The sequence below is a fragment of the Parambassis ranga genome, chromosome 24 (genome assembly GCF_900634625.1).
Source record: "Parambassis ranga chromosome 24, fParRan2.1, whole genome shotgun sequence".
NCBI lineage: Eukaryota > Metazoa > Chordata > Actinopteri > Ambassidae > Parambassis > Parambassis ranga.
Window position 1 is genome coordinate 7622786 of NC_041043.1, and position 252896 is coordinate 7875681.

Genomic DNA, 252896 nt, shown 5'->3' on the forward strand with positions numbered 1-252896 from the left:
TTAGTCTACCTAACTTCGATATTTTTACTCGGTTCCCCCCACTACCAACAATTAACATATCAATCATGCTATATCAAACATTTATTATTAGCTAAAGATGACAAGGCTAACCATGTAGCTTATTTCTTTAAGCTAACGTCAGTCAATTTCTTCATTACCATAAACTAGCTTATTTAGCATAGCTTTAAGCTAACACTAATTCAACAATTTATCATATAAACGTACTATTTCAGACGTTAAACATAATTATTTAAAGATATTTTAAATTAGCTTGTTATGTTTTGCTCATTAGCATTACTTTAATGTAAGACGTTATCATTATTGAAGGGGTCTTTATTTACACATATTGTAACATCCTGTTGTTTTTCTAAACTAATTCAGAATCAATTTACAGCTTGTTATTACTCATGGTTACTGTTTTATACGTGTTTCCAGACTCCTGTGCCGCATTTTATGTACTATCCAGAGCAACTAAAGTTATTCTGTATAAACGGTGAGAACAGGTGTTCCTTCTGTTTATCGCGGGTGTTTGCTTGGACGGTGGACGCGCCTGGAGCTTGTCCCTGCGCTGGTGCACAGGTGCTCCATATCCAGAGCGCTCTCCGCCCTCTCCGCCGCCACAAACTGCGCTCATTCGCTCTCTCCAACAGCCCGGATGTAGCGCACAGGACCGCACAGTCCTCCACTTACCGATAATAACATGGCGCTGGCAGACACATAACGTTGCCCACTACAGTAATAATATCCACAATAACAGACCAAAATAAGCGACGGGACATGTGAGCTCCTCGACCCCCAGGAAAAGCAGGTAGGTGCGGAGCTTTTTATTCGAAGGACGCGCTTTGACGGTGCGGTTTGGCTACAAATGTGGCCGCTGCTGCTGCTGCTGCTGCTGCTGCTTCTTCTTCTTGCAGGGGGGGCAAAAAACGCCGCTGTGGAAAGGCAAAATGCTCATCTAAGGGTTCCGTTTGTGTTTCTATCGCTTTGTCCAAAGGGTGTAAATGCCTCACGCTGAAACAGCAGTGTCATTCAGGGCAGGTTCACGTCGCTGCTTACGATGCATCCGTGCAGAAATAAATCTGTCATTTTGTAGTGCATGTGTTGTCATGGCTGTCAGGCTCTCCGAGCGTCGACCGCTGTCCTTGGTACCGGGTGGGCATCACACCTATGCGTATTGCAGACAGATACAAAAGGCCTGTGTTTGTGTGCTTGCTTTATATTCTCTCATTGTTGCTAAAGCGAGCAGGAACTGCTCAGTGACTGGAGGTCGAAAGGAAAAAGAAAATCACTGTAATGATCCACAGCCTTACAGGGGCTCACAGTGTGTGTGTGTGTATACACAATGCTCAGTGCTGACTTTATAGGCTCAATGCACACGCTTCCTTGTTGATTGTAGCACTAACAGTATAGTGACTTTACTGTGACACTGCAGGACATTTATTTGCACATGTTTGCAGCCAGTCAGAGTGGAGTGGAGTGAGCTCAGGCTAATGTAGGCCAGGTAGGGGCAGGAACAGATGGCTTGTTTTCAAGTTCAGTGTGGCTTTCGGATTAGAATGTGTAGACGAAAATTAAAAGTGGTGGCTCGGCCCTCTGAGCTGGGGTTCCCCCTCCTAAGCTCATAATCGCCCTAACAGAAACACTCTATTAATAGGGGTAATAATAACATGTTGTACAATAGCTCTAATGCTGTCAGGAGGCCTGTATGCTGTCCTAGAACATGGGACAGTTACCTTCATGACTATGGGAGATACAGTCGTACACGGGATGGCCACCAGGTAAAGAACAATCTAGTGTTACACTTGGACTGAAGCAGTTAGTCAATATATGGATTATGTGATCACCAGGATATTAATCTGCCACCATTTTGATAATCATTTTGAGTCATTTAAGCCAAATGTTTGATTTTTTTTGGGTTGGACATTTGAGGACACATACTTTCATTTATTTTATTGACAAACAATAGATCATAGGATAAATAATCACATCAGGGATTTTTTTTCAACATTTGGTGTTTATTTTTCCACTAAATTTAAGGAAATTATGAGGGTAGCAGATTAGTTTGTACACTGCACATTAAAGGATATTTAAAGTCAAGCCTGGCAGCATGCAGTTGCATTACATCCATGCCTTTATAGATGTATTGCCTTAACATAAAGTCTGTATTCAAGGCATATAAATTCTGAACTGTTATGGGTGCTAACCTAACCACTATATCACTGCTCTGTTTGTTAATTGTTTTACATTGATTACTGCAATAGTCCTGTGATAATAATTACAATTTACACAAAGGATGAAATTTATGCAACAAGTTGCCAAAACATTCTTTTATTAGACCAGCTCCTAAAACGTAAGGAGCATCTGGATAGCAGCTGTATTGTAATAACCCCATTTTTACAAATGTGTCTCCACAGTTAGCTTAGATAGCTCTGATGATGTTACTACATCTTCAAACGTGACAAAACACATTTAATAGTCATGCGCGCTTTGTGATTACACTAATCTTCATGTGTAAAATTGTCTAGATCACACATCAGGGTGAGATTAAGGTTGCTTCTTGTATGTCCTTTGGAAAAACGGTGGGGTGTGCTATTTTAAAATCAGAAGACACTTAGAAGCTGAGTCAATGTGTTGGTCTGTATACGCTTGCTTGCACACACCCTGGTTATCCACTCTGCAATGTATTCAGTGGCAGCATTGAGCACAACAGCTTTACATAATGATCAAAGCTTGAGGGATGCCAGAGCATGGCTTTAGCCTGCAGTAATAATAATAATAACCTTTGAAGTTATCACAATCCCACAACCTCATTCCCCTCATATTCTGCTCCTCTGTTTTGTTTCTCGTTCTCACTCTCTCTGTCTCTCTCTCTCTCTCTATCACAATCACACATACACATACAGTGGCACGGACCCACTTGAAGGCCCTCTTCTGTTTAATGTTTCTGGATACGGGGTGAGCACTTAAAAGAGGATAGCGATAATGAACACATGACTAACTATTTTAGTCCCTATGGCTCTGCACTAGACTGCTCTTGCTGTCTATGAGGAGGCAGGCTTCAATGCCTGCACAAATTCACAATTATGTAACAGTCCAAGGGAGTCGTACATTGAATAATGTAGCCAGAAGAAGACAATCTAGTGCTCCTTTACTGTGCAGACTAAAGTACAGCCTCTATATTTGTGCTGTTTTCTCAACCTTCAAACCTGCCCTTGTGTACCAGTGGCCCAGCATCTCTGTGTTTCTCTCTCTCTGTGGTTAAATAGTGTTTGAAATGCAAAGGGTGGGAATGTGTTATCTGTAATTGAAGAGTCTGATTCAGCCCTCTTATTTGTATGGGGGGGGGGGCTCTTGAAACACTCATTGGCCATTTTAACAGAGTGTCTGGCAGGCTCATGCTGGTCGATTTTGCTAATCAAGACGCAGAGTCCGGAAGCATGCAAACAAGGTTTGGAAGGAGAGGAGGGATGAGAAGAGAAAAGTGGAGGAGGATGAAGGTGGACTGGATGAGACAAAATTAAAACAGTTGTGGGAAGAGGACAGACAAGAGCAAATGGGAAGTGGACTTTAGGTAAGGGGACACAAAGATGGAGATAAGCTGCAGCCAAGCAGTTAGTGGTGGTGCGTAGGGAAGATTGAAGCAAGGCGTCTGGACCTGTAGAGTCTTCTTGAAGATGTTTCGCTGCTCATCCAAGCAGCTTCATCAGTTCTAACTGTTTGGTGGGGAAACATGGTTTAGTGGTGGTGCAACAGGAAGCGGGGATGAAAGGCAAACACAGATGGGTAAGGTATTAGTAAATGGGTTTGAATTGGGGGAATAAGAGGATCAGTAGGCCAGAACCCTGCAGAAAGAGGAGTACCTGTCTATGTTTCTGTGTTTGGGGGGGTGGTCTTGCTTTCTATCAGCCTGTCACTTCTGTTCATTTCAGCAGCAACTGAGCAGTCAGTCTGAATGCCAAACTCATCTTTATATGTCAGCACTTTTGTCCCAGGTTATTACATTTTGCTGTTTTTGTCTCGGGATTAAGGAAAAAAAGCTTCCCTTGTGTTTTCTGCATGACTTGATTTGTCAGTAACAAAATGAGTGTGTATGTGTATGAGGGGAGAGGAGAGATAAACAGATTCAACTGAGAGAGATCTACAAAGAACGTGTGCATAGATTAGGTACAATTTTCTGGCTTATAAGTGAAGGAGTCATTCCACTCTGCCACACATGTCACAGTTGATATGCAAAAACTGATTGCATGGAGGCTTCACATGTAAATGTATCATTAGGCAGTGTCATGTCTCTGTCCTTTCTCTACAGAAAACAAACACAACAGTTAACCCTGATACTCCTTCACTAGAAGGAACACAGTTCACCATAACCTACATCTTCCACACTTTGCTTAGTCTAACTGGGGTGTGTCCACGCTCAATGAGGCTGTTCTACTTCTTTCCCGTCTCTTGTCCAAAGCTGGAAGGCCTGACTGGCACTGAGCTGGAAGTGTGTGTGTATGTGTGTGCTAAAGCATCAGAGGGCACTGATGAGGAGGCCTACTGAAGCCTGAATACCCAGTGATGCCCTAAGGCTGCTATATGCTGCATCTGCCTGCCCAACACAGTACTGACCCTTACAGCTCTGTCACCCAGCCTCCAGGCTGTGGGAGTTACACTATTTCTGTGGAAGTGTGCGTGTGTGTGGAGATTGTATATGTTTGTGAATTGTTAACATGCTTTTGCTTCTCTGCATGTTGGCAAAAGGGTGGCTGATTCTGCATGTTTCTACTAGATGTGGAATAGAGGTCTATATCTGTCGCACACTTGTGTTTACAATACAAGTATTGTCTGCTGTAGTAACCAGTTGAAGCCTAATTCCAGTTTAATCGCTATTAAAGCGATACCTGTTTGGAAAAGACAGGCTTGGAAAGCCAACTGCTCTGTCTGCACCCATCCCCCAAAGTGCATATTGGGAAATCCCTTTTTTTAACTGTGTATTTTAACTGTTAAAACTAGCTGACAGCATGCAGTTTTCCTGTCGGCCTGTCATTGATGGATGGACATATCTTAGCCGACAGTAGCTAACAGGTTAGCTAACTAACATGCTACAGCACCGGCATCATGATTGAAGGACGTTATTAAAAAACACAGTGTGCAGCGAGACACCTTCAGTCTTCATCCACATCCAACTCTCAGTCCAGCATTAGGTTCATGTTGGGTTACGTTCAGCTGTCTGTCCAGTTTTTTGACATGGCCCAAAAACTTGAGCAAATTCGAATTAATCAATAAAATCGATTTATCGCCCATCCCTAATTATCATTATTCATTTTTTAAAATGTGGTCAATAACCATGTTGTGTTTTGTATGTTTAATTTGTGCAGAAATAAGAAGTTCTGATGTATACAGGGGCTTGTGTGTAGCTGCACTGGGACTCCCTGTGACTTCCTGAAATCCTGTTATTATCATGAGGTTGCCAGGCAACCAGAGTCAGAGTGGTATTGATCTTCTGATCTAACTCTGAGCAACAAAGTGAATAAATACATTTCCTAGGATGTGAAAACTCTTCCTTTAAGGACTTTGTGACAGAAATTACCAGAAATCTAATTATTCTGAAATCAGGTTTTAAGATCAAACATAGGGGGCAAAAAAACCTTACCTTGTTATGTCCCTAATGTGGAACCTGATTTTGACTTGATGTACTTTTCCTGTTTATCTTTGATGTGTAATCCTTCCAAAGACCTTGTTTTTACTGCATTTTTTTACTAGTCCTGTTAAAAGCAAAAGTTGTAAAGAAAACACAACTCATAACCTGAAGCAGCAACAGCAGCAGTTGGTCTTATCCACAGCTAAACGCTGTTGGCAGTCTTTTGCACGCTTTATGAGATCTCTCTCTCTATAATTACTTGCTTCTTTTGTTACTCCTGGCAGTCTCTTCTACCTATCTTGAATACTGCAGTGTTGCAGATGTGCCCTAGAATTGTACAAAGCTTGTCAAAATCTTATTTGAAGTGTAAAAAAGGCATTTTGTTCATTTTATGTTCAGCTGCAGCATACTGACAGTGACTTTGCAACTGTTTCTGAGGTTGCAACATGTAATGTATTTGCTTAGTTATTGTTCTTCTGGGTATTTTATGATGTTTCAGCGTGTTTGATGTATTTACACATTGCACTTGTAAATGGACAAGGCTCACACTGGGTAAATTACTCTGTAAAGCTCATAAACATTTCAGCATTTTTGTAACACCGGGTCCCAGTTCAGAATTGCAACAATAAATTATTCCTCATTTGTTTAAACTCTCCTCTGGGTACAGATCTAAAGAGCTTGGGTGTATTGAGGAGACATGACAACCGTGCAGAAGTGAAGAATTTAACTTTGAACTGCTAGCGCAACATCTGATTTCATCCTACTCAGTGATCACAGAGGAAGTAGGATGGGGAGAAACTGAGTATCCTGAAGGGATCCTTGGAGTCGCTCAATACTCTCCCTCATATTGCCAGTCAGTATAGCTTTCATAACAGTTGTCAGCAAGCTCTGGCTGTTTTGTTCTGTGATTTGAGATCAGTCAGGTGGAATTTCATCAAAGCAGACCTGAATAAGGACATTCATTATGGCTCAGCTTGATTCATTACCAACGCCCAGCTCCCACACCCCCATGGGGAGACTTCAAAGGGAACTGAGAGGTTGGAGATGCATGCACTGAGGCTTACATCATAGCATCCTCTTCACATCCACACTGTATCCACCATCTGGGAGGTAATCAAGAGACAACATGTAACAGTGGCTCTATCAGACCATTGTAAAATGTAATGTAAAAATACATACTACACAGTGGTTGTGCTTCTTGTGCTAAGCCTTGATTGGGCATTTGCTGTGAAAGAAGGATTTCGGACTGGGTCAAAAGGACTAAAGCCTGCAAATGTTGAGGTCAGATTTAAATAAACATCACACCACAGTCAGTCAAAGCTGTCGCTAAGATTGAACAGTGGCATATCATTGTTCTCCCATTGAACAGTAAGTGTTTAGAATACCATTTGTCCTGACCAAATAAGTGAAATCCATTCAATCAGCATTGCAGAAGACAAATAGCATCCTGTTGCTAAGCTAATTATACAGAATAGATTACTTTTGGATTGGATGTGGTCAGTTGACAGTGATTTATATGAGGAAAGGGAATCTATTCTGTCCTAACATTTGGCTTGTGGGTCTATAAAAATTGACCTATTCAGTTCTTAGAGTCAATTTTACGATCATGATTCCCACCGTGCTCCCTGTTGCAGCTTGTCGGGATAACTTTGATCATACAGCATTAATACTATCCTCTGCTCTATCTCACTGCTCTTTTGAGTATGAAAAAGGATGTGTCTCACCTCTTGTCAGTCAAAAAGCAGCAATCTAAGCCTAAATTTAGCCCCACCATCACATAGATTAGCGTCTGGGATGTGATGTCCTAACATGGCCTCCAGCAAAGAACCTAACACAAAAGCATCAAAATATTCCCTCATTAGACTCTTGTGCCATCTTTATGTGTCTGTGAGTTGCATTTAGTGATATACTGCATGACACAAGAGCATGTACTGTATGCATACATGGCTGAATATAAATACACTCAAATGAATAGTTGCACACACACACGTTACACTTAAAGGCTAATGACTTAGTGTAAGACAGAGCACACAGATGCACTAGCTGAATAGATTAAAGCATTCGTCCAATGACACAGCTGTGCTCGCTTTGATGCCTGGGCATGAAACTGCAGGAAATTATAACAAAAGAGGGATGCAGAGACTTAGCTGATATACAAAAAAGAGAGAGAGATCCACTCTGACGTGTACGGCATGCTAATTCTGTGTCACTTCTCAGAGAGCAGCTGCAGGTTTGTGTTGTGTGCAAATTAGATTGATGGATATACTTCTCTGTAGCACCATATGTGATCTTGAACTGTTGGCATGCACTTACTGACCCACTATTCTCCGTTACCCACCATCATATTTGCCATTCATTTCAAGGCAACACATGATTAAGAAATAGAAAGCAGCAGGCTTTTGGTCTGACTCTTTAATTTGTTGCTGAGTTAAATGTAGCTGTTAGTTCAAGAAGAACAATATGGTGCACTATAATATAAATAGGCTTGTTAGCTGTATGTACTCCATAGGGGTTTGTTGTGTGCCTGCTTGCCAGGCTTTGAAAGAGCCTTGCATGGTTCTGGCTGTAGAGCATTCACAACCCTGCCAGTATAGTGTAGGTCTAATTAAGCCAGGCAAGAGCTTCTTTTAAAATCCTGGTGTGTTTAAAAAGACAACTCCCCAAGTAAGTCGTGAGATGCAGGACAAGGAGGAGGAGTGGGAGGAGGAAGCTGCATACTGCTAAAATATAAATGCATTGCACATCTTTGTTTAACTTGCAACATAACAAACAAAATGGTGGACACCTTCAAAAGTTTGAGGCCAGATTTCTAATTGCACTCACATAGTGATACTATTATCTTCCTTAAATGAATCATTCTGTGCACACTGCACCTGCAGAAATACTGGTCAGTTGCACAAACTCTTTTACCTAAAAAGCCAAAAGCAGAAACTAGGTCCTTCACTTCTTAGAGCTCTATAAGCAGCTGTCTCATCTCTTTTGTACTTCTTTAGGAAAAAGGCAGTTCTCCTGATTGTGCTGTTATGCAGCATGCTATGATGCATTATGAATTATTTGGCTTTGTTTTTACCCTGACGTTCTATTATCCTTCAAGCTAAGCCTCTTCATTTCCTCTGCCTTGGACGGCTGTGCCACTGTGCATTTCCCTCCTTGTAATTTATCCATCTGCAGAAATGGATCATGCACATGTGTGTGTGTGTGTACTGAGTAATAGGAAACGTTGTGTTTAAGGGTGATGATTACCCTGGCCCTTGTGGTTTACAAGCTGACAAGGTAATGATGGCAGCTACTTTTCAGCTATCTCCAGTCAATCTTCCTGGAGTGAGTTCGTGTTTGCCTTTGTGTGTGTGTTGTGTGCTGTGCTGAGTAGGAAATGGATCTAAAAGCTTCGGGGGTATTGCTTCACATCTTCATGATATTGTTTCTGAATGACAATGAATCACAGGATCCTTTTTAGTGGTTGTTCTGCAGCTCTGAGTCTCTTCATTTCCAAGCTGTCATTTTGCTGACTGAACTGACAAAATTGTCTTGCTGATTTTTCTGGCTTTAGCTTGTTAATTATACAATATTTGGCCTTGAATTGGTTAAAAGCACTCTCTGGCTGCATTTTTAATGTCTCTTGGGACACACATCGACTTAACCTACAACTCCATCAGCTGTTGTGGTTGTTAATGATGTCTTTTTTGGTCTTAGAAGTTTGTTTTTGTTCATGTTTACACAAAACTGTCCTTTCTGGTGATCAAGATTTCTCAATCTTGTTTCTTTAAATTTGGTCATAATGTTCATATGCACTACACATTGGTGGTCAAAGATCAAGGCTGACCTTGCAACATAAAGGAAATTAGCACGTTTTCGCACTTTGTTGTGTGTTCACAAAGGTTGATTCGATTTGTTGGCCAAAGGTCATCATGACCCAGTAAAGTATATTTTGTAAGTAACTTGAATGTCCACAAGATCAAAGGTCACTGTGACATAAACATGTTCTACATAAACAACCTGTGCTACAAATAAATGTGAACATAAGAAAATTACAACTTAACTTGCTAATGAAAGGAATGCCGTTAGTTTTAGTTCTTACTAGAACTAGAAAGCTTAGTAAGTGGTATCACCTTGTAATGACTTCATTTAGACTAAAAAATAGCTCTTTTTTACAGCCATATAATGTCTGCTGCTGTTACTCGTCATCAGTATACAGCTGATAGATTTATAGCCTTTACACTGAACTGTTATAAATGATTATTTGTGATCTACGAAAATGAAGAAAGTCAGAAATAATAGACTCCAAAGCAGAACAAATTATTCCAATAGCACTTAAGCTGCTTTTATTGTAGAAGAGAGAGTATGTATGGTGTCTAAGTTTAAGAACACACCCAGTGCCATTTGAATTGCAACTCTGATTCCAACGGTCTGTGACTGTGTTATCTGCTTCTTCTTCCTGGATGATGATAAAAGCAAGGGCATTTGGAGAAGAGACATCCAAAGCATGTTTCTTTTACTCTTCATTACAATTAAGAGACTTTTAATGCAATCACAAACACATTTTTAGTTAGCTTCTCATGTCATATCATGCTTTGACCCATATTCTTATAGTATAAAGAATGTCTTTTGCACATTCTTTTGTGACCCATAAAATTTGCCTCTGTACCCTTTAGGTGTGTCCTAACCCTCCATTTGGAAACCACTGTCACAGACACTTACTGGAATCTGCTCAGATTACTGCTGGAGGGTACTACTGTGAGAAATCAGTGGCTATATGGGGTGTGCATATCTGTGGCTTTTCCATGGATCTAAGGCCTTACAACAAACACGCACACACACACACATATCGACACAGATCGGTCCTAATCCTGGTACGTTATCAGTAAGCATCAGTGTGTGAAGTCATGTGGACTGGTATGAGTCTGTGGCTGAGCCTCAAATGCTGTGCAACTGAGATCCGCTGATGAGAGCATCTCCACTGGATGGATGTCATCCTTTCACACCCCAGCCCACCACTGCCTAGCAGCCCACATTAGCTCAGAAGCTTGTTTAGTAGAGAGAGGAAACGGGATATATTTAGCCTTACATGTGATCAAGGGATTCTGTGGTCAGGCCAGTCCAAAAGTCAGATGTAGTCACCATTGTCAACTTTTTTCATCTCTGCTACTATATTGCAAAGGTGTTATTTCCTTAAGCAGAAATTCTCAAATGGCCAACATTGTTTCTGTTCTGTCTCTCTCTCTCTCTCTCTCTCTCTCTCTCTGCCTTACCAAAGGGTAAGAGGTTAAGTGTGTGGGAATAGCTAGGAAGAGAGTTAAGGCTTATTTATGGCTCTGTGTTGATATTTGTTTGCTTAGCTGTCTGTCTACACTAAATTTCAGTTTTTATATTGTCTATGTAGCTTTATGTAACTCAATGCTCTGTCAAACTAGCACAAGTGCATGGAATTGACTACACAAAAGTGAAAATGCATTAACAGAATATTCCAGAGACAGGGCAAAGCCGCTGAAATGAAAGGGAATTTCAAAGACAAAAGTAAAGTGAACATCAGCATTACCTTTCTCAGATGAAAGGAGACCGTGGAGTGATGCAGATGTGACCTACTCAGTGTGGCTGAATCGGCTGCTTGTTTTTGGACTGGTTTGTTTGTTAGCTGCCACTTATATTGATCAGCTACTGTATAGTGTTTTTGGATCAGTGCCTAGATCATTATGCTGACACATGTAATTATTGAGCATTGTTTCTCACAGTATGTGCACAGTGTCAGTCTTTATACTCTTCAGTGTCATGTCTTATAGGTTTTACAACATGTTCTCCAGATTTATATAATGCCAGGCAATGCCAGTAGAACACATTGTTTTAACATGAAACCTGTGAACATTCTCTTTCCGTCCATGGATGGCTTTGTTTCTGACACAGTTCCAGGAGCTAGTTTCCTCTGTTGTGATGTCCAGTGAGATGTAGGTCAACGTTTTAGGGTGCTGAGTAATGTTCCATTCCCTACAACAGCTGCTGTACCATACAGTGTGTGAGAGAATAACCTGTCTATCTTAACCTTCAGTCATATCATCCTAAATGTTAAGAGAAGATGCTCACACTTAAAAAAAAAGAAGAAATTTACAGTAACACTCTGTTTAGTTCTGTTCTGTTCTGACTTCCCCAAACACATTGCTTATTAGCAGCCTCTGAAATTATGCTGTTGTGTGATTTTATAGTAGCTTCCTGAAAAGATTGCATTTTGCTCTGCCTTTCTTGCTGTCACCTCCTGACACACAGAATGTGCTTGAGAGAAACCACATAGTTCAGTGAAAGAATTGGCAGTTTTCTATATTTCACTGTGCTCTCAGTAGGATAGAAGTGACCCCCTCTTTTCAATCCTGGTAGAATGGTGGTGATGTAGGTCAACAGGTAGACACTTTCATTTACCATCTGCAGCTAAAGACAAGTCGGGTGGAAGAGAAAGTAGTGGGATGTGAGTATTGTGCGGAGTGAATGGATTGTAGAGCGGGAGGAGAGAGGAAATGACGGCAAACGATTGGTTGACAGGCTGTAGTGGTGACCTTATCAATGTTTTATAAGTATCATCCCTCTGTTTGTAGGTTAGACTTATCTTTCCCCTCCCATGTGTGGGCTAATGGTGTAGATGTGAGTCATACTAGGCTGTGCTGTAGAGATAACTCCCTGTATTGTGAGCATTCGTGTATGTGTTGTTTTTTCCAGTCCAGTTAACCTGCAGTACCATGTGCATTACTTTTCATTTAGAGAATGCAAAAACACTGAACAGCAATCTTCTAAATTGTTACACTTCTGTTTACTTATGATCTTGTTTTAAGTGCATGCGTGGTCACATGACCTCTTGCTCTTTGAAATGAGGTCACACTTGTGCCTCTCTGATGCCTGTGTGTGGCTCTTGAGGATAAATAGTCATACTAGACCAGTAGTGTAAACTAGATAGTCCTCTGCTGTTATGGTGAAAATTCTAGGCTGCATCATCTGTCAAAGCTGACATTTTTCTTGATGTCCTTGGCTGAAATGTGAGGGACTGATATGCTGTCAGAGCCATGTTATCCAGATCATAAACACCAGGCATTGCATGACCCTTGATATAGCTATTTCAAATGCATACACACATGCACCCTGTGCTGCATCCTCACATGTGTAGCAAAGATGTCCGATGGCTTAGCACAACAGCAAGCCTATAAACCTCACTTCACACAGTGAAGTGATGCATACTCACCTGCAGGGAGAGCAATACCATGCCTGATGAGTTTAGAGTTTTTATTTATTTGGCCTTTAAAAATCCAAAGCTGAGCTGGATTTTCAAAGATAGTCGATTTATTATATTCCAAACCATCCATGGGCATGAGCGTCTTGTAAAATTACACATAGAAATGTCTGTGTCCTCTGCAGCCCTATCAAGACAAAAGGAGTCAAATAAGATTCCCCAGGCACTTTTTCTTTGAGGTTTATCTTGCAGACAGAGGTGGGAGGAGACACAGGTGTAGCCCTATGCCAAATTTCTCTTGAGCTGCTTAAGTTATCTCATACGGCCTGCCTTGGGTTCCCCCAGAAAAAAGCTAGAAGACATTGTTAGGCAGTGGGACATCTGAATACTCTTTGTTGCCGGTCACTGTGCCATGACTTTAGATGCATATTCAACAATGGTTGGATAAATAAAAGAAAATCCCCAAAATCTAAATGTCAACCTAGATACTGAAATGTGTATTTGGTTGTTCCACATGTGAACTTTGACTAACCATCTTACTACCCATGCTAATTTATAGGCCAGGGATTCTTTTAAGCCAGCTAAAAATTTAAGCTGTTCATCCAATAAAGGCCTGTTCATAATAACAAGTGATGTGTGTAGAATTTCCTCGCTGTCTCTGGATGCCTTTGAAAACGAGTACATGGTAATGGACAGATCTGTGGATTGAGTTATCTGAGATAGCTTTGTATTTACACCATTTTAAACTTAATAACAAATATAACCTCTGTGTTGCTTGTTGAGGTAGCTCCTGTAGTAGTTACTTTCTGCCTGAGACAGCTATAGCTTTAGCAGATGGCATTCTATATAGGCATTAAATGCAATAAATATTTAAGATCCTGTCAGTGTGTTTTACCTTTATGAAACGTCAACATGAAACATTAAAAAAGCAGTTTCAAAAGGCTTTTTAGACCTTTTTTACTACAGCTGAGAAAATGTGCTAGTGACATTTGTAATTTCTGACAGAATCACCTGCTGGCTAGAAATAAGAAGCCTACATTTTTCTGTCTTTGTTTGAAATCTAGCACTGCTTGTGTGCATACTTGTAGAAGACTGTTCTGTTAAGATGGAAAGGTCTTTATGTTCAATTTCTATGTATTCAAGACACTGTGTTATACTGTAACACACACCCACATTTTTTTTCCAGTGTTTTTTTTTTTTTTATTGGAACACATTTATACACATCCCACACATAAACATTGCTAGTGTAGCTTTGTCCAGTCAAATGTATGCAGGCAGTGCAGAGGCTGCCTTCACAAGTTCCTTAACCTACATCTTTTACATCTCCACTTTTACCATTTTCCCATAACACCAGGAGGGTTGACTTCTTGCAGGGCTTTCAATAATAAACGATTAAGTTGAGGGTTTAACGTGCTTGTGTAGATAATGGGGTGGAAAGAAGGAGGCTTTCAAAGAACAGAGTGCTTTTAACCCAGAAACCCACCAGCAGGAAGTACATGGTTTATAATGGTCGGGGAGCTGTGGGCTTCTTTCCAAGTCGCATCTGTTACAGATGATAATCAATGCTAGTGTACACAAATCCTTTATTGTAATTACACACACTCCTTCCAGTTAACATATCAGCATCAGATTATTACGAAACAACATTATAAAGTGATAATTGATTATCATTTTGAATCATCTAAATCAATCAATGAGTAATCATTTATATATTGATCAAAGCACACACAAAAAAATTAGGGTTTCAAATGATTCACCAGGTGTAAGTGCTCACACTCTTCATATCTTGCTCTTGCAGATGCTCTTTGATTCGTGTGTCTCATTTATCCTGACTGTTGAGCTCAGGAGTACAGTTAGCTGCAGTTCATATAGTAGCTCCAAAGACCTTTTGAATACTTGATAGGAATGTGCACTGGAGCAAATACAAATGTGGAGTGGTGCATACTTTTGCACAGTGAATAAATACACAGGGTAGTGTAACACAGTGTCAACTTTAATTGAAAAGGGCAATTTTTCATTTTTTTTTTTCACGTCATAACGTTATCCATCCACTGCAGCTGTGGCTTCTATTGGGCATCAATAACTCCCCTTCACTCAGATCCACACAGACACTGCCATACATGCAAACACACATATCCAGATGCTAACAACGAACAAACAGTCACAGAGTGCCCTGCAGGCTTGCCAGTCATTCTCTTCATGTCTGACTGCAACTCATCGAAACAGCAAGTCCATGAAAAGACTGCTTTTTAAAGAAAAAGAGACATGTGTCTCTTCAGCCTAGATGTGGATGCTGTCTGCATACAGATGTTGGCCCTGGGGCCGTGAAACTAATACCATATGGCATAGCCTTCTTTTCACGTGCTTGATAGTGTTGATTTCAAGGCTGAAAAATAGTTATTCCTTGTTGTTCAGATAAGAAGCAGTGCTTTGTCTAGTCTTGCTTGTTTGGCTAAGGTCTTCAGTATTGTTCTTTTTTTGTTCATTGTGAGGCTTCTTGTATTGTTGTGTTATTATTCCACATCTTAAACCTTGCAAATTCTTTCTGAATGAATGAAGTGGATCTCTGCATTTTTCCGTCCTGGTTCGACCAAGGAGGTGGGATGCAGGGAAACAATGCTTCACTGAAGAAGTGAAAGACTTCATCTTTCAGTAATACATTCATGTAGCTGTCATGATGTGTTGGGGTTAAGTGTGTAAATATGCTAAAGTTTTAAGCAGTGAAACAATGTCCAGACCAAAGATTTTATTTTAGCCACAAAGCTAAAATAAAATCTGTCCTCTATACCAGGTGTTTTGTAGGTGTCAGCCTTTGCTGGTCAATAGTCTTTACATTGTAATGTCATAACATCAAAATCATAATAGAAAAGTAAAGACTGACCTTGTCCTGTCCACAGTTTTACAGACTGTTTATACAGTGGTGGTGATAGTAGACCCATTATGGATAACATATCTCCTCCATAGCCCTCCTTGTTAAAGTTGTTCAGACAAGAATGTTGGCTTTTCTTCATCTTAACATATAAGAATTTACAATAATTGTATGAGTTTTAAACTTAGATCCCACCATCTTTATGTTAATGTTTTAAAGCCAGGCTGCACATACACATGGCTACACATGTGCTCACACTCTTTCTTAGAAAGTGACACACTCTTTTGTCCTCAGGACTGTAAAGATCTCATTTAGATAGCTCTCCTGATCTCTCAGTACCTTCCAGTCACCCTTCCCTGCTATAGTCATCCATTATGTTACCACATGAGGAGATAACAACTTTAGCTGATCGTTCCCCTCGATGGTGAAAGATCAGTGGGATGCTTGAAGAGTGTCTAAACTGATTTCTCCCTTCTGCAAAATTTCCATTGTTTTGATGATTGTGATGGTGCTTAGCGTCACACTACCAAAATAATAACAGCCTGTATTATATATTATGCACTAAAATACTTTATAAGAATGATCATTTATCTTACTGATAAGCATTCATCATTTGACAGTTATGATGTAGCCACCCAGTGGTCTTGTGGAGGGTGCTGTTACATTGATGTTTTTAAAGCATGGGGTACTGCTAACTTTGCATAGTCAAATCATCCCCAAATGGCTTATTTCTAGTGGTCTCTTTCTCTATTTAGTCCACAGCTCCCACCTCCAGAGTGCTTGTACTCCTCTGCATGTGCGTGCTTGTGGTTGGCAGAGAATTAGAGAGCGCGAGACCCTCAAAGGTGGCGTATCCAGTAATACTTGTGAAGGGGTGTGTCTGTATTTAAAGCATCAAACATTTATACGCAGGGTTCTGACTATTCATTACTTTACAGAAGTTTTGGATTTTGTCGTTGAAATCTTTTTTATTACACACCCTGTATAAAAAGTTTTGGTCTGCTTATCGTAAGTGGTCTTTTTTATCTTAAAACCATTGCACAAAATACCAACAAAGGTGTAGCAGGTGCTATTTCTCATGCACCCTCTACTCACAGACTCTCCCTCCGTCTTCCTCTAAGGACAAATACTGTACAATGAGATCCTGACAGGCTCACAGAGAGAGTGTGTGTTTGCCCTCAGCACAGGGCCTGTCTGAGGCTGCCACCGCTGAATGTCCCCTTAGCATCGGCAAGCAGCCAGACTCTGTCACAGGCACTGACTGGACCAGCTGTTTCTTTCTCTTTCTTCCATCTTATCTCCTCAGTCACACTATCTGTCTTCCTCTCTGTGACTGGCCTTGTAAAAGAGGCAGTGATGTGGCGTCTGGTAGTGTCTGGCTCTTGACACCAGCGTTGATATCTACACATGTTGGTGTACAGTTTTATGTGTGTGTGTTCAGGTGTTGAACAGGGCGACGAGGACATAAATACCATTCTGTGGATTGTGGGAACAAAAGCACAGTCTGTTTTTGTAGTTTTGTTGACAGTCACGTAAGCAGGAGGAGGACAGTAAAGGTCAGAGGGTGCACCGTTTGGGACAGAGTCGGTCAAACCCAGTTAGACAAACAACAAAAGTCAAATGGGATGGATCCAGGCTTAAGCTGTCTGGCCGTGCCTCAGCTTGGGCTGCTGGCGTAGGCACTTTTTGTGTCCTGTGCATCTCACATTGGGAGTTATCAGAGCATGCAGACAGTGTAGCAGTAGTAGTAGTAGCAGCAGCAGCAGTTCGAAGGAAACTGCAGAGGGTCCTGGATATGACCCTGATTTGTCAATTTGATGACTTTCCTGAAGTGTCACGCCTCCAGGGAATCATTGGCTTACCATTGGAGCACTGTTTCATGTTTTGTTGAAAGAAAATTGATGTTTAATGGATTTATCTGGAGTGAAAAGGCAACATCTGAGGATTCTCTAATTGTCTGGGACAGTGTCACCATGGCTTATCCAGAGAATTTTGAATGGTTGAAACAAACTATCAATTTGATTCCAGGTAAGAGAGGAAGATGAGATATGTTTATCATCAGAGTGAAGATTTTACACGCTTGAGCTTCCTGATCGTCTAAAATCCTCAATTTTAGGGATGTTACAGTACAAACTTCTCAGCATGATAAAAAGGTTCTTCATCAGCTTAAGTTGTTTACTGCTCCATCTACGGGGAATAGAAGGTGAAATGCATGTCTGTGTAAACAATTTTTTAGCCAATTAAATCCTCTGAAGGAACAGAGAGAACTAGTGAATGCAAATGTGAGAGAACTGAGGAGAGCAGACAAAGGAGGCAAGGACTGACACGGGTAAGGAAGACACTACTGATGAGGACGCAGAGGCTCACTTTGTGAAGAGTCTGTCACTCAAATCATGTAAAGCTGCACCGAGAGGAGGATAATACATTGAACACAAATGGCTCGTCAGGCTTTGCTCTAACACACTTTTACCTTTTAATGAAATTAGGAATTCCTCCTCTTCCCTGTAGCAACAAATGAAGGAGGGAGAACGGTGCCGCTCCTTCGACTTGTTTATCAGAAGGAATTTGTGTTCTTTTTATGTTGGAGTTTAAATTATGTATGAAATGTATTTGCATATTTGTGCATGAGCAAATGCTAATTTCAATACAGAATTATGCTTCTAAATTACAAACAAAATGAATGTGGAGAACACATGAATTCGCCATGCTTCTGCAGAATGTTAGCATGCATTTAGGCACCAAAAATAGACACTGTGTATATATTCAAGACACAGTCAACACAAACACCAATGCACACACATGTGCAGGGCGGTTTGTGTCTGTTAAGGTGTTGTTGTACAGAAAGGGAAATGCCTGTGGAGACTCAGATGGTGACAGATGGTTTAGAGACAAATCAGCCTGGGAGTCAGGATCTCTGCCCTGGGACCAGTAGCCCCTTTAAGTATGTTTGTGTCAGTGTGTTGGTAATCATAGTGTGTCTATGTGCCGTGTGTTTTATGAACCCATTTGTGTATATTTCTAAGTTAATTTCCAATATGATCAAGTGTTTGCGTATTGATAGTCTATGCGTGGCTAACCATCTCTCTCTCTTTGTGTGTGCAGAGCGTTATGTAATGCTTCTTGTAAATCCACACTGAATACGACAACATCATCAGAATAGATTGCCTTCACTTGGTACATATTCGTGTGATACAGCAGTATTCAATTTTATTTTTAATTCTAACGTCAGAGCCATTTAAAGCTGGGTTTTATAACTGAACACATACAGTATAACACTAACACATATATACAGTCTAATTTGGAAACACCCCCAAAACCTTGGTGATGTGCATTTTCCTGCAGCTCCACAGCCTTAATCTCTTTTTTATGTAGTCTATGCCTTTAGTTATGATTTTCTTGCCATATAAGAGCTGTGTTGTGTACTGCTGATGTGAACCACTCTACATGAGTCAGGATGGTTTTAATGTTTAGGAAATATGATGTGTTTCTCACAGAGTTTACTGAGCTTTTGTAGTTTGGGCAAACCATTCTGTTCTGTGCAGTGAAAAGGCACTTATCTGATACAGGCACACAGTCACAGCTCATAGGTCTTACACATCTATAGTAAAATGATGGACCTCTGCCAGTATAGGTGCAGTTTCTCATTAGTGGCAGTGCTGCTTCATGGTCGAATAACCTTGCAGGCATTAGTCTGAAACTTCTGAAGTGCTTTACTACCTGCCCTGAAATTACAGCTCAAGAGGTGCTTATAAGGCAGCCAGGAGATGTTACTCTGTCCACTGATTCCCCGATGCCTCTACACTTAAAATACCATACACTACATTCTAATATTGTGAGAAAGCAACTGCTAAAAGCTCTGCATGAGTAAGTTTGGACTTAAGCATAAACATGTGTCTCTGTTAGCTGGTATTTATTCAGCAGTGTGTAATTGTGCATATGTTGTTGTGTCCCATCATAGTTGAGCTTGGCCTAGACAACTTAAGCCCCAACAACCTTTAATAATCTCCTTCTCAAGAAATACCATCTAGGTCAGGGGTGTCGGTCTTCACTGTTGCTGTATATAGAACACAGGTGCAAGTGGGTTAAATGTTTAGTCAGTCGTGTGTAAAAGCTCAATTATTCATGAAAATTATTGAATTACATGAAGATCAAAACTGTTCCTCAATTTTACAGAGAGAAAGAGAGAGAGAGAGAGAGAGAGAGACATTTGTCTATGTAAGGTTGTATTTTAATTTTGCTGTTGTATTTCTGGTTTGGTACATGCACATACCATTTTTAAACCTACCTGGTTATCTTTTCCGCTTCCCCTCATACCTCTCATTTGGATGTGGCATTACAGGATGTGTTTTTGTTTTTGTTTGTCTATTGCTCTAAGGTAACAAGGGCTTCAAATAAGAGCTTGTGTCAGCTGATGATTCAGTGCAAGACTGCCATCAAGCCCTGTTTAGTCACTGTGTGTTATCCTGTGCAGACTGCAGAAGGCAACTTTGTAGAAGACTCTTTCCATCCCAGGAGCCTTTTTCAGCTTCATCCTTGACAGTGTCTTATTTGAGTATATGTATTGATTGTCATTTCTATTTAGCATAATGTCAGCATCTCATATTGAAGAAGACACTTTGTGTACATGCTCTAAAAATAGTAACAAGGTCAGAAACCTTGGGTTGATTTCTGAAGTGGACATCAGCCAAAAGTGAATGTGGGTTGCTGACATGTCTGAATTACATAAGAGATTTGTAGCTAAGCATAGAAATAAAAGATGGAGAGTAATCTAAATATATTTTCAGGACTACAATGTAATATACTGCCATGGAGGCTTTTGTTGAAGGCATACTTTACACTTTGTTTTTGAGCTATACAGTTAGCCAGAATATTTTGCCAACTTGAATTCTGACCACATCATCATCAGTATAAAAACAATTCAATACATTTTTGAAGCACGAATTCAGTGTAGAAGGCAGAGTTGTGTAAACATGCCCGTGGGACGAGGTTTCTATCTATGACTTTACACCTTTTTGATCCAGTATTGATTTTTGTTAAGGCTACCGTGTGCTGCATAATAATCTGTTGTGCGGTGGTTTTGCTTTGCTGTATGCATGCAAAAGCCTAAAACCTCAACCCTTCTTCTTCTTATGGCTCTTAATTTCTTTTTCTTGTTTCTTTTTAGATCCCTCCATAGCCTATCTGTGGTCTCCTTCTGCTCTCATGTTTTACCCTCCCATCAATCTATCTCTCCATCTTTCCTGTTTGAGGTCACTAATTTGGCCTGTCTGGCTCTTCTGCTGGGCAGCAAAGGAAAGGATTCAGAGAGATTTCTGAGATTACATTTTTGCCTTGTTTGTTTAAAGTTACATTTAGGAACAGCTTCTTCTTTTTTTTTTGGCCCTTGCATCCTGTAAGGATACAAAACAGTCATGTACATAACTAAAATCTGTTTAACATACTGTTATGCAGATTGTTCAAAAACTGTTTCTAAATCTTTCATAAACAATCACACATCAAAGAAACTTTGCTTTGATGGCCTCTAAAGCAATACTTCATATTTTTGGGGACCTTTAGGCAAAGTTTAAGGAACATATCACATAATGTAATGTAATACAGACTTTAAACTATAACCCACCTGTCAATACATGTTGATTTGATGCTGGTGTGATCCTACTACTTCAGTGGCGCTAGCAAAAATGCTGTCTGGCTGTGAAAACATAGGCTACAGAGCAAGGTTGTTTACTTAGTGTCTATTCTGGCACTCTGGCAGCCTTCCAGTTAGCAAACCAATCATTCCTCACTTGTTTGGAGGCAGGTCAGGGTGGTGGATCTGACTTTCATCCAGGATGCTGGGGTTGGAGTCCTGTACAAGAACACTGATATTCTCTTTTTAGTCACAATTGTGTTTTTCTAAATTTGTTTGTTGTTCGTTTTCTGTTGCTTCTTGGTTACATTTAAGCAACAAAAATACTGTGAAATGTCAGTCAGCCAAGATCATTTTTCTTGGTTTTCCTTGTAACAGATGTACTGTGTAATTTTTACAGTGAAATCGTAAAAGGGCTCTGGTGATCCCCTCCTGTGTGGTCAAGTGTTGGTTGTTTGTTTATTTTACAGTGCATGTATGAGGGGTAAGGACTGACACAACAAACTGGGGAGAAAAAAAGAAAAGTGGGGGTGGCTGATGTTTTTCTCAGAGGACAATGCCTTCTAGAGAGAAATTGCACAATAGCGTCCATTCACAGCCACACCAACAGCATTATGACATTTTGATCCTGTGACTGGACATTATGCATACACCCAAACTACCAGTAGCACAATAGGTTTACCAAACAGCTTCTAAAAGTACAGACAGAAGCTCCATGCATGACATGCCTGCCACTATAGCTGCATACAAAAATCACACTATACAGTGTATCCTTACATGCCTTCATTTTCCTCCCTTTTCTATTTGCCTCAGTAAATAGGCTGTTTTACCCGATGTTTGTGTTACATAAACAGTGGACATATTTGTAGCATCTTAAGACATATTTTGTCTTTGTTTGTATCCTGCAGAATTATAAGACTACAGAGCAACAGAGTGCATAATAGTCCAGGGATACTGGATTCTGTCACGTGTAGCAAAAGTGTTTACTATGTGCTAATCTTTTAATTTGTAGCAAAACCTACTATAGCATATAACAGAATTGTTGATGTGATGTTATCTTGAATAAATCTTACATGGGTCAGTCATACAGAATCATTGCAAGTTCAGCATTAAACTTCAGTCCTAGTTGCTAAGAGTACACAGCTTTATTCTGCTAAATTGAATGTCAAGATCACAGGGGATTATTTTCTGCAGTGATGCTTTTTCGTGTCTGTATTCAAATCAGCCCTCACCAGAATGTTAATCTGTAGCTTTCTCCTTTGGATTCCCAGGTTTGCCAGGGTTTTCCAGCATGTTTGGGAAGAAGAAGAAACGGCTGGAGATCTCAGCTCCATCTAACTTTGAGCACCGGGTCCACACAGGCTTCGACCCACGGGAGCAGAAGTTCACCGGGCTGCCACAGCAATGGCAGAGCCTCCTGGCAGACACTGCCAACCGTCCCAAACCCATGGTGGACCCCTCCTACATTACACCTATCCAGCTGGCACCAATGAAGGTAGAGTGTAAATGGACAGAGAGCATCTGGCCTGAGCACTGTGGACAAATCATTATCATTTCCAATCTGTTGCTCACCTCATTTTTTTTTGCATCTTCCTCTTGCGTATTATCCTTGTGGTCCTTGTCCGCTATCAAACCTGCTCTCTCTTTGCCAGTTTCTGTACAGTTCTTTATTTGTTATCACCAACATCTTGTATCCATATCCTTTTAATTTTCTGTCTCTGGATTCTCACTCTCTGTAGGTGTCTGTCACTTCAGTGTTGTTGTCTCTCACTCTACTTCCCTCTCCACCTGCTATACTTTTTCCACTTCAGATTGGATAATGCTTCATACCATCTGGTCATCTTGCATTATTCAAATGACAGAAATGATTTTGTTTGCTTTTTTTATTATTTTATTATTATTTATTTTATTTTTTTATCTTTTGATCTGCGGCCCAGTTTGCAGCAATTGCATTTGTTTAGCAAACTTTACTTTAGAAACCAAGTTCTCAGATGCTTCTAGTACAAATAAAACAGATTGATTCAATCACCCTTAATGAGCTGATTCAATGCAATTAAATGGCCAATATCAGTTTTTATTAGTGCCATTATTAAATGATAAAAACAGCGACAATGAAACCAAGTTCAGTAAGCTACTTGTCTATTGTGCACATGCTGCTCCTTTTATAGCTAAGGAGCAATGATGATGATTATGAGCCTACTGGTAGATAGGAGGATGACACCTACTTACCCTGTAAATGGCAGTGATAATAATAAGCAGTCATATATTGTGTTGATAGCATTTAAAGCAGGTGCAGAAAAGGCAAAAAAACATATAAATTAAAACTATATCTGAGCAGCTGAGATAAAATCAGAGGTCAATGAATATCACTTATATAATATGATATTTTTGCCTAACGGCTCCAGTGTCTGCTGCATCATGTGACAAATGTGTGCTGACTTCCTGGTTCTAAACTGTTTAATGTAAATCACTTTACAGCCGTTTGTATTATTATGAATTTTACATTACATTACATCATGTCTCATTTATCAGAAATCATACTGAAAAGTGTTTCTTTTTCATCTGGCTGTGTGAATTCTTCTCTAACCTCCCTTGTGATTGTGATTGTGTTTCTCCTCTTCTCTCTGAGTGTCTCCTCTGATGTGTTGTTGTTCATTGGTTCTTATCACATTGACACATTGAACCTAAAAGGGTTGTCTCCGATTACATTCACTGAAACAACTGAACAACTGATTAAGTCCTCGGTAATGTTTTTCTGCACTCCTTTCCTTGGATTGTCGCAGAACATACAATTGTTTTTTGCACAGTATATTTAGGACATTCTCCTGCACACTGTAGGATGTATTGGGTCTAATAGGCACCATTTATTCTCTTTCAATGTATTGTCAATGGTCCCATTGTATTGCCTGTGTGATCCAAACTCTCAGGGCCAGCTTCTTTTGTGTGATGCAGTATAGTACCTGCTCACACCTCTTGAGTTGACCTGCGAAATTTGTTAAGAATATTCAACAATGAAATGTCTTGATTGCATTTGAATTCTAAATCTACAAAAGTGCGACATGTATTAGTCCTTAAGGAGCAACTATCAGGTCCTGCTGACAGAAAAAAATCCAACAAATCTATAACAGAGAACAGCAATATGCCACAGGAGATATCTCTGAAGAGGGGGAAACAAGAAAATAATTCTCTTGCTCTCTTCACAGATATCTCCCAAGAAAGTCCGGTCATCCGAAACGGCGTTGCCCAAAGTATGGCTTCCTCTTCCCTTCTATTTTTTTCAACCCCATGCCCTCCCCCCTCCCCTTTTTCTTTTGATGATCGCTCTCACGCGGTCACAAATCCACTATTTTGTTTCCACATCTCTCCTCCGCTGCCTGCTGCCATGCATTCAGGTGGAGGTGGTGTGTCAGCAGGAACAGTGAGAGACACTGAAAATGACTCCACATATGACATAACTACATTGTTCTGCCAAGTCTTTTCTTAGACCTCATCTTTTCTTTTTTGTTTCATTCGCATGCACCTTCCTACAAAAAAAAAAAAAAATAACTGCAGTGGCATGTTCCCCCTGTTTCTCCCCTTGCTATGGAGCGCCATTAATAATAATGATGAGATGATGATAATCATAATGATGATGGTGATGATGATGGGTGCTGAGATGTGAAGTGCATGTTGCCATGACAGCTGATTCTGCTCTGCTGGAGGCTACCACTCTGTAGAAATGAGGTCACAAAGGGTTTGCATGAACCCTTCCCCTCCAAGTCTTGATCTGACCCAAACTAGCTTCTCCTCTCCTCTCCTCTCCTCTCCTCTCCTCTCCTCTCCTCTCCTCTCCTCTCCTCTCCTCTCCTCTCCTCTCCTCTCCTCTCCTCTCCTCCCTTGTGGTTCTTTCGTTAATTAACAGTCTTAAACAGGACATGTCCAAATCTGCCACATATTTTTTTTGCTCAGTATTGAGGAGTTGGATGTTAAAATATTACTGTTATACTTATCTATTGAGCTATTTCCTGATTCTTGGTCAATAGTTGTAACTGACTCCTGTTAAAGTTAAGAGAATAAAATCAATAACAATGCATGCAACAGATTACTTAAAGGTTTAGGATGCGGGTGGGAAATAAAAAGCCCATCTGAATCTGTTTCGAGTCTTTCAGGCATACAACAAAGCTGGGAGACCAGTAGTTAGAAGTTACTCAAGAGTCCGGGTAACTTCACTTCCTTATCAAATTCAAAGGGTTTTGCATTGCTCTCACTTGCAGATTGCATGCGGAGAGTGCTTTTTTTTTTTTACATTTGGTGACATCAGTAATATAACATAGGCCTTACATTCTATCAAAACCTGCAGAATAATGTCTCGCTCTCTCTCTTCACTAAAAAATGCGTAGTTCATATTACCACTTATGTAGAAGTTATTGCATGTTACTCCTGTGGAGACTACTGAAAACAACTCTTCTCTGTAATGTAAATTATAAATTAACAAGTATTCCATGGTTAGTTTACGATCACTTTACAGTGTCCTGTGAAGGGATGGAAACTCAGTGTGTGTTTGTGTGTGATCCTGACTCCCAAGGTGGGCTGGGTTATTTATAGTGTCTCACCCATGGCCTGATATTCTCCTCCCCTGGTTGCCCTGACACTTGATTGACATAAGGCTTCCTCTGCTTGGCAGACTCCCCCAGCTCTGTCTACTTAGTGTGTATGTGCAAGTGTGTGTTTGTGCATGCACCAGGTGGGCATAGATGAAGCGGTCTCCTGTTTGGCACAGCTCCAGTGCTGTCTCCACACAGGACAGAGGGACATTAAAAGGTCAACATAGTGCTTGTGTGTGTTAGCCTGTGTTTGTATACATGTTTTTGTATGAGACCGTGTGCGTGTTAAGCAGTGTGAGGGGTTGGCGCAGCGATCTTGCTGAAATAACTATTACCTCTGCCCTCTGGTTTGTACGCTCATCGTTTATTCACAAGGCTTGTAGCCTTGTTGTCAGACTGCTCATCTCAGCTGAGCATTAGTATTGCTTAAAGCATTGGCTCTCATCACTATTCTCCCCCTTCTCCACCCTTCCCCCCCTCGTAGCAACAGCTCTCAGCACACATGCTAATCCAGAAGCATAGACTAACACCAAGCCCTAACAGCATTTCTGTGTTTTATAAATTTTGCTTTTTAAGCTTCTTCAGTCTGAGAATTTGAAGTGTGGTGGTGCATAAGTAAGAGCAGTATAATTATGTTGCTTTTTTTTGTGTTGATGTTGACATACATGGTTCTAGTTTATGCTTGGGTGGATGTGTGTGGGATTACATGTGCGTTAATGGTTAATGTGTTGCATTCATTAGCACCAGCAGGGGCAGTGTTGTGGCTGTTATTAATGTCAGGCTCATATTGCACCTTGACTTTGACACTCTCAAATTGCAGTCTCTCCTTTGCAGCTAAGGGGTTAATTTACGATGATGTGGTGTGCATGTTAGTGTGGCTATATGAGTGCACATGCCTGTTAATGCTATCTCCTTGTTCCTGTTTGCTCATGTTTCCTTAGCTATGGGCCAATATTAGATGTCTTGGTTCTTGTAAATGAGAAACAGGATGACTTGTGTAGGAAAGGAGACATGTGTAAGCAAGACTCACCGGTAGTTTTATTTGAACTGTTTTTCCTGCCTCAGCTGGACAGTTGAGCTATGTTATTTTATAGGAGACCACCTGGTTACTTTGCTGGAGGGAGCTTATTATTCCAGAGAACATGAGTTGTGTTGTGTGCAGTGTGTTAAGCTACAGAGTGTGAGTACTTTGTTTTCATCACCACGGTTATCAGCACATAGGCCAGTGAGCCAGAAAAAAAGAAGAAAAATAACTTTTTAAAATCATGATGTCAGTAAACGTCCCCTCCTTAATTACACAGCAGGAGAGAGATTTTAATATTTCATACACATATTATATTATTTCAGCTTCAACCATGTAAGTTACAGTATGTCACTCTCACTCTCAGGCCATGTGGGTGTGGAATCCTTGTAGCATGTTAATGGCTTTGGTTGATCTACAGGTTTTCCATGATGAATCAGGCAATCTGGCATGTGTTAAATCAGGGACCCTCGTTGCTCTGACCTTCAGCTCATTGAGAGTATTTAGTATAGCATTTCTTCAGCACAGACTAGTCAACGTGATAAAATGATGACCAAACAAACTATTGAATATTTGATCATTTGCTGACAACATTCAATTACACATTAAAACATTTAATTGTTGTAATAGATAGCCACAGTTCATATTGACCTTTAGGACAGACACCCAGCATTAAAGGTAGGGTAGGAGATTTCATTCTGATGCACTTTTTGTTAAATCAGTGTAACTTCTCTTTACAATCCGATAGCAACCGATTTGTTCGGCATTTTCACTTTAAAACGAAGAATATTAATCATCTGAGGAAGCTATAAAACGCTAAAAACATCAGCCAATCCTACAAGGCGCACCTGCACGTAGAGTTGGCCGGTTGGCTGCTCTCTTCCTGCTCTGCACGCACCAGAGAGTTACGTGCATGGTGGCCGAAGTCACAGAATGGTTGGGAGGCGTGGCTTCGGGGTAAGCTCTGAGAGAAAGGGGCGTGTGTTTACTTTTGAAATCTGGCTGACTCTCACTGAGTTTTCAAAATATCCTACCCTACCTTTAAGGTCCATTATTGGCATGTATAATGAAATGAGAATATAAAGAAAAATAAAGAATTAGGAGTGTCCTATATTATTTAGACTTTTTAAAATCATTTATGAGTATTATAGCCAGCCCGGTGCATCTTGTTATCAAGTTATTCTCCCCCTTCCCAACTTTCCCAACAAAACTCTAAATGCAAACATTTGGTGCAGTTGTACTACAGAGAAGCACACCTCCACATTTGCATTTATCAAACTGATAAAGACCAATCCAAAAGGATTATATGCGTCACAAAAAGGCTATTTTCTGTATTAAAGTTTGAGGTGTGACGATGTAGTTGGAGTTCTGATGTGCCTTTCTCCCTCCAGCCTGTTTTGTCTCCTTTTATTCTTTCTTGCATTTTCCCAAAGTGACTGCTGGCACTCCCCACTGTAACTTCTTGCATTTCAGCTGTGGGTTACATGTACTGTAGGTAGTGTAGGTGGAGAGAATTCTGCTGATATTTTTGGTAGCTGAACATCTTGCTGCTGTCAAACCCATTATAGCTGCACTGAAAATATCTCAGCCTTACATTAATTTGAAGCAGTGGAAAATATGCTACAAGATGCACCAAGAATTGTTAAATTAATTAGATGCAAATGGTTTTGGTTCACTTTGTTCTGTCACTTCAATGATACTGGATTTTGACAAAGGACATCAGTCAGAAATTAGGGCGTGACAGTATGTCTAAAGTCAAGACAATGGATTGACTGCAGTCCACATCATGTGACAATGGGCTTGACTTGCAGGGCGATATCTGTCTGTAAATGTCAGTAGGTCAGTGATAGCAAACCACAGCTGCCCACCTTCCCCCCGCCAGCTTATTAGAAGAGGAAACTCGATCATTAAGTCCCTCAAAGGTTGGGTGCAGAGCCAGACTCACAGGCAATCCATGCGGTCGCAGCCTGGCAGAGCGACTTTATGGCAGGGGGTGGGGGGAGAGGAGCGGCCAATTTGGTGGCCGCACTGGACAGGAGGACTGAGTGTTTGAGGGAACCAGGGAAACTGAGGCAAGGAGCAGCAGGAGCGATGAAGACTGAAGAGCTGCTGGTGTTTAAACCCCAGGCACAGACGATTCATAAGCAGTTACAGGTGGGGTGTTCAACTCTTTCTGCCTCTGATGAGCCAAGATTGCATGCTGGTATGCTGGCTATGCATCTGTCTGTGCAACAGGTCTCAGTGCTCACTGCCAGCAGTTGCAGGCATATAGTGAAAACATAATAGACTGAACAGTAAAAATGTAACTGCTCTGATCAGCATTTTGTTTGTCCTGAACCTGGAAAAATCACAAGTTTAAAGGGTCACATACATGACCTTTGAACCTTTGTCTATTTATGTTGCGTTTTTAACACTTAACTCTGACATTCTGTGAGTTATAGCTGCACACAGCGCAGGATGTTTTCTCATGTTTCTTGAGGGAGGGCAGACTTGTGCTCAGCACTGCATGACAGTTATTTTTGTAGCTTTGCTGTGTTTGCTGGATGTGTCGTTTATAGAAATAGAGCTTAGCGACTCAGTGTTTATGATTTAACAGGGTCACCTAGTCCTTGGTTTAGAGGTAGGAATGCAAACCTTTATTGAACAGGGAAGCAAACTGTTATTGTAACATGTAATTCAAAGGGCCGTTTTTTTACAGTGTGTTTTAATATTAGTGGGAGAGTGTCAATAAGAATGAAATAAAGTCCATGCAAGTGCTTAAACATGCAGCCAGTCCAGAACTTGCTAAGATCTGGAAAAACCTGTGGCTGTCATTCAAGTTCTGAATAGACACAAAGTTGTACATTGTGATCAATATGCATATAATCTGAAGTTTAGTTTGATTTCTGTACACATTACATTCCATGATACATTGATCCAGAGTTTAATTGGTCAAAGCAGAAATAGACTTGAAGTAAAATAACTCCTGATTGAAGTGTGTCTGCGCAAGCATGCACCCTCGTTCAGATAGAGAGAGCATCTGTCTTTCTTGGCACTGAGCTGAAGTGGATGGCATTGATTTAGACCTCTCCCATTCCTTCCTCCACTCTGCTCCTCCTCCTCCTTTGCTTTCTCACTTTGTCTTCTCGCACGGCTGCCATTCACAGTCACACTCTGCAAATCACCTCTCACAGAGGCTTCAGAGCCACAGTCGGCAGGGGAATTTTGGCTTTCAGCAACATGTGCTGTACTGTGCCAGGGCAGCTCAAAATGTCCTGGCTAACAACCATCCTTCAGTGTCTGAATGTGGTTTTTTTTTGGAAGGACATTTAGGCTGTGAATTTTAAACAGGGAAGGATTGTTTTACCAAAAAAAAAGAATTTGAGATGACTAGGGTCTCATACTGTAAAAGTTTGTGGTGGATTTAAAGTTCCTCCCAATTTTCCTGATGAGAAACTGAACTGGACTTTTTTTTGATACACGTAACATTATTTACAGTGCTTCTCAGTATTCCAATTTGCACTTTGTGTGAAGTATGGCTGGAACTGTAGTAACCTCGTGTGGCCAGATGGCAAACTACAACTGTCAGTTTAATTCCTATGCTTTTTATTCCACTGTAGATTATTGAGAGACAATCATTTTTTGATCCATCTATCAGCATTAAATTGTAGATCTGGCTTAGTGAGAGAATCTCTTTTTAATATTTCCTCTTATTTTAGTTTAATTTGAGATAGATTGCTCCTGCTTTTTTTCACCATTACTTTTTCTTTGAAGATCAATTTGTAAATGCTGAAAGTTAGTCCCCATATACTAGTTTTGCATGTACATAGAGTACGATAGAAGGCTGTACTGAGCTGAATCCTAATGGCATTATGTCATGCTCACTGCTTATAATGTGCCCTGGCTAGCATGCTAATCAGCATAACATACAGCGAATAAGTACACTGTGCAATAGGAAACTCACACAGATATGTCAATTGCTGTTAATAACCTTGATGATGTCTAATTGTTTATGTTATATCTGGCAGGAAAGCACGCATGTGTGTTTCAGGGGTAAAAGTGACAGGAGTGCAATAGAAATGACTAATGAGACGAAAGGGGAGTTGAAAATGTGCGTTGATGAGGGCGGATGTGGGGGCAATGTGTTGCAGAGGCCTATAACTGGCTGACAGGGCTCGGATTAATGAGTGCTGGTGTGTAATTAATCTATAGCGGGCAGCTGTCTGTTTATCTGTCTCTCAGTTGACAGGAAGATAACTGCAGGACATCAAATTGATCTCCTCCTCCTCCTCTTCCTCCTCTTCTTTCCCTTTGCCTGCTTTCCTCTGTTTTAAATCGGAAAGTTTCTCAGACAGTGACTTATTTGGAAACTCTTAAAAATAGGTCACATAAATGGACACACGGGTAAAAGGCAGCCTATTAATTCCACTTGTTATTACAATTATTATATTTTCTAGACATTTCTGCCAGCTAAATCAGTCTGCATCTGCCTGTGCTTAGAGGAAAGGATGAAAAGAAGGGTGTCCAGGCTTTGCTGCACTAATATGCTTAAGGTCAGGGGGATTTGGGCTGGCTGTATGTTTGTATTTCATTATGCCTCCACCACTAATCCATTTTACTGGACTACTCCTGATTCCATGTGTTGGACCCTGTGTGGCTCAGAGATCCTGGAGCTTGTAGAAGAGGCTCTGCCCAGCTGAGGTCGAAGGTGACTGGGTCACACTGGTCTAAGCTGCTGCCTGGGGAGTGTGGGGGTTGTAGGCATAATGTCACACCCCTAGTCACTAGGTTCTGTAAGGGGTTGCCCAGTTGGCCTTGAGCAGTACAATACACAGAAACATTCAGAAATGACTTTTTTCTTCCATGGTATGGTCTGTTTGGGTTAAACAGCAGTTATATCCCATATCTAAATGGTTTTTCTGAGGTAATTTGGTGGTGGTGGCTCACAGGAAAACAACAACACAGGTCAAATTTATTTGCCCATTTTAAAAGAAACATGTTTACGAAACCATGTGTGGTCATGTAATAAAATAATATTTCACATTGTTTTGTGCCTGCTGTTGTGGGATATATCACCATGTTAGCCAAGAAAAGGAGAGAACACCTTTTTTTTTCGTTTGGTAGAATGCAAACCCAGTTGTTTTTATGTGTGTTCCAAAAAAAATGTAACATTCAAACCTAAAATTCTATATATATTTAGGTCTTCTCTCAGTTTTAACATTTAGCATGTGATTGTTGTTCCATTCTTAGCACAGATAGCATGGTCTCTTTAGTCTCTTTTTACTAGTTATATACACAAGTGTAGAGTCATATGAATACACATGCTGCATAACAGTACTCCTCAAAATCAAAAGCATTATGTTTCAATTAAAAATTACTCAATGCAAAAAGCATTAAGTAATTCTGATTCTGATTTCCCTTATTTTTTATACAAATATGCCCAAACATTTGTTGTGAGATATCAAAATCAACTTTAGCAATTGTTTTTTTTTGTTCAGTCAGCTTTGGTTATTGTATAATGGTATCCAATTATTTAATGAAACCCTCAGCCTCTCCTCAGCAGGATTAAATGATGGTTATTAGCTACTGTAACTAACAGGCAGCTGGATGGCCTGAGGAAACAGGTCAGCTCATAGCCTATTAATCAAAAACGCTTAATCGAAACGCTCCGAAATACATGGCTGGAATAATCCTGTTCATGTTTGTTCAGACCTTGTCTGTAGTTGAGCTAATGACACGTCAAGAGCTCAGTGAAACTACTCTGTGAAATGTTCCACTTAAGGTGGGTCAACCTGTCAGTCTATGTACCGATCTGAGGTCATATCAGGCTGAGTTTTGTAGTCAGGATTAGTTAGCTAATTAATAACTGAGATAAAAGATGTGTGATTAATATGACTCTTATTAACTGAAGCCTCAGTGCACTTTGTCCCTTTATCAGTGATATTAACATGCACATCATTTTTATTCATGACTGTAGTTCACAACTAATGTTCAGAATCAGAACAGCAGAGGGCAGCAGAGGACAGAGAAAGTGAGGCACTTCCTCCCTCCAGTATAACACCTCTGCTGTCCCTGCTGTTGAGCATACAACTTCTCTTTTAGTTAAAGCAGTTTCACAAAAAGAAATCAAAACTGCACAACTATCTAAATTTAAAGTCCGTTTTTTTGTGTTTATTTTGTGCTAACTGATTTGCTTACTTCCAGGAAATTTAAAGGTAATTTCAGGGAGTTTATATGGACATGGAAAAATAGTGTGTGGTTGATTAAACTCTTTGAAGTCCCTAAGAAATTACTGTAGTAAGTGGATAATTAAATTTGTGTTGTGGTGTTTTTGTTGCTGATATTTTCTTTTTAAATTTCATGCTGAAAACTTTGATAATAATCATTGAGCATTACATTATTGTGCAGTGGACAGATACAGCATTTATTTGCTGGTTTTACCTTTGCCACCCAGCAGAGGGAGCTACAGGCTCTCCTCATCTCTGCACTCACTGTACTTGAGCTGAGTAAGGTTATCTATTTAAATCCATGTTACGTTTACTGCATTGTTCTTTCTCACAGGAACCCTGGCTTTGCATCATTGCATTTACATAACAGAAGGCCCTACTACATGAGGGGTTATTTTTTCATCACTGTAAATGATGGATGCTTGATTTTATACAAACAATCTCACTCTCTTCTTTACGCTGAGGTAGTTGATCATTCATTAATCAGTGCTGTAGGTCGTTTGGTCCTTCTCGAGACACTCAAAGGAGAGTCGTGAGTAGTCTCTTTATCTGCTGTCTCGAGGGCTCTGATATTATCTTTCTCAGACAGCACTGAATAAGCTTCTGTTCACAAATTGGTCACTGATGCAGGGATACTGCACTTTAGAAGCAACGGCGGCAGCAGCAGCAGTAGTAGAAGTGTGTGCTGTCTGTGTGTGTGTGTGTGTGTGAGTGCGTAAATACCCACGCATGCTTGTTCTCTGCAGAGTCGTGACAGAGATTTCACAGAGTAGAGATGCTGCCTGGGATTTAACACAAAGACTGGGAGAAAAAGGAGATTGTTGGGATGGTTCTGTAGTACTTGCCTTTGTGTATATATGAGCAAAGATTTGTTGTGCTGTTTTGTTTTAGCATTACAGAGACAGGAGTGGTTGCGCTGAAAAGCAGTGTGTGGGGGTGTGATGAGTTTGATGATGGTGATAAGAAAAAAGTACACAAATTTCGTTCTGGTGGTTGCAAGTCTAAAATTGTGGCATGAGATAGATGAGCTCTCCGTGACCTCACCAATAGCTTTCCTGCATAACCACATTGAAGCTGGTAACCATTTGCATGTAACTTTAAAACTTGAATGTAGTTTAAAAAGGTGAGTTGTGTGTAAATAAGCATCCCTCATTTGTTATAAATGAATCAACAATGCATTCAAACCACAATCAATCTGGTTGTGCAGCAGTTTTAGAAACAAATTCACACATATCAGCAGTGCAGAGGCACCAGGCTGCTCCTCCTCCTCCTCTAGTGGCCCCTCAGTTGTCCCAGGACCCTGCTGGACCAGTGAAGCGCAGCCTCCAAACCAGGGTTCTAGCTAGGAGTCACAGGAAGGGCAAGCTCATTAATTATCTCTCCCTTTCTTCCTCCCTCCATCCTCCCATCACACCCTCCCTTCATTACCAGCAAGGTTAATCCCCCCTTATCTCCCAATGAGCCTCATTTTTCATGGCTCCCTTTTTACGACACTCCCTCCCTTCCTCCCTCCCTCCCTCAGCCTTTCTCCATCCATTCCTTTCTGTCATTCTTCTTCTTCTGCACAGCTGCTTCTCACTTTCTTCCTCTGCTTCTCTCTTTAAGTTTCCAACTATTTTGCGTTTGGACACTCCTCCCACACACACACATATCTTCTGCTTCTTATTCTGACCCTGCTCTACTGTATCATTTTTATTCACTCTCATAATCCTTTTCTTTCCTCTTCTTTCCTCCCCTGTCCTCGCTTTTCCTCTCCTCTCTCCTGTGCTTACCTTGAACAGGCCATGGTGAGTTGAGAGAGTAGATCTATTACAGCTTATCACTAAAGGACAGGCCAACGCTGCACGCTGGTGAAATATGGCTGCTGTCACAGCCGCCGCTGAACACGACCCGTGCACAAGGCTCACAGAGCTGTAAGGACAGTGAAAAGAGGGGAGAGGAGAAAGGGAGAGGGGGGCATAGAAGGCAGTATCAGCCCCTTAATTCAAATTAATGGGGAGATTTCCAGGCTAGATGCCGACCGTTTGACAGTGATTTGGCACACAATTAACCTTGTCTCCCTCTCCCCTCTTGCTCCCTCGTCACCTCCTCAGCTTCATCCTCTGCCTTGCTTTCATCCGCTGTACCTGTCACGCTCCCCGACACAGTCTTATTGATTATAAATCAAATGGAGATGATGATATTTTATGAGATAACTGACTCCCCGCTGCTGCATGCCAATTGTATTAGTTTTGAATCAGCAATATCCATGAAGCACGGCATGATGTGACTGAACACCATTTACCAATTCCTAGAGGAAGCTAGAGAATAATTACAAAAAATTTGTTTTATTATTTGTTTTTAATAGATTTTGAAGTAAATGCCACTTTATTTATCATTCTTGTAATTTTTTTTCTATGTGAACCCAAGCATGCTCTATGTATTGTAACATCTGTCCACCGCAAGACAGCTTTCTATTCACCGACCTGTTTAAAAGACCATCCGCCACACAGCCTCAGACTTTGAGCGAGATTTTACTCACTGCTTTTATAGGCCTGTTCACCTTGGGTTCCAGTTCATGGCACCAAACTGCCTATAGCTTTTAAGAGGAGAGAGAGGAGGTGTATCTTGTAACAAAACAAAGGGACAAAGAAACAACTCCACTCAGTTCTTGTAGAAGTGAGAACGCCAGTAGTGCTAGTAACAATATCAACATGCACACTGTACTGTAATTTGCTGTTATTTTAGTAATTACAAGAAAAGGCTGCAATATATCATATTTTCATTAAATGATGGTCAAACATAATTTGTGATTATTGCAGTATTAGTCAAAATTCATCATTAATTGTTTGTCTGTTTCTATTGTATGACTGTCTCTGCCTCTCTTTTAACCCCCTTTGACACGGCTTATAAACCAGGAAAGGAAAAAAGCTCTCAAGTTCAAGATCATTTCACTTCAGCTGGGGTGTCTGCTAACAACACAAAATGCTCCCCCACTGCCAAAGACACCTTTTTCAGCTGATGATGAATTGCCCCTTCTCACATCAGTCATCTCCTCTGACATGATTTTGCTCAGCGCTTGTAACGTCATGCTGTAGCTTGCTAGTGAGGCATAAGGTATTGTGTTGTCTATTTTTTTAGTGTTAAGATGCATGCCACACTGCTTGCAGGAACAAATTGAGAATGTGAAGAAATGTCATAGGAGGCACATTATCATATGTGCTATTTTAATTTTGAAGAGAGTGCTTTATCATCATCAATACTGGTGTTTTATCGCACCCATTATTAATCAAATATTGCATGTTGTAGTCACTTTGAGCTAGAGTCTCATTATGGATGTGAGAGGAAGTGAGGGCAGTGACACTACGCTGCTAGTAGAAAGTGTAGATATATATTCCTGTGCCAGCACAATGTTACTGAGGGTAGATGATTATCACAGGTTTTCTGAGACTCTGCCTCAGCACATGTGACATGGACAAACCACAGTAGAGACAAGTATGACAGCTATTTGACAGACAGCAAGGCGTGAGCGCTGTCAAGAGATCTAAGAACTTGCTGATGAGACACTTGTTAAGATTAGAGTTCAGCAAACACTTACACAGGTGGAAATGACAAACAGTTACACATGGTTATGAGCAAAAACAAAAAAACAGATTAAAATTTAACATTAGACGTATACTCTGAAGTGTGACAATTGTAATCAATTTAAAGTAGACTTATACAAATCTATTTGGTAATGATGTATAGGCAAAGAGCAAGTTATAAACAAGTAAGGATGCAGACAGCGAAGACGTGAGAGTTTGACAGGATGGATTTGATGCATACAGTACAAGCTGCAATTCAGGGAAAACACCACTGAACATTGTCAGATGTAGATTTGTTTGATCATCACAAAGAGCTCTCAAATAGATTATGTAAGGGTTTGAAATTCAAATAATCCCAGCAGCTCAGCCTCCTCTCAGCACTCAGCAGTCACGCAACAGGTTTCCATTGTTCTAATGCGGCATCAGTAGATAAAAATTGAGTGTCTGGTTTTTGCCATCGCTCACATGATTTGAAGGTGCTGAGCCTTACAGTCCACATTACACAAACAGCATACAGATTTGTAGCGCTGCTGCTGCTGCTGCTGTAGCACCACTTCCACATGACTCACGACACATGTAAAGGGCTTAACACAAGGTAGGAGGGGATAAGCAGCACCCCTGATGTTTAAGCTGCCTTGGCTTTGAAGCAGATGTGAGGCTGTGTGTTTATTCTATGCCTTCCTCACTGCCTCTTGCTTGTCTATGTGTAAGCGCCTCGTGAACGCTAAACCGAACTTCACGACTATTAATGTATCCCGATCAGCCTACTGAAAATAAGGCTAATCTGCTGTGAGGGAAATGGGGCAGGAATTATCTGGTTCCACCCTCTACTGGTTCCCTTTTAGCATCTGGGGTATCCCTTTCATTTGTATTCATGCATATTTTTTAGCCACATCCTACATCTTACAACTAGTGGTTGTGTAAAAGCGATGCCTGCTGTTTTTTTTTTTTTTTTTTCCTGATGACAAACAGCCGGCGTTCATGAATTGCAAGTGATGATTAATTTCATACTTGTTACAAAAGCCCTGATACACATGAATTGAAATTCCTGACAATGTTTATAGTTAATTGAAGATGATTAAACAGGAATTTCAATTCATCTCATTCAGTTTTCAGCACAGGAATGATTTCACTGAAATTGAATGTACTGCAACTCAAAGTATTGGGGCTATCTATCTCCATCAAAGTCTCAGGCAACCAACCCACATGTATGTTAAGTGTAAATGTCTTTGTTCTTTTTATAGACCATTGTTCGAGGGAACCGGCCACCTAAAGATGCTTCCATTAACGGCCTGCTGGAGGAGTTCGACAACATTTCAGTAACACGTTCCAACTCCCTGCGTAAGGAAAGTCCACCAGGCCCCCACCAGGCTGGAAGCAGCTCCAAACCCTCAGTCAGTGGACACCCCAATGCTCCAGAGGAGAATGGATTTAACCACTACTACTCCCGCTACTCATGTGACCTGGACACTTCCAGCAGGGACTTTTCTCTGGATCCTGGCAAGCCTAGCTTCTCCATAGATGGGGACTGGGCAGTTGGAAGGCACTATAGATTCACCAAACAGAATGGCCACTCACACCCCATACGCAGCCCTTTTTACCCGGATGCCATGCCTCAAAAATCAGACTATGGCAAGCTTCCCCCGGACTACCACACTTACCTGGAGAGCAAAGGGCGCTCGGTTGATGAGGTGGCATCCACAGTAGGGAGTGGAGTGGGCTCCAGTGGCTACTACCGAGCATCAGTGGGTGGTTCATCCAGCCAGGACTACCGCGATACTTCGGTCGGCACACCATCTCGTGCTTCATTACACAGCGAGCAGATCAACTATCCAGACAGTGAGTGGAGTTATGGTGGTCTGCGAGATGAATACGAAAAACGACCTAAGAGTTCCTATGTGACCCAAACCAGCCCCACGCCAGCTATCAGGCAGCGATCTCGGTCAGGCTCTGGGCTACAGGAGCCAAACATCCCCTATGCTGCCAGCGGTGCTTTCAAAAACCCTCCGCAGGCCCATCCATACAGCTCCTACACCTACCCTCGCCTCTCGGAGAGTCTTGCTAACTCCCAGACCTTATCCAAGGTAACTAAAATATTTCTAATATTTCTTTGGAATTATTCGAATAATAATAATTTCTATTTCTGTGTAATATTGACAGATACATTGACTATATTTACTTTAAACTGCATATTTTATAACCAATTAAATTACAGAGGCTGTCCCTGAAACATGTTTCAACACAGCCTTCTGCACGCCCCTGACAAGCCTGTAGAAACATTTCAGAGAAAATTACACAGGTGTTTCCTCAGATTTAGTCTCACCTCTCATCCACCTGTAAATATTCATTCCCTTTCCTTTTCCTCTCTTTATTCTGTCACCATCTGTTTCTAGTTTTTTTTCTGGCCTTCCTGCCAGATAGATGGTGTCAGCTGTTAATCTACTCTTCCCCGAAGGAGGCAGGCGCTGCCACATACAGAATTAGCCCTCTGCTGTGGCCACTGTCTCTGCACACAGATCGATTGATGCTCACACTGACCATTGACTAGAAAGGTCTGAATTATAAAAAGAGACACAGGAAAAAAGGTAAAGAGAGGCAGAAAAGAGGTAATTAAATGAAGAAGTGACAGGTGCTGACATCGCAGGAAGAAAGTAGAAGAAAACGAAAATGTGTTTCAGATACAATCAAAATAAACAAGGAAAAAAACAGTAATGGAAGTTGGATATGTGGTGCTCTTCAGATTTGGTCAGCTCAATTGTTGTCACGCCAAGGAAGTAACCTTAATCTAAAAGACAACATTAAGGTCTGGCTGGACTGTGTTATTTTATATATACATAGGTGTGTACAATCCGCAAAGAAGAGGTTTGATATACATTTAAATGACCCTTAAAAACCACACACAGTATTCTGTGCGCAGGAATAAAAAACTAGCACTAGACGTATTAAATGTCATTATCCATTCAGCATTTCTCTGCATCCTTTATCTAGCAAGGTAACTTTAGCAAGTGCTGCAGTCTTTTTGCTTATAACAGATTGGCTTTAAAAATCAATTACCACACTTAATACCCTAACTAAAGATGACAGTAAAAAAACAAAAGTAAGTAGATGTAAAGTTACAAATTAAATTGCCACGCAAAATGACTGAATAGCTTTTACCTTCCCATTTGTATATGGAACAGCTGCACTGTACTGGTGTCTGCAGAGTGATGGTGTAGCTTGTGTTGTGCTTCAGTGGAGCAGCGGGAAAGACACCGGAGATTCCTCCACACAGAAGCTCCACTGACAAAGTGCACGCAACCTGTCCATGCATTAGTCCCAGTCTAGTGTAACCATATATTCCTACTATAAAGTGTTTTAATAAATCAGTCTTATTATTATGCTGCCTTTGCAATAGTACAAGTTAATGGGAATTGTAGCAGGGGAGGGCAAAAGATGATGGTACTCAGTGCAGCAGCAGGGGCAGGTCATTCTATGAGGTGTTCACATCAGGCCTTAATATAACTCTCCACCATCATTCCTCCACACACAGTAAGTCCAGAAGCTAAGGGGAAACTTGGTTTGCTGATGTAGATCCCAGGGTGCCTTGATGAAAAACCATTTAACCTGCATGCCTCAGTAAATAGCTGCTATAGGGAAAAAAAACAGCCACAGAGAGTGCAAGAGTAGCAGGAAATCAAAGTGATGCAGGAGAAGGTCATTTTTCTTTCATGTTGTTTATTACTGGCACTTCCTCAGTTATGCTTGAAGAGCCACATTTGATTTTATAAAAATGTACAGTATGTGTAGGGAATGTAAAGAGTCTGGTCTAATAGTATTTGATGATAAAAGCTGAAAAAACTATTATCTAACTATACCTGGCAGCTAAACAATCACTATTCTTCTTGGCTCGTGGACCTTGTAACAAACCCACCCCTCTCTCCCTCCTCACTTATTCTCTGCCTTTTCTTCTCTTTCCCTCATTCAGCCCACTCACACCACTGAAGTAAATCCTTTTTTCCCTGCTGTTGTTGGGAGCCGGTGGGGATGTAACAGTAGACAGCACTGAGACTTGGCCACACGCAGTCAGATACACACACACACACATAAGTACCCCCCTCTCATTCTTTGTGTGTGCCTGTGTGTTTTGTGGCAAATGTGAGCTCAGTACTGCAGCTCTCAGTGACAAATTGATGTTGCGGCACTTTCCCTTTCTGCAGCCTTAGCATAAAACTGGCCGAACGATGTTCCACCACGGAATTCAATTTCACAGTTGAGTTAGGTTGTTGATTACCCTGCCAAACTCAGATTAATGCGCGTTTAACCAACATGGATCAGGAGACCCCTGGCTGACAGCCAGCTAGCGGCGCTGGCCAACGATAGAGGGGCACGAGTCTGGGGCTCCCAGCACCCCCACACGCACCTGCCTGAGAGTGATTGATTAAAAGAGTTCACACCATGTAATTATACACCATCCCAACACATCAAGGCTCCTCCTCCTGCCCTGTCTGTGCATGTGTGTGTGTGTGTTGCTGTAGATGTAAAGAGAAAAAGCTATAGAATGAAACAAATAAAAAGGGAGGAGGAAGTAAAGGAGTCTGTTCTATTATTCTCTCTGTCTCTTGAGAATTCATGAAAATAAATTATGATGGTTGAAGATCATTTTTTGGGAGGTGTGGCAATGGTCATTTCGTCTCTGCAGGGTGACAGCAGCCTCATCTTTTGATGCTTGTTAAATTAAAACAGAACAATACTTTTTGGCCCTGAGCCCTTTCATTGTGCTTTACAGAAACATGTTACGTTGCTTTTGACATGCTATGCATTATAGCACACATTAGACATGCTAATGAAGAATGAATACCCTCACATTTAATTAATTAGATGTGGCTATTTTGATAGAGTAGCTAGTAGTAGTATGTTGCTGACTAACTGAGTAGTGGAACTCCTCCACCGTTGTTATTTGTGCTTTGAGATTCCCCTCAGAATTAGTGTGTGTCTGTGTGTGTGTGTGCCAGACCTATTATGAGTCATACAATTTAAGCTGAGTCATACATCTGAGTTCTCAATAGGTCCCTCTACTTGTTGGTTACACTAGTATTATTGTTTCCCAGATCTGAATGCTTCCTTGGTTCCTTATTGATTAATGGAGTAGCTGAGGAGCACTGTAGGGTAGTAACGATAAAGAATGGTCCCTGTCCTGTGGACTATATGTTCTCCATTATGTCTGTCTAAAGCTTATGTACTGTATCTGCAAACATACCAAAAATATGAGCTGGTATTACACTGTTGAGTGTATGGGTGGCAATGCACGTACACTTTGGCAGTCAAAACACTCTCTATTTGTTTTTTATTTGACAAAACTAGTGTGAAACAGAGTAACCTGCATAACACGTATAGGTCAGCCAATCAGAATGTTGATCACAATGTGTAGAAATTAAGGTTTATTAGCAAATATGAATTATGAATTAGAGTGTTGTGTTAGAGTAGAATGAACTCTTCATATTTACATATGGATCAGGTCTTATTCTGCTTTTTTTACTGCAGCCTTTTCACATTCAAGCTTTATTGTAGCTTCTCCTGCATGCTTGAAAATGTGTGATGGAATCAGCTGGCATATGTGATAACAACTGGGGAAAAATATGAAATAGCATATTATGTCAAATTATAACATTTCCTGTTTTTTTATCTGTCTCCTCCAGGGTGACTATCCATCACATGATGACAGTCAGCAGGTCACAGGTGGTGACACCTACCCCCGAGGGCCTCTTAAGCTACCTCAGAGCCACAGCAAGCCGCCTGGCTACCCCCCAGTGCACCTGCCGTATCCTCCTATCTTTCACCATTACAAACCCTCACCCTACCATCATCCCCCATCACAGCCCAGCCCGCCATACACCCCGCAGGTATAGTATAGCCACTTTTCTTCACATATAAAATAAAAGAAAGAAACATACATAACCGCTTTTTTTTATTTTTCTCTGTCACTTTCTATCCTATGGGTGTTTTTCATCTAGGGGGCGTACTCACAGCCTTCCTCACCCTACATCCCTCCGGGGGCTTATCCACCTCCTTCTTGGGGCTCAAGCTCTGACACTCAACCCTCGAGAGTTTCCCACGAGCAGTTCCGAGCTGCTCTTCAGCTGGTGGTCAACCCAGGTGAGAAATGTGGAATTTAAGCAAAAACAAATTCCCTTTTCCCTGTATTTGTCTCCAGTTAAGAATTGTGTTTGCCAACAGGCGACCCTCGGGAATACCTGGACAGCTTTATAAAGATTGGCGAGGGCTCCACGGGGATCGTGTGCATTGCTAGTGAGAAACACAGTGGCAAGCAGGTGGCAGTAAAGAAGATGGATCTGAGAAAACAGCAGAGGAGAGAGCTGCTCTTTAATGAGGTTTGTAAGACTGACAAAGAAGGCATGTTGTAACTGGTGTACCTGGTTCATACAGTCATCCAGGTTTGTTTTTAATGCACGATTTTCTAATGTTATTTGTGGTGGATGTAAATCAAGAGCGTGATGGCCACAGAATTAACATTTGTCACAGATTGTTGAGAGCTTACAGAAGCAGCACTGGAGATGTAATAGATTTAAATAGCATCATTAAATGTGGCATTTATGCTAAGGGATAAAAATAAATCTCAGTTGCTTGTTAAATAATGAAAACTTATTTACATGAGTTCAGTTGGCCAATTTCCCTGACATACATTATAGTGGCAATTACACCACTGACACAATTTTGCATCTGTAATTGCATTTATTTACTAAATTTAAGAAGTGTTTACACACAGAACCATACACAAGGAATTTATTCATGGCTGTTTATATCCACACAGTGTGTGGTTTTTTTAAAAAAAAAAGATCACTTTTTGTCATTTGGACTGAAGGAATCCTATTTGCAAATTGCTTGTGTAGCACAAAAATGTGTGTGTGTGTGTGTGTGTGTGTGTGTGTGTGAATTCATGCATGTATGTAATCATGTGTGTACAGTGAACACAGATGTGGAGCAGTGGGTGTTCAGCTGAGAACTAATTTGGCTCATGTAATCCTATTAATTCCTGAATGTAATCCTTTTATGGCTAAGCCTCCAGAACATGTAAACATTAGACAAAGAAAAGTTATATTAATTTAAAAAAAATGCATGTATGGATATAATACATTCTCGAAATAACAGCTGATTTACTTCCAACATATTTCATATACCTTTATAAACACTGTACTGAATTTTGCAGTTGATAAGAATAATGTTTCATCTCAGTCACTATGCACCCACTACAATTCTCCTGGAATCATGCTCTTTGGCGCCACCTATATATAAAGGTGGTAATTCCAGGCATGTCTTTGATGTTCCTTTCTCAGGATACAACCAATGTGTCAAGTCGTTTTTCCCGTCGTAGTCTTACATGCCGCTCTGATCACAACAACAGCAAGCCTATCTAACTCATTTTTTTTGCATGTTTTAGGTGGTGATTATGAGGGACTACCATCATGAGAATGTCGTGGACATGTACAACAGTTACCTGGTGGGAGATGAGCTGTGGGTCGTCATGGAGTTCCTTGAGGGCGGGGCACTTACTGACATCGTGACTCACACCAGGTGACTAACAACAGACAGTCTTGATTGAATACAGTAATACCTCATATGAAGGCGGGGGTATAGGTCTGTGTCTGTGTGTCAGTTGTGTGACTGCTGAGACAGACTGAGAGAGCAGCAGCCATATGGGAGAGGGTTTAAGTCCTTCATTTTTGCTTGGACTGTTTGAAGGACATATGATGTAAGAGGGCTAACATGAAATGGATTCAACTAGCAAGCAAAGCTGTGTTAAAATTCATGTGGATATTTCATTCACTCTTTACACAAGAATCATAACAAAAGGGGAATGATTTCACAAGACAGCCAGGCTGTAATCCAGCGTTTGCTTTGATTGTTTTAGGATTATTGTTCTCCAACTTTTTCAAATTGTTTCTTTGTTGTTAAGTCGTGTTTCTAAGCTGCCGCCTCATTGTGTTAAGCTTACTTTGCGCTTGGTGTTTAATTACAGTCATTAGCTTGGAGTGTCAGCATTAGCGCTGTGCGGTGTCGGATGCTAATAACATGCTTTGGTGAGGCTGAGCACCGCTGCTGCCGTGAAGTATTTTGAACAGTCTCCCACACAGATGTTGCCTGTTTGTGTGCACGCGCGTGAGAGAGAAAGTTTTAGTATGCATGAATGCTTTCAGAAGTACTAATGGAAATCTCAGTAAAGGATATCAAGTTGTCTCTCTTTATTATAATCTCTCACATCCTGTCACTCTGCATGTTTGTTGAATTTTAAGTGGAGCAACATGTCAGTACTCAATTCAAGAAAACAGCATATTGACTGTTTTTAGATTATTTAGTAACCAAACTAACCATTTGATGTAATAAGAAGGTAGTCAATGTTACACAGTGGTGTATTTTCTTGGTAAATTTCAGCCATATTTGTCCAGGTAGAAGCGTCGTGCTATTTCTGTTAAGCCTTTTGTTGTTAAAATAACGGCTGCCTGCCACATGTTGTGCAAGCCTCATCAGCTTGGTGGGCTGTCAGCAGTAGCACACGCACAGACATACACACATATACAATCCTAACACACACACAAGAAAGTCAGAATGGGCGTCTCCTGAACTATTTCAGTCACGTTCAAATTTTAATTATCCTGAAAAAGTTGGTTAATGAGGTTGTAACAAACAGGCCGTTTGTTACTTGAAGTATAAACACAAGCACTTTCACTGTAGCACTTTAACCTGCATTTTAACACTTTGATAGCACACAGCACTTTAAACAAACATTTAATTGTACAGACAAAATAATTGCACACAGTTGGTTTTAGAGGTCTTAATTGTCTTTTTCCTGTTTTTAGGGCCAGTGGCACTAGCACTTTGATTGATGGCTGCTTGGCCCTGGAGAAGAAATATATATTAGTCTCTAGATTTATAATGTGCAATATAAGGTGCAATATTGAAGTTTAGCTTTGTTTAGTGTTGATGTGTGTGTTATTAAAGTGTGTATATGTATATATTGGGTTTTACTTGGTTTGTGGTTGTGGTTTGGTTTATGGAGGTTTTAGAATACCTTGTCCTTGTGTCCAGGTCCGTCAGCTAAAAGAGTCCCCATTAAAACGACGGCCCTTTAGAAGGTTCCGGGATGGACCAAGGCAGGGGAATGTGTGGGGGAGCCAACTTAGGTGTTTAATTGGGTTTGGTTGGTTTGGTTTTACTTGGTTTATGGAGGATTCGCATTATTATTTTTGATACATCCATATTGAGTTTTAGTAGTTTTACCCAGTTAGTGACATACTATAAAAGAAACCTTTCCCCATCACCTGTGGTTCTGCTCTACCTCCATTTGCACTTTGCACTTTTTGCACGTGCACTTGGTAAATATGAACTATTGAATTTAAATGAAATGAAAAAACTGAGGCCACGGCAATCCCTGCCTCTGTCATTTTACATCCTCATCTCACTTACTCCAACAGCTACACGGCCTACCTACGTCTCAGAGCTGCACTTCACAGGGATTTTACCCAATGCAGCTAAAGCATGTGTTTATGAATGTGCTTGTGTGTGTGTGTGTAGGTGCCTATGTGTAATTCTCCTCCCCTTGACAACCTTTACAGGCTCATTAAAATTGTTTTTCACTTTGTGAAACAATTTTCTATTTCAGTGATCATGTTTTCTGTTCAGCTGTGTGCATTTGTGTGTGTATGTGTGTGTGTTGAGGTTGTGAGGTAAGGGGAGGTGGTAAAGAGGTAAATTATTTTTGCATACACGTCCCCATCCCCTTCACTTCAAGTTAGCCAGTTGTTTTTTTCCATTAGTGGAAAGCTCATTTATCTCTTGTGATTGTAAAAGCATACATGTGTGACAGAGAAATCTGCTGCAATCTGTAGTGTGTAATGTGTGGCTGATGTGTGTGTGTGTGGCTTAGAGGTTGTTTCTCACAATGCAAGTGAGGAAGTAAAGCTTTAACAATGGGATCTTTTAGAGTGTGTGATAAGAGGAAGAGAGGTGTATGTGAGCTTTGGGTAAGTTGAAGAAGCATGCATTACATATTCTGTATGCATGCTGTCTTAGTCTAAAATGAGCCTGCTTATATTTCTATCTATGTACTGTAAGTGATGGGAGATGAGAATACACACGCACACACAAACATAGCATAGCAAGGCCAGCTGGGTCTAGCTGTTAATGTTCAGTGGAGCCGTGAGTTTCAGTGTGAGCTCAGTCAGACGCACTGCATCGCCCTGTCTCTCCATATGGGACCCTCCTGCCTGCACTGCTCATCACAGCTACAGCCGCTGCAGGCTACAGGAGGATTCTTCATACTGGATTTCTACTCCATGTCCGCTGTGTAGGGCTAATCTTTTTAGAGGACTCATCAGTGCCAGAGTAATCTCTACCACCCCCAAAAATGATGTTATTAGTTAAAATCTTAATATATAATCTCTTTGTGGACTGGCTGTGTGGTATATTTTGGTGTTTCTGTAGAAATTTGTGTGTGCTCCTGTTCTATCTTGTCCTTTTCCCACACTACACCACACCACACAGACCATAAAGGTTTATTACACATATTGATGTGGTCATTACAGAATGAACGAGGAGCAGATTGCTACAGTGTGTCTGTCGGTGCTGAGGGCTCTGTCCTATCTGCACACACAAGGGGTCATCCACCGTGACATCAAGAGCGACTCCATTCTCCTGACCAGTGATGGCAGGGTAAGTGCACCTGATGACTGTGTGTAGACTAAATGCTGCTACCCATGTTCCTGTCACTGCTAATTTTAACACACACATACACTGAACCTTCTTCAGGAGAGTGCCAATCCTGCCTCTTGTCAACAGCAAGTGCCAGAAACTCATCATCATCAATTACCATTCGTGCCCCAGTAATTAAATCCTGCCTAATGCCTCTTAACGAGTTGATAAGACATGATTAATTGAATCATTATTAACAGCTAATACAGCAGATTAGTGTAAATGCTCCTCATCACAAGAGGTCAGTGCACTTCTGAACTGATATGTTCTCTGATGTACTACATAGTAGAGTGAGACCTGGTTTGTGCTTATGTGTGTATTTTCAGATCAAGCTATCAGACTTCGGTTTTTGTGCCCAAGTCTCCAAAGAGGTGCCTAAGAGGAAGTCCCTCGTGGGCACGCCCTATTGGATGGCACCAGAGGTCATCTCAAGACTACCTTATGGCACTGAGGTAAGGATGACACACACACGAGTTGCATGCCAAATGCTTTACGTTGCTGACTGTTTTTGTTTGTATCCAGGTGGACATCTGGTCTTTAGGCATTATGGTGATTGAGATGGTGGATGGGGAACCTCCTTACTTCAATGAACCCCCCCTGCAGGCCATGAGGAGGATACGAGACAACCTGCCCCCACGGCTAAAAGAGTCCCACAAGGTGAGAGTGAAAACAAAAAACAAAAACCACTGATAATTAGAAAAGTTTGATGTTTCACATGCAGGTTTTTGATCATTATGAGTACACTGTTTAGTCACACAGTGCACTGAATGTTGCCATACTTGTCAGTAATAGCATGCTTATGCAATCACAAGACTATTTGAAAGCACAATTTCACAGATAGCACTGGTATTCTTCTCTTAGATATCTATAGCAAAGCCAGATGTGAAAAATGTGAGATATTTGTGCTCTGTTGAGCCTTTAATATGAAAAAATGATATTTAAAAAAATTACATCTAAACAATCAATCAAATCGAGTAGCTTTACTTAAGCACTTAGATGTACCGTGACCTGTTTTACTGACAGATTTCACGTACTTCTTCCTGTCCTGTAGGTGTCTTCTGTGCTGCGCTCCTTCCTGGACCTGATGCTAGTTAGGGAGCCTTCTCAGAGAGCCACGGCACAGGAACTCCTCCAGCACCCCTTCCTCAAGATGTCAGGACCTCCTTCCTGCATTGTCCCCCTCATGAGACATTACCGCCATCGCTGACCTACTGTCCCAAACCCTCCCCTGTTTTTTTTACACTAAAGACACACACATACTGTACACACACTGTCAGGGTGGCTCTGCCCCCACCCAGCCAAAACACTCCACCGCTTGGTGGCATGCCACTAACACTCACACCTGTAACCGTGAAGTAGATTAGCTAGAGGAATATCTAAGAAATACATTTAAAAAAACACCTGATGGAGAAAAGAAGATAAAACATTGTCTACTATTTTCAAACCATATACCTGTGTAGAGGAGTGCATCACGCCGGAGGATGTCCAGTAGAGACATGTGGGCTGGGGCTGCACTGCTGCAGCCTTTTTTCTTCCTTCCTGGACTGTGACTCTTCATGTTCTCTTGTAGTAGCCATGTAGAGCTTTAAAAGGGGTGTTTGCGAATGGCTAAAGAGGCGGAGGGACACAGGTGACCAGCATCACCTGCTGCTACAGACCAGAGCAGCAGAGGGCAGAACAATCAGCGTGTGAAGAGAAGAGATGACTCTGAAAATGACTGTCGTGTGGTCGTCAGCCATATAAAAGGACAGGCTGCTGCTCAGCTGGTCAAAACAGAGACAAGATCTCCTGCATCGCTCTTCTTCACACACTAACAGTCAAAATGTATTTTAGAGAAACTTGTAAGTTTTCCTGTACAGTTTTGATAATTTGCAGTATTTTATTGTGTCGTAACCATTGTGATATGAGCAGTATTAAATAGAGTTTCTGCAGAGATCTTTCCTACTGTTTATAATCCAGTTTTTGCTTAAAGATATAAGAGATATCCCAAATAAACCCACCTAAACCTAACTGTTACTAAAAAAAAATACTAAATATATTTATTATCTTACATTTGTAGACAGAACTTCCATTAAATGTTGGGAAAAAAGGGTAATGTCAGAATTTTGTATGATGTTTTAAAGTATTTATTTATTTATTGGAATTGAAGGTATATATATTTTTTGGTAGTGTGGCCTTTTTGTTTTTTTGTTTATTTTTTTTGTTCGTTTTAATTTACTTTTGAGAGCGCATTGGCAGATATCAGTTGATTATCATCTAAGCAATACCCCAAACTTATCTATGAAGCTCCTGTATTTATGATACTGTAATAACACCATGCATTTAAATGTAGCACAGATTTAGTGGACGAAAGAAAAAAGATTCAAGGCAGAGCTCTTTTTTTTATATTAGCGGTCTCACTGTGTTTCTCAAAATGCTAAGAGGTGCCCATCCAAGACGTCTCCCAACCATCCAGAGTTTAGGATGCTGATAAAAGGTCTGACTTTCTACTCACATCCTCACTGTCATCATCTCACTTCTTATCCCGCCTCAGTCAGACACACACTCGCTATCACTGGAACTGTGCTGCCATTCTCATCTCTAGTTGGACTAGGAGAACAGTGTAATCCTCCTCCCCACATCGTTTTTACCCATCATTCACTGTGATATGTAAATATGTGTGTGTGTGAGAGAGAGAGAGAGTGTGTGTGTGTGTGTCTATCTCTGTACAGCATCTGAAAGTGTGTGTGTGTGTGTGTGTGTCTAATCCTTGACAAAGTGTCAAGGTTTGAATGAGTAACACGTATCTGTGGTGTTGGCTTGTACAGTGATATTGCATGTTTGTTATCAGTGAAGCTGGTTTCAATTAAAAAAAACACCCATAAAAACATTGAGATGTGTTGCATGGATTTTTCCTTCATCACCTTCTACAGTCTTCTTCTTTCTCTGTGTTTCATATCAAGCAGATTATTTTTTTTAAACCTGTCAGATTTTTTTCAGGGAGTCATCAGCAGTTTGTTTTGTTGTTGTTTGGGTCTTCATATTCTCTAAATCCAGCAGCTCTCATTGCCAACAGCTTCACCCCAACTTCACCTCCGAACAGAGCAGCACAAAGACACACCCGTGGATTGGTGTTACCGTAGTATATTAGGTTATTTCTCTTTCTTCCCTCTGAGCCATTTCCCTCCAAAACACTATAATAGAATATTGATTTAACTTGGACAGAGAATGGAGCTTCTCTCCCAGAGAAAAATGCCTCTGCTAACGGTCAAGTAAATAAACGCTCAAGTACTGGGGGGCCAGTGGGACTGCAGAGCATCAGTGAGGATAAAACTCATCCCTGTGTGGAGTCAGTGTTGGAACTATACATTACTGTAAAGGTAATAGCACACAATCACACACACAAAGTCAACATTTTGTAATTGCAAATTTGTACAAAATATATTTGTGCAATTATTTCTGAAAATTTTAAAGATATCTCACACATTGCGATGACGGGGACTGTTTTTTTTTATTAAAGTAAATAAATAATTTTAATTAAAATAAATGAAGAGGTTTAATATGTCTTCCTTAATTTATGCACATTTCTTTTACGCATTATTTACAATGAAAAAAAAACAACTAAATAAATTAAATAGAATTTAATTATATATAAAATACAGAAGTGTGCTGTAATGTTTATCTGGCGGTGCAGGCCGGGAGGGAAATGGAACAAACCCTTTGTTAAGGACATTTAACACACGTGTTGTCTTTTGTTGGGATGACCGGTCTGCCAAAAACTGGACACTGAACTTTAGTTTAAACACGTAACGTCAAAAAAGTGAGTAAAATGGCGACCTTTTTGTGTAGATTTGAACGGTGAAAGGACTTGTTGCTGGAATGCTGGAAGATTTACCCGGAACATTTCACTGAATTGATTTCGTGCACAACGACAGGAAACGACACAAACTACAGCAGCACCACTGGACACCGGGATATGTAAGTTTTTCCACACACACACACACACACACACACACACCTGTCAGCGGCGTATTTGTTTGCTGTTTAGGTGAAGCTAATTTGTTAGCATAAGCAGCTAGTTGGCCTCCTTTTTGCTGCGTGAAACGCGCACACACTGCTTTGTGTTAAGTGATGTGTTGTTAAAGCTCATGTGAACTTTTAACCGTGTCAACATGTCTGTGTTAAGACGCTGCTTTGTTGTTTTTGGTTTCAGGTTGTTAGCTGTAGTGGCTAATCGCTCATAAGTTTTAACAGGAATTTTAACAGTGCTTGGTGGCTTTTCTGCAACGTAGCAGCGTTTTTGTTGAAGTCTCCTTCCTCCTGACGATGTTGCATCGCTAACTTTAAAGCTTTATGGTGTCTGCAGGAGTCCCTGCATGTTGTAGGGGTAGCTGGGGTTGTGTTTAGTGTATGCCAGAACGTCATCATGTAGCCAAACAAGCTATCATTTTACAGAATTACCCTTTAAAGAAAGACCTATATTGAAACTGGATTATACTTTGGCCTAGAGGTTAGACAAGTGGGCTCCAGACTGGTTCAAGTCCCCCCATAGGAATCTCTGCAGTGCCTTTCTCCTTCAGCATCCATGGCTGAACCTGTGTAATATAATATAATTAAACGCAGCTCATTACCAAATGTTCAATAATAATAACAGAATATCAGAAAAAGAGAACTGCGTCTCACGCTGTGAGTCGACCTTTTCACCATGAAGTTGGAATGAATGAAAAACTGGATTGTGAGGCTGTGACTTCGATGAGTTGGAACTGCAGATGGTGTATGACAGCTGTGCTGCTGAAACAAATAGGTGTAGAAGACATAAATGTTCTATTTATTTTCAATTAGACTTGTTCATATTGTGTTTCCTTTTGAAGGCGTCAGAGTCCGGGACCAAAATCAATACTTCATCCTAGCAGCGTCTCCTCTGACAGGTGTATCAGTCACTCTGTGTGATTCATCACTGCGTGATCTTTCCAGTATAAAGAAGAATCAAGGATGTGCACTGTAGTAATGTAACAAAAAAATCATTAGACAAGGGTGTAAAGATGATTCCAGCAGTTTATTTTAAACAGAAGAGAAGAATACTGCACAAGATTGCATTAGCAGAGGTTTATGCATAGACTTTGATTCTGAAAATATTTCACACATGTATTTTTCTTTAATAACCTCTCTGCATTTAAACATTTTGACTTATTCTTCACTTTTTGACACAGATATTTCCTTCTTTTTGATATGTTCATACTTCTTTGTGCAGAAAAGATTTGTTGAAGTCAAAGCAAAAAACACTGCAACTCTGAATGCCACTGCACACTACAAGACTGTCCACTGTCAACACTATGGTTGCATTCAAAGCATACAAATGAGGAAGGATTGAACTAAAAGGTCAGCAAATACAGAACCAACAGAGGATATTGAAATTATTTACTTTTGCAGCAACTTCAGAGACGGACAAAGAGAGGACAAAATGGCAGCAGAAGCTCAGGGACTCCGATTTTTTTGTGTTAAAGACAAATTGGATAAAATGACGTGATGAACCATGTTCCATTGAAATTATGGAAAGCAAAAGAGGTAAACTAGAACTTTAAAGTTCTGGTGAACCATCAATCTGAACAGAAATCAATTCTTTTCATCAAAAGCATATATATATTTTTTTTATTTTCAATATATTTATAAGCTCTTTAATGCAGACTAATTATGGCATTAAGATTCATTTCAGCAGCCATCCATTATAGTCCCCAAGCTGTCCCATTAATTTGTAGCTGTTCCAAAGTTCCAAGAGGGCAGTACAGTACAAGCTACACACATCTGCCAGTCAGGGATTCAGTCCAGTGCAGGGTACAGTCCGCTGTGGTGTTACAGGCCTGGAACATTAAGGAGACAAGTCTTTGATCAGGTTAGCTTTGGAGAGAGCTGAGGAAGCCAGGGCCACTGTGCTGCTGCCGCTTCTGTCTACATGTTCTTGTACATGGAGCGGTCTCTGGGGAGTTGAGGTTGATTCGCTGTCAGCTTGAGGTGGAAGTGGTAGACAGTGAGCGTGATGACGATTATTAGGGCCAAAATGAGGCCCAGAACAAGGGGGAGGGTCTCCTCCAGGCGCTCCCGCTGGTCCGTGATGCACTTGTAAGCTGTAAAAATTGGAATAGTAAACTAGTCAGGCATGAAAAGTGACTAATCAAGTCCTTATGTAGACTTAATTCACCATCGTTGTGTGATATAAGTATTACTCGATAATTTGCCATTTTTTTCCCTTAATAAGATGTGCCCCCACCATTTTTTTTTTAATTTCCTAAAACCTTTTGTCTGAGATTTTTGATGCCAAAAAGAGTCACACAGGAAACATTTAACATGAACTCTTCTCAGAAATAGTAAATAATCCAGATAATCCAATTCTAATTTTTCCTGTATATTAAATAGGTATCTCATTTTTTTTAATTTATTGAGTACAGATTCATTATGTTAGTGTTATTATCCTATGTTTTTGTAACGGTTAATTGCATTTAACATAAAAAATATCAGATTTATTCTCTGAGATATTCATCTTTACTTGGATTTATGCATGTTGCTGTGTTAATCACTTTAGGTTGTCTGCTGGAGTTATGTGGAGGGCACTCGTTATTATTAATTTATTTTTAATGTGTGGTCTTTTTGTCTTGTTTTGTCAATCAGTGTATTTTCCGATGTTAGACATGATGGGAAGGAGGTCAACTAAACCACACATGGCTGTACTGTGTGTGTGTAGAGTTGAAGGTGTTTCTCCCCATGGACCACAGTAATACACACTGAGGAAGGTGGTGAAGCATAGCACAGCCTAGTTTACTGCAGCTCAGGGCATATGATTCTTCCAAGGTGATTGGATGGCCAGGTACACTGAGTGTGTCTATAAAAGCTGCATTAAGGGTGAGGATATGACTGCACTCATAAAGTCCTAATGACCCACCACCCCCTTTCACCCTCATTCCCTTTCCATGTCTCATCTGTCTCCACCCCCTCTTTATCTCTGGCTTCCCTTTCTGCAGCTGTATGCACTCCTCATCCTGCAGCAGTACCCCCCCCCCCCCCCCCCCCCTCCATGTGCGTGAGTCAGAGGGATTCACACTGTGACACCCTCACCCCCAGGAATTCTCATTATCATCACCGTCATCATCTGTTTGGGGAGTCCTTCGTGGCAGTGCTGAAAAGATGTATTCTGCTGTTCTTACGTTCACTGAACATGAAGTCAGAGGCAATGTCGAAGGGCTGGATCTGGATGTCATACATGGAGACAGTGATGCCCTTCTGGTGGTCACTTGAGATGAGGGTGAGGGTCTGCTGTGCTGTGCACACAAAGGAACGCCCGGCAGGGGTCACCAGGGCTGACAGGCGGTGGGTGCTGGCTGTGTGCTTTCCGGCTAGGAAGAGAAGGCGATATGATACAACTGCTGTAGTATGTGGCTGCTTCTGTGTGTGTGTCTGTTTGGTTTAATGTGGAAAAAGAGGAAATATGTGATTTTTTTTTAAAGGTATTCTTTGGATAATGCAGTGAGAGATTAAAAAAATGTAAAAAATGATAGGTAAACTTTTATTAATGAAAGGATTCTGTTGCAAATTTATTGGGAGATGTCAGATCTGACCTCATGTTCTTAATAACGCTGAAAAGCACAGAACAAAAATCTCAAATATGTAATAATTTGATAAAAACAGAATGGGCTGCGTGGGCGACACTGCAACAGCAAATCTGTCTATAAATCAAGCCTGTAATTCCAGCTGAATGCTAATATGAGATGAACGAGGCCAAGTTGCGATCAGTGCAGGCGGGATGGAAATGTGCTGAGTAGCTGATTCTCGGCGGGACACTCACGGTTGTATGCGTTGATGAAATGCGATGTCTCCGAGGTGTCGTAAACGAACTGGACCTTACTAATCTTCCATACCTCGATGCCCTTCTCACGGAACTCCTGCAACACACACACAAAAGCGTTAAACCGGACTTCTCTGCTTCACAGAAGGACGTATTGGCCTGCAGTCGGCAAACCCGACTTCCTAACAGGGAGTCTTTGGAACAATAAAAAAATTTTAATAATATTTTAACCAGTTGGTTGTTCAGAAGAACATTTAATTTATTCATAGATTTTGAATTAGAACGAGCTGGAAACATGAATATATCTTAAACGCAACACTTTTCTGATGTTTTTGGACGAAAAAAGGTGATTCCCAGAAGATAAGATTTATATTATGTTGTAATATAATGATGCGTTATAAACCACCTTTGAAAAGTAGATGCGTATGGTGTAGGCGTTGTTCTTCCAGGAGATGTGGATCTCTGACTCCGTGCTCCCACATTTGCCCTGGATTTCTGCACCACGGGGCAGAGTGAAGGAAGCCTGCTCAGTAATCAGCTGCAAAAAGCAAAAGACAAGCATGTTAAACAGACACGCAAATTGTAAGAGACCGCAGTTTTTACGCGCCTACGTACAATGTTACCAAATCTATGAAACCATTGTGTCATAGCGAAATATTCAAATCCACATCACGTCTTATAGATGATAAGAAACAAAGACGTGTTAATTCGGAAAGACTAGTTTGATAAAGAGCATGTCTGGGTTATGGAACGTCAGCACTTTACGCACCACCGCGTAACATAACTGCGGATTTTAAATAAAGTGTAAACAGATTCACAGTAGGCGTTACTTCTTAATAAATGCGAAAATATTCAAATTAAAAAACGATTTTATATCTGAAACAACCTGTTTTTATCGCTTAGGTCTGTTTTACGCACAGCGTTTCGGTCCAATGCTCAGTTTTACGCAGCGTTGATATTTTTTTAAAAAGCCATTTATTAGAATGCACAGGGGGAATCCTTACGTCTATCCCGTTGAGGGCGAGCACGTCATATGGCACGAGAAATTTCACGGCGAACTCCACCATCAGGCATGTTGTGCCGTTCTCTCGGACCGCGAAGATGGCTTTGTCTGGGTTGTTGGAGAGACCGGACAGGTTCTCCCCTTCCTGTTCCGCCAGAACCACGGACAGCGCCAGCACACCTGATAGCACATAACAGTAAGGGTTAGGAATAGAAAAGTCCAAGGTAAGGCGCCGAGGAGCGGACTCAGCCACCGCCATAATCTGCAGAATCAGCAGAAGCAGACACTTAAAGGACTGATGAAAGTTTAGAGGAGAGCCTCTGGTATCTTTAAATAACTGGCATATCACCTCGGGTTCCTCGTGGCAAAGTCAAAATCAGGTTAAAACATTGGAGACGGAAATCTGCAGCGTCAGGGGAGCGACAGCACGCCGCTCACCGCTGCCTGCAGTCCAGACCCCGCCAGAAAGGGATCAGCTGCAACTCTGACTGAACTTTTTCATTCTGAGGAGGGAAAATCATTGCTGCAATATGCCGAGGCACGGACACCTAGGGGCGCACACACACTGTGCCTAAACACACTGCTGCACGCGCGTGCACGCGCACACTCGTACATACCCTGCAGTGAGGAGTCACGACAGCTGTACACACACACACACACACACACACGCACACACACACACACACACACACGCTTACCAAACACAGTGAACAGCAGAAGTCTGGCGCTCTCCGTGGTGCTGAAACTGAGCCGTCCCATTCTTATCAGCTTTCCTCGGTGCTGGGGAAAAAAGCAGCTAACTGACTGGGCAGCCTGTGCTGAACCCACGGAAAGAAACGAGAGAAAGGAAAGGTAGGGAGGCAGGCGGAGAGAGAGAAAGGAGAGAGAGAGAGGAAGAGAGAGAGAGAGAGAGGGGAGGGTTGCCTCTATTAGCCCCTAAGAAGTCACGCTCGGCTCATCGTGATAGCAGCAAAAAATGTCTCCAGGTTGGACGTGAGTTCCGGTTTGCAGCCGAAGCAGCCGGTACCAAGGAGTTCTGGTTGTCCACACCGACCTCCCCCTTCAAGGTTGACAGGTTTTACCCCAGTGACAGCTGCAATACCGAGCTCCTTAGGCACCTCATTAACGGAACGATGAATGCTCCTTGTTGTGAGGGAAACGCCAGGTGACTGAATGTATTTCCTGTCAGGGAGGACTCGTCGTGCAGTAGCCTCAGTTATTCCCGCAATGCTGTAGTCTCCATCTCTGTGGTAGCAGCTGCAGGTTGGGCTGAAATGATGTATGTCTGGAGGGAGATGCCGAAAACTCCTCCCTCCCTCCCCCATTCTCAAACTCAGTTTGTGCGAGAATGCAGCTGTGTGTGCGAGAGAGAGAGATCTGCCAAAAACACGAACATTTACATAGTGATCTATAATGCTCCTGAAATGTTTCCAATAGGGTTAGACTGTGTTTTTTAATAAAGCAGCCAATGTGATCATTCCTACTCAGAAACATAGAAGTTACGATATAACGCCGAATTGAAAATGTATTAGAAATGCTGTTGTCTTTGCTTTTCTGTCCCTCACACATTCATCAAACACAGCATAATATTTATTTCAGATTTTATTCATAGTTTGGAGCCATTTGAGGACCACTTAACAGAAATCTATACCTCTATGTTCTAGATACATGTGACTTATTTCATAAGTAACCGCTATAAATAATAGCAAATAATTCTTTACACGTCACCTCTCCACCTTCGATGACCACTCCCCCCACCGCAAAAGCAGTGAACACACCAACGACAACAAGAAGTTCCACAATGCGCAGTGCTGACTGCCGCGCACAGTTTATCCAAAGTGATTCTTACACTGATTGTTGTCAGTAGACACGGTTTAGATGCTCTGGTCAGTCGCGCACAGAATATTTGAGTTACAGATTGAGGAAGATCACAAGAAACAAACCGGAGATCGTTTTGAATGGAATAAATATGACGTCAGGTCTTTTTTTAGTGTAAAGATAAAACCCATTTTACGCACGGCCCACTGTAGCCTTTAAGAGTTTGGATTTCTAAAGTGAAAGTCAAACTCGCACTTTACGGAGCTGATGCTGTCGATGCTGGGTTTACTGTCCACCTGGGGGTGTCTCACACCCTGGGGGAAAGTTTGTGATCGCGGAATGCGCTCCGAAACAAACACTGGATTCTGGTCCTGCTCTTTCACGTCTTTTTTGAACTCTGGCGAAGTGAATCGGCGTAAAAGTTTGTTGCTCAACACTGAGAAGGTCGTGGCCGCGGAGGTTGCTGCTGGCGCGGTAAGCTGCAGAGGTTCAGCTTTGCCGGGAGGCACTTCGAGCTTCCGCACGGTTCTGGATTTACGCAAAGGCACTCGAGTGCGCTCCGGTGGTGCGGGGCTGAGCACACTGGTTGGCAGGCTGCATCTCTTCTTATAGTAGCTGTCGCGAAACTTGTGCTCATTCAAGTCTAATATTCTTGATTTTTCTGTTCCCAACTTGCTTTCACTCTTCTTGTTAATAGTTGGTGTCAGTAAGATGCTCAGGGCGGAGGACGCGCAGGGTTTGCGTGCAGTTCTGCTTGGCTGTGGTGAGAAGAAAATAGATTTGCGCATTTCACATTTCTGTGTAAGAGGTGGGAGGTGATCGTCAGAGGGGACCAGTTTTTCCCCGGTGTTTGGATGCTTAAAATTTGGAGCCAGGTAGTAAGTCTGCGGAGGGGATAGAGGGGAGAAGACCAGATCCCGTGAAGACGAGGAGGAGCCGTCATTCTCCCGTTCAAACTCCTCTATAGAGTCCATCGATGGCAACCGACTCTGCTTTATCCGAGGCCTTGGTTGCCAGGTACAGTTTTGAACCACTGGGCAGTGTGCATGGTTACACGTTTGGAGGACCTCGAGTTTGTTAACTAAATGTCCAACCTTCTTCTCAAGTTCACTTTCTAAACTGGATGACGGCTGCGCATTTCCCGCAGCGTGTTCGTCTTCCGCCCTCAGGGATTCGCGGCCCTTCCTGGAATGATTAGTGAGCGCAAAGATGCAGTCAGCGTGGCCGAGAAACTTTGCCACTTCAATCGCTGAGTTTCCAACTTTATTCTGCCTGTCTATTTGCAGACCCAGCCTCTTGAAAGCTCTCGCCAAAAACTCGACAACGGGGGAGTGACCTGCCGCTGCAGCGTACATCAGAGCACTATTTCCCCACAAGTCCACGATCTCTGGGTCTGCGTTATTTCTCACAAGGATCTTCACAACGTCCAAGTAGCCTTTCTCACAGGCGTAACTGAGCGCGGTGCGCCCGTTTCCGTCTTGACAGTTCACACTGGCCCCTCTCTGCAGCAGGAGTTCTGCAAACTTACACCGAGTGTGGCCATCAGGTAGCAGAATAGAGGAGATGAGGGGCGTTTGAGCGCCCTCTGTTTTGGAGTCCACGATTTCCCCATCCAGCGCGTCCAGAACGAACCTTGCCAGGTGGACTTTGTCCTTTGACATCGCCTCCAAGAGGATCCTGGTGCCTGTTGGCCCTGTAGACTTTCCTGGAGCTTTAAGCATTGTTTCTGAAGTGAGTCAGCAATTTATCCAAGAAATCTCATCTCCTTGTTGGAGCAGGTCTAGTTCCCTGAAACAAGTGCTGCCTAACAAACCCACCATCCTTGTTATATAGTGAAAGGGAAGCAGCGGAGTTGCTGGGCAACACAAACATAATTACTGCGCTTTGTTCATCTTTCTAATGGAAATAAGCTACTTTGCTTATAATGACAATAAAAGGGCTTCAGCACTGAAGCCGCCTGTGGTCAGGAGAGGGTCCGGCATATAAATTCATCCTGCACTTGTTGGATGTGATGAGACAGCAGCAGTCATTATTTAGAAAAAAACGTGTGTGGGCGGTGTGTTCAGTTCCCCTTGTTGATAATAAATCTGTTCTGTATAGCCCCACTCAGAATACATTGATCAAACCTCAGAAGGTATGATGTAAGGGAGGACCAGTCTCTAATGCTTATACCAGATTATTAAGAGACATAATTGGTGCTACCTAGTCAACCTCCTGGCTGACATTTCACCCTCCCATCAAATAAAGCACTAGTTTGAAGCTAAAACATCGCTTTTGTCAGCTGAAAATTATATTAATTCCCCAAATGTAACTACAACACAAGACTGTAGTGACAAATAATGACCATTGAGCACAGGAGCCATGTGACTGTCCCATTTTACACCTGGATTTATTGATACACATACTATAAAACAGTATTAAAGGAGCTGGATAACAACAGTATTTTCATTGCTATAAGTTCCAACAGTACAATATAAATACAAAAACACGCACAGAATGTCTGTCTGACAAGCTACAATTCAAATAGAAAACAAAGAGGAGATACAGTAGAAACTGAGGAAATGAAATCAGTGGTTGCTCTGCAAAAATAATCTGCTTTTTGGACAAACTCGAGAGCCAAAGGTTACATTTAATCACACAACAAAAACATTCAACTAGTGCAAAAAAGCCTCTAACATAATCTTAAACTACACATTATCTAATATATATATAATATATATATTCATTTATTTATATATACCTTCATATAAATAACCCCTTAATTTGGCATTTTATCATTCATAAAATAATTTAAACGTCCTAACAGACACTGAGTGGCACATTTGAAAGCAATGGAAAAAAATTTAAAAGCACTTTTACTCATTTATCTCTGCACTAGATATGTGGTGAGAGCTTTATATTGTGTTGTGTGGTGCAGTGAGGGCAGACTGGGAAAACAGGAAAAAAAAAAATCAATGAACAATGAAAACCCAGTGATTGATAAATGTCTTTCCCCAATGTCCAACAGACCTTTTCTATCCCAAAGCCCTTAAATGACAGAACATAACTGGTCAGAGAGGAAACTACGTACATTCCAGTATATACAAGATCATCCCATCTACCCTTTTACATGTATTACAGCAGAATAAAACAAAGAAAAATAAATTGGTAAAAAGGCCAAAGTACTGTCAGTGTTTTATCCCTGTGTATTTTCGTTGTTTTAGGGCTTTTTTGTCATTTCTGGTCAGATATTATATCATAATATGTTACGTTACCCTTACTACATACATTAGAGAATGTATCAAGGTAGCATTGAACTCCAACATGATAACTGTCGAGAAGAGATGGGTTTGACTTTTGTCAGTGAAAGATGGCAAAGATCAATTCAAAGAATGCAGTCCAGCATGTATGAATTAACCGTGTTGGCAGTAGTTCTCACAAGAACTCAGCCTACCAACTTTAGTAGATAAACATTCAGCAAATTTTCAGTTTGATGCTGCAATAAAATTAATTTCATTACAAGAAACTATAGCCTTAATTGGAATCTTTAAAGGGAATTATGTTTGCTTGTCTCTTTCTTTGCATAGTATATGTGATTTTGAGCCCCAAATGGGAGAATAGAGATAGAGGCCTTCCTGGAGATTCAGCATAAGCAGTTAAGAATAAGTAATAGGTGCAAAAGGAGCACTGTCTCCTGGTTATTTCCTTGTATTTAAACAAAATTTGGCTGCCCATAATAATCAAAGCAAACATCTAATATCATGATCCCTTTTATAGTGTTCTGACCCAATGTGATGTCAAGCCTTTTTAAAGTTGACTGTTGAACAACAGGGGAAAAAAAAACATTTTTGTGAAGTTAAAAAACGTACATTGTAGGATTAGGTGACATGGAGAGGGTCTGCCACTCTTTCATACAGTGATTTTATTTTTTTAAATACATTCTTACTGAAAAACAGAAAACCTACAGTAGTGCACCGCTACATTTTCCACATATTTTTTGGCCTATCACATACAAAGTGCTCAGGACAGGACTGGTGTGTAGCGTACAGTGTAATTCACAAAATTACTCATTTGTGCTGACATGACATTAAATCTTACACATACTCTTCTCCCCTCCCCTCGGTTAAGTGGTACCGATTTTTTTTTCTTCTTTAAAAAAGGAACGGACTTCTGCTTTATCTGATCTGTGATGAACGCCTTTTTGTGTATGTGTGCGCGTGTGTGCATGCTTTTACCCACCAATAGCTGCAGCTTTTGTTTTCCATACACTAGAGAACACTGAAGGTGACTGGACTGTTTACATGTACGTACAGTGGAGGAGGGGATGCATCGGACTGCGTTTCTTCTTCTTAGAGGTAACATTTCCTGTCTCTATGAGTGGTTAAGCCCCCTGTCAAACAGTGATAAGCACCAATGGCTTAGTGAAATAAAGAAAGTGGGTGGGGTAAAGATGCAGAGAACATGAGGCTTGGCTGAAGAAAAGAGGTGGGGAGGGCTACTGTGTAGTTGTGAGTGAACGTTCTTCAGGCGGATGATGATGATGATGATGAGGTGGGGTTTAGGTCTCTGGATCATAGCGGGCTTTCTGTGGTGGAGTGTTGCTGCACCTGCGTGTGTGCATGTATGTGTAAATGTATGCATCTGCGTCTCCGTCTCAGTCGCTCACACCACTGTTGCAGGTCTGCGGTCCATCTCCTCCTCCAGCTTCACCATCTGCTGCATGTCCTTGGCCTTTAAGGAGATTAAAAAAAAAATATCAGACAGACTCCCAGACATGAAAACTCAAAACCTTCGACCAAATGTTTACAATTTTATACAGAGGATCTGTTGTTCTTTTGGGATTTTGCCTGTAATTTGAAATTACTGCTGGAGTTCTGATTCAGAGAAAATGTAGTAAGGAATATGCAATGAAATTCTGGATGGAAAATAACTTAACTGAATGAGAAGTAGACAATATATTTCTACCAAAATTAGAAAGATGCCTTATGAGACAGTTGTTGGGGCTTAATTTCATCTTTTTTTTTTAAACGATATATTCCCCCCCTCCTTTATTATGTCTATATATTATGAGTACACGTTTCGTTTAACAGGAATTGACATATGACTTAACCCTCATGCATTGTTCGCAAACACTACCCTAATGTGTTGTTCGGGGACAAAAACGTCCCCTAACTTTAACGGTTTTAAAAATATATTAGATAAATATTTTTTTGAAATTTTTTTGCATAGACCTTTTAATTAACTTCAGTTCTAATCAACAGTAGTGAAAAAATCATTTTCCCCCAGGATTTTAACCCTTTAATCACCAATTTTATGAGGGGTGGTGCTGAAAATTGAAAAAAAAAAAACACAAAATGGCTCATTTTTAATAGAAAAGGTGAATGTGGACTGGATTCTTTTGAACCTTTATTACAGTCTTGGTCATGTCAAACATCAGTAAAAAAATTGACTTGATTGCATTATTAGTTTTTGCACAGCACTGGATTTTCTTTTTTTCTCCCTAATGTGTTGTTCGGGGACAAAAACGTCCCCTAACTTTAACGGTTTTAAAAATATATTAGATAAATATTTTTTTGAATTTTTTTTGCATAGACCTTTTAATTAACTTGAGTTCTAATCAACAGTAGTGAAAAAATCATTTTCCCCCAGGATTTTAACCCTTTAATCACCAATTTTATAAGGGGTGGTGCTGAAAATTGAAAAAAAAACACACAAAATGGCTCATTTTTAATAGAAAAGGTGAATGTGGACTGGATTCTTTTGAACCTTTATTACAGTCTTGGTCATGTCAAACATCAGTAAAAAAATTGACTTTATTGCATTATTAGTTTTTGCACAGCACTGGATTTTCTTTTTTTCTCCCATTTTGTCCCATAGACTTACATTATAAACACACTTTTTTTGACTGCACAGCCATGGCACTAAATAATCATGCATTCTTGATTGTTGGTGGTTTACCCTGTTGGTAGGAGGTAAAATTTGTGATTTTTACAGTTAACAACTTAATTACCATATTAACCCTTTACCTGCAGGCCTGTGCTCATGTAGTGTAGTTTCTGGCTTGTATATGGAGTTATAGGGAGTATTTTAGCACATAATTGTGTGTCTACACACTGTGTGTGTATGTTAGAGAGGAAGAGAGCCATTTGCACACTGATCTTGTTGTCTGTGAGTACACACAACCACAGAGTCTTCATAGTAAACAAAAACAAAGAAAGTGTTGCTATGCACGTGTGGCCCTTTGATGTCTACAGGTGCAGACTAAACAAAACAAAAAGGCAAGTGGTCTTACATGTGACCTTGTGGTCATTTGATGGTGAGAAGAGCAGAAAGCAACATGAAGAGAGGATTCACTTGTGCACAATCTCTGGAAATGACTGTGCAGCCTGGCTCTATGAAGGGCCAGGCTGTGAAGCTGTGAAGGCTGCACAAGTAGATCCGTCACTTGTTCACAAGCGAATCCTTCATTCGTTCACAAGTGAATCCTTCACTCATGCACAGGTGAATCCTCTCTTCATGCTGCTTGCTGCTCTTGTCACCATTAAATGACCAGGAGGATGCATGCAAGTCCACTAGTGTTTTTGTTTTGTTTAGTCTGAACCTCTCAGCATCAAAGGGCCCGGCACTTACTTTTAGGGCTGCAACAAATTTACTTTACTTTACTTTACTAAACTACTTTTAATACTAATTTTAGTAGGGGACTAAACTGTAGATTAGATTTGGTTAGTCAATGATTATTTATTATGTTATCAAGTTATCTATCTATGGTGTCTATTTAGTAACATGCACATGTACGTATGGTCGTGTGGAGCGCAACACACCATGGAAAAGGGGCACTTAGACCTCACTTAGACTAATTCAGTGATCTCAACTGAGACACTAACCTAAAAGTAAAGTCACTCTACTGGAGGACGTGTTTTCCGAAAGCTAAAAAAAAAACAAAAAACAGCTATTTTACCCATCCACAACTTCAGACGCCAGAACTCCTGGATGTTTTCATTTTACATGCTTATGCATTGCCGTTGTACGTCTGAATTAGGTACACTTCACTTACTTAGTAACTTTATTTTCCTGACTTTCCTTCCCTGACAGTGTGCAAATGGCTCTCTTCCTCTCTAACATACACACACAGTGTGTAGACACACAATTATGTGCTAAAATACTCCCTATAACTCCATATACTTAAGCCAGAAACTACAGTACATGAGCACAGGCCTGCAGGTAAAGGGTTAATATGGTAATTAAGTTGTTAACTGTAAAAATCACAAATGTTACCTCCTACCAACAGGGTAAACCACCAACAATCAAGAATGCATGATTATTTAGTGCCATGGCTGTGCAGTCAAAAAAAGTGTGTTTATAATGTAAGTCTATGGGACAAAATGGGAGAAAAAAAGAAAATCCAGTGCTGTGCAAAAACTAATAATGCAATAAAGTCAATTTTTTTACTGATGTTTGACATGACCAAGACTATAATAAAGGTTAAAAAGAATCCAGTCCACATTCACCTTTTCTATTAAAAATGAGCCATTTTGTGTGTTTTTTTTTCAATTTTCAGCAACACCCCTTATAAAATTGGTGATTAAAGGGTTAAAATCCTGGGGGAAAATGATTTTTTCACTACTGTTGATTAGAACTGAAGTTAATTAAAAGGTCTATGCAAAAAAATTTCAAAAAAATATTTATCTAATATATTTTTAAAACCGTTAAAGTTAGGGGACGTTTTTGTCCCCGAACAACACATTAGGGGGTAAAATTTGCCCACAGTGTACCGTTGACCTATGAAAAATTTTAAAATCATATTAACAAAATTTATGTAAAATTAAGCTTATTGAGGAAAAATGATTCAATTTGTCCACATATTGACAAAGTTATGGCCAAAATAAACAGAAAAATTTCTCTCAGAGGACAAAAATGTCCCGAACAACGCATGAGGGTTAATCATCTAAACAAGAATACAATAGAAGTAGTAATAGTTGGAAAAAGCTCTTCTAGGCTGATGCAAACAAATCTTAGCATGAAAGCAAGTCTAAGGAAATATATTAGTGATTGTGTACTTATATTAGATTCTTTAGAAAGTTGTATTATAAATCACACATTTAGTGTGATTGAAGGTTGCCACAAAATAACTACAGTGGAAGACTGTCACATTCTATGAAAGCAAAGGATTATGAGCTGGAGTGAAAACACAGCAGGGCAGCTTGTGAGCTGCCTGTTTTTGCTTAGTAATAGCTGGTGAGTCATGTTGATAAATGACTCAAGCTGCTAGTTGGCACTCTTGACACCCTGAGAGCTGCAGACTGATAATGTGGGAGTAGGATTTCACTACACAGAGGAAAAGAAAGAATCACTTTCTTTTTATGTTAAGTCATCTCAAAGTCTGGCCTGTCATGTATAGTTTCCCTTCTCTACTCAGCGGTGAGTTGTTTTTAGCAGCCATTTACACACAGACAAATCCAAGTGTTGAGAAAATGAGTGACATGAGGTAGAAGTGTGAAGTAGAACTGAGAGGTAGGAAAAAGGCAATGTACATGGAGGGAAACATGACCACTGACAGGAAGGTGGTGTCAAAGACAGTGTGGAGGGAGATGGAGATGCCTACCTTGAACCTGTTTGTTTGCATGGTGTGATTTCAAAAGCTGTGCCGGAAAAAGCAAATCATATTAAAAACTAAAGAAATGTACATACATGTAAGACATGTACAGGTAATGTGACAAATGGCAAAATAAAATGCATGAATGGGAACACGAGACCTTCACAGTGGAACATTTGGTGCTATTGTACTAGTAGTATATCATCCAGAGATCTGCCTTCACACTTACAAAGCCAGCAGAGCAGGGAGTTTCCATAAAGTGAGAGAAGTTCTGGTTTTAGCAAGTGGGTCTCATAAATGTCATAGTTTAACATTACAGTTGTTTAGGTGCGTAACACTTTATGGTGCAGAAGTGTGCAGATGGGCCATGTCTCTTCATGTTTCTTCTGAAGTATGTTTTCCATTAACTGCTGTAAGTGGTTGTACCTGCTCATTGAACTTCTCCAGTTTCTCCAACTGTTCTCTCTGGTTTTTCTCCAGCTGCTCCATTTCCTTCTGATGCTTCATAGCCAGCTGCAGACACACCAAAGTAACGATGTAAATAAATAGTAACAATATATAATGTACCCTAAAAAAGATCTCTTACATCAGGGGTTCAGGGTTAACTTCGTGTAGTCAGCCTCACCCTACCCTGCAGGTACTAAAACCTACCCTCTTTCTCTCATCCAGGAACTTCTTGGTGTTGCTGCTGTTTAACTCTCTCACTCTCCTTAAGAATGACACAGAACAACATACAGTAACTATTAAATATTTAACAGCCAATTCAACTACTGACAGATGACCTTATACTGAACATGTGGCCCACCTCTCTCGCTCTGCCTTGTTCTTGATGGTCTTGTCCTGGCTGATGGCTTTACTGTTTTCCATGGACGTCTTTGCCTGATTGGCACGCATGTCTTTGCTCTGCCTACATTGGAGAACAATCACACGTAGGAAACAAGCATTTCATGCATTGATATGACCAAAGCTCAGTTTTTGGTAGAGACATTTCAAGTGTTCCTGCCCCTCCATGCCTGGTTATTTATAGTCATGTGTGGCTGTGTGCTGTCTCACCTTTCATGAATGAGTTTGAGCTGCATGGTCTGCTGCTCCTGGACAGTGGCCAGGAGCTTCTTTAGGTGTTCACACTGCTGTGTGACATGGCTGTCCTTCATCTCCTGCTCCTCGTTGCTGTGACTACTGATCAGTTCTGACCACTCTTTAGTGTGCTGCGCTGTGATGTCCTTTACCTGAACACAAACACACACACCATTTGCACACACTTGGGTCACCTGTCATCCCCACGACTAAAACTTTTGATGTTGATGTCTGTGTTACCTTGGCTTTATGATCTGCACCTAGTGTTTGGATCTTGTCTTCTGTTTCCTTCTTTAGCTCTTGGCAGCTGTTTTCACTGAAAAGGCATAGAAGTGACAATCAACACCATTTTATTTGAGGTCTGTTGTTTGAGGTTTGTGTTTTAACTTTAAATAGTGTCATCAGAAAATTCCTAACATTGCAGCTATTTTGTGCAGTGCAGTCTCCACTTACCCTCGTTTCTTGATGGCTTTCTCTAGAAGTTTCTCCAGAGTTGTCTTCTCCTTTTCATGCAGAGACACCATTTTGTCCACCTGGGTGCAGTGGGTTTTCTGCATTGTATTTTGATCCTGTGGGGAGAAAGAAAAGAAGTATGTATACTTTGCAAATACAGCGTCAACCCTGCATCAACTCTAAAACCCAATTTGGAGCGGCAACAAATGTTGCTGTAATTTGAATAACATTCATATGTTTCTGTTGTCTACACTGAGTAATGAGCCAGCATGCATCTTTATTCAATCCACAGATGGGTCTTGACGGTACATGTGTAACACAATAGGACTGTAGTAATTAATTAGCCACTATGAATGAGCCAGCACCCACCACAGTCTCTATGTTAAGCTCTGGTTTAAAATGAAAGGGAACTTTAGCAAGTCTAATTTCTTATGAAACATGAATTTATCTGTGTGTTTGCAGTGAGCAGATTGTGAGTTTGTGTGTGTGTATGTGCAGCAGGCGTATGTAATAACGAAGCAGTGGTCAGTGGAAGATGAAAGGTGGACTCGCCTCCCCTTGCTCTGTTTCTGTCTCAGAGCATCAATGACTGTCAACAATAAGCAGCACCCTCTTTCCATTACCAACAGGCAGGCCTGCAAACACAAACACCCACCTTTGTGTGTTTCTTCTTTAAAGTGTTGAGCTCCTTCTGTTGCTTTTTAATCAGTTTAAGGTAGGTCTGCAGAAGAAGAGGTGCATAATGGGTTATCTTGTGTAGGCCATAGTGATGATGACTATTGGTCCAAAGTAGGGCTGAACGATTTTAAAAATAAATTGAATTGCGATTTTTCTGGCAAATATTGCGATTTCGATTTCATCCATGATTTTTTTCAAATCAAGTTTTAGTGCACATGAGCATTTGCAAAGATCACAGAAACTTAGATCATACCTAGGGGTGGGCGATATGGCATTAATTTTATATCACAATTCTTTAATGATAAAATCACGATCACGTTTTTATCACGATTGTTTTCACATTGACACTAATTAACATGTTTCTGTGTAAACGACTTCAGGTAGCCTACTCACTTCTCAAAAACTATCAGTAGATCTAAAAGTAAACTCTGATAACGTGCACTCAGTATTTTATTTCATTTTATTTATTTCAAATAGGTTAAAAAGAAGACTAATGTAATTCTGTAAGTATAAGTATTATTCAACAGTCATTTAAACAGACTGAAGTGTGCCTCCTAAGGTTAAACAATAAATACAGTATTGAGACTTAAGTAACTACTAAAGTTCAATGTGATTTAGAACAAATGATCAAACTTTAATGGGAATCATATCTAAGGAAAAACGGAGCTGCTGCTGTCACCTCTGTCCACCGTTTACTAGAGTCCTCATATGGAGCCTCTTCATCAAATGCCTGCGTTATTGTTGTGGCCCCCCCACTGTGCACCTCTGCTGCCGGCAAAAACGGTACCGAACATAAAGGTGGAGTTTGTTTTCTTTTCGTTTTCAGCCGTAGCATTTGACAAAACAAAACCTGATTCAGTTAGGAGCAGTGCAAAAAACCATGGCTTTGACAATCTTAAAATCGCGTTGTCTGAGATCAAAATTTTCGGTCTAAAACGATAGATCGTTCAGCCCTAGTCCAAAGGTACAGCATGGCTAAACCTGATTCTGATAACAGCCATGATCCCTTTAGGGCCAATAGTTAAAAAGTTTCAAGTCAGGAGATACGACAAACCTTCATTTGTTTTAAGTCATCAATGCTGACATTAGGCACAAGTGCATTATCTGAAACAGCAGAGGAAAAACAAATGTTATTTCTGTGCTCACATATTCATGCAGTGTGCACATGTGTGATACATGTATGTTTCCCGGTCACTATATTACCCTTCTTGGCTTCGGCCGTGTTATTTTGGGCAGCATTGGAGGTCTGGGCCATGTCTGAGCTGGCTTGTGGTGTCACACTGGCCTTCACTGTGTCTCCTTTTCCCTTTCCCTTCTTGTCGTTTTTTGAGCTTCCGCTGGGAACGTCTGCTATGTCGTTCTACAACAGAGAAAGGAAATAACTTGAATATTTTGTAAATATAATCACAATAAAACTTCACAATCAATCAGATAAAATGCACCTAACCAGTATAGATTAATAGCATTTCTGTTAACTCAAACTGAAGGTTACCGTGTCGATCCCCAGTGCTTTCATCTGGTCAGCTCTCTTCTCTGCTATAGTCAAAAACTTCTTTGGGTCTGATAGAGCGTCCACAAAAGCTGAAACACAGATTCAGGAGTACATAACCAAAACTAAATGTGTTATTCAGTATTACTGTTTACCAGTTTGTCTCTTTGTCTACACTCTTTTAGTTCGTAGCACTTAGAACTGTGTCTCGAAGGGTGGTAATTCTGGCAAAATATCTTGCAGAAGCAGGCTAATGGTTACAGTAATGGTTCCTTAGCACAAGCCCCCTGGCTTTATTTAATGACAACTCCAATTGTCCTGCTCATTTGTATGCTTGTGCCTGTTTTGAACTGTCTAGGACTGCAGATTCACTGCCATCATCATTTGTGCCAAGCCATTATTGTGAATATTAAAACCAAGCCACTCAAGGCAGAAGATAAGTGAGCAAGAGTGAAGTGCTTAGGTTTTCTTATTTTTCTCTCCTTTCCCTACTTTATTATCAGCTATGAATAATCAGAAAGCAGTAAAGTGTGTCAGAATCAACAAACTTGTTGTTCAATATCTACACATTAACATCAAGCAGTGTATTTATAATAGTTTCTGTTCCTCTCACCTCCGAAACCATCGGGCACATAGGTCTTGAGGATGATTTGGCAGAAGATGGTGGGCAGTGACAGAGGCTTGTTGCCTTCATTCCTCAGAGAGATATGACGGTATCCAGCCTGCAGGCCGTCCAGAGGCAGGATGCGCTGCCCAATCAGCTTGTTGTTGTCGTCGTAGACGGCGATGCGCAGCACTGCAAGATCCGGTAAGATCACCTACAAGGGAGAAATGGAGGGCCAAAAGTGGGAGGAAGGGAGAAGAAACCAAAATTTATTAGAACAAAAACACTGGTGGGAGGGACAAGAGGCAAAGGGGTGTGGGCACCAAAAGACAGTAGAAGAAAGTCACAGAAGTTAGTCCTCTGTGCTGTGGAACTGTAGGAAGTCTTTTCAAATCATTCCAGTATGAACTATTTCGCAGCCAATGCAGTAAAATCGGCTAAAGTAGAAACAGCGTCATTAAAAGGGAAGGTCAAGGATGAAACTGCAGGGGACACTATCAGGGGACAGTCACAGTGTAATACAGGGAAAAAAGGCATGATAGCAGAGCAACACACAGCATATCTGACTACTGACAAGGCCATCTCCACAGTACGCATCCAGGGAGTGGAGTATATCTGTATGTATGTGTGCGTGTGTATGTGTGTGTAACTTGTCTGTAGATGAGCGTATGTGTGCGCTAGGGAGTGAAGACACAGGAGTCTTAACTGGCCTTGTGTGCAGAGATAAGTGAACAGAGAGAGGAGGATGATTAATACAAAGACGAAGGGGAAGGTAAGAGATAAGGCTGGAGAATACTCACTGGAGATGAATGGCTAGAAACACTGCTCCAGTGTATGCAATCACAGCCAAGCTGTTGTGGTGTGTGCGTGCATGTGTGCACGCTGCTGATGTGCATTGTTGGCTTAGAGTCATCTTGACAGTGCTGTGCATGTATGCAAAGACTGTGGCAGTATTTAAGGGCATTTGTGTAGATGTTAGCGTCTTGCCATCAGCTCTGCTTATGATGCCCCTCTTAGATAGCACAGTGTAAGGAGTGTGTGTGAGGAGAGCAGCACTGCGGCAGCCTGTGATTGATGGTGTGTGTTAGGAAGCTGGAGTCACAGTCATGGCTGAGAGACTTCTTATTCTGCTGAGAGCAGCACAATTACACACACATTTCTCTCTCTCTCTCTCTCTCTCTCTCTCTGGTTCCATATCTCTCATCTCTTTCTTTCTCATTTCCTAGATCTAATTTCTTCTTCTTTGTTTAGTTCCTTTTCTCTTTTCCTTATTGCTCCTGTGTGCCAAAACACTGTTCTTATATATGTTTTTTTCTCATTTTTTTTTTGATCTCCTTGATTCTTTTCCTACCTGTGCCTTAGGGGACATTAGTAATTTGTGTTACTTTCTTCCAACCCAAATTACCTGGTTCCTTTTTTTTTTACATATTAAAGCAGGCATCAAAATGCAAACTGACTGTGTATATGCATCTTTCTTGTTGACTCACTGTATCCAAGGTTCCTACCACCACTTCTTTCTCCACTTTACCTTTCTGAAAACGAAGGGCTCCTCATTGTAAGCCGGGTTTAGTCCATTGTTCATCACCATGCGCGTACGGAACTCTTTCCGGATGGTGTCTGTCGGCAGCCCGTACATGTCCACCTCAACATATGTCCCGATCTTCTTGTCAGATAGAAATTGTCCTGAGAACACCTAAAATGAGAAGAGTATTATCAATACTTGTTTGTAGTAACTTGTAGTTAAAGAGGTCTGGGTTTCATTTGTCAAATAACTAATCTTGGCATTAACCGATTCACTCAAAATCAAATATTCGTATTTTTCCATGACCTACATCCAGTTTTATTCGAGTTGCAGAGTTTTGGAAATATCAGCCATTTCTCACATGAGTTATTGAAAAAAAGACAGATCTTGTTGTAATTTCCTGTAGGAACTAAATACAACTATATCACTGCAGTAATAAAGTTGTATTCAAAAGTTTAGTGTAGTGTTTGATGACCCTACCTGAACACTGCAGGTTGCAGCAATGACGCCATCCACCGGTGTCTCTGAGAAAGGGTCGAACATCCTGTCTGACCGCCGCATGAAGTCAGGCTTTAGCAGGTACCTGACATGCACACACGAAAAATATGTATATATAAACATAAGAACTGATGCAAGTAGAAATCTCTTCGATTCTTATGCTATTGTTTACATTCATCAAGAGTAAGGCAATAGAGCCTTGGCTGTGTGTGTGTGATAACCAGGGGCCTATGAGAGTAATATTAGTTATGATGGTTGTCTGTGAAAGCCCTGATCTTTCCACATATGAGATTACTAGCATTAGCACTTAAATCTCTGCCCTCAGGGAGAGTATTAAAACCGAGGGATGGACACAGTGATGAAAAGAGGAAGAGATGGATGACTGCAGACACAAAAGAAGAGGAGCTTCCTCCTCCAAAGCACCCATTGGCTCTTGGGGCAGATAGTAGCTACAGTCGCTTCTGGCAACCACTAATGAGATGTGACAAGCTATAATTGATTAGCTTCAGAGAGGTGGTGGAGAAGCGAAGGAGGTGTGGGGATAGCTGAAAATAAGCTAAAGACAGGAGGGAGGAGCTGTTCTCACCCACAGGAGCCGTTGTACTCAAACTTTCCCTGGTTTAGCTGCATGGCGAGATCTGAGGACAGCAAGAGAAATAATGAATGGTGCACAGATACCAGGTTTCACTGTTAAAATCACATCATCGTCTTGATCAAAACTTTGTGGATTTCTTTCTGGTCTGAAAGACCGATTGAGTGAGGAGTTTTAAAATTCCCCTGACATCGCTCCTCAGACCAGTTTTCCCACAAAAGCTCCACCTCTCATGTGAACCCCCTCTCCCCGCCTCAAGCCTTGCACATGTCCTACTCTAAGCAGGCCATATGGTGCAACCCCTCTTGCCTCTGGACATGGGGCAGCAGCTGTTTTACAACAGGCTTCAATCACTGTAGAGGCGTGTGTGGTAGTGACTGAAAATGAAGGTAAGTGTGTATATATGCACAGTCTGCTTTAAACAGAGACAAGTGTAGTTGCTCGTATTTCACATCCAGTGTAAACTAGGATGTTTGCTGCTAGTTGCACGTGCAGTAAGATGGTAACAGCATGATGTGTGAGTAGGTCAGAGGTTCTTTCTTAGATCACAGTGCTTGTAGTGAGATATGCATGTGTGTTGATAATATGTGTAGGTTGTATGTGGAGTGACTGTCAGAGGTCAAAAGTCCCATGTTGCATTTTGTGGTACCTGGGGTCTGGAAGTTGAGCGAGACCATCTGGCAGCCTGCGTTCCAGAAGATCTGAGGCATGTAATTACTGGAGTCCACCCGACCCCCTTTGGGGTAGATACGGCTCATCTGACGCTTGTTGTAGCTGCAGTGACGCTCAGGAAAATTTGAAAAAAATAAATAAAAGGGAGAGCATGTGTGTTCCAGCATGTGTGCGTATGCAATTGAGTACTTGTGTGTATCAAACAGACTGAAAAACTATTTTTAGTGTGAACAGCTTGGGTCAAGCAATCCCATTGGGGGGAGAGAGAGAGAGAGAGAGAGAGGCAATGTGAAAGCAGACTAGGCTCCAGAGGCCGCTAGTTCTTTTCCGACAGCAAAGTGGAAACAAATATGGGTGAAAAGCATAAGCAATGACCCTCCATTCAGCCCTCATTTAGGTGACCTCAATCTATCGAGGACCCAAATGTAAGAATGTGCTCTGGGAAGATGAGTAGAATTCATTGGGATCATTATGACAAAAATGGACAAGGTATTGCTCTAATATAAGGGGCTCCCCTTATATTACAGCAATACCTTGTCCATTTTCTTTCAAGTTCGGAGGTTGAAGGAAATGATCTCATTAAAGAAGGTCTTGCAATTCAACACTTTGAGTTAATAACTCTGGATTTTCTGTCTGCAGGGGCTTCACAGCCATACAGAGATCATGCTGAACTGAACTCATCCAAGACCAACTCTATTCACTTCATTCGACACATCAGACTGCAGCTTACTTGAGATGAAGAAGGCAGAAGTAAAAATAATAATAAAAATCTTCTAAATCAAGTCAGCCTGCTGTTTTTAACATGATAATAACACAAAACTGTAATTCATATCATGTTTTTTTGTGGAGTCATTTTTATAGGAATTTAAATTTTCAAATGCATCGAGTGATTAACAACAGCCCAAAGGATACTTGACAAACTCAATGGCATTAGTCTTCAGGTAACCCAGGCCAACTGACTCGTTAAACGATGACATGTTGTGGTGGATATTCCTTTCTGAAATACAGGATGGATAGAAATGGTAAACATTGCATTTAATTGTCTAACTGTGACAATGTTTTTGGAGAGGTAAAGCTCACCCTCTGCCACATCAAAACCCTGGAACTTGACAGGCTGCGCATAGTTGACCATGGCTGAGAGATATGGGTGGATGTTAGTGGTGGCGCCCACGTAGGTATATTGTGCTATCAAAGCCTCTTCAGAGTCTTCTGCTACATCTCCGCCCTGCATGGGAAAGATAGAGAAATGTCTCGCAACCAGTAGAAAATGGCTGCATCAGCCCAGCTTTGACATTTGGCTTAATCTGGGTAGTGACAGGGTGGACAGGGCTGTACTTGCCTTCTTGTTGTTGTCTTGGTCAGATGCTTCTGAGATATCAGTGGCATCTGTTGCTTCAGTGGCTTCAGAAATCTCTGTCACTTCATCATCAGGTACCTAAAACAGGGACAGAAAGAAGGTCATGGACCAGACTTAATTGGTTGAATACAGTGTTGTTTAGTTAGCCGATTGATCACCTTCTTGATACTGTTGGTGTGCTCTTCCTCCTTCTTTGAGCTGATGGTATTACTCTGGGAAACACTGTTGGCGTCTTTCTCACTGGGTGCTTCTGACAGACTGGGAGCCTCTGAATTTAAATCCTTATCCTCTGCCTCTTTTTCTCCTACACACAAAGTAATTTTTCCATCATGTGTTTGTGTTAATTATTCCTTTAAACTCAACATAGTCTGATCATAAGTCTCCGATCTTCTATGTAGTACAATACACACTGTAAACACATATAGGGTGTTTAGTAGCTGACCATTCTCTGTGTCATCTTCGTTCTCCTCTCCCATGATGATAGCTGGGGTGTTGATCTCTCCCGCTTCCATGTGTTTCTTAAAGGCCTCGAGCTGTTCTGTGTTTAGTCCACAAAAATACAGGTCAATGGATTCTACTTATAAAACCACATATAAAGCAGCATTAATGGCACAACTGTGTACATACTCTGTTCAACTTCAGGTTTCAAGCGTTTGTTTTTGATGAGGATTTTCCGTTTCAGTTCGTTTGGAGAAGGTAAGGAGCGCCCAGATTCAATCTGAAAAGTTAACATTTCAATATGTATGAGAATCATTCATTTCAATCAAACTCTGAGAGGCACTGTGCAACAAAGAGAGGGGATTCACCGGGAAGTTCTCCAGGGGCAGTTTGAGGAGAAAGTCTCCGAAGATGTCCTCACAGTACTTGGCCATCTTGTACTGCTGTGGTTTACTGGTAACATACATGTAGAGTTATTTCTGAGTAAAAATGCTGCAAATAATCACAATTTGCACTTATATACTGACTGCACATGTACCTGCAATGGTTTTCAAAGGACAGAATAACAGGGTACTCCGATGTGACGAATGCTGTGTCCTTGATGGCTTGGATAACATCCTGTGGAAACAGTAAGAAAGAAAAACAGGGTGAAAGAGGAAACATATAAAGCATGAGGAAAAAAAACTACTAAAAACAGCAAAGGGGAGGCATGATGGGTGCAATAACATATCCTCAGCACAAGGGGGCAGGCCTATACAATGAAATAACATCAGGACAGGCAGAACGGGTTGAAGTGGACAGAGCAGCGTGTTCTGTGCTGCGTGCTGCGTGTTCACCTTGAACAGGATGTCTGTGCACATGGCCTTGCCGTGTGTAATGATGGGTTCCTGGTCCTCTCCTTTCCCATCCCAGCAGTCCAGCTCCACGCATCTACATGCAACAACAAACGTCCTCTCATCATGTAATGTACATCATAATTGAGGTTCACTTTAGACCAGCAGTATATGTGTGTGAACCCTTCTCCCATGTGCACCATAATCTGACACACATACCTGCATCCAGACAGCAGGACCTGACGGTACATCTCCACTGAGGACTTTCCTCCAAACTGTCGACCTGTCAGGTAAGTGTTGTGGGAAGAGCTGATGAAATAGTGAGCAAGTGGCTGGTCCATTTCCTGGTACAGCTCCAATCGGTCCAGAAACACCGGAGCATTTTCATCTGACATAAGGTATCTGCAGAAACCATCACTGGACATATGACCTGCAAAACACAGCATGCCCATATTGTAGTTTGATTTGTTGCAGCTACAAGGTTAGACAGGTAGATGGCAGCAGATCCTAAAATATCTCTCGTTTGTCTCCCTGTTCCTTACCTTTCTTCTTTAGTTCATCATCTCTTTCATATTTTTCGATGATCTGCATGGCCCTCTTGTTTTCGTAGAATGGAAACAGAATTTCATTCAACCTAGGGTCACGCTGGTTCTGAGGAGCAACACACCAACACACAGTCATCCACACATGCATTGTATACAGCTTTTTCCAAGCACAAACCAGATCTAGGAGAAACACACAGAACTGGGGCTAACTAACTGGTCACACTTCAGTAATTTGTAAAGCCTCACGGTGTATATAAAATAAATTTTAACATATTTTCTATATATAAATCACAAATATGATAGAGGCAGAAGTAAATAACTGCAAAAAATGTCATTTCAGTCACTGGGCTATATCAGTAAAGTCATAATTATGGTGGCCTACAGAGAGCATTTAGGCCTTGACAATGTGTACAAAACTAAATTTCATTTCAAGTTCACAAAAAGATGTGAGCCACACTAACAGGTGCAGTGCTTAAAAGCCAGGAAGTCAAATGTGTTGGTGGGTTTAAAGGCAGCTCTACAAAAACAAACAAACACAAAAAACATCATTATCCATCAGCCAGGAGGGGATTAATCTGATTGGCGGGTCCGGGGCATGAAGCAGCACATGTGACCGCACAGCAGTGGGACCAAGCAGGTATTCAGCCACATAGAGGAGTACGGCCACAAAAAGCTGACACACAGCAGGAAACGAGATGGACCAAGCAGGAAGCAACAGGCTGGGAACCTCTACCCTCATGTTGCCATGGCAACACCATTCAGACACAGAGAGGCAAGACCGCAACAGGGAGAATATAAGGGAATGGGATGCGGGTTGGGCATGCAGAACAGGGAGGAGGGGAGGTTGAAGTTGCCCTTGCAGCCTGACTGAAAGTTAAATATTCTGTCTGTCTCATTAATGGAGTTTTAATGAGAATCACGCAATCACGCAAGCATGGCTGTCTGGCTGCAGGGCAACTTTTTAACACCAAGCAAGACGGGAGGAGGTAAGGCTGGGTAGTTGCAGAGAGGGTCACGCGCAAGCCAAAAACACAGAGAAGTTAATGAATGATAAAGAGCTTACTTCATTCAGAAAGCTGACTAACTGGTCTACAGTTAAATAATCAGTTTTGTTCCCATTGCTGCAAAGGAATTAATTGGAAAAAACAAAATGTTATGTTCTTAAAATGAGCACTCTCACATCATAAGCAGTCTTACACTTTTAGTCATACCATGTTAATCAGTCGTTTTTTTAATGTTTTCATTAGGTAAAACATAATTAATGTTGAACTGTGGAAGCAGGTTAGACTGTCCAGACATAGTTAGTGCAGCAGGCGCAGAAATATTTGTCCTGATTATTTCCAACAAGATGCAGCAGCTCACACTTTGGGGAATAATGTAACATTTTTCTGTTTAGGAAGGCAACACAGGTACAATACAATGCAAGGGGCTAGTGTTTTATGTTCTGTTACTATTTTAAAAAATAGCAAATATCATTACAGAAGTGAGTGCAGGTAAGTCTTAACAAAAAAGGAAACTCACATTTTCTTGAAGAGCTCCTCGATGTCCGTGCGAGGACAGATCTTCTGTGTGAGTGCGTAGAACATGTCAAAGGTGAAATCTGCTGGTTCAATCTCATCGTTCTGTGAGGGACAAAATAAAGAGACTATAGTTTTCTTTTAAAGTAACAGACGGTACCAATACATGTGACTGTCAGTGCTGTCTGACCTTTCCACTAGGAAGGCCCAGATCCTTGAGGGCCTGAAAGATGCCCTTCTCTGTCTTCCCTGATGCAAATGTCCGTGTTATGCTAAAGAAGAAAAGAAAGATGGAGGGTGAGGTGTGAGGAACAGGAGTCAGTCAGGAAGCAAAGGGCTCATCCCATGAACGTACCCTCTCACAGGAATCTTCCCATTCACATTGGTCAGGAAACACATTCTCATCCAACTAAGGAAATAAAAGAGATAAGTGATGAGGTCAAGTGATAAAACAATTCTAAACTGTTCAAAGTTCTACCCAAATAACATACACTACACAGAATATATACACTCACTGTTTCTTGAGGCATGTCATTGGACAGACATTGTTGGCCTTAAAGTTGTGAATCACTGACCTCAAACCCTCGATCCACTTCTGCAAACAAACACATACCAAGTATTCAGAACACAAACACTCTGAGCAACATACACAACGGCCAGTTTAAAGTTTCAAGTGAGTGTCTTTGGGGAAATAAACACAAGCAAATAAGTTGCCTCTTAATTCACACACACACACACACAAACACACACATGAAACACACAACACAGTGAAAACAGTGAAGGCTACAAGCAGCAACAATGAATGAAAAGCTAGAGAAAGCCTTGTATGATGCCTTCTGCATCAACATTACAAACACATTTCATCTGTGCTCCAAACTTGTTCCTCTTTGTGTTTTTTGTCTCCTCCACTCTCACAGCAAATGATTACTGACATCATTACAAAGACATTAAACAAGATAACGGATGCAGCAGGGGTAGTCTGTTTGGGCATGTGGTCTCTGATGTAAATAACGCTGTCATCTCCTGAGGTCTGCTACTTAGGGCCACCTGCATGCTGGGAGGTGCTGATGGCGTATTTGTGTGTGTGTGTGTGAGAGAGAGAGAGAGGGGACAGAAATAGCAGGAATTAATGTTTTTAAACTGAGAGGAGACTGTGTACCTAAAACCGTATGTGTGTTTTAGGCATCAGGCTTCTGCATGAATATCACTGGCAGCCCTGTGGCACAGAGCTCTCTGGAGCACAAACAGTATTTATAACACCCATCACCACAAAAACACCTTCTCATGAGAAATGAATATTACAAACAATGCGGGGCCAAATGACAGACCTATGCTGGCACAAAACATCCATCTTTAGTCTGTTTTAAAATAGATTCTCTGTCTAAATTGATATTTTTAAAATAAAGCCCAACCAATATTGGAATTCTGGAATTCTTCTCCTTGTATAAATGTATATATTCTTGTGAGTTGTTTTATATTGCATTAAATGTGGGTGCCATAGCTTTCCATACTAAACAGAGGAGGGTTGACCTTAACAGCGGTCTTTTTCATGTCTCCAACTGGGATGCTGCCTAGAATCTTACACAGCCATCTAAACTTTCAACACATTGCCAGAGCATGACGCTGGCGTTATGCTATATTTCCTTACTGTCTATCAAATAGAGAAGCTAACAACAAAATCAGGGAGGAAAGAAAGAACAAAGACTATCTGACATCATATTGGTTTTGGTGAAAACAACATTTCACCTTTGCAGAATAATCTGCACCGACTTTGATTTCTGGCACAATTTAGCCTTCTACAGAAAAACAAACAGAAAACAACAGCAAAAGCCAAAGAGTGGAGGAGGGACACAGGATGATAGAAATGAGGTGAGACAGACAAAATGAGTCATTCCAAATGTGTCCATTTATCAGAATGAATCAAGGTCTTGTGTAGGAGCGGGCATTTAAACCATTCCTGGCAAATTTTCTTAATTAAATATGTGTGCTGCAGTGTTCTTTTGCCCTTACTATATATTGTTGAAATGTTAAATTGAATTATGGTGCTCTCCAGCCAGAAGCTATGCAGAGTTTAGCCCAGTTTATGCTTAGAACACATACTGTTTTGTGAACATCACAGGCATCAGTCCAACCTTCACTACTGTTAACGTCTTTCCCTTTGAATAGTGCATAGAATGAAAACTACATGTTTACATGTTGTGTTGTAAGACTGTGCGTTTACCCTGGCTGTGTCTGGGTTCTCTGCCACCATGAACATGAAGTTGAGGTTAACCAGGTCTGTGCCACTGCAGATGCAGATGACGCATCCGTCCAGATCGGACTCTGTCTTTCCAATGGCCTCAAATGACGACAAGATCTTAGGGTCCTATGGGAAAAAAATGGTTAAAGACAGGTTCAGAGGAACAAACTCATTGTTGAATAGAAGGCCAGGAAGAAGAGTATTCTAATAACATTGCACTTTATAAGGCATTTCCAAGCTATCTCCTGTTCAGTGAACATCCATGAAAACACTTCTATCAGAAACCCAGCAGCCGTCCTTCCACTCACCTTTCCAATCAGATTTCTGTCTGCCACCCTTGTCGCCATGGAAAGCAGTAATATATACTTGTTATATGATTGATTTAACAGCAACAGGCAAGAGGCAATGCTGCTTTAGAATCCCAGCCAGCAATCACCAGCCCCATTCATCTTTACTCACTCATTGGATTATTTACAACAGCTCTCAGTGCTTGTGTAATCACGTTAGTCTCTGAAGTGAACCCCTGCAAACAGCTGTCTGCTTCTTACAAAGCAGCATACAGAATTATCAGCAAACAAGAGGAGCTGCTATCAGGCTACGGAATTGGTGTATGTACGTGCCCTGACACATGCACATGTCAAAGGTACATACACAAACTGGGGATGTTGATGTATGCAGTACTGAAGATCATCTCCTTTCAGGCATCTTTTTGTGTGTGAAGGGTTTGCTTCCTAATTAAACACCAGCATCCACACATTCCCATTACAACTTTCATAATTCATGGATTCAGTATGAAGCCAAATACTAGAATATGATGCATCACTGACAGTGCCAAACTTCATTTATCAATATTGAATACAGAGAAAAACTATACAGCTCTGTGTATCTGGCACCACATTAGATAAATAGACGACAGTGTTAGCAGTCTTGGCTAATTCAGGATCAGTTTTCCATTACAGGATAAATGAAAAATCGTTCTGACAGAGACAGATCGTCTTATACCTGTGAGCTTTTGATCCTGCAGCATGAAATACTTTAACCCAGTGCTTTTCTGACAGCCCATCAACACCATGCCGAAAGCACATTTTCTCAATATTCCTCTCTGGGTCAGAAGCACAAGCCATGCCTGCAACCTGAAGCTAAACCCAGCCAGGGTTGTATAAATATTGATGAGTTTGAATTTGTGTTTATGTTCTGCTCGCACCCCTCCTGAACGTGGAATCTGAGAGAGAGGCTCAACTGTGAGAACTCAGCTGGGAGTCCCAGACAAGTCATTACATCGACAGAATACACCATCCTAGCCTTTGCTAATTCAAACATGAATAACATGCCTGATGTGTCTCCCGTTAGGAGCGTCACTGTGGAAGCAGATGAGTAAACACTGGGCTGAGAGGGCTGAGAGGGCTGAGAGCGCGATTTTTATGAAAGCACAAATGAGGACATCCTCGGGTCTCACCTTTGGGACGCCACCAACACGGATACTGTTGATGAGGGAACACTCAAGAACCTGGCCTTCCTGCAGCAGACATAAACAGAAGGGAGAGGGAAGATTACAAGTGAAGGGGGAGAGACACAGAAACCAAGACTGATGATGGGACACAGTGATCATCATCTGATAATCAGCCCAGCAACACAACTCCCTCTCACCGTCTCATTATTAACATGTGTAGGTTGTCATGACCCAGATATGAGTAATATCATCCTCATGATCAAGTGTTCAATATCTTATATTTTCACTTTGTACAGCAGCTGCTGGCTCAACTTCTAAGTTATATCTCAATACAGACTGCATCATACAGGAAAAGAAAAAACATCACAGAAAGTTACTCCAGTGAGAAGCTGAGAAGGGATGTGGGAAAGGTAATTCACAGAAGCTTTTCTCTCTACAAACTGGTGTTGGACTACAGCGACTGAAATCCAATATAACCCAAGAAAGAAAAACATTTCAGTTTCAAAATGACATCAGTTGGTAGTAACAGAAGAACTCATCTGAAATGTGCTGTTGGCATTATATTCACTCAATACTAGATATGTTGCTAGAAACAGAAGCTGTTTTCACTTTCAACATTTAATGTGTTTTCTATTTTACCATTTTTAAAAATGTATAAAAAATATAGTGAGTAAAGTATAGTTTTATAAAGCACCTATCACAGACAGAAATCACAAAGTGCTTCATAGTCATAAGCCATAGTATCAATCATGATTGATTGATTGATTGATAAGCCATAGTAAATAAATTGGAAGAAAAAAAAAAGAAGCATGAGAAAACCATGATTAATAAACATCACATCAGGCTAACTGAAAGCCTGTCTGCATAAAAATGTTTTAAGCTGAGAAATTGGATAGAAAGTGGTAAGGAATTCCACAAAAATTCTCTCAGTGAAATGTGTCTGGAGTCCCACCCATCACAGTCAGTTCAGCTCAGTACAAACCATACTGTACCATGATATCATAACCAATTATGTAAAATTATTGTTTGCTCCTTGTCTTGTTTAAAAACCAAATCATGTAGTACTCTTTTGAGTTTGTCCATGAAGAGCTCTACAAGTTGAAAACAAGATTTGGTTTTAAAGGTAGGGTAGGAGATTTCATTCTGATGCACTTTTTGTTAAATTAGTGAAACTTCTCTTCACAATCCGATAGCAACCAATTAGTTCGCCAGTTTCGCATTAAAACGAAGAATATTAGTCATCTGTGGAAGCTATAAAAAGCTAAAAACATCAATCCTCCGGGTGGACCCTGCACAGAGTATTGGCTGGTTGTCACTCTCTTCCTGCTCTGCGTGCACCAGAGAGGTACTTGCATGATGGCCGAAGTCACAGACCGCAGCTGGTCTTCAGGTAATACTGAAGACCATGTGATTGGGAGGCGTGGCTTCGGGGTGAGCTCTGAGTGAAAGGGGCGTGTGTTTACTTTCGAAATCTAGCTGACTCTCACTGAGTTTTCAAAATCTCCTACCCTACCTTTAAAGGCTTTTAATGATTTGAACATTGTTCCATTCTTTTAGGAACTGGACATGAATAACATGCCAGTGTTACAGACTGAAGAGTGTGACGCTGTATGAGGAAAGCCTTCCTGTCCTGACTACTGACTAAGAGCACGACAAAAGGTGGAACTGTACCTTTCCCTCGCTCTTCCAGGTGATGAAAAAGCCGTACTCATCCACCCTCATCTGGCAGTTGGGCTCAAACATGTACGGGTCCTGCAGAGACAAAAGAACATTTTCAGAAACAGGAGGCTTTGTCACGGCATTAAACAATCAACACACAGGGATTACACAATCACACAACCAGGCGTAGTGTAGCTCCAATTAACCTGCCTGCCTACAGACACACACACACACACAAGGTATGTGCAAACAGATTTAGTCCACACACACACAATGCGTGCAGAGAAGGTGAAACCTATTGCTAAGGCAAACACACAGTGAGACAAATGTGACCGCCATTAAGTGTTAAACACAAACATCATCTTGCTGGAACACAGGACACACACATGTGTCTATGCTGCCACTGCACACACACGGCATTACTCTTCATACATTAACTGGTGTGTTCACTTCTTACCCAAACATTTTTCTCTGGATTCATCTGTGACTGTGAAGCTGTGACTGTGCTGACTGTAATAACTGTATGTGTTTTTATATACTTGATTTAAATCACATCTCAGAAGTAAGGTAAAACAGAAAAGAAGAGGGCTGCTGAGTCACTCTAATTCTAATATTAGCAATTGGGAACTATTACACACTCACAAACAGAACACACAGTTGCAAACACTACCACACTGGCTTCTCATTAAGGCTCTATCCTAATTCCTGATATGTAAAACCACCATTAAAGCCCAGAGAATAATCCTGTTTTTTTCTATTTAGGAAACAGTGAGACTGCTGTAAGTGCAGTTAAAAGCTCGACTCTCTTTCATCTGAATTAGGATTGACAGAGGCTTTAGCATTATGCTCTATGAAGGTCTGTAACAACATACAGCAGGCTACAGTTACACTATCAGACAGCTCGCTATTGTAAAGCTGATAGCAAAGAGACAATTAGCTGAGGATCCAAATGTCTCTGTATCCATTACAGCAAAACATTTTTACATCCTCTTTTTTTCTATTTCACCACAAAGACAGGAACAAAAATGCAAGTACACACACACACACACACACAGGTAATTGTTTTCAACCCAGATCCTATTTTTGCTCTGAGGGTTGCTGCTGTGCTTGTGCTTTTTTTTTTTTTTAAATAAATGATTTACTAAAAGTTAATGACGATAAAAAGACAGTAGGCAGCACAAGCTTTTCACTGTCTCACAATTCTGCCTAGTGATTCTCTACCATCATCAGCTGTCAATAACAGGCTGCTTAGTCCCCATGGAAACCAAACATCGACTAAATCCCAAGTGATTTCCAATCAGTGTGATAATGAATTGAACGCACACAGAGGAAGAAGCTGGACTCTGGGCATTATAAATTACACAGGATCTCCACAACGTTTGGCATCCATATCTTGTCAAGAAGCGGAAATGTTCATTGTGCTATAAAGGTAAATATTAATAGAAAATGATACAACCTTGTTATATTATCTGTTTAAAAGGGTCAGTTATTACTACACGGTGCATTGAGGAATAATAGCTCTTGTAATCTATGTAGGTACAAATACACACCACACATGCGCATTACCTGCCTGCACCATCTGTCACTCAGTGGGGTTTCAGTCAGTGGAGAATGTTTTGTGGAAAAAAAAATCCATGCTGTTTAGCATATTTGCCTGTGCCTGCTGCCGAGCATGTTTGTGTCATTTCAATCAACAGCAATGTGCCCTGCAGCCTTTGTGTTTGCCAGGAAAAGGAGCTCACACAGACATGCACACACACAATTTGTAAAATGGAGACATACTATGACAAGCAACATGAGTGACAGATTGATGTTTAACAACCAAAACAACAAGCAACAATCTCCAGATTAAAGAATGTTGTTTATTCATTGATGATAAAAAAATACTGTGGTAACAGGATAGTGGATTGTCCCAAATGACATCCTTAATTGGAACCCTCTGGGTGACTGACAAGAGGTTGACCTTATTACCATTCAGGCCAGTTGTAACCTTGTCCTGCCTGAGCTTGGCTCAAATTCACAGCAGCAACACACTGAGGACTTCCTTCTGAAGCGTGCTGGCCCACTTTCGTTGCTTACTTTGACATGGCAGTGGATGTGATGATGCCTTTCTGTACGCTCTTTCAAGTTTGCCTCCCTGCCTGCCTGAGAGTGGTCCTCCTCCCTTCACTGATGCCCACATAACTGGAGAGGACTGAGGGGATTTCCTGATGTGTGCAGGGCTCTGTGTGTGTGTGACACACTTTGGTGTCGCTCATGAAATGTCCTAGCTAAGTGTCCTGATTAAGTGTTTCAGAGGAAATGTGGGCAAAAAGAGAGGACGATATGTACGGGGTCATTAACATAGAGGTACATAATACATCACAAGATAGATGTAGCATTAAATATTTTTATATTGTTTTTTAATTGCTTTCATTATTATTTTTTTGTCTTCTAATACACATCTCAACTTTGTGACAATGTCATGCTACAACAGCAGTGGAACTGTATCCAATAGTCACATGAATAATCTATCCAGTGTGCTGGTTAAGGCTCTTTGTGGATGTGTAGCAGACAAGTGGCCGCCATGCTGAAGCTTCTAATTAGTCTGATCTATGTGGTCTGCCTAAAGCAAGAACATTGATGCATCAGGTTATAAAGGAGACGCCTCCACTCCCTCTGTGTACATGTGTGCTCGTAGTAGCCATGTTGTGAGGACATAAATCTGTTTACACAGTTGCACCAGGGGAAGACCCACCTCACTCCAGGGCACAAAAATCAAATCCTCATAACAAAAACTCATTACATTTTTAGAAAAAGGGCTTGGTGCTCTGAAGAGATGGAAACATGACTGCACGTTTGTGTGTGTGTGTGCACAGCTAATGACTGAGCCAGGGACAGACATTAAGGTGAAGGATGATAATAGGGCACAGCCAATAATCCATAGCAGAATCAGCAGGGTTACTGACAAACAGATAGCATGTAACACAGGACAAGCCTCCATCTCCTTATCAAGGATATTAAACTCAAGAAGCTGATACGTACCTCATCAAACCTGTCAAAGGAGGCCCCTTCCTGCATGAACTCGGGCACATGCTTCTGCCAGTTGAACTCGTAGGACTTTGTCATGGCTGCTCACAAACCTGAGAGGCAAACAAGGAGAAAATTTGTAAAACATTCATAACAACCAGGTTAGGAAAGCTACTGTACAAAGCCCTCTGGGATCTTGTCCAAAAATATCTTTGCCTTAGGAGAGGAATGGTTACATCGGGTAAAACTATATGATAGGAAGGATTTGGGGTTATTATTACGGATTCAAGACATAATTTATATCTGCACTCATGCCAAGGAGAGTTTGAGAAAATACAGGCTTAGATTACCAAGAAAAAATAATGGGACATTCCTAAACAAGACATAAATCAGTCACTACTGAAGTGAAGAGGTTAAAGAAAAGATACCAGGATTGCCTACTAGAAGCCTACAGTAACTGTGGCAGCCTGCACTGGAGGTGTTATATGAACAGGGTAAGTAGTGAAACACAAGTAGACAGGGCCTGCTGAGAGAATGTGGGTGCACCACATCATCATAGGATAACCCCTGGGTGGCACCGAACAACACATGCTGAGCATATCTGACAGTTAAAAAGTATCTGAGGGTGGAATTTTCCATTAAGTCTACTTTTATCTTGCACTTGGCCTAAAACCGTCTGGATGTTCACTGTACTCCTCACACACACACACCCAAAAGTCAGGCTTGATTCATGTGACACACCTGCACGTGTATCATCACGTAGGATATCAAGATATCAAGCTCAGGGAGAGGGAGGGGGTCCTGACAGGATACTGTCATATTGTTGATGACACCACCCAAATATAGGCTCTCATTACGTCAGCCAGAAATGTGTCAGGCAAAACTGAGAGCGCACTTGAGAACGTGACACACTATGTATAGTCTGAGAGCTCAGCTGGTTATTCAGTCATTATGGGAATACTTTGAGGTGTGATTTTGATTAGCAGGCTTTCAGCATACAGGACTTCAGAACACAGACTGTAACCATACAGAACAGAACAAAATAAAGAATTTAATGTCTTTATCAGTGTAACAGTTAACCTGCAGGAGAGCGTGTATGTCTCTGTGTTTCTAAGCACTGTGCAGACAGCACAGAGACCAAAGTCCTACATTGCATGCAGAAACCACCCATTTTCCTCCCGGGGATAAACGAAGGGAAACTGGATGTTGATGGGTTGAAATGACAAGGAAGGAAACAGAGGAGGGGCGATAGAGAAAGAAACAGGGACAAACAGAGAGAGATATGAAGGCACACGGAAAATACAAGGGAGAGGCAGAAAAAAAAAACATGTGAGGTAGGCAGAGGTGAGAGACAGAGAGATGAGAGTGACATGAGAGGCACAGAGATAAAACAGAACAGTGGTAGGCAGGGAGAGATGGAGGAGTGAAACAGCTGTGTGTGACAGAAGCTGGTCTGAGAGGCAGAGACAACAGTGTGGAGAGTACAGCGGGGGGATGTCTGCTTTTGATGTGAGGAACACAGATCAGAGACAACATCAACAAAGGTTACAGAAAACTACTGGCTAGGTGGGCTGCAGTCCAACTCTGACATGTCGAATACAGTCAAAGATGAATAAAGGCTGTCATTACAAAAGCCCACAGACACTACACAGCAGCTAATAAAAGCTGATCTTACCCCTACGTGTGGATTTTGAACACTTTGTGCTTTAAATCACACTGCTACAGGAGAAGTAGCATACAGGCCAGGTCAATACATTCATTGATGAAAAAAAGGGGGGCCAACCTAAATCAAACACAGCCCTTCACCATCTATGGTGTCTAACAGGGGAGCGTGTATCACAGGCGCGCAACCACATCACAGGAATGAGAATACAGATGAACAATTTTAGAGGAAATAGAGAGCTGGGCTCGGTGCCAACAACAAAATCCACAGAGTGTAAACACATTGCACCCCGTCTGTATTATTTAACACTAAACCTAAGAAAAGTTAAGATTTAAAACAATTTAGACGGCACAACCGACATCTCAGATTGGATTAATTGGGTTTTGCTGTCTTGTCTCTAATTTTAGTCTAGATCTTGCCACACTCAAAAGTATGCATTAGATAACATTTCCCTCAGTAGGATGATGTCTGTCCAATAGCGGCGCAGCAACAGAGGTTGTGTAAGGCCACGCCGAGCGTGCACATCGGGTCTCTGAGCTCCTGGACGAGTGAGTGTGCACGTGAGGAGCCGAGGGAAGCTAAAGGAAGTCAGCGAGGTCCGAGCCCCCTGTCCAACCCCTGACGATGAGATAATTACGATAGATACGAGCCCCGTGAGGAACGCTGTTCCCAGCCTCCTCATCTAAAATGGCAGCTAGGGTAACACCCAGCGGTCCCACACCTCATAAACTAAAATTAGGCTACAGCTACATCAGTCAGCCAGCGGTGGAAGGGTTGACTGGGGACACGCTCAAATGGACACAAGTGAACAACAGAGAGAGAGTGAGAGAGAGAGGCACATGTGACGTGGCTGCCAAGGTCACATTTATTATGTAATCCACAAAAGGTATTAACAAAGGACTACAACATTAAACAACAGCAGGCCTTTATAATATAGAGCATATCATCACTTAAGTGTTTCAAAATGTACAGCGTTAATGGCAGATAAAAGGTATTTAAAGTATTTACATTCCAGTTAAACTGGATTTTTATTCTGGTTTGAGTTAGGGCAAAAGATAAATGATGTGTCTGTTGGCAGGAACGTTGCAGGTGTTCACGGTTTCACCATGTACAGCTTGCACTCGTCTGGGATGTAGGCTGAGATGTGGGCTATTTATGCTTAACTTCTGTACATATAAGAACTGCCAGGTCAACAGATATCTCTTCCTTCTCTGCACTGTATTTTTGGTGCTGTGCAGCAGGTGTGTCATAAATCTCCTGGGCCTCTACTAAGTGCAATGATGATACTGAAATCAATGTATTCATCAAACTGTGCATATAAATTATAGTGTCATTCTTTACAAATGCTTTGCATTTGGGTGGTATTGCCATTTATAGACTTCTGCAGACTATAGTCAGCATATAAATCAAAGTTTTAACTTATAAACCCCACTTCTCATGAGAGTGTGGCGTTAATGAGAAAGTGAAATCAGAATCAGAATCAGAATTAGAAATACTTATACTATAATCCCAGGGGGGGCTTAAAGGTATCCTTTCCCATTTTGCTCTCATATTTAACATGTATTTCAGGAAATGAAGAGTATCTGAAGATTAGATGAAAGTAAATGGCTTTAAAGGTCCTGAGTTCCACACCGTTTCCTGCGACTCTGGCTCATTAGACCTCTTTTCAAGCTGAACGTAGGTGGACTTCTGCTATTTAAAAGGCGACCAGCATCCCACCATATATTCCATTAAGTGGTATGTATAGATAATCACTTCTCAAGTATGTGGCTAACTAGAGTCAATAAAAAAAGCTGTGTGATGTCAAGGTAAACTCCTGCCACGTGTTTTAGAAGGAACACATGAAGCTGATGTAATGTTTCTTTGTTTCCACACCCACCGTTTAGAGGATCTGATGATGCATACCTATGTTGTTTGTTTAATATTTATGATTTATCTACAGCAATGTCACAGAGAGAACAAACAACAGAGACACGCCATGGCAAAGTTCACAACATAATGCTATTTATGAAATCTGACTGAACGGATTAATTAAGGGCTCAAACACAACAACTGTTAATGTTGGAAAAAGAAAGCTGTATTTTCACAGTGAGATTAAGAACTGCTCATCACGGAAACACACAGATGCAGTGACATGTGTGTACTGCCTGATTACACTATTTCCCCTAGCATCAGTTTCTAGGAACTTAGGAGTGTCAGGAGAATTAAGTTTGTTTAAACACCAGCTAAGCTCTGTGTACATACTCAGCCTGTGCGTGCACACACACACGCACAGTGTAATGTAGAAGATTTGTCCATTTCTGCTGCTATTCTTTCACCAGCACATTTCAGCTGGTGTTTGGCTAATGCATGATATTATCATATTGTCCTTATTTCCCGCCCACTCCCCAGGCACATTTCTGTTTCACTGTGACATCCTGGTCTTGACCTAAACACTACTTCGTGACAAAATGTCCTGTTCTTGTATCTATTTGCCAAAGATATTTACTTTGCCTTGCAGCTATGAAACTGTAAAAGTGGAGGCATGAAAGCACTTCTGTCTCTGGCTCCATTTGGGATCCGGTTCCTGATTAGCAGTGTTAATCTCATACACAAACCAAGACACTGTACCCATTTATTTATTAATTTCTCATTATATTAGTGTATGCAATTTCCCCATTGTGGGACTAATAAAGGTTTCTTAATCTTAATCTTATTATTTCAATAATAAAATAAATATATATAGCTTCCAATCTTTCTTGGACCTCTCTTGTATGACAAGGAAAGAATACATGCAACATCTGTACCTTGTCTGTCATGGTAGTCTATCTATTTTGCTTGAAAAGAAACTTTTTTGCATAACTACAGCTAAGTTGTCTCTAATTATATGCAAATGATAAAGTTTACCTGAGAACATCATGTGATCAGACAACACCAGCTGCAATGTCAGTGCATTTTCAGCCCACCCCTCCTTTGAACCGTGGTGCTATCATGTCCACAGACATCCAGGCAGACAAATAAGACACATGATAAAAGTGGCCTTTATGGTACTTACATTTGGTGTCTGGGACCATAGCAGAAGACACACATACACAAATACAGGCAGGCTCAAGGTGAAAACAATACCAGCCGTGCTGTCGCACCTGGTAATGGAATTCAGTACGGGATTTGTTTCGATATGAATTCAATAACATGCAACTATAACTGCAACCAAGGCCCATAAGGCGTCACTCTAATCTTTCTACATAGGAAATACAAAGAGACCGCATCAGCATATGAGTCTTGTTTGTGCTTTTGTTTGTGCAGAACAGCAGAGAGGCAAATTGATCCTAAAGCATCATGCTTTATGTATGTATGTCTGAAGGCTACCTAGACTGCTGCTTCTTCAACAATGCCATTAATCTTCCTTTCTCACTGCCCTTGAGGCCGTTATGAACCTCACAGTTAACACACACACACATCTACCACCTCACCTACACTGACTCCACAAAAACAAATCTCCTGCCAGTCAGTAACAATACTCTTCACGCTCTTTAAGGGCAAAGAGGAAAACCTTCATTTGTTTAAAAGCACTGACTTTACAATCCAAAAAGCAATCCATCTGATCTGAGACAAATCAGGCATGCAACAACAACTTATATTTTTAGCATTGGTCATTTCATGGTCATTTTACCCTGATATGACACTAATGATATACCTCAGATCACGTACAGTGAATTAATTGTTAGTCCTGTCAGTCAACACAAACATGATGTTTACACTGGCAACAGAAGAACGAGCTCTAATTACAAGACTTCCACATTATATCCATCCAGAATAATATAATGGTTTAATGGAAGGCACAGAGGCAGCGAGCCACTGATTGGTGCCAGATATAACACCTTGCATTTCACTTAACAGCATGAAACTGTCACCCTTTAGCTCACCTCAACAAATTAAAAGCTTTGTCTGCTACATTCAAACACAAATCTTATTATTAGATCTAAAAAAGTGCCAACATATCATACTGGTAGTGCTTAGAGAGGGACAGTAAGGGAAGCTAACTCCTGTAGACACAAATTATAGTGCTGTATACACATGTATAATGTGGTAAGGTGCTACTGGGGACAAAATAAAACAACCAACCAGAGTACGTAGAAGAAGAGACACATGTGAATCATATTCTCAACAACAGGCTGATGCTCTGAAAACCTTCATGAAGCAGGCATCATCCTAGCGCTTGGATTGTTTAACTGTACTTTTAACTACATTTAATTATCTTTGATCATTTAGAATCCTTCGCCGTAGTTTGGTGCACACATCAGTCACACGGACGTCATACCATATAATAATATCATAAAAATTAACTGTGTTTTTATATCACCTGTGCTCATTGAGCAAACTACATATGGCAGTGAAATCAATGTTAATATTGCTTTTGTTTTTAAATATCATTTAAGCAACTTAACACAAGGGTGGTGTAGAAGGGGTCACTGTTCACTGAGTAAACATGTACTCAGCAAGGATGAGTGCATGTTTACCTGTTGGGCACGTCTTTACGCCCAGCTGCACCTCTCTTCAGCATGCTACCTTGCCCTCAAAACTGGAATTCTTTTTAATTGTGTCAACTGATCAACATTTTGGTTTTACTCTGTTCACTGAGAGTGTCAACTGAGGCTTCTGTGGCCCCTCCACCAGTATGTGACAGTCTATGTTGCTAACAGTGTCTAACAGCAAGAATATACTCTTCAGAAGACAGATAGACAGATAAAACTCTTTCATGTGGACTCTTCCACTAAAACATGAGTGAATTGCCCATTTTGAATTAGCCTTGAATGACTCTTTTTTACAATAAGGTCTGCCACCTACATGAAATGTTTGTTATTGTCTCCTGACTCATCAGAAACACAAGCACCCTGCGTGTTGCCTTCAATAAAACAACAAGAGAGGCCCACACAAAACAACTGCTCCTGTCACACTCAATTGTGTCGGTGTGTGTGTATACTGTGGTAAGACAGTTACACTGCAGGTAAGACATGTTTAGTGTGGACAGGACTAAAATATGGATAAAGTGATCTGACTGCTGTCCATGCTGGTTATTGTTGAACCTGATTTTAAGAAAAACTTACATTTATTCTTGATATACACTTTATTTCCTTTCTCAGGGGAACAGAAGAGAGGTTCTACTGAGGATTAATGCTTGGTTAGATAGATACTTTTCTTGGGATTTATGTACAAACATCTGTAATGACCATTAGTTTCTCTGGGACTGTAACGAAGGAAGTATTATGCTGTGGAAGGGAAGAATGTCTTTTTCCAAGCCAAATGACCCTCTTCTACCCTCTTCCTTGCCTTTTATAGTCGAGGATCACCCTGCACACTCACGCTCCTCGGCCCCGGGTTACATAATTAACTTGAGTCTGCGATGGAAACTGGATCTCTTTCAGCCACACACACACACACACACACACTGAATACAGCAACTGACTGTGGTTTGACAGAACATATGCGCACACACGCATAACTTTATGCACGTATATACACAATATTCTACTTCCAGCCTGTATTGGCTGAGCTTCCTCAGTTAGCCGACTCTGCTCAGCAGATGAAGATAAAAATTGGTTCAGAAAATACACACTCATACTGGGACACACACATTCACATACTCAAAGAGTTCTATATATAGTCATCCACATCCATCCTTTGCCAAACTGAGTTACACAAAGAATTTAACACATGCCCTAATGGACAGAGCTTTCACCTAATAAATACTACCCTGAAGCCTATGCCAAACTGTGGATATGAGTGTCTTTGTGTGTGGGAGACGAGCAGAGTCTGTTGACCCGAGGGCTGGTGATTACTCAGACAGAGGAAACACAGAGGCAGTAAGGAGGGAGGAACAAAGGGAAGGAGGTGAGCGAGGGGTAAGGGCTGTCCCGAGTTATCACGCATCTTAATCAGAAGTATTTAAAGTGCTGTGTATTTGACTGTGTGTCTTTTTAAAGAAGGCACTTAGTCAGGGAGTTCCCTGCATGTAATGAGGTAGAGGGACCAGCCTGATGTATTACTACACTTAATCTGACCCAAGATACTATACTACAGTCAACAGTAGATGAGTACTGTCGACGTTTGCAAGTGTAACAGCAAGTCTGACAAGGATGAAGTGAACGGCATGAGACACATTACAAGAAATTAGAAGCAATACTGAACAAAAGAGGCAGAAAAGAAACAATCAGCTTCCTAGAAAAGACCTTTACATGACTCCAGCATTCCATATTTCACTTTAAAGAAAGTTTTGTCTTGAAATACAATCTAAAAAGATGACTAGAAATCTTCAAACTCTGCTCAGTGATGAATATGTGTGACTTAATCCACCAAATGAAATATGGAAAATACTATTTCTCACAAGTTGATGATGAGAAGATCCGTGTCTGGTTGATAATAGACTGGAATAAGAGCGGTAAGGCATCATGCAGAAAAACAGAAAGAATTATTATGACATGTCAGAAGGATGACTACTCTTTTGGTCTATCTTTCATTTATCATGAGCTGGAAGCATTAGGTTCAGATATGGTTCTATTGACACTGACGGGACCTTATTTGATGCCAACCTAACACTAGGCACTACTTGAGATGATAAGAAAACATATTATAATGGAAGAGATAGAATCAGAATCTAACTTGAGGCGTAGTCTAATCTTGGCATACATAGACTGATGTTTCACTTGGAGGTGATGAGGGTAGGTGCAGGGCAACCTGTGGAAGCCGGTTAAATTAGGAATGGCAGTTAGGTAACTGGCCTTTGAGGAGGGATGCCTGCAGAGTGAACATACCAAATTATTCCAAAATGACTATGTTACATCACATTCAGTCCTGTACTGCACTGTTGTGCGTGTGTGTGTGATGGTCTCATTTAGAACAGATTAGGAGGTCGAAGGTTTGGCTTGCCCTGTTGCACATGGGCTGAAGAGGGCTCCTCTAGGCCAGGTTTCCCCAAATATGGTCAGAAATTACAAAGGATACACATCGCAATCTAATCTTGTTGACTTGAGAGATGTGTTCAAGAAGCCTTTCAATTTTTATTTGAAAAAGATTCAACTACACATATCCTCAAACCACCTGTACATCAACCTAAAAATCACCTTAAAAAAGGAAATTAATGGATACTTAAGAAATTAACGTTTTGCCCAAGATGCACCCCTCCACCACTCATTACTGTGGTTCATCTTGTGTAATAAATAGAAGCGTGAGGGTGTGAGACGGGGGGGAACTGGACAGGAGGGAGCTCAAAAATATGGGACTTCTCCCATTGCCCAAATAAGTACCTATTAAAAGAGAATTTGTGCCCTGCTGAGCTGCCGATAAGGAAGCCAGGAGAAAGGAGCTGTGGAAATAGAACATGTCCATATAGAGAGGGAAGCTGTGTAGAGAGGGAGCAGAAAGGGGCAGGGGTTAAATGCTTCCACAGAATGTGTGCTTTCTACTGGTATAAACCCAGTGAAAAGAGTCCCAGAGTCCCCGCCGACTGACAGCCCGAGGGCCCACTGTGAGCCTGATTGAACATCGGCAGCTGAACTATTGCTAAAGACAAATACTGTTCCATATTCAAGTGCCACATTTACCGATGTTTGCAAACAGTCATGACAAGCGACTGGAGGCTTTATGACTTCAGTCAGCATTAGTCTTTCCCTGGCAGTGACAGTGAGTGACAGAGAAAAAAAGAAAGACAAGAGACAGAAAGAGGAAAACCTGTCTTGACAAACAAACACCCCACAGATGTTGCTCCTCTCTGACACCAGCGGTCTCCATAGCAACCCTGCTGGCCAGTAATAGCCTCTAGCTCTCCTGGCTGCAGTGGCGTCATGCAGACGCAAACACACAAATAGACACATTTCAGCCTCTGAATGGGATCCCAGTGTGTATTTATAGAGGCACAGGGACTCACTAGCCCACCCTGCCCTACCACCACCCCCTCAAGCATTACCAGAGAACACATTTCTCTAAACAGAATCCATCTACCCCAATCATTACAAGCCCTGGCCACAACACACACACCCATAAAAACAGAACCACCAAATCTCTCAAATCTAGTAAACAAGCCCTGTAATTGCTGATAACAGATTGCTGTCAATGATACATTAAAACCTGGCTTGTGCTAATGCTACGTACGTGCAAAACGGACTGACCTAATATTGAGACATGCACTTGTTTTAATATTTATCTACATTTTATTGACGACTTTAACTATATAGAAGGCTGTGCTTGTACTGAATTACAACAGTAGTCATGAGGCTACTGTTACTACCGTGTTTCATAATTTGATCAGTCATCAATAAAATATATCAAAATCAATTCAGATTATTTGAATAGTGATGTGAAAGTGATGATTCATTAGCTCTATTAGACAAACAGATTACCAAACATCAAGACCACGCATCTGTCCAAAACAGAAAAAAAATGACTAATCCTATAAACCACTAATCATCATCATCACGCTTGTGCAAACTGTATGCCTGTCATGCTGCCATGTTCTGACTTTACACAATGCTTTTCCATACATTAACATGAAATGATGCTCCATTAATTTAAAGAGGTGATGGGAAATGGTAGTTTGTGCCACGCAGTGAGCGGACGATTACATAAAGGACTGAAAGCCTCTGTACTGTATATGTGGGAGGTGCATCTGTATGTACTTACCGAGTGACAGTCAGAGGGACAGAAAAGTGAGGGGAGGGGAAATGCTGGAAGATAGGACTGGACCACTCTGCAACGAGATAAAGCAGAGGACATTTGGTTAGTGAATCCATTTGTGACTTGGCCTCATCTTGTAATTGTACACCTCTTACAATATTACATTTGCTTGTGATGCCTACAGGAAAAAACAATGACACAAACAGAATGCACATAAGCACATCCAAAACATACACTGGGGTGAAATCACTACTCCCTCCTCATCCTATTTGGCTAGTGCTGCATTTTAATCATTCCTCTGGCTTCTGCTAAATAAACTTTTAATAGGAAGCTGCTTCCCTTAAGAAAGGCTGCTTTCGTCACAGAGACATGGTGGAAATGAGCTGGCAAATTAAACAAACTGCACCACCCCCACATCTGCCAGTGGCAGGTATGTCAGTGAGAAGACACTCTGCTAAAAGCTCAGGAACGCAGATTACAGAATGGGTCAAAGGGGCAGACGGGGAGACTTTAAAGGAGTGAAACAGGAACAAAGCTGTATAGATAAAAGGTGGATAATCCTCCTCTTGGCAAGGCATCTTATACTCTTATGTCAGCGCCAGAGACAAGTTCCTCAACATTTCCTGTACTTGTGCGACTGTGACTGTCTGCTTGTGACTCTCCTCACCTCATCATTACAGCTTCATCTTGCTTTGCCCAGAGCAGGACAGGAACAGAGCAGTAATGGTTTCTTTATACAATCACTTCCCAAGATAAACTTTGCCAAAAAAGTGTAGACAGAGCATGAGAGATTTCAACAACTAAGTGAGGAAAACGTTGCAGATCTGAAGATTTTATTTACATCTGGGATTATTGCTGATTATATGATGAAATTTTTGAAAGCCCATGGGTTTCCTCTTGGCTCAGAATGGGTGTTTGGGGGCGGATGTGCATGACAGTATTAGTCTTATTGGTCTGTAGGAGTCTGTGAAAGCTTATTTTGAATAAAACTGCAAATTGTGATTGAGCAAATCCATTAAAAAGCAGTTGAAAATATTATTACAATAGCGAATATCTTATCATATCAATAGCGCAGGTGATTTTCTGTAGACTGTGACAAATATTTTTCATGTTTCATATATTGTAAAGCACAATATATTAACTTTTCTGTCACATACAATGACAGCCATCATCAAAAGCCAAGTGCATCCCTTTTACTCTAAAAAGATCTGTCACTCATTTCTATTGTCAGGTCATTTACACAAAACTCTCTGCCTATTACTTCCTTTGGCCATTTCCTGAATAATGTGTCTCTCCCAGGAGAGGAGCCATCATTAGGTATTCAGTTTCAAAGCAGTCTATTCACAAACCTCTTATAAAGCCCATGCAAGTCAACAAAATGGCTCTCTTGTTTTGGATTCAATTTGACAGATGCAGACTTTTGCATGCAACAAAGATATTTAATCCCAAAATAAGACCAGATTTTAGAAGGTAATGTATCGTCCCTTCTGTCTCTCCCTGTCTCTCTCTGCTCTTGATATGGGTCTTTCCCACAGTGGCAGCTCATTTAGATCAAATATTCTACATGTCAAGTGGCCTCACTGGACAAGAGCTGTTCACAGGCCTCTCCAGTCAAGGGAGAGGATCAGATACACTCTGCACCAAAAAAGGGAAGCAAAGTCACATAAAGAGAGACCAACATTTATGTCCTGCAGGGCATTTTGGTATGAACACAGCAGGAAGATGTATAAAGAACGGTAGTTTAACAACACTACAGGCCAGCATCCATAACCTGCAACCACCACACTAAGGCTGTATGACAAAGAGATGGAAATTAAAGCAGCAATTTTCAAACTGGGTTAGTTATGGTGGTGCTGAGGATATATCCAGATGAGCTATGTTACACAATTTCAACTCAGTTTATTAACTTTAAAAGAGTTTTAGTCAATCTCAGGGCAAAAATGTTGAGGATCTAAACAGTGCTACCATGGACATGCCAGCAAGGACCACAGCCAGGTTAGTCCAGTGACGAAAGCCCTATAACAAACAAAAGATGTACTTTGCTACCGAAAAGCATTTGACCCTCAGTCTATTTTCTGTGTGTGTGTGTATTTTTAGAAGGTGCTATTCAGGGTAACATCCAGCAGTGCTGTAATAATTCCTTTGATTAGGGCAACAGGTAAGAGGCTGGTAATCTCACCCCTGCCTGCCACAGGATTTAAATGGTGTAAACAGTGGTAGCTCCACCATCATCACTCAACAAATGACAGCTCCACAGGAGGAAACACACAGGGGTGCTGATTAAAAGGACAGCACTGTTAACAGAGCCAGCTCCACACACTCCCACAGGTATCACAAGATAGAGGGATATGGCAGGGGAAATGACATTATCGATGTTGCCTGAAATAACCTAATCTCACTATAATAGACATGTGAACACAAACATCTACACACATATAAAAAGAACAGTGGTTATGTGGTAATGTCTCATGTATTAGACATAAAGATGCATTGTGCTATACTACAATAAAATTGCATGTTACATAAAACCACAAGGTGACATCTACCAACATGTCTCTCATAAGCAGATTTAAAAGTGAAGAGAATGCGGTCCAGGTGATAACAGCATATGTCCCCGCCTCAGGAAACCAACCCAACCCAAAAACCTGACACACAGCTCTCTGTGGGAGTCACTGTTGGTTGCCTTTGCTGCCATGAGCAGCACCTGTCAGGGCATTGAGAAGATTCTGTCCCATTATGCTAGCTATGTTCCTATTCAACTTTGTTCTTTTGGGAGTCCCTGAAACTGGACATGATCATTAACTCTGTGACTGGAGGAGAACTCTAAGAAAAACACTCCCCCTGTCTCTAATGCGGCTGTGTCCTACAGCCTGAGAAGGCTGAATAAAGTGGGGTTACCAGATACAGCTACTGTTCTGATCATTGTAATAGATGCTATACACATTTAATAAACATGAGAATCAATCCCCTGCTCTGAAATAAGCCTGATGACTAAGTAGAACAATAAACTTTTATATACCTACAGCAAAGATTCCTCTAATATTTGTTGAATGTTATTATAGACAAGTGGAAGACAACTGACAGCCACTTGACCTCAAGCAATCCTAACATATATCAAAGAGTGCAGTGAACTTAAATAAATCCACAAACCAAAAGACCGGCACTAAAATGAATGGAATGAATACCCACTCCTCTTTACTGTCTCCTCAGTGGAACGTGCGTGAAATTGAAATAGGGGGTAAAGACAAAAGGAGTTGAGTCCTGAGAGAGGTAGAGAACAATAGAGGGAAGAAGGGAAGGCAGGCAGGCAGACAAAGACAGAGATACACAGGCACCAAAACATTTCACATACACTTTGACTTTTCAATTTTATCTCTTCTGTGTGATGCCGTCAGGAGCTAGCTCCCCGAGGGCCAGAGAGAGAGAGAGAGAGGCAGCCAGAGAGAGCAAAATCCAGGCAGTGAGAAAAGGTGAGAGCGAGAATTTTTCTTCTTAGTGAGTCATAGAGACAACACAGAAGCACATCACTCCTTCAGCCTTGGAGAATGATGGACTGTCTCTAACAAGGACAAAATTATGTCTAGGTCACTCTACACATCACACACACACACTGGGAGAGCACTTATCCCCTTTTACCATTGTACTGGATAATTAGTGGATTATATTAGCAGGGACCATTGACAGGAAGCCATTCAACCTCAGTTAATACTAATAGCTATCATATAGCATAATTTGTGCTGGAATACTGTAGAAATGAAGGCACTGCATGAAGCTGCAAACTTGCAGCAGATCAGTGTTGCTCCAGCTCATTTCAGAGCTGTAATCTGTGACATTCATCTATCTGTAAGTAACACCACTTTGGCAATTGGCAAACGTAAGTCTATGTTACATAAATATTTCATTATGATTACACTCAAACATGACATGATCATTGTAGATGGAGAAATAATTCACGCACGATAGCCTCCGGTAGGTGAGAGTGAGCCTGGCACTGCTGGAGAACATTTGTCTCACAGGCGGATGTTGGTTTGTGTCTCATGTAATTCACATTTGCTGATGACTTAAAGTTGTATGCACTCAAATAGTGGTATATACTCAAAGTCTATCACATATCCTGCTAATGGTGCACAGAAACCAAAGGCTAAAGCTAAAGTGCAATTCATTCCTCTGACACTTCTTTTCCATTAAACCAGTAGCTACAATTGTAGTATTACAGTATAGTTATAAAACATGTTGAACACTGTCTGGGGGGGGGGGTATGTTTTTGTAAAAGGACAAACCTAACATGCAACAAGAACAAGCAGCCCTTCCCACATAATAAATGTTCCTTATATTTGTTTTAAGTGTTAGTGTTTCAGTCTGCTTTTAAAGTGCTCAAATACACACAAGGCATTTAGACAAAGCTATGTATGTATGTATGTAATCTACCACGACTGCGGCCACATCAGTTTAGAGCTGTATTAAGTTACTACTAAAGCCAATCAAGATTAATGCTGCGGGCATAAATTCATTTCCCAGAGACTGTGACCATCGAAAAGACATCCACAAAACCAGAGACACAAGAAAACAAGAAGGAGCAGTCAGAGTGCTGTCTGCATCTGCTCCTCCTCACCCCAGGTAACCCGCCGATTCAGAAAAACTCTTGCAGCATGGAATCAATTATTTTTGTCTGCTTGCTAGTAAAAATAAAATGCACCACTTGTTCTGGTGTGGTGTGTTTGAATAAAGCAGTCTCTTGTGGAACATTTGCTTCAGTTTTAAAACTTAAATTTCTGGTATTACAGTAAACTCCAGTAGAGCTGAGGTGGGCGAAAGCAAGAAGCTCAAGGTCTGTGATGGCATCCACCTGTCACAGAGGTCTGACACTTACTACTACTACTACTTGTAACACATACAATTATGTTAACGACAAGACTTATCATAACCAGTGACAAGTGACTTTAAATTCACTTGATTGAGTTCATTAAGTAAAATTATCTATTGAGACAAAAACTACATTGGCTTGTATCAACCAAGCAGCAACCCCCGGGTTTAGACTTGAAACCCATGCAGAAGTGGACTGGCTCCAGAAGCGAGTAATGACTCCCATGTTAAAATGGCCAACTTCACTGCAGAAATAAACATGTTTACAGCCTGGTACAAAAAAACATTCTGGTCTCATATGATAAGTCCCTTTCTAGTGTCAACTGTACGGGGGGTGAATTTTTTCACAACTCACTCGTTTTAATTACATTCAAACTTAAAATTACGCATAATTACGGGCGTTATCGCTTTGAGTGACAGGCGGTTGCCGTATCAGAACGCGAGTTTCCTGCATCCACGATCGCCCACCCCCCTAAACTCCGCTCGTGCTCCCCCTTTTTTGTCCATATTTGGACAGACTCTGAAGCCACCATGTTGGTGGTGGTCGGAGCATCCCTGAGCCTCCCACCGAGCCTCAAAGCGGCTTTTCAGAAACAAACGGGTGGCGTCACGGAAGCTTTGTCCATCGTTTTTACTGTCAATAGTCAACCCAGGAGGTTGTGAGAAAATTGACATTATTCCAACTTGAAAGTCACACCAAAAAAAGCTACCAGTGTACACAAAAATATTCTTCATTCAAATGACTGCATACCCACTTAACTGATAATTAATGTCTGCATCTACAGTGGGTGCATAAACAAAATGAGAGAGTCTATTTTACCTGAACCATAAATAATGAACTAAACTTGTCTCTTATTGACACACAAAAACATTTGTATTTGGTGTGTCCCCAGTTGTGGCTACAACTTTGCTATTCATGTGAATCCTAATGGGATATCTAAAGACACATACTTTAGATGAATCTAATTTCCTATTTTCTTTGTCATGTGGTATAATAGTGTCACTTTGGTAAAAAAATGTCTCCTAGCTTTTGCCAAACAAAGATTTACAACACTCCTCTTATGATGTGCTTAATTTCTGACACTTTTCTAAACTTTACATTGCTTCCCCCGTTTGTTATGATAGCCATCAAACGGATTTATGTGCTCAGCCCACATGGTTTGTTTAAATGACATGCGAGAAGTGCCTAATGAAAAATGGAAGGGCCTCTTTGAGGAATATCTGGCCGTGGTTTTAAAGTCCATGTGAGAGAGCCATTTGTTTACACTTAGCCTGAGAATTTTGTTTGTTTCCTTGGCCACACATTTTTTAAAATAACTCGCAATCTCCAAAAAAATGCAATTTGTGCAAATCCTAAAACAAAAACCTAGTTCATGGTGCATAGAGCCAGTTATTCTTGTAGCCATTAGATTAAAAAAAGCAAAGTATGTCATGCTTTGTGGTCAAAAACTTAGCTGAGCAGCATAGGTGAGCTGAATCGGCTCAGCTGACATAATTGCATGGACTTGTTATCTTGTACAGTGGTTGGGTGATGAAGATGCTCTTATGGCACATTGTGTGCGTGCACACACACACGTGCGATCCTCCTTTTCTTTCTAGACAGACAAGAGCAGTGCTGAAGAAAGTGGAAGAAGCAACATTCCTACTGTTTATCTAGTCATCTGATCTGGCCAGCGAGTCATGTGTTAGAGCCGTGTTAGCAGCTCAGCGGGATGCTTTAGGCTAACACTAGCCTAATGTATTGTGCTATGTTTTCAGCATTTAGGCTTCACAGTGCAGTCTCTTTATGTGAGTGAGCACCCCCCCACTCACAAAGTTACATATGCTTCAGTTTGTTTTTTTAAACTTGCTTCAGACTGCATGCATTAGAAAAGTCTTAATTTCTTTCCTGTTTATCTCTTTCTCTTACATATAAACACACAACCCTCTTTTCAAAATACACACAAATCAATCAATCTCTTAATTTCCCACATCAAATATTGGCCGTGGAATGAGCATGACAATTTTGCTGACTTCAATGATCCTCATCAGTGTGTTGTAAAGCTGTATTCCCTCTACTATTGGCTTGCCTGGGTAATAATAGCTCTCTGGGAGAGAAAGGTACAAAATCAAGTTTTGCATTCTGGAGCGAAGGTCGACAGTTTAATTGGAAGTGCAAATTGCGTTCACATGTATCCCCACAGTGGATCGAGCCATGGGTAAAGTGAATGTGCACACTGCCAAGCGTGCGTGCATTTAATAAAAGAGAGGGGCGGGATGGTTCCGATGTATTTTTAGAGCCACGTGTGTGTAGCCAAGCTACAATCATCATCACTGAAGTGTTGTTTTTACTCCGCAAAGCCTCTTTCACAAACTCTGATACTCCTGCTGTCTGCTACTGAATCAGCGAATGCTGCCAATTTTTCGTAAAGAAAGAGTAAATATTGACTTGATGACTGCGCGCCCATCTGTTGGTGTGAGAGTTAGCGTCTCCTTCTTTTTCTGTCCGATTTTTTTTCACTCGCACACTCTCTCCTTCTCCTCCTCCTCCTCCTCATGGCTGTTTCTCTCTACTGCTGGCTCAGAGTCTGCAGAGAATACCCCGTCATTATAATAACCCTCCAGCCACACTTACCCTTGTAGTGAAGACACACTCTCTCATCACTGATCTCTCCTTCCTTTAAGCCTCAGAGCAGTGGTCCCCACGTAACATACAACATCTGGACCAGTAAGAGTTCGTTTTGATCAGCTACCTTGTATTTGAAGCTGTGGTGGGGCTGATGCTGAGGTTTGCCGAGCCTTTTAGCAGAGTCCCAGGCCAGGAAAATTGAGCATCCGTGACCATAAAGTGTTTTATGTGGTGTAATAAAATGCTGCCAGTGAAAGTGTACAGCCTGAATGACCTCTTTAGTTTTTTTCTGATCACTGAACACAAGTTTAAAAAAAAAAACAAAAAAACAGTCCGATTACTCTGCCAAGAATAAAATTAAAGTTTCCTTCTATATATTTAAAAAAGTAAATTAAATTTAGTTTAAACTAAACGTTTTTACATAACTCACAGATATATCCCCTTTACAAAGGTGCACTCCTTCTGTCTGGGCCAAGCCTAAGTGTGTACCACATCCATATTTTCAATAAATGTCAAAGCCTGAAAGGGTAAAACAATGTTTCAGGGAGCTGGAACCATGCAAATATTTGCAATGGGAATTTAGGTTTGTTGACTCCGCTGCTGTTCCTGCTGACAACACCCCTGCTGCTGATTCTAATAGCACTTACGTTTTATGGTTTTTTGAGTAACAAGCTTAACAATATTTTAAGATGTGTTGATCGAGAAGTTTTACGGTAGAAAAATTATTTTCCTTCTCTTTCGTTATTACTATCTAAGGCTCATCTTTCAAGACTAACCTATAAACTATAGTTTTTTCTTTCAATACCTCCATACCAACAGCATCTAAGTAATCTTTGTCTCATTAATCACTTTCCATGATAGAAATATAATTTAGGGATAATGAAAATGTCTCTCATCTGTAAAAGTAACGCCTAAAGCACATCGAAAATTAATCAGGCACAGCCAACAGACAGCCTTCATGCTATACACATTACATTATTCATGCAGATTGCATGATTAATACAGAACATATTATAGAAAGCAATCACATCTCAGCTCCATTATAGCGTTGAGCTCTGCACGAGGGAGCATCTTGCGGTAGCAGCAACCATGCAACCTACTTATCAATGACTGATATCTGGCAGCAGATCAGCGAACACTAGCATCACTCTTGTATGAAGGATGCAATGAAAAATTAGTCCTGTTGCTTTCATCATTCAGCACAAATTCAATAAAATGTCCAGCGGCTTCAAGCACTTAGTGCAACAAGTCTGCAGTGTAAAAAAGCAGCTCAATTCAAGTCAAAGAATGATCCCAGGTAGATATCTAGGCGCTGGGAAATCCTTATCAGTCCTCATGTTCTTGTTTGCCGGCTCCCTTTTTGTATTTTTCTACATGCAGAAAACCATTAGATGAAACACTCAGACAGATTACATAACATACCAGGTAGGCCTGCAGGCAGGAAGCAGCTATATGCTTCACTTATATTATGCATACATTTTAGTTAACTGATTTATTGGAGGCTAGGTCGGTACTTAATATGCAATTATAAAACAGATGCTTTGGAAAGAAGAAGCTAATATTTTAAAAAAGCAGTTTGTATATTACTAAATTCCCGGATGATGGCCTTTCCAACAATTGCCACCAGATGGTTAGGCAGATCTTTACCCAAAATAACACTGGAAAATAAATTATGTTTTGCTAAAGAGAGCGGACAATCCCAAAACTTACCAGTTCAGCATCAATAATGTTCAGCAGGAGAAGCTCATGTCTCGGCCTGCAGAGACAAAAAAGGACATACGGTAAGAAGAAGGGGTAAGAAGAGAATTTCATAAATCACAAAGGCCTGAATCTGGACTTATTTGGTTGAGGTCTAAAACCCTGCTATACACTATGAAGGGCCGGAGCCGAGACAGAACCACACAGAGAGATGAATACATCCCACTGCTTCCTTTGCCAAGGAAAACATAAAGCGCAGACATGTCGAGAGCCGCGGCTCACTGTATTCTCAACATACTTCCACAACACTTGCTCTGTCAGCTGGTGTGCCAGGCTGCTTGTCTGTTGGCCTATCAATCCATCTGCCAGTTGGAGCTTCCACATTCACAGATCTCTTTACAAGGTGTTGATCCTTGAGGACAACTGACAACTCACTACACGGAATAAAAACCGGAGTCCGACTACAATGAACAGGAAAATATAAACTACAAGACACATGTGAGGCAACATGCCAGTCTTCTGAATGAAATACAAAAACAAGTAACAATGTGCAGTAAACTGGCATGGAATGGATTCCAATTCAAGTCTCACAAGAATAGAGCGGCAACATTTGGGCAAATCAATATTGTGTTGGCAAGAACACAACAGAGAGAAAAAGAGATCTTTTTGACTTCATTGCGATTTGGACTGAGCCCTGCAAGCGTAGAAATACAAACAAAAGGACAACACTGAGTAATACGACACATTTCAGAGTCTAATCACACTATCTATGGCTGCGACAGAGTCACCTCTGCGAAGCTGGAAAATGGAAAAGCAGCAACATTTGTGTGCCTGGAGCCTGAGGGGGTGTCATACTTTTCTCCAGTCTAGTCATCCAACAGTTGAAATGTAGTTTTCTTGTTGACCTCTCTGTGACTCAAAACAAAGATTCTGTACCTTAAATGTATGACAGCAAATTAATATCTTATTCCTCAAAAGTTACAGCCGACCCATGCTACAATTTCTGGCAGAAAAAAAATCAGATATCAACACTTCTAGCTCGCTAACAAGCAAAGACATGTTTTAAACTTTAGGCACGGTGTTGCTAGTTAGTATGTTATGAAGGCAGTGAAATCATAGGCTCATTTGTGATGCATTCTCTGATTTATATGCAGCATGTTCTACTATATGTGATACCAGCATATAAATTAGCACAAATTATCATCTTCCTCTGCATTGAGTTTTCTTATTGGCATATATTGTTTTTAGATCAGTAAATCTAAAAATAATTGATAAAGTATTTGCAAAAATAATCACTATCTTGCAGCCATCCTATTACCAAAGCATTCAACCAGGCAGCACTGTAATGTGCAGCAGCACCTCCTAAGAACTACTGAATTTTCACCAAAACGCCCTGACCACAGTGAGTATTCGTAACACTTACAGTGTCATCGGGTCCAAAAAAAGAAAATAATATAACACCTGCACACCCTCACTTAACCTGTAAGCTTCTTAGTCCACCTCTACTCATCAAAATGCTTCACAGTCTGGGTTTAAGCCACAGGTGAGAGATTGTTATTGCATGAGAGACAGGGCAGTGTTTGCCTACGTAATCAGCCCTGAAACATTTAGGCGGCAGTGTCAATAATCCAGAGGAGAATTAGTTTTTCTCTTTTTCTAATGGTGGCGATATTTAACAGGTGACAGAGGAACGGTTTAACAAGAAGGCACGAGTGCAATTGTAAGACACCTATACTGCAGTTTACAAGATGGAAACAGGCTCCCTCTGCAAATACAGCTCATCGCTTATAATGTATAGGCAACAGGACAGGCTGATGAGAACAGGTGGAAGAGCGGATGTTTGCAAAAAAGCACCATCTACTCCCATTCATCAATTAATTTTAGGGGCTGCCAAGGCGGCAAGAAGATGAAAAAACACACATTACAGGCTATTTGCACAGCAAATAGACCTACAGTGTTATTTCTGAGCAAACACCACCCTGCCTGCTGGGTGTCTGTGTGTTAAAGAACCGGTTTGGAAAACAGAAAATTGCTTTCTATACTTAAAATGTCTCTTCTTTTCCTGACAAGGAGTCAAGGTGATATTAAATTTACTGTTGATGCAGATGCACTTACAACAAAAAATACATTAAATAAACAAGATCCTTGTAAGAAACTAGTTGCTCGGACACCAAATCAATGACACCTTGCATGCATGGCAGCTGCAGCTCCCAGCTCCAACACAGCTACCCGACTAGCAGCAGCAGCACAAGCTGCAGCAGCAGCTCTACAGATTAAATTAACATTATACATGAAAAAAATCTAAAAGGTCATTAGGCTGCAAATACTGTAAGGCAGTAAACCAGACCGTCTGTGTAAATAGAAGCGATAAAAAGCCCCAGTCTGTCGGTTAGTCAGTTGACTTTTATGGCCACTGTGCAGTGTGCACAGCGCTGCTTGTCATCGGCCGGCTGGCTTCTGCTCTGTCCCGCTACAGCAGCTAGCTCCCCTGGCTAACCCTCCCAGCCGTTGGAAACATCGATAACATCTGCAATTTAAGCAAGTTTCCACGCCGCAGCGGCTCCCGCTGCGTCGTATCGTATTTACCTGGAAAGTGAAGCCACGGCTGCCAAACACAAAGCCAAAGTAAAACTGATATCCAGTTGCTGAAGGTCTTATCTAAAATAACACACACACAAATGCGCCTGGCTAGCTAGCTAGCAAATGCTACTGTCTCCAGCTGTGTGTGTGTGTGACAGAGAGGCAGAGTGAGGATGTCTGAACGATGCGAACAGGATTTGTGAGTGAAAGCTGGCGTGATGGAGTTTAAATGAAGAGCCCAGCATCCGCTTATCTGACACATACAAGCCTAACCCGCCTATCCGACACACTGACAGAATATTAGAGGCGCTGAACAGAAAGCTTTTGTTTGTTTCTTACGTGGTTTCGTTGATGGATGGAGCTGGGGACGGGGGTTTTTAATCCGACGGCGGAAAAGAGACGATGCTTTGCAGAGCCCGGGTCGGGATTTTCTCTGTGTCTTCCAGCTGCTGCTGCCGCTGCTGCTGCTCTATCCCGTCTCCCTGCTGCCGGAGCGTCCCGGTGCTCTTGTACCACTCGCCCTCCAGTGGAGAATGAACGGCCCTGATGCGCTTTGATTAGGAACCCCCTCCACAGACAGGCAGCGCGCTCCTCTCTCCTCCCTCCTCTCTCCTCCACCACCACCACCACCACCTCGGTCAACGTGCCTGCGCGTGAGCGGTTGTTGTGTATCCGTGTGCAACGGAGCTTTTTGCGTGTGTATGCGTGCGTGTCCGTGTGCGCAAATGAGTGAATGAGTGTGCCTTGGGTTGACAGAGTGAGTCATCCAGCAGAACCAGATCCAGCTCCTCCCCCCTTTTTCTAACAGCTGACTACTGTAGCCGCCATGCGTTGTTAAAGACAAACAGTTCCTCCCCCCTCCTCCCTTTGTAAAGTCAGTAATGCTGCTCTGCTGATCTGTGACTGAAGAATAATGGCACTGTGTATGTATATGCTTTATCATCAGCATGCATTTTATATCGTCAATGCCAATATTTTGCATAAAAAATTAATTATATATTTCACATTACATGAATTTATAACCTGAATCACAGCATGTGGAGGACTATAGAAACCTCATGCAGCCATTTTTATATAAACACCTGATCCAGGGCTGAGATACGAAAGCCCATGTGACAGAGCTCTTAAGTCAGTCCCCACAGACCTCCATGTTATTTGACCAATAGAACTAAACATGCTTACAGCCTGTCACAAAAACTGTTTTTTACTAATAAAATAATAATAATAATTAATGGTATGTCCACTTTAAGTGGAAGTTTCCTGCTTCCATAACTGCCCTTCTGCCTCAGGGGCCACGTGTGCTCCAACTCTTTCCCTGTATTTGGAATAACTGTGAGTTTAGGTGGATCGTGATGCTGCCAACATGGTGCTAGTCAAAAACTCCCACAGAAACCCATGAGTGACAGCTCAGATGCTGTGTCCATAGTGTTATACAGTCTACACAGAGTAAACTTTGTGGCCTAAAGTAGAAGTATACAGCGTTGTAAGTGATTAAGCAATACGATTCCGCAGTCCCTGTGAACTCACTTCATTCTCATGGCTGTCCTCACCAGGACAAAGAGGCAACAGTAGGAGAGGGTGATTCTTCTAATGACATGATGAAGATGAATTATGAACAGAGCCAGTTACTGTCAACACAGAGTCATGTGTCTGCCATGCTCACAACAATCTCCAAATGATCAAGGTGTCAGCACACTGGGTTCCAAAACTCATTGAGCCTGACCAGAAGTGGATTCAGTAGATACATGTTAAGGTACAATTTGACATCTCTACAACCATTTGTGGCCATGGAGGAGACTTACATTTCCCAACAGACACAAAATAATAATGAAAACAACAAAAGGTCAGTGAGGTCTTCACGGGGTGAAGGTCTGCCCTTTTCTTCACACCAAAGTGAGAGCTACAATAAGTCTGTAAGGTTTTGTAAAATTGACTCTTTCTGCTAAGGCCACTAACTTATCAATCCCACCACTAACAAATCAAATAACACTCCCAGTGGGAGAGTAAACACAATAGTCATTGGGTAGCTGCAGTGAAATACATCCTTTTCTCCAGGAAATGGTCAACCATTATCATTTAAAAGCCATTTTCTGCATTTCCTTCAAAGTCTTAACGACAACGAATGGTGGATGCAGAACAGACTGAGACATCATGACTCTTTGTCACTGTGAAGCTACAAAAAAACATCGCAATGGAACTCCCATGCACTGTAGGATTAGGTGGGAAATATGTGAAACTGAATAGTGGTCCAGTGTTTCTGAGCTGGTGGCACTACATGCTCTAAAAAGTGTGATGATGGAAGACTGGTGAGGAAAACCCTGCAAAGCAAGGTCATTGTGTCTTTCCTCGCTCCCTCTAAGGGCACATTTTTAGGTTTTAGGACATGGTCTTGATGATCTAACATGGTCAGGGATAATATTAGAAGTACAATCTGAATTTGATCCAACCTAGATTAAGGTTAGGTTTAGTGTTAACATTATATTAGGTTCAGGATTAAGGTTGGATTAGGAGGCAAAGTAGGATTAGATTTGGGGGGCAAGGACTGAGAGTAGACAGTGAATATCCTTTCAAAAAGTGCAAAACCCACTCACTCAAGTGTGTGTGAGTGCCTCTGTGTAAGTGTGTGTGTGCTCAGCTTACCTTCCGAGCAGCGTCCTGTGGTCCTCTCCTCCTAGTGTGCCTCATTAAAGTCCAGTTACAGGACTCCTCCTACTCCTCATCAACACAGATGGACAGACGCAAGGCAATAATATTCCTGGGAGTTTGGAGGGGCGTCTCTGTTTATATAACCCAGAGAATCTTATTAAAAAGCTGCTCTTCTTCCGTCCTGAACTCGGGGTTAATTAGCTCACTTCCTAGTTGCTGGCATGCTCGGAGGCCTCTGAATGGTCACAGTGGTTGTTATGGGCGACTAGGCTTGTCTTATCTTCTGTTGCCTGATGGGATTCTGCTGAGGAGCTAAGACTGAGAAGGACACAGTGTTTATGTAGTCTGGAAAATACACACACACACACCAGCAGTACACACATATGTTATACAGACAGCTAGAATTCACCCACCCGCACACGGACACAAGCGATGAGGCCAGACATACACACTGAGAGACTCCAGGCACATGCCACCAACGCTCACACAAGCTTTGAAAATGTGTTAAAGATTAAAAATGTGTGACCACTGGACAATGTCAAAGCCTGGATATTACTGTGTCAGTGCACATAGTAATAGTCCTTCCCACAGTTAATGCAATGATTCATGTCATAGGAGACGAGGCATAGGAAAAGGTCAAATGGGATGTATACACAAGGTGTGTAACACAAAAATGACCTCAGACGTGTGCACGTATGCACACATACTGCACACAGGCGTTTCTGCATCGATTAAAGTTCACAGTATGTTACTGCACAGAGAACCAATTTGCATTTATAAGTGTCCCCCTCAAAGACAAAGCCAACAGTTCGGTGTGATTTCGGTGCCTTTTAGTATTCAAGTGGTGGCCAGTTATTCAGCCACAAAGGAGTTATTTCAGAGATATTGTTACCGAGGAGATAACAGGAAGTAGGTCATCAAGACTTTCTCTATTCACCCCCTTGCCTTTGAGAGAAACACATTTACTATGCATACACATAAAAACATAAAGAATATAAACAATTATTCACCCCACAGATGCTGCGCCATATGTGCCCTGCTCTGATGTGCAGTTATAACATTTATCACCACCCACCCACACACACACACACCTGTACTATTTGCATCTATATTCTCTATGTATATATTCTCTGTAAGTATAACACAGACCAAAAAACAATGGTAGGACAACAAATATTAAGTAAAATAATAAAACATGACAAGGACAAACAAAATTCAGATTAACATAAAAAAGTAAGATGACAGGCCTAACCAGGAAGTGCTTTGTTATAATATTATGTACGTAATCATACAGTATATCACATACATAGAGTTAGACACATCAAAAGATACACAACTCCACTCCAGCAAGTACAATAATAGCCACATTTATTTTAATTACAAGCAAGTTCCCTTTACACTATATTTTTTTCTCAACTTCATGTTTTATCCTTAATGTCATACATACATTTACATTTCCAGAGTGCATACACTTAAGTTGATGAGAAGGGGGGGCTGTTAAATAAAGTGATTCAAGACAAAAAAGAAAACGAATGTCTCTCTTTTTCTTATGAGACACATGTCAAATACTGCTCATCACAAGCATTACTCAGTAGTGGTACTGTACTAAAAAAGTGCACACGGTCTATTCAATACCAGACAGCTTCATATAATATAATATAATGGCAATTTTTAAACCATGATGCATTTCACACATTCAACATCAAACAAGGCAAACCCATTCAAAAGGCACAGGACTCTCACATCAATATCATCTTTTTAAAATGAAATGAGTACTTACATGTCAGGTAATCCTTCACTTTCTTTTTTGTTTTGTTTTTTTTTTTTTTAAAGGAAAATCAGCTAAAATGTGGGTCGATATCATCCTGTGAGTGATGTCATAGACACTAAATTCTCACTGAATGTTACTGAAGGGCACAGATCACATGTTAAAGCGGTTATTCATAGGATTATTGTAACGCTGGTGTTCTGCAGATACAAACTATGCATTCAGGTCTGTTTAACTGAACTATTTCCCCACTTCAGACTAGCTTCCATGTGTGAGAGGTGTAGCAAGCATGATGGCAGTGGGCGACACATTTTCTGAGGTCTGGGGCATCTCGTCTGTGTACCGTGGAACTGCACACACTCCCCTGTAGGTACACAGTGAACCAGTTAAGAGGAAGGCCACTTCTCTAAACTACAACAGGATCCTCTTTTGTTTGAATGTCCTGGTTTGACTGCTTAATGCTGGGGGGTTAAAGAAAACAATGTGCAACCTTTCAACCTGGATCTAAAAAAAAAAAAGAACAGGTTTTGTCCTGTTCATTTTAATACACAGTGATGTCTTGAGCCACACTGCGACCATTGTTTTGCAGGTTTAGTTTGAATGTTTCAGAGAAAATCGATTTAAATTAATAAACATCTCTGCTACAGAGCTACTGTAAGAGATAAACAAATACATGCAGACACTGTACAACAAGCTTTCCCTTCTCTTCCTCTGTGGACAAAGCTGCCCACAAATGATGCAAAATTGTTAAAAAAGTAGCTAAAACAAAGAAAAGAATGACAGAGCAATGCATAATGTTACCGTACCAAATATCACACAACCTAAAAAAATGGTTAAAAACAAAATAGCAGCAACACATAGGCTTAGTTCTGTGAGAACAAAATGGAGAACCAGCAAGCCACCAGTGCCTCTGGGTTAAAGTAAAAGTAGTATGTATAGTGAGCCTTCAGTGCAAATATGTAAGGGTGAATTTCAATATTACAAAGATGGAAGCTTTAAAGGCGGAATATGCAGTGGCTTCAATACAGTACAAGTTGACTCCACTTCAAATCCACTGTAAGTGAATTTTGAAAACCTTGGCACTACACTCAACTCTTTGACGACCACTTCTGTCAATATCACGATCAATAAAAAAACACATAAAAAGAAACTACTCTCTCTGTGCAATAGTTCAAGTAAGTTATGTCCTGCAAGTAGTTAGTTTTTTTTTGTAACGCATCCTGTGGCCGTACCGAAAGAGACGACAACATACAGGTAACATACAAATACACAAAAAGTACTATTTACACCAAACAGATCGCTGGACAAGACTGCACTCTACGCAGAGAGGACCTCTACTCACCAATTCAGGCTCAGATTCAGATCTAATCCTCCCATTGGTTACAATTAGGACCAAAGTTGAGGGGGGGGGCAGTCTCATCCTAGATCTGTGGTCGCAGCCACATCCACCAATCAGTGTCCCAGCGTGAAGCAAAGTGCTTCTAAAGGGGTGTGTCGTAGACTCGCTCCGTCGAGCCCTCCTCCATGTCGTCCTCAGACTGTGACGCCTTGTGGTTGAGCCTCTCCGATGTTGAGGAGGACACCATGTTTCCATGGATGCCATCATCACAAAACTTGGTCTTGCTGCTGTCCTGAACAAACTCTTGGATCTCCACAGGTAGCCGGCGAAATTTGTCCTGGTACTCCTGATCCAGATCGCTCTGCAGCTGCGGAGAGGAGAAGTAAACATGAGCCAGGAATTCCTACATGAAGAATACAAGCACACGACCAAACTTTTACGAGTGGATGTGATGGGACATCCAAAATAATGCACTGAAAGGAACTTGCATAATAACTCTCTGTGGGTTTGTCAGTAAGACTGACCCCATTACAGCAGCTTTAAAGATTCCAACCTTTAGCGTGTGCTCTGTTTTGCATATGCTGCAGTTTTTTCTAATGATCTATAAATCATATTAATACGGCACCTGTTTATTTACCTAACATAGAGTGGCTTGAATAAAATGAATAAACACAACATGAGAAATGTAAGTGGCATTTGGCCATGACGTTCTTCACTGAATCGGTTTAATGGTCTTCTGAGGGATCCATGTTCTCCCTTTCCTCGCATTGAAATAGAAAGAAGAAGCTGTTTTCTCCAAGGCACAGATGCCCCCAATGATTACAGATGACAAGATTGTATTCATTTCATTGTGAGCCAATAATTGCTGTAATGCTGATTTCTGTTTAACTACCCGGCTGGCTCCCATGGGAGAGCGGTAATTAAAAGAAAAGCTGCTAAGATGAATGGTGTCAGAATCTCATAGCTCAATGCAGTCACGTCAGAGAGGGATCAAAGAAATACCTGCGTGTTGATTTCTGAAAGATTCATGACTAAGGCCTCTGTTAATCAAATGACTCACAACCAACTTCTAACTAAAAAAACATGAACACAAACAATCTTAAGTCCATCACAGACATGTTGAAAAAAGATATTGATCCCATGAATCTGCACCTGAAGGAACTCGAGTCAGAAAAATAACACAATGCTGAGCTCTAAATAATGAATTCACTCCAAACAATATACAGTAGACTCAAGGACACACAAAATACAAGAGCGTTCATATAAGAGTAAGGGAGGAGAGGACAGAAGAGGACAGGAGAGGAGATGGAATAAAGGTCAAGGACTGCCATCCTGCTCTCGACTTTACAATTCTCTGCCCTCACCACTTCACTTTATGAGATGGCACATCCATTTCATTGAGAGTACTGCACAGTTAAATGAAAAGAACTGACTGTTACGAAGAACGCAGCACTTAAATGCACCACTATACTACAAATTAATCTGGTGTTAAACTGCTGAGTTTATGACTATGGCTGGCTATTTAATCTGTGAATGAACCTCTACAAACTCTGGAACAGTGTCAGGAACATTTGTACCTGTGTCTATTTTTTTCCTTTAACAACAGGGATGAAAAAATTGTTGCGGTCATCCCACCAACGAAGAAACATGATATATCTGGCAACAGCAAAATTGAAGAACTGTGATAATTTGTTGCCACAGAAGGCAACTACTCTATCCGTACACATAGCACACTGCATACCAAGACACCTACAGACAAAGAAGAATGAAGCCTGCCTGCTGCAGACTGTGTGTGCAGGCTGATGTTAGTAAAAGTCAGGACACACAAAAGCAAAGCAGGCACAAACTGTCACTGAATAAAAAAGCCTGTGGTACAACTATCAAATGACTCATGACAGACAGCTTCAGCAGCCGAGGATTACTTCACTTTACGGCTGGTTTGTGGCTGCTGGGCATGTTCATGCTGAGCAGTGGAGCAACAGCGAATCCAATCAATCAATCATTTACACTCAAATCATACACTCACTGTTATGTTAGATAAAACCTGTAATTAAAAGTTCTTTGTAGGTCTGTTATTATGATGTGATTGCTATGATACAGGATGCTTTTAAAGCGCTTATTTCGGTCTTATCTATAACCAATTTATTAAATAAAAACCAGTGTTAAAATAATACCAAATATAAAAAAAATAATGACAATGCCTTGTTCTGTTATCTGATCCAAGTCTAGCTACAAACGACGTAGGTCTCTGATGATAAAATGTGTGTTGTAAAAATGAATAAATATTTGATATTCAGTATTAACAGCTCCATTCAATGTCTGCTGCATGCTGTCCTAACTTGTGAAGAATCTTCTACCTGTACACTGCATATCTCCATTTAAATAGCAGTATGATGTGCATCCACAATGAAGGGCAGGCTCAAACACTTTCTGCTTGTGATGTTTGCGTGAGAGGATCTCTTGACTTTCTCTTGACTTGACGTGTCTTTCTGATGTGTTTGTGTGGTACAACAGCGCCTGTTGAAACCCCCACTGAGCACAGCGTTTCAAGGTGACCTTCTCGGAAGCGTGAGATCCTCCCTGCGTCTCTCGCGTCTTTTTTTTTTTCCGCCTGTCTTTCTCACTCTCTCTGTGGGTCTCACAGAGCGGACATCCAGCACATCAAAACCAGATGGCTAAAAGATGCTCTACGGCTCGGCTCCACTCTCTCTCTATCTCTGCTGCCCTGCACTGCGCATGACCTACTTAAGGGTGGGACAGTCTGCAGCCCTGTGCGTGCATGTGTGTCCATGTGCAGCCTGCCTATACTCCGCCTGTTGAGGGACAAACACCCTCTGATTAGAGCATCAACAAGCGTCATCTGTCTTCTAACTGATGGCGCCCTGGCTCATGAGAGGAAGGTGAGAGCGGAGGGGCTGACGGGCACCTCTCAGAGACTCGTGTGCGTCTGTATGCATGCAATCACTCAGCTATGAAGCGTCTGTTATAGTTTGAGTGCTAAGCTGCGAAGGCAGCACTGTGCTCTCTCAGAAGGAGCGGCTTGAGATATCAACAATATCAATGAATGATAGAAAGATGGCTTGATTTATGAACAGATTGTTTTCTATCTATGGTTTCCATCTGATCAGTTTAACTGTGAAAGCATCAGTAAAACCCTCCTGATGGAGCTAAAGTTTTGGGTATTTTTTATCACACTGATTGAATCAAATTCTGTTTCAGGGCATCAAAAGAATCCTAAATTCGAACAGCAATGAGGCCAACTGTAAAAATAAGTGAGTGTTATCCTGCAGCAGAAAGGAATCCCTGACAAACACAGGGTAGATGTACTGTATTCTTTGTGCTTTTGCTGTATGTGCACTGCAAGTATACAGTTTATAAATGTATATATGTGCTGGTTTTTCTGTGTGTGTGTGAGAGAGTGTGATCCAGTTTCCATTTGGACACAAACCAGCAACAGCCGTAACCCTGCCAGCTTTTAAATCTGTATCTCATCTCCGAAGACCTGTCATCTGTCAACAAACGGCATGCACACATGCACACATTTCTGCCTTTCTTAAAATATAGCACTCGGTGACCTTCTTCACCAGCTGTCCTCATTTTGAGGAGCTATCGAGGGAAGAGATGAGGGCCTCCAAAGAGCCAAATTAATTCTTTGCTTTGAGCTGTGACATAACGCCTGCTGCAAGCCTACAGCGGGCATCGCGCTGCGCTACATGTACAGCATGTGGCCATGAGCCTCGTCTTGCGGTCAAAAATAAGGACGTCTAACAGGAAATGTGTGCTCTTCTGTCTTGTCTCTAGATGTCAGTTGCTGCTCCTCCTCAGACAATTTCAATGAAGACTTCTATGACAAAGATCAAAACCAACAAAGCTTGGACTTAATACTGCAGATTGTACATAGGTGTGTGTGTGTGTCTTGACCTTGAGATATATCCCCAAACAGAGCCCAATTAGGCTAAATCCAGGATCCCTGTCCAAGGTATGAGATACGGTCACAACCCTGTCAGCATTACAGGCTTTACGAGGACAAAGGCAGTTCAGTGTGCAGAGGCTGTGTGTATGTGTAAAAGAGTGAGAGAGAAGGACCCCTTCGGTATCTTTCGTCTGTCCACCGTGTGGGTCATAGCTATGAAAATGCAAGAAGAAGCAAAAGTACTAAAAGAGACAAAACTAGCCGCCAGGCTGCATTCTCCATTTCTATCTGTGTGTGTGTGTGTCTTTGTGTGTGTGCCCTTTCCTGACCCTTTTCAGATAATTTATCTGGTGCTTTGCAGGAGTTTTTCTTAGCTTCTTCCAAGAATTTTAAAAACCTGCATACCTCCACCGTGTATGTGCAGTAATGACTGTTTCCCTAAAAGGACAGGTTCAAAAGGGAAGGTCTATGTTTTTATTGCACATGTGGATGCTAGCAAAAGGATGCTAAATGTTGATGTAAACATTGTTTAATCTAAAAAGTGTACCTTTTTTATATGTATGTTTATATGATTAGTATATATATATATATATATGTATATATATATATATATATATATATATGTATATATATATATATATATATATATATATATATATATATATATATATATATATATATATATATATATGTATATATATATATATATATATATGTATATGTATATATATATATATATATATATATATATATATATATATATATATATATATATATATATATATATATATATATATATGTATATATATATATATATATATAGGAGACTGCTGGGTATGTTGCTTGGTATTTTGGGTGTTTTGATAACACAGCAATGTTACTGCCTGAAAACATGCAATGCATTTTTCATATATATATATATATCATCACCATACCTTTCTAAAATAAACTTTTTTCTCTTGTCATGTAGAATTTTTTTTATAGTTTAATATTTCTTATATGCACTAATAAAGTGCAGATTCTTATATATTATCGTGTCCTCCTACATAAAAGCGCTTAAACACTTTCATCAGCACCTCCTCTTTACACTTTAATATCCTCACACAAAGGTACCACGGTCTTTTAGCTTCTCTTCGTTACCTTCTCTCTAAAGGTTCTACTAATTAAACAGATAAAAGGTGTCCCACGCTGATGCCAGTACCTCAAACCCATGTCTACAGAGAGAACAGTTTTCAACAGGAGTTCAGTAGTGAATGTTCCTTAGACAGAGCCATAACCCTGGAGAGCTTCATTAGCACATGTGGGCATACATAATGAACACTCGTGCACTGATCTAAAATAGCAGCTAGCATAATAGAGCAGAAGAGTAACCAAGCGTGCAACATGTACGCGCACTCACACAAACACAATAGATTTTACCTCACTGCCTCTGGTTTGCACTCAGTGTTCCCTGTGGGTATTATATGTGTGTGTGTACATAGTGTCTCTGTGTGTGTGTGTGTGTGTGTGTGTGTGTATGTATGGGCACAAGTGCATTATTGATGCAACCCCGCCAGGCAGAGATGATGCAGATCAAAGTCTGTGATGAGGGAACATGGTGGCCACCCATACAGCACCCAGTGAGAGCGGGACACAGGGAGGAAGAGAGAGAGAGAGAGAGAGAGAGAGGAAGGCTGGCTATACACCAGCTACCTTCCTATTCAACTCCAGACCTCCAACCTGTTTGCTCCCCCCTTTCTTCACCCCTCCTCCTCCTCCTCCTCCTCCTGCGCCTGCTTTCTTCTACCTCCAGCAACCATCCCTGGGATTGCGTCACAAGGACTCAGTTCCAAATTAACAGATTGCAGAGAGTCATGAAGGATAGGAGAGGATATGAGAGGTGGGGAGAGTGGGGGATCCAAGTTTCCATGACGACCACACAGAACTCCTGTTTGACAAACGGATGAGTGTGTGTGCACATACATGTGTGGTTCTGTTTGTTGATTCAAAGTTTTCACAGGAGGGGACGCACTATGAAAGTTTTTTCACTCATTGAACTTAACAAAGAAATAATCGGTCTCCTACATAAGAATGCACTACATGACACACACACACTAATGCACCATGCTGGGAAACATATTGCCTAATCTCCACTTCAAACTCGTTTCACAGCCAAAAAATGGTGTGAAAAGGGAGTGCACAGTAATTATGAGATTCAATCTTTTAATTGTAAACCATTCAACAGGGCTAGAATCCTCCTCACTAGATCTCCAATGTGACTTGACCACACTGGGAAAATGTACAAACCAAACAAAAAAAAAAGATTAAACCATAGGTTTGTTTTAAAAGGTATAATCAGTCTATTTAACCCTGAACAGTCACACAGTCAATATGTCATCAAAAGGCTCCAGCCATTAATCTTTGATGCAAATATTATTCAAACTTACTGATATGTTTTTGGATATAGAGCTCCTGTTGTTATGGATGTTAAACTTGAGTGATGATGCAGGAATGTTTTTAACTGAAACCCACTATGAGAGGATTCACACACACACACGACAACAGGAGTGCTGCTGGTGTAAAAGCTGACCTTCCACCAGGACACCACTCATGTCCACAGTGCTGATGGCTGTTATCCAAGAATGTAGATTTCAACTCGCCATATTTACCTAATTTAGCAACCTGAGACTACTACCTCTTCCTCAAAATGAAGAAGTTCAGTGGTTGTCATTTCAACAGTTCCTCTACAGCTCAGTGAGGGATGAACTACTCATGGTTTAAGGGGACAACATGGAAAATTAAATCTTCTAGGTTTTCTGACTTCCTCTGCCTGAGGCTGTGAATTCAACAATCACCCTTTTTAAATAACAGGAAGCAACAGAAGGAAAGCAACACATCAAAGAGCTTCTTTGAATGCATGATTAATACACACGCATATCACTGAGCACTATAAAAAGACTCTTTCTATTGCTACGATCAACAACATGAGGAGCAGATATCTTTATCTGGCCATATGGCAATGTGACCATGTGACTGCAAGTAAGCAACAAGAGAGGAAAAGAAGCAACATGCCAGGATCCAGGGTCATGAGGTGTGTGGAAACAGGTTTAGCCATCGTGCTGTGCGCTGATGTCTCCTGTGGCGCGTTTTGATTGGATCATTAGCAGGGCAGTGACACCTGAGTGCACATGCTAGGGATTGACGACAAACCGTAGCACATCTCTCTCTCCTATTTGGTCCGAATCAGTACGTGACCTTTATACTGTCACCTGCAAGGACGTCTGAAGAAAAGTCACAAGTTGTTATTGATGCTAAAGCTGAGAGCACCTCATCTCTCACTATTCACAGTAATTCAGCTTCAAAGACTTTGTGCCTATTGAGGACAAAGCCAGGGTTAATTGCACCGCAGAGATACTGTAGCTAGTTTTTTAGGTTGGTATGTCACACGCATGTGAGTACACACATGTACACACACAAATACCATTGTAATGGGTCACTCAGCTCTCAGGGTCTCCACCAGGGATGGTTATAGATGTCCATTAGTGGCTGCTCTGAGCCCAGAAGAGAAACTGGGTCAGAACAGTAGAAGAGACAAAGTGTGCTGTATCTTCCACTCTCTGATTCATAAAGACTAACACACACATGCACATCAAACTGAGACACACTACAAATATATTTTTATATTAGCCCAGCCTTGGTTACATGCCCACATCCATTATCCCCAACGGAGCCCTGAACATCCTGTCTTTCAGTGCTGTGTTTATTTATCTGTCTGTTGTTGTTTACATTTAACCAAGGACTAAATGACTAATAGAGGGTTTCCTGCAAGCTAATTGAACTAACAGCAGTCATGGGCAATATCTCTCTTGGCCTTTTAGGGATGTTTAACTGCGGTGAATGTACTGCAGCCTTCACCCTCACAAGCATCCATACACAGATGGTGTCGAACACAGAGCTGCCATGGAAGGCTGATGACCTACTCAGTGGGAGTAGCTTTGGGTTCAGTGACTTACTCAAGGACATTTTCACATACTGTCAGGCAGTGATGGAAACACTGGAAATAGATCCAACACGGCTGAATTTAGCAATGTGATGACCATCCATGTAAATAACTGCTGAGAACTAAATGGGAAGCCAAAAAAATGGAAACACAGGAGCTGTTAGTGAAGTCCATTATGAAAGCTCATATCAACAACACACACACACACACACACCAGCAACCTCTTGCTCACTGAAGCCTTCAGTTTTTCTTTTTCCAAAGGGTGGTCTGAGGACATGATACTAAGCAGAAAACAATTTAACCACATAACAGAATGCATCCTTAATTGGCTGTTATTCCAGTGTTGTTGACTATCACCCTGGGATATTTGCTGGTAGCTGTCTCCAGAGTTGTGTCCTCTGACACTACACTGCTGTTGCATGGCAACATATATTGCAGAGATGATTATTATGAATTTGATTGCTGTGTCTGTGAGTCTTTCAGGTGATGGATTATTACAGTTTTTGTGGAAACAGCAAGAAAGAATGAAACGTGATTGCAACACAAAAGTCATCAAAAGTGAGAGTTTCCCACTCTGAGGAAACCTGTTACATTCAACACTGATTAAACTCTGATGAGCTCATTTTAACTCTCGCCGAAATCAAAAATTTGAATCATTGAGATCAATCAAGCAGCCCTAGTTAAAGGTAATGATAGTCAGGAGCATGTTGAAAGGAAGGTATTTTATGAGCTTGACTGATTCACACAGAAGGCATATGTTTTAATAAAGGGATAAAAACATCTCATCTCTGACCATTTTCTTCAAACAATACCATGCATAGCATGGTGAAAAAAAAGATGTGGAAGACCTACTGCATGTGAGCTGCTGGACTAGATATCCGTACTACACCTCCCACACTCAACTGCAAGTGGTTTCAAAGGAACAAGGAGCTGTCACTTTGAGTGTGGGTGGTTACGGAGCTGTCTCCAACAGACAACTTCTGATTTATCTCTGTCTTTTAAAAGATGTACACTACACTCAAGTAAAAACATAATAGCAGCATCATGTCTCTGAGACGAGTGTGTGTGCTGCGGTAATACAGGCTGTACTGCATTAAATTAAACAATCTGTCAAAACCACAGAGAGAGCGAGAGAGAGAGAGATCAAAAGAAGGGAACAGAAAATGGCAACAAGAGACTGTCTAATGAAGGACTTGTACAATATGTCCATAATTAGCCTAAAGCTTTCATATGAAGTACATGTGCCCCTGTCTGTGATACTCAGTTTTTTATTAAATGTATTGTTAATTTGATTTGAATATGTTATATCTATGGAAAAATGTGAGGCTGATAGAAGATCTCGCTCAAGGACAAATCAACAGGAAGCGGATTAAATCCACACACGCAGCTGAGGTGTGATCCCACAACACAGGGGACAATCTGCTACCCCTTATGATGTTATGGTGCCATGATGTGCGGATGACAGCTAAAATACTGCTGTTAATAAGCTGCTTCTGTTTTAGCCATCGCTGATGGGAGAGAGATGCAATTTTCTACTACTACTTGTTGCCAGTCAGCAGCACAAGGTGTGTAAGAGCTTGCATTTTAATACCACCACACAAATGCCACCACCATATTAGTGCTCAATATGGGATTCAACAATGTTCTTACCATCCTCGGCAGCATCACAATCGTCCTACAATGACAGCGACAATGACAAGGTTGAGATCTCACACAACAAGAGCACACACACACACTCTAATCCTCCCATAGGCAAATTGAGGCATGCACTTTAATAAAAACCCAAGTGCATGTCGCATATTGCAAAGCGGTATGATGCAAAGAGTGATGCAGACACAACAAGGGATTTATAGGTGCAGTACAAGGTCACCTCGGAGTGACATAGTCCGATACTAGCATATGGTCACAAAACACATGTAAAAGTATGTGTGTGATTAAAGGTCACAAGAGTCAAGCTCCACCATATTATCATCATTTTTTGCACAAATGTTTGGATTGTGTAGTGTAGTGTGAAGTTTCTCATGTAAGGTCGCCATCTAGTGGTTGAAATAAGCAACACATGTTCAGTTAGAGACGGTTCATTTTTTTTGAACATTTTCCAAAACAAAAACCAATACCTGGGCTTATATCTGTGTAAAATAACTCACTTTTTAGAGAAACATTATCTTCAGTAAACTAAATACAAGTTTGCTTTTAAATAAGCATTCCTTAGACCTGTCCGTGTACCCTTCACACTGTGCTGATTGTGGTTGGGCACAGAGGTGAACAGAGGTGTGGTGGTGAATTGATTAATTCATTTAAAATGTCAGTGTGTACAGTACACTATTAGCAGGACATAAAGTAAAGTTTAACTTAAACTCACCTTTGGTCTTTCATCCAAAATTTGCTGTCGGATGTCCTTGTGCTTTTCCAGTAGCCTTTCCTGTCTTTTACTCTGTGCGTCTTCCAACTAGACAAACACACAGTATAAAGTCTCTGAATATACACCGATAAAACAAGGTAGCTATGAAAACAGCACCATAAATAAGCTTGTGCTTACCCGTTTGATATACTGCACAACCTCGTTGACAAATGATCTGTTGATCTCCAGCTTCTCTCTGTAAAAACATTTATTTATCATCAGTCAAACCAAGTTGTCAAATTATTGGTATTTAGTGACATCTAGTGGCTCTACAGCACAACATATAATCCAACAAGAACGTTAATCAGATTATGTACGCTTACTCTTCTGTTACATTCTTGTCTTTAGATTTGGCCTCATTGATCTTCTCCTGCCTCTTCTTGTCCATCTTCTTCTTAAGCTCCTTCTTTTCTCTGTAAACAGAGTAAATGAATGTGTTACCAGGGTGTGTTTGTATTCGTATGACTGCATGAACATGCTGTGTGTAGCCTTACTTCTCACAGATATCTCTGAGCTTTTTCATTTGAGCACTCTGGCACTCCTCTGCTATGCTGGTCAGCTTCTCAACCAGCTGCAAAGAAACAAACGGAGAGTCATAATGATCATAATAATAACACCAAGAAGAAAACTGAAACCACATTTATTTTGTGTCTTTTCTGTGCCTTTAACAACACAATCTCTGTCATGCCTGCAGCCCTTAGCCTGGATGGACCTTTCTGACACCTCAGCTGTGCTCATTGTGCAGGTGTACTGGAGCAGAAGACATTCACTTTTCCACACCATACACAAAAACTTCAGCACAGGCAGCAAAATGACGTCTGTAATATTCATTTACGACAGAAGGACACTGTCAGCACTCCATCCAGTCCAAAACAAGTCAGGACAAGCTGCTGTCAGTGTGTGGCCTCTGTTCATCCCAGTGATACGTACTGTATGTACCTGTTTATGTCACATGTGCTGTGGTGGCTTGTTTATGTAGAAGCACTGACCAGAGGTAGTTCTAGAAATTGTTTTTTAAGGATATTAAGCATTGTAATGTAAAATGTGCATTATAAAAACAAGCACTAATGCATAAAGAGAATGAAACTGGTGTGTTGGCCATAGATAGGCAGCTAAAAACCAGGATCTGGAGCAAAGGGATCAATTTAATCTCAACCTCTGATTCATCCTGTCACATGATTAGAGAGAGCTTTCTATAGAAATCAGTACAAACAGCACACTCCTGTGGCTCACATGCTTGCAAGCCTCCACATTCTACAGATATACAGATTTTACTTACTTACTTTTTGCATCTACAGCCTCTATAAACCAGTTTTTTCTCAATGTCACTCTGCAGCTGTAGAAAGCCTGCAGATCAACCAAAAACTGATTTTTGTCATGTGACTGCTGGTGACAAGGGAGTCCACGACTTCCAAGCCAAATAATATCCGAATTTTAAGCTTAGATTTGTTTATGTTTTTTCTGTCACAGTGAGGTGAGACAGATTTGTATGCATTTTGAAGTTAGGTCCTCTAAATAGTAATAGTGTCATGATTTAGTTTTGTTTGTACCTGCTTTATGTGTTCTCGTTTCTGGTATTTTTCGCTGTAGTACTGCTCCTGGCGGAGTGTGAGGAGCTGCTGCTGCTGCTGCTCCTTCAGCTCTGCCAGCTTTTGGCTGCACTCCTGCTCCAGTTCACACAGCTCTTGGTCCAGAGCTGACAGAGACTGTTCGGACTGACTGCAGAGCCACACACACAAACTGAGATCAGCAGAGTCATAACAATCATACTAAGTACAGACAAGGATCATGTTATTTCTGATAGATTTTCACATGCATACAATGATAGATTCCAGAAAGTGGTGCTAACATAGATTAAGTGTTAGAAGAACTTCTAAACACAAGGAAGGACACTTCTCACTCCCTACTTCACTTCAGTTATAGCTGTGTTATCTTTCAAGTAGTGTCCCTCTGAGGGCCACACTGGCTGTAACCTTTGCTGTGTGCTAAAAGCTGATTCTTCAATATGTGACGGACACTCCTTGGAGCACGTCTTATCTACTCGTTTGTATTCTATGCATAGCTCTGCCTTTTTCTTTCTAATGAGCACAACGTCTGTCAGCAGTATTTGTTTCTAAGAAAAAAACAGGCACACAATACAACATATGGTCCAGCATATGCTGCTGAGAGTTTCTGTAGATGGACATCAAAAACAAAAACAGACGATAATCTATAATGTTTCAGGTGAATGTTGACAAAGGGAGAAGACTTGAAGAGAGACTGTAGAACAATGTGAAAGGAGGAAGAGGAGTGCCTTTACCTTTTCTTGCACACTCTTTTCTGGCTCTTTTGCAGGGAGGAACGTTGGCGCTGATGCTTGTTCTGAAGCTCGGACACGCGAGCTGTGTGCTCTTTGATCAGCTCGCTGGTCTTGCGGTGGTGTTTCCGAACCAGCTCCTTCATCTCCTTGTACTGCTTCCTCTGCTCCCGAACAAAGCCCTTCTGTTGTTTCAACTCCTCCACGGTCTGAGCTTCCACCTCTACAAAGGAAGCATAGAGGACCAAAGAAGAAGATTTAAAAAAAAGGTTGGTTCTGACAAAAAGAGATAATAAACCGACCTGTACTTTGTAATAAATATACTTTATATTGAATCACTTAATTGATTATCATTTACCATCAATCAGTTAAAAGGTCAAACAAATATTTAAGTGACTTCAAATACAGCAGGGAATATAATTACTCAAATTAATAAGCACATATGTATAAGAAAAAATACTTTACCAGTGAGGACACTTTGAATGATGTCTTCAGTTTTCACTGAAGGTTTCAAAGACCCTGTTCCCAAAACACAATAAACAGCCATTACTATAGACTGTTCTTATATGTTGGTTTGCTAATAGCTAATAGCAGACAATACCCATGACCATGATATCAATTAATTTAACAATACTTAATCATCTGAAAAGATGAACAAATTTTGAGGGTTCTAATTTATTATTATTATACACATGAAAAGATTTTAGTGAGTAAAACATATATATGCATATTCAATCAGATTCATTCTGTGCAGCTGTTCTTGTGGTGCTGGTGTTTCAGTACCTGCAGACTGAGGCTGGGGCCCGACCAGCGAAGGGGGTTTTGGAGCAATAATAGTTGTGTGGCTCAGTCCGTTCTCTGCAGGCACCGTGACCCTGGAGTCCACCTTAGATTCTGAGGGAGCATCACTTCCTGCCTCCACCTGATTCAACATTAAGATCAATATCACTGACAATCAATACAACAGTATTTAAATTAGAAATTTGTCTAAAAACACAGTTTGATACATTTAAGCTTCTGTTTATGTTGTGCTAATGTCAACATCTGCAACTCTTCCTTTTCTTCTCTGTTGTAATTAAAAATATATATAAATACCTCCCTCCTCTTTCTCCCCTGCAGTGATATCTGTTTTCATAACTCACTTGTTGCACCTGTGTCCCGCAGGATACTTTGTAGACATAGCTTTGGTAACCCACTCTCAGCATGGCTTCCTGTGCCGAGCCTCTTAATTTCCCGTCGGCTCGCCTGAGTCTTGGAACTATATGCACTTATCTCTGTAAGGTTAATGCAATTTTAAATAATCTCTGTTCTAGTCATGCCAGCCGGATCTTCCACTGCTCTCTCTCTACATTTATCTCTCCACTCTATGCTCTGCCTTTCCACGCTGTGCCTCTTTTGGTCACTGTTGCCATGGTCACAGCATGAAGCAGCTCTCAGTCGGCCAGCCTCGTGGGTAATCATATCAGCTGGCAAAACAGATAAAAGAAGGCCCTCAGGAACAACCCTACTATCCAGCCCCCTTCCTGATAACCTCATTCTACCTTTCCTCTCATCCCAAATTTATCCTCACCTCAATCTTAGAAACTACTGTCGTCACATCTCTCCCTTTTGTCTGTTTTCTGTTCCGTTGTCAGTCTCCTTTATTAATCTTTGCTCTCCATCATGTCTTATTTAAAAAAAAAAAACCTGACCAAGATTTTAAGCCCGACATACGAGTTAACATATCTTTTCTCCTTGTTACTTCTGTAATGTTGAAGGCCCATTAGTGTGAGATGTTCTGTCTCTGGGTGTCACGAAGTAGAAGGTCATATTCTTCAACCATCACCTAAAATTCTCTGAGCTGCTTGGCATTTAGGTTATATTCGGAACTGAAGCCCATCATACAGTAACATTAAAGGTCACTGCCAAAAAGTTTTACTGTGTACGGTGAATCACATCAGGACAGTGGTAGATTAGAGATTGTTAGTGGCTGGTACAGGGGCGAGTAAAGAATATTTTAAATCACATTTAAAATGTCCTCACTTGAGACTGACTGATATGTTAGTATAAGTAATATTGAGAATGGAGTGTTATGTCTATCAGTGGGATGAGTTCTCATCCCTAAACCTATGTGTACATATTGTTTAATATAGAACAATATACAATTATAATCGTTTTTTTTATACAGAACCGATTCTTAGAGTAATGTAAAGATGGTATAAATACATAGATAGATTACCCAGCTCCAACGCTATTGGTGACAATACTCACAGCACTGTCAGTAACACCATGTTGATGATGGTGGAGATAAGCAGTAATATCTGACATCAGAATATTTCCCTCAGCATCAGTTCAGGCTCTAATACTTGATGTCTGATAAATAAACAGTTCCTTTTCTCAGCTGTGGTTCATTATCTAGTCTTTTGTTACACTTTTACTGGTAGTAGGATGTAGGTTATAAAAGTAATATATATATATATATATATATATATAAATATATATTAAAATAGAACATTTACACACCTCTTTGTCACCCTCCTCCTCTCCACCCTCCTCCAAAGTGAGAGCAGCCAGCTGATTGGCTCTCTGCTCCATCAGGTTGACATAGCGTATGGGATTGGACAATGCCTCAATGACATCTGAAGAACAATAAGAGGGTTTTTTTCTGTAACACTCATAATAAACTAATCAACATGACACAGTTTGTTGCTGATTTGCTTACCTGCAAATGTGTCTGGCACATAGTCCTTTACTTCAACGTACACAAACAATGCAGGTAGTGTCAGGGACTGGTTCTTCTCATTCCTTAGACTGATGTAGTGATAGCCTGCAGGGTTAGTGTCAGGTTTCAGAAACAACAACAACAGTACCGGTATATGCCGACATTTGGAGAAATATTATATACAATGATAATTTGATTTTTTTAAGACTGCATGAATAAAACGCTGTCACCTGGACGGATGGCTGACACAGGAATAATACGATGGCCGATAAATTTTCCTCCTTCTTCAAACACTGCTATCCTCAATGAAGCAAGTCCGGGTAGGACAACCTAAAAACACCAATATAAGCACAATTTCAGAAAAAAACACTGTAGTTGGATCAGTACTCTGTGTTACGTGAACAGTGTTGAAATCCAGTGTCTCACCTTTTTGAAAACAATGGACTCCTCTTCCCATACTGGGTTGATGGCGTTGCCCTGAGATGTCTTGGTCTTGAACGCTTTCCTCTTTGTGTCCACGGGTAAACCGAACATGTCGATCTCCACATACGTGCCGACTTTTTTATCTGATAGGAACTGGCCTGAGATGATCTGGAGGGGTGAGGGAATGCAAAGGTGAGACATAGAAAGAGGGAAATAGGCATAAAAAGACCAACAAAAACAAACACACACACCTTAACTGACAGTGTGTTGGCGACTATCCCGTCCACTGTGCTCTCGGTAAAAGGGTCAAAGTGCTTGTCGGGCCGCCTCATAAACTCTGGTTTCAGTCTGTAGCCACTTTTACCGTTGTACTCATACATACCCAGGTTCAGCTGCATTGATAAATCTGTGAGCAGAAATATATATATTTTAAAAAATCAAGGAAAGAATGATTAAAGCAGGAATTTTTTATATTGCTGTCCTCCCTCACCAATGGTCTGGAAGTTGAGAGCCACCAGCTGACAGCCAGCGTTCCAGAAGAGCTGAGGGTTGTAGTTAGATGAATCCACTCGAGTGCCTTTAGGGTAGATCCTGCTCAGCTGCAACTTGTTGTATCTAAGGAAGGCTGGTTAGGAAAATACAACCACTGACAAAAATGTTACTTTGTACACACTTACAGATTGTTAGCATAAAGTGTTGTAACATTCACTAACGATCAGAAGGATACTCCACAAACTCTACAGGGGATTTGGTCAGTTGCTCCAAAGCTTTGGTCTCTACATAGGAGGACATCTGAAAGCTGCGATTGATCTCTGTGGATACAGATGATGATACAGTGAACAAAACGATCTGATAGTGATATCTATAGACAGGCACTCCTTGTTAATCTAATGGCAGCTGAACGGGTCAGGTTCACATCACACCAGCCTCATCTGATTTATCTGTTACATCATGGCCGTCTAGTAAATGACAGGTTTGACGTGTTTACATACATATTTTTCATTGTCTTCATTTCCAAGACTATTTTAGGCCTAGAATTTAATTTCTAACACCATTTGCCGAGTTGCAGCACATAAACAGAAGCATTCTTTATCCAATTATTATGTGGAAATAACTCATACAGACCATGTATGCACCCAACAGCTAGGAGATTCAAAGTATTACATGGTTTACAACCTTTAATGTCTTCAATGACCTTTAATTATCTTATCAACCCAGGAAACCTCTGGCTGTGAGGAAACAGCGAACCACTGCACTATACGAGAATACAGCATTTTGGAAATTCATATTATTCATGTAAATAATCAAATGCCATCTATTATCATTTGCTAGTGCTAATACATACTTTTGGAAGCCTCGAAGCTGTTAAACTTGACAGGTTGAATGTAGATGACCAGGTTGGACATTTCCTCTGTGGCAAAAGCCTCACTGCCTGCTGTGCCCTGCACATGCAAACACACCGTCAGCCAAATATTCACAAAGAAAAGCATCATCACACAAAAGGTGTTATGAATTTTTTTTAGCTTTTGGCAAAGGTTTTTTTTTGTAATATTCAGTATTTCTGAGACTCAACAGCAGACATTATCAAACACTAGAGGGCAGCCTTGGATCGCTGGAGGCACCATCTATTATTACATGCATCTGACTTGATGGCTGAGATACATACTTCATCCATTGATCCCTTTTTACAGTCATCATCATCGTCATCTTCATCCTCACTCTCAGCCTCCACCTCGCCTAAAACACAGATCACAGAGTCAATCACAGATAAAATGAGAAATCTGCGTCAATTAACTGTCATGTCTTATCTACATTTAAACACTGACCGATCATGGTTCACTCATGGGCCGAGTAAATTAATTTTAATATTGTTTTGAGCAGACCACATAATGAGAGATCAATTTAAGATTTCCCACCGAATCTGAGGTCATGCTGTCAGAGGAAATTAATTTTAACTGTGTAATGGTGGGACTGACCTATAGATATCTGCACCAGCCTAATGAGGCTGTGGTCTTGTACAATGTATGACTCACCGATAGACTTTCTACCCTGTGGTCTGAGGCTAAGCTCAGCTCCCTCTGAGGGCTGTGAGGAATCTGCCATCTCCTCCTTGGTCGAACCTAAAAGGTAAACTAGAATTAGCGGGATGGAACACATGGATGTTCCAAAGAAGCAACACATTTATAAAAAGGAAATCAAAAGTCAGTATCTAGCTTTTCCCCTATGTGCACAATGGTTAAAAGGGTCTCCTGAGTGTTACACTTGTGCTTGTTATTTTCTTCCACCAGGGGGCAGTATGTGTTAGTGTAGTACAGAAGGTTGGATGTTAGAAATCAGGCCAAACGAAAGATGATTGATTGCAAAGTCTATTCTTATAAACAACTCAACCTTACACTGATCACATGAACACAAACAAATGCACACATTTAAGTGTACCCAGTGTAGCTATGGACAGATTGCGAAAACAGGGTGCAGCTGAACAAATATAAAAATCCATCAATTGAGATTAGACAGTAACAACTTAATGTACACACAGCTGCATGAACACACAAAGACTCACTGAGGGTTACTGCTGTTAAAGATGCCCCAGTGACAAGAAGTCTGTGGCTGACAGGGAGTGTATGCAACAGCCAATAATAGTTTCAGCTGATGGAAAGGGTCATGAAAATGATGAATGATAAACAAAAGGTCTTGGTCTATAGCAGCACAGAGTGATCCAGGCATTTGGGCTACATTTTACATTTGAAACATCATAACTCAACTGTCCAAGCATGGCTTGATGGCGTTGTTAGTGATGTATGCGTGTGTGTAAGCAGTACCTGCACCTGGAGAGGAGGGCTCACACACGCTGGAGGAGTCACTGTAGGTGTTAGAAACCTGCTCAGAGAGCTTTTTCTTGGTGCTTCCATCTGTCTTGTGGTGCTTCTTTTTGTTCTTCACCAAGATCTTCCCCATGAGCTCCATCGGGCTGGGGAGTGGCACACCAGACTCCAGCTGGAAGGAGTGAAGAAGGAGAAAAGAGGTGAATAAATCCTACACATGCAAAAACAGGAAGAGCTAAGATTTGAAGAACTATGACAGATTTTCTGCAGGGTGATGTAATACTTCAACATGTATAAATGTTGGATCTGTTGGGTGATGGGCCAATGTGATTTTTCTGACAATAGTTTGAACAAGAGAAAAACTGTGAAACGTGGCATGTTCCTTAGAGTGGATGTGAGGCGGACGGTTGCTACATTAAAAACAAAGCTAATCATAGGAAGAAACGAACGGAGCATGTCTCTGAAAAATATTAATTTGTGAATTTCCGAACACACTTACACTCATGTATACTATGAAGGATTCTGCTGAGCAGAGCTGATTGATGAAATAACTCAATAGTTTACATTTTCGATACCAAAATCAGCTTCCTGGGGGTAAACTAGGTGTTAAACACAAACACACACTCTCTCATGGGAGCTGGCCAGAAGTAGGCAGATCTCTAATTTATTTATGGGGTACACTGCTTTTGGATCACAGTGTTTAGGCCTATTAATAATTCAATATAGAGAAAGTTGGCTCTGATGTTAAATACACACACACAGCAACAGTGTTTACAACTTAACATAAACATAACCTCACATTTCTTACTTTCTCTCAATCACAGGAATGCAGTGATTCATAAACCAACTGAAGCCAAGACTCTCCCTACAATAACGCAGCTGTCACACACATTTTACTGCTTTTGTTTAGACAATAAACTCCGGACACCCACTCATACACTTCTACTTAAATGCAACACTGGATGTGGAAACTGAATGAAACGAGTTTTCACCCCCCCCCTCCCCCAAATACCCCAAAATGCATGTGGTCAGCTGTAATAAGGAAGCAAAGCATCAGATGTATAATCAGAGTCTGCCAATGCTTTGAGTAAACACACAGTTGAACACACCAATGGTGGCTACAAATGCATTTAACTATATTTACTGTATACTTACATTTTATTACATTGGTTGCTTGACTGCATGTGTTTAATGTAAAATATGATGTATTAACTACACATTGCTGCCTGTTTATAATGTAATTAAGGTAAATTGAGCTCCAATTAGAGCAGTAAAATGCAACATGCTGTATTAATAAAATGAACTCTATGATTTATTGATAACATAAATGACAGAGTATTCAGGCCTTTATTTATAGAAAAGTATTAATACTGCAGTCTGAAATTAGTCCTGCTTTTAAAACCCTAAATTATACAAGCAGCAGACATCAGAAAAAAATACACTTAAGGTATGAAATGTGTTTTAGAAGTTTCATGTATCATTGGGTGTATCATACTATGATGCAAAAAGTATTTAGGCACTTCACTATATATATATATATATAGTGAAGTGCCTAAATACTTTTTTTTTAATGATGAAGCTGCTGTATGGCTTGCTACATGTATGGCTTGTTCAACAAGTACAATGACTGTGATGGAGTACTGAAGTCTTTGATTAAAGGTGTCTCATCTTCAATTTGTGGAATATTGTTGTTTGATTGCTTATTGTTGCCTTCTATGCCTGCTCTGCATCACGCATGTTATGTCTGCACACAATGCTCCATAATGACAAAGCTAAAACAGGTTTTAGGGTGTTTGTGTTCTCAATCTAGCCTGCTTTCTAAGTGTTGCTGTTTTTTTGTCTGTCTGCCTTAAGATCACACAAACTGCAAAAAAAAAAAAAAATCATCTATTTTCATTAGTTACTTTGAACATGTTCAGGCAATAATACAGCCTTTATTCACATAATGAATGCACCAATGAGAACCATAACAAACAAAAAAAGTGTAATTTAATTTCCAATGAATTTTAGCTAATTTATTTTTTAGAAAGTGCAGACTGTTCTCAGCATGATTAGAAAACAAAACTCAAAAAACATCATGAGTTTAAAAAGGATTACAGTTTTATGTGAGGGAAAAGCAGGAAGAGACTCTCTGTTCTCACCCTTGACTGAGCTAGAACCAATCAGACTATATTACCCTATCTGCCCCTGCCCCCATGGATTTATAGGAGCTGATATCCCATTTGATACGCTGTATATAGACGACTGTCTCAGAGTCGGGGGAGGGGAGGATTGTCATTGCTCTCACCTTCTCTCCCAGTTATTACATGCTCAGTGGTAGAAACCCTATTTCTCAATGGCACTTTTCCTTTCTGTCTTTCTAACTTCTCCCTTGTGCCCCTCTCCTCATCTCTCTCTCTCTCTCTTCTCCTTTCCCCTGCCACTCCATTCAAAAGGCTTCTCCCTGATAATACTTCAATGTCGAATCCAGTCAGAGGGCTGTAATTCTCAGCGGGCTGTGTCTTTGGCAGGCAGCAGTGCTGGTGGAGCTCCCTGTGTGTGTGAGATAATTCTGCATCTGACTGCTGGGAACTTTAGCTGTGCTATAGCGTTAAACCAACAGGGACAACGTCATTCCCCCCAGTGAATACTGAAAGCGATCAAAGCACATATATGTGTAGAATTCTGTCTGTGAGATATGTTTTCATGGGCAGACACCATCAGAGAGGTACCAGAGGAAGCCTGTGAGAGTTTGTGCGACAAGTGTCTACATTTGCCTCACGTAAATGCCTGCGTCATTACTCACAAAGACGAAGCAAAAAAAAGAATTTGGCCACAAAGGGACAATACAAGCTTTAGACTAGTAGCCATGGCAACAGAAGAAAGGCAGATAAAGGGGTGCCAAGAAAAGCTACGTTTAGATAACGGCGTAAAACACCTCTATTTAATCTTAAACGTCTGTTTGAAGTCACTCCCGCAATAACGCATAAGTGATGCAGAGGCATAAGAATGACTGTGTGATGAGTCATTAAAAGTTGGCTCCGTTGGCATGTAAACAGTCATAGGAAAGTGTGGGCATGAGAAATAGAGTGTCAAAGATAAAGTTATAGGAAGCCATTTAGAAAGTTCCTGCAGTGGAAACACGTTTTGGCAGGTGCTAGAGGGCATGTTGATATGTGAGAAAACAGAGAGGCAGAGAGAATTCAGAGGAGTAAGAACACCGAATGATGACAGATTTAAATGGTGACTGCAAACAACATGCATAGATAGAATAATAGTTAGTAGACTGGCTGGCGTAGAAAATACACCGACAACAAACAAAAGGTTCATTGACAGGACAGGCAGTCCTGGTGGAGGAACCTAACTCTATACCCACTGGCCGGAGGTCTGTTAGAACCATGACTTTTATGCTTTACTTTTGTCTTCAGTCGAGGCTTGGTTCAGTTTAGTAAATCATGACCCTTCCACAACAAGCTCCTCCACCTTTTCTTAATCTTCTCTTTGATCAGAAGAATTAGGTGCACTTATTCAAATGACCACATGAGGGTGGTAGCTACGTGAGCACCAAATTAGATTGTTGTGGTTGTATCCTAGGGGAGGACAGGTAAAGAAATAGTATGTGTGTTTTTGTGCACTGCCTACTCAGTGAAGACTGTGTAGTTAACATAACCAACTTGATCGACATGCTGCAAGTTCTCATTCACACCCCCAGTGACAGGCACAAAGGGAACACTAATACAAACACTTTATGGATTTTTCAGGGGCCTACCGGGATTCGCCCCCGTGTGCCCACTGGTCAGTACACCACTGTACATCTGTATGGGTGTTCAAGGACACTTCTTTAGTGCACCCATCTATGCGTTAATATCTTCTGAATCCCTCACTGCTGGCCATGTTGTGTGTTGTGTTAAAAAGTGGCAGAAAGCATGCAAGTGTGAATGTGAGAGTGAGCACATGCGTGTGTGTGTGTGTTGGAGCAATTTATGAACTCACAGGATATTTCTCCAGAGGTTCTGTCAGTAATGCGTCTCCAAATATTGATCGGCAGTACTCTGCCATCTTAGCTTGCTGTTTTGGCCTGGGAATCATCAAACACACACACAAACATCATTTCTCTACTAAATATCAATACACTGAATATGCATATATGCACCCTTAGAACACCCCCCCCCCTGGAGCCATTGAAGATAAAACATCCAATTAGAATCTCCTGCCCTCCCTCTGCACACGTTTAACAATCACACCCCTGACATAAAATGGTCTGCTGACTTACGAGTCGACATGGTTCTCAAAAGACAGGATTATGGGGAAAGGTGAGGTCTTGAAGGCACACTCTGCGATAGCCTCGATCACCTCCTGAGGACCCAGGTAGAGACAAAAATCAGTATAAGACAGACTCTATAAAAAACTACAGTTTTATATCTATTTGCAAGTCTGAAAGTCCCCGTCAAAGCACATGCTTAAACCTGTTGAACAATTGATTCTGGACTGTAGCTGTGATGGTGATTTTTTTTTTTTTAACCAAAAACGTAAAGAAAAAAGTTTATCAGAAACTGACACTTGTTACAGGTGTGAGAGTTGTTGTGTCACTGCCTTCAACTCCAGTGAACACAGTTAAACGTCTGATAGCAGATTTCTAAGCCGCTGATTGTCTGAGTCAATTACACCGTCATTAACAACAGTCAGTTCAGTTAATGCCTTCATTTCCATTTGCTCCGTCTCTTCCAATAAAAATCTTTGTCTGTAACTCAACCGTCTCCATCTGTAGCTCTCTCGCAACTTTTTTCTATTTCACCCTTAGACTAATTCCATTAGGCTCATTCGACTTCTTGTGTTACTCTCATTAGAGCTAAATTTCCTCTATCAATCAACTCACCCATCTCCTTCTTCTTATCCTCTTGACACCTACTCTGCCTTTAGACTGTCACGCCCTCCTCCCATAAAAGCATGTTTTCTTTCTGTCTTCTCATCTTTTGAGAGTGGAGTTAATCGCCCCTCGGCGCTTCTCTTTAGGGCTATTCAGTGCATCCCTGTCCCTTACGATTTGCCATCTGCTGTGTGCATGCCCCACTTTTTCACTTTCCCACTGCTTCTCAAGCCCTGCTTTTCTTCATGTTTTTATCTTCTCATTTTTATATTTGTCCAATTCGTTTCTTTGTGTATTTCATTCCCTGTTGTATATAATGATTGTAGGATATATACCATACAAGCACACAAGCTCTACATTCAGTACTTTCTACTTTTTTCTGTACATAGTTATTTTTATTTGTCGTTTTTTGGCAGGAGCATGCATGCATGTAATAAAGCAACATGTATTCTTATTGATAAAGAAGCTTCACTGTTTACTTTGCCAAAAACAACCTCCTACTGGAGCTGCTTCACATTAAAACTAGTCAACCAAAACACAGGCTCTGTTTGATTGTGAAACATTATGTGAACAGAACTCGGATGACCTTTAGAGGAGGTTTTTGTTGAGAAAAGTGTAAGATACTGTTTCAGACATGTTCTTTTTGCATACTACCTTGTAAAAAACACATACCGATCTATGTAACACACCACTGTGAAAACTGTTAGGTAGCAGCATGATGAAATACAGATGACTGCACAACAGCTGCTTTTTTCTGAGTAATTACTCATGTTTACTTTACAAGGCTTTACTTTCTACCAGAAATGGGTTATGTCACAGTGATATGATAAATTGGGAATATACCCGATAACAAACAATCAGTAAGGAAACAAAAAAAATCACAACTCATAACTAAACTTATTTGATGCAGTGGGTGGATCTATGCTAAGCTAAGTTAGCGTCCACATACGAAGGTGTTAACATGCATCTTTATGGTGATGTTTTTTTTGGTCTGCACTGCCTCTTCCTTTGCCTCCCAACACCCACCACCAAAGCTCTCCTCTTTATCACCACCACTCTCCTCTCCTTGTGTTACCTTGAAGGAGATTTCGGTTGTCATGGTGAAGCCATGTGTGATGACAGGCTCTTCTTCTGTGGTGCGTCCCTTCCAGCAGTCCAGTTCAATGCACCGGCACCCAGACAGGAGGACCTGCTTGTACATCTCCACTGAAGAGTTGCCTGCAAGTTGGCCAGCTGCATCCGGCACACAAGAAAACACATGCAAGAGTTCAGGTGCCTATAACTACATATCACAAAAGGACCGGCGTGCTTACAAAAGCAGGTCCTTCCACTTTTCAAGAGCTCATTAACTACATTATATGCTAGCAAAACAATACTTTGTCATGGTCCTGTCACTCTTAGCAAAGTAATTATCTCTTTACATCAGCAGCATGCTTTTCCCTCATCATAAGTGTCTAATTGACAGACAGATCTGTGGTCTCACTTCAGGTGGTATCACCATCATTTCTTCCTCAGCCTTTCTTTTAATAGCTTTAATTTTCTTTCTTTTCTTTTGAAATACTGACAGTGTTTTGTGTTGAATGAACCATGGTCATGGATCAATAAGATATTAACATATATAAATACAATGTGTGGCTACTTAATGAGAATAAGCTTATGAACATCATATTGTTGTCATACAGAATATTGCACAGGCTGTTGTTGGTATATTTATTATGTATCAGGTATCATTTTTTTATGTTGTCATATACAAATATTCAGATGGCTTCTTAATGGAGGTTTTCTGTTGCTGATTAGAATAGTATAATAGGTGTGAAAATGAATAAAATGTCAGAAGGGGAAAAAAAAAGACTGCCCGCTTGTTTGTTTTTTTCATTTCTTCATTTCGCAGGCTAAGAGGCCGGGCTGTTACAGAAAATTCCATTTTTCCTTTACTGAAGAAATCTGATCCACTTGAAAGATTCAATGCACCCCGGAATAGATTTGAATAGATGAATTCTAATATCCATTGAAGAGAAAATGGCCTCTATATTGTGTTTGCCATGCTGGTGCACTACTGGAAGCCAGTTACTGTGACTACCAGGCCAAAGAAATATTTAACTCATGAATATCAATGAATTGAGACTCATGGCACGACTTGATTGGATAACCTCTCGAGTATGATCGTAATGATTTGACGTGCAGTGTGGTGTGTGTGTGTGTGTGTGTGTGTGTACCTGTGAGGTATGTGTTGTGTGAGGAGTTGATAAAATAGTGGGAGAGGGGAAGGGTCATGTCTTCACTCTGGTCCAGCTTCTCAGGTGGAATGATGCAGTTCTCCTCTCCATTCAGATACCTGGCAAAGCCTTCCACTGAGATCTGACCTGCATAAACACACAGCACAGTTCACTGGTCAACATATGAAATTTAAAAAAAAAACAATTTTTTATTTATTTACTTTATTGGTACTTTTAAGACAAAATTGGCAATGTTGTGCAGCATTGTTAAATGTACTTTATTGTCATACTGTGGGAAAGATGAACAGGTAGAAACACTGACATCTGTGCTGCCATTTTTATTATATTCATTTTAATGGCAGTAAACAGTAAAAAAAACATATTTTTGTATTGTTAACTTGTTTTTACTCTATGTTGATGCTCCAGAAAATCAAGGGTCAATGGGAAATTGGGCCTTCATCCCTTTCGCCTGGTAAAACATCCTCATATTGTTGTTACATACATTAACATATTTACATTGCTGGAAAAAACTATAACTGAGCTCTAAGCATCCAAAGTTTCTGTAGTCCAAAAACGTTCAAAATCACAGAGCACAAGTGTATTAATCCTCTACAGTTATCAAATGTTTAATTAAGGATTAAATCAAGTGTTTGTGGCTTATTGTAAAGATACTTCACTAAAGATAACTGGGCATGGGGCCATACGTGTGATTAGGGAGTTTGCAGATGGACTCACACATTGTTGGCTTTGACATTGTCATGGGATTTGGTGACAACATCAAACAATTACAAAAACGTTTATATTAGTGAACACTTGTAATTATGTTCTGGGACTTTCATTTTGAAGGTAATCCTTAAAGCTCGTTTTTTAGTTTTAGTTTTATTTTTTCACATTTTATTGTAGGTGTACAAGGTCAGTTTATGGGATATGGAAAATCCATGTAACTATCAGATTCAAATGGTTCTCCTATTGTCCATAATACAATGATTTGATGAAGCTAAACCGCCCTTGAAGTTGTTTAAAGCATCATAACAGGGACGATGCTTTGTCAGGGTCACTTATGTCACTCACTGAGCTCATGTCTTTACTGAGTGTGCTCGAGAAAGTGACTATAAATAAGTAATAAGCAGCGGATGAAAAGCTCCCATCTCCAACCATCCAGGCGCAAGATGATCATTTCCATACACGTCACACACAACACACCTGCATGCATTCAATTATTAACATATAGCGAGTGCTCTAAGTGAACCCAAAACACCTCCTCCACATGTCCACACACACACACACCTGATGTAATGCTAAATATGCTAAGTGATGCAAGCTTGATGGGTGCAGCAGGTCCCTCCGGCCACTTTATGCTAATTAATGCGGTTCCGCCCTCTGCAGAGTTGCTGGACTAATTAACGCTGGCTGCTGTCTGTGACATCTGAGCTCAGTCGCACTCAGCGTCGTACTCCCTGCTGACTGCAATGGCCTCCCCTTGCCAGGATGAGGTCAAACAGCTGTAGCACGCAGGCACAGACAGATTTTCCCCATTTCTCAAGACATTTGTAGGTCAAACATCGGGGGAGGGGGGTGTTAATATAGCAAGGGATTATAGGTGTAGCTCAGTGAAAAACTACAGGTGTTATTGTAAAGGTGAAGTTCTACAAAAGGCTATACATACAAGTCAGATGAATGAAACAAACAAAAACGTAATGATGCTGAGAGGAAACTGCAGTGGAAATTTATTATGATTTTCATGTTCAGACAGAAACTGGCAAAATATGGAAAAGAACTTCATCCTGTTCCACGGCTGAAGGTGAATATGTGATGATATGCCACCCTTCCTGTCTGAATTGCTTTGCTTATTTTTATTCATGTGCCTTCAAACACACACAACATTTGAGTGAGCACAGACAAAAAATCGTCATCAACAATGACTCAGCTCTGAAGAGATGAATAAAACAGTATAATATCATGTGTGACAAAATGAGAGGGCTGACAAGAAGAATGGCCACAGTTTCTCCTTTTTGCTTCAGAGCATCTCCAATAAAAGCACATGCCCACATCTATTCATTGATAGGGTTTACTGCAACCTACATATACACCTAATGTGCACACAGGTTTCCACATATATAAATATATATATATATGAGTGTCCTTGAGAGAGGATGTATCTGAATGTGTGTGTGAAGGTAGCATGTGGAGCTCTGAACCCTTCTGCAGAGCAGATGGCAGCAATTCCTCCGGCTAGATAAATACTTCACGTGGGGAAATCTGTCACTGGGACGGGGAAGGGCATGCTTCCAGAGAGCCTGGGACAGGATGAACACACAGCATCACAGCAGGAGCATATCGCTGTGATCAGTGTTTGACTCTGGGCAGTTGAACTGGATATGTGAGTGCAGTTTAAAAAATGATTACAACTAATTAGACGCCCATGATTCACATTGACACACATGAGAAAAGTAAAATAGATATTTTATCCACCCTGCTCTGCTTGTGTCTGTCTGTGTCAGGATGCCTTGTTCAGCTGGTTATGTTGTTTATTTTAGTGTCATTGTATTTTTCTTGGGTTACTTTTCCCTGTTTTGGTTGTTTCCTGTTTTATTTTGAAAGTCTTGTTTTCCTGGTGTATTCCCCTGTGTTTTACTTCCTGTTGTGTTCCATTTGTGATTACCTGCCCCGCCCTGAGTGTGCCCACCTGTGTCTTGATACCCCTTGTCTTGTGATCGCCTTTGTCCTTTTCAGCCAGTACTGTGTCCCTGTAGATTACCTGTCCCTTGGTTTGTTTCAGTTTTTTTCCCCTTGGACTCTTTTGTTTGTACTTGGTTATTTTTGGGTTTACTGGTTTTTATGTGGCTTAATAAAGCTCACCCTTTGTTGAACACCCGGCCTTTTGTGTCTGCGTTCGGGTCCTCCCTAAACTCTCATGTAACAGTTTGGGTCAGTTTATCATTGTCAGGGTAATCAGGATTAAAACATAATGTAACAATAATAATAAAAAAGTTTAACAAATAAACTTTTTTGATAAACTGGCACCAAAAATGTGAGTTTTTGATTCGTTTTTTCAAACTAAACCACCACTTTGTGTAAAAGTAAGAAACAAATATGCTTATTACATGTGAATGTGGTTAAGCAAAAACACATGATGGTGGTTTTGTGTAACATAATGGAACAATCAACCCAGTAATTTGCTTAACAATAAACAGAACAAAGTGTGTAAAAAGTCAGCTATTTTTGCACACTTGTGTAACATGATTTCTAGCCAAAGTAAAATTTGAATTGGCACCCATTCTGATATCTAAAATGAGATGTTCTCTAGTACTGGCAGCTTTCAGTTCTGACATTTCTTACAACATAAAATCACAGCATGTCCAGGAGTGTACCGTCCCCAGACACTAATCCATCTCAGCACTTAATGAATTCATTGCTCAGTGCTCAATCTTATGCTCTTCCAACACCTAAAAATGCTTCTTCTTTTTAGCGAACATTAACGTTGTTTTTCAATGGCTGCCATTGAAATGATCAAAGGTTTTTCACCTGGATTATCACATATACAGTATGTGCAATGTCTAGTGAAAAAGCAAGCAAAAATTCTGCACTGATCTTTTTGATACTGGAAGCTTTCTTGTTTCTGTTAAGTCAGCCAATCATGTTGCACTTGCCCATTTTTCACACCTCAAATGCACCAACTTCAAGACAACTGTTCATCAGCTGCCTAATATATCCCACAGCTACCCAACAAGATTTAGTCTTTGATGAATGAAATTATTGCTGTGTGCACATTAAGGTATCATATGTCTAATGTTGAACATTCTGACAAATGAATGTAAAATGTTTGAGAGCATGTGACTTAATTTGACTGCTCATTTATACCCAAGAGTGCAGCATATGTTCACTGCTACACTCCATTTACACTTGATATTTGCTCAACACATTTTGTTCACACACACTCTCTCTCACCACACAAGTACTACTTCTACACATGTAATCCCACACTTGAAAGTAAAATGTCTGGGAACATCCTCTGTTATGTTTAGCACTGTCTGAAGCGGGAAGTGGCTGGTTGTGATATGTATGAGTGTGTGTGTGTGTCAGCCTCTAAATGTGTGTGATATTTACAGACTACTAACATTCCTCTCCTTGGCTCCCCACTATGTCCACTCCCTTTCCAAACCTTTGGACACCATGCACCCATCACTATGGCAACGCCCTTGCCAAATTTATTGGTGCTGGGGGCTGGAGTGGAGGGTGAGGATTAGCCTCAGTAGGTCTGGATGAGGGTGTAAACACCTCAAAATAGACACAATCTTTCTGGGTTAAAATCATTTTTTTTGCTATATAACCCTTAGGTAAATGTCCAGAAGTGTGAGGTGCTATGGAGTGTGTGTTACATCTGCTTATGTGTGCACACTACATGTTAGAATGCCTGGGATTCTATTGACAGAAATTTGAGCCACTGACCTTTCTGTGCCAGCGAAGCATTAGGTTCATATTTGTCCACCAGCAGCTGGACCTGTTCTGGTTTGAGAGGAGGGTAGAGTATCTCGTTCAGACGAGGGTCTCGCTGTTTACTGTTAATGAACTCTGTCATCTGCTCCACTGTGAGGTAGGGTCGACTCTTGGCCCCCCTGAGGAGAAGAGAGAATGGGGTCACAACAATGAAAAATGACAGAAATCCTGGCTATGGGTTATACTCTGTGATATCCATATACATAAAAAGAATTAAAATGCTGAGGAAATCAACTGTGGAAAAAGACGATGGATGAGAGGAGGTGTAATTAAAGTGCCAAGAGATGTAGAGAGGGAGAGCAACAAACATGCAAAGGTGGAGGAGGAGAATTAAATGTTGTGTTGAGTAAATCATGAGATTTGATTAAAACAGCTTTCATATCTAAGCCTGTTTCACTAAATTATCTTCTCTGTATCCTCCTGGCTCTCATGCTACCACACTTAACTACGATTATAATCTAGATTTATGACTCGGAGTATCAACGTTCGGTGCTTTGGCTGATGGTCTGAGTCTCTCTGGGCCACAGGGCAGTTCTGCTTCTAAGCTAAACAGCAAGGCTACAGAAGTCACAACCAGGCCTATTACAAGATGCTTTCCTGTGCTAATGTGCTAACTTCTCATGATGGCATTAATGGGTAGAAGCAGGTGTCCTAAACCTGCACAGCCAGAGTATCCTCTCATTATGCACCTGTCAGGCTAAAAGGAGCTGTCGATGGTTGGGAAAAAATATAAGATTATTGCTGTATACACTGTAGTATTTTAACTACGGTAAGATGTTTTATAAGGCACAGACAAGAGAGGGAAACACAGTTCTTACACTTCAGAGAAGATGTTGTCCACCTCAGGTCGAGCACAGATGTTGCTTAAGAACATGCTGTAGAGTTCCGGAGTGAAGTCTTCCTGGGGGATGGAGTCATTCTGCAGCAGATGACAGCAACATGATTTTAACCGACTGTACTGTACATGCAGATAGAGAATGTAGGGCAGCAGGTGGCCTAGTTGTGGGTGAAGGTAGTGTAAAATCTAAACAATCAGCAAATCCAGAATTAAGACGTCATATGATGTGTGTTTCTATTTTCAGTGTGATGCACAGATGCCAGGACTGATACATAAAGGCAACTTTCATAAAGAAAAACTAGAAGGAAGTGGTCATGCTGTAGCCTTCGTGTCTAAAAAAATGAAGCCAATGCTGATGATAAAATACACAATAAACCAGGTCAGGCTTTATTCTTGGCTGTATTTGATTGGCAAGTGCCCACCACACATGCATGCCCACTTACTCCCTTCCAATCACAGGATCTAATCCAAATATTGTCACTTCTGTCTCTAAAGGACCAGGCTGGCAGGAGGTAAAAACTATGTACACCTCCTATATACACATATAATCCGATCCAGTTCTACCTTTTGAATTCCATTTTTAAAAAAAATGAGACTTATTGTACTTTAGTATGTGCATGAAATCAGAGTTCATCATAGTTTAGGAGGAGAGAAACCATCTCCTCCACATAAGTTCAGTGCAAAAGCTTCAAGAATAAACCCATCATTGAACAGACAGTGAGGTGTATCAGTGATGTAAGTACAGTGGCTCTGTTGCCCACAGAACCAACCCATGTCATGTTGAGCCATTTGCTTAATGTGTTTATTCTCAAATTCAGTCAGAATCACCTCACACATCTAACATACATCCATACTTTGCATTGCATGTTGGGTAGCTGACTGATTTACACATAATTAATTAACAGAAGCTGGCTGCTTGACATTTACACTTAGAGAGGGGAGGGTTCCTTATAGAGCCATCAGAGCCAAACAGGTATGATAGAGACACAGTGCGCTCAGCAGCAGGTAACAGGATTGTGCCAGCAAGAAACAGAGCAGAACCAGACAGTGTTGGAAAGGAGAAAGAGAGGTGAGGCAGGATGCGCTGAGGGAGGGAGACGCAGGTCAAGCCCTGCTGAAACTCATTGAGTCATTCAAAAGACCTTGGTGCGAGCTGTGTTGTGTATGCGCTTTTGCCTATGTGAGTGTGTGTTTGAAGGATTAACAGCAATACCATTTAGCTGTAATTACTTGCACAATGGAATAACAGCAAATCCCACCAGACCTTGGTACGGCAACACGTTTTTACTTCCTGCTCTCTCTCCCTGTGCTAATTATGTATAGCTTGTTCTCTGTGTGTGTGTGTTTGTCTTTCTGTGTGTGTTCATACAGCAGTCATTCATTAGAGCTACAATGTGTCTGCCCTCCTGTACGTGCATATGTTTCAGCATGTGTTCAGAAATGCATTAAACAACATTTTTCCCACTTCCAAGGATGCAAATTGCTCGCTACTGTACAAAGATTGTGTTTTTTACTGTGGGACTGTTTGCACCTCTGTGCACAACGGCCCCGCTTCTCTCTGGTGATATCTAAGAGCGGTAAAGATAAAAACAGCTTTTGTCATCTCTATGGCTCCCACTGGGTCTATTTGTTTCATTACAACCAAGGCTAAATCAGTTCTGAGTGGGAAGTCATGCAGACATTCAGAAAATAAAACTCCAAACAAACGAGCAAAGCGGCAATCAGTTGCTGTTTCGGGAGAACAGAGGATGAGCAGAGAGATGGCTGGATGGAGAAGATGAAAGAGCGCATAGTCTGAGATAAGATAGACAGGGCATGATAGAGAAGAGGGATACAAATGGAAGCGGGTTCCGAGGACATATAAGGAGACGGCTTAAAAAAAATCTTTCTTTAAAAACAAGGAAAGAGTTTCAGTATTCTGGTGTCTCACCCTGCCAGAAGGGAGGTTACAGTTTTCCAGCGCTGTCTCCACTCGTTTCCTGTCTGCTGAGAACATCCTGAAGATACTGCAGAGACACACAAAAAAACACACCCCGATGAGTAATCACAGAAAATGCAACACAGAGAGGAGAGTTTTCACGCTGATGAATTCTTCACAGCTTTTAATTGACTCACACAGAGCACAGGATATCCTGCAGGAGAGAAGTGAAAGACAAATAAATGACAGTTATGCTTATATGAAAACACAGAAGAAGAAGCAGAAAGGTAGAAGGCCCTGCTGCAGTAAACAAGCGTGCAATTCTACATTCATGAAGGTCATACAATGATTTACTACTACTGCTGAAACACACACATTGTGTTGACGCTATTACATACTGTTTGTATGACTCAACTATATCTATGTGTAGACTTATTGCAAATGTTAATACACTGACAACCACGACAACCACTTGTATAGTACCCAGAAGAGGTGTACAATGAGGTCACATGCACTATGTGTCCACTTTCAATCTGGCGCAGCACCAATTCAACCACTGTGCAAAAGGGCGCAAGAGACAACTGCCACCATGCATCAGTGAGTCTTGGCTGCCCATGACCCTGTCATGATTTCACCAGTTTACCCCTTCTTGGACCACCTTTAGCACCTGCATACCATGAACACCCCACAAGACCTGCTGCTCTGATCCAGTCATGTTATCAATGCAACTTAGATACACACAGTTCATTACACACTAACTTTATGGTTTAAATGTTGCAGCTCATTTGAGTATATTTGTTTAATGAGATTTTTACATTCATGATAATAATAATGATTTGTACAATACTAAGTGTTTTGCATACACCAGATGGCAATGTGCACACAAACAGATCGTGCTTGTGATGTCTTCATTATGAAGACAATATAACCATAAAGCTGCATCTAATGTTGCCATCTCTTATATCGCTGCCATTATCATTGTCGTGTTCATCATCATTATTGCTATGCTTTTAATAACGCAAATCATATCTCATCAATTGCATCGCTTTTAATGTATAAATAAAGAAATAGCATGCAGAAGTCATTTTTTCTTCCCATTACATGCATGTAAATAACTCCAAACAAACTCATCATATCATCAGTGTCCTGCTTTATTTAACTCTGCAGATACGTGCTGTACTGGACAGCCCTAACAGACGGCACTTCATCTGTGTGGTCCAGCTACTGTCTTATGTTTTATTGAAATGTATACAGTAGACAACGAACGTGATTTACTACAACTAATATTGGTGTCATCACAGATACTGCAGGATGTTTAGGTCTGTTTCAGTTGGCCATAGCCAGTTTTAATTACTTGCAAAGGCATGCCTGCGCAGATCCATGAGCACATACTGTATGCTCAGTGGGAGAGCGGTGTCAAGCTGACATTAGTCAAGCTGACATGTCCTCCCAGCTAGGAGGTTAATTCCCTAAACGGCAAGGAGCGTCTCCCTGCCTCTCTGTGTTGACACCCACCGCTTTCCTCTGCGGCTCTGAGGGAGGTTATCGCAGAAGTTCACTGCTGCCTGCCTGAAAGCTCAAGTTGACTAATGGAGACGGAGAGGGATTTCCAATGAGCTGATGACAAACTTCCAGATAAATGAAAGTGAAATCCACTAAAACTGAAACACACAAGAGGAAAATTTCTCACATACATCAAACGCTGCAGCATTTTAAGCTGAAGCTAGAGGCACCTACAGACGAGGAGTACACACACCTTCACACACAGGTGTGCACGAAATAAATAGAGAGTGAGAGATTAATAGGGGAAAACATTGACAGAGCTGAAGAGCAGATCTGAAGAATTGTGGATAGAATACAGTGGGTATGCTGCGATGACAGAAAGGAGGGATAATATATTCTATTAAAATAAGTGCACATATATACTTAGATCATGTGTGTACGCTTGCTGTAAGTGTTTAGATGCTGAGAGTAACCAGAAAAGACAGAGGAAGATATGCATTGATCTTAAGGGAGGGGAGGTGGCAGGAGGAGAGAAGGATGAGTCAGAGAGACTTACTTCTTGACAGGGATTCGTCCCTCAGGGTTCAGCTGCAGCTTCAGCCGAGTGTATCTGCATTGGACAGAGCACACGCCTTAAACAACATGTAAAAACAGTTTGTCTGTGTGAAATATGCATATATTTTAATTTCTGAGTTTGCATGTGTGACTGATAATCTCTCAGTGACTAAGTGTATACCATGAATGCCTTCAAATTGGTTCAATAGGTTCAAATTGTGACTAATCCCTGGATGTCTCAAGTATTGGCAGCACAGAGCCATGCAGCAGCAACACAGGCAGCGCAACATGTGCTATTAATAGCTCAGCTGCAACAGGAGTCATCATTACGGGCTAGGCTTTAAGTGGCTGCTGGCTAATAATTAATATCCATTGCGGTGTCCACTTCATAGGGCAGGCCGGCTGCCACAGGCAAAGTCACAGATGACTTTAATGGTTAACGGGGATCAGACCTTGTGTGTGTGTGTGTGTGTGTGTGTGTGTGTGTGTGTGTGGTGCAGAAAGAAATAGTGACTGACTGAAAAGGCTCATAAACAAAGAGAGAAGGAAGCTGTGTGTTTCTTGAAGCCCTCATCAGGCTTACAAGCACTGTATTATTCATTATGACAAGGGGAAGAAGGACTACTCACACTCTCCTATTCTGTCTAGCTCACTACTTCCTCCTTCAGTGCCCTACTTTATTTACGTAGTATAGTTAACCCTGAAAAAAGATCACATAAGTTTCCATTCACGGTGGGACCCGGCAGAATACTTTACTACACATTTGTAGTAAACATTGTTTTTTTTTATAATACTGTTGATGTACCATTAAAAAAATTATGGCCTTAAAGGTAGGGTAAGAGATTTTGAAAACTCAGTGAGTGTCAGCCAGATTTTGAAAGTAAACACACGCCCCTTTCTCTCGGAGCTCACCCCGAAGCCAACCAGTCCGTGACTTCGGCCATCATGCACGTACCTCTCTGGTGCGCGCAGAGCAGGAAGAGAGTGACAACCAGCCAATACTACACGCAGGGGCGCCTCGTAGGATTGGCTGATGTTTTTAGTGTTTTATAGCTTCCACAAATTATTAATATTTTTCGTTTTAAAGCGAAACTAATTGGTTGCTATCGGATTACACTAATTTAACAAAAAGTGCATCAGAAGGAAATCTCCTACCCTACCTTTAATGTATTTAAATGAGTTCATTATAACAAAACAAATCCCTGTGCACTGGATACATCAATGGGGGAATAATCTACTTTTTTCCATATTTATTTTTGCTGTAAAGCTGGACATTTTAACATGAAGGTCTATGGGGATTGACTCAACTTTGGAGACAGTCTCAAGTGGCCCTAAAGTGGCCTCAAGTGGCCCTAAAGTGGCTCTAAATTGGCCTCATGTGGCCCTACTGCAAATAACCACTGCAGTGAAATCCTGCTTTTAAAGTCTGATGATACTATAATTTAGAGAGGCATTCGTCTGCATTGAGCAGTTCAGCTTTCAGTAACACTTTACCGCTTGCTGCTAATGGTGAAATGAATTCCTATTCTGCATGGCCTGTTACTTTTGTAGCATGAGATGACAAACAAAATACACAACAAAACAACAACTGGTTTCTAACACAGTCATGGAGAGCCCCCTTCATAAAGCATGCAGTATTAATCATATGTTTGCTGTTAAAGGGAGATGTAATCCCGTTCTATTCTTCTGATCTCAAAAGACTCTTTATCACAAATGGCTGTTTGAAAACATGTTTGATTATGCTCAGCTTCCTGCTGCTTGTTGAGGTTTGAGCGCTGCCCATCTACACTGGCCCCCCCAAAACTGTATCACAGCTTTAAAAATCTTGCCATGAGAATTAACTACATGCAGGAAAACATTAGCTTCACTTCAGGGATGAAGCTTTCTCATGCTGCAGTAGGAATATGGCAGATCACAGTTCAGCAGCTTCTGCTGTGAACAACCAGTGTGAATGCAAAACCTGCACTATTCACTTCAGTTCAGATCCCTCAGTACAATGTGGTCGATGGCCGCTTTTATTGTCTCATAAGTCAATTAGCCTCCTCGGGGTGTAAGCTAATGGCCTCTGTCTGTTGATAAACATCAGACAACTGGGAGTTGTCACCGAGCAGAGCCCAGGATAAAACTATATTTCATATTTATGCTAAAGCAGACTTTGCACAGGATTCATTCACTACATCAATAAATAAGCTGTGGGCCATAGGTCAGCCTGTGCAGTCTGATCAGATCAATTCAGCACTGTAAGCTGTTACAAACATTTATTGCACAGAACTGGAGAGGGGGTGTGAGGGCGGCTCATGATGAAAAATATCTCAGAAAACATGGAGCCATTGATATGGACGAGTGGTCACAAGCCCTGGTCATCACCTGCGTGAACATGTACTCAGTCACTGAAATGTCAAAAAAAAGAGCAGCACATGGATGCACACACATGCATTATAATATTGTCACATGTGCACTACTTTCCAGGTTTTTTTTACCTCCTGCTTTCTTCCTCTCTGCTTTTCCTCTCCCTGTTAAAGCGACCTTTATAAACTTCAACCCCCAGGCTGACTTACAGAGTACAGTATGTATACAGCAAAATGTGTCGGGATGCATTTTTGCAGGGTGTATGGGTATGTGGATGTAATGTGGATGCTACAATTACACATTTGTAAGGCAACACAAGTGTACAGAAAAGTGGGAGCACGGTCAGCTATTACAGTCAGTCATGTATCTCTGGTGCAGAAGATGCCTCATGCAATTTTCCCTGCTGTTTCTGTTAATACAGTGCATACCTGGTGTGATGTCTTTTAATTCCTGTAGGCCTGCTCATTCTAATTATGGATTTATATTTTCTCAGAGACTGATTGTTTGTGTGTGTGTGTGTGATAACATGATGACATACGCTTTTTCTAAGCAGGCCTCTCTGGACATGTTCTGTACCAAGAGGTTGGATGCCAATTTGAACAGTTCTTCCGCCCATTCCTGCAGTAAATGAAAGACACAGTCAGGTGAGAACTCGGTGCTTCATCTTTATGCAATCTGACACTGAAATCTGCTAAAGGTAGTAAGGTTGTGCTGCTGCAGCAGTGATAACTGAATTACTTGTACTTTACTGAAATAAAAGTGACAAAACAAACAAGCTGTGCCTTCATCTAAAGCCTACTAATAGAAAAAAAGTCATCCCCACTCCGAAATACTGATCATATTATTGTTACGGCGCCTTTTCATTAATTTAATTAGCCTTTGTGACATTAGGATAACCAGCTATTTCAAGAACACAGACACAATCTGAGACAAAGGAAATAATATCTTGTTTTTAAACTTTATATTTGAAACTGTTGATCTTTTTTTTACCTTTGCAGTCTCCTCCTGAAAGGCCATGAAGTTCAGGTATGTGATGTTGACCATGTCAGTGCCGCTCACCACCGTCAGCATCCTGTTTTCCATCTTCCCGGCCAGCGTGCTGACGTCCAGCAGCTCACGCAGCTTGGCGTCCTAAAAAAAAAAAAAACACACACACACATGAAAAAAAGGGCTCATTAGAAAGATCACATCAAGCACACCAGTGAAATTTATCAAGTGATGGTGTAACCTCCTCAAAGTCAGCTTTTACCTATGAACAAATTTAATGGAGACTTAGGGCAGACCTGCATCCAAAAACTAGTAACACAAACAAAACTTCACTGAAAAGGCAAATGATATAAAACAGGCCATGGAAAAAAAGACAAGCTTTTATTTGAGGAAGTGGGAGACAGTGCTGCTCTGTGTCATCACAGTATTTTGGTTTGATGTCGTTTCACAAGAAAAAAATCCCCTCTTTGGATGAGCTGAACTGAGACCTGTTAGCATTTTAGTGTTCGCCCCTGGTCTGACGGCTTATTTGGTTGATCAATGTGAGGTCGGCTGTCTGACACAGACAGAGCAAGGAGCAAGGTGAGAGGCTGCAGCCCCTGAGAATCTCAATGACTTGAAGGGTCTACAGTACAGGCTTGAAAAAGCAGTCAGCAAGGAGGGTTAATGAATAATTCCAGCACCATCACGCAGCCCTACTTTCCCATCTTCAACCACAATGATGACTAGGAATGTTTGGCCACAGTCCAACACTGAGTGAGAATGCTCTAACAGGATTTCACAGGACAACTGTCCACTAAAATAGCTTCTTTTCTCCTTTATGCACCACACAGATTTGACAGCCTGAGTTGCAGCTTGTTGAGCTGCAAATTGATGATGTTGATAAAAAGGCTTATATTGCCTGCAGTGAATGTATACTGTTATTAATTATTCATTTATGACCCTATCACAGCTTCTTAAATCCTGAGGGTTTTTTTTAAATTTGTTGTTTTAACTTTGGAACAATTCCCCCAGCACATTTTCAGCCATACGGTGAAAGATGGTGCTAATAAGAGCAGCCAAAGCACAGCAATACCTTCTGACCAGCCGTACCAACACAGCACAAGATGAACTAAGTATATCACAGGATATTTTAAATAAAAGCTTGCACAAATTCATGTGAGCACAGCTATTAATAACAAAATGTTTGTACAACTGTACGACCATTATCATCCAACAAATGTAGCTGGTTGTTGTAGGAAGTCTGCTCTCTGTGGTTACAAAACATTGGGTGTTGGCAAAACTCCCATTCACACAGAGGAAAACGGATTTCTATTTGCTGGAGATGATTGTCTGAGGTAAACCAAACCAAACTAATTTTAGGAAATATATTTTTAAGCAGCTCATCTTTATTGAAAATCATAAAAAAAACCCCACAATGCCTCTGAGGTGCAGAAGAAGAATAACAATGATCTTCTCTCCTTTACAGCTCAGTATGCAAGTAGCATACAGAACGGTTGCTCTGCCTTAATTAACACAACAAAAAGCCCCGTAAAGGATTTTGCAGTGAAAGCAAATGAGCTCCCACTAATTTAACCAATCAAACAAAGAGCATTGTGTCCTGTGTCATGCTGATAAATGTCCTCTACACGTCCCTCACGCCCTCCAATCAAATTGTGCAGCTTAGTGGCGCCCATTATTATCACACTGAACTTTTCTAAGGCAATAAATTTGTCTCCCTGCTGACAGTCTGTCTGTCTGCCTGTTTCTCATATAAGCATTTATAGTTTTTTTTAAAGCTAAGTGAGGAGCGACTCACAGAGCTTTGATTCTAATGTGGGACCATTTTTTTTGGTTCTGCTTTCAGTCCCGTCTACAGACTGTCACTTGCTGTTGTAGCCTAAATTGGCTGCAATTAACAGAGAGGGTGCTTGTGAGACAGTACTCAATAGTGAATGGAGCTAAACAAGCAAACACATCATTTACTGCAGACAAAAAAGGTACTAATTTTATGGAACAAAAGAGAAAAAGGGAAAAAAAGAACATTGTTTTTTCTTACAGCACATTTCTTGCCCATGGACTTAATCTGCTAAGGATTTATATGAATTCACAAATGAGTTTACTAGCTAGTGGTGTGTGATATTGCAAATTATAGAAAGAGCATTTTACATGATTGAAAACAAAGTCCTAACATGTAAATACATCTATTGTATTAGCTCCAGTGTATATTGGGAGGCTGGAGCCTATACCAACCCATCAATGGCCAAGAAATGGAGTACACCCTGGACAGGTCCATTGCATATAGACATATAAACATACATAACATATAGAGACAGACAACCATTCACACTCACACCTACAGCTATTTTAGAGTCTCCAATTAACCTAACAGGCATGTCTTTGGAATGTGGGAGGAAGCTGGAGTACCCAGAGAAAACCTGTGCACGCAGGCATGGGAAGAACATGCAGACTTCACACAGAAAGGCCCCACTGCTTTTGAACCAACCTTTTTGCTGTGAGGCGACAGTGCCGACAATGCACCACCATGCCGCCTCTATTTCAAAATGTATTTTTTTGTAATCTATTTTTTATCTACAGCTCCATAAGAGCTCCATAGAAACAGGAAGTTTCTGATGTTGCCAAGGTAACGAGACAAAGGTCACATTTTTCCGCTGTTGTAGCTATTACACATCTATTTTACTGAAAACTAGGCTCGTCATTCAGAGAATTACATATACATGCTCCTGGGCTTGACCACCAACCAACTGAACACACACATGTGCTGATCTGAATGGGAATCCATCAGTATCCACTTACGTATTCTAAATGCCACCTGCTTCAAAGTATAAAAGCCACTTTCAATTTGCTAAACCATACGATACCAAAGCACCCTTTGAGAAATGCCGTGGCAGAGCGCCAAAGATGAAAAGCTTCTGAGAACAGACGAGATGACAGTAAGATGCATATTTCATTCATCACAGCGCTTGAATGTCAGTACAATTTGATATCATTTCAATGCTACCCTTAGCCATTAGCTGAATACATAGCTCATCTCCTTGTATGCAGTCAGTATGCAGCCTTGATATAGGAGGAAGCTGCAGGCACTCGCAGCTCATCAGCTGCAGCAACATCAGCAGTTAGTAAAAAGACTCTGAGAAAAACACACTGATGCTGGACAGAAGGGGAGGAGGGGGGACAAAATGAAAAGAAACAGAAATAAAGCAACGGAAGGAGAGGAGGGGCTTAGTCATGTGAGTGAAATCTAATTTGTGCTGGTGCATTGTGGGAGCCATTACAGGCATGCCTGAGGTCCCAGTTACCACAAAGACTGGAGGTTCATAGCAAAACAGGCTCAGGGAAAGGGACAGGATGGGATTTAGGATGACAGTGTGGTTGAGGATGGTTTTATGTTTAACACTTTGAGAGAAAAAACACAGTCTTGGATTGCTAAATGACTTCCATTTCTGTGGTATATGCGTGTGAATGTGCTTCACATATGTGTATGCTCATGCTTGTGAGTATGGGTGTAGTTAGGCATTCATGGTGCATGTTAGCAGCTGTAGTTTGTCAGTGCTGGAACTCCTCTCAGACACTTAGAATTCAGGTGGAGCTGGAGCTTGAGGACATACGCAGACCTTTTCTTCTTGCTTCAGTTTGTCACAGGGCCCAACACCTGTCACCAACCATGCATGCATTCAGACTGTGTCACACTCTGTTGGGCGCAAGGAAGGGATTCCGATTTGCAAAGGGAAGTCAGCCACACCTCAAGTCATTAAACCTGCAACACAGCACCTGTCTAAACCTCAAACAGATGTACGTACCTTCACATCATGACTCTACATGCATAAAAACTGTACTCTAGCATGGCTCAGATCAAGACGCGGGCACATAAGTGCACACAGTCACGTGTAAGTGTGTGTGTGTGTAAATATACACACAGGGACAGATCAAAGGAAATGTCAATGTGAATGATTGATGATGGCCCAACTACCTACACACATGCCACTGAAACACTGTTTTAGCCTCCTTTTTCTATTAATGCAATTCATCACAAATGAAATAAATACACTCTGTTTTACAAGCAGTCATGTGACACTCTGCTACTCATATTTTACAAGCAGTAGTGGTAATATTTAATGCTTTTATGAGCCGCTTTGCTTAAAAAAATGCTCTGAGGTACTTGAAATAATTGATTAAGTGTCAAGGAGAGCTGCTTTAATAAGTGAGCAGGGACTTGTACAAGCAGGGTGCCGCTTGTGTACAAACCTGTGTTCAAACAGAGTCAGTTTTCTTCTTAATGTACTGACTTACAACACCTATAGTTTACAGCAAAGTGTGTTGGTACCTGGATGTTGCACTAAAGCAGAAAGACATTTAAACATCTGTATTCAGAGGAGCCCATCCTAATGTATGGAGTCATGACACTGCAGGGCAGTGCCGTGGGTTAGGGGCAGGCCAACAATTCTCCTGCTGCTGGCTAGCCTTGTTAATCAACAGAGCAGCAAGATGCTGCCGGTGGGGCAGTAAAAAGCCTCGAGCTTTAGAAAGGAAATTATGGGATATCAAGCTGGGGGTGATGTGCTCATTCTGCCAAACAAATACTGTGCAGATGTGCGTTGCATCCTTTTTGCAAAAGATTTTCACTGATAGCAGAACGATGGTGATGATAATGCTCATAGTGGGTTATTCCATCTATTCTATTGTTAATTTACTGGTGTGTAGGTCTTGTTTATGTGAGTGCATCCTTGTTTATCAGACAGAGTGAGTCTGCCGAGCATTTCACCTAAAGCACTAGCTAATCCTAAGACGACTCCCTGTCTTGGCGATGCAGTCATTTATTTAAGAGGGTCACGCTGCATCTGCAGAGCATGTTTTAAACATTAGCCACATCATAACTTACACAGACAGAAAGCACTGAAACATTGATCCCATTAGAAGGAAGAGCCTCGTCTTTCTTGCTAAGCTGAGACTGCTTCCTGCAAATGGCCTTTCTAATCATCTGCACACATTCATGTGCACACCCTGACATCCACACATGTGCAGTCACAAAATATATATACACACTAAGCATACGTTACACACAAGCAGGCACCCAGACGGATTGTATGTAGTCTGTAAAATTAAAATACACATTAGCACAGACTGAGCACACATCAAAATAAATTATTTTTGTGGGTTTAATATTATACAAGAAGAAATGTGTTGTTTACTAATTGATGCAACTAATTGCTTAAGTGTGCTAGTCTGCCTGTTAATGTAACCGCACTGCTGTCAAACTGCAGCAAAATAATAACACAAGTAGAAAATGTTTCAAGCAAGAGCCATGTAGTGAACTTAAGTTCCACCTAACTTAGCTCACATGTGGATTTTAGCCAAAAACAACTGATGTGCAGTTAGCCGGCTAGCTCTTAGCTTTGGTGTTTTTCTGGTTTTTCTGACAGGCTGTGATTTATTTAACAAAAAAGTAAGTAAGAGTAAAAAACCAAAAGTAGGGAATGAAGGAGCTGTAGAACTGATTGGTTGATTGTCCATGATGCTCATATGTATGTTCAAGTAACAGGTGCTGTTGACTGCACTCAAAGCCCACCGGTGATATTAACACAGGTTTTCTATTTGCTAGTTGGGAAGTTATACAAACATACAGCTCTAGACAAAGACATGCAAACAGACATGCAAACAATGGAAACATGGTTCTGCATACATAGGGGTACTATGTGGTTCAGCTTTAAAGCTTTTCTTCTGTTTGGTTCAGCCTCGATACCAGTATGCTTTTAAATGAATATGGGAGAACTGAGAATAGAACCTGTTGTAGATAAAACAAGCAAGAGGAGAGGACTGGATACAAGGGAATCACAAAAGGATCCGGAGGGAGTCTTTGATTCTTGGACATCTATCTCCCTCTGTCCTGTGCTATCTGCATCCTGCTCTCATCCTCTCCTCGCAGTATCCCGTTGTCTCTATTTCTTATTATTATTCTCCCACGTGGTCATAATTTATTTGAGCACTCAAGTGTCAGTGGAGGCAGACCACCACAGTTCCATGAGGCAGAGAATTGCCCACAAGGCCAGGAGTAAAAGGTCAGTGCTTCATCAGTTAGCTGTCAGGTGATGCATCGATGACCACAGCTCAGAACTGACTGTGCACACGTAATGCTTTTGTGTGTGTGTGCAACAGTAAGTCACAAAACACCTACTCAAAAATCTCGAGTAAGGTGTTGCTGCAGCCACATTTCTTGAAATGATATGTTACTTTCATTTACTTGCAGTGCAGCCATGTTGTGCATCAGTAGAGCACAGTTTGTCAGAGGAGCACCCCTAATGACTTAAATTGTATTATCTTAGGGAGTTAACCCTCTTAAGCTAAATATTTTCTCTTTCTGTGTTTGATTGAGAGGTATAATGGTTAAGAAGGGAATTAGCCTAACAAAAAATCATATCCTGATTAGAGTTAAGCTCCAGCTCATCATAAAGCACTCCACTCAAACACAGTGATGATGTGTTGCTAGAGCTCATGCACTGAGGCACAGGTTGAGAAAATGCGTGGGAGGAGGTTGAAAGCACATGTGGACTTAACAATCCCTCATTCCAGCTCTTCAAAAGGGGCATTTCATTAACCCTGAAGCAGTGAGACATGAAACGAGAGATGGAGGGGTGGACCGAGGGGAGACAGAGAGCATATATCACGCTATTTCTAAAATGCCAGCACATCAGCAATAACTTGTGCTGACAGGCACTCATTTTCATGTCTTGGGGAAGGGGTCCTATAGCATTCACACCCAGTGCTAATCATCTCATGATGCACAGTGGAACACAGCATAACAGACTTTCAGTGAAAAAAAGAGCAGTTACACAGCCTCTGTATTTCTCATTTTATCATGAATAATCTCACAGACTGCACAAACTTATCACAGTAGTTCCTCTTACTGATCAGACTTCATTACACTGCACAGTAAGACTTCTGTCAAGTTTTCATTATGCCTGCAGGGCAGCTGGACTCAGCACTCCGAGCAAAAATGCACTCAAATTGATGAGTTGAGGTATGTTTAGTGTCGGATTCTTGAAACTTTTGTACAGTCACTTGTTATAGTACTGAGTAAGGGATGAATCTGTTCAGACAATGCTGACATTTAATGTCATTAAAAATATTCAATACAATTACATGGGTACTACATTAGATATAAATAGGCTGGTCTGATTCTGAACATACTGTTTATAATCAGGGAAGCATTTTGTATTCATTCAGTTTTCACCGCACATGGCCTCTTGCCATGAGTGTGAATGGTTGTTTGTCTGTCTATGTTGCCCTGAAATGGACTGGTGACCTGTCCTGGATGTACCCCGCCTCTCGACTGGCAGATACCTGGGATAGGCTCCACTCCATGACCCTGCACTGCAGGACAAAGCAGGTTCAGAGGATGGATGGATGGCCTCTGGCCTGTTTACATATAAAGCACATTTTCCATAGAGGGTTGAAGATACAGTGCATTGATGTAAATTCAGTTAAGCTATTATTGGACAAGAATTTCTAGGAGACTGCTGATTGCTGATGCTGATATATGCATGATTCTACCTCAACAATATCACATATTTTTATGGAAACAGATTGGACACCTGACATGAACCACATTCTAGGAAAGATACCGCACTATCGACATCAGGTGAGTTATGACAAGACAAGCAAGTACCAAATATGTAGTTTAAAACATGGTGGCTTTTTCCCCAAATCTCCAGAGACTGAAAACTAGTATTTGTGCAATGTTGAAGGAAAGTGATTCCTCTCTCTCACAGGACTGATGGTGAGCAATCACTGCAAATAGCAACTCCACGCTCACACTCTTTTTGCTAACAGATGGACTAATTCAATAAAAAAAAAATCTAGGAATGTAACAGATACGAGCAGCACAGACAGTTATAGAAGTTTGAATGGAGGACAAAAGTAACCTGCTCATCATGACACTGTTTAAGTGGAATAAGACTGCCAATGTGTGACATCTGTTGACAGCTGTGCCTGCAGCCTTGGCCAGAAAATGGCAGAAACTCTTAATTCACTCTGCCAGTGCACATACAAAAAACTCCTGACATCTCATTCAGGCAGCTGTGTCATTGTCAAGAGAAAAACATAAGAAAGTCTTCATTAAAAACATAAGAAATGACAGAATGTGACTGTAAATCACAGCCCCCTCAATAACTTAATTATCTCACTCGTCACCCGACTCATACGGTCACAAAGAATCAGCCACAGACTCTTCAATATAAACTCTGAGGGGAATACGTGTCGCTGCTTTTTGTGCCTACTAATATGAGCACATCAGAATTGCCACACCTATAGTACAGTGCTTAATAACAGATTACATTTCACATCAATTCATTCTTGAATGTCTGATATTGCAATATCTGATACTCCAGTAAATGCTTTTCACTTTTACGGTCAATACGACCACAATCTTTTCAAAGAACAAATTTCGATTGGCTGCACATGATGACTGCAGGGCTTTGAAGAGAATAATCCTCCAGAAGTGGGGAGGAAATTGGACAATCTTGCTGAGAATCTGGTTTGCTCTGGCATCAACTTAGCATGAGATGCATGAGAGTGGCTGCTGCAGCTCTGTTAAAATGACCCACATACAGTAACCAGTAATGTTGAGGCAATGCGTTGGAGAATGATGAGAATGTTGAATCATTTTACAAAACTCATGACCCTTTCCTGCCTCACATAGTTTTCCTTTTGGACCATACTTTAAACTGCAATACCCTCACAGCAATATCTGAACACATATATATCAAAAGCATATGAAAATACTTTGCCTTAAGATACTCATATTTTCATATTCAGTCCTCTATTGTTTTGCATATGGACATGCAAAATAGCAAGCATGACTGGGAGGTAGAGGAATATTTATATTTACGTATCAGTGTTTACAAAAGATGTTGTTTAAAGAACAAGACCCACAACACAAACACACACTCCTCTACCCCTTGATAAGATATATCATTATACTTGTAGTCAAAGTCTGCTTTGGTGCTGAGTTTGCAGTAAAGGAATAATTGTGAGAATGAAGTCATCTTGGTTTAGTATTAGGTTGGCTCTGAGTCAGATTAGGCCAGGTTCTCCAAAAGACAGGTGGTGCCACCTGCAGCCAACAATCTAGGATCCTACCTGGGTCTCTAATGGCTGGGTACAACTCCAGCATTTGTCTTGACAATAACACGAGCAGCACCTGAAACATTTGGATGTTTTCAGGTTGCTGTTTTGTTAGTGGACAACTACAAAGCATGGTGGCACATATGCACTTTCTTCTCTCTCTTGCACTGTAGCAGGGACTCCGCAGGGACTTTGCAGGGACTATGCTGGTTAAAGCAAGACTTGGCAATATCCAAAAACATTTAACAGAGCCCAATTTAACAGAACTTTTGTCTGCAGGTAAGAACTTGAGATGTGGAGTTAAGGTTTATGGAAAAGACATTTTAGACATACTCTTTTTGTTTCCTAGCTCACAGGAGGTGTGAGAGTTATTGACAGTTCAGGGACTCAGATAGATGATAATGTGTTTGAGGACATCATAAAGGATCCATCAACTGGACTTCTGACCATTGAATATGACACAGGTATGTTAAATTTGTCATTAAAATGATGTATGTGGTGGTCAGTTGCTGTAACATTACATTCTTTCTTAAGGAGATTATTTGTGTGGTCTGCACAATATATTAACTCCCCTTAAAGTACACTGCAAAAAGCATTTTTTTCCCACTACATTAGAGCAAACTATCAAGTTAAAAGAGTTAAATTTAACTCCACTGTTATACTATTATTAACTCAATGCAGTGTTACATTTGGAAGGTAACTCAATTTGATTAAAATGTATGTGAAGAGTTATTTATCAACACCACAGAGTAATATTTGCTCTCTTCAGAATTATTCATCATGCAGTGAATTATGAGTTAAATTTTTATTAACAATTTACAGAGTTTTTTAATTTTAATTTAACTCTTCAAAATTGTGTGGTAGATCGCTATTTGAAGGAGTGAGAGAGAATAAACAGAAAAAAAGGCAAGAGGACTTTCACGCTGCGTATGAATCACTCTGAAGACGGAGAGACAGAAGGGGCAAGGGGCAGACTTGATGAGGTGGAAGTAGTCTACCTGGCATGCACTCTTCCTCTCGCTGGCTGAGCTCACATTGGGCAGACAGGAAGGTAGAAGTACAGACAGGAGGGAGCTGACCTCAGATACACCACATGAACTCCAGCAGGAGAAAAATAATCAGCTGCTGTGACTCACAAGCTCAGCACTTCTCATTAGAACGAGCGCTGGAGAAAGCTGGGAACTTAGCAGCACACAAGCCAAAAAGCTGAGCTGGCATTAAAATCAAATACACAGTTCACTTGGTTGAAGTATTACTAAGTGTGATAAGTGTTGTATAATAGATGATTTACTGCCAAAAGAGAAGTTGAGAAATTGTAAAACAGGAAAATGCTCCCATATACTGACTGCAGTTCATTTAATAAGCACAGGTGTCACTATTAACAAGCCTTAGAACCTTTAAATGACACAATTGCCTGGAAAAAAGCTAGACTATAAACATCATAAATGCTCACTTTGTCTCAGCCAGTAAAAGGTGTAAAACGTTAGATAAAGTTTGTAATTCAGCTTGCCTTTTTCCCTTTATGCTACTTAAACTTTCTCCATTTCAGTGTGTCCCAGGTATTCTGCTCATTACTCTCACCCACTCTCTCTGACTCATTCTCATCACTTTGTGAGGCAAATGGACCCCATTCAGTTAAGGCTGTCCATCAAGCTATACTTTGTCAGAGGTGGCACTAAAAACAGCTCCCAGGCACCAGAAAGTGGCAGGTACATAACTATGGTAATTATCCTGTAGTCATACAAAAGCTCTAATTTAGTGCAGGCAGACTTCTGCAAATGCAGAAGCACTGCTGTCAGCTATTAGCACATGCAGTACCTCCACACATGCATGTACACTGGCATCCAAGAAGGCGCAGACGCACATACACCCACACAAAGACTTACAAACATAGTTGGTTCAAAAACAGATAAGAGGCAAAAAAAATCCATGAGACTGGAGAATCAAACATTTTTGATGTCTCCTTCAGTTATGCTTCATTCTCTAGGTGAGCCTTAGGTGCAATGAAAAAAAGACAAGTTTGAACCATCTACAAATTTCATAAGGTTCATAAAGTGTCGAATTTTAGCTTTGCTTTAATATTCTTGTCTTTCCTCAGAGCAGACTGCTGCAAAGTCTCACAGTACATCAGGCTGTTTGGAAAAAGGGCCATTTCCAGCCTTTGGTCTTCCCGTTGGCACCCTGCTAGGGGCCCTCCAAAAGCCAGCAGCCCCATAGAGAGAGCCCCTACAGGGAAAATGTCCACAATGGGGTCCAGGAGTAAATAATTCATATGAGTCCCTGTTGGCACAGTCCAGCCTTGAGGCTGTAGATGCTCTGCCATCGCAGCTGCTGTAAGGAGGCAGCATGTGTCCTCTCCCTTTGGCTGTTTCCATTCTTGCATTCCTTTTTTAACCCCCCCCCCCCCCCCATCTTGACAAAACACTCTAGTGTGCTGTGCCCTTGCAGTGTAGAGGACACTAAGAACGTATTCCACCCCCAATGACATCTTTAATAATTCTAACCAGAACCAATCTGGTTTATTGGGGGACATTCCTGCAGGACCAACAGGGAGGGCTGTGCAGCATCAGAAGTAGTGGACATGCTGTGTAAAGCAATAGTGAAGGTGAAGAGAAGGGGCTGTGTTTTATCTTCCTGCTGATGGAGATGTATACAGAGACCTGGCGTTATTCATTCTAGAGACGTGGCTTTGTCCTGATTTGTTAGGCTGATATGATTGATGCAGAGGAGCTCCCCAATAATACAGTGCATGGCTTGCAGTTCTCACAATGTGTACTGTAGTGTAAAATAAGGCTACTGACAGAAGAGACTGGAAGCATATTGCCTGCCTCCTGCAAAACAAACAAACAAACAAACAACAAAACAAAACAAAAAAACTAATCGAGGTTTCAGGGAGTAGAGCTATTGTAACAATATGTGATATTTAAAAAGAAAGTTGCATCCTAATGCTTGGAGCCAGTAGATATATATTAGGAGGAGAAATAAAGTAAGCGGCTGAAATTGTGTATGGGGCAGGTCTTTTAACCATAAATGGGAAAATGAATGTTTCATTGCACTCTGTTAAAGCATTGTATTGCTCAATATCGCTATCAATCTATAGCAGCACTGTCAGGTCAGTGGAAGATCTTGCATTAACCTGCTCCTCCAAACCTTATTTTCTTGTGAATTATTTTCACAGTCGAATCCTTCACTATACCGGGACCTTCAGTGTCCACTGGGGTGGTTTGCAGCCAAGTGTGAAGCGGCTGGGATGAGAATCAGCACCTCCAAGTCTGAGGCCATGGTTCTCGACTGGAAAAACATGGCGTGTTCTCTCTGGGTTAGAGGAGATCTCCTGCCCCAAGTGGAGGAGTTTGTGTATCTCAGGGTTTCGTTCACGAGTGAGGGAAGGATGAAGCGGAAGATTGATAGGTGGATTGGTGCAGCTTCCGCAGTAATGCAGTTGATGTACCAATCCCTGTGGTAAAGAAGGAGCTGAGCCGAATGGCAAAGCTCTCAATTTACCGGTCAGCCTACTCTCACCTATGGTCATGAGCTCCTGGTATTGCAAATACACACGGTCGAAATGAGTTACCTTTGAAGAGCGGATGGGATAAGGTAAGGAGCTTGATGACCTGAGAGGAGCTTGGAGTAGCACATCGTCCAGAGGAGCCAGCTGAGGTGGATCCCCCTGGACGTCTCCCTGGGGAGGTTTTCCGGGCATGTCCCACCAAGAGGAGATCCCGGGGGAGACCTAGGGATTCCCCTGGAAGTGCTGGTGTCTCTGCTTAGACTGCTGCCACATGAGCGGTTTGAAGATTCCATATAAAATAGATGAGGTCAGGAGGTACATGCTTCAGGAACCACTGCATGGTGTGTCATTTAGAGCTTCACAGACAGTTTTGTATAACCAAGCCATTGAAGCCATGCACAGAGAGCAAAACTTACTAGATGACATAATTCTGAGGATAAACAACTCTAATTGGACGTCCGGAATCCCTCAGCAAACAACTGAAGATCACCGGTGAGGTCTGTACAGTGATAATTGTGATTTATCCTCACATTTAGCCTTTTGCCATCATTAGCTCCGCTGTGACACAGGGAGCCTGCTGTCTCCTACATCCCCAGACCATCTGCCAGACTAGGCCCTGCCAGCCACCATCCAACCAGCCACCTACCACCCTCGCATAACGGCCCATTTGGTACAGCATCTGTGTGCTCCACTGATCCACCAACAAAGACTTAGTGAATGTTTAAACAAGCCTTTGGATATTTGACAATATTCAAATACCCATTTAATCCTATGTTTGAATTAACTGTGATCTGGGGACAGCCCATTGTCTGTCTGAGGACAGTCCATTTACTAAATCACCACTGCACTAGCCTCCATATCTGATTGCTTTTGATCCTGTGTGACCGATCTTTGATAAAAGATGATAATCAGTTCACGGCTGTTCTCTGCACAGCAGACACCTATGCTCCAAGCTTAATTAGCCAGTCTCACTTTCAGGAGAGGTGCCTGGACAAAATGCCTGTTGATTCAGAATCTGTCTTAAATGTGAGTTTTTGATTTTTTTTTTCATGAACAAAGTTGCTTTCTGTTTTTGTTTCATGGCATAAATTTGGATCCAAATATTGAGTTGGAGTTAATTATCTTTTACTTTGAAAACTCTTCATATTATAATAAAGAGTAACAGGAGCAAAAACAAACCTTAAAAGAGACTATCCTGTGGAGAAATTGTGCATATAAACTGCTTGCTATACCACAACAGATGCTTGCACTACAGGCAAGCCAGACATAATGTTGGTGCCTTTTCTGTTTCCAGCATTGTCAGTCAACCATTCCAAGCCGGAACATTTCAGCCAAATTCAATCAGACATCCATCCACTTCCACCCTGAATTACAAAGTGCATATGAAAACTGTCAACATGGTTGGTGGACATGGTTACAGCTCCCCCACTTTACTATGGCTGCATGTGGATATATGTCCAACAGGTCCACCTAGCACAGCCTAGTGTACATATTCCAAGTGTATAGTCAGGTTTACAGTACAGGAGCAGAGTATCCTAAGAGTATTTTTTACATTTTTAACTTGTAGTATATTAGATTACACAATGAAAGGAATGTTTTTTATGCTGACTGTGTTTTTAGGTATTTTTTTAAAGTACAATTCATAAGATTGTTCAAAAAATTTTGTGTGGTTTTCCGGTTGCTAAGCAAAAATGCTGCCTTAGAACTGAAAGCTCGCTTGTACAACCAAAAAAAATGTGTAAAAAAGTATCACAACTTCCCACAAAATGAAATCAGGACTTGGATTGAGTTTAGTCACACATGCTTCAGTGGAGAGAAACAAGTGAGAGAAAAGGGAAAAAAGTGAATCCTTTCACCTCCATTTGCTTTTGCTCTTTGGTGGAGGAAATAGTTCAGGAGAGCTCAGTGGTCTCTGGAGCAGCAGCATTAAGAATGAGACATTTTCTTTACGAACCCTCCTGAGATTTACTATTGAAAACCAATTAAGTCTCAGGCCTGCCTGTGCACTTGGAAGGACTGTTTGGAAGGACTGAAAAAAGGTCATCTGTCTCTCTATGTCCCAGCCTTGAAAAGGTCCCTAAAGTTACACACCCACACACACACACACACACACATATATATATATATGTATGTGTATTTATATGTATGTAGGTACCACTATTGCACAATGTGTGATGTATTCCAGCTTCACCTATGTGATTAATTGTATGAGAAGCTGACTAGTGTGACTAAAGAAGCAATTAACTGAATCCCCAAGAGCTTCTATCTCATCTTATCCATCCTTCATGAGCTGATCTCCATTTACCTGTTATGAATAGATGGATGATAACAGCATGATGAAAAATACAGAGGAGCCATTGATCACCCCAAATAAATCTGGACAAATTAGAGAGGGAAGAAGAGAAACTCGCTTCTGCCCACAGGTGTGTCTGAATGTTTATTTAACTATCCGCTTGCAGCGATATCTACAATTTGTAATGATCAATGATTGTGAACGTTGCCTCATTAGCACTGCTTCATTAGCCTTCATGATCATTAGCAAAGTAAGGTAGATTATAGTTTTCAATTAAAGTTATGTGTCATCTGAAATGTCTGCTTTCTAAAATCGTCAATTTTCACACAGTGAATTCATTCAGAAGGAATTCTCAAAAAAAAAAGGAACTTAGCATAAAATGGTTCTGAAGCTGTGCCAGCTGGGTTTGAAAACTCACAGCTCATCTACAGTAATTGTTTACTGCAGAAACATTTGATGGGCCTCAATATAGTGTCACTTTGCTGCTTTTAATTAGGAACAGATGCTCCAAAACACTTGTTTTTCAGGAAGTATGATAGTTGATAAAAAACAGTCCGGTCCCTCGAACACAAGTCCTGAACAGATAATTGATCGTAGCAAATGTTTTTCCAATTACCGCAGTTAAACAAACTCCCCAGACTGACAGAGATGTGCTTTTTAGTTAGAACTAACTGACAGAAGAGAAGAAGAAGTGTGAATGTTTGTTGATGACAGGACAGTTAATTAGAGGTTAATGTGGTCTTTTCTATGCTCGACTGTCAAACAGAAAGCTACCATGTGTCAGAGAACCTTTCCTGCCCTTGTTAATTCCAACTTTCTGCTCTCCTGCTTATGGTTTCCATAGTAACACCACCATCAGACTGGTCATATTTCATTCTCACCTGGAAGGTGAGTATATCGGTGTGTGTGTATAAGCAGAGCAAAGGAAAAACATCGTTTGAATAGTGTCATCAGTTGTTCATGCCTAGGTGTAACTGCACTGAAATGACTAGACCAGAGGATCATTTATCAAAAAAGTCAGCGTACCCAGTGGAGTCAAACTAAGTGCTGATTGGGATCCCCTACCTGATGACTAGAATAAAGCCACTGGGTCAATACTTCACAGTGACACACTGATTGAACTGCATGAAAAAAAAAAGAGCTAAATCAAGACTAGTCAATAGAAGAACTGCCAAGAACCTGTGATTGTAGACTTATAGCGAGCCACCCATCTGTAGCAGGCTAAACGAGTTACTCTCAAGATTCATAGCTGCTACACCCATCAACCAGGGTTCTTTCACAGCTGTCAGAGGGTATGTGGAAACAGAATTTCAGTGACATGTCAATGTAATTCTTCAGAGCTCTCAATCTATGATTATTGTGGGCAAAACCCAATATTATTTACAGAAAGCAGTGCTCGCTCTGTAATCATGTCATGATACTATTTAACACACACTACAAGATGTTGTGGAGATTATTGGGCTAGAGAGAGCACCTCATGTTATCTCATGAGGAAGTGACTATAGTGCAACAGCTTGCTCCAATACCTTGCAGTGGAAGAACAAAAGCATGAGGCTTGTCAAGTCTCTATCTGTGGTGTCATGCTTCTGTATATCAGTTCCATCTTTATCAGTGGCTATTGTGAAAGGTTACATACTGGTAATCATTCCAATCATGCTTGATCTTTATAAGGGCATGAGTTTGCAAGCAGTTTGAGGTGTGAACTTGATTTATAAACTCCTAACATTACCAGACAACCTTGACCAAACTTTAGTATTAAGCATGTAGAGCTTAATTGGGTGGATAAGAGTCATCTGAGCCCAGCGTTACTCTTTTTGACATGTTGAAATCTGCTGGATAATGAAGGTGAACAAATAGAAATGAAACGAAAGTTAAATGTTTGTATTAACACCGATTCCTCTCCACCAACTTAAACGCTCATGTTCTGTTAGCTGGCAGTCTGAGACTTCCTGTCTCAACTGGTTGTGTTTGATCAGCTCCAGTTCCACTGAGACAACCTTTGCTGGGTTAACAAAATGTCACATCTGATTTCACTGCAGGCATCAAGTGACTTGGAGACATGTGCCAACTCCCACTGAAACAGACCGACACCAGCGCAGCAACTAAAGAAAAGGGGTCCTCGCATGGCAACACTCCAGCAATTAATTATTTTCCACATTGATAATTTTCAATACTTTGGTTCTTTTGGGACTTAGCGAGCTTCAGTCAAGTTGCTGTCTGACTAGATCAAACTCAAACCCTGGAACATTTCAAACCTCCTTTTGGCAGTTTTATATGGCGGTCCTTTCTTATTATATTTTAATTTTCAATTTTTTTCTTTGTTGCTTATATGGAATGACTGCATCTATCCAAAGGTTTACATTTTTCAAATTGTTTACACAGTGTGTAGACTAAATTAAATAACAGGGAACTGACAATAAAAACTGCAACAATGTGAATGTCTCAAATTATGTTAGAAGAAGATGTGAAGATCAGTCTTAAAACTCCTAAATATTCTGTGTGGTCCTCTACAAAACAAAAACAATACACAGAGAGGATTCTCTTTCCTGCAGTAAACTGTTTGAGACATTCCAGCAGGGTCCTGTTCGAGCTGGAAACTCTACCTGTACAGGTGCACCATTGTCCCCCTCTCCCTCCCTCACCATGATAGTGATCTCTGGACCAACTTCGGTAACTTTCCCTGTGCACTGACACAGGCCACTCTGTTCATCATTACAGTTTCTATTTCATCCCTTCATTCAAGTTAGTCATTTTTTTCCATCTTGATCCAGCAGTTCAGCCCCATGCGAGATGAGAACAGAGGTAGTCAGCAGAGTGGCTATAGGCATCAGCTTCGATTTCTCTGTGAGCGGTAATGAGATGGCCTGCTTCACACCAGGGGAATTCATCTGTGTGCAGGAATTACTTACGTAATTGACTAAAGAATCAAACACAAACCCATCAGGATCTATCATGCTAACCTTTTCTCTGCTCTTTTTTTTCTCATTCACTACCGCTGCTGCTCGCCTGGAGGTTACATCGATGCGAATCAATGGCTTGTCTTTGGCTGATGACAAATGCGCTGCAGTTTCTTTTGTGAAAATTAATCAGTCCATATGCCCGCTTACTTTAATCACCTCTTACTGCAAGCTGTCATTTGCCCTGTGGCAGATCCCTCAGATGAAAACAATAGCCAGGAGCAGCAGAACCTGATCTCTTCTTCGCATATTGGCACCAACTGAACTATCTGATAGAGACAGCCAACCTGACAGAGAAGAGACAGATATGGTCAAGCAAGTTGGGGGCTAACACGCGCTTGGATAGTGACAGTGGTGGTATGTTTATTTTAGTAGCCTTCATAGCTCAAAGGGTTGTGCATATGATTGCGTGTGTGCATGTGTGTGTGTGTGTGAATCATGTCTAAAATAGGAGTGTGTGGGAGTTCTCTCTACAGACCTGTCAACCGACAGACAGTTTCATGCCTCTGTGAACTGAAACGTCTTTGAGAAGAGTCCGCTGGGAAGAAAGGACGAGCTGAGCTCAACTATATTTCAATCATTCATATTTACCACATACATTTTCATTCATTCATTCATTCATTCATTCATTCATTCATTCTTTTCCTTTTTCATTGGCAAACAAATCCCAACATGTCTTCAGAAATATACATCTGCCAGGTACGACACATTACTGATGCTAAATGGACATTTTGCCCAAAATACTTTATGTTACGTTTACCTTAACATAAGATCATATTGTCTGATGTCATCTGATCATGGGTTCGACACAACTGCAAAAGTCTAAATTTGGTTGGTAGAGGGATATGCAATACAGCAGCCAAGTTTCATTTTTAACCACAGCTGGTTGTGGCATGAAAACATTTCTGGTTAAGGTTGGGTATTAAGAACAGTGTACGTGGTTAGGTAAAGATCACCTTAAAACACACACTTTCATAATATTAAACACATTTTTATAAGGAAAACTGTTCACTAAATGTTCCAATTTAAATTTCAAAAGCTTTTCAACTCTCTTTTAGCTGTAAATGTATTGTAGTAGCACATTTGCAGCAACACTACAAGCACTAGTGGCAGAGATTGAGTACACCTTCAGTCTCACACTTTCTCATTTTGTCACACACTCATGTATACAGGCACCACTGTTTCAACCTTTCTAAAAAAACACCAATTGATTGTTCTGCTAAAGTTTCCTTGAAACTGCTCACCTCTCAAACGATTGGTAGTCATTCAACAACTGTCATTCTTCACGATTTAATACACTCAAAACAATGTTGGTCTCTCTGGTCTGCTATTATAACACACTGCCATGTGACACTAATCTATCAGTGGGAGCAAGATGTCCTGCCAACATCTCTCTCATAGGTTAGGACTCATCCCTGCATGTAAGCCTGTAAGCAGGGATCAACTATTATTTCTGTTTGACTACAGGTGAGTGTGTAGTTGTAGAGCAGATGAGACCAGGTGTTGAATTACAGTTCATCTCCCTGCGGTGTGGGTGAGATGATGCCTGCGTGGGTTTGCAAGTATATATTACAGTGTTATGTCTGCAACATTGGCTCATGTGCATACCATTACATCATTGACAAACTGTAAATAACACCTTTGCATAGCATTGATCTTCCCACACACACACACACACACACACACTGATATCAATCAATGGCAGAAACATGGCTACAGTGAATGATATGCCACCCACAGAGGCATTCAAATACATATCAAAGATATTATTAGATATTTGATCACTCATATTATGGCAGCAGACACTGGCGTCGTCATTACAGCATGCTGAGCTCATGTTATCTATTTTTTTTCCCATGCTTTCTCAGCTATTTAGAGTGAGGCTGGATCCAGGGTCAGACAAAGTCCTTGCCCACTCTTAACATCAATAGATTTGAAGGGCTGTGATTGTTGCAGCTGGAGCTCTTACTGTGACCCCATCATCCATCAATATGCACCAGACAGCACAGATGATGGAAATAAACCCTGCCACAGCAAGAGTCTTTATGCATCTTAAATAAAATATATGACACCAGGAAATTTCCCTTACTGGTGCTGTTGTACTGAAAGAAACTGATCAATATTTGCTTTGTTTTATATTCATTTCACTTTTTATAAAGCTCTGCTTTCCAGATAAGTGTTACAGTATGGGTGAAGCAGTGTTTCAGTTAAAAATAAAAATGATTTTGTAAGGCAGAGAGCTCCACAAGGCAGAAAATAAATGCAAAAACACTGATAGTGCTGTCTCTGGCTCACACACTGTATAGGCTGTAATCACTCTCTTAAACCCTGTGATAACATAGCTGCTTTGAATATGCATTAAATAAGAATATTACAAAAGACAGATCTAAACCCCCACAGTAGCTTGCAGTGTGCTCAGAGGAGCTGTTTAGCACTTACTGCTGTGGGAGATAGAGCTTTAGCCGACTTTGTTGGCCAGACAGAGTGGTGGTGATAATGGCCTGCTGGCCTCTCCCAGATCCTGTTACACTTCTGGGGACACACAAGCTGCTCTGTATTTAGCAGCAGTCCCCGCTGCTGCAAGCTTACACTGTAACAGAGCTGGCGGCCACTTCCTTTCACCTCACAATAAAAGTCAGGAGGAAGAAATAGCTCTGGAGGAAATGCATGTAGTAGCCTTGATTCTGCAGCAGACTTTGGCCAGTTCATTATAGATTCATTTACCACACATACTACAACAAAGTGTAGATAAATTAAAAGGCGTTTAGAGCCACAAAATTGTCAATCTTCAATCAATCAAATTTACTCACATTACTCAATTTAATTTTTAACTGCATGCTTCAGCTCTATAATTATGGCTTGTTTTGTCCCCATGTGTTTCTTTAGTGATAGCACCAGTGTTAACAGTCTAGACAGACTACCTTTGTAAACCATCTTTTTTGAGACGACTCTCCCCCTCTCCATTTATTGTGATTACTTATTTGCTTAGGCCTCCACAAGCAGACATAAAGCTCTCCTTCTTTTTCTTCTGTGGGTGATTAACTTCTGCAGCCGTATTTTCTTCTTCTGTACTTCAACTCTCCTAATACTTTTACTTTTTTGACATCATCATATTCCCATTGTTCCTTATGCCAATCAGTCCATTTTCTTTAAACCGATGATGTGAAAATCATCAATCAGCATTACACAATTAAGGTCAGGACAGTTAGACGAAAATTGTACGTTTTATTTAGCCCTGATTTTATATCTCCAGGAAGAGCCTGCTGCCAGATAATTCACTTTGACAAATCATAAAGCTGGGTCATAATTCTCTCCATCATAACCTCATCCTCATCCATCAATCCACAAGTTTTGTCTCTGTATGTCCATAAAAGCAATGTCTACATTGCTACCTGCTACCTCAATCTAACACAAATATTAGGATGACCACAGATCACTCATGTCTTGTTTGACACACAATAAAAAAATGATAACCGGCACATGTAACACTTGGGTTAAGATAAGATCATCAATCGCTGTGCCTGCCTTGGTGTAACTGTGGCTATGCATGAAGTCTTACTGTAGACTGCCACACAAGACACAATATCATTAAAGTTTTCCATCTTCCAGATGTATTTTGAAGCCAGAACTACACCAGTGAGACATTTTGCAGACAGATATTTGTTTGGTTGTCAAACAGAGAGAGAGAGAGGAAGCATGTAATTTTGTCTGCCAGACACCTACTGTAAGCAGCATGGTGAGATGATTACATTTTTGTCTTCATTCAGGCAGAAATCAGGACACCGACAGCCTTACAATATGTTCCTCACAGGCAGAACAGAGAGTTAAAGTTACCTGAACACAGACATAGAAGTTGTATCGTAAAGTGTACATTAAAGCTCTGGGATGTGATTAGCTGCTTGGTTGGGTGCTTAGGAAAAGGGAACATGCTGTGCAGGAACAAGCTCATCTGCTGATTTAATAAAGACACAATATGAATGGCTGGTTTAGAGGTGACGCTTGTAACAGCGAACAGGGAACACATGTAAGACAAGAATGTAAGAGATACATTCAATAGAATTTGTCTTTTTATTAACCTATAGGAAACAGTATGGAGGCTGGTAATGGTTGGAGAAAGCACAGAATAATAACAAAACCCTTCAGAAATGTAGTAATAATGAACATATCCACCTGGGTGTCATATTTTAATTCCTACAAATGGAGAACAATCAATTCTTAAATAAACTAGAACAAATTTTTTATTACTTATTAGTAAGAAAAGTCCTCTCCTAGTGAAGATAAAGGCCAGATGTTGGTGGGTGTTTCAGGATTTTTTCAAATTAAGACTATTAGATTAGAGTGTATATTAGAAGATTATTAGTGGCGTGCTTTGCTCACCCATCCTAATGGTGTGTGATTTATTTCTGGAGCTACCCGTCAAACAAAGGTTGCCTCTTGTCATACGGACGAGCAGCCAATCTAATCAGTCTGAATGATGATGGGGTGGACACATGCTAATTAACATCAGCTGACTGAGCATGGTAAAACAAAGGACACTGTTCTTGTCATGCTTTGTTATAGTAGTCGGTGTGTGTGTTTGTGTTCCTGTGTGGGATTTGAGTTGTAAATGAACACAATGTTCAAAAGATAGTGAGTGTTCCCATTCTGTGAAATGTACTTGTGTTTTGTGTGTGTCCTCACACGGAAAACGTACTGTATGAATCATAACTGTGTAGCTAGCTAGCTCGTGGGCAGAGTGGCAATAAGTTCATCAGAGGTCAGACAGGCTGCCCACACACTGCGATGAGCCAGTGAACACAGCGGCATGCTCCAAATCATAATGACGTACAGACAGAAATTCCAGTGCTGCTCAAAGACAATATGAAGAAACTTGAGCTCTAGTAGAAGCAAGATTTCACAAGAGACGAGAGGAACCAGCCTTTCCATCTGGAGCCCATTTTAAGCCGGTCTGCTGAGGATAATTGTGTCTGAGTCTGACAATATTCGGCTGGGATGCAGGACTCTTGAGTGGCACAACGAAAGCACTTCTCAAGCTTTTTTACCACCATGTCATCATGAGTCTAACATCTCATCTCGCCTTAGTGAGTGTGTTGGTTTCCTGCAATTTGCATGAATGAATGAATGTTGCTGAGGGAGCCCTAGAGTGAGAGCAGAAGGAGCAGTACGAGCTTTAAATGGCATAGAGCACATAAATATAAAACCAACAGATGCAACAGCAGCACAGTAAAAATAGGTGTATGACTTGCAGGAATGTTGACAGAAAAACGTTTCTTGTCTTCTTTTTCTCTTTGCATAAACTTTGATAGAAACACTTGGACATAAAGCACTAGCATCACTAGTATTGATAAGTTCAAATGATTATAGCTAGGTAAATCCAGCTTTGTGTGTACAACGTATGGTATGGATAAAAAAAACCTGCTGATTTCATTGGTCAGCTGAAGATGAGGTAGAGAGAGTTTGAAGCTTGCCTTATCAAAAGACATGGCTGACAGTGACCATCTAGAAGCTGAGCTGCTGGGCACAAACAGCAACTGATGGTGCCTGAATTGGATTTCCTGGTTGAAAGTCTGGCACAAGTTTGCCTTTACAGTCCCCTTGGACACCAAAAAGCACGACCAATGACCTTCACCATCATTCTTTAATCAGTGTTTGTTAGGAAAGCAGTGAAGCTGATTGAGACGCCTTGTGTACACAGAGTTGGATGGCATGCTGAGTTTGAAATGCCATTTCAATGTCACGTGCCTGCAATGCATCATGTAGGCACTGCAAGAACACTGATGGGATTGGTACAACTCAATATACAGTAGCACAAACAAAGGATGTTTTCTTTCACTACAATAACCAACAACATTGACTGAGGCAGGTTTGCTTTGCTGTGGCAGTCCTCCTGGTGTGTTTTTCTAAGTCAAACCGTTACATAAGTAAAGGTCTGACTTTCTGTGAAGTTAACACGGAACACAGAACCATCCTTTTGACAAGCGTCTTAAAAAGTGTGAAGGAGAAATGCTTAAGGAGTAAACTGTGAAAAGTGCTGACCACATACAGCAGCTGCTGTCTGGTATTATCTGCCTCTCAACTGACATCTTTCTTTGACCTCACATCATCTCTGTGTCCTCTCTATCCTTTCTCTCATCTTCTGCAGAGCTTACATAAAAACTCTCTTCGCCTTTCCTTCAACTCTTTCTACTTGACTTCCTCTTACGGCCACAGTCTCTTCATCATTGCCCCCCTCCCAACCTTCTTCTCCTCATCTCATCAGCTCCTCAGACACAGTGTCTCACTGGTGCTCCCATTACAAAGCCCAGGGTGCATTGCCACTCCATCTCCCAGTAATGGATTTCCAATGCTTCGACCATCTTACCTGTCACGTGGTCATGTCTCCTGCCTGGGTACCATCACTCTGTAAGCTGTTTAGAAATGCATGAATCCTCTCTGTGTTATTGTACTCATTCCATCATTACTCACTCCCCTGAAAGAGCAGCAGTGCATGACCCCCGCTCACTCCCCCTGCTGCACCGAGACAAACTGATGAGGACTGTCACTGCTATCGCATCTCATCACAAGGCTGACAAGAAAGCTGTCTGTCTCATTATGCAGAGATGTAAAATGAAAGAGCTGAGAAGAATGCAGCTTATTGTTCTAATCATTGCTTGGTAAGTGGGAGTTTAGCTTCAAATAGTGAATTTGACTTTATTACAGCACCAGAATGTGCCAAATTCTTTGAGAGATGTGCGTCCTCATTGCTCACAATCAACAATGTTTTAATTAGCTGTGAAAAAGCAATTTGGATCCCCCGAACTGGCATACAGTCCTGGGAAACCATCCACGTACACTTCACTGTGGGCTTTGGACTTAAAAAATTTGCTCTTCACTTCATTCACCTTTAAATTGATGATGAAAAATCTACAGTAGTGTATGAGATGAGCAGATTGTGACGGCAGCCAATTCTACACACAGCTCAACACTTTGATACAAATAAAACCAAACAAAAGCAAACAACTCAGATTTGTAACTTGTGGGCTTACCTTTGGTGTTTTAGTGCACTTTCCATTTCTGGCATCCTTTATGTATGCTATATCCAGTAGGTCTGTATCCTGTAAACAAGGAGAAACCACTAGATCAGTATCAATGTCAACAAAATGTTATTTCAAAGGAAAAAAAAATCTTTAGGACAACTTTAGAAGCTACTCGGATTCAAGGTGATTGCCAATATTTGAAAGATCTTTTTCATTTTTCAGCCCAGCCACCTGTGACTAAAGGCATTTCATGCATGTGTGTCCAAACAGCCGCTTCAGGACACACATTAGCCTCAATCTGGGATGTCACATGAGAGGCATTCAGTGTAGACAGATGTAGCTGTAATGACACTCTACAAAAGTGTCAAACTGGGACAAAAGTGTACTGCTTCGGTGTTGACTGGTGACCTGGCTCAAATGAGAATTAGCTGTCCATGAGTACACAAATACCCAAAATAGTTTCCTCATAAAACTGGATACAAGGCCAAAGTAATATACCACAAACCAAAAAAAGAACAGGCTGTTTTTCATTACTGATAATATCATCAGCTGCGTTGTACCACTGGAATCACTGCAGGAGAGGAAAAAAGGAAACAAGATGCAAAATACTTCACACATACACAGTGTTCTGCTGCTGCATGAAGCTCTGCCACAGCACCTTGCCACAGATTGGCTGAACTCAGCTGTGTGAGTGGTAGCCAACTGGCAAAGAGAGGCAACATGGGACCCTAATGAAGTCAGCATTATAATGAATGCAAACAGTTTACCTGCGTTATTCTCAAAGAAGGATTTTTTTCTTTGTAAAAAAAAAAAAAAAGGCAACTCTGCCTCTCAGTAAATGGACGCATATGCAAAGTAGAACCATGAACCCTGTCCATTCATCCAGCTCTTTAACATGCTTAATTCCAAACCTACAGGTCCCTTAAACTGCCTATAATGTGTTTAGCAATAAATATATACAAAAAATTCAATTGCACAGGAAGCCCTTGGTGCCTTTCTCCAGTCACCACAAACCTTATCAGTCTGGATTATCAGTACCTTCCATCTCTCCTAGAGAGAGCGCCAGGACATGAGGTGGAAAATTAACCGGAGTGAACTGTGTGTCCACTCAGCATTATCTGAGGAGACAAGAGGCGACGGGGGTGACTCAATCTCCAGTCGCCACACCGTTATCTGACCATCACAAGACCACATAGCTGGTGGAAAATTGTACCTGCCCATTCTTCCTTATCTACAAATACAAACCCACCTCAGGGCCAAAGCAGTGTAATTATTGTTTTTATTTTTTTGATTATTTGTTTCACTTATTTTTTTTTAATAAATTTGAGGGCATCTTAGTTCTGGAGTTTGTCAAATCCTATTTCATGTATTAATAGAAAAGTGCTGTTTATTTTGATGTAATGATGACATTAAATGTGTGAGTTTTAACAAAAATAAACTCATGTACAATAAAAAAAGTACCTTCCACACATGCACCCCTTAAGGCTGAATGGCATGGAGTTGTATTAAGAGATAGATACGCACAATCAAGAAACAACCAAGTAAGAATTCCAAGTATCAGCCAAGAGAACCTGCACATGTGGAAAGACACTTTCATGACAATTTTCATTCCAGCAGCAGAAAGATTATGAGGATGGGCAGCATGCCTGTCTCCATGTAACATGGAGAAATTAATCTCTAAAACTCTGTTTTATTTGTGTAATCCACATAGACAACAGTTATTCCGTTTCTGCTGTGAGTATAACATCTATTAGGCTGTGACTTTTTTGCACAGAGAAAGCCTGTGAGTCAAAGGTTAACGCCTACATCAGGTCTGGAAATGCCTCCCTTTGAAGTCTCTTTACAGAGATGGAGCCCCAGATGGGGGCCTGGCGGAACAGTGGGGCTGCAGGAAGTAGCTTGCTGATGGGGTCCTTTCTGTGCCCTCTGGCTATGCACAGTTAACACAGCTCTGAGGTGGTTAAGCGCCATAAGTTTAACCTATACAGGCGTCTCATTAAAGGTAAAGTTAACTGCCTGTACAGATGACAAACTGCTTACACTGCAGCACAAGACATTACATGTGTGGCTTTTACTAACACTAACTAAAAACCAAATACCTCAGTCAGCGTTTGCGTGCAGAGGCTTACTCACTGGGCAGATGTAAATAGAATCTGATGCCAGTGACATCTTATTAATACTGACTTAGATTTATAACTGCAGACATGGCACAGTTAGTTGATTAAAGCACTTTCTTTTAGTCTAGCAGTCATTATTTCTCCTGGTTTAATTTCTCTCATTTATTTCTTATGACATATGTTCCGTATCTTTTCATTTCTGCCATCTCTTTATTTATCCCTCTCTCATATTTCCCTCCCTCTCTTCAAGCATTTCTGTGTGTATCAAAACAGTGAGCACAAATCCAAAAGCCTATTAAGATCCACGGCACGTCCAGGAAACAGGCAGGGCCAGCGGGAGAGAAACTACAGAAATTAATGAACATGCTTAACCTGCACTGGCCTTGGGCCCTGTTTGTCTGTCTCTGCTGTGTAGCTGCTGTTTTCGCAAACATCTGCAACATGCTGTCTTCCTGTTAAAATAAAAACACCCTTTCCAAGTAGCAAGCATGTGTCTTGTTTTTTCACTCTTTGCAAGAGATTCATCATTGATCTGAGAGTCAGGATGTTGACTATACAATATACAATATAAATGTAAGTGAGAGAGTATGAAACAAGACAAGAAAAGGAAAACTGATTGATAGCCATTTTTGGTAATAAAGATGTGTCATGCTTCTGGGAGCACAGGCTTCCACAATGCAAGCAGGATAGGCTACAGCATTGAGGCAAGGTGTGGAAGAAACTGCCTGAAAGCGCTGTGAATAAAAGCCTTTCTACAATGGGACTGCTTAGCCTGAGCAGGCTGGCTGGTTGTATAACAAAGAGTTTTGTTGCCCTTTGATGCAACAAGCTTTCACAGCTTTACTGGTAAATGGAGGGGATGCTGATGTGAGGAAAGGGGGGAAAAAAGGAAAAGAGAGTTAGGGAAACACAGAATGGAAGGCAGGGACGGAAGCAAGGATAAGTGGAAGTGTGGAGTCTCACAGCCACAGGTTAGTTTGCTCATTTACTGACAACATACTCGACAGCCTCCACTTTTAAAATGAATGTGCATGTCTTAAGGACTGGATGACTTCCATTTTGTTTTACTATTAAACTCAGACAAACCTGAGGTCATTGTTTTTGGTCCCAAACATCTCAGAACTAGATTATCTGATAACATTTTCTCTCTCTGGACAGAATTACTTTGGCCTCAGTGTTATCATTGAACAAGAAATGTAATTTATCCCTCTTTTTTTAAAATCTTATCTTATATTATACAGGTCTCTAAGACCGCCTTCTTTCTCCTCCGTAATATTGCTAAGATCAGGAGCATCCTCTCTCAGAGTGATGCTGAAAAACTCGTCCATGCTTTTGTTACTTCTAGGCTGGACTACCGCAACTCATTATTGTTAGGATGTCCACATTACTGCATGAACAGCCTGCAGCTGATACAGAACGCAGCAGCTAGAAATCTGACAGGAATCAGCAAAAGGGATCATGTCTCCCCCGTCTTAGCTTCTCTTCACTGGCTTCCGGTAAAATTCAGAATAGACTTTAAAACTCTCCTTCTTACATATAAGGCTCTAAATGGACTAGCTCCACTATACCTGCAGGATCTAATAGTCCCATATATTCCTAATAGAACACTCAGATCTCAGAGTGCAGGTTTACTTGTCGTTACTAGGATTCATAAAAGTAGAATGGAAGCACAAGCCTTTAGCTATCAGACACTGTTACTATGGAACCAGTTGCCAATCTGGGTCCGAGAGGCTGACACTGGCACCACCTTTAAGACTAAACTTAAAACCTTTCTGTTCAGTAAAGAGTATAGTTAGCCTCAAACAAAGTGTGTGTAGATACAGTCACTTCTTGACATACAGCCATGGGTAGAACAGGCTGACTAAGTCTTTAATCTTTATCATAGCTAAGCTGCTATAGGCCTCTGCTGCCAGGGGACACAAACATGATCCACTGAGCAGTTCCCCCACCATCTCTACTCCCCCACTTCCTCTCCTCTTCTTCCTCTCCCCTCCTCACTCTCATCAGGCCGACCTATGATCCATTATTATCCACTATTAAACTATTTTGCTCTGGGGATTAATAAAGTATTTCTGATTCTGATCATGTCATGTTTGTCCTTTTAATGTATGATGATATTGCATGTATGTTCCTCTCTCTCTCTTTCATCCTCTCTGTCCTGTCTCCCTCTTCTCCTCTTTTAACTGGGCGACTATCAGCAAGACGGTTCTCCCTTGTGAGCCGGGTCCTGCTCAAGGTTTCCTTCCTGTTAAAAGGGAGGCACTGCTGAGCAATGAGATGAGTCAGAGCAGTGAAGGAAGGACAGGTGAATATGTGCGAGGCATATTAATAGGGAGATGATGGAGTCCACAGGAAAATAACAAAATCATTTATCATCAAATCTCTAAGATATGTCAATTTCACTGTGTCATGTTGCATCTACCAACATGCATGTCTGTCTGGAAGTAAACGGTATGCTCAGCCAGATGTAGTTTGTTTCTAGAAGTGTTAACAAGCTAACTGGACTTCATAATTTCTCACTCAAAGGGCTCCTGTAATTAAGAGTACATACACCAGAACTCCACTACAAAACATGTAAATAAACAATCAATCTGCTGCAATCTCTGTGCATAAGAGGCCCATAGACTCAGGGAGCCATGGCAGAGATGTTACCTAAATGGAACTAAACACACTAAAGCAGTGCAGGTGCTCTGCCTGTCCCCACAAGTGGCCCTCCAGTTACACTCAGCTGCCAGGAAACACGCACTGTTACAAGGGAAAATGGCTCATGGAGAGCTGTGCTTGAACTTGGATGAGAGTCACATCCACTCTGCAGCTCCACTCCTGGGTTCCTATAGAGCAACCCTAACAGCCCCACAGTGATAAAGTCACAACCCACTTTGCCTGAAGTGGCTCAGAGAGAAAGGGAGAGAGGGAGAACTGCAAAAAAAGTCAGACAAAGGAGCAGAAAGCTTGTGTAATTTATTGTATATTTTTGCATTAACATATGTGCTCAGACTTTGAGGAATTTGAACCAAGGGGTTGAGTATTCCTTCCTGTCCTATGAGCAGACTAAAAAGGCTTACAATTCGCAAGAAGACCTATTATATTTTAAATCATCATGCCATGGATTAAATGGTTTAACAGGCAGTATGGAGGGACAGCAGAAGTGAGACAGAAATTAGGTATGGTGTGCGACAAAGGCCGTGAGCCAAATTGGAGTCTGGCATTGCCATGAGGCTTCCAGAGGGCATATTTAAACTGAATGACTCATTCTGTCTGTTTTTAATCCATCTACCCTGTTCTATGTGTCCTGCTGCTGTCTCCATTCCCTCTCTTCCTCAGCAACATAAAAAAAAATCAAACCAACAAATCAACACAGCTAACAAAGATAGTGGTAAAATCATACAAGGAATGTATAAACCATATATCTGTCAAAGCAATAAATCATACAGCTAATTCTATGCATGTGTGTATGTGTTTAGTCTGCAATCTGGGTACAGTCCTCTCTCAGACAAACGCAGTGTGCTTGTGCAGATATAAGATGTCATCCACTCATTTCTGGTAGCAGCCACCGTGTGGGAGCTGCACGCTTTGGCTGACCTGTGTGTGCACTCATGGTCCGGTGACTGCCAGCATTTTTTGTTTTCAGCACCTTAAAGCAACGATGCGTCGCACTGCAGCGTTATCTGCCTTCAATTTTGCTGTGACATTTAAAGAACGTGAATGTTCTGTTGGAATAACATGTGCAGTCGTGTCTTTTTGCATTTACATCTTCTTTAACAAATGTAACACTTGTTTTGTTTGTTGAAGTAATGCTCACGTTTCATTAATTTCTCATCAACCTTTCTCTTCCTGTAGCCTGTCACTTTGCATTATAAATAAAAACACTGAAAAAATAGCTAATAACTGTCACTGTCACCAGCCTTCTCTTGTTCAAACCTTATCATCATGCCCTATTAATTTACTGTAAAAACCAGTTCTTTTAGACATAAGATTTATAAGCTTGCACTTACTACAAACTCATCAAACTGCTCAGCCAAGTTTCCACACACTTGATGGCAGTTTCTAAAATGTAGGTACGACACACATTTACAGTACTCCATGCGAGCTGAAGCCAAGCTCTCAAGCTGCAGTTGATCAGCACATGTGTAGGTCTGGGTGGAGATGGAAGCAGGGACCGATTATCATATTCACAGTTCTGCGCATACTAAATGAAGCTGGAGTTGCTGGAGTTGCAGCTGTGGTATGTGAAGGTATGAGAAGATTATTGTACTTTTGAAACATTTTGTTTAACAAAGATGAGGAATTTTAATGGAGTTTTAATGCCAGGAGAGAAAAATTACAGAGATTACAACTAAACAATACATTTTTTCCAGCAGGTTTTAACAATAATTTATCTTCCTGCACCCCATTCCCATTAAAAATTCACTGTCATATATCAGCACATGAAGATAAATTTAAATGTCACATTTCAGTGGGTTGAATGAGCACAGCGAGAAATGCACAAGCAGAGTTGAGTCATCAAAATGTGAGTAAAGTCACAAATAAGCAGCTTCACATGGTAATAAGCTGGAGTTAGGTTTATGGTCAAACAGATGGGGAGAGGACATGGTGATTGGAGGTCAAAGGGAAGAGGAAAAACGAGGAGAGGCTGCGAAGAAGGAGTGAGGGGAAAAAATGCCTATGTGGGGGATAACACAGAGGCCGAGCAACAGAGGAGCATGGCTGCGGCTGATAGCAACTATCAGCAGCAGGCACGCTCTGCACAACAACCACTGCTGAGATAAAGGCTGCAGGAAGCTTTGTTCTATACATCAGCATGCACATTCACGTGTTAACACACAACAGGTAAATGCACGCATTCACAAACACAACTACATAGGCATAGACACACACACGCACGCACAAACACCAATTGTCTCTATTGTCAATCTGCAGTGTCTGCAGTATTCCATCATCATGAACACTCAGGGACTGAGAGTGATGATGTGACCGACTCTTCAGCTCATGCTGGTCACAAATTTCCTTGGAGCGTGCTCGGCCAATCAAATCTTGGACACACACTCGAATACACAGTGACGGATGGAGTGCAGTGAGGGATACTGGAGGGAGTGTGCTCCTCTCTGATAGATAGCAGAAAAGAGTGGGATGACAAAGAAAGCAAAGCTGCTTCCCTCATCTGTCCATCATCCTCTGTTGTTCTGCCTTTGTTATGCTTCTAGCTGGATTTTTTGCTCCCACCTCCCCTTCCCTTGCTAACTCTGTCCTGTCTTGTCCATGTCTCGTCTCTGCTGTTGCAGACATGTGCCTCTCTTTCTCACTCATCCCACCTCTCCTCTTCCTGGACATCTGCCTCCTCTGCTCCTCCTCATCCCTCCCTCCCTCCTCTCTTGCCTCCTGTCTACACAGCTTTTGTGTCTGTGGATGACGGTTCACATCTTGTTTTGTCTGATCCCCCCATGACACACATCCTAACAGATCCCCTCCTCCATCTTCTTCCATCCTTACTCCTACACAGCACTTAAACCTGCTCTTGTGTTTGGCATCCTCCAGGCACAATGTGGTTTCCTCTCTGCTGCAACAGAAGATCTGACATTCTCTACAGAGTCCCAGAGTGAGGCAGCAGAAGAGGAAACATCACAAAAAAAAAACTCCAGAAAGGATCCATTTATGACCAGGTGAGAAACAGTGGATACTTCATCTATACCTGCCAGTGTACTTGTACTACTACAAAACACAAACATTTAGCTCTGTAGTCCGCTACATGTTTGCAGGTTACATCACTCACAAAATAAAGTCTTGGTGTTTAGGTATTGACTCTTTGAATCTGTAGGCTGAAAGTGATCAGTGTGTGTCTGTGTGTTGTGTGAGCACGCTTATTTCTGGGGTTCTCCCAGTCCACTGAGATTCATTGCCAGTGGCAGTGCACACATTACAGTTTTACTCTCATCTTTCACGTCACCTCATTTAGACACCTCCTAAGTGCAAACCACAGGCCCTTTGAAGTCAGGACAAAGCAGACGGATAAGAGAAATGAATTTTCACTTTCTTCCTGCAGGGAAACACTCTTTCACTGACTGACTGTCTCTCTGTGTCTCTATGACACTTCCTTAAACAGTTTCTGGTTGTCTTTTCTCTTCTCTCTGCTCCTTCTGCAGAAAGTTTTTTTCATGCTCACAATCTTGCTTTAGCATGTTTGCTTTAACATAGCCGAGGCTAACAGGACGTCAGGGTACTTTGTCATTACAAAGATAACAAAAAACAACAAGTTATTGGAAGTGATCATCTGGAATTCTCAAAAGTCTTTATCCAGTTATGTGCCAATTGAGAACATTGCTGAAATTAAATTATTAAAATGTCAGATCAGGTAAACATTCTGACATTCAGCCATTGGTCACTTTAAAATTAATGTTCCATATGATTTCATTTAGACATGAGAGAGGCACAGTTATACACAAGACATTAATTTTTGAGTTGGAAGTTACCGATGCTCCTCCATCTCCTTCCTAATTTGCCATCTGCACTGCCTCTGTGCAAACCCTGTCCTCACAGTAACTCTGCTCTTTCATTTGTGTTTCTGTCCACACAAACATCTGTGCAGGTCTTCAGAAGTCTGCTAATGTCTGGTCTGTTTCATTGTTGTCATCCTGCGCACTCTGATCCAATAATGCAACTGCAAGTCATTCAGACCAAAGTGAGGGGAGAGACCAGGGTCTAGAGACCAGGCACAAGAGCACATCGGAAAGGGGTGAATGTTTACCTTATTAACCTGAATAACCCTGACTTTAACTCTCTAGTTAAAGTCTTTCTGACCTTACTACTCTAAAGGGACTTCATTCAGCTTTAATCCATCCAATATGATATTTTAATTTGGTCTAAAGTAATGTAACTACCAACCAACAGAAAGTGACACCATGCCTTCCTTTAAGCCATGTTGCTAGTTCAACTAAAACATTAAAACAAAAAATAAATACATAAATAATTACTATATCAGACATTAACTTCATACATTCTGCTACCAATAGATGTGTGATAAACTAAACTGAATAAGTTTACTCTGGTTCAGGGGAGTCTCATATATCTCATTGCATTGGAAACAAAGGACATTTGTTAGTAGCTGCTCAGGCTATTAGTGCTTCTTTACATATAGGAAAACACTGGTACATCTTCATGTCTCTGGATGAATGGGTCCTATTTAACTCAAACATTCCATGTTCAGTTCAACTACTACGCTTTCATAGTAATGGCAGTATCGGTAAGGATGAAAACAATAATCCCCTTTGAAAGTCAGACCACATTATCAGCCATAGTGAAAATGTATCCATCAGGTTTTGTTGTTTATCCTGTTTCCTGTAAATGAAACCACAGGCAATTATGTGTGTGTACAGTTCCTAATGCTTTTCGAAACAAATAAAAGAGCAAAGCCACAAATGCAAAGACAATTATCATCAGCAGGGCCCAGTGAGACTGGGAAGAAAAAAAAATACACCATCATGTCTCCAGCATGTTTGCCAATGTACTGTTGAAATATAACTCTTCATGTCCCTCAGCTCTTCTCTTCTAATGGGCCAGGTGTTGTTCCTCTCCTTGCCGTCATGCTGCTCTCTTGAGGAAGACTCTCAGAGAGAAGCTGGTATTTTAAGTATAGCATGGTGCTGTGCTTCTTGTCTTGCCCCAGAGCACCTTCATGGTGTTTAAATTTGATACCTTCATATCATTGCACCAAATTGAATTGACTTTAGTGGGGAAAGAAAGGCAACTGACCCACATTTGTGACACACTAGTTGCTCAAGCTGAAATGTAAGAGCGAGAGGAAAAGGGGGAGTCCAAAGAAATTTGAGGGTGGACAACAGAGTGATTGCTTGGCAAAAATGACTCCATTTACCAGCTGAGAAAACTTGGGGTGATGGGTCATATCTGCAACATAAGATACACAAAGCACCGTGATAGTGGAATAAATGCATTTACAGACACTAAAATAGGCCGCGGATAGAAATGTAGTCTGTTGAGGGACACATTTCTATTACTTCTATTGGACATGTATCTGCTGCCATGTTAATAATCCAGGCCCAAATGAGTCCCAGTGTGCTCTCAATAAGCTCCCCCCATCAACATTTAGAAAAAGAGAGACAGCAGCTAGATAATTGCTACAAAGTACAAAGAAATCCAGTTTTAAATGAAAAGCAGCAGGGTGGCATGAAAACACAGAAACCCCTGACTGATGGGAATTACGCCCCTCTTAAACATCAGAAGCTCATCTAATGTAATCATTACAACCAGCCTGCATCAAAGCAATCAATAATACAAAGTCAAATCTGTCAGAGAGAGCTGGCTAAATACAAGATATTCAGGGAGTAAACACGAGCCGTTCCCCACCAGCTTGTAAATGATTAACAAGATCAGTTGATGGAAGAAAGTTTGCTCTTGTGATTATCTATTCTTCCTATCAGATTGACCACTTTTCGAAATGGAGTTAAAAACCTCTTCTTTCCAGTTACTCACTTGAGCAATTGGTCATTCATTTATGTGCAGGAAGAGCACTGGAAATTGTTCGAAAGCAAAAAGCCTGTAATTGCCTTATTAGCAAATGGGACTTGAGTGTAAGTCATCCACTGCCCTGATTCCTCCAGCAAAGTAACATTTTATCAAAGCTTCTCAGAGAATATGGAAAAAAACCGCTTGAAACATTAGTTAAGGGATGAATACAGACAGAACAGAGATGGCAAAGGAGATAATGGCAGCTCTTTACAGAGTAATACACTTAATAAATTAATGTAAAGTGCTTATGTGCAGTGTTATGAGATGGAGCCTGACACACAGTGAGACCTGAATTAAACTCAACAAGTTTATCTGAACTCTAACCTTGCTACATTAAACCTGCATGACGTTTCTGTTAGCTCACAGAAGTCTCCTTCAACATTCCTGAACATCAAACTGATAATCTTATTGACCAATGAGAATCTACACACTTTAAAAGGATAGAGGACTGTAACGACTGATGCAATATCTAATATGTATAAAAAATGTGTTTCACGTTAACTTCTCTTTGTGTACATCGTTCTTTAAAAATGATTGGGTCAAATCAATACAGATATACATACAAGAAAAAGAGGAGCTGCTAGATCCCTTCAGACTAAATAACGATGAGGCCCGCTCTTATCTTTAAAATCTGAAAGGATACAATTAGTATTTATTGGCTTAACTGTAACAGAGTCATTGGCCTCCATGCTACCATCTACTGTGTGCCACTGTTAATTGTTGCATGTAGACTCAGATTGAGTCCAAGTATAGGTTTGTTAGCAGCATTTCATGATCCTTATCAGGTCCAGCTCCACCTGGCATTGACTTGAACAGCAGTTTTTAGCCTTTTTTCATGCCGTACTACGACACATTTTTTCAGGTGGCACAGAAATCTATTAAAACATGGAAAAAAATATATGAAAAAAGTCTCTGTAGCACAGTTATGGGATATAATAGAAGTAATTGCACTGTTGGTCTTCTCTTGAAAAAATGTGACTGCTCGGTGGATGCACCTTTTCATTGTCGGAATAAAAAAAATAAAATAGTTCTGCTAACCCTGGTATGAAAGAATAGTAACAATGAGTAACATTAATGAACGTGCCATCAAAGCCAACTTTTCCTTTTGCCAATTTTACAACATTCTTCAGGGGAGATCGTTTAAAACTTGCAGTCCAGACTGCAATATTCTTTTAATTTAATTTCTCATCTCTCTGTTCTCAGTGATGGAGCAGATGAAAGAGATTCGAAAGAGAATGGGAGAACTTCATTATGGAGTGAACTTCTGACCTGTACTGCATAGTCAGAAGCCCAAAAAATTAAAAGGAAACTCCATTTCTGACAGAAATAAAGTGCATCCCTTTCTATCTCGCCTCTGAATCAAATCCTTACATGAAAAAAATGGAATGAAAAAGACTTCATCAGGAAATGAGGTTAAGTGACTGTCAGGTTTTTTTTTTTTGTAGAATTAACACCTTAACACAACTGACTGATGAGCAACATGAGGCTGTGCTCCATATAGGATCTCCTGTCTGAGCCTGGGATGAAACAGGAAGGAAGTGTGTTCCTTTATTGAGAGCTTGTCTACAGTGGGACTTCAAAGTCTATTGGCTGAATGCCTTTATTTGAAAGGGCTCCCTGAGGAAAGCAGCCACCTGGCTTGGAACAGCGATGGCAGTCAAATCACAGCGGCAGGGGGGGGGGGTTTGAGTACTTCGCCGTATCAAAAAAAAAATAAATAAAAAAAAAACACAGGCTGCATGGATTGGATTGTCATGGCAACAGGGCTGGGTTTGTGTTTGAAGTGGAGGGAAGGCAAGAGAAGAAGAGACTGTCTCTCTGCATACCGGTTGACTCATAAAGCACTGGGCCTCAGAAATTAGATGTCATTTTACTACAGGCATCAGTGTTTAAATGTCTTAGCTACTAAGTTCACTACTTTAATTGATTTGGCATAATTAGAACGATTAGAGCTAATCGATGAGGTTTGATTCATCCCTTCTGACACGCCAGAGTAACCTTCACACAAACTGTTAGAACAGACCTGCTGTGGCCTTCAGTGAGCTCTTATTTCCACCCCAACAATACACACACAGAGCGCACAGGCGTACGCACCACTGTCACAGCACATTTTATCGACCTGTGGCCAAAAAAAGTTGATGTCAGGCAGACTAAGAAACGCTCTAGTGAACTAAGCAGAAAAGAAATCATTCACTTACAGTTATTTTCTGTGTGTACACAGATGTCCGGTGACAATGTTTGCACGGATGTGCATTTATAGATAAATTAGTTTTTAGCAAAGACAATTAAGTATAATAATTAGAGTGGATGATTGACATTACATGCTCTCTTTTGAACTACATGGTTTATTTTGATCAGCTGGTTTATCTGGGTGGCACTGCCAGACCGCTGAAGAAAAAAAAAATACAAAAAACAAACAAGCATAAACAAGCTGACACTGACTGATTCAGCTGTGTTGTGATGCAGAGCTTGACCAACAGCTCAGTTCTGTCTCGGCCATGCAAATATCTAACTGACAGCTACAACAACAGCCTGGCCTCCGCTGCACATTTAAATCTATTCAAATCATGGCTATGTCAGAATGACAAGTCTACACTCGAGCAAACGAAGAAGCCTGGGGCTCCTATAGGCTACAGAGCTATACACTTGACAGCTGATGTTAAAGGTTCAAATGTTCAAGGTCCACATTTTGCTCGGATTATTTACAGCCTTTGATAAAAGAGCTCCCAATAGCTATACGTAGTAATGTTCAAGTTTTATTCCTGCACACAGCAAAGATTTATAGAAGAAAAAAGCCACTGGTGTGAAATAGCTCTCCACATTGCATCTTAATAGAGCAGCAAATCCAATATATGAACAGGACAGGCAGGTAATAATGAGCAGAGGGCAGCGGCACAAGTAAGACCAGACAGAAACTAAGAGTAAGAGGGACACAATCTAACAAAAACAGGGTGAGTTAAGAGTGAAGCAGACCTTTCAGCTGACTGCAGTCTATTGAGCAATGATAGAGTCAATTTACTGGCTTTGCTATTAACCATACATCTCAGTGCTCCGCATCAAAACTTCATTTAGCCCTTTTTATTTCGCTTGAAATAAGACAGGCTCTTCTAACTTGTGTTTAATGAGTGGATCGAGACAGCTAGAAATGAAAGGCAGGGTAATTATTTGAGTCATTTTCATTTGAGTTTCCCTTTCTTCATTTCCTCTCTTCTTTTTTGCTCTGTCTCTGTGCTACACCACCATCACACAAACACTTAGTATGCAATATCAAACTGCAGTCTGTGTGAACTGTGTCAGATGAAAGAAGTCAACACAATAGAGATCGGTTTTGAATAAGTGGCACAGAAATAGGCCAACATAAATGTTATAAATACCTGGACCCCATGAGAACAGTGAGAAGCTTAATCATCTTCCTCATTCTGTTGTCAGATTTTTAACAGGCGGCCAGACAGAGGACCTTTGATAAGGCCAACGCTAGTCCATCAGCAGTTTACTCAGTCATAAATTACAATCTATGATTAATTACAGCGGCAGGTTTTTCATTTCATTTCATTACACACCATGACCTGTGATGATGTGTGATTGCTTCACCCAAGGAAAATATACTACTTCTGAGTGTGAACTAATAACAGTAGTAGAAGAATACTTAAATTATACCACTGTCATCCTTTAAGCATCAGTCACTACACTGGAGGAGACATTAAAGAGGGTGGATAGAAAAACTGCCACTGTTGCCCTTCATCATCTTCATGATGTCAATTATGAGCCATGTGATTGGTTAAACTTATCACCAATTCAAGGGTCTACACTTCTTTTCTGCTTGGTCAGGGCTACAGCACCTCTGTTTCTGTTACTTTGGCAGACACTGCTGAGGCACAGAGTTTCACACTGAACAGTTTTGGCACCGAGGGGACCTTTAATCAGCCAATGAGACAAAAAAAAAAAACCTCCTCTTTCCGGATCTGAGACTGCAACTCTAGTGAACGAACTCCTGTAGAACGGAGAGGAAATGAACAGACTAATGTCCCCTCTCCTCCACTTTCTCCTCTCCGTGTGTGTGTGTGTGTGTGTGCTTGCCTTCTTGGGCATGTATTGTTTACCAAACCAGCACAGTGCAGTGTAGAAGAAGTGATCAGAATTCAGAGAGAAAAACAGGACTAACCCAAGCACAAACAAAGCCTTCAGAAGTCACTCAGGAAGTGCTAATCCTAAATAGTTTGGCAGCATTTTTCTTCGTTTAACATCTTCCCTTTTTCTGCTCTTCACACTGCTGAAGAGCTACTCACTCCACAGTGCCAAGTTCACACACATCCACACCACTGACAGTTTACATTCTCTGGTTTTAGGGTGCGTGCTTGGAGCCAAGCTGTGGTTTGGGACACCTAATAAAAGTCTAAGATGGAGAAGAACTATCCTTGTTTTTCATTTTGAAACAGAAACATTTGCTGTTCTTTAATGACAGTGACGCAGACTGGCTAGTTATTAAAATGTTATAACGTTTAAGTGCTATAGTGACAACCATTTTCACCTCACCCCTGAAAAACCAATAAATAACATTAACAGGGACTGTGTGATATCAATAACTCTGTTCTGACCTTTAGCTGTCCAGCCAGTCATTGTTTTGTTGCAAAGCCGCTCTAGTTCACACTCCGTTTAAACACCTTATCTGCTGCTTTGTGTAAAAAAACTGCTTAGCAACTTAATAACATACAGACTATAGATCAAGAGTTTATCAGAAGTCATAAAACTCTCTTTGAAAGCAGCAACCTACAAGGTAAAAAAGCAGGTCCGTCAATGAACCAGAAGCATGTAAAATGACTGCAGTAAAGAGACAGACCTCATTAGCTGCCATTTTGAGGTTTAAAGTGTAGCTATATGATGGCGACATCACGAAAATGAAAAACATCCTGCAATTAAACTAGGATTTGACAGTGGATCTACAAATATGTTGAGCCTTCTGAAATCAGTCAAACTGATGATTTGAAATGACATGGGCACGTTAACATGCAGACATCTTTGATCTAAAGAGGAGCATGCATTGATCTTCCTCTATAGAGTTTATTTCTTTATGTGCATTAGTTGTTCATTGTATTGCTCTGAATCAAGCATGGTTAGGTTTGAAGCAACAGATTGAAAAAACAAACTGATCAGAAATATGGAAAAGAACTAAGGCAACTAAGGTAAAAATGAATTGATTGATTAAAATTACAATTGATTTGGGCCTGTTTAATTTGACTGAACTGTTTCTATTTGCCATTTACATTCTGTTTGTGCTTTTAATGTGAATATAATGATATTATTAGGTAAACATTATTCTTATTATTATTATTGTGTAACATGCCTTAGGAAAGTCACGAACGGAGCTGGACATATCAGCATACTGTAGGTCCAATCTCCCTCAAAAAATAAAATGTCAGGCCAAATTATGTCACCTAAATGCATTACTTAAGTAAAAAGTGAAAAAGTGAAAATGGTAGCAAAGTGTATCAGCTGATAACATACCACAGCTAACAAAGCAAGTGCAAGATTATTTTTCTCCCCAAGCGATAATCATCGTCTTTATCTTTTTTTATTATTTGTCCTTTGCACTCTCTCTTTCTCTGACAACCAGCACAGATGAATTAGTGCCTCTGTATGCCAGGGTATAACTTGGCAGAGGTCACAATTCACTTTCAGTAGATTGGCTGCAGATTTATGCCTCGTCTCTCACTCCCATATAGTGCTGACGGAGGTGGAGAAGCAGCAGCCTCAGTAATCACAGAAAATTGCTGTGTTGGGGGAAAACAGATGTGTGAACTGTGCTATGACAGAGAAAAAGGTGCGTGTTTGTGCATCAATTGTGGCCAAAACATAAATTCTAAAAGCCTCACTCCTGCTCTGGATTAGGTCAATTTTTGGGCTCATATAAAAATGTCCCTAACATACCAGCTGCCAACTGTGTAAGTCAGGTTTGGCCCGGGGTGAACTGTCTTTCACCTCTGAACATCATTCAATGCCATATGCTGAGTGCTTGTCCAGTGAATGTCCTGAAACCGGCACACTGCTGAAACACAAATCTCATGAGAGGAAGCATTTAACCTTTTGTTAAAAATGCACCTTGCTCAGGACAGGAGACTCCACACACAAAAAAATATAAGGAAACAATGATATCAGTTTCCAAGAGGCAACATTCTTTAGAAACAGAGAGCGGGGGCCGAAGGAGAATGTGACATTTCCAAGGTGTGTGCTGTCGCATGGCAACTATGGCAACTAAACCAAAAAGGCTGTTAATTTGACTGAGTCAGTCCAGTGCTGCATAACCACCCACCCCCCACCCCCCCCCCCCCTTTCGAAAGAAAGCTCACCAAACAGGAATAGAAGATATTTTTAACCTACTTAAGAAAGCACCTGTTCTTGGCTGGACATCATAGGAATGTGTGTGGTGTCTGTCAGAGAATGCACTTTCAGTTCTGTTCAGACACGTGTTGATAACGTCATTACACACACACACACACACACACACAGGGTTCTTGCAGGTTTTAGTAAGTTAAATTTAAGACCTTTTTAAGACCTGAGTGAAATTTTAGACCAACATGATGCATTACCCGAAACAAGATGCATACAAGATTGGAATGAGACTTAAGCGCTTTCACACCCAAGGTCCCTAACTGGATGGTCCTCTTGCAAAGTTCCAGCAACCTTGCTGGGAACCACTTGCAACCAGCTGCTTTTTTTTTCGCTTTTATCAATCCAGGCCTCATTGAAAACACACTTCCCCATGTTTTCTACGACAAGAAGGCAAAGTGACTGAACACGCAGGCATCTTAAACATGGCGGCAAACTGACCAGCAGGTATAACAGGATTTGTACCAACAACAGTAGCTATCCAAGCCCATCAGAAAAAGACGATGCAGAATCAGCTTCTGATTGCGGCGTTTTACTCTCATCTTACACTTCTCAGAAATAAACAAAAGCCCCGCCCCCAAAAAACTTGACTTGACAAGATTAAATTTAAGACCTTTGGTTGAAAATCGTGTCGTTTTAAGACTTTTAAGGCCTTAAATTTAAAGTTTTAAATTTTTAGACTTTTTAAGACCGTGCAAGAACCCTGCACACATATTTGAGCAATCTGTCATTAACACAATTTAACAAAGGCTGTGTGAATCGTCATCATCAAAGTCATTAATGCACAACTTGGTAGAGGGTGTTTGATTTCTGAACAAGGAAGGAAGCTGTAATTATACTCGAGTTCCTTATTCTGAGCTGAAGTACTTTGTATAGTGGAAAGCACCTCACCTGTGTGCAACAGGAAACCTGAGCTGTCATTAGTTTTTGTTTTGTTCTGCTGCCATACCTTAGATGCAGGAAATGTATACCAACCTAACACTGTAGTTAATGTATGTCTAATCTTAAGACATAAGTTAGTTAGACATAAGCCTAACAGCAACATGTTGATTTATATGTAGGTGAGCAGTGTATCTGTTCCACAACTATGTCATCATAGATGTTATCAATATAATCAACAGCATCACGTCGTCGTTGCCGCCCTTTCCATCTGTAAATTTGTTTGTGTGTCCATGTAAAACAGTGGGTCTTTCAAGGTGAAAGTAAGAGCATGCAGAAATATTAAAAGCCAGCCAAATGGACTCTGAACCAAACACACAGACAAACACTGAAGAGTTATGACTGCAGTAGTTTACATAGCAGTGCCCTGTTGAAAAATACAGCAGTGTGCAGAAATGGAGACACTGCAATCTATACAATATTGCACCTGTTTCTTTCCACTGGGAAAAAGAAGAAGACAAACAACAACATCAGACTATATTAGCTATCTAACAAAACACGATCTTCTCTTGGCATGTGTCCACAAGACCAGGAAGGGGGAAGCAAAGTAAATCAAATCAAACAGAGCATTAGATTCTAGATGTTCCTGTTTGATATTTGAGAGGCATTGTTTGAATCCTGAACCGCTGTCATTGTTAAGTCACCTGCGTTTCCTTGACAGACCTCATCAAGGATCAATACAACTCACGTCTGACATTTCTTTTACATTTCTTCCCAAGAAAGGCATCATAACGAAACTGGTGGAATTCTGAAGGCTTGAGTGATCGACGGAGAGACGTGTCAGAAAGAAAACTTCACACCAGATCTGACATCTTCATGAAAACTTAACTTTGCTTTCTTGACCTTCAAACATGGCTGACATCTCACACTCTGACAAGGGACATGATCAAGTCTCTATTGTGAAGATTCACATCAAAGTGCTAAAGTTCAGTTTACCACTAGAAATGACAGACATTGCTTTGAAAAGTTGCTTCGTAGACGTAACTATAGCCGACCAGCTCATCAGCAGTGACCAAATGTTAAGGTAACTGTAATGACTGCTGTTTATAGAGCGTCTCCTCCTGTGCTCATACAAACGAGCACACGTATGGTTGGACTCCTCATCATGGCAGTTTGTAACACGTTTTACCCCAAAGAACAATCCTTTCCTACACTTGAACAAGCTGTTTTGCTGCTTAAACCTCCATTGAAAGGAAATAATGATTTATCTATGTGAAACAGTACCGGTCACAAACCCTCCTGGGTCTCCCGGGTGAGAGCATTAATACCATCTGTCTTCTTCATCAAAGCAGACACTCTCTGTCTTTACACTATCACACTTTTTGGCAGTTGACCTATTCTGTTGTTTATATGAGAGTGTGTTTGTTAAACCACAGCTGTCCATAGAAGGATAACAGTTGTGTCAGATTCTTGCTGTTTGTGAAAACTTGACTGCCAAACAAGGCTGAGAATCTTTGTGGTTTTTGAGCTGCATCGCTTGAATGTTGCTCTTGAACACAGTTCTTTGTATATCAGAAATCTATTATGACCTCATGAAACAACCCTTTCTATGGCAGGGAAAGTCACAGGCTTCCTTCTTCATCTGAAGGTGAATATATAGGTCAAAGGCTACACACAGAAAAGTAAATCAAATAAAGCAATGGCAATTTATGAATCAAATAAACCTTTTCTTTGCAAACACTAATTAAAGGATCAAAGTGTTAATTTACTCAGTGCAATAGTTTTCATTGATTGAACAATTTTTCTATTCAAATATAAACCTAGCCACTTCTAGCATCAAATGACTCTCAATTGATGGCCTTCAGTAAACAACAGAATTGAAAATACAGCAGTATCCATCACTGGCAGTGTGTTTGAAAGTCAGCGCAGTGGGCACACTGAGTACAGTTCTGCTGTGCTTCTGAAGAATCTGAGGAATGCTTTTACTCTGCAGGCCATCAGGCTGAGTCTCACAAAAAAACACGACAACTGGACAGAGCATCGCAGCTTGTTTGAATCGGTCTGTTCAACAGATGGTGGCAATACCGTCAATGAATAAATGTTTGCAAAAAAAAAAGACGAGACACAATGTCTTTATAACCACACATCTGCTCTCAAGAGTGGCACGGAGGAATATAGCTGGGGACTTCCTTTATGCCCTAATAGAGTTTCATCTGGGCTTTGCTTGGTATCAATTTGAGTTATTATGCCTACAGCGAGACTGTTTTCAATGCTGAGACAGAGCAGACACCCACACACATAAACACACATGTTCACAATAGCCTCATCATTCAAAATCCTGGCCTCATGACACAGCCACAGGAAATAATGATGAATAGATGTCAACGAGCCTCTCTCTCTCTCTCTGTCTTCTCTTAGTGGAGAATCACACTCAAAATGCTTGTTATCTCTGACCACAGACTCAATACACACATCCAGGATCAAGCTAGACATCAAAAGTGGTCCTTTGTTTTTCAATCTATCAGTCTCTCTCGGGAAAGGAAGGTCTTCATTTAATGTATCTTTGTTTAATGGAACTGAAGACATACTCTGTTTTTCCACATGCACTGTATTAATATAGAGTAAGCTGGCAATATAACGGGCTGGCGCAAAACAAAGGCAGTGGGGTACACTCATAAATGACGTGAGTGAGTGCGTGTTAGTGCGCAGAGGTGAAGTCTCGGTCAGCACTCCTGTCTATGCTCAAGTGTGACTGCAGTGAAATACTCTCATCCAGGAAAGCATCAAATCAATGGTAGCTATTAATTAGTCCACCTCTGACTGCTGCTGCCGATACTGTTACACAAACAAATAGAACAGGAACACATTATGCCTGTTGAGCTAGCAGGAGGTGCTGGATAGGCAGGTTTGTGCTCAATCCCTCCAAGTAATCAAGTCTCTGTAGTAAACAGCTAGAAATACAGAAACTGGAAAAGTAAATCGTGCACACACTTTCAAGGTTACACAGAAAGGAAGTGTTTGATAAACGTTAGGGGGTCTGATAGCATCTGGTATCTTAAATTTCACAACCTTGTTCCTGGTTATTATGTAACTCTTGGCCATAGCTGGAGTGCAAGGGGAAAAAAATACAATGCACTATAGAATATTCTCACAGGTGTCATGTTAGTTACTGCAGGTGAAGCAGTTTCAGATTTCAGACTCCTTTCTTGCATTGCTTTTTTTGTGCTAGTTAAAATCAGAATAAACAGGTCAAAGTTGTGTTAATGCTAACCTCTAGCCACACCCAAACCTAAGGCTTAGAAATAAAAAGAGTTTCATTGCTTTCAACAGAAGTGAGAAGTCAATTTTCAAGAGCTTAAATGCTTCCCAGAGAGCCTGCAATCCCTCTCTAATAATCCTAGATGTACCATGATGATTACAACTGCAATGGCTAATGTGGTCGCCACAGATCCTAATGGCGTTGCCATGGTAATGAGTACAGTAATGGCAGAAGTAAATGAGAAAAAAAGTTGGATAGTTTTCAAGCAACGGTCTGTAAAGTCTGTAGAGAAATGAAACATTTTGCTTTGGTAACATAACAGCTTTGGAAGCCTGGAGCACTGTAACCACTGTATTGCAGGTATTTCGTTATACACACTGTGAACACAAAGGTCTGTTCTATTTTTTGTCCCACCATGCCTGAAGACGCACATTTAATCCACCTCCTATCTTTTCCTGACACCTGCTCAGATTCATGCCAAACAAAATGAGACACGTAGGCAGCTCTCACTTTCACTTGAGATAACAGCGAAGCAGTGAGTAGTTTGGTACGCTGGCTCTTTCTTGCCAATCATCTTCAGGTGTTAACAACATCACAGATACCACTTATACTTAGTGTGGGTTTCCTTCACTGCACAATAATAATCATACTGCAGAAAGGGTTGCTTTAAAAGTGTAACCTTTATGGTTTGGACAAACAAAAAAACAACTTACCTTGTTCTGGTCTGTCCAGTACAGGAAGTAACCTTTGGGGTCAACTGTTAGCGTCACCGGGGTCACAGTGGTAGAATCCTGCAGTAAAAAAAAGACAGTAGGTCTAGAGTTAATGTGTCTGAGGTGAAAGAATATTCTCTAAATAAACCGATTATTTCATTTGTCAGGATCAAAGTGTTGTTTTTGTGAATCTGAACGGACATTGAAAGTGCTGTTTACATTGTAATCATGCACACAATCCTTTCCTTCTAGGGTACTTTCCAAACCATGACCTGGCATAACCACAAATGACCAAGGAGCTGGGAGCCTGAGTGTGTGTCTGTGTGTGTTTGTGATGACTGCAATCATGAACTGCAGATTGTTTCACAGATGATGTTTCCATTTTCCTTGTAACAGACAAATGCTTTCCCACAGTGTCTACATACAGACGGCTCCAAGTCTCTCTGACACAGACACACACACACACACGGTATGACCCTGAGGCATACATGGCAACACCAGATATTATTGGATGCTTCTATTAAAAGAAAAAGCCTTTGCCCTTTTTTCTGTCTGTGTCCACAGTGGCTGTGGTTCAGCTGAACAGTAGCATATTGTCCTCTTCAATCAGCCATGGCTGCGAGATCAGAGAGACAAAAACCACATTTGCTGCACAGAGCAAGAAAATCTTCAAAGTGTCTTCGTGAGGCTTCTAATGATGTCCCTATCACAGCATTCGGAGACGGAACTAATGGTCTGCATCTGCTACACACTTGTCATATCGCGGATGCGACCCTACGCGACATGCAGTATCATGAAAGGGTTGAGCTGGTAGACAGCAGAGGCGTGGGTGCCAAGGTGTAGACAGCCATTACAAATCATGACATGCTGTCTAAATAACACAGCTGCAGTTTATGGACCCGTACACACCTGCACCATGATAGATTCATGCTGAAATCCATGGAGAAATTAGAAGAAGAAAAAAAACCATAGTGAGCTGAAACTAAGTGAGCTACTCTCATTGTAGCCGCAGCATCAGAGGCATTTGCTATAGTGACGTTTGCTATGGCAACCCACCATTCCCATGAAATCTATTAGAGACTCAAGAGGAATCGTTTTGGTTCTGTTCACATGATTGCACAATCTTTGCAGGCCTGATTGAATGACAAGAGACACAGCTCATACTTCTGAATGCACGCAGCAAATGCACACTATAGCTTAAGGACAAAGAGAAAAAATGCCCCATGTTTGCAGTTCCTGGATATACAGTAGCATCTCCTCATAAAACCCTGACTGTATCTCACATGATCTTGTAAACCACAGTCCAATTTCTCCAATCTCTTTCTCAGACATCAGTCCCTCCTTGCATATTTCATGAGATGATTATTAGGCTGTTTTTTTTTCACTAAGTTGTTTATATTTCCAAGTTAAACTTCATTCTGTGGTAACATTTGTGGCAAGTGATGGATTATGTGCTTGATGTCAGAGGAAGAAGATGGTTTTGACACAATTGGGAATTGGCCTAATGAGTGATGAGAGCATTTCCTTTCACCAGCTTCTTTCCTAATGTCCTAACTCTCCATGGCCACCACTGCAAACACATAAAGCCATTAGGGAAGATTGTGTCTCACGGGTCTACACATTTACAAACAGTACACGTAGCACTGTGGATTAGACTTTCAGAGTGATCTGGTAACTACCTCTTGCTCATGTTGTTTTTTTTTGGGAACTTGACAGTAATGGGGTGACATTAGGCAGCAGTGGCCTGCTTTTTTTGCTGAATTAAGATGAGATTAGTGACTGACTTGAGAAAGTACAAACACCCAGAGGGAACTGATTCGAAGCAGAAGACATCACCATTATTTTTAGTGAGCAGTCTGTACCATTAGCCATCACCTGAGGGGGTGAGTTAGAGAGGAGATTTCAGCTTGGCATATTTCTGTTCTGTATGCTAATGACATATTCTACTACTTTTAAGGGATTTTACACTTCCCCCATGGAGCCCGATAATATCTTATTCAATGCACACCAGAGCAAAAGGAGCATGATACGAGTGTAGGCTTATGGAAATCTCTGTTTACACAGACTCAGTATCACCTATCACAAGTTTTTTTTTTTTTTTTACATCCTGCCAGTCTCTATCATCGATCCTTATTCCTCTGGATAGATCCCTGCCCTGTATTTTCTGCTAACAGAAAGCAGTCATTGATACATATTTGATCAATAATAATATAATTTCTGGCAATATTTAATTCCAAAACCAGGATGAGCTATACAGAAGGAGCCAACTGTCTAACAACAAAAACACAAGGTGTGTGTGCGTGTGCACGTCCTGTATAAGGGATGCTGGGGAAGTCTGAGACTTTGAGGCTTTCACAACCATTTCAAGAGCTTTCCTGGATGTTCTTCTTCTCAACTCAACTGCCAAGCATTGTACACTGCAGTCTGCAGCGCTGACACTTCTCAGAACTTATCGCTGCTGTTCACCAGGTATAGTATTTTTCCTTTACACAGTAGACTGTGCACCTCCGAATTGTAGCTGAGAATATCTGCACCTTCCACTGAAACTGATAAACTCCCACCAGAGAAGAACAATAAATGAAAGGTTTTTTTGTACAATTTCTTGTTGAGAGAGGTTAGAGGGGAGCCAAACATCCAAAGCCACGATAAGAAGAAAATGATTTAATTCAATCCTTTACCACCGGCAATTTATTATAGCTTCCGTCTCTGCTGTCTGACTGTGTATTCCTCTGTGATTCTTTCCATGAAATGATACAGAGAGGAAAAAGGAAGGAAGGACTGCGTGGGAAATGAAACAGAGAGAGTATCTGCGTCTGAGTTGGATGCTGTGTGTTTTTCGCAGGAAAGGCCTGGCGGGCACTTCTCTCTGGAGATACGCTCACATGTACAAAATACAGTACATGAACAGGGCTGTTAGGGGTAAACAGACTTACACTACACACCTCTTCTCACAACATACCAAAGAGTGACAGTGAAGGAATGGTCGCTCACTTGTAATCAGTAGTTAAGGCTGTCTCTTATTTAAGTTTAAGGTTGATGATTAACAGAGTGGTGGGTTTGCAAGTGTGCATAATTTCCTCCTCTGCCATCTGTACTGACCACATTCACACTTGTACAACACTCATCCATTACTGCCATCTGTGCTGTGCATGGATCACCTGAGTTCAGCGAGTATAAATATGTATTAGTTAAAATGCCACTTTATATACAACTGGCATAACAGCACTTGTTTATTAGCAGAACATGACTGATGTGACTGGATCATCTCTGCCAACAGTTACAGGTGACACAGTAGCTCTCTGCAGTGTCTGAGGAAAGACAGCCCATTTCACAGAGTGAAAGTAATCACATCTGTGCTCATATTCAAATGGTCAAACAATAAGCCTACACTGAGGCTGCAGAAACCGGAGGAATGCATGCAGTTATTCAAATGAGATGAGGGCTGTGGAAACAAACATCACAAAAAGTCCCTTTCAGAATACAGAGAGCCATTTTTATAACAAATTAAAATAACCATTATGTGCAATAAGGTCATTCTGTTTAAACTGAAGTGCAGCAGCCTGATGTGAATTCTCCACGGGATTATTAAAAGGATGTGCTCATTTGCTGCTTATAGGGAAGGTGCAGTGCGGCCATAGCTGCCTCTTATTAGGCTACTACTGTTATGTTTTGCTCAACAGGAGCGTGCAATCAGTTTTAATCAAGGTCATTTTACTCCTGCGCTTAGAATGATGCCAAGATAAACAATTAAAAAAAACTGTTCTCTGATATTTAGACTTAGTGAGTTGAGTCTACATACACTGGGATCAATTGTGGTTAATTGAACGCAACGCTTCCAGCACTCCGCGTGCACTCTTATTGTAAAATGTAAACAGAGCGCACGGCTGCAGCATTTCTTTGAACCGCTAACCAGAAAGCCAAACGCGGTCAACCTTCTGTCAGTGCGATTTGCACTAACAATTCTCTGTCGGCTACTGTTGCACGGTAGCCTATGGATTGTGTAATGTGCATGCAAATCAGGCGTGCAGAAATCATCCGACATTGGAATTAAATTAAAAAAAAAAAGATTAACAAGCCTGAATGGCCATTACTTACATCATCCCATTTCATAAATTTGTTGCCCTTTCTTAGACTCTCGGGCACGGACACTGGCTTGAGCTGCAGCGCATGAACTCCAGGCTGTGCCCCAGCCATTGACTCATCTACTCTTCTCGACGCACGGCAGGGATAGAAATGAGTCACTTCACTTCTCTCCTACTCTTATTTTTCTTCCTCTCCTTTGTAATCTGCTTAAAAGCAGGCTGACGGAAGCCCACTACTGCTGAGAGTATGGCATGCCCGCACTAACGGCGGCGGTGGCACGTCTCGGCTTTGGAGCGCTGTGGAGGCGGACGCAGGGGTAGCCGACCGGGGCCACTGACTGACTGCCTGCCTGACTGAGCGACATGCAGCTATAGAAGAGGAGAGAGAGGGAGAGTGGGGAACAGTGGGAGAGAGAGAGAGAGAGAGAAAGGAGAAGGAGGAGGCATCTGAATGAGTTGCACGTCTGATATCAAATACAAGTCAATGCGGGGACAGGATCGATGATTTCAGGGTTGCAGCGCCTCCGTGCGTCCGTGGCAACAAGATGGACATCAGGCGGCACGAGGAGTCTTCAAGCAGGTGCACTCAGCACTTGGTAGTAAATGGGTTAAAATTGCACTTTCAAAATGCAACAATAAGGCAATTTATTACACAATAGTAATAGGATGTTGAATTTTTGTGCTTATTTTTTGAGGTGCTAAGAAAACATCTATCCATTTCTCCATTCTGCAAACCCCCTTAGTGGATTAGAGTCATGACAGCAACAGAGGCGAGCAGCGGCACAGACCTCCCTGTCTCCAGCAACTTCCTCCAGTTCCTCCTGGAGGACCCCAATCTGCTCCCACGCCAGCTATAGGAGATATAATCAATCAGGGTCAGTCCCCGGGGTCTCCGCCCAGGAGAAGGCACTTATGATCTAATATGTCTGTAGAAGAACAGGTGCTTTAAAAAAATGAAAAATACAAATTGACTCACATGCATGAGCTCGGATTTTAATTGATTTCTGTTTCAGTGCCCACACAAGGCTCAGGGCCTTTTTTGTCCTCATGACTAAACTTTTTTAAAGTTCTGTGAGTCAAGATTGTCTCATTGCCTCGGGGACTTTTTTTATACATAAACTTTGTTATTAAATAAAACACCATACTCCCTTTGGCCCTTGTACTCACACTGTGTATTTCCTAAAAAAAAGCTTGAGTCCTACAAGCTGTCTTTCTGTTGCTGTGTCTCTCTGTGGTCAGTCACTGGCTTGCGCTGACCGTCAGACATGTCCGACCACTCAAAACTGTCAGATTCTGATTGACACATTACAAGTCAAGTCAGAGTGCTGGTTTGTTTGAGACTGCCTCCTGTCATCAATGATTTATTGACTGTGACAGTTTGGGGACCACGCTCTGAACGCACTTATAGTCTGTGTGAGGGAGTGACATAAGAAAGTGAAAAGCACATAGAGAGAGGAATGACATAACCATTTAGTCAGAAAGTAGGTGCAGTCATTTCAGTAAGAACAACAAATGCACCACATACCCATACCAATGTGGACACACTAATGTTTTTATACCAGCAATGAGTCATTGTTATCCGCCTGGCCTCAGTCTTTGGTTTCCATCATCGGCCTTCCCATCAGCCCTGAGGTTTCAGTTATAGCTCTAAAATCAGCCACAGCACTCTGGCGTGAAAAACAAAGGCCAACAGATAGGAAGCATAATTAGATTGACAAACTATAAAAGCACTAAGATCTCATTTTCCTCTTATACAATGAAGTCACTATGACATGTCAGAAGTATTTGAAGAATGATAAATTCAGAGCTAATTTATTATATGTTCCACTCAAGTGACAACAGTAGGCTGATGGTGGAGGGGATCCCTCTAGAGCCAGATGTGTGCCTATTTCCTTAATAAAATGACTTTTTTTAATTGGTTAGTCGGTCAATTGGTGTTTCAAGCATACCTCTAACAGAGAAGCCAGGCAAGACACCTTAATAATGCTAGAGAAACAACATCTTTTTTGCCATTTTGTGCTGTCTATGTGTCCAGGACCAGTGAAAGAATGAGAGAAAGACTAGTTCTACAATGGTTTCCATAACTTAGTGGTCAAGTTTCTGTATGTTGATTGGGATGCTATCTTCAGACAGAGAATATGTTATAATCCCTGGCTCTGTTGGGTTTTGTTTTCTTTATTCATTAAAGCTCTGCTTTAGTTGATATCTTTTTGCCTTGTGCCTGCATCTGGGTCCCTCTCTGAACTCTCACATACTATGTGACCTTTCATCTGATCACAGAGCATTTCTGGTGTTTAGCGTTTGAACACATAAATACTTGATCCTCTGCTGTGTTTTTGGATAGACGTTCAACTGATAAACGAATTCACCTCTACATTTATCACACATTTAATCCATAAAATTGTAATTAGGAGTTTCATATTAGAACTCCCCCCAGGGATTGACAGGTGTATACTGCCTATTTGTCCATATTAACCTGATGATCAGGCAGGTTGATACACAAATAAGTTTTTTTTCAAAAAACATTAGCTCCATTGCGGAATCGGCAAGTAATTAAATGGCTAACAACAAATAAAAAAGAAAATTCGAAACACTACCAGCGACCACATAAGCAAAGACTCAGTCAGAGAAACAGCACAGAGAAACATGACACTATAATTAGCTGCTGTTTCTCTACTTTCACTTTAGCAAGTGTGGAAACTTAAAGCAACATGTGTTGGGATAGATACTTTTAAAAAGTATTCAGTTACAAAATACAGATTACATGTCCTAAAATGTAATCTGTAATGTATTCCATTACTCGATCTGAGTAATGTATTCTGAATACTTGGATGACTTGCACAGTTAATTGCATTTTAAGTGATTGAATGCATCACTGCACCTGGGGCCAACATCAGTTTTTGGCAGATGAAAAATACCAATTTTTAAGGAGTCTTCAATGAAGGGGTTGGTTGAATTAGAATTTCTTATATGTGATAACAAGAATGAATTCAAGTCATTTGGAGATAGAGCTAACCTCAGAAGCACACTTTATGGGCAGCCATCTTTTCGGGCTGGATAAGAATCAACACTTTACAGGGTGTGCTGGCCCTTTAACGGCATTTCTATTAAAAAAATGAAATATTACGGTTATTAAATTACAGCATGTATTTAAATCGAGGAAAATAAGACCAACCACAACACATTTTCTCATTAAAGGCGTGCACCGCTTCACTCTTCATCCTCATCCTCTGAACCCCATCAGTAAATCAGGTTGCACAGTCCTCTCTGTCATCTGCAGCTTTCTGTCCAGTTTGCTGACGTGGCCCAAAAACCTTAGCTTTGATCAAAAATTGTGTATTGACGGTAAGAGCTCTCACTCCAATGACTATTCACCACCATACACATGTACATAACCACACAGTGAGACAAGCGATCAGGAGAAAGTCAGACATCTGCTGTAAACAAGATCTCTGTTGCATCACAGACAATGATTTTAATGTGACTTGTTTTATCCAGCACGAATAAACATGTGAAAGCAGCATCGTCTAAAAGCCACTGATTTCAACAACGTTAACTGTATTCTAATTGCCACTTCTTTAGACTGTAACTGTAATTAAATACAGAAATTAGAATGTATTCTTATTATGTAACTCCGGTACATGTAATCCATTACTCCCCAAAACTGCAAACAATCTATGGACCTCTTTCCAGGAAGAGAGGATATTGTCCAGTAAATCTTAATGTTCATTCAAGGTTGACACTATTGATTTTTGTGTAGAACAAAAATCATTGGCCGGCTAGCAACTTATCTGCAATAAAGGACTTGCTACTTTTTTTATATTCAAGACAAGACCCAGAGCTCTGGAGCACACAGGATCTGTTTGAGGCCACATGGTGCTACCATCTGCGCCCTGAATATCCAAGAGCTTCTCTGACCTTGTCCTTGACCCTGACTTAAGTCAAGGTTGCACAGATATATGAACTGAAAACTAAAACTGAATTGAATATATACATGCTACACGTTTACAGACCCGTACAGATGGTGATGGTGAGTGAGATGACTGATTAGCTTGATATTCTGTGGCAGGAGAGAATGAACAGCGACGCAGCAGTGTTTCTACAAGAGCGTGATGAGGAACAGGTGTTCTCAAATGACTGCCTGCTGGAGCTTTCATTATCGATATTAACTCAAGATCAGTCTTAAGATGCTCATTCAGCATATATTACACAAGCTGAATATGGATTCAGAGCCCTGTGTGTCAAACCTTTTCTGCTAATTCGAGAGTTTATTCTGCTGAGACTGGTTTGATTTGATAGGGTATAGCTTTTTAAAGTCACATTAGGAGAAGGTGTGCATTTATTTATGCAGCAATATTAAACTCAATTGTGCAAAACTGCAATGCAGTCTTTTTATGCTACTCATAATCTCCATCAACCACACAGTGAAACCAACAGATTTGTAATCACTCATCTGGCTTTTCGGATGTGCTGGGGTAAGAATATTGAGGACTACAATATATAAATGCATATACACGGCCTCTGGGAATGTTTAAGCTGATGCCTGTACTGCCCTCTCTGTGAACCCACACACAACCACACAGTATAAATGCAGCGCATTAGCATCACCTGCTGCAGCTTTCCTGTCATTGCACTTCTGTGTGTTTACTGGTTTTCATACAATATTGCATGACAAGTAATTTAGTTGATCTTTATTTAGCTGAGTTATTATTGCATTGGAGGAAGACACACAACACAATTCATTGTACCAAAAGCTTCAGGTTGTTCCATTATTTACCTTAAACAATGAAAACCAAAAGAAAGTCGACAGCCATCTGAGGTGCCCAGATTTGTTATCATGAATACTGCATGCTGAAAATGCTGCTTTATAGTAAAAAACAAAAACAAAAAACAAATGGAAGGCTCTCACATTGTTAAGTGTTCCTTACAGTGTATATGTAGATCATAATTTTAAGTTTTTTTTAAACTGTAAATTGCTTCATTAAATGTTTAATTAAAATGAATAGAATGCTTTAATGGAGTGAAGGCTTTTTTCTTTTTTGTCATGTGCACAATATTGACAGCGGGGTCATCTGAGCAATGAAATGGTTGAAAGAAGGCAGGCAGGCAACCTTAAGTAATCTTAAAGCCTTAATGTTATGACAGATCTGTTTTGTAAAGTCATTATAAATTAACCTGTACTGTATTAACCTGAATCCTGTAGGCACAATACTACATTATAATAAAAAAACAATTAATATATTTTGGGATTTTTTTTGTTAATAGATTTACTATACATTAAAGGATCAAATGTAATTGTTACCTGTGGTGATTCTGGTGTGGTTTGAGAGATCTGACACTACTTCATGTAGCCCGGCTAACTTAGGCAGAACCTCTTACCCAGAGCTGGGGGTGTAAGGGCAACTAAATATGGATGTGTGTGTTGTATAGCCATGTGTGTATGGTATAGTGTACATATACTAACTATGGAAAAATCCAGATGACTTCTCTTCTGCACCTGTGTAAGGAAAAACACTCCACAGTAATTCGTGGGCATCCCTGCTAATTATGCGACTATAGTCTATTTACTTCTGTATTATAAAGCCATCAGCTTTGGTATTCTAAATGGGTTCAGTTCAAAGGGTTCCTCTACCACTCATACTTACAAAATAGTGAGTAAGTGCTGGCAGCCCAAACTACTACTTAGTGAATACAAGCTCTTCAAAGACACAAGGGATGTGGCTTTAGCCTATAAAAAGACCAAAGACATACTGGGTCTTTCAAGGCTTTTTAATAGGGCAGATTTGCAAGTTCACCAACAGAGAGCGCTGTGGCCCAACTTTCCAGTAACCTGGTGTCTCTTCTCTGCTTACGATTAAGAATAATCCTTCTCTCAAGGTTCAGGAACTTCATTGTCCATTCAATCCAAATTCCTGGTAACTAACATAACACGGAACATGTGCAGTGAAAAATGATACGTTAAAAACTTAACAGCTTGCAGAGGGGGCCCAGGGCCTGTGGCTCAGGTCAAATTATGAGTTTAAAGAAAAATGCTGAAGCTCTTTTGCTCCCCAACCAGACTCTACTCACACAAATATGAGTGTGTGTTTTTTTTCCTTTTTTACATTAATCACACCTGGAGAGGTGCAGCAACTGTGTGCGAGACACAGGAGGTTTTAATATGTCTCATTCCTTTCTCTGTTTGTGTGTGTAACCAAACACCTATACTGCTTCTATTGTCTTATCTGAGATTGAGGAGGGAAAACTGGCAGGTGTTCCTCCCCTCAGGCTACAGACTTCAGAAATGAGGAAAATAGAGAGTGGGAGTTCGAATGAAAGGGAACAAGCACACACACACACACACACACACAAAACACAACACAAGCATATACTTTGACACACATGTCTAAGTGTGTTGCAAGATCACACAGTCAGTGCTGTTACATGCAGTGTAAACATGTCTGAGGGTGTGTATTAAATACTCATTACAGAGGACTGGGTAAGCTCTGGGAGAGACTGGGAGAGAAAACAAACAAACCCCACAGGGTGGCTGTGAGAGTTGGTGAGGGGGCTGAGGGAGGCCTCTCCCAGTGTAATTCAAGTTCAATAACTGACCCTTGACCTCACTCTAACTCAGGTTACACAGTTCTGGTGAGACAGATTATAGGCACAGTTTCCTCACAGCTGTGGATACTATACACCTCTACAGAAGCTTCACACACACACACACAAAACCAAAAAAAGGTAATGTCAACAAAAAAGTATTCTTGAATATCAAATGGAAACATGGATGACAGGTTCCCAATCCGTGCACATTTTGGTATGATGTAAAGAAACTGGGGCCACACAGAGCCCTTTCACTGCCAGGAAGTAGAAGACATCATTCACCTGCAGGGCTGCAGCTGTGCTAGTTTCACTCTGTCACAAAGAACTCATTACCTGCATGTCAAAATGATCAGAGAAGAAAAACACAACCTCTTCAAACCACTGACAAATATGAATAATTGTTAAGTTTGCACCTTAAGTAACACAGAGAAGTATTATTTGTCTGCAAAGCGTGCACAGTAAATTTGCCAGAATGCAGAGCTCCACACATTAAAGATCAAAGTAATGTTTTGCATGGATTTGTGTCTTACAATGTTTGTGTTATTGGTAGGTTAGCCACATTGTTAGGTGTGAGGATGTCCTAGTTGTCTTGTTGTGTATATTTCCATAGAGTATCTGCAAGCAAGAAAAAGCATTCGTTAAAGTCACCATACTACTACATTCCAGGTTTGCAGACACTGAAAACTGAGCTTTTTTGTGTTTGTATTAATATTTGCTCAAAAGTATCCATCTGCTACATAAATCCAGATTTTGCAACTTCCAGATGAGGCCAGTGGAAGGGCTGCAGATGCCACGGTTGTGGCCGCAGCCTAAAAATGGTTCACATCCCATGCTGTGTTAGCATAACCATGGTCACATGTTTGAGGCAAAAACTGAGCGAGTGAGGAGGAAAAGGGAGAGAAAAGAGATGTAGCTACTGAAGCCAGCGCCTTCATAACAACACATCACAAACAAGAAAGACATGTCCAGACAAATGAATTCAGTTTGACCACTTCCCACTAACCAGCTGGGTATTCAGAGACAGGCTAACACCAGACAACAGTGCCTGTGGGCATCTTATACTTCTATTGTGTGGGACAACAGTAGATGGGGCTGCAGGTCTTCATTACTACACATACTAGACTTTCTTTTTCCTTTTATTTTTTTCCACCACCGCCAGTGGATCCAGTATTTATGGATTGGTAAAACCAACATGGAACATGGGGAGCTGACCAACATATCAAGTGTCAAGGTCTTGTCAGAAAGCTCCTAAATTTGCATCATTACAGTTCATCCTCTGGGGAGACGGTGAGGTTAATTCAAACCTTCTCCGCACAGCTGGAGGAGAGAAGTGGGCTTGTTTCTGGGGGGAAATAAAATGAAGAGAAACATGTTTTACGTCTTTTCAGCGATTTATTGTTTTCACAGTCATATAGCTTGCCTGTATGGTATTCCCCTAGTCATTTTTAAGTTACACAATGTCCAATTGTCATTTCAAAACATGACATCTTGAGACAAAGCAAAAGACATCTTTGTGTCTAATGAAATCCAGGATTTATCAGACCCTTGCACCTCCCACTGTGACTTTACCATTTAGTGTGTTTGTTATGAGAAGATCTGCCAATCAGCTATACACAAAGGGTCTTTTGTCCATAGCCCTCTGTGGCACAGTTCCAGAGAGGGCGTAAAACTCCTGTCTGCTCTGATAGCAATCTGTAGCTAAAGCCTTTCTCCCAATCCCTACATGCAGCAACAACCCAGTGCTGACTAAGCCTAGGCCACACTAAGAAGCTGATCTAAGGTCAGTTTTGTGCCCCACAAATGGTTTTAAATGAGGATTAGGTGGGGGTAAACTGGTCATAGGTCTGTGCCTAAGGCCAGGTGCTAGGGATCAGGCTTTGTGCTGTGGTAGAGCTTTTTCTTCAAGTGGGCCTAAATCCTTTTAAGAAAGAAAATGTTGATGTTTACATCCTAGCTGTGACCCCGTCTTGGCCTCTTCACTCAAGCATTCCTGCCATAGCTGTGACATCTAGCTAAGCTTTAGGACACCAGGGGGATAGTAAAAACGAACGCTTAATCACAGCCACAGGGCACCCCCCATTACAACAATGCAGCCCCTTAACCCCTCTGTGTTTGTGTGTGCTTCTTAACGTATGTATGCATGTGTCGTCGTCACTGTGGTTGTATTACTTGGTCAGAGGGCACTTTGATTTTTAATGCAGGGATTCCAGGACCATTAATTACGAAGTATTTTGTGTTCAGCATCAGTGTTGGGCTTGGTCAGGATTCCCATTCAGATAATCACATGTGATTCCACACAGATCAGGCATATTTAGCTGACAGGGGGCCCCCAACATGTTTATTATCCAATATGTTGTGAATTAAACTGTGAAAGCTGTTATACTCTGGGGCCAAAAGCTGCCAATATACAACATCAACACTGCATACATGACAGTTTACAATTATTTGTTTCATTTTTATGTTGTTTTAACAAAATAAATATGACAATAAATAAGGGTCAAATATGGCATCTAAACATGAGATAGACTACCAGCAATCACACTTCTATTCTTGTTTTTCCTCTATTCAACACCATAGAAAAGAAGTAATTTGGACGAGACTTTAATTTTTGCGTGATAAAGCAGTGTAGTAAATCCTGTTTGTAGATAGCTGTTGGTGCAAGGCAGGGCTCTGGCTGGGGACTGCTGAACTTGAGAAGACAGGTCAACACAGGTCAACTGAGTCCAGCTAAACAAACATGCACTATCAAAGAGGAAATTTCCTGTCCAATCTGCAAGTTTTCGCTTCACAGTTAGTGTACATTCACCAGATGATCCCAGAGGATGATGTACAACGCTTGTGCAAGGTTTTGTCCGATATAAGGAAACTTCAAAAATGCAACATTTTAAATCCAGGTTTGAGCTTTTTTCAATCTTTTAAAAGCTATATTCAAGTGTGATCTTTACATTTCAATTCAACACAAGGAAAGACGCAACAAACCGACAGCACGCAGCTGTGTCACACAGCAATTAACCACCAGTCAGGGTTTGGCTCTTAAGCCTTGCAACGTTTCAAATTGCTTCCCAGCCATAATTCCTCCATCCTCTTTGACTCAATTACCTGTCACCTCCCCAGACAAAGGACACACTACAGAGGGCTATTTCTTATGCAGACATACACATACGTATATGGATGCACTCACACCTCACATGCATGCATAGACACAGAGGTACACACTTACACACACACACACCAAGAAACGATACAATAGTTCTTATGGTTGCTAGGCGCTGTTGTAATTTATGGCAGGATAGGGTTGCAGGCTTAGCGCCGCATCAGTGTCTTCCTACCAGGTGATGAGCGTTTGCTGACAGGGCTATAGTCCATCCCTTCTAACTAGTGGAGAAATTCAGCTGACAGGCAAGACTTGTTTGTTTGGAATATAAACACAAAAAATAAATTTTGTAAGTAAGTTAGTCAGTGGTGTTTTTCTATTGAGGCTAGCACAGAATTCAATCAGATTTTGAATGGAATTTAATATAAATTCTCAGCAAAAAGCTGCCGAACAAGTGGTAAAGTGCCTGCCAACAATATCAAATATTTTCTAGGACTGTCAAAACTCTGCTCTCAGTGTGCAGTTCGTTTTTACATTACTAGACTACACTGCTATTTCATGGTGGATAAAAGTCCTATTTTCCAGTATCTTTGTGTTTTATGCTGTGTTGCTATGTTTTTGTGGTTGTGTACACAGCTGTTATTGAAAAAACAAGAGCATGTGCGCATGTCAATGTGTCTTCTCATTGTGTTACTGTGTACATGTATGGCGCATGTGTGTATCGCTGAGTGGACCTCCCTCGCCATATTGCAGAGATTTTTCATCACATGAAAGCCAACAGGGGGTGGTATGCATACAGGGCGAGTCGCTTCCATCTGCCCTGTCCACTTAAATTAGTGGGGCCTCGCATCCAGCAGCATCTGGTTCCAATATGGAGCCAGGCGGAAGGGTGGGTGCCTCACTGTGCGGCGGAAAATACAGCCTACTGTACCTTTAAATAGCCCTCAGGAGGCTAGGGACGGATGCTGGCGCTATCGCCCTATCCCAAGATTCTTTGTATCTGGCCTAACACTTCTTCCCTTTGAAAGAGGACAAATGTACAATTAGGCAGGAATGCCTGCAATGCTGTTTTCCAAGCGTGTGTTAGCAGAGCTGGCTTGAGCAAATGGTGGATTGAATGGTAAGAGGTTACACGCCGTCAACCTCCTTCACTGTTCCGCGGTGAGATGCACCGTCTGACCTTGCCCAAGATGGGTTTCTCCGGTTCTGCTGGTCCGTGTTTGGGTTAGCCTCTTGTTGTTCTGGTTCTGCTGCAGTTTGCCGAGCCAGGTCTCTGTCAGCACTACTCTGTGGCACAAGTCCGTAAAGATCTTTCCTCCTCCTCCTCCTCCTCCTCCTCTTCTTCTTTCCCTGGACGAGAGGCACTTCAGAGCTTACCCATAATTCAAAGGTTTCCATCTCAACCATAATTCACACTGCGCTCTACCCTAACTAAAGGGGCTGTCTGTGACTATGGTGATTGCATGTTTGTCAAACGAATTGTCAGTGCAGCAGACTCAGGAGGAGGAAGAGAGCAGGGCCAGAAACATGATGATGACACGCTTATACACAGGAACGTGCACAATAGTCTCATCCTATAGTCCTATGTGATCTGTAGGATGAACATAAAACAATGATAAAGACACAACTGTCCAAATAAATACATACTCTCAGGGTAAACATCTGAGGTGCAGCTGGGTAAGTGGTAGTTTACTAGTTACAGAGTTTACAGGATGTTGAAGAGGATCAGTTATACTTTACTTCCAGTTACAGGTTATGCTACAGTATTGCCACATGTTACATGCCAAGTTATATCAAAGGATTTCTTTACCAATTTTCAAGCTCATTGCTCTAAGTTTACTGTCATAATTAGCTGTTCTGAACTGAAAGATGTTTCACTATAAATCCAGGGGCCTTGCTTTCGATTCCACTTAAAATTCTATTCTTCTATTGTGAACTACCTTTTAATATGAGTTCAAAGAGTGTTTAGACACAGATAACGTTTACTAACTAATCTCCATCAATGCCTACAGAAACGGAATCATTCTGCTGCCATTAGCAAGACCAAGATAAGTATTTCTTGATGATAAATATGAATTATTATTGTATTAAGTATTGGGTTTGACAAAACAAAAAGTCTGAGAATTAATGATTTATTATAAATGCTGCGATATAACTTTAAGCAGAACCAAAGGAACGTATAAGGAACATAAAAAACTGCTAATATATGGAGCAAATTGTTCAAGAGGTCCTCCCTTGAATGTACTAAGCACAACAAGTCTGTGTTTCCATTAGCTGTGAGGGAGGATAACATGGAGCGAGCAACACAGCGTGATCAGATAAGACTGATGACAAGGCAGGGGCAATTGATGACAAACTTTTGACAGCTTTGGCCCATGTCTTCAGACCTAGCCAGCCTGCTGAAATATAGATTGCAGTGCCCCTCACACACACACATACAACACGTTATGTCTGCAGGTAGGTGTGTAATGTGTGAGTAAGGCAGGCAAATAACAGAAAAGCAATGTAGTGTTCATCTCAGAGAAGAACTGGCCATGTGAAGAATGTGGATTTTCATCTTCAGGTGGTGTACCTTAGTTTTCACGCTCACTGCTGTCAATATGAAATCCTTGCCCTTTGACCTTGCAGTGGACACATGCGCAGAACAACAATCAAAGGGCATATCCAAAACAGCATGGGGTTAAACTCCATCTTGAAGCTTCCCAATACGAATATTGAGAATACTTAGTGTCAACGACACGCTTTACTTACACAAACAGTCCAGCAGCCAAAGACAACTGCCACTCCGCAACAAGTGCTAACCACCAAGTAATTTTATTAAGTTGTGACTTCCTTTCTTTTCCTTCCTTACATCAGACGTTCAAAGGTCAAGAGGATCTGTCAGCAGTGACAGAGAGGATTATGAGTGTAGGCATTCCATTGGCAGTCATTACTGCCCTCAGTCAGCACCTGGTACTCTTTCTCCCCCTTTTTTTCTCTTATCCTCTGTCTTTCTGTCTCTTCTCTCTCTTGTCCTGTGACAGGCTAAGAAGCAATTAGTGTCACATTAGTGATGTCCACAGTATAATTCTTATTCATGCCAAAGCTGCTGCTCCTCAGGATATTTTACGTTGTTTTATTTTCCTGAACATAATCTCGAATTCTTGTTTTAAAATCTTAAAAAACGTCCATAAAATATTCAGGGTGAATCAGAACAGATCCCTGTGTATATTTTATGAGTAAAACCTCCCTTTGTCCGCAGAACTGTTACTCTACATTCCTGCTACGTTACAATCACCTATCCAAATACAATACTAAGAGAGAAGGAAAAATGAGTATGAGCAGCAATGTGAGGTTTGGACCCCTGCACTAGAACCCCAGCCCAGTAGGATTCTTCACATTCCAGGCCGTGCTGGAGCTGGAGCTGGTAATAGATCTGAGCGGGCCTGCTGGGCTCAGCTCATTGTGGCCTGTCCTCCCCTTCCTCAGTTTTCTACTTTGGAACAAGACAGCGTTTTTCCTTGTAGGCCACCTTCCTGAGAACAGCCTCAGGTACTGACTTTCTCCTCCCTTTGCCATAAAAAAAACAGAGCACACATGAACACATTTCTTCCTTTGCTTTCTGCCATCCATACGGCCAGTTTCCCCTCATGCAGCTGTAACAGGATAGTGGGAGTTTACATCAGAGCAGAGTGAGGGGTTGGGTCTTTTTGACAGTAATGCAAGGGACACTTGTTTACCTAACCTTATGGGTCACAGTGCAGTTTAGCAGGGAATGAATGACTTCATTTCAGGGTTTAAATTAAAGGGTTCCTCCTCTCTTGAACTTAAAACAGATTTGTGCATGCTTTGGAATGAAGAAAGTACACAGACCTTTCTACTCTGGCTGTAACTGTAAAACAAAAAAGAGGCAAAGAATTACAGTGCTGACAGGAATGAGAGCACATTCTGCTCCAGAGGATGCACATGCTTGCACACAATTACAACTTAAATCTAGCTAGATACAAATTGTGGAAAAAAAAATCTTTCATTCACACTGACACGGTGTCAGTTACTTCAACAGTTATTGGGCTACGCCATATTTGAGGGAAATTGCTACCTTATGTGCCTTTAAAAAAAAAAGCCACAGGGTTTTGAATAGGACCTTTTAAAAAGAGGGTAGTGTTTCATTTAGAGTTGGTGGTCATTTTGGCAATGGGATTTTACCACCAGGGAGCCTTGGAAGCATTTACACTCACACATGGCAGCAAGGCCTGCTGTGGTGGTGATCAAGTGCTTTGGAGATGCCTGGACACCATAAGAACACAAATTAGAGCCCATCTCTGCCGTGCTTCCCCCCACACCAAAATGTTCAGAGCTATAGGAGCACGCTCACTACAGCCTTTTTATGTAGTTGGCTCGTCAAAGAAGAATTGATTAAAGGGCCTTTTTAAATGACTTCCTTTTCAGAGCTATTATTTCCCAATAACCAAAGGAGAGCAGATTGAGATCAGTAGTCTAATCTGTTGTTTCCCTCTCTTTCTTATTGGTGTTTTTGTTAGAGCCCAGTAAAAGAGCTCACCCCATTTTTCCTGTCAGTCATCAGGTTGTAATACTGGGGCTCATGGCTGTAACTTTAGACTACTCAAGCACTCACGCACAGGCTTTTTTCAGAGAACAGAGTGAAACAAGTCACTCTCCAAACCCTCTGACAAATAACCCATGCCACAAAGAGCCTGTAACTCTGCCGCCTAGGGAAAAATGCTTTGAAGCTGCAACAGAAAGGAGGGCTTCTTCGCTGCAGCCAGTGCAGCGCTGGGTGCAGTGGCTGAACTTCGTGAAAGGAGGTAACAGCGGTCTTCATAACAATAGAAACCCTCAAATTCTTCATCACACAAAAAGGAACACAGCCGCTGACCTCTTTCTCAAGAGGCAAACAGCAGCTATTTTGTCATTGGTAGTAGAAAAAGGCAAAGCAAGAGTATGTTTGGAATGGTAATATGTCATGCTTCCCTGGTGCCAAATTGAGTTGAAAGTCAAGCTTACCTATAAAAACACACAGCAGATGGAGGGAAGAAATGAAAAGATAAGAAGGGATGATGACTTTTCATCCTGCATCAGCAAAAACACCTACAGTGTCGGCCTTCCTCAGGGCTCTAATCAGAACACACCATCTCCCTTCAACTTCAAACATTCCTGTAAACACCTGCTTGTATCTTGCTTCTGCATCTGTGTGGGTAAATACCACCCATTCTTTTTCAACTGTGCACAGACAAGACCTCCGCTAGCTACCTCTGGACAGTTATTTCTTTTGTAGCCATGCATCACATCTCCTTCTCAAGATGAAGAGCTGGAAGAGATGAAAAGCAGACTCTCTGACTCTCTGGGGGGGAAACCCATTGTAAAGAAGAGACGTTCAGGTGAGAAAATGTGCGGTTTTGGCAAACAAAAGTTACATTCATCCAGGTGGTCCCAGACGCCCTATCCAAACAGAGGTCTCAGATTGAGCGGCATCAAGATTGTGTTAAAAACAATGGCGCAGTATGCTCATATCTCTGACTTTAATGATTAATCTGATCAAGCCAACTTTTCATCTGTCGACGCCAATGTTCTAGGAAGCTCTTTTGACTTGTCATCCGGACAAGTAATAACAAGAAGTGTTGTGTCTCACAGCTGAGGCGCCTGTCTAGTTGTGATATACAGAAGGGCTGCTACATGACACTAATGGCTAATCTCCTTTCAGATCATCGGCAAGAAATGCTGTCGGAAGAGGAATTGAAAAGTCAGGTTTACATTTTAATGGGGATTCCTCCATTCAGTGCTTTGACATAATTGTTACTTTAAGGTGCTGTAAGTCAAGACAGGCAATTTCACGCACAGATCCAAGAAGTGCCTCTAATACTCTGCATTTTCAACACATACTCCTTCATTATGGCTTGGATTGGCAGCTTAGCACTCATTTTTCTACTCATTCCTGTGCAGGCTCCGTGGCTGCTCTCTCTCACCTTTCCCTGTTTCACGCAACCGAATTAGACATGCCTGTTTACTCCAACAGGAGTCATCGACTTGACTGAATGTAAATGTAAACCCTTTTAGCTTGTAGTTGTGTCACTAGGGGAGCAAGATGTGACTTTTTTTCCCAAAAAAATGTCTGCATTCAGCTTCGATTTCAAGCGTCAAAGTGCCAGCCAGTTTTTTTAACCGGGAGCCACAGATGACTTTTCTAATGGTGAAACAAAGCTGGCTTTTGTGCTTTGGTTCTGGGAGACCGCTCACTCTTGTCATGTACATGTGAAATTAATTAGGAGGAAATACTAAAACACTTGGGTGGAAATTGCTTTTCACCAGATGTTCTACATATGAGGATCAATTTAGTGTTCTTAGCATAGCAAAATGGCTATATAACTTCTTTGCTTGCCTCTTTGATGAAAGCCAATCTGTCACTCAGGCACATAAAAAACGAAGCTGGGGTTATATGCTACTGTTTGTTCCACTTTATAGAGTCTTAGGTAATATGATTACTTAACCAGGTTAGGAAAATACAATGTTTCATTCTGGGGTGAAATTTGACATACTGACAAGAGGCCTAGTGTTCTTCGATGATCCATGCATAAACCTAACGAGCACTCTTTTCCTTGTCCCCTGCCCCAAACGGAGAGAGGCCAAATAATCACAGATAAATCACTGCTGGATATGAGATAGCCAACAGAACAGAGGTGTGTAGCTAGGTCTGCAACTAACATCTCATATGTCATGCATATGTTTTAGTGTGTTTTGGAAGAGAACCAGCCTTTATACACACGTCTGTTTGTGGTGCCATGACACAAGTCCCTAATATGGATATAAAAAGCACAGCATGCAATGACAAGGCAAGAGCCAAGATGAATTAGGAGATCAGAAACTCACATTTTTTTTGCCTACACTGTGTGCTCCACTGCACAATATCATAGATGTGTGTGCAACAAGAAAACTACTTTAATTTAGCACACTACACTACTGGCACAACAAATTTTAAACAATACAGTTCTGTCTGCTCAAGCCTAATCATCTATTCTTATTTCTATCTAACTGACAAAATGCGCACTAATCTCCAATCTTTTAATCATTGTCCTCATTTCCTTGTCTCTTTTTATGAGTTTACAGGACGTAACATGCGAGCAACTGAAAGGGAGCTGACCTGGTCGTCTGACTGCGCAGCAAAATCCAGCAGCTCTCCCCATAGCTTCTGTTGCTCTGTGTATATTCAAGAGAATCCAAGCCATCTGGAATCTGTTTATTGTATTACAAATGACACATAATGGTAATCTGGCATGTGATGAGAGAATGTGAATTACAGACAGGGGGCATGAAACAGGTATTAACCTTCATTTGATTTTCTTTAAGGAGGACATTTAATTTAAGGCTTCACGTTATCTACCTGATTATTCATTACAGTAAGCTCACCCATAACCATACGAAACAGGATAAACAGAGGAAACCGCCAATTAAATCACATTCCAGGGAAGATTGGGGGGCTTACTGTATACAGAACAGTTAGTTTAGTGGCATAAATATTTACACAAACTGCCACGAATTAAGACAAATGTTACCAGGAAATAGTCTACATTGTGAGAGGCCAGCACAGGGGTTTGTCTAAATTTATTGGCTGTGTTGTGTTGAGTCCCAAAATTCTGCACACTGTTTTTCAAACTGACTGAAAGAAGACAACTGTCGCAGATCTGCGCTGCTCTATGCACAGTAAATCCTCCCACTGAGCTGGTAACATAATGTGCTTTTCTTTCAAATGGTGAAAGCTTAATGTGATATTCATTTTCCATTGACATTTACAGCAGATTCTAACATGGATCATGTATCTGAAGCAGAGAGAGAGAGAGAGACAGAGAGACAGAGAAAAAGAAAGAGAGAGGGAGATGGGCGGAGATATGAATAGTTGCATCAGACTGGTCCTAGTAGAAGTTAAAGATACATACTGCATGCCCAGGGAGTGGATGTCAGTTAAATGTTTATACAGCTGCTCTGAAGATTATTATTATCATGAAACCACACCGCTATAATGTCATTCTGTGAATGCCAGAGCACAATCAGGTCCTCCCTATAGCCTACTAGCCTTCTGCCTCCGTCAGACAACCCTGCTGTTCTTCTCCCTCAAGGCTGTACGGCTGGGATCAGACTCAGCACGACACCATGATAATGAAATGCGACAACGAAATGGGTTTGTTCCGCACTAACTTAAACCATGTGAAAGCCAGTGTTTGCATTTTCCTACAGCTGGATCTATTTGTATAATGAACATGCTGACGTGTTTTTTTTTTCAAGAATGAAAAAGAAATAGATTTTATTTTAGAGTAAGTTTACATTTTAATAGAAAACCCTATATTTTAAACTATTTGAAGTTGTTTGGCTGCAAGCAGAGAAGGCTTGTATTATTAACTTTCAGATCAGACCAGTACATATGGCAAAGTTGTTGGTCATCCAAATTTGCTAGGTAATTGTTTGATGTTGGCGAATTCACTTGCTTTGACCTCTGTTTTGAGTTGCACCATCTTGTTTGCACAAATAAGTGCAGTTCACAGCTATCGTTGTCTGATTGCCTTTTAGTGGTGAATAAGTAGAATCAGATTATCAGAGCCTGGGGATCCGCTGTCTGTGTCTGTGGTTCTTCCACAGTAGGCAGAGATTACTTGTGTGTTCAAATGTAAAAGAAGAATGATAAACAGTAATGCCTGTTTGTGTAAAAGTGGTACTTGTTACTATGCTAACTGTGGCTGAAATTAGCAGGGTGCTAAAAATTGTAGGTCTGACTGAATATGTAAGAGAAGTCTGAAAACAGTCTTTATCTTTACACATATAATACAATACAGTTGCTTGTTTGTACACTGACCTTGCAGTGTTTGATATGAGATGCTTAGCTGTTTCTAACCTTGACAGTATCTCACATAATATAAAATACTGAGATTCAAGCAATATCCCACGTCATCCATGGGTCTAATCTCATCTGGTGCAGTTTGAAATGGTTTTTGTGAAAGTGCAGAGCATTTGAAGCTACAGTGCATGTTACGGCTGGTGGTTTGACACTAGAGATGAAATATATGAGGAGTGTTTCTCTTTCATCTCGTCCAGAGTGTGATTGAAAATGCCATCAATTTATCTTTGCATCTGAAGGTCACAGCACAGTTACTATTTGTCTGTTTGGTTTTTTGAACCTTTAAAGGGACACTCCACTTGTACAAAGGCAAGTTTCATTTCATTTTGCACACACATCATTGAGAGCAGTTCCAACTAACTGTTGCATTAACTCAACATAAACTTGTATTAATTGAAAACATCTTTGTTTGATGCTCCTCATCTCCTCTCATCTATGGATACTTGCTAAGTGTTTTGCTTCCTTCCTTAGCCCATAAACAGCTGCATGTGCTTAAGCAGTAAAATGTAAATCTTGACGCTGGCTGTTTACGTAGCCCAGGCTTCTAATCAGGCAGACATATAATTGAGTGACGCGTGGTGTCTTTATGAGTGGAGCTGCATTCAAAGGGCAGATCCCTGTATTTATGTCTCTCTCTCTCACTGCATCTCATCGCAGCTAGTCTGTTAAATGCAGCATGTGTTTATATGACTTCAAATGTAACTTAAATGTAGTTTTAGTCTAGTATATTTATGTTATGGCTGGGATTTTTTACAGAATATGAATAAAACATATTTTGCATTCATGAATAAAAGCCATTGCTTTAAGTTTTTTTTTTTAAACGTGAAAGATTTTAATGAAAAACTATCAAAAGTAATTTAACAATATGGTAATATAGGTCTAAAAAAAAGCAGCAGTATCGGCTGTCTGATCAAAGCTTCCTTGTCCCCCATATTTACACAGGAAATTAAAACAAAAACAAATAATCAGTGTGCCAATTTGCCAAATTGTGCACAGCTTCTTGTTAGCGACCAACCTCAGCGTGCGTCTCAATATTTTGAACCTTGCAAGCAGGATTTGGACCCTCTCTTGTGATCTCTGCGAGGCCGTATAATCTGGAGGTGGACTTGTTGCTCAAATTAGTGGGTAGAGAAGTGTGCCACATGTTCAGTATCCATAAATATTGACTCTGGCTTTCTGGCTGGCCGTCTCTGACCTTGGTGGGTTTCCATTTTGGGACAAACCTATATGAAATGTGTCCCACTATGCCGCATGCTCTTTCATGCTCCATGTGCACGTGTTCCGCATGGTCCAGCAGTCGTGCTTCTGCTGTCAAACACATGTGGATTGATGAAGATTTTACTGGTTGCTAAATTAAAAAGACAACGTCTCTCAACCATTGAATTAGAGGTGACTCACAGCAAATCGTTTCCTGGTTTTGGACCAGCATCTCTGAAGATGATCTCCTTGTAGGCATGTTACAGTGTGTTAAAACTACATCTGGCAGAGGAATGCAGGCCCTATGTCTGGCCAAGCTACTGTTAACAGCAGGTGAAAGGCTAATAGTTGGATCGGGAGTGTCATCTTGGGGCTTTGTCTGCCCACTGACTCATGGAATGTATGTGATGACAAGAGAGGGCTGCGCCATCCACATCCACCTCAACATGTGTAGATGGACACATACACAGAGCACATACAAAAAAATGAGCACACACAGCACCCTGGTGAGGACAATAAGCCATTTCTTCTTCTCTTTGCCAGGATCTATGCTCTAAAGGAACACAATACATTCTATCCTAATCCTCCCCCTGATAACCTCAAACACTGCCTCTTCAATAGATTCATTATACTTTTCTTAATAAGTGTTATGTATTACACATTGTTCTCCCTTAAGGGGGTTTCCATACAAGAAAAAGATACATCTATTAAACAAACCAAAAGGACACGGTGGTGGTTTACAGTATATTATTCTTTTGGTTACTGCAGATTTTCCCCCAAAAAGGTGAAGAACGAATGGAACATACCAATGAAGAAATCTGACTTTCAAATGATCTGAAGAAAATATATCATTTACAGGGTCTGCATGTTTTGTAACGCAAACCTTGTCTGGCGTTTGTGCTCCACTAACCTCACTTTTAACCTCATGCTGACTTCTATGTGTCAAAGAAGGGCAGTAAATCACAATGACAATGGACAACGAACCCGAAACACAGACAGAGAGATGCAGAGCGATTCGTGACACATTTCAGTTCTTCCTAAAGACAGACTGGGGGCAGGGGTCGAATCAGAGACCAGCCATATTAGCCCTCACTGGTGGGACTAAAGGATTTCCAAGAACACTGGTTTAATCTGATAACAACAGTCTATAGCTAAATGATTGTTATGAGGAGATACAGATGTTCCACAGCATTTTTCTACACCTCCCTGAGGGTTGTGGACTAACACGTCTTCACTGCTAGCAAGAAGCATACTATACTATACATAGTAGAATTCTTGGTTAAAGAAAAATGACCAAAACTCTTCCAGATGGTAAATTTAAACACAGATACAAATCTTGGAAAACCAAAATATTGTGTCAGCTTCTTCCTTTTTGATCAGTTTTTTTAACTTGAAAAATGTTAAACAATTTAAAGCTTAAAAATACCAGGAAACGCAAAGATTATTATAGGGACCACAGATGTATTACCTTTAATGTAGGTGGACTGATCACATCTTGTTGTGCTACATCAGAAAATTCTCCGAATACTTCTTGATTTTATGCACTGAAAAGACATATGTATGTAGAAATATGTTTTGGGAAACCGTGCACAGTGTATGCACACTCGATGTTCCTCTTTCCTATAAGCAGTCGGTTAACAAAGTTGAGCATCAAAACCTGAAAAAGTTTATAAACCACTGTCCTAATGAGTCATGAGCCTCTGTAGTCTCCCTTGACCTTCAGGTTTATGCTGTAACTTTCAGAGACTATTTACTGCTATCACAAACAGCTTCTTGCTGGAAGGAACTAATGATGCTAGTGGTGGTGGTGTGTTGTGCCGGGGCCAACACCGTCTAGCCGAGTCCCAGTTTTACCTCTCAGACACTCAGCAGGTTGTTCATTTGCGTTTGAGATAGCATATCTTTACTTGCTCTTTCTCTGGCTGCCCTGTGATGTTGTCCTTTCAATCAACACGTAATTGGATCAGCGGCAGCGATTTGATAAGCTTGATGCATCTGGTTCAAAACAATGATATGCACAGTATCAGGGCCGCATGATCTTCTCAAACCACTCTGGGCAGCGCTGATCAAGTCCCATTAACATCCTTGGACAGAAACATTCTTCAGCACTGGCCTGACACCAGCTGTGCCAAATAACACAACAGAAAACACACAGCCTTACATCATATATCGTACATCATCATACATTGAAACTTGCAGAAAGAGAGAGAGAAAGTATTAGATAAAAACTAAAAGAGAAGGTAATCAAATATACTCTGAGATTACTGTGTGAGGCCTCATCCTCCAATCTACAGCATCTTTCCAAGCAGCTGTTACCTGGTTTAAAGCACTAGGTTCACCAAGTGGTGTTTTGGCAACAGCAGACACCCCGACTATTGCTGCCCACCGATTAGCATGACAATAGAGGAAAGCTATATAACTGAATGAAGTAGAATAAAGTTGTAACTAAAGATATAACTGGACAGTATGCACAGTATATTATTACAATACAAAGATACATACTGGATGAAACACTGGAAAAAAAGTGTTTGGATCCAGCAAGAAAAAGGTCCAAAAAACAATGCACACCACCACTCAGGCAACGGCATGCACCTACGGGCCTCTCTGTATTTTAATTGCTAAGTGGATGATCTGGGATTATCCCTCATAAAATGTCATTGTCCTCAAAAGAGACAAAGATATCTTGTGATCGCTGTGGGATTTAATCTATTGCTATCTTGTGAAGAAAACAAGCTTGGTGCTTTGGTCAAAACACAGCCGCCTGCCCCACCATCATCACCTAATGGAAGTCACTAGAAGGAATCAATGGGGTCTTTTCTTATGGAGATGACCCAAACATTATAGCTGCTGACTACACCTCACAGGCCGAACACAAAGTTTCTCTTACACATCTGTGCCTCTGATGGCATGTACAGTCCACATGCAGTGTTTTTTAAAGAGGCAAATTTAAAACATCAAATTGTTGTTGTTTTTTTTTAAAAAAACTGGACGAGTTAGGGAGCCTGTTCTTGATTCTCTTGCTTTCATAGTATTACAGATATATGACAGTACATTTTGCAGCCAGATATGCTGCTGATATATTGATAAACTGCTGTGAATTGGCACAAAATAAAAAAGGATGGATCCAGCCAAGAGGAAACATGTTTAAGCCAGCACGGCTGTCTGACACACATGCGCCAGTACACACACACACACCAGAGTGACAGCAGCCGTTTTGTAGCATCTAATAAATCCTACAAAACCACAAAAGATACACAAATTATTATAATTCTATTATCTATTAACTTTAATCCCAAACCAAACATGTTTGATCTCACAGCATTATTGATCAATTGTCTGTTTATGTAGCTGACATGTTTTTGCCTTATGTGGGCAACAAAATATTAGAGAAGAGAGTGTGTAAACTATGATGTTTAAAACATTAAGCAAACATTCGTCCCTATTTGTAGGAGAAAAACAACAGTATGGTATTAACTGTTGATTTAATGAGGTTTAGTGAACTTCCAGTAGAGTTACTGCTGCATGACAGAAAGAGGAGTAACAGAACACAAAATCTTCATCTCTTACCAAATCTTATCAAAGAGGAGGAACTGAGGCTCTAACGTGTGTTTATTTGACATCATTAGTCATGAAAAAGTTTGGAGCCTTAGGGGTAGAGGTGCGCAGGAGGCGCTTTATAATGGACAAATGATTGACAGCCCCTTGGTGACATCACTATACGACAAAAAGAGCCGCTGGGGGAAGCAAAGGCACCAATCAATTGAACCACTACGGTGTGGCGCACAGAGAAGAGGGGACGCGCTCTCCAACTCGCAGCAACAACGTCCAGAGGAGCGACACTTGTGTGCGCTTATCTCTCCAGAAAGCAGACGCTCAACTTTTTTTTTTGCCTCAGCGAACTGTTCCTTGTGTTTTGGAAGATGTTCCAGCGAGAGTCTTTAGATCGGTTACGTGTGCCAGCTTCGTCTTAGACTTAACACCATTTTTTTTCTTTCTTTCTTTCCGTACTGACCAAGACCGAACCCGACGTGCAGCTGGCGTGAATATGTGCGAGAGGAGATCAGCGAAGGGTATGGGCTGTCTTTGGTCCCCTAAGGAGAAACAACGTGGATTAAACACGAATTAATGTGGAATTTATCGGAGCCCAAAGGTGGAACGACGACCGGACACAGCGCTTCCTCGTCAGGTATTTTAAACAGATGGATTTTAATAAACCATTGAAGCAGCTAAGCAGACTCTTAATCCTTTTGATTGTTTTAAAATAACTAAATAAGTCTACTGAAGGAAAAAAAAACTTGAAACACACGGTTCATTTCTATGTATATGTTTACAGGGAGTGTGCGTAAAAGTTAAAGCGTCCCAATGTTGAACCACGCTGTGAAGACAGGATACTGTAAAAGTTGTATTTTGGTTGTGCTCCACAGATGATAGCCTGTTAATTTTTTTTAAAATGTTTTTGATGTGCTGTCCCGGGCTACATCTGGCCCTGGTACGCACGTCAGATCTAACACCTGCGAGCCTCTTGAAGTAACTCTATCCCTTATGATTATACATGACCGTCAAAGCCTCTGCAAACAGGCGCTTGTTGCACCGTCTGACCGCCTCTGTTGCAGTTATCAAACTCCTTTTCCTAAAAGTTCTTTAATGCTACTTATGATCTTTCGAGCCACACACACACACACACACTTTTTCTTTTCATATCACTTCACCGAACATGATTTCTTATCTCTAATTGGAGACTTTATGTCTGCGCTCTTCTCCTTTGATTTGTCCTTTCCGTGTCAGTCCCCTTTCTGTTCGCCTCTTTTATAACTTCCTCACCTTGATATTTTCATGTTTCAGTTCATGTCAAGACCAAACTTCTGTTTCACTTAGACGGGCTTTATTGCCGGTGGGGCTGTCTCTTTTTTGTTCCACTTCAAAGTGAAGAGGTGTCTTCTTTTTTTTTTTACCTGCACTTCTTCAATCATGCTGACTGTATGGGGGGGATCACAGACAGTTTGGGGAATGCTACAGTGAAGCCCCTGCTGTGTCTGCCTTATGTCAATACCCTAGAGCCAGTGTATTGACAGAAATCAACTTTCTCCACAGGGACTGACTGATCATGGTCGCCGTGGTCCGCTCTCTCATGGTACTGCTGCTCGCTCAGGTGTTGCTGGAAGGTGCTACGGGACTAATCCCCGAGGTCGGCCGGAGGAAATACAACGAATCCGGGAAGCAGACCCCAGAGCAGTCGGAGAGCTTCCTCAACGAGTTTGAGCTTAGGCTTCTCAATATGTTTGGACTGGGGCGCAGGCCAACCCCGAGCAAGCAAGCCGTGGTGCCGCAGTACATGGTGGACCTTTACCGCATGCACTCAGCAAACGGAGATCACAGCACTAAACGACCCAAGAGCATGGGGAAGCATGCAGAGAGAGCCGCCAGCAAGGCCAACACGATTAGAAGCTTTCACCATGAAGGTATGTATTAGTGACATACCTTTACCTGTCAGCCGGAGAACTCCTCTGCTCTCTCAGACAAACCAAACCTATATTTAAACATGACTCAGTGCGCCAAGACTGAACTTCAGAGTCTTCACTGTTTTATGGAGGTTTAGTCATTTACAGGTGACACGCGTCAAAGTTATTTGCTACTCTTTAATAAGTTTGGGATTGCGCAAGACTCAGTGACACGATTAACAAACAAGCATCTCATGCACAATTAAATTAACTGTTATATAAGTAGTGATGCAAGCAAACATCCCCCTGGCGCAGCTGTCACAGGCTTCAAAAACATCAAGGGGCGGTGGTGGTATCCCTGGGGTAATTTGTTTCTTAATAATTGATGGTGTTTGCGTGGGCTCTGAAAACAGTTTTTCCAGACACGCACCACAGGAGCAGGATAAAGGGCGGTGTGCCTTTGCGCAGGTGATAGTCATCACCCGGTTACTTCAATAACACACGACATGACATTATACTAACACGCATTATGACAAAGTCATCGTGTCAGACTCAATTCTGAGTCATTTTTAACAAGACTGAAATTAGTTCTGGGTAACAGTGGGGAGGGGGGAAGAGATGAGGAGGGGGTGGCGCGCAGTATTCTTTCCAAATCACCCCTCTCTCCATGCTGTGCGCCATTACGCACGTTCCAATAACACTATAATTGCTCACTTAGTTTATATGGTGGATACGCGCAGATTGTTGAATTCGGGGTTTTAGTTCAACTCCATTTTGCTTTTAAGACAATATATGTCTCTCAGATGCAAGGGCTATAGAGCCTGAATATATTTGCAATAGTTGAAATGTGGTAACTGTTATATTGGTATCTAAAAAAAATTCTAACAGATTAAATTTAAATACAATGATGGTTTATTAGAATAATGTATGTATCATGAAAAGGTGTAATTTTTACTCTAAAGATACAGCAGCTGTGTATCTACTATTCAACTTCCTATGGTCCATGTTCCAGTTTCTAAGGCACACAAGTTACTGAGACCATAGGGGCTCTACACAGAGTCCTCATACAGAGTCCTAAGTGTTTGACTGGGGAAGTTTCCATCAGGGGTGAGTCAGAGGGTTGGTTGAGTGGTTGCTTGGGTGCTCTCCAGAGACCTAGTGCAATGACACCAAGTGGCTACACTGACACACTACAAACAACCCTGGCCTGGGCAGCTGGGCTGAGTGACTGCTCCCAGCCTAGTACTGGAAACCTCTGTGCCCGGCCAACACACCTTGACACCGCTGGCCATTACCAGTGTGTTCAGACTGTGTTTACATACATTCCCCTGGCTCTTTCATCCTATGCTAACAGATCTGCAGGGTTGTTAATCTTCCCATGTCAAGAAACGTGCAATTGATGGCTACTCCATATAATAAGCATGTATCTACAGATGTAAATGCAGCACATCAAAGCAAACAGCTCTAATCATTCATCCCATCTGCCAGCTGATATTCATTTCACTGGGATAATTAGTTTCACTGCTATCACTTTTCAAAAATAACCATTTTTCATGCCAAATAGAACATTTCCACTATTACACAGGAAGTGGCTGCCAGAAACAGGTCCCTGATGAATGACCTAACATTAGCCTTTATCTTTTGTTTTGGCATGCAGCACAAAAAGAAATTAGGAATGTTGATACACTCATATCTGTGGTTCACACGTTTTTTGACAAGCCCTAACTTGTTCACAGAGCTGTTCCTCAATGGAGGGAAACACACAGAGAGGGCGAGAGAGCGAGAGAATACTGTTGCAGAAAGAGTGACAGAGAAGAAGGCAGGAAAAAAAGAGGATTTGGGGCTAAGAGAACAGAGGGAAAGGAGATTTGGGAGCTAAGGGAAGGAAAGAAAGAAGGGATTGGGGACAGAGGAGAGGGAACGAAAGACAGGGGGCTTTCCCACATCAAATAAGGAGTGATGGTCTTAATTGAGGTCTCTGAAACTCTGGAGGGAGGTTTAGGATGAGATGGTGGAATTTCCTAAGTGCCTCCTTTGAAAAAGCAGAGTTCAAAGTTTGTGTTTACTTTGTAGCACTAAACAGATTAAAAAGTGTGTCTATACATCAGCTGTGATCTTCTTAGCAAGAGTTCAAAGTAGGACTGCCTCAAAGTAAATTGCAGCTTTTACTAAGACTTCTGTCATTTACAGTACAGAGGGGAATACCAATGAACTTAACTATATATATGTTAGAACTGCAAATGCCTTAGGACAATTAGGTGCATAGATGAGCATTTTCTGGTAATAATAAAGTAACTAAATTAATTACTTAACTGCCTATAGATATCCAGAACTTAGACATTAATAGTATCTTTTCTTACGGCTTTTATATTTCATCGTAAATTACATTGCAGTGATATTTCAGAGCTGAAATTCTGCAAAGGCTAATGCAATAGTTGGTTTTTATATTGATGTCTGTATCTCCACCACCCATTGTCTTCTTTGATGATACTTCAATGTATAGTACAACTTTTTTTCCCCATGTGAACTGATGGAAATCATGTGCAGCAGCCATAGTGCAAATGAGGCATTTGAAAGCAGGCCGGCTGGCTCGTTTGATCTTATCGATACAGATTGAAGCGTGCTTCTTTCATCTTCTGACATTTAGCCAGGTGAATTATACGAACAAGGCACTAATGACGGCTTTCATCACAAAGAGCATTTGCCTGCTATTACACTAGGCCCTACATGCAAGTGTTGATATGTGGGTTATACCTGTGTGACAACGGTTCACAACCACCCACTACAACCACGTGGCTGCACAAAAAAAAAGAAACATGCAGAGCTGTGCAAGCATGTGAGAGTGCCAAAGAAACTGGCTTTCAACACAGATGTTACTTTTAATCTTCTCTATTCATAAATTCTTGCTTCATACTTGCTGTGCATTTCACTCCCCTGTGATCTCACACTTGTGTTTGTCTCTCTGCAGAGTCTATGGAGGCTCTGGCAAGTCTGAAAGGCAAAACAACCCAGCAGTTCTACTTCAACCTTACTTCTATTCCCAAGGAGGAGTTCATAACCTCTGCAGAGCTACGTATTTACAGAGATCAGGTCATGGGAGCTGCAACACCCAACAACAACAGCAGCACTAGTGACAGTGCTCCAGCTCGTGGCTTCCATCGCATCAACATTTATGAGATATTTGGGGCTCCTACCACTTATGGTGCAGAACCCCTAGTACGTCTGTTGGACACTCGGTTGGTTCAGGACTCTTTGAGCCGCTGGGAGAGCTTCGATGTCAGTCCCGCTGTATCTCAGTGGGCCTCTGGTAAAGGCCACAATCATGGCTTCGTGGTGGAGGTGCTTCATCCGGAAGAGGGAGAGATAGGCGGTGAGCATGCTCAGAGACGCAGACGGCATGTCAGGGTGAGCCGGTCTTTACATCAGGACCAGGACTCATGGCCTCAGGCTCGGCCCCTTCTGGTGACATATGGCCACGATGGTCACGGGGACTCAGTGCTCCATACGCGGGAAAAAAGGCAGGCAGCACTCCGCAAGCAACGCAGGAAGCACCAGCAAAAGGCAAGCTGCAAAAGGCATGCTTTGTATGTGGACTTCAGTGATGTGGGTTGGAATGAGTGGATAGTGGCACCCCCTGGCTACCATGCCTTTTATTGCCATGGGGAATGTCCTTTCCCCCTAGCAGACCACCTCAATTCTACCAATCATGCCATCGTGCAGACTCTTGTCAACTCGGTCAACTCAAACATCCCCAGAGCCTGTTGTGTGCCCACTGACCTCAGCCCCATTTCCTTGCTCTACCTGGACGAATATGAGAAAGTCATTCTGAAAAACTACCAGGACATGGTGGTGGAGGGATGTGGCTGCCGGTGAGAACTGCTGGCAGGAACAGAAAGTAATAGTGGGCATGAAAGACTGAAAAAAATTCAGAGGTTATTATGGACACCCGGTTTCCCAATGAAGACATTTTATTTATATAAAATAACACACAACAGAGCTATTGTGGAAGAAGAAGAAACTATATATGAATATATTTATGTCTACATAAAGTTGGGAAAAATAAATATTTTAATCAAAGGAATATTCCTTTACTGGTTTTGAAAATGTATTTCTGATGTACATTTTGAAATGGGTGCAATACCACATGAAGTATAATGCTCAGATTTTTATTTTGTATTTATTTCTATTATAACCACTTTATTTGTAAATAAATAATGTGTATTTATCGTGGAAAAAAAACGTGGTCACTGGGTTTTCCAAGATCAGCTACACTGAACAGTGTTTGGGGGGGTAGCTAGTGAGGCTGACATGAACACGAGTTTTAAATTCTGACAGAAATTACCTTTAAGAACATAAAACAGCACATTGATTGCAAACCAAGCACAGGTCTATTTTAGTAAATGTAATTGGAAACCAAAAACAATAGAAGTTAAAGAGCAAACTGACAGGACTGGGTCACTGGTGGAATGAACTGTAGTGTGGTGTAAGGTCAGAGGACAATTTACATGCCCACAGATGTGATACACTCCCACAGGAGGATTAGAAAAACAGCAGAGCATGTTTTAACGCATTACCTGTCACTGCAAGGTCCCTGGGAAGACTCTTCTAAAAGCAAGCTCCTGTGTTTATTCTGCTCCTCGACCAATATTATCAAATGAAAAAAGTGAAACTGCAGCGCTAGTGAAAGGTCTGACAGGGCTCAAGGTTTATTTACTGTGAGATTTGAGACTGAACAATTGCAAACTGTGGCTGAGAGACAAACCAACAACCCTAAAAAAAAAAAAAAAAAAGATTCTGCCGGCGCTTTAATTAGTAAAGACAAGCAAACACACACACCTGCACCTGTCTACATAATGCACATGCTCAGACAGATTCTTCCCACTTCAGAGCTTGGCTGTATTTCTTTGTCATATCTGAGTCATAAGGCTCTAATATATTTCAGCAGCAAAGGGGTAAAAAAAAATCACAGGAGTGAGTCTCAAGAGCAGCAGATAATGAACCACAACATGCATAGTGACACCAAAAAACTAAAATCATGTTTTATTCACAAAGACAATGAGGATGGCTTGCTGGCACAGGAAAAACATTCATTCAAAAAACATATGTTGCACCAAGAAAGTTTGCAGCATGAAACTCTGACTCAACATTCTGCAACTTCTTCTGTATAAAGGAAACGAAGGATGAAAGTGAATAAACTAAAACTGCACCAAAGAAGCATAGATGAGAATTTATAGTGCAGCCACAATAGCAGATCAGATAATGAGAGAGAGAGAGGAGAGAGTCAGAGAAGGAGAGTTTTGCGGAATTTGACTGACTGCGTTTTGTGCTGTGTTTGCATTAGAAAGGGTTTGGAGGGATCACAAGGCAACTCAAAATGCTCTAAATAGAATGTTTTTATGTGAGCGCACATTGGGACCGTGGAATGTTGGTTTTCAATCTCAGACACATGCATACACTCGCATGGAAAACCAGCATGGTTGTTTTTTCAATCATCTATTCAAGGGTTTCCTGGTGGGCTTTTTCTCTTCAAAAAAACAAACGTGCATTGAACAAAGATACGCTTGTTACTTATATAGGAAATGTAAATCAAAACATTTAGGAGGAGCCGTGACACTTTATTCAGGGGCTGTAAAAACACTGAAAAGTTGCTATTTTTCACGAGCATCAGATCATTTCTGCTGGCCTATTCTTATCCTGTAAGTGTCCCTATCTACTTTACATGCAACTGTTTGATTATATTATACCCTACTGACTTGCACACATGACTATACACACACCTCCTACTACATTTCAGTTTCAATCTCCAGCATGTGTTATTCTATTCTACCTTACACCCACCCCCCTGGTCCCATCTGGTGCCCATTTTTCCTCTGAGTATACCACTACACCACAACCACGCACATGAGCTGTACATACCTCTGCCAGTAGCGGCACCATTTTAATGGACTTTAGGAGGAAGTCCCTTTTGCTGGCACACTTAATGAACACTTGATAAAAATCAACACAAAAAAAGTTTCTGCCACAAGTTCCAGGAGTAATGTCAAGAGTGGAAAGGAGGGAATTTTTGTGTTAAAAAAAAGTGTTAGATTTAGTGCCTTTATAGTTCAAGTCCATAAACCTTTCATTGGGTTGGGTGGAAATACTGCTCCCAGGGTGGGTGACACATGGGCAGTACTGAAACTTCCCTCCTGCACCACATCCCAGTTGAATTGGGTTCTAGTTATGATATGACTTGGCCACTGTTCCTCCACCTTCTGGAGGGGGCGGGGGTAGCTTCTATGGAGCCATGTTAGTATCAGACAGCTCCTAAGGGACCACTTCTGAACTTCGCACTAAGAGCCAGGGGTCAGAGGTCAAAGTAATAAGGACCTATTATCTCCGCCCTTACTGACTGACTTCCAGTCTCATCACGTCATCGCGGACTAGTGGCTTCCAGTGTGGTCAGCCACTGGTTGGAGCTAAGAGCTTGTTTGTGTTTCAGAGTCCATTCTTTTCATCCAACTTGTGCTCAAACTGGACACTAAACTCATACTTTTTATTGCATAAAAGAGCTGATGATGTGCTAAAAATTGGTTCTGTGTGTGACTGTGAATTTCATGATTAAGTCATAAAAACACAACTGTGAGATATGTGTTCTTGGCAAGTTTCTCTTCACCTGCTACACAGACCTCTGCAAAGTCACTCCGAAAACAGATTTTTCCCTTCCTCCTTCACGAACATCTGGTAAATCAGTTAAAGGTGTCCTTCTCTGTCTTTGTTTACGCACAAACACACAACAGAGCAGCCACACAACTGATGAGCATAACACTGGAAGCTGGGACTTAGTAGCGTGGCAGGGCTCATTCATTTTGTTTGGCGCACAGCAAACCACACCAAAACTATCTGCAGCTCCAAACAACCCGAATCGTAAGGGTTATAAAAATCAGATTTCCAGATTTCTGGCTGGCCCAGAATTGGAAAGTATGTGGTGTGCCGTGTATCTTTGATGAAACAGAGGACTCATGAGATCTTGGCTGGCTCTGTGCCAAGGTGGGACACAAAAATTTAGAGAAGTGAAGAAAGACAGTGGCCACTTTAGAGTCTTTTTCTAAGTTCGGATCTTTTCTTCTTCTTCGTGTGCTGCACACACTAATTTTAGAGGTGGTGCACATGGTTGTTTTTTCTGTATTCCGAGAACAGCCAGTGAGATGACGTCCAGCATAGCTAAGACTGTGGCATCTGTGCTGCAGCTCTGAACACATCAAACAGACGGGCGTCCACAGATTCAGGAGCACGGCAAATATGAAAATTACTTTTCCAGAATGACTGCACGGATGATGGTACATACATATATACAATCTTAGCCTTTCATTCTCCCACGTGCATACATCTGCAAGTACAAGCACACATGAACTATCTGTGAGCACGTGCAACAGATGCACTACTTCCTAATGTATTATAAGAGGCATGTAAGTCTACAAGATTACTAAAAACTATTGTGAACTTGCTCCTGAACTATGTTCTGCTACTACCATTACTGTAAGAGCTAATCATCCATGCAATTACAGTGGAGTTGGCCTGGAGTGACATGCTGAAATCATTACCTCTGGCTGGGACTCAGCGGAATAGACCATTATATAGCCTTATGCTCACAGCAACATAATCTTGCAGTTAGGCCATAGTAGAGTAAAAAGCCTGTATGCCATTATAATACGCTCGAGAACAAGGCAATGAAATCTCATTGATAGAGAGACTATTTTTTTCAGGAGATGATTTGAAAATGATGGACAACTCTTGTATCTTTATATGTTAACATTGCATTTATTATTATCCATATTCTGTTCTCACTGCTTGTATTATAGTCAATGGTATTTAATACAATGAGAGAAAACAGTGGTGTATCTGAAGTCACTGACAAAATGTTCCTTCCTTTTATTTTCAACTCTATGATCAAACAGGAACAGAGTTCAAGATGTGTACCTTGTGGAGTAACACATTTCCACAGAGGATACAGGAAGGAGTTACATATGGGCCACATATGGGCTAACGGGCCCGAGGATGGATTTGCCTGTAGACACTGATCTAAGGTCAGTGTCGTGTGTGCTCCTCTGATGGTTACAGTTAGGTTTGGGGTGAAGGGTAAACCCGACTGATCCTGGAACGTTGCCGAAGGGCGTCTCCTACACACAGAGCATGAAAGGGCCCGTGTGGTTACGGGAGCAGCCTCCATCTTTGTAACAGGAAGTGAAGAGATCAATCAAAGGGAGCTACATGACATCCCCCAGCATGCCTGTTAAATAAATGTCAATCTAAAGATACTGTAAATCTCTTGCATTACCACGCGTAAAGCTTCAAAATGTTGATGTGAATGAAGATAGAATACCAGACCAGAACAATGACAAACTGCAAACAAAACACAGAGCAGCACATTCTCACACATACACATAATAAATTTTATGAATTTCAATACAGCACCTTGAGGAGCTCCAACCCTGGAACCCAGTCTACCAAGCATCAGTCAATCCACAGCAATGAAAGGAGACCTGTTACGGGGTTCAGGGCCTCACTTGGTGGTCTATGAGAACAAGCTGGTGCTGAACCTTTTGTACTTAGAGCAGATTACCAGGAGGCTGCTTCCAGATGCAGCGCACCAGGGGAAACACACTCTCCTTCCCTGGGTGGTATGTGACAAACCCATTCCCCACACTTTTCTCATTAGAGTAATAAGCTTTGTATAAACCTCTGGGCTGCCATTGTCAAGGACACACATACCATCTCTATCCAGCTCTTCATCAATCTATCCATCCATCTATCCATTGCAGATCTCCTTTCTAAAACAATGCAGGTCCAAAAACATTCTGCTGAAGTATTTGCAAGCACCAAGCATGTGCTTTGCAGGAATGTAATAAAATATGAAATAATAATTTCAATAGCATACAATAATATTCTCTGTGCTAAATCACTACCAGCTGATCAGATGCTGTGTGTACAAATCCCACACTGGTAGGTGTATATAATCCTGCAATTGATTAAAGGATGTGGCTGTGTTGGCATAAAGCAGCCATACCTTTAAATGCAAAATGCAAAACTTATTTTAAGCTGGGATGAGGCTATGGGCCTATAAGCAGGCAGCTATCACTTTAATAGTCATTGCAATAATAAATCAGAATTTGTTGCCTCTATATAATGATACATTTTTACTTTTTAACATGGAAGTTCATTGGAATTTACTGAATTTTGGAGCCAGCCTCAAGTGGTCACTCCAGAAAGTGCAGTTTTTGAAAGTTGTCCATTCAAGTCCGTTATTTTGAAAGGAGGCTTCACCAATCCAAATATAGAGGGAGATGAGAGATGCCTGTTTATGTAAAAGGGCAATCGTGGGCCTCAGCCAGTTCAGCTACAATGCGTAACTCACACTCCTTCACCCTGCTCTCCCACAGCCTGTCACTGGCATGGCAAAGTCTGCCTCACCAAGCTTCCTGTGACTCACTTCCTGTCCCGGCCCTGCACCTGCACTCCCCCCCTGGGTGATGTCATGGCAGGTTTTCCTACTTGGAGTCGCACTGCTGAGCACACTCCCCATCTGGCATAATATGCGCATGCATGCGTGTGTTTATGTGTGTACATCCATCAGCGTGGCTGGCTCAGACATCAGTCAGTGGACCTGTGGTGAATGTGGCCCTTCATGGCTTTAGAGATGACCTCTTCTATGCGGCTGTGCAAGGAAAGGTACATCAAACACACAGGGAAGGAACAAGTCAGCCGTAGATGGAACACGGATTCAGTCCCGAAGTTGGATAATTGTATTTTTTTCTCCTTTTCTAAGATATAAATATGTCCTGTCATCTGTTCATTCAATTATCATGTATGAATCCTTACTGAGCTTAACGTAATGAAATTGACATTTATGAGAGTGGAGAAGTTCTGTTTTTCAATGAGAACAAACCTCTAGATATCTGTAGGAATAATTACAGTAGGCCTTTCAACCATCGGTGACCACAGTGAAAATGATAGATTGAGGGGAACACACTACTTGGACAGGCCTATGAGTAAATGGAAATATTGTAAGAGAATGAGTGAATGCTTTTTTCCCCCTATCCTTGGCTGAAAGAAGTGATGTTTTTTTTTTACTAAACCAACTTTTTTTTTTGCTCTCTTCTCCCTCAGATTGAATGTGTATGTACGTGAACGGGCAGGAAATGCCTCACAGCTCCCGTAAGCAGAGGAGAAACCCGTTTGAGGTCAAGGGTTGCAAGAGGAAGGCAGCAGGCATATATCAATATTCATTTCCTTCTCTGGTACATTCCCAGACCTCTTGCAAGTTTTGCTTCTTTATAGTGTGTTATGGATCATTACTTCTTGCTAGCTGCCTGTTGACAACATTAGCTATTCTAATGGTCATGTGTGGGAAACCTTCTTCTTGTGTGTTTGTGGGCACCACATCCTCTGGTTGATGCTGATGGATGGTATGGAAAAGAGGTGAGAGAAAAGGAAGACGTCCAAATGGATTCATGAATTGATTTACATAAAATGCAGAAAATGATACAATACTATGAACACTGTAAGTACACTTAGAAATATTTTTCTTATTCGAATGGGCAGCGTTTAGGGGCCGAAGTTTACCAACATTCAGGGGCTGGCAAAAGACTAAATCTCTGTACTGTCACTGTGCAAACAGCGGGCGTTCTGTTGACTGGGACATAAAATAGTGCTGTTGGGTTTTGGGTTTCCAGAGCGGGATCAGGGCTGCAGTATATTGAGTCCATGTGGGGAGTGCGTTTTTAATCTGAGCCTTACCCACAGTCCTTCCTGTTTCTAATTTGGCGCTGCAGCGGTTTTGTCCCGAGGCCAAGAGCCTCTCTTCCACAGAGTGTCTATTTCCTCTGAAGTGAATAGTAGCAGGTGTGCTGGCCCTGGATCCCTTGGAAGTCTGCTTATGAATGGCCCACATCTCACTCGTTCTCGCCTGTCTTTGTTTTCTTTTTTCTTCCTTTCATTCTTATTTTTTCATTCTGCCTCACATTCTTTCTCTCTTTTTCAAATAACTCCTTTCTTTCTTTGCTGTTATGTCTTCACCACTCTGTGGTCATTCTTTTGTCTCCTTCAGCCCCTTCTTTCATTTGCCCTCTTTGCTGTATTTGGTTTCCACAAGATCAAGGTGTATACTTTGATAAGTCATAAAGCACAAGTTTATGCTGATGAAAACAATAAAAGACAACAGCAAGAACAAGGGCAGCACGATCACATATCAACCCTTTCCACACTTCGGATAAGATAAATCACTAAATCTGTCAAAACATCCAAATTAGGTTTAGAACTCGGTTCACTGAAATTGCCTTTGTTGCGGCAGACAAACCACAAATCTTTAAGCAGTCACAGCCATTACTATTCTGAATAAATGTAACTTACAAATCAGACAGATGTGCACACACTGGGCAAATCCCCTAAATAATACAAACTAATATATACACAGGAGGTGGAGGAGGAGGGTAAAATGCATATGTGTGTGAGAGTCTCAATCTCTTGCACACATTGTCATCAAGCCAGCCTGATGGCCAAGAACTCATCCAATCTGTGAGCAGAGGAGACATGTTGTCATGCTGCTTCAAGGAGGCACTGCGATTGGAATTAACCTCTAGTGACCTTTACTTCTCCCTCCTTTCCCAAAACACACTCCCTAATGAGTTGGGCTTGAAGGGGTACAGCCTTTGTGGTAAGGCAAATAAATCCTATCAAGGCCAAGTCATATTCTCACTTATCTCGGAGAAAAACAAGGCAAAAGAAACCATGCTAGCTGCCAATGACTTAACACAACGATGAAATACGGCTGCAAAGCCATTAAGGAAATGAGAGTCTAACCAAAGGGTTGTTTAACGGGAACACATGAACTCTTAATGATGTTTGTGTTTATTCAATTTTGCTTCTACATCATTTGGCCAAGCAGAATTTGGTGTAAAGGTTATGAGGAGATGTTGTAGATTCTGTTCTCAGAGGCAGTAAGACTAATAAGACTCAGACTTTCAAGCGTTATGTAATATAATATTAATAAAAAGGGCTTTACTGTGTGAGGTGTTGCTGTTCTTCAAATTAATAAATTATTAAAAATTATTTTAATCTGTGTTGTTGCCATTAGGAATCTGTACAATTTTGATATACTCACACACACACTGAGAAGGAAGTCTTTGACCCTTTAGTAACAATGAACGCTCTCCAGCCTCTGTTTAGACCTCATTCCCTTTTCTGCTCTTCTGATTCTCTGCCAAAGTCAACCACGGGCATTTACGTTTCCAGCCATAGTGTTTCCGGCATCTGCACACGCTTATGTTTACACAGGATGTTCAAACTTGATGCAGATTAAACAAATCCAATTTGGAGGCTGGGTTCAATCACCTCCTTTATTTCAACATTAACTAGATGAAGCTGGGGGCCAGATCACCATGACCATTTCCAAGAGGATTGAGTAAGAGTAACGAACTGTGCACCAATAAGTCCAGAAAGTATTTTGAGAGTATTTATATGTGGATAGATGTCATCTGCTAGTTCCCACAGGCCTGCATGTGGTTGAATTTGCTCAGTGCGGTGTGGGTTTTTTTTTTTTTTTTTTTTAAATCTTCAACTCTCTCTGGCAGAGTGTTGTGAGTCCGCTGAAGGCCCATGGGTAGTTCAGCATTTGTGTGGTTCCCACACTTATGGTGTAAATGGAGGTCTGGCTTTGTGCTCACAAGCCCAGACCAAACACACGTAGCACAATTCAGTGTTATGAACATTTAACTTTTTTTTTCATCTTGCATCAGATAATCGCTGATTACTTAAACTCAGGAAACACAGTATAGGTCAGACATCATTCATGCCAAGTTTACTTTCTCATATTGGAGAGTAGAGACATTTGGCTAAGGGTAATCTACAGGCATGCTGGCCCATTCCTCTGTTTGGCCCAAGCTCCAGCCTCACAGGTTCAAGACTGCGATGGGAAATGCTGTGGAAGACTGGATGGTCTCTGACCTTTTCACAAGTACAAAGGGACCTTCTTTGTGTCCACAAGGGCACTCATTTGTTCAACAGGGTTTTTAATTGCTGCTCATTTTGAGTAAACTCAGAGTTTGGCTGGTGTTTGTCTCCTCACCTGCGTCCTCTTTCGCATTAGGAGGGGTTTTGACCTTCCAAGGCACCTGTTTGGCTAATGTCCGGCTGCCCATCTGCTACCAGCTAATGCAGCCATTCCACTTCTACGCAGCAACTTCATTCAGGATGGCTCGCTGTCCGCCTAATTGTATCACATTCTACAGACTTTGTCCTGGCATTCTCTCACCAGCTAAAGGTTGCCAAAATCTCATCCGCCACATCAGAGGGGCCCTATTAACCCCTGACCCCTGGTTGGTGTGTGTGGACAAGGTCGCTCCTCACACCCAACGCCGGGCCCATTAACACGTCGCCCCACAGCAGAAAAACTATTTTGACGGGCTGTAATTGGCGCTAAGTGGTGGTGGACAAAGGCCCCCTCTGTGCTGCCTGCTGGACTGAGCAGTACTGACCACTCTTGGAGCTTCACGCTTGACATTTTCTTTCTGAGTCCAATGTGAGAAGAGAGGAACTGGGGAAGCCCCTTCCTGCACCACCACCTCCTCCATTTCTACATCCCTTCAGCCCTTTCCATTTGCCACGGCGCTCCTTTGAAAACGTGAGATAATGAGGTTCTAGTGGGGAGAACAAGCCAGAGCAGAATTGCATAGTCGAGATCTGTGGAGGCTGATTAATCCAATGGTAGGCCATTCCTTTCAGAGCCAGCCTAATTAGTTTATGTTAGCTGGAGAAGGTCAGGGGGCGTGTTCGACTGAGGCCTTTTCTTTAAATGCCACAATGGTGTGATGATCTGTGGATGCAGGTGCAGCATTCGGCTGCTTTTATGTTGCTGAGCAGCTTTGGGTATTGGTTGTACGGTTGAGCTGCAAACTGGCAAAGACAATGAGGTCTTTTACTTGTGAGTATATGACATTTTTGAAAACCAGACTCTAGCCATTCCTTTCCCAGGCTTTCTAAGTTCATTAGTCATAAACTCAAATATTAGAAATGCCCTATATAACCAGGGAAAACCCTCAGTATTGTATAGTGTGTTGAATAGTGGTTAGAAAACTGAAAAGACAGCAAACCAGAACTTCCGAACAACTTAAAACTACAGAGAATAATTTTACTGGTAGTCTTGGCCAGTGTTACTGTATTTCTAACCCACCCAGTCCACCCAGTGAATTAAAACCACTTTGAATGAGTCATTATATAAGTGGGAAGTCCCTCCTTGTTCAATCTTATCAACATTTACCTTGACTGAGTTCATATTTATGGCAAATGCAAATCCTTTTAATGATTGATTGTGATCCCAAATTCCCCCTTTCTGTGTACAGCTTGAGTCCTTAGAAATAGTCCAAGGGAACCCAGCCAGGCTTCTCTCACACAAAGCTCTATACTTAAGACAGGTCTGACTCCCTTCCCCATAGGCCATGCCATGCTCTCATCCCCGTATTTAACAATCTGACGTCAGACAGGAGCAGAGGAGGCTGCAGAGGAGACTTTAATACTAAATCTCTCCCCCTGTCATTATCGGCCGGTGTGACCGCCTATCAGAGGCCCTTGAGTGATGTGGGAAAGCCTGGGCCCTGTCCTCCCAACTCCTGTAGGCCAGGCCGCCAGTTCTGTCCAAACCAAACTGAAAACTACAGGACAGGCACAGCTAGGGTTGACATCAATGAGGCGCCGGGCTCTTTATGCCCACTCTGTGGTCAGGAGGAGAGAAGCCTGGATATTAATCTCTTTTTCTCTCGTCTTTACTCGCATGTTTTCTTCCTCTTTCCCCTTCTCACCACGCAAGCTGTAGATCTGGGTTCTCCATCCCATTACAGCCAAATCAAATGAAGGCTGAGAGTGTTTCTGTTGCTGATAGCTGTTGCAATTGCAACTGCAGCTGGACGAAGCGTCCTCTCAAACATTAATGCTGTGGTTGGGAAGTAAAAAAGAAATTAACGATCTGGCCTTATCCCAGTTCAGAGTGATGAATAGTGCCAGCCAGTCAAGCTGAGGTCTGGGTTATGTTTTAATGTTAATCTGTCCATTAATAATTGCTTTAGCTGTTTTGCTTTAACCTGAATAAGTCAACCTCACTCTCCTTGACAGTTAAGACCACGGAAGCCAACCACATTTTTATTAAATCCACACACACCACTGACACCATCAAAAACCACTAAACTGGCTTATAAATAACTAACTGCATATTCACAGACAATAATTTACATACAGTGACAATATGTAAATACTGCCAATAATTTAACAAGTCTTCTCTGCTTATAAGTAAACTCATTGTTGGCTTGATTTTTCTAACACCTGTGGAGGGGGAAAAAAACAAACATGCCAGCTCACTCAGTCAGTCCACCAGCCCATGTGATGTGGGCCTTTATGAGAGGACACCTGCAGCACCCGGCAGCCCCAGTCAGCTTTGTGAAAGCCTCGGAACTGGGTGGGGGACAGAGGGGAGAGCATAAGGGCCAGACCCGGGTTTGGCCTGGAAGGCCGTAACTATCACTCCAGTCCACGGGTTGCCTTTGGCCTTGCTAACTGTTCCATGAAATGGGCCCCAGGAACAGTGCAAACCTCCCAGAAACAGGCCGCTCACTGTTAGCCAACAGTGCTCTCTTTGTGTGAAAATTGTCAAAGCTGGCCCTTTCCTGCACTGGTCCTGCCTTTCTTTTGAGCCTCAGCTGTGAGCAAACAAAGCTGGCTCAAAGGTTTGCATGATGGTTAGCAAGGTAGCTGTAGCTGCATTAGTGTTTATGTCAGTGAGAGCAGTGAAGTATGTGTTTTGTGTCCTGCAGGTGGGGCTTCAAAGACTAATGAAAGACAACTAAAATTGCAATTTATCAAAGATTTATATAGATGTAAATTACATAATCGCTGCATACCTGCCTACATACTATTATTAGTAAAATACATCTGTTATTCACATACACAGTGCACAGTATAGAGAGTATTGATTCACATTAATTCAATTGGTCACAAATTTTAGTACCAGTGAGCTCATCTGGATAACAGAAGAGACATAGAAACATATATTAAAGACAAAGGGCAGCCATGGTTAGGAAAAATGGCCACAAGTACATTTAACTTCTAGAAACCTGACAACATTCACTGTAATATCTGTAATGCAATGCTGCCAAGAGAACACGCAGCAGCATCAGTGAAACAGTGGCAGCAGGTAAACAAGCTGAATCAGAAATTCCTTATCAATCAAAGTCACTTATTACACGATATGTGAAACTATGATATGTCTAAAAACCTGGTTTGCAGTTTATGTGGGCCTACAAGCACTGTAGTCACAGTTGTGACGACAACAACAATGCCAGACCACAAAAAAAGACTGAAAAAAAACAATACCTGTGAGCACCAGTACTGGTTACCCAACTTTCAACAATTTCACTGTCAATATAAAGCCCTACAGTCACCACAGCCAGCACTGCAAAAATATACTGCATCAATGAGCAATTCTGTTTACCTACTTTAAGTGAAACTATTAAGTGAAAATGCATTGCTGTGCTTTGTGTTATCAGCTTCCAGGTCTCATACTGCTGTTCTCTGTTTATTGCTCACAGTAATCATCCTGTTTTTTGTAATTATTCATTGCAGAAGCAGGCTTGACTGCTGTTGATTTCAAATGTTGCTGATTGTGTTAGGAAAACAGAAGAAATATTTATTAAATGCTATCAGTTATGGGATTTCATTTGTGGTTTAACTGGACCATCAAGTCACCAAAGCTTTGGGTTCACAGGAATGAACCCACTAGAAAGTGCATGTGGCAACACTAAAAAAATGAGCTACAGCTACAACATGAAAAAAGGCTTATTTTAAATATTAAATATTTATTAAGGTGGATAAACTCTGCTAAAGCAGCCCTTTTTCTTTTTTCTCTTTTGGACCGAATGGAAAACCAGTAGCACTTGGTTTAACCGCGTTTCACTTTGCATAATTGTTCCCAAGGTTGCTGTTTTTTTTTTTATTATTATTATTTCTAGGCTTTCAGTGCCAATATAATTCAATTTCTGTGGCCAAGCCAAATATTTGCAGCATGGCTTATGCTTCTAAACTGAGCTGTAGTTTGGGCAAAAGAGATCTGCTTTGCCACTAGCACTGTGCAGACAAGGCAATAAACAGAATCACTGTTCATCAGCAATTCAGCTTTTTTAAAAATCACTTTGCCGTTGTTATTTTTACATGTTTTAACAAGCGACAAAAAGAAACACGCAATTGCCCCGACTGTTTTTTTTCCCACTGCAACCCACACCTTGCAACACACTGAGCTACGTGCTGGATGGTTTGATGGTAAAGCAACTGTTTACAGCTTCTTAGGAACAGATGACACAAACTAGAGGGAGTCAAAGTCATTTACAGTTAGTTATAGTCCCTGCTGAGAGGCCCTGTTAAATGTTTCTTCCACAGACCTTGCTGGGAAATATTTGCAATGGTTTCCATCCAGATCTGGGTCACTCGGTTCCACATTCACTGCACAGGTGAGTTGGAGCAGGTTTGTTTGGCATTGGTCATTGGCTGTCCTTTCCTTTCCACAGGGCTGGGAAAGCAGCACCACAAACAGCTTGCGACAACAAGAGATGCTTTTGTCGAGCGTCCCACAGCGAAATGACACCGCTAAGCTGCCTGCTGCCAATGTTGTCCAGGTCTCCCAGGACAGTCCCGGGGGACTACAAGACCTGCAGCAGGCCAGTCCAATAGAGGCAGAAGGAGAGTGAGAACCCTCAGGAGAATAGGTAACACTGTCAGCCAGTCGTTCTGCTGCAGCGTGCAGATGAAAACAACCTCTTTCACATGAAGTGTATTTTGGCTTACAAGGCTATAATCATGGATGATTAGCCTAAGAACTCAATTCAGAGCGGGGACTATTTCTTATTCCTGTCACACTGTCAGAAATTATATTTACCCACCACTTTTCCTAACTGTCTCAATACATAAAGGGAGACTTGACTGATCAATGTAAATTAGGCAGGTGTGCAACATTTATCAACAAGTCGACAAAGTTGATCTCATCATAGATTTTTACTATGCATTTCAAAATGCTGTAATGTCCAGCTCAAAAAGGCTATAACAAGGAAGAAAGACCCACGCAACTTACAAAGTCAAAAACATGAAACAATCAAGGTTCAAAGCACTGGAAGATGGAACTGTCCACGGACTGATGACACGGTCAATCTAGAAGTGACTAATCAGAATGCTAAGATAAAGAGTGTACTGTAAGATCCATCGATCACATTCCGTGACAAAACACAACCTGAGAGACCAAGAATGGAGCAGAGAATGTAGAGAGAAGAAAACTGTGATACTTTCATCATCCTGACTAAGAAGCAAAACAATGCCAGACCTCATCTACCTCATCTGCGTATGACTGAAAGCGATTTAATTTCAAACAACAGATTGAAAGTCAAAGTCAACTGGGAATGCATTTTTCCAACATGGGAACAAAAACCTTTTTACTAGCTTGCAGTTCAATGCAGGTCAATGACTCAGACAGCATGATGTGCTAAGGGCCAGATCATCACCTCACAACAGGTGCAGCCTTCTCTCTTCCGTCCCCTCATACAGCTTGTTTTCCTTCTACATGTGGACAACATCTGCATAGGTGGTCCCTTTCTTTCTTGCTGCTGGCCCCCTATGTCTCTCTTTCCACTCCTCTTAATTTATCCCAACCACTCTGTTCTGTTTCTCTGTCTCTTTTTAGGCTAGCAAAAGAGAAGTGCTGATTGTAAATATGGAGAGGTGTCAGTGCCAGAAGAAACGAGCCACATATTTCTGGATCCAAGCTGCGAGGTTTACCGTAGCATATTTTTATCATGAAAAGCCAACATGGAATAGGATGGCCATATGCAGCTGCTGGTCTAATTTGCTCTAAGCATGTACAAATAGGACGGCCCACACAGACCATAAAAGTGGAGTGGAGGTTTTGCTCAACGCGGCACTTTTGTCTGACCAGAAGCACAGGGACGCCTTCCAAAGAACAAACAGATCACAAAAGAAAAGAGAAGCGAAAACACACACAGGCACTCTCACATGATGGTTAGAAATACAGTAGAAGAACGGACCACTGCTGCCGTAGTGATATTCCACAAGTAAACAGTGTTTACAAACAACAAATGCTTTTCATATTGAAGGTAATACAACCTCATTTATTTTTTAAGATAAGCGCCTGCTGAAAAATATAACAACATAATCCTAAGTTCTTATGCTTGTGCAATAATTTTTATTTACCGAGTCAAGGTCAGTGGCTATCAGAGCATAAATATATAAAGGCCTTATGTATATATTTTTTCAAAAAATTCTCAGGGTTGTTTCCCACCTTTAGAGCTGCACCAATGTACCTCCTGTTCGTTCTCCATACATTTTATTACGGAAAGTTTTATTTGCTCCTGAGCCACTGGCCCTGGAAACCCCCTTGTAGATCCTATGAGTTTTGTACATTTACTACATGCTTGCGCATGAATACACACATGCACTCACACACACACACACACACACACTTGCATATGTATGAATGGGGTTCCCCTTTAGACACCGGATAAATAACTAACTTCAAACAGTAAACTAGGTGCTAATGAACTGGATCCTGACAGGGTTTGCTTTCCACAAGCAAAGACCCACCCCACAATGGATCCATTCACAGGATCTCAGCCATGGAAAGTGTTGGTAAAGTAATCCCGCTAGAGTTTATGCGACCTTTTCTAACTCTCAGTACGTCTTTCTCCCCTCGGACCTTTGAGGGCAGGCCAAAAAAAACACTGACTTGCATCAGCTGATACAGGCAGAGGGAACCCATATTTGCATGTTTCAAAATGGCACCCTTTCACAACAAGTTGGCAAATTGATGTGGTGAGGAAAGGAACACAACGTCCCGCTTCCTCTTACGCGTTACCTGTGAGATCAGTCATGGCAACTTCCAAGGCCAGCGTCAACGGTCGCTTCATCTATGCGGCCGTGCAGCACAGGACGTGGCATCTAAAAGCTTCCGTGCACATGTGGTCACCTCACCAGAAATCCTCCACACACAAGACCTGCAGGAAAAGGTGTTATATTATCTTTAACAAAACATGGGCAGCGTTCCCACTTTGTGTCTTAATGCCCTGACAAACCTAATAAAAGTCACAACGCTGCATATGGCTTTATTCAACATATTTGTTATTCAAAGGAACAGAAATGTCAGCTGCGTCAAACTTTCATACACACCTGCTAAAACTCACAAAGAAGCATGCACAGTAAAGGACAGTGAACTCATCAGGTTTAATATCTGAAAAATGTCATCTATCCGTCTGTCTTTCCATTTTTTAACCAACAGATTGTCTGTCTGAGGCAAATTTATCCACATGCCTTTGTTCATTTATATCTTTTTATGCTTCTGGGCAGCAAACTCATGAAATACTGCCAAGTGACAGGTAAAGCGATACCCTGTGATGGAAGTTGTTTTACAGTAGTCACTTTTCAGAAAGAAGCGCAATATTTAAACATATGATATCCTGTTCCAAACCGCAGTTCAGAGCAGCCTCTCTTCTAGATGTGAGGGTCACACTGCACTGACAACCTGTATTTATGGCTATCTGACCTGACACCACGAAAAGTTTTATTTCTATCAGATGTTTCTGTGCAAGAAGAGGTGAGGAGGGTAAAAAGGAATACAATCTTGGATATGGAAAATTCAAATGAAACTGACAATTTAATGTTTTAAGTTTTTTGTATTAAGTACTTTTTAGCATTTGCATTTGCAATGGTCTAAAAAAGAAACTTTTTAGTTACTGATGTCTGGCTTCGCAACTGTCAATTAACAAAGGATCTCACTTTGCTCATATGCTAGTCATACTATATAGCCTCTCTTGACACCTGGGTTTTCGTGTCTGTCATCAAGACAGAATGTCAAATCATGCTGACATTTGCAAAACAAATAACCCACCAGGTGCAGGTTTTTCTTTTTTGAGTGTAATTTGTTCCTTTTATTTGAACAGTAGCTGATGTGGAATTCTGTGATAAAGGTCTGTGGCTTGAGAATAAATGAGCTCACATGAAACTATCGTACCTCAGCCCTGTACCGTTAGGAGTCTCACTCCTAGTACTGCTATTTCTCAGGGCACCTGAGGCCCTCAGGCCAAGGATAAAACCCACTGGCTTTGGAGACAGCAGTGTCTAAAGGGATGAATGGGAAGAGATAAAGAGGATATGGAACGGCAGTCAGTGCCCTTGCAAAAATAACCTCTTTGAACAGTGTTTACCTCTCGATCAATGAAAAGTCATGAATGAGGCCTCCACCAACGCATCTAAGAAACTGGTGAGGTAAGTAAGTTACTTGTCGCATCCATTACTCTCTCTCACCTATACCACCTCTCCACTGCATGCCCCCCACCCACCCACCCAAAGCACAGGGTTTGGCAGCATGAATGGAGCATTGTGATGCGTCTCCGTCACAGCAGTGAATGTTTTCACTTCCATTTGATCCGTCGGCGAGGCTGCTAATTGGGTAAGCGTGTTCCCAGGTCACCGGGAGGTTTCTCTTTCCATAAATACAGAGCACCGACGAAGGCTTCTACAGATGTTGTTTCCCACCCGCTTCCAAGTAGGTTCAGACCAGCTTCAGGCAGTAGATGTAATTTATTGTGTCTAAAACCACAGTCCAAAAGTTTTCCTTCTCTCTCTCTTCATCACTCTAAAGACTGCATTTTATCATTCTCCCAGGCACTGTAGTAAAGTTGATGTTTGTCCTTCCCTGTAGTTTGGGCTGTGTGTACCAAGTTGCCATTAGAACCACAGGTGTCATGATGACATAGACATGGTGTCCAAGCCTGACGGGTCCAAATTATGTTATTTTCCATGTGTCCTTACACCAATGACACAGTTTATGGGTCTCAGGGTTTACTTGTTTGTTTTTGTCATGGAATTTACATTTCCTGGCTTATGCAGGGACTCAAGACATCCTCCTGTGCCAGACCTAAACCCTTTAGCTGGAACAAAGCGCTCAGACGGACACACAGGCATGTTTGCTACACTGCAGGGTGCAGTGGAAATGGTCATACGGTCTTTCAGCTGGAGTGCCCAGGTTTAAACCTGTGTGTTGGCAAGCATTCGCTATGAGGAGTCCTTGGACACTTACCAACTCCAGAGATGTTGCTCAGCAGCCTACTGTAACACCAGTCTTCCCTAAACGAGACAAATAAAGAGACAAGTTTATCAGTTAATTAAAAGAGTGATATCATTGTAAAGAAGATACCAGCCATATGTCATATTCAGGGTGATTAATACGTGTTTCTATCTTTCTCCAGGCTAAACATGTGAGGAAAGCATTGATTTAGTTTATATTTTAAATGTTAATGACTATACTTGTGCATTATAATATCACAGTCACATACTTAATACACAATAGAAATTATGAAGAATTACAGAGTAAGCCTTGACAGCACAACTTTTCTGCAAAAACTGATGCACATTTCTCTTAAAACTTGCTCACAGGCCCAGGACCATTTTACCCTCCAACTCTGGTGTAGTGGCGCCCCCATGTGGCAGTAAGAAAAGACTAGGAGGTAGGAGGACAGAATTGTGAGCTTAATAACGTCTTGCTGCAGATAACTGCATCCATGCAAAAAGACTGAAGACTGACCAGACTATTTATATGTGAAGACTGTGACAAGCATTACTCATTACTTATCCTTGTGGCTAGATGATGCAAATATTTCTACAGTCATAGTGCAATATGTGTTTCTTTAGCGTTGCCAAAAGCTACTGTCTGATTTTTCCAACAGACACCAGGAGGTGGCAGGCCTCACACACGGCCCTCCTGCCTCCTGTTTTAGATCAAAAGAAAGCTTAAAACTCCATACAGTTGGAAGTTAAAGACTGCAAAAGAAGAGCAGTCCACCTCCACAAATAAACACACCCACACAATTAAAGTTGCGAAATTGGGCATATAACTTGCTGGCTGGCTGTAAGCAGAACACCATCTGTACAAGCCATCAGTGTTTTTGAGTAGTTTCATAAACTGGCACTATGATTGTGTGGAAAAGACTAAATCAAGTGATTCATCTTAATTTACTCACCGAGTTAGATGTGGGCATTAAGGACAGTGGGCGTATTCTTTTGAAGTAAATCATTATTCACAATGTTGTTGCCCTTTAAATGCAAACTCAGTCCCTTCCTGTTTGACAGGCTGGCCCATTTCGGTGCATTTTGACGTAAATAAAAGCTTTGTCATCATATATATATATATAATATAATTGCTTTATATTTGTTACGTTTTCAATGAGTATTTTATACAAAATTCAGACAACTTTTGCCAAGTTTTATCCTTTTTATCCTTTTATCCTTACCCTAACCCTAACCCTAACCCTTTATGGGTTTATCCCTTTGGTTTGATTTATTTTTAATTGCCCCAAACGTGCCATTTTAGCAGTTTTGCCTTTTTACTACTTTTCCTGCACTTACTCTGCTAACTGAATACTTTTAGTGACTTCTTTTTTTTT

At 41.1% G+C, this 252896-nt stretch overlaps 5 protein-coding genes across 9 annotated transcripts; 2 read left to right on the forward strand and 3 right to left on the reverse strand.

Moving 5' to 3' along the window:
- The first annotated feature begins 650 nt into the window (after nucleotides 1-650).
- pak5 (p21 protein (Cdc42/Rac)-activated kinase 5) lies at nucleotides 651-49432 on the forward strand. Of its 3 annotated transcripts, none has more exons than XM_028397286.1 (12): nucleotides 651-808; nucleotides 22594-22817; nucleotides 24526-24570; nucleotides 37940-38779; nucleotides 42371-42574; nucleotides 42686-42827; nucleotides 42909-43063; nucleotides 44131-44264; nucleotides 47273-47399; nucleotides 47765-47890; nucleotides 47961-48095; nucleotides 48490-49432. In XM_028397286.1, the coding sequence occupies exons 2-12, from the start codon at nucleotides 22614-22616 to the stop codon at nucleotides 48643-48645; spliced, it is 2268 nt and encodes a 755-aa protein (XP_028253087.1). In that variant the 5' UTR covers nucleotides 651-808; nucleotides 22594-22613; the 3' UTR covers nucleotides 48646-49432. The 3 variants fall into 3 exon arrangements, with proteins under 3 accessions (XP_028253087.1, XP_028253085.1, XP_028253086.1); XM_028397284.1 differs by lacking the exon at nucleotides 651-808 and adding an exon at nucleotides 17652-17724; XM_028397285.1 differs by lacking the exons at nucleotides 651-808; nucleotides 24526-24570 and adding an exon at nucleotides 17652-17724.
- Nucleotides 49433-53122: 3690 nt separating this feature from the next.
- Nucleotides 53123-57496, reverse strand: lamp5 (lysosomal associated membrane protein family member 5). The gene is made up of 6 exons (XM_028397291.1): nucleotides 56953-57496; nucleotides 56256-56434; nucleotides 55658-55789; nucleotides 55252-55348; nucleotides 54614-54802; nucleotides 53123-53539 (listed from the first exon to the last, which is right to left on the reverse strand). Exons 1-6 carry the CDS (start codon nucleotides 57011-57013, stop codon nucleotides 53364-53366), a joined length of 834 nt encoding a protein of 277 aa, XP_028253092.1. The 5' UTR covers nucleotides 57014-57496; the 3' UTR covers nucleotides 53123-53363.
- Nucleotides 57497-60451: 2955 nt separating this feature from the next.
- plcb4b (phospholipase C, beta 4b) lies at nucleotides 60452-109894 on the reverse strand. Its single transcript, XM_028397283.1, has 40 exons — nucleotides 109677-109894; nucleotides 106770-106815; nucleotides 97595-97661; nucleotides 87292-87389; nucleotides 84280-84360; nucleotides 82615-82674; nucleotides 81141-81284; nucleotides 79435-79514; nucleotides 79275-79328; nucleotides 79110-79191; nucleotides 78924-79024; nucleotides 78466-78523; nucleotides 77400-77508; nucleotides 77077-77287; nucleotides 76861-76954; nucleotides 76563-76642; nucleotides 76393-76477; nucleotides 76214-76304; nucleotides 76029-76124; nucleotides 75745-75890; nucleotides 75569-75664; nucleotides 75310-75454; nucleotides 75142-75226; nucleotides 74207-74331; nucleotides 73552-73603; nucleotides 72948-73050; nucleotides 72474-72638; nucleotides 70955-71159; nucleotides 70345-70433; nucleotides 70056-70212; nucleotides 69907-69956; nucleotides 68830-68895; nucleotides 68175-68290; nucleotides 67962-68037; nucleotides 67698-67873; nucleotides 67450-67551; nucleotides 67296-67353; nucleotides 67071-67157; nucleotides 66654-66690; nucleotides 60452-62782 (listed from the first exon to the last, which is right to left on the reverse strand). The coding sequence occupies exons 4-40, from the start codon at nucleotides 87373-87375 to the stop codon at nucleotides 62706-62708; spliced, it is 3723 nt and encodes a 1240-aa protein (XP_028253084.1). The 5' UTR covers nucleotides 87376-87389; nucleotides 97595-97661; nucleotides 106770-106815; nucleotides 109677-109894; the 3' UTR covers nucleotides 60452-62705.
- Nucleotides 109895-113334: 3440 nt separating this feature from the next.
- Nucleotides 113335-204543, reverse strand: plcb1l (phospholipase C beta 1-like). Of its 3 annotated transcripts, XM_028397282.1 has the most exons (34): nucleotides 204199-204543; nucleotides 200104-200181; nucleotides 178241-178309; nucleotides 153338-153478; nucleotides 152886-152965; nucleotides 150000-150053; nucleotides 147953-148028; nucleotides 146003-146103; nucleotides 145137-145303; nucleotides 140688-140834; nucleotides 139547-139704; nucleotides 137878-137960; nucleotides 137598-137682; nucleotides 133623-133797; nucleotides 132837-132923; nucleotides 132470-132540; nucleotides 132149-132245; nucleotides 131531-131615; nucleotides 131294-131418; nucleotides 131055-131209; nucleotides 130807-130971; nucleotides 130611-130710; nucleotides 130381-130485; nucleotides 130182-130297; nucleotides 128463-128601; nucleotides 128145-128198; nucleotides 127683-127902; nucleotides 126934-127102; nucleotides 125878-125954; nucleotides 125707-125796; nucleotides 125522-125579; nucleotides 125345-125431; nucleotides 124633-124657; nucleotides 113335-115457 (listed from the first exon to the last, which is right to left on the reverse strand). In XM_028397282.1, the coding sequence occupies exons 1-34, from the start codon at nucleotides 204295-204297 to the stop codon at nucleotides 115357-115359; spliced, it is 3639 nt and encodes a 1212-aa protein (XP_028253083.1). In that variant the 5' UTR covers nucleotides 204298-204543; the 3' UTR covers nucleotides 113335-115356. The 3 variants fall into 3 exon arrangements, with proteins under 3 accessions (XP_028253083.1, XP_028253082.1, XP_028253081.1); XM_028397281.1 differs by lacking the exon at nucleotides 124633-124657 and having other exon boundaries at nucleotides 133629-133797; XM_028397280.1 differs by lacking the exon at nucleotides 124633-124657.
- Nucleotides 204544-227640: 23097 nt separating this feature from the next.
- On the forward strand, nucleotides 227641-233371 carry LOC114428556 (bone morphogenetic protein 2). Its single transcript, XM_028397079.1, has 3 exons — nucleotides 227641-228128; nucleotides 229034-229401; nucleotides 232349-233371. Exons 2-3 carry the CDS (start codon nucleotides 229047-229049, stop codon nucleotides 233251-233253), a joined length of 1260 nt encoding a protein of 419 aa, XP_028252880.1. The 5' UTR covers nucleotides 227641-228128; nucleotides 229034-229046; the 3' UTR covers nucleotides 233254-233371.
- Nucleotides 233372-252896: the final 19525 nt, after the last annotated feature.

Excerpts from the sequence above, each read along its gene's own strand:
- pak5 (XM_028397284.1), top strand. The coding sequence starts at position 17,670 with ATGGCTTATCCAGAGAATTTTGAATGGTTGAAACAAACTATCAATTTG. Across the intron at positions 24,571-37,939 it reads CCGAAACGGCGTTGCCCAAA|ACCATTGTTCGAGGGAACCG; the intron begins GTATGGCTTCCT and ends TTCTTTTTATAG. Across the intron at positions 47,891-47,960 it reads GACTACCTTATGGCACTGAG|GTGGACATCTGGTCTTTAGG; the intron begins GTAAGGATGACA and ends GTTTGTATCCAG.
- plcb1l (XM_028397280.1), bottom strand. The coding sequence starts at position 204,297 with ATGGCTGGGGCACAGCCTGGAGTTCATGCGCTGCAGCTCAAGCCAGTG. Across the intron at positions 131,210-131,293 it reads TCTCAACTTCCAGACCATTG|ATTTATCAATGCAGCTGAAC; the intron begins GTGAGGGAGGAC and ends TTCTGCTCACAG. Across the intron at positions 127,903-128,144 it reads CATTCAAAGTGTCCTCACTG|AGGTGGAAGCTCAGACCGTG; the intron begins GTAAAGTATTTT and ends CTTCCTTTGTAG.
- plcb4b (XM_028397283.1), bottom strand. The coding sequence starts at position 87,375 with ATGACAAAGTCCTACGAGTTCAACTGGCAGAAGCATGTGCCCGAGTTC. Across the intron at positions 71,160-72,473 it reads AGCCCTTCGTTTTCAGAAAG|GTGATCTTACCGGATCTTGC; the intron begins GTAAAGTGGAGA and ends TCTCCCTTGTAG. Across the intron at positions 67,874-67,961 it reads GTGCAGATCATAAAGCCAAG|GTAAAGGACATCACAGCGCA; the intron begins GTAACACAGACA and ends GTTTGTGTTCAG.
- lamp5 (XM_028397291.1), bottom strand. The coding sequence starts at position 57,013 with ATGGGACGGCTCAGTTTCAGCACCACGGAGAGCGCCAGACTTCTGCTG. Across the intron at positions 55,349-55,657 it reads TACGCATCTACTTTTCAAAG|GAGTTCCGTGAGAAGGGCAT; the intron begins GTGGTTTATAAC and ends TGTGTGTTGCAG. Across the intron at positions 53,540-54,613 it reads TGACTTCATGTTCAGTGAAC|CTTACAAGTGCATCACGGAC; the intron begins GTAAGAACAGCA and ends CAATTTTTACAG.
- LOC114428556 (XM_028397079.1), top strand. The coding sequence starts at position 229,047 with ATGGTCGCCGTGGTCCGCTCTCTCATGGTACTGCTGCTCGCTCAGGTG. Across the intron at positions 229,402-232,348 it reads TAGAAGCTTTCACCATGAAG|AGTCTATGGAGGCTCTGGCA; the intron begins GTATGTATTAGT and ends GTCTCTCTGCAG.